A 288,358-nucleotide genomic window follows, 5' to 3' on the forward strand; every position below is an offset into this window, starting at 1 on the left:
CCCTAGGAAGAGCGGCTCCCATGTATGTCCAGCTTGGAGTCAGTCTGTTGGTCAGGTGCTCATCTCCCTGAATTGTGACAGCATGCTTCTCACACACCAGCTGTATGAAGGCACAGCTTTTGTCCAAACTCATGATCAAATCTGACCTAGCACCTCAGTGTCTGGCTCACACAGGAGTATTTAAGAGCTGTTGAGTGAATACAGATATGAGCACGAAGGAACGCGTAACAACAAAAAAAGGAAAGTTATCACTTTTGCTTACTTGCAATCACTTAGTATCTCTTACCTTTAGTTTTTGACTTTTGAGAACTGTTAAAGACTCTGGGGTGTGATGATTCTCTTAAATAACAAGCAAAAGTGTAATTTTATGAAGATTTAATGAGACAATATCATTGCCAGCTGATTTTATCACTCAGGGAGTTTAACAGAAATTTGTTAACATTGTCTTTAATTCGCTTAAATATTTATGAACATTGCTTTCAGGAGGATTCTTATCTGGGGTTATTGTTTCATATAATTCATCTTGGTGTGGTTTCAACCATTTGGTGGTTCATCTTGTTTTAATAGATTCTGCTAGAATTTTCTGTAAATGCTTTGGAATTTGAGTGGGAGTCTCTTTGGATATCATTGCTGCTTCCTCCACCTTCCAAGGCCCCAGATTAAGTCAAAGTGTCTGCCACAAAAATCTTGGAACATTCAGGATGGCAGTCCTGATCACAGCTCGTCGTCTTCTGATATGGAATCTAGATAATCTGTGTCAACATACAGGAGAAATCCGGAGAACAAGCTGTCTGCCCAACCCGGGTCTGAGAAGAGGCCGTTCTGGTCGGTGAAGAAGATCTCCAGCCAGACTTCATCTTCTGGCTGCAGATAGATGACCGTGGACCCCGAAGCCACATCATGGTTCCCAGTGTTGGCGTCAAAGGTCTTTATCCGGTACTGCCCGTTGTGCACCAGCCCGATTGCCAGATGCTTATTCGCCAATGTGATATCATAAGAAAAGTAATAGATCCCTGGGAAGGCACAGATGAACTTGCCTGTTGCAGGATTGTAGTGCTCTCCCTCATTGAAGAGGACCTTGTTAAATATAATCGGTAGCCTTTCTTCTGGGTAGCTGGTTGTGATGCCAACAGAAAAGGCGGATTTGAGCACGATGCTTCCACATCTGCAAACTCCAGGCAACCCTGGATCCCCTTGCTCTCCTCTGTCCCCCTTTGCTCCAGGAGGCCCAGCTGGACCTACTTCTCCTTTTTCTCCCTCTGGTCCAATGGGTCCTTTCTTCCCAGTCTCTCCTTGGTCCCCCTTCTCTCCAGCAAGGCCCAGTGGTCCAGTCTTACCTCTCAAACCTTTAAAAAGAGTTTACAGTTTATTTAATAGTTCCTCTAGATATACAGTCACAAACAGCATGTCCACACAGTGCCAGCACACCCTAAATTTGTCTCTCCAGCCAACTTTCAATAGGACACTACTAAATACTGATGCATCTCTTAAAAACAATCACTGATGCATTAAAATAGAAATAGAAGATTTTCATCAGAATTTCAGGTGAATTTTCCTGAGTATATGAAAAATCATTTAAGTGCTATTTTGGTGATGGATCATCTGCAACTAAATCAGTCACATACAGTATTTGTCACCACAGGAGAAATTCAATTGAGCATAATGATATTTTCCAGAGTGGGGTCATGGGAGCAGACAGAGCCAGATGAGTCCTTAGAGGTTATTTAGCCTCATGTCCCGCCCTACTTCTATTAGTTTTAATAATAAAATAATTAATCAAAATTAGATGAGCTCATATTTATTCAACATTTACTATGTACCAGGGACAGCATTTTATTGACAGGCATTGGCTTCTTTAGGACTTGCAACAACTTTATGAGTTAGGAATTATTACTTCCATTGCAGATGGGGAGACTGAGCTACAGAGAAGTTGGTTTGCTCAAGGGAACAAAGCTAGTATGTGATGGATCTGTGATCTGAACTCATGCCTGCCTGACTCTGGAGCCTGAGCATCTCCCCAGGGCAGCAGCTCAAGTATAAAGAGCACCTGCCACATAGTGAGGGTTCAATATGCTACAATAACTGAAAAATAGTGATGCCATCGCTATGCAGTAGCTCTTTTTTGGAGGAGAAAATCGAATCCCAGAGAGGTGGAGAAACTGGCTTCTGTAGCAAGCTAGGACTGGAATCCAAGTCTTAGTGTAATGATGCTTCCCCTCCATCAAAGTGCCTCTTACCTTTGGGGCTGGAATCAAGAATCCTAAATTCTGTTTGGCTCTGCAGCTAAATGGTTGTATCATTTTAGGCAAGTCCCTTAATTTCTCTGGGTCTCCTTATATATAGAAAAGACATAATATCTGTGAAAGGATTTCAACAAATTCAAAATCACCACAGTGAAATATTTTCTGTTTGTCCAAATCTTTACATCTACAGATCAACCAAAGGCTAAATGCAGAGAACTTGTGATCGTCGGTTGAAAGGGATAAGCAACATCTATTTAATTTTTAAACCGTATATATAATAACAGTGACTTAATAGCATAAAAATGTCCTTTAATTTTTATGGTCAAATCCGTTCCATAGATAGTGCTTGTATAATGATATACCCTCAAAAATATCCAAATTATAGGAAATTCATGAAGGACTTTTGTAGTCAGGGAAAATATATTATGGATATACTGTGTACTTTCACTCTTAACTATGTATTTGCTTTCGGGAACTTTATTAAGTTGAACATTTTTATCTTGATAGTGCTTTGGTACCTTTTATTTGAAAATTACATGCACACCAGTATATGAGTTTAATTAATTTTCAGTTTGGCAAATTTAGGCACGAAATGTTCTGGATAATGAAAATTTTAGAATGAATGCTTTACTCTTAAAACATCCAGTATTTTGTTTTAATAGTTTTGGAAAGAGGTTGTTTAACAATTTATGATGCACCAAAGATTTTAATAATGAACGAAACCTTTTTTTTTGGTGACTGGGATCAGTATCGTTACTGATCACAGAACTGTGCTAAAGCTCTAGATGGCTTTTGTTGTGAAGTTGAAATTCCCCTGGTCCCAGCCAGAATATACTCTGGTATTGATTTCTTGAAATAAGGCCATAATAGTGTGATCTTTCAATGTTTGCTTCTTTCTGGTAGAAATAAAATATGAATACAATTTTATGTTAAATTTACTTTTGAATCAAGGACCACAAATTCTAAATTGTTATTTTTATCTTCAATAGGAGCTTAACTTTTGCTGTCTTCATGAATGAAGGTCATGAGTGACCTTTGATGTGTAATAGAAAAACTTTTTGGCATCAGCAACAATTTTGACTATTAAATTTCATTATGTACTCCGATCCTCCTGTTTCTATGACTTTGGGCAAGTCACTTGTCTGTGTTTCAAATGCTTCAATATGAAGAACTGGATTTAAATCCACTCCAAACCTAGTGAGAAAAGCAGTCAACGGTGGCTCAGCAGACCAGCAAACTTTAGTTCATCCATGGATTCATTACGTGAATTTGAAGAAGGAGCTTCATCTCTCTGACTTGTTTCTCAGTCCTTGAAATGAAGGTGTTGGACTAGGTTGCTTAAGGCCTCATCCTATTGAAAATTCTTTGAGACAAAGCCACAAATGCAATTTTACAATGCTAGCCATGGAAAGATCTTTAACATCTCAGTGTTTGGGTTTCTATAGTTATTGAATTAGATAATCAGAGATGAGCTGTAGTAACTTGAAGTAATTCTTCCTATTTGCATGAAGGGTTTTCACCTGTGCTAATGGCCAATTAATGAATAATGGAAGGAAGGGATAAATCAGTCTCCCTCTTCCTATTTAGTTAGACATATGCTTACATAGAGGGAGAATTATGGAGTACTGGTTAGTCTATGTTTAGGTACTAACACTTGGAGAGAAAGGATTTCTTAGTTCTCCATGAAATAGGCTTATAAAGATTTCTTCTTCAGTGTTATTTTTTTCTCCCATCCATCCATCCATCCCAGGGTTTGTGTGTGCATGCATACATACATCTAAACTGTGTAATATTGATTGATCATCTACTACATGCTAGGCACTATGCTAGGGACTGAGTGGGACATTGATATGAATGACACCTATTTCACCCTCAAGTTAGCTGTTACTACATATTACACTGTGATCTGCAAATATGGGTCATAGCTAAGTTCATGAATATCCAAAGCCATATAAGAAACTAGAGTGATTGGTTTCATGAGGTGATTCCAGTGCTATCTGAAGATATTTATATGGATGTGCATTCAGATTAAATTAAATGGTACTATTCTGCTACAACAGTAATTATGATAGACCAGTGAAGGAGACATATTTTTATTTTTTATTTTTATTTTTTCAACGTTTTTTATTTATTTTTGGGACAGAGAGAGAGCATGAACGGGGGAGGGGCAGAGAGAGAGGGAGACACAGAATCGGAAACAGGCTCTAGGCTCTGAGCCATCAGCCCAGAGCCCGATGCGGGGCTCGAACTCACGGACCGCGAGTCGTGACCTGGCTGAAGTCGGATGCTTAACCGACTGCGCCACCCAGGCACCCCGGAGACATATTTTTAATAGAAAGTTTCTAATTCAGTATGATAAGCTCTGTATTTGTAATTTAAGGTAGAGAAATTGAGCAAAAATATGCTTGATTCTGCTTGTGCTTGGTTGGGATGGATGTGGTGGGGATGTTTACCAAGGGCACATGAAGGAGAAGACATTTGTGGTGTCATTAAAGGGGAAAGAAGAATCAAAGACTACTCGCCATGTTGTGCCCAGTTTCAGATGCATTAACAGCTTATCCCCAAAACACCAGGGCTCTGTTACTGTTGTTTGTAAATAAGGTGTGTTTTTCTTCATTGATCACAAAGGCATTCCTACCTTTCTTAGATGTTCTAAATCCTTATGTGTGTGTGTGTGCATATTGGATTTAAATAATCTCAGGTTCGCAAAGTCATTTTATTTCCAAATCTCAATTTTTCCATTGTAACACAATTATTGCTGATTATAATGGTTTCTAATAGGCTTATGATAAACATTAAATATTAAATGTAAAATTCCCGATGTAGTAAGTTCTAAATAAATGGCTATGATAATGATGATGATGATGATGAATATTGTAATTATATGTTTCTATATTGGCCTCCTACACCCAAATGTTTATCAAGGCAATGTCTTATTCATGTTTGTGTTCTTCTTGTCTAGAACAGTAATATCAACCAGGGACAATTTTACACTGCCCACCAAGGGATAGTTGGCAATGTCTGGAGACATTTTTGTTGTCACAGTTGGTGGGGGTGCCACTGGCAGCTAGTCGGATGCTGCTAAATGTCCTCTAATGCATAGGATATCCATCCCACAGTAAATAATTATTTGGCCTGAAATATCATTAGGATAGAGGTTGAAAAACACTGGTCTGGAATAATACTGGATAACAACAGGTACACAAGAAGCTTGTTGAAGGACAATGCTTGGGTGTACCCATGAATACGGAGGTGTAGCTGGCCTCATATGGTTAACCTTGTAATAATTATGAACACTCAATTTAATCTGAATGCATATCCACATACCTTTATATTTAAAAAATGTTTTTTTACATTTATTTATTTTTGAGAGACAGAGCACAAGTGGGGGAGGGGCAGAGAGAGAAGGAGACACAGAATCAGAAGCAGGCTCCAGGCTTTCAGTGGTCAGCACCGAGCCCGACGCGGGGCTCAAACTCACGAACCGTGATATCATGACCTGAGCCGAAGTCGGATGCCCAACTGACTGAGCCACCCAGGCACCCCTCTACATACTTATATTTTTAAAGATTTTATTTTTTAAGTAATCTTTACACCCAATGTGGGGCTCAAACTCACAACCCTGAGATCAAGAGTCTCACGCTCCACCAAGTGAGCCAGCCAGGCACCTCTCCACATGTGTATTTTTAAATGATATCAGAACTACTTAATGAAACTGAGCACCCATTTCGAGTTTATTATATAAGTTTGGATATTCAGCAAGTTAGCTATGACTCATGTTTGTAGATCACCGTGTGATATGTAATAAGAACTAACATTTACTGAGTGTTTACCAGATGGCAGTTACCCTACTGAGTGTTTTCCGTGTATTATTGTATTATTAACTGTCACAATCACCCTTACTACTCCCAATCTACAAATGAGGAAACTGAGGCTTCAAGCGGTTGTTGGTCCACGGATACTAAGTTAGTAATTGAAGGAGCCGAGATCTAAGCCTCAATCAGACTGACTCCAATACATGCTTGTAGAAGCACTACATTATTGCTTCCAGACACAGTAAAGAAACTAAAAGGGTTGGTCATATGTAGCGACGGTCCTGTTATTATTACAGGATTTCAAGGCTATTCGTGATCATGACACAGCGGTAAGTTGTAGTCATAGGTGTCACCATAGATTAAGATGTAAGCTCCAAATTAAAGGTTCTTTATCTGATGTTGAACCTTTACCTAAAGGTTTTTAATCTAATATTGAACAATATTCACACAATCGGTAGCTACTGATTTTCCAAGTATTTTCTGCAGGACAAATTCAGAAATGAATTATTATCCAGTAACTTGCATGTATATTATGCTGCTATTTCACGTAACACCAGTAAATCAGGGGCAATGACTAGATAGAGACATGTTTCTTAGACTAATTGACTTTTCTCTTCCTGTTTTTTGTCCTAGCCTTTACACTCGGAAACTTGTTTTTAAAGATTGATGCCAAATCGCTTCCTCTTTTAGAGTTAACCCAGCTTCTCTAGAATTTCAATTCGGTTTACTCTGAAGGATTGCAGAGTCTGGCAATCTTCCTGGGCCAATTTATTTGTGGGGGGAAAAAAAAGTAAACATTCCTGAAGTAGTAGGGAGCAACTGTGTTGCTGTTAAGAGTGATACGAATGTACTTTTCTAGCTGGGACAGGACAGGAGGGAAAGAGATAAGCTACGAAAGGTGGGCTAAACAGTGCTATTGCCATTTCATCTGTGAAAAATAAAATCTAGAAGTCCTTTATGCAGCTTTGCTCAGGATATTTAGTACAGGTCAGGATGGCATTTGTGCTTTTGGCTCCTAATTCCTGCCTCTGCTTCGTCTGTCCATTTCTCTTCCTTGTCCATCTGTCTATCCATCCATGCCCTCGCACATCCAGCCATTGCCTGCTAGCTATAACAGCCCCGTGGCCACGGGCATCATCAGTGTTTGAGTCCAGCTCTGCCGGTCACTAGCAGTGAACTTCTGTCTTCAGTAATTAATTTAACCATGTTATTGCTCTGTGTTCTCATCTGTAAAATGGGATAACCGAAAGAGTGGTCATTGCCATAAAATAAGGTGTAGGTAAAGAGTTCAGAGCAGTATCTAAAGCATAGTAAGGGCTCAACACATTATTATGATTAAGGAAGGTGAAATAGAGAAGGGATTTCAGGAGCAATTCCCATTAGAAAAGGCAACAGAGAAGGGAAGCGGTTTAAGGCGGGGGAGGGTGGGTGGGTGTTTCATGGCACTTCATCGTTCATTACCTGCAGCCCCCTTTTCACCTTTCTCTCCTTTCCTGCCGTCTCTACCATCTCGTCCTGGAAGGCCGATCCGACCATGGGGCCCCGGGGAACCATTCGCTCCAGGGGGTCCCGGAGGTCCAGGTAAGCCAGGGATGCTACAGATATATCTTGGGGAGTAGCTCTCTCCTTTGAACTGATTACCCCGAGGCTGTCCACTGGCACAAATGGCAAAACTTGTAACATAGAGCAAGATAAACATCTTTGGCTCTGGAAAAGAAACACAGGGACATAAATCCACCCTCTCAGGTGGTAGTTTTGGCATAAATGAACATGAGGGCGGGCATTGGCAACCGCGTACTTCAGCGCTCGCCTCTCCACGCATGTATAAAACCTCAGTTACCCCTCGTAATTCCGTTGGAAACTGTTAACACATTACTGATAGAGGGTTCTCAGTGTCCCACACAAGGGTTGGTGGAGATGAAGGGTTAAAAAAAATTCAAAATAAAGCCACTTGTTGCATTTTTTTCCCTGTAGGCTCGATGATGGACTTTGAAAAATGATGGTTTCTTCTTGCAGAAATAATGCATTATTTTTAGAAAATTAGAAATGCAAACGAATAAGATAAACATCAACAATATTCCCACCACTAGAGATAATTATTCTTTACATTTTGATACAGACATCCTTCCGGTCCTTCTGTCTATGCTGTGGAGGAAAATGATATTATGCCCCTCCTGTATGTCTCCAACTTTTTTTTCCCTTTACAATACATCATGAACATCCTCCCATGTCAAAAATTATTCTTAACATTAAAAAAATGTTGCATTTTCTGTACTATTCTTTGTGTACACAATTCTCCATTGTAGATATTTCCTTCCAGTTTTCTGCCAATATAAACACGATGCTAGGCATCCTTATATCTAGTCTTGGCATGCATCCATGGTCATTTTCTTAGAATTTGTGGGTTTTTTTAAGCAGGAGAAAAGAAGTGGCATTTTCAGGAAAACCATGTTTTTCACTTGATAATCATGTGTAAAACCAATTAGTGTTAATTGGAGTACTGTGCATGTCCTAAGGGGGGGGGGCTCAAACTTTAATTTAAAATCTGCAGAATACAATGCCCTGGTGAACCATTAAGCTGTTAGCACCAGGGCTCAATTAAAGAGCTGAGTGAAATTAAACCATGCATGGTGTCACATGTGCCTAGGGAGACAGACAACAGGTCTCTTTAGTTGTGGTCTAATAGGACTTGGTTTTTCCCTCCACAAACAGGATCCTGAGAATGACGGATCATTTATTAGCATGACGTTTGGCATATAAACTGAGGGGTGGGCCATATGGTCTGGGACACCTGACTTTCTAGGCTAAACGGTCCCTAGGATTAGCAGCTTCTTGGATGGGAGAATGTATGCACGTGGTTTTAGGGCAGTGCAAATGAATAGTTTTGGGGTAGTTGGACCTGTGCTTTAATAAGAAATCTCAACATCGCTTGACGTATATGCCTGGCATGTACCCGCCCAAAGGAAATAATCATGAAATGTAAAAAAAGCAATCGGATGGGGCTTCCTTGCTTTCTTACAGCCACATCAGAAAAGTAACCAGGCACACTGTACCAGTTTTATGATACCCATGGGGAAATTGCAACATCTTGGAATTAGACCTAGAAATTTGCCAGAGCATAGGAATGACAAATTGAGAAAAACACAGCGTGCACATGTGATTCAAAATCAGTCTATTCCTAGAAATCTTATTAGAAACTGAAGCAACTTACCCAGATATAGGCCCTGTATCCTTCACCAAATCTCCACGTCACCAGTGTCTCTCCCCACCATTCTCCCTCCCCCACATCCAGGAGAACATTTTTGCTGTGCACTGTCTGCTTATAATAGAGCACAAATTCAACATTACTGATTCCATTGCTCAACTGGGATGAAGGCACTTTCTGAAAAGCCCGGTGGATCTGATAAAGATACCAGCCTTTTCAAAGGTGTCCCAGATGATAGAAAATGAAAGAACATTCTATCCATACCCCTACCACAGTTAAAACAAAACTGTGATGATGAAATTGCTAGCTTTTTTTGTATAAAAAATGGATGAGAGGAGGCTTTGAGAGAGAATTTGAAAGAATAGAACATGTTCATAGGAGATACTCATAAAAGTTTAAATGTTTAAATGTTTAAAGAGACATGGGATGGCATCCTATAGCTGAGACCAGGACTTGGTTCTAAGAGGAACTTGAAATTACTTGGAGAGAAGGCGCTGTGGGCAGTGGCTTCTCAGACATTATGATGGAGAAGCTGAAAACACAAACATGCCAATAGTCAGGGATCAGTCTACAAAGAAGCTTGGGGTAAGGGTCCAGGTTATGGTGAATATAAGAAGCAGAAATTCTAAACATGTGCTTGGAAGAAAGGATATTAATATTTCCAATAGCCAGGCAAAAAGGTGCTCAAAGGAGGTAAAAACTTAATACAATTGAAACAGACGCATTCATTGAACAAATGGTTTGCCTTTCATTGACAAATGCATTAGAATATTGTCTGTATGATAGTCTAAATGCTGGAAGCATCCCCAATTAGAAGTTTTGAAAGGCTCTCAAAATGATTATCCATTAAGAGTCCTCATCAGAATTGAGGAACAATGTGTTGTGCTGCCTGACACATAACGACAAAGTGGTGGTAACTGGCCATTTGAGTCTCGGGACTCAGTTTATTAGGACGACAAAGGGGTGTGGGTTATAATAGAAAACTACAGTGGCATCACCCTGCCATGTTTCCTCAGTTTACTTAAAAGCCAAAAGTCTCATGGTACATGGTTCAAGAGTCTACTGGATTGGGCACCCACCCTCCTTACTTCCCTAACTTCATCCTCCGCTACTCTCTCTCCCTCTCTCCAGCTCCAGTCTCTCAGGATGCCTTGGTGTCTCCCAAAGACACCAGGAATGTTCTGCCTTAGGGCCTTCATGCTGTCTCTTCCCTCTGTCTTCTCTTCCCCAAGATGTCTACATGTCTGACTCACTCATCTCCCTCTTTGAGTCTTTGCTCAAATGCCAACCTCTCCCTGAAGCCAATTCTTACACTGTATTTAACATTGCCATCTGCCATCTGCCATCTCATACCTCCACCCCCCTCATTCTGCTCTATTGTTTTCTATTCTTTGTACCCACCATGTTCTAACTCACTAGATTATTATTACCTTTATTATGATTTAAAAATATGGTATATCTCCATCTCATGGAGCATAAGGGATGAGGGCATACAGCAGGGATCTTTGTCTTAGTCATTGATTTCTACAACCATCTATAACAGTGTTTGGCATAAAAAACCCACGCTGTGGACAGAGAAGTTTTTTTTTTTGTTTTTTTGGTTTTTTTTGGCGGGGTGAGGTATGTGTTTTATGAAAAACTAAATGAAAAACATGGGAGAATGGAATATGAGAATATTGTAAGGGAAAGAGAAAAAAGAACTTAAATATTCAAGGGGTCTGTGGGTCCCTCTCACAGTGTTTAAAAATACAAACAAAAGACTTCAGTTGTTTCAATTTTGCATAGTCTAAGTATTTAGAAATATTTTAAATAATTACCTTTTTTTTGGTACAGATAGAACATGCACATTTATAAAATTAAAAAAGGGTATGCAATGAGAAGTAAATCTCTCCCTTCCTCCCAGTCTTCCAGACATGCAGTCCTCCTCTCTAGAGGCAATCATTGTTGCTGGTTTCTTGTGTGTCTTCTTCTCCACTTTGGCAAAAAATATGCAACTTTCTGTATCTTGCTTTTTCAGGTAGCTAAGAGATTTTCTGTTATCAGTAGGTAGAGTTGCCTCATCCTTTTTTTAGTGACTATAGAATATCCACTATATGGTTGTGTTACATTTAACCAGTCTCCTACTGATGGATATTTGGGATATTTTCATTGTTGTATAAGCAACAGTACAATAAGTCACTGTGTGTGTGTGTGTGTGTGTGTGTGTACATAGTTTATGATATGAGCAGAAAATAGCTTCCCCCAGTTTGCCTTTGTATTTTGTTCATGAATTTTAAAAAATTTTTATTATAAAAACATTTTTGAAGTTCAATTTATTCCATTTAAAAGGCCTTCCTCACTCCACGATACTAAAAACAAAATTCTCCCACTTTCAGTTTCTTTGTTGTTTAATTTGTTCACATTTAATCTTTGACCCATTAGAATGTTTCTGATAAAAAGTGTGAGGTAGGGATCCAGCTGTATATTTTCAGCACCTTATATTGAATAATCTATCTTTTGCCCACTGTCCCACTGGGTTGCAGTGGATTTGGTTATTTTGGCTGGGACTGCACTATGTGGGTCATCGTTTTATAAACATTATAATATGTTTTAACAGATTTATTGAGATTTAATTTACACACCATAAATTGGACCAATTTAAAGTACACAACTCAATGTATACTATACTCCAATTTTAGATCATTTTCAAAACTACAAAAAGAAACCTCACATTTGCAGTCATGCCTCATACAAAGTATTTTGAAGAATTACATCGAATATGCAAATTTATGTAGAATATGTGCTAAAATGTATTTTTTCCCACATCACACTCCTTTGGAGTGAGAAAATCAAAGCTCTGGAAATATTGTTAATCTTGTGCAGATCTGTCTTGGGATGCTAATGTATCCTATTTTTCTGTAGGGATTATAAAGTAACAGGTTTTCAGTTTTTGAAACTTATATTTACTTTACGGTACTATAGATTTCACACTCTTTATGTCAAAAATGTGTTTTGAATGTGTAAGGCAGGAATGTAGCATGTAGTGTTTTGTAAGATTTTTAGTGATAGAACCCTTTGTTCTTGCTAAACTCATCATGAAAGTACTTGGAGAAATACTGAATAAATCACTGCAAAAATTGAACTTTTAGAAAATGTGTCCACTGGTTGAGATCTCTTTGTAAATAGCATGTTTTTACTTATTAAAAAAACCCATGTATATACAGTCAACTGATATTTGAAAAGGAAGCCAAAAATACTTTCTGGGGAAAGAATAGTCTCTTCAGTAAAATGGTGTTGGGCAGCTGTGTATTTGTATGCAGAAGAATGAAATTGGATCACTAGTTTATACCACTCAAAAAATCAACTAAAAATGGATTAAAGACTTAAATATAAGACTTGAAACTGGAAAACCTCTAGAAGAGAACACAGAGAAAAAGATCCTTGGCAGTGGTCTCCGACCCCTGCGTATATATCCAAAAGAAAATAAAATAGGATATCAAAGAGCTATCTGTATTCCCACGTTCATTGCAGCATTATTCACAATAATCCAGACATGGAAGCAACCTAAATATCCACTGGCAAATGAATGATAAAGAAAATGTGGTATATAAACAATGAAATATTATTCAGCCATAAAGAGAAGGAAATCCTGTCACTTGTGACATCACGGATGAACTTTGAAAGCAATATACTAGGTGAAAGAAGTCAGAGAAAGACAAACACCGTACGATCTAACTTATATGTGGAATCTAAAACACTGAACTCATAGAAACAGAGAGTGGAATGGTGGTTGCCCAGGGCTAGAGGGTGGGGAAAATGGGGAGATGGTGGTCAAAAAGTACAAACTTTCAGTCACAAGCTGAATAAGTTTTGGGGATCTAATGTGCAGCATGGTGTCTGTAGTCAATAATACTCTCTTGCATGCTTGAAAGTCGCTAAGAGAAGAGATGTTACTGCATGTTCTTAGTGCACACGAAAAATGATAATTATGTGTGGTGATGGATGTGTTAACTAACTTATTGCCATAATCATTTCACAATACATATATGTATCAAACTTTTACACTGCATACCTTAAACTTACACAATGTTATATGTCAATTATATCTCAGTAAACCTGGAAAAAACATACTTGGTAGAATGTAAAATGGCGCAACAGCTGTGCAAAACGGTAAGTTAATTCCTCAAAAAACTTAACCTAGAATTATCATATGATCCAGCAATTCCACTTCTGGGTATATACGTAAAGGCACTGAAAGCAGAGACTCAGATATTTGCACACCCATTCTCATCATAGCATTATTCATAACAGCAAAAAGGTGAATTAGCGGATGAATGGATAAACACAATTTGGTACCTACATACAATGGAATCTTATTCGACCATTAAAAGGGAATTTTGACCCATTCTACAACATGGAGGAATCTTGAAAACTTTATGTTAAGTGAAATAAGCCAGTCACAAAAGGACAAACATTGCATGATTTTACCTACATGACGTATCTGGAATAGTCAAAATTGTAGACATGGAAGGTCAAATGGTGCTTGCCAGCAGCTGGAGAGTGGGGTGGGGGTTAATATTTAATGAGTTCAAAGTCTCAAAAAGTTCTGGAGATAGATGATGGTGTGATGGTTGTACAGCAGTGTAAGTATCCTTGCTGCCACAGAGCTGTATACTTAAAAATTGTAAGTTTTATGTTATGTATATTTTACCATAACAGAAAAGACACTAAGTGAAAAAAAAAACCCAGATGAGTTGGAATGCAGGGAACATACTAGCATTTTTATTACTGTGCTGTGTTTTATTTATTTATTTATTTATGTTTTTTTTTTTTTTTTTTTTTTTGAGAGAGAGAGAGAAAGAGAGCATGAAGAGGAGAGGGGCAGAGAGAAAGGAGAGAGAGAATCCCAAGCAGGTTCCATGCCATTAGTGCAAAGCCTGACGTGGGGCTTGAGCTCATGAACTGTGAGGTCATGACTCGAGCCAAAATCAAGAGTCAGACACTTGACCATCCAAGCCACCCAGGCCCCCTGTGCTGGGTGTTTTAAAACAGCATTTACTTCATCCCTAAACCACTCGTATGCAGTAGGTGATATTATCTCGATTTTACAAACAAGATAATTGAGACTCTGAGGGCCCAAGTCCACACAGCCATAAAAATGGCACAGGCAGGATTTGAACTGAGCTCTTCCTGTCTCCAAACACTCGAGTTTTCCCCCATATCATGGGAGGGAAACTGTCACATCACTTCATGACAAAGGGCTGACTCGATTACTAGTTTGACTTGAGAATGTATTTTGCCTGGAAATCATTAGGGAAAAGATAGGTAACCAGGCGTGGCCAAAACGTGACATATCCTTGGCCCCCAGAGGAAGACATTTCGCAATAGTAGGTTTTATCCTTCCCTAGCTGCCCTAGGAGTGACCCTAGGAGTGAGCAAGACAGGGTAGAGCACTTAGGTGTTCATATACCAGAAGCTTCTGTTATGTTGGTTCCTCATCTCTGTCTTTGGGGCTCCAGTTTTCCTCCTCAGAAGTGCCTCTCCTGTTAGCCATGGAAAACCTTCCCTTCTCCTGTCACTACGCGGCGTGCAGCACCTCACAACTACGCTGTGTTAGGACTGTCTATCTCCTTGCTTTTTCTCCACCGAAATATAAACTCTGTATCGCTAACATTTAGGACCAAGACTGGAGAGGCTCAGTGAAGGCTGAATGAAGAAAGCATGTATTCCTCAACATTTAGTTATATCAACAGCTCATGATTGATAAAGCTTCGACTGCTTTATGTAAAGTGCTATGATAGCATAAGAGTAAAATATTCTGAGAGCTGGCAAAGATTTTGTAGCCTACAGAGCAATGTTAAGTCCGTATCATCTTTCCAAAGGACCCCCTTGTGGTCGATTGAACAGGTAACTGATGTCTCAAGAAGTCAGGTAACTTGTCTATGGCCACAAAACTACTGTCAGACCAGACATTTGAACTCAGGTCTTCAGTTTCATGGATTTTTCTTACAGAGCTGTCTGTTTAACAAACTCCAAAGCTACCATCATGAAATGGGCCACTGCATCTACATTTGCCAAAGTTCTAAAAAAAAAAAAAAAAAAAAAAAAAAAAAAAAGAAACACCATACCTTTCTCTGGGTTGGTGGCTTGCTCCAGGATTCTAAATCCACAAGAGACTGAGGATCTTTCATGAGAGCTTCAGCGAAAAACTTGCTTTGGTACCAGACAGAAAAAGAGATCCAAGTTCTCAGAGGTTTCCAAATAGTTGTGCTAAAAATAATTTTCTCCTTTAGTCCCAAAAAGCCAGAGGTCCTGGAAGTCATTCATGGGGTGAGGCTCAATCAGGGGCTGGTCAAAATTACGGTTTTGTTTGAGATAGACCTGAAGCTCCTGCTTTCTTTGACTGGTGAGTTTAGAGGTGTCTCCACCTCTGTATGTCGTGGCCTCTTTTGCAGATTTGTTTACTTAAGTTTTTCCCTCTTAATTTGTTTTCCACTGAGTGGAAGTTTCAGGAAAAAAATTACTCACTGACTGGAAATTAGTTGTTAACTTAGAGAAGAGAGTCATTTCCTAGTTGAGAATTTTCAAGGTAGAATCTTCAAATTCTGGAAATTGGGTGGTGTCTCGTGGACTAAACAGGGAGAGGTGGTAAATATTCTTGGTCAACGTGGCAGGAAAAGGGCCCCGCATCCTATGTGCTCCGAAATGGAAGAAGGTTATGAGCACTGCACTGATCTTTTCTTTGTTTTCTGCTGAATGGATAAATGATTGGGTATTTTTAGAAGACTGATATGTCTTTGTTACTATAGAGAATTGATCATAACAACTCAAAAAGCAGAATGGTTCTCCAAAGCCTGTGACTGCTCATCTTTGGTGTAATCAGTTTCTTTGTTTCCTTCTGATACATACTTCTTACATCTCCTTAGCAACAGCAATATATAATTCATGACGTCATTTATGGAAATTCAGTGTCGGAAAAATCTTGTTTTTATCCTGCTTTCCCCACCATTCCTCTCAAGCCATTGAGAACGCTAATTGGAAGAAGTATTTTCAAAGTTATCAAAGTGAACACTGATGCTTAAGTTTGACCAAGAAGATGGATGGGATCCCCATCTTGATGATCTTCATTTTACCCTAGCTGTCCACCCTCCCATCTGGAGGAAAATGGTCTTTTGGATTTGTTGGCTGTCCAAAATATGAATGCTATCATAGGGTAGTAAAAACCATGCCTTGGGCACAGAAGTGAGACAGATATTTTCTGCCTAATTAGAGTAGGGTTTTTAAAAATTGGTCAATTTTGCATACAGCATTGTGTAAGTTTAAGGTGTAAGGTGTAAGTTTAAGGTATACTTAAATATTGTAATATGGTTGTTATCAAATTATATAATTATAGTACAATAATATTATCTATATTCATCAAATTGTGCCTTAGAGCTCTAAGGTTTATTAACCGCTCCTTACAAGTTAGTACCCTTAACACCATCAGATTTTATCCCCTTCCTTCCCTGATTACCATCATTTTATCGAGTATGGTCTTAATCAGATGGAGTCCCTGGGTCTGTCTTCTCCTCCTCAAAATAAAATGGCATCCTTCATTATTTCTAAGCTTTCTCACAGTTCTTAATATCCCCTAACAATGTGTTGTGGCTGATGAGATGGAATTTGTAAAAAATGCCACTTCTATACATATGGGTAGAGATACAAGTACAGTTAAGGAGACAGTTACTGAGAGAAGTCACTCAAGTGACTCTTTTAGTGCTGTGCATACAAGGAGGTACTTGACAGTAGCTTGATGAAGGCTTTTTCCTCTTGGGAATTTTTGGCTGGAGAGGTGTTGAGATTATTTGCTTAAAGCATCCATGGTCTTCTGGAAGGAAGGAACCAAGGGCCCAATTCCTCTCCATGATGCAACTTCAGGGAAGTTAGTCATGGGCTACAGGGTTGGCCTGGTCCAAATCCTGTCATCCAGAAAGGACACCCCAAGAAAGGACACGGTGGATTACAGAATGGAATTGACCAGGAGGTAAGTGGGAATCTGGGCCAAAAGGTCTAAAGGATTTCGGGGTGGTGGCTCTGGTACAGTGTATGAATGAGGCTGTGAATTGGTCTGCTTTCAGTCATTCTGTCAGAGCAGATATCACTTGGGGGATAGTGGTTAAACACATAGTGGTGAATTAAAAGGATCATTACACTGAAACTTAGGAAGGGGGTACTATTGGGGTCAGCAACAGTATCTCCCACAAATGGACAAGCATCTACTGGAATGTGCGTGACTAGTGTTCAACAATGTCACAAATTGGTGACAGCTAAATCAACGGTGGGGGGATGGGGCAGACAATTAAAGGTTTTGTTTTGTACATCTTCCTTGGAAGTAGGTTGGAAGTTGGGATGACCACTTTTGAAGCAAGCAACCCCCTAGAATTCTTAGGTTGCTCACGGAGGGGAGTATTTAGGTCTTGAGTAGTCCATGTGCTAATAAAAGTAAATGGGATCCTAGCAATTCATTGAAATAAAACCGTATGACTGTATTGAAAAACCGCATGACCGTATTGAACTTGAACAGGCAAAGCAGGTCCCTGGGGCTAAATGCTTCCATTAGCTCAGTACCAATATAATGTCACACCATAACACTTTTATGTGTAAGATGGCCTTGACTATCTGACTTGAAGGAATCTCCCCACTTCTGACGCTGAAGTGTTGTAAGAGGCTGAACTAGAATATCAGTCCTTACAAGCTTAATTTCAGGTGTTTCAGCCGTTTGATGTGTTAATTTATTTATATAAAGTAATGACTTCTTAAAGGGCTTTTCTCACTCATTCTATGAAATAGCACAATCTCTGTTAAAGAACTTAGAAGTGGTTTGTTGACTTCCAAAACAGACAGATGTATTTTTGTGTTACTGCCTTCCCTTGGCCAAGTGTTGATACAATTTACTGGCATTTATATTCTCTGTCCTGTGTCATTTGCAACTTCCTTAATTTCTCTTTTATATTTGATGATAAAGTTTCTTGTATTATTGAGGTATCATGCATTTTTCTGTTTTGCAATATTAGATTTTTAAAATTATTTTTCATCTCAGATAACTCCTTATTAACTGTATCTTCTCGGACATCTTTCCAGAGAGAACTAGCCTTTGAAATTTTCTCCTAGAGCATTCAGAGCTCTGATGGGGCTACAGCTTGTTAGTGACTATTTCACTCAGATTTTCTGATGCTTATTTTAGAGACAATGGTGAAAGTGATGGGTAAAATAATATGCTGAAGCTTATTTCATTAGCTTAGAGTAAAAAAATCATATTCAGTTTTTTCCTGTCAGTCATTCCAAGGCCAAGGTCTTCCTCTGCCTTGCCTATGCAGAGAAGTTTTTCCTCTCAGCTTGTGCTTTTGTTTTCCTGTATCCTTGACTCACTTTTCAACTGAAATCTGTTCAATCTAGACCAATCCAATCAATATCCACAGAGCATCTAACAATGTGTTGGTTCAGATCTCAAAGAAAGGGTTCAAGTTTGTAGTTTTGCCAATTTCCTCGGTGTATAAACACTCCCACGGCGAGGATGCATATATTTTTCTGAATTAGCATTTTCATATTCTTTGGTTAGATACCCAGTGGTGGAATGATGGGATCATATGGTATTTTTAATTTTTTTAAGAACCTCCATACTGTTTTCCACAGTGGCTTAACCAATTCACATTTTTACCAACAATGAACGAGTGTTCCTTTTTCTCCAAATCCTTGCCAACACTTGTTACTTCCTGTCTTTTTGATGTTAGCCATTCTGACAGGTACAAGGTGGTATCTCATTATGGTTTTGATTTGCATTTCCTTGATGATTAGTGATTTAAAACAACAACAACAACAACAACAAAACAACAAACTTCCCATCATGGCCTATTTCAAGCCACCAACCTGACCTTGACTAAATGCAACGTTGGGAAGATATTTGCAGAACTGGCTATTTTGTTAGGTACTAGAATTATTAAAAAAAAGTTCTAGCTGATATATAACGAGCACTTACAGACTAAGACATTACATCAATACTTCTTTTAATCTTCATGATAACCTCTTGAGGTGAATAATTTCATCCTCCTCCTTTTATAGATGAAGAATGTAGGCAGTCTAATCCACAGTTGGCTCACCCAACCACATTGCACCATATACCTCCCTGGGTATTGCTAACTTTAGGTCAGGTTTCTGCATCCAAAGAGCTTTCAATCAGGTGGAATGACCATCTGACTCCTCCTCCCCAAAGCACTAGATTCTGTCCAGAATCTAATCTCTTTCTAGTCACAGTGCCTTTCTTATTTCATCTTCTCTGGCTTACAAGTTCCTGATAACCATGTCTTCCCCATGCCTCTTTCTTCACCTGCTCACATTTTTCATCCTTATGCATTGCTTTGTCCAGAAAGTCTCCTTGATGCTCCAGAAAGTTTCCCTGATTCTCCCCATCAGGTACAGCCTCTCCTTCCCGGGAGCTCTCCTGGCACATTATTTAGATCTCTCTTATGCATCTTAGCTCATGGATTCTCAATGAGATCTATTGAATCAGCATACCAGAAGATCAGATCTAAGCATTTATATTTTTCAACAGCTCCATGAGTAATTCTGATGGATAGCCAGGTTTTGGGAATCTTTGCCTGATCTTCTATTGTTCCAATGATGCTCTGTCTGTTAGTCCTTCTAAACCAGGATGTTTTAATGATACAAATCTGGTCTTCTTCTTTCATATTGTTTTTCTATTCATTACCTCATCACATATTTATTTAAAAAAATTTTTTAAAACGTTTATTTTTGAGAGGCAAAAGAGAGACAGAGCACGAGTGGGGGAGGGGCAGAGAGAGAGGGAGGCACAGAATCCGAAGCAGGCTCCAGGCTCTGAGCTGTCAGCACAGAGCCCAACACAGAGCTCAAACTCACAAACAGTGAGATCATGACCTGAGCTGAGGTCGGATGCTCAACCGACTGAGCCACCCAGGTGCCCCCGATTACCTCATCACATATTTATTGAGCTGTTACTATATGCTAGACATTGAATGCTTGGTCTTGGTATTCAAGGGAGAGTAAACACAGAGCCCTTATAGAGGAAAAGTCTACCGGAAAAGACAGACATTCATCAAATACTCACAGAACTATATTTAACAGGATGACTTATCATCTTGGAGTTTCAGATGAGGACCCAAAGTAGGGAATAAATGGGCAATCGGTTCCCACACATCCACTTAAGACTTGCCAAAAATAGCTGGACCAGCATCCACTTTCAGTGCACATAAGAGAAAACTAGAAGTTCAAAAATGATTAATGGTTGAAGACAGCCTTCAAGGTAGGGAGATAATAGCTGATAAGGAAGTGCTGAGGAGCTCTCCCCTCCTTTCCGATAAGGGAGGTAAGAGAAGAGTGACACCAACTTTCCAACCAAGTGGCGAGGATCCCAAAGGATCACTGATAATGTGGAAGGTGCCTGCAAGAAAGAAGCTATTTATTCTCCAGTTGGATGTTTAGCTAAACTGTGAAACTGAAAGCTTTGCAGCTTTCGTGGGATCAGAGACATGTGATAAACAAGTTGTGGGGGAGCTTGGCCCACCCCTGGAGCTTGATGTCTTATGTGATCATAGAAACCAGAGAATTCTAGTTCTGTAAAGGCAGAAGGCCATCAGAGAAGAGAGCCAGTAGAGGGGTAGCCATTGGAGAGGCAAAGAGCCTCTCCTTGCCTTCTCAAGAGGCAGATGGTGCTGAGGATGCAGGTGGGGTTGGCCATTAGATGGGACCTTAAGCCAGGATAGAGTCCTCCTAGGGTGAGGAAGCCAGTAAGAAGCCAGCAGCTACATACAGAACCTGAGGCTGGTGCAGGGCAATGCAAAATACCAACCAAGGAGTGATTCATCCATTCAGGGAACTCTATACCATGGAGGTCTTTCAGAAAGCTTCTATCGGCCCTGGGAATATGTTCAACCAGAGAGAGCTGGCATTTGAAGACTTGGGGCACAGCCATGTGCGCCAGGAGAGAACCATGCAAATAGCACGTATTGAGTAAAAATACTTTGTTTTTTTTTTTAAATATGAAATTTATTGTCAAATTGGTTTCTACACAACACCCAGTGCTCATCCCAACAGGTGCCCTCCTCAATACCCATCACCCACCCTCCCCTCCCTCCCACCCCCCATTGACCCTCAGTTTGTTCTCAGTTTTTAAGAGTCTCTTATTGTTTGGCTCCCCCCTTCTCTAACTTTTTTTCCCCTTCCCCTCCCCATGGTCTTCTGTTAAGTTTCTCAGGATCCACATAATAGTGAAAACATATGGTATCTGTCTTTCTCTATATGACTTATTTCACTTAGCATAACACTCTCCAGTTCCATCCATGTTGCTACAAAAGGCCATACTTCATTCTTTCTCATTGCCAAGTAGTATTCTATTGTGAATATAAACCACAATTTCTTTATCCATTCATCAGCTGATGGAAATTTAGGCTCTTTCCATAGTTTGGCTATTGTTGAAAGTGCTGCTATAAACATTGGAGTACAAGTGCCCCTATGCATCAGCACTCCTGTATCCCTCGGGTAAATTCCTAGCAGTGCTATTGCTGGGTCATAGGGTAGGTTTACTTTTAATTTTTTGAGGAACCTCCACACTGTTTTCCAGAACGGCTGCACCAGTTTGCATTCCCACCAACAGTGCAACAGCATTCCCGTTTCTCCACATCCCTGCCAGAATCTATAGTTTCCTATTTGTTCATTTTAGGCAGACTGACTGGCATGAGGTGATCTCTCAAAATACTTTGATCATGTTTTTCTAATTCTCTTACCCTGTGGTCTGACTCTAGGCATGTGTGAAGCAGAAGTAGGGGTAGGAGATGGAGGAAAAGCGGAAAACCTGTAGTATATCCTGAACTGAAGGCACAGAAAGGGAACAAACTGTGTTTTGGATGTGAGATGAAAGTTATTCTTTAGATTGGTCTTTTTAATATCTGAAAATGAGTCACAATTAAATAATCAAACTGGGTCATGTAACTGAAAGTGACCGGAAAGTTAATGAATTTGCCTGCAGTGACATGAAAGGACGGGGAAGAAAGATCCAAACACATTTGATTGGAAGAAGTGATGGGAGAAGTATGAAGTTGTTTTGGAATTATATCATATTAAGGACAGATGAGGTAATTTGATAAGTTCAGTAAACTCTGGAAACCATTCTGAAGGAAAGGTGAAGGGTGTTACAGGTGTGTTTAGCAGGAGACATAGCCGAGAGTATGGATCAGGGAGGGCATCTGACCTGGAATATGAAACAGGAGCAGACAATAGCCAGGAAGAGGGGTGAGAAAACACTTCCATGTGCAGGGATTGCCATGTGCAAAGGTCCTGGTGTAGAAGAAGGCCATTGAGAAAGAACAAAGGAGAGCATGAGCCTGGAAGGGGGATGGCTCTGCTGCCCATGGAAGGTTCTGGCCTTTGTCCTGGGGAGTGGTAGGAACCCTTGAAGGACTATGGGCAAGGTTTTGTGGGTCAGGCTGTCAACTTTCTATTGGCACTTTCTGGGCTTTTCAAGGTGAGTTCAACAAGCCATAAAGACTCAGTGTAGTTTCTTTCTTTCTTTTCTTTTTTTAAAGCTTATTTATTTATTTATTGAGACAGAGGAAGAGAGAGAGAATCCCAAGCAGGCTCCACATTGTCAGCGCAGAGCCTGATGCAGGGCTTGAACTCACAAACTGTAAGATCATGGTCTGAGCCGAAATCAAGTCAGATGCTCAACCAACTGAGCCACCCAGCTGCCAGTTCAGTGTGATTTATGAACTCAGTCTGCTTTCACTGTAGGGAAAGAAGTGTGCTCTTGTGAGAAAAGTAGTTTGCATGTTTAAAAATAAGGCAGTTCACTCACTCATTGAACGAACAAATGTTATTGACTCCTTCTGTGTGCCAGGTGCTGTCCCTGGCCCCGGGGGGATAGGAGTTGAAAGAGGAAGACAGGATCCTGATGTGCACGGAGCTCACATTCCAGCAAGAATTTCATGCCATCAGGGAAGGAAGAACCCCCAGAGGGCAACAGCCTGATTTTCCCATTTTATAGACCAGAAAACAGATGCAGGGAGAAGTGACTTGCCCAAAGGTCACAATAACACACGATGTTAGAACTTGCATTCCTGTATCACTTCCAGGAGTCACTCCTCACACAGCATGGCCTGTCATCAAGCCCTCATTCCTGACTTCACATGGAGGAGACACTGCAAAATTCTTTATATATATAAATATCCGTCATTGTGCATAAATTGAGAATTAACAAACAGTACTTTCCCAGGCCATAATACTTGATCCCCCCCTTATGTTCAAAATATCACTTCTTGTATTGTAAATCATAAGAAAATGTTTAAAAATTGCAGAAAATCTCATATACAGTGAGGTCCCCTGCACCCAGCATCCCGCAGCAAGTTACGCAAGGGGAATAATATTGTGTCCCCGGTGCCCCCGTTCACTTAAGGTCCCTTCCCCCTCTCCCCCATTCCCTGCATTTTGTGTGTTGTGAAGCAAACTCCACCCATCATATCATTTATTCCATAACTAGTTCAGAAAACCTAGCAATTTTTATCATCTTGGATAATAAGTGACAGAGCGATTGACACCCTGCAGCTCCATCATCCCTTGAGGCCTCTTTAAGCAAAAAACGAGCATACTTTAGATAAGTCAAAAATGTCTGGAAAGCACTTTACTCACAGACTGCCATATTGTGCCCTGAAGTTCTGAAATGTAATTTTATGGGGCTGTCAAGCTTCTTCGGCGAAGTTTTCAAAGTGCACGGGAAGCTCTCCCATGACTTGTTACAAAAATTCCAAGAGGCGGGTTCATGGAAGGCCTGACCCTATGATGGTTGGGGGGGGAACCCTGGGACGGAAGACCACACACAGCACGTCCAGCATGAGTGGTGCTGGTGCTGGGTGCTCCAGTGTTCGGCTGTCACTAACACAACCTGTCAAACCGTCCTGAGATTGTTGAAGAGACACTAGAGAGCCGGTGCTGTTTTTAAAAGGTAATCTAAGAATGTCGGAATGTGAAGGCCAACGGGGTGATGAGTTGTTTTGGAGACTTAAGAGTCAACCGACCGGCGTAGAATGGGGTGCGTCTGCCCTGGAGCAGGTCTCTGCAAGGCTGGGCACAGCGGCTCCCATGCCCACCGTGGGGCAGTCGAACCAGAGGGGCCAGGGGGGAACTTGGGCATGGCCTCCAGGTGGACAGCCCATCTCAGTGTGTTTGCTTCACTACCTCTATGCCTCTGGGCTAGGCGGACTTCAATTTGCACACTTTCTTGAGACCTATCAGGCATGTGAGAGACGCTGTATCTTTGTGTGTGTGTATGTGTGTGTGTGTTCTTTTTAAAAACAACATTGAGATATGGTCCACGTATGACATTATATTAGTTTCAGGTGCACAGTGTTGTGATTCAGTAGATGTACATATTGTGAAGTGGTCACACAGTCTAGTTGGCATCCCTTACCACCCTTAGTTACAAATGATTTTTTTCACGTGCTGAGAACTTTTAAGATTTATTCTCTTCGCAACTTTTAGGTCTGCGAGGCAGTGTGCACTCTAGTCACCATGCTGTACATGACACCCCTGGGACTTATTTATTTTATAACCAAAAGTTTGCACCCCTTGGCCTCCTACACCCATGCCACCCACCCAACCCTATTCCCAGCCTGGGAAACCACCAATCTGATGTCTATAGTAGGAGTTTTTTTTTTTTTAATATTTATTTAATTTTGGAAGAGCACAAGTGAGGGAGGGGCAGTGAGAGGGGACAGAAGATCCAAAGCGGGCTCTGCGTGGATAGGCTGACAGCACAGAGCCTGATGTAGGGCTCGAACTCACCAACAGCAAGATCATGACCTGAGCCGAAGTCCAGCTCCACCAACTGAGCCACCGGGTGCCCAGGTTTTGTTTTTGTTTTTAGATTCCACATGTAAGTGAGATCATACGGCACTTGTCTCTCTCCATCTGACTTATTTCACTTGACATCATGCCCATCCATGTTGTGGCAAAGGGCAGGATTTCCTTCTTTTTTATGGCTGAATAATTTTCCATTGTATATACATACCACATTTTCTCTATCCATTTGTCCATCGATGGACACTTAAGTTTGTTTCTGAGATGCCGCATCTTTGAATGATGAAAAATAAAAAAATAGTTACCATTCATCAAGCGTTTATCGGGGTGAGGCACTGTCCTAAGCACTTTACATGTACTTCTTGTTTATTCTTTACCACGAGCCAGTGAGGTGGCTACTTGGACTTCCTCATGGTGGGCAAGGGGACGGAGGTTAGGGGAAGATTGTCTTTGCAGCCGTGGCGATGGCCATGGCTCACTAGCGTTGCTGGTAAGGGGCAGAGCTGGACTCCAAAACCCTCCTGTTCCCCACACCGACAGCCTCCAGTCAGGCAATGCCTGAAGCCTCCCATTTTTTTCTACTAGAAAGCTTTCCTGCCCCTCTGCCTTTCTTTGAATCTCTGCCAAAAAGCAAGTGATGGTGGCCGACTCCCTTGCTATAGCAAGTTCAGAGTACATAGTCTTTCCTTGCTCTCATCTGGTTAATCTTCACTTATTTCCACAATGTGGATGCCCATCATCTTCCGCTGTATTTCTCAATTTGTCTGGAGTTCTGGAAGGGAAGAGGGACCCCAGTAAATGTAAAAAGCCAATGCCTCCTTTTAACGGGTTTGCAATCTCCAAGGGGAATTCAGGCTTCTGTACATGAGTTATGACTGATACAGACTCAGGTATAAGAATACACACCTTATAATGTGCTCATATGGGGCAAGAGCCCTGTCTTACTCATCTTTGTGCTACCCCCACGCAGCCAAGGGCTAGAATGTAGAGGTGCAGCATATACTGATGGGTTAATGACTAATGCCAATTAGATGTCAGAGTATTCAATGCTGATTGGCTTCTGGAGGTAACCACTGACCAGTATGTTTCAACAGCCATGTGAGGAGCTCTCCTGTTCCCTGTCTCTCCCCCGACCTCTTGCAACAGTCTCTGACCTGCTCTCTCTGGCCTTACAGTTTTGTGCCTTCACGTCCAAGCTCTTGCGTGCTCCAAAAGTGAACCCAAACAATGGACATTTGTTAATATTGCTGGCATTAGCCCCACTGCTCTGACTCTTGCAGCTTGGGCTGTGTTCTTTGATGAACTATCTGTCCTCTGTTCTCTGTGTCCACTTTATTTGCACCTGAAAAGCATCCAAAGGCCCATGTTGGTTGCAGGGAGGCCAGAGGCAACATGGCCATTTACTGATGAAGCCTCTCTATCCTGAGGCTGTTGAGAGTCTCTGTGTGACATTATCTAGGCAGAAAAAGAGTGATGATGGTGGTGATAATAATACAATAGCTCACATTTATTGAAAACCCCTAAACTCGCTTCTTTTGGGGCATCTCAGTTGTATTCCAATTCCCGGGTGTTACTAAATGTCTACCCAGATAAGGAAGACCCTTGTTCTCTGCTTTTCTTCTTGCTGAAAACATTTGGGGCATTCTTGGAGGAGACCTGTGGACATGAGCCAGTCTCAGAGTCCAGAGTGACAATAGACCCAACAGAGACAAAGATTTAGCAGCAGGTGGTAACACTTGCACATACAGACCCTGCCAGCCAAAACAACATTCTCACTGACTCCATCCCAGTGGATGGAAATCCAATGGTGACTCATAGTGTGCTTGGGAAGAAAGCTGAGGAGAGTGGTTTTGGCAAAGAAAAGACAAAATAAATGGAATGTTACCACAGTCTAAATTAGCAGGACTCTCCCCATCTTCTCTCTTCCCACTGACATTTCTTTGTGGCAGCAGGCAGAGTAAGACCACTGGCTTTGAAAGTTAAAGTCTTCTTTGCCCCACCATGCGCCCTTGGGCAATTTGCATCGCCTGTCTAAACCTTACTTTTCTCTTCCATAAATTAAAAATCGAAAACTGCTCAAACCAGGGATGCTTGTTAAGATTAATGAAGTAATGCATCTCATTGACAAGCATTTGTGCTACGCAAGAAATGTTGGTTTCTGTTGATGAAAGGAGAAGCAATTTTAAGTCAGAGACCTTCCTTCTTTTTTTAAATTTTTTAAAAAAATATTTTAAAAATATTCTTTTAAAATATTTAGAATTTACCTTCTTGCTGGTGCTGGGAAATGCATTTCTTTGGTGGTACCCCTTCTGGGCTCTAGATCTGGGTTTTTGGAATAACCTCATGTATGTGGTTAGAAAAACTGCCCAAGGAAATAACTTCTAAGCAATTTCTTAAGACTTGAAAGCTGATGTCAGGTATCTGGAAAAATAGGTGTGAGCTGGGGTAGAGTAAGCTTTCCAAGCAGAGCTAATAGCTTGAGGAAAAGCCTGGCACTGGGACAGCACAGGATACCTTGGAGAAACTAGGAGAAAGTTGGCGGGGAGCAGAAGAGTGTGAAAAGACACCGGTGAGAAATACAGGCAGAGAGGGAGCCGAGGCTGATCACAGGAATGGAAAGGCCATTGTGGATCTAGTGAAGAGTAGGATTGGGAGTGACAGGACCATACATACAGTTTACAAAGGTCTCTTAGGGGCGCCTGGGTGCCTAAGTCAGTTAAGCGTCAGACTTCGGCTCAGGTCATGATCTCATAGTTCATCAGTTCAAGCCCTGTGATGGGTTCTGCGCTGCCAGCATGGAGCCTGCTTGGGATTATCTGTCTCCCTCTCTCTGCCCCTCCCTCTCTATACTACCCCCTCCCCTCCCTCAAAAATAAACATTTAAAGAAGAAAAGGTCTCTTGGACTGCCATGTCAAGAAGGATTGAGGAAGGCAAGAATGAAGGGCTATGGTAGACAGCACCCCTGAGCAAGGAAAGGTAAGAAAACCATCCAACCATAGATCATGTTTGTAATAGAACCGGTGACAGGCTTGGTTTGTTCATTTTTTGTTTGGCCGTGTGGGTGTGTGTTTGCATGTGTGTGTGATTTCTTTCTAATAGGTTTTCCTATTCATAATTTGCAAAGTTTTCATCAAAATACATGTATTCTATTTAACCTCAGAATTTATTTTCTATGCTCTGGATGCTGAGTGTAACTGTCATACAGAATTACCCATATTTTATTTTACATATGTGCTCATTAAAGAAGACTTGTAGGGGCTCCTGGGTGGCTCAGTCGGTTAAGCGTCTGAGTTTGGCTCAGGTCACGGTCTCACAGTGAGTTCGGGCCCTACATCGGGCTCTGTGCTGACAGCTCAGAGCTTGGAGCCTGCTTCGGATTCTGTGTCTCCCTCTCTCTCTCTCTCTACCCCCTCCCTCATTTGCACTCTGTCTCTTTCTCTCTCAAAAATAAATAAATAAATAAATAAATAAATAAATAAAATAAAAACTTAAAAACTTAAAAAAAACTTGTAGAAGAGGAAAAGGTGGAAAAATAAAAGTAACGAAACTACAGTTCTATTTTTCAAATAACCACTGTTACCATTTTAGTTTATTCTTCCATTATTTTTTGTTCTGTGTGTGTGTGCGTGCATGTGCATAGACCTTTTGTGCAGAGATGTGTAATATTATCTGTCACTGTTGCTGCTTGCTTTTTCTTTCTTTCTTTGTAATTGAAATATATCTGGCACCCAACATTGTGCAAATTTGAGGTGTAAAACACGTTGATTTGATATATGTTTGTATTATAATATGATTGTCATTGTAGCCATAGTTAGCTTTTTATATATATATATATATATATATATATACATATAAGTGATAACATATAGTATTTGTTTTTCTCTGCCTGACTTATCTCACTTACTATAATGTTGTCACAAATGACAGGATTTCCTTCTTTCTCATGGCTGAATAATATTCTATGATATATACCACATCTTTATCCATTCAACTGGTAATGGGCACTTAGGCAGTTTCCATATCATGGTTATGGTGAATAATATAGCAATAAATAGTGTAGTGCAGATATCTCTTCTACATCCTGTTTTCTTTTCCTTTGGGTATATACCCAGAAGTGGGCTTGCTAGATCACCAGCTTACTTTTTCTTTAACCTAATATTATATAATAAGCATTTCTCCTCTGTTATTCTTTGGAACCATTAATGGCCAAACAATATTCATCAAGTAGTTGTACCATAATTTATTTAATCTCTTTCCCCTTGTGATTGGACAATTAAGCTATTTCCATTTTTTCCTGTTAGAAATGAGATTACATTGAAAACTTTTGTGCATAAGCCTTTACCCCTATTTAGGATTATTTCCTTGGGATAGATTCCCAGAAATGGAATTACTGGGTCAAAAGATTTGGATGTTTTATGTCTCTCTTGGTACATGCTGCCAAACTGCTTTCCAAAAGGTTGTGTGAATTTACACTACCCTATTCCTGTATGAAAACAAAATCTAGGGGAATGTGAACTCCCCAACAGTTAGGCATCCTCAGTCCCTGGAACACAGACAGGGTCACAGAATCTTTGATTTGGAAGTAACTTTAAAGGCCAGCAAAGCTGACCTCTACTGATGCTTGATCATAGCAGTATGTTTTGTGGAGAAGACATTGAACCTTGTTCCTCAGTCGTATTGACAATTGTACCATCTCTGGGCTGGGTGGTCCCAAATTCCCTACACAACTCCTGCCAGGGGTTAAGCCCTGGTCATTTGTAATTTCACAGAACTAGAGCCATGCTGGGTGCATAGTGGGTGCTCAGCCAACCTTGGCAGATGGGATATAGGTGATGAGACACAATGCCTGGGTTGAAGTCATCTTGTTGTCCCCCTGAAAGGACAGCTCTATCAGGACACCAGAGTTGCCCCTGGTCTGGCCAGGTCTCGAGGGCTTCAGAGACTACTTTAGTTCTAGGGGTCAAGGAAGGCCACACTAAGGACGGGACATTTAAAGAGATTCCTGAGGATGACTTAGCTTGGTGAAGACAGGAGTGGAGTCCTCCAGGAAGGGAGAAAAGCCTACGTGAAGGTTCTGAGGCAGGAGAGGGCGTTGGTAATTCTAGCAATGAAAGGAGAGTGGGTTGGGGCTTAAAAAGGGCAAAGTGGCCTATAACAGAGGCAGTCAGAGAAATAGATGAGATCAAATGACTTCAGGGCTTGAAGAGTTTAGATTGTATCATAGGAGCCACCGAGTGGGGGAAACTGTCATCTTTGTTATTCTTATAATGATTCTCTGGCTGTGGTGTGGACAGTGGATGAGAGAGGGCTAGGGAGGGGAGATGAATGACCAACTGGGAGACTGATGCAGCCAGTTGGGCACCGTGGGGGCAGGGGATACAGAGAGGAAGGGAGAGATTTTAAACGTACTTTTGTTTAAGTCTTGATGGATCAGACATCTTGTCCTGTGGGAGCCCCTCTAACCTTGTAACACTAGCTAGCTCTGGAGCACCCTCTCTCTGGCCTATAGCCCCCCAGCCTGTTATCACACTGGTGATGGTTTTCACTTTATCTTGTCTGCTTTCTCTGGACGGCGAGTTACCTATTGTTCATTGTTGTGTCCACTGTTGCACTCCTACCACTTAGAACGGTACCTACCACATGGCAGGTACTTGATAAATTATTTGAAAATGTGTTGAATTGGTCACTTCCCTGTGTGCCAGGCACCGCACAGAGTCACTGTGCACTGTTTTGTGTGCTACACTCAGCAACCCCAAATGAAGTGGTTAATATTTCATCCCCATTTTATAGAAGAGGAAACAAAGGCATGAAGGGCCGGTTGCCTTTATCACACTCATGTAACTATGATGCGTTAAAGCCTGGCTTGAATCCACGTTTTTTGGTGCCAAAGACCATGTGCAAGATCACCCAGCGGCCTTCCTGCCCACACCATCCACCAGGCTTACACATTAGGGAAGCGGGGCTCTTGCTCGGATCATCACCAAGTAAGAAATGCTGGCCCAATGCAGCAGGCAGAAAGTAGGTGTACATGGAACTCAACCCGACTTAGACAGTGTAGACATACAACGGAATATTGTTGAGCTACGAAAAAGGAATGAAGTATGGATACATGTCACAACATGGAAGAACCTTGACAACATTATTCTAAGTGAGGGAAGACAGACACAAAAAGCCACGTTTTGGGGCGCCTGGGTGGCGCAGTCGGTTAAGCGTCCGACTTCAGCCAGGTCACGATCTCGCGGTCCGTGAGTTCGAGCCCCGCATCAGGCTCTGGGCTGATGGCTCAGAGCCTGGAGCCTGTTTCCGATTCTGTGTCTCCCTCTCTCTCTGCCCCTCCCCCGTTCATGCTCTGTCTCTCTCTGTCCCAAAAATAAATAAACGTTGAAAAAAAAATTAAAAAAAAAAAAGCCACGTTTTATATGTGTCCCTTTGTATGAAATATCTAGAATAGGTAAGTCTGTAGTGACAGGAACGGATTGGTAGTTGCCAAGGGTTGGAGGTGGGGGCGTAAGAAATGGAAAGTGACTGCTTAACGGTTACAGGGGCTTTCTTTTGGCAAGAAGAAAACGTTTTGGAGCTTGCTAGAGCTGGTGGCTGTGCTAGTGTAATGCGCTGAATGCCACGAATTGTTTACTTTAAGATGGTGAATTTTATACCATGTTAAGTTTCACCTCCATAAAAAATAATGCATAGAAATGCAATGTACTAGCTCCAGGCTAGTGGTTAACTGAAGAGTAAGGAAAGGGTCAGAATGGAGCCTTAGCTAAACCTACAACTTTTTATTTTCTGTAAAGATAAATAAATTTTTTATTTCCTTATAAAAGATCAGAAATGTGAAACCCTAGCATTATTTGTGTTAATGGTGGAGTGCTTCCATATAGAGAAGGGGAGCTAAGGCAAATCAGAGTGCCGTAGCTCAGCATGAAGGCGGAGCTGGCCAAGTTTCAGCCTAATTCTCCATCCACTAAAGCCTCTGACTTTAACATAAAGGGAGAGACTTCAAGGTCATTAGATTCAGATGCTGTGTGTGTGGCCACAGTTCCCATCTTAAAATGAATGCAATGTCAATGTGAGATCTGACAAACTACAAGTATCAGCTTCCCATAATTAGTCTCTCTTCCCTCAGATGGAGAAGTTGTCTGAGACACAAGAGCACAGTGGGTGGAGGGCTGAAGCTTCCCAGTGGAGGCTCCATCAAATGTCATGGGAAGAGTGGGTGCATCAACAGAGTAGCTGCACAGGCTTGCAGGGCGATGGAGTCCAAGCATTAATACTTACTGAGAGGCCCCAGGACTCCGCCTGGGCTGCACCATTGTGCACATGTCCATGTGTCTAACTTCTAGAATCACCACTTGGATGGGTTGTGTTTGCCTCCATTTTGTAGCTGAGAAAATGGAGGCTCAGGTGAGGAACCTGCCCAAGGTCACAGAGGGAACGAGACAGCTGGGATTCCAGCCCTGTCTGTGCCAGAGCCTGTGTTCATTGCAATGCCTCCCACCCAAGAACAGAGCCTGTCCATAGAAGTTGCTGGATAAGCACTTGTTTAATAAATAAACAAATGGTAGCAAAACAAAATAGTTTTTAATGGCCAAACGGTTTGGCAAAGATACACAGAATTCAAACCAGCTCGGGGGCAGGCATGTTCATAGGCTGTACAAATACAAAGTGGTACAACCTTTTAGGGCTGCAAAATTCATATTGACAAATACATACGAAGAGTCTGAAAATTATGTCACCCTTTGTCTCGACACTTTTATGGTTTAATTTGAAGAAAACTTTTAAGAATGTAGGCAAAGCTATATGTATAATGATGGTCTTTTTTGGTTATAAATTATTTCTTCTACAGTTATAGATTAGCTAAGTCAATGGGACATCCACAAAAGGACTATTTTGCAGCCACTAAAATGTATGTTCTACAGGAACATTTAATGACAAAGGCAAATATTTATTATATGTTAATTAAGGGGAAAAATGTGGGTTTATTGCTTTGTGGAGGGGTTATGAGTGATTTCTAGTTTCAACTTTCATTTCTGTTGTGGTTCCCACATTTCCATGAGAGCCAATAAGCATATCCCTTCTGGTTTTAAAAAGTGAAAAAATGAATGCTACATCAAAACAAAACAAACTGAGTCTACCCACCCAATGGACAGGATCATGTACAGATAGAAGAAATGTCTTTTCTCTCATAGAAATAAAACATTGATAATGTAAGAGATTATTTGTGGATATTTATCTCAGTGTGTTTTCTTTTCCTCCTCTATTTTGCCTCTCCCTCCCTCCCTCCTTCCTTCTTTCCTTTTCTTTCCTTTCGTTTCCTTTCCTTTTGTTTCCTTTCTTTTCCTTCCCTTCCCTTCCTTTCCCTTCCCTTCCCTTCCCTTCCCTTCCCTTCCCTTCCCTTCCCTTCCCTTTCTTCTTCAATGTACAGTTTTAGTTCCTTCTCTTCCTGGTGCTAGATTTAAACATTTGATTAAAGTCCCAAATTCTCTTCTTCTACACTTTCTCATTGAGGAATTTGAGAGCAAAGCATCTTGGATTTTAGACATCTGGGAATGGCCGAGATTTTGGATTGGTTTTGTGAGAAGATGTATTTGTTCAGTTGAGCAAGTGTGAAGCAAAAGCTTTCAGCGTGTCTATTAATCTTAGTGGTCTGAGTGATGTAAGGGTACGCTCACTCATGTTTTATGATGTTTGGTTTCATAAAAATATGTTGGTTTCAAGGCATTGGCCCCTGTTCTCTGTTGACTGGGAACAAATTTGGAGTATGGAAGGCATCTTGAATTTTTTCCCAAACCTAGTTTGTTTTTTAATCATCAACTGGAACTCTGTGATGGTTATGACTAACACATTTGTGAGTTCATGAAAACATTTATTTTAATAGAAAAAATCCCAATAGAACAGAACTAGAATGAGAGTGCCCTACACGGGGTTTTGCCAAAAGGCTCCTGCTGGATGGTTTTAGGGATAGATTCAGATGGCTGTTGATGCTTACCAAGCTGGGAAGAAATGGGTGCACCTCCATTTAGGTCACAGAATGTAAAAGGTAACAAAAGGAGTTTCTGGTTGAGTTGGGGAAATGAAGCCTGAATTATAGTAGCTGTGACATGGGATGAATTCTCTTTGTATTACACCAGAGTTGAAGTTGATAATTTGCCCAATGGCATAAAATTAGTGCCCTCAAGAGACAAGTTAGAGCATTCTATCAAGCTTCAGAACTTTGAGATGGCACTGGGCAATGCTTATGTTGTAATGTTCAGTGAAAAAGTCCCAACTTAGAAAAGTATGTATAGGATTTTGTAAAGAGAAAAATATAAATAAAGAAAAACCAGTCTACATTAAAAAAAAACAGAAAAATATCACAAAATGTTTCCTGCTTTTTCACAATCATGGACTATGTTGGTTGTTCTCCACTCTTCTCTGTTTTCTGAAATTCTTAATGATCATGCACTATTTTTATGATAAAAGACTCATTCATCCAACATGCAGGTGCCAATCACCAAGGTTAGAGATTCAAAGATTATTTAGCCAATTATCTGCCACAAAAAAGCTTATAGCACTCTGAGGAAGAGAGAGAACTAGATAAGAGGTGAACCATTGCCATGAAGGAGGTATATTTGAGGCCAAAGTGTGAATCAAAAAGTAATGGTATTATATTTACACGCAGGATCAAAATTTAAAAATGATTAAGTGCGTATGACCATAATGTCAGGGTCCTGTCTGCATGAACGAACATGATCTCTCTCTGTCTAGGTCGTTCCGTCTAGTTATGTGTATTTAGACAGAGGGGCTGACAGAGGGGCATAGCAGTGCTGGGGTTGGGGCTTTGCAACTGGTCAATTTGGGAAATGTCATGAATCTGTTCCTCTGAATCCTTGTCTCCACCAGCAGAGGTTGTAACTTCACTGATGTAGCTCTTGAACTCTATAATATTAATGTGTGGTTACCTTGCCCCCTCGGATCATATACTTTAGATGGACAATCTTCCTTTTTAATTTTAACAGTCACTGAAGCATATCCCTTTTAGCAGGAAGTAGAGTAATAAAGAGCTCAACAAATTAGTTAGAAATCACTTTCCAGAAAGAGAACACGGGCTTCGGATTGGGTCTCAAGGGGTTTTCTAAAGAGATAGTGCATTAACTTGGACTTCAGAGATGTTTGCTTTGGCTGTTCCAAAGACTTTTTGGGGTGTTTGTTACTTTTCAGTATCTCATCCTCATTGTAAGTGGTTGAGTTTGCTCACATTGGTTATCTCCAGGTCAAAGAAGTGTTATTCGTTTGTTACATAAACAGTTATTTAGTGTCTACTATGTGCCTGGCCTGTTCTCAGAGCCGGGGTGACCCCAGTCAGCAACAGGCAGGATTCTTACCTATGAGGAGAGATAGATAACAAATATGTGGACAGGCAAATGAATAAGGAAATCAGTGTTAAATGCTATTCAGGGGGTGGTAGTGGAGGGGTTCTGTGCACATGGCTGGTGTGGTTCGTTTTGATCAGTGTTGTCACCAGTTGCCTGGGTAGGGTGGGTACACCTGGGCTTTGGCGTCACAGTCACCTGGGTCCTAATCATAAGCCTGGTGCCCACCAGTGTTGCTAGCTGTGTGACGTTGGGATGGTTACATAACTAATCTGAGCCTCTCAGCTCTGTGTTGGGGACAAAGAAACTCCCTGTCAGTTGTGTTATGATGATGAAATGGATTAAGTGAAGGATGTGGATCATATCAGCTGCTCAGAAACAGAAGGGTTGACACACATTCTTTTAATGCTGTCTCCATCTTGATGGCTGGTTCTGCCAGGATCCCTGAGATTCTAAGCCTGACAGCTTTTCCTTCGTGTATTGTCTCCAAGAAAATAGCTCTGCAGGTACACTTGTGGTCTTCCGAGCTGTCTTTTAGCTTTAGTTACTTCTCAGGTGTGGTAAACTGAGTAATGGCCACCCAAAGATGTCCACATCCTAACCCCCAGCACCTGTTAATATGCTACCTTACTTGGCAAAGGGGCCTCGCAGATGTGATGAAGTTATGAGTCTTGCGAGAGGGAGAGCATCCTGCATTATCCGGGTGCAACCCCTGATGACAAATCAAGGGTCCTTACTGGAGGGAAGCAGGAGGGTCGGTGTTATAGAGAGAAGGTGATGTAAGGATGGAACTGGAGGGAAACAGTGAGAGAAGGAGCTGCCATCTGATGGCTCTGAAGGTGGGGAAATCAACAAGGAACATAGTCAGCCTCTAGAAAAGAAAATGCAAGGGAACCGCTTGTCCCCTAGAGCCTCCGAGAGGAACACAGCCCTGTGAACCCTTTTATTTTATTTTTAATTAAAATTAAAAAAAATTTTTTTTTTAGTTATTTTTGAGAGAGAGAGAGAGCAAGAGAGAATGAGTGGGGGTGGGGCAGGGAGACAGAGGAAGACACAGAATCCGAAGCAGGCTCCAGGCTCTGAGCTCTCAGCACAGAGCCTGACATGGGGCTTGAACCCATGAACTGTGAGATCATGACCTGAGCCGAAGTCAGATGCTTAACAGACGAGCCATCTAGGCACCCCCCTGTGAACCCTTTCAGACTTCTCACCTCCAGAGCTGTAGGGTAAGAACTATGCTGATTAAAGCCACCAAATTTGTGGTCATCTGAGTAGCACTAGGAAACAAATACAGGTGAAACCGGGAGACCCTGCCTGAGCCCCAGGCAACATGAGAGTAGGGGTCTCTGGGGCTGCTCAACATAATGATTTCTAAAGCCAGCATACCTAGGCTTGCAGCCCACTCCACCATCTAACTGTGATCTTGAGAAAACTCCAGTCTCTGTGCCTCAGTGTGCCTTCTATAAAATGGGCTGAAAGCTAACATACATTATGGATATAATTAGTACATTGGCACGTGGTAAGTGCTCAATAAATAGAAGTTGTTATTAATAGAAACAAGTTCTTACTGAAATGAATTCCTGTTTTTCCGGAATAGTGGAGAATGATTAGAGCGCTAGCATCCAGGTGTTGGTAGGAGCTCACCAGATAGCTGTTGAGCAGTGTCCAAGGGTTGTTTTAGTGTATGTGTTCATTTCCATGGACTTTTTTTTTTTTTCAGTGAGGCCAAGGGCAGTTTCTTTCCCTTTCTGCTCACATGCGGACAGTGAGATTCAAACGGGGTGACAGCACTTATGCTCCTCAAAGCTCTGTGCTGTCTCCTGCTTGAAATTCAAAACTCATGTTGCAGCTGTAACAGCCAAATAAAATGTGGCCCTGTGAACTTTCTGCAGTTCTGTTCGTCTCTGGTAGACCACGGGCTGCTTGTTTCTGCTATGCAAAAAAGTCACTCCCCTGATAATTCTGAAGACCAGAGAAGGAGTTTGTTCACATGAAATCGTTATTTTTCTGAGTTTATCCAGTTAGGATAATACTGTTCTCTAATGTGATTTCATATTTGAAAAACAGAAGACTTACCACTTGTGTGAATTTAGCTCAAGGAAATAGTTTTTAATTCAGTAGAAATATCTACATACAAAAATTCTCATTGCAGCATTATTAAAAAATGGCAAAAAAAATGGAATAAATGGAAATGTTAGACAATAGGGGGACTATTAAATATATTGTGGTCTAGTCACTCAGTGGAATATTTTGTAGCTAGTTGAAAGTGTGGCTATAATGACCTTGTCATTATAGGGAAAATATTTGCAATGTACTGATAGGAGAAAAATCGAGACAAAATGGTGTTTGGTGTGAATAAAATGCTTATGATGATTCTAACTCACACATCAATAGCCTAGCAGAAAATATAACAAAATGCCAACATCTCTTGTGTTCACGCAATGGAATTGTGAACTTTTTTCTCCTATTTTCCAAACATTTAGTGATATAGCTATTTACATATTTAAGGAAAAAAATTAGCTAAAAAACCATAAAGCAATAAACCAGAGCTTCACGACAGCGTGGAAGATGTGCAAGAAAATCATGACTGCACACATTTTCAAGTCAAATGAAAATGCACAAGGGGTTCTCATTTCCTAGATTAGGGCTGATTGCAGGAACCCCGTGGTGAGAAATCTTGGCTATTAGCACTTAGCAGGGCATGCGGAGACCATTCTAACACATAAGCTTTCTTGCTCTAAGTAGGCTGATTGGGCTTCAGGAAACAAAGAAAAGTTTTGCTCTCCAAAACAATTCAGTTCTGATTAGATCAGTAACCTCCATTCCAGCTCAGGGGCTCTGGAGAAAAGAAAGAAAATCTATCATTTACAGAGGCCTGCTATGTGCCAGGCTCTGTGCTGGGTGCTTTAAGTTTATCGTCTCCATTCATCCTCACGCGTCTGTGAAGTAGGTTCCATTGTACGGACTTAACAGAAAAGATGCTCAGAAAAGTGAACGCTAATTGGTTGGGGCAGAAGCAGGTTCAGACTTTGGGCTGTCTGGGTGCCACAGCTTGTTACCTCAGACAGGACGCTAGCTTACGAGGCTGCCCAGAGACCCTCCAGCTGATTTGGTATAATGCTCTGTTTTTCAGGGACCCAACAGTGTCTCTCCCTAGATTAATCACTCCCTACCATGGCTGTGCATGGGGAGTTGTTAAGTGTAGTTTAGTTTTAAATAGGCAGGACATCACGGTGTTTGAAAAGTCCATATAATAAAAAGCATATACAGTGAAAATAAGTCTTCTATATCCACCTGTCATTCCCCAGTTTGTCTTCCTTGAGAAGACCATTGTAAAGGGAGAACATTAATAAATATAGGTCTTGGGGACCTATTCTCAAGTTTTAATGATCTAGAATCTCCTAAGTTTGCCCCGAAGTCTGGACTTTTAACAAGCATCCCAGATAATCTGGATGCAGGGTCTGGGGCCGAGGACCACTGCTCCAGTGATACAGTTATGCAATTCAATAAAAAATAGCAAATTCACGCTGCATATGTCAACTATTTCAGTTCATACAGCCTCACAGGAATATAGGTGTTTGAGAAAACAGGTTCAACTTTTCTTGGTTTTACAGACTTTTATTTTTCACGTTCTGGAGGCAGAAAAGTCCAAGATCAAGGTGCAGGCCAGTTCAGTTCCTGGTGAGAACCTCTTCCTGGCTTACAGACGGCCACTTCTTGTCACAACTTCACATGATGGGGAGAGAGCTCCGGTCTCTCTTCCCCTCCTTATAATGACACTAGTCCCATCATGGGAGCCTCACTCTCATGACCTCATTTCAACCTTCTTACCTCCAAAAGACCCACCTCTAATACCTTCATATTGGCAGGTAAAAGCTTCAACAGGTGGATTTTAGTGGGGATACAGCATTTAGTCTATAACTTTGGGTCTAGTCTGCTCTGCCATGTCAATCTGAAAGGTCTTGTCAAGTTATTATGATTGTCAGCCTTTAATTTCTTCATCTATAAGGTAAGCTGATTGGACCAGCTCAAGGGTATCCAAAGTCTCTCCCGGGAAACCTAGAGCATTCTTTGGGGCTGAGGTGGAGGACTGAGTAGGCAGGTTTCTATCTCAGTAGGCTAGCCCTCCCCTACCTGCCACAGCTCATTATTCGGTAAGAGCAACTCTCTCTTATCTATCTATCTATCTATCTATCTATCTATCTTCTATCTAACATCTATCTGACATGTATCTATCTATCTGACATCTATCTATCTATCTATCTATCTATCTATCTATCTATCTGACATCTATCTATCTAACATCTATCAATCAATCTATCTGACATCTATCTATTTTTTATCTATCTAATATCTATCTATCTATCTATCTATCTATCTATCTATCTATCTTTTTAGGATTAAACTCCAGACTGTTTAGATTTCTCCAGCTTTTCCCATAATGCTTTTGTCTTTTCCAGGATCCAATCCAAGACACCACGTTGCATTTAGTGTTCTATCTGATTCTGCCTCTGATTAAAATTTTATTCAAATCAATGGTTCCGGAATAACAACAGAAAGAAATGTTTGCTGTCCACCGGGTTAACTGCTGGCTAGTTATCTTCCACTTGTATGACTTGAGGCTGACAGTACGTATGAGGATTGACTGTGATGTAAGGAAACAAACATGGTCTTTGGGGACAGGCCAAGTGGGTCTAACTTTTGCTGTCTGGAGGATATTGGATGGTTCACTGAGCCTCCTTGAACTTCAGGATCCTCATCTGTAAAATGGGAGAGTAATGTTTAATTTGCACGTTCTGAAGTTAAAGTGAGTTTGGTGAGGCACAACTATAAGAGGCATTCTGCCGGTGGTGGCCCTTCCCTGGGTTCATATGGTGTCACTGGGTGTCAAGTGAAAAGACACCTCTGCCTCCTCATGGCGTACCATTGGTGTGGCCATCCGGGGGCTTGTCCCCATGCCCCGCTGAACCTCTTAAACATTTCCATGTGCCTGGAATAGTATTTAACAGCAGCCTGTTCTCCTGCTTAAGAAAAAAAAAACCCATCTGATATCTAATGTTTTGATCGTACTGTTGAGATGGGATTTAAAACATGATTCCTAATTCAGTTGTTCCAAAGTGGAAAAAGATTACATAATTAGTACACGTTAATCATAGAAAAATTAGGTTATATGGATAAACAAAAGGAAGAAAATAGAAATCAGCTGTAATCATCAGACCACCCAGAAATAACCTTGTTATCATTTTGGGATCTACATCTGGAAAGATACACATTCTCTTCCTCTCTTCTTCCTAAAACCATTCTATACATTACTTTCTTTGGAATCATATTGTCATTTACTCTATATGTACTCACATTTCCATATTATAAAATCTAATTCTGGATTGTAATTCTTAAACTGTATTATATGGATGTATTGAAACTGTCTTAACTAATTCCCTATTGTTGAATGGCTTAGTGGTTTCAATTTCTGCTTTTGCCAATAACATTGCAATTATACACATCCCTCTAGCAAAATCTGTGTGCACCATTCTCCAATTTGGAAGTCTGAAGCTGGCAGCTGTCATACAGGGCCCACACCCTCTTTCTCTCTTGCTTCCCTTTGCAGATTCCCCTGTACTGTCTGTGCACGCATGTGCCCTGCTGTGCACCCACATGCCCTGCTGTGCACGTGTGGGTACAGTCTGGGCACGCGTGATTACCATCTGGGCATCTGTGGGTACTGTCCGTGCACGTGGGTGCACTGTCTGGGCATGCGTGGGTTCCTGGGGGAGACTGTGTGCTCCTTTGAGGGCAGTGAGCGTATGCTCTCTTCCTTTCCTCCTCTCCAGTATATAACCCTGTAGCCCTCCGTGCATTTCTACTCTCAGCCTGTTACCCCGAACTTGCTTCGCCATTGCTTGTTCTGCTTGGATATTTGATGTTTGTGTTCTTAACTCTGGTCCATATCCTCGCTCATTCAAGAGAGACCTACTGAGACCTTCCGATGTGCAAAGTGTTGATCCAGTAGCTGGGAAAGAGGGCAAATGAGACAGAAAGTGGCCGTGCCCTCGGGGAGCGGCATTGGAGAGGGGTAGGCAGACCTCAAGCCAGGAAACACAGGCAGGGGTGGTTTCAAATAGCCATACATGGTAGGAGGACAAGAAAGCAAGTAGGAGGATGGGGAGTCTCCAGGAGGGGCTCAGAGGAAGTTTCTCTGGGGCAACCACTCACGGGCAGAGATCTGGATGGGGCACAGGTGTGGCCTGTGACCGGGGCAGGGGACCAGCAGCCCCTTGTAGAGGAGTAGCCATGCTAAGGAGGCCGGCGCAGGAACAATCGGGCTGTTCCCAGGACAGCAGGAGAGACAGAGGGTGAGGGCTTGGGAGACAAGCTCTGAGGGGCGGGACAGGGGCTACACTGCTGGCCATGGGGAGGAGGTTAAATTTTATTTGATGTTCAGTTTATTTGAAGGCAGTGGGAGAGGAGCATGATCTGGTTTTCTTTTTTTGCTTTAGAATTTTATTTTTTTAAGTTTATTTATTTATTTTGAGAGAGAGGCTGAGGGAGGGAGGGGCAGAGAGAGAGAGAGAGAGAGAGAGAGAGAGAATCCCAAGCAGGCTCTGCATCATCAGTGCAGAGCCCTACGTGGGGCTCGAACTCACAACCCATGAGATCATGACCTGAGCTCAAATTAAGAGTCAGACACTTAACTGACTGAGCCACCCGGGTGCCCCTGGTTTTCATTTTAAAAAGATCACTCGGTTCAAATTTTATCCTAAACCACAATTTTTATCCAGATGATAAACGCTCAGGAGGGAGAGTGATAACTCCTGAACAGATATTGGCCAGGAGGAAGGAACATGGTTTTCTGAGTTTTCATTGCCTGAGCCTTCCAGGTTTCTCCTTGTGGCAGATTCTGTTATTAAATCAATATCCAGGAATTGTGGGATCACTATGCTGTGCACCTGAAACTAATGTAAGATTGCATGTCAACCCTACTTCAGTAATTATAATTAAAAAAAAATCGATATCCATTCCCCCTCTTTTTATTTAGTCGATTTTATTTATAGCTTTTAAAGAAATATTTCAGAGCATTACACAATTACATTTTCTCATTTTCTGACCTGCAAACAGATACCTTAAATGGAAATACTTTTTAAAAATTATCAACTAAGGTACATCCAAAATGCAACCCCCTCTATCTTTGCTGCCAGAATTCTGATTTTTGTCAGGCACCAACATAGGGCTCCCTCCCACCCTCCTTTGCAGATAGCCTTGGGAAGCATGTGACCCAATTCTAGCCAATCAGGTATAAGAAAACACTGCCTGGAGAATTCTGGAAAGGCTTCTGCTTTCCCCACAAGACGACGCGATTGGCACATCCCCACCTCCTCCTCTGCCTGTGACTAGAACAGAGGTGATGTCTCAAGCACAGAGCCATCTCGTTCTCATTCGACAAGCATGAGAAGGAAAGATAACACGTTAAGGAGGACAAGGTGGGAAGAGAGAAACAGCCTGGGTCTCTGATGGCTTGAATGAGCGGCTGAACCATGAATGCCAGCAACCCCCTGAGTTTTTTGTTTATGGGAAAGAGGAAACTCCCCCACCAGTTGAAGCTGCTGTTCCTTAGGTACCCTGTTGATTGTAGCCAAAGCTTTCCTAACTGATACATTTATCACCTTGGCAAAGTGAAACCAACGCCATTAGTAATTCCACAGAATCTTACGCAAATCGTTTAAGTTTTGAGTAAGTCATGGTGTGTTAAAATCGAAACAATCGCCAACCCTAACTTGGGAAACTTGTGCTTGTGGATTCGAGCTCATGATCTCGACGTTACAGACGTGCTATTAAATTGCGACGTGATGTAAAGATGCTTTCTACCGTGCTATGCAGACATCCTTTACCTGAGAGAGGAGCCATGCTGGAGGCTTTCTTTCTCTCTCAGACTATTTAGTCCTCATTAAGGGGTCACACGGCACCCTTACTCCAGCCAGGCTGCCTCTGACTGCCATTTTAATTTTTTTTTTTAACGTTTATTTATTTTTGAGACAGAGAGAGACAGAGCATGAACGGGGGAGGGTCAGAGAGAGAGGGAGACACAGAATCTGGAACAGGCTCCAGGCTCTGAGCAGTCAGCACAGAGCCCGATGCGGGGCTCGAACTCACGGACCGCGAGATCGTGACCTGAGCCGAAGTCGGACGCTTAACCGACTGAGCCACCCAGGCGCCCCATCTGACCGCCATGTTAAAGTCCTAAGTGCACATCTGAGATCAGGAAGCACGCTATTTCAGTGATGCTGGTCACTGATGCATGCAAACGCCTCTGAGTTTGAGACATTCCTATTCCCTGATGAAATTACTGAGGGGTGTGGTCTCCCTGGCATAATCCTTTTAAAATACAATTAATTTATAACAGGAGCATGATAAGCGCCTACTCTACTCTAGGCATATTATGGAGTATTTTATCAAAAATGATCTCTAATCCAAAATTAATCTTCACCAGGCTTTGCAGACTACACATGATTTTCCTGATGAAAATCAAGACCCAGAAAAGTCAAGTCATTTCCCCAAAGTCCTAAAGCTCAGTAAATGGACAAAAAGAACTTGTTCTTGGATATTTACCTGGTTCTAAAACCTGTGATTTTTAGGGATCCTTGGGCCCTGTCTAGAGGGCCGCTGGCGGCTTCCCTGAACCACCCGGAGGAGGAAACACACAGTTTTGGTTTTAACACCAGTCGGAAAGCATTAACAGAGGATTGAATGTTGACCCCCAAAAGACAGGTTCACCCAAAATCTGTGAGGGTGACTTTATTTAAAAAAAAACTATTTTTTTGCAGATGTAATTAAGTTAAGGATTTTGAGGGGATGAGATTGTCTGGATTAGGGTGCGCCTGAAATCCAACATGTCCTTAGAAGAGGAGACTAGGGGAGAAGACACAGCGACGCTGATGTGAAGGCAGAGGCTGCCGCGATGCGTCTGCAAGCCACAGAGCCCGGAGGTTGGGGCAGCCACCAGCAGCTGGGACAGAAGCATAGAAGGGATTCTACCTCAGGATCTCCAAGAGGAACCAAATCAAGCCCAAACCTTGATTTTGCACTTCCGGCCTCCAGAACAGAGAGAGAATCCATTTCTGTTGCTTTAAGCACCACGTCTGTGGTCTTTTGTTATGCGATTCTAGGAAACCAGCACAGCACTAGGGTTAGAGGATGGGACAGGATGAGACCAACACTCAGTGTCTGAATGAGAAGCACAGGCTACATGCATTGCTTATGACGGTGGGGACAGAAGAGCTACGCAGGCCAGACTCATTCTCCCTGGGCAGAGGGAGCACCCGGCTTGGCTGGGCTGGGGTCTGGGGGGGGCAGTGGGGAAGCACGGTGCTCAGCGACCGTCCAGGGAGGTGGCAGGGCCACTTACTTGCCTGAGACGGTGGTACTATTTGTGGACATGTAGCTGCTTATTACAAATAATCTAAGAATTTCCGGGGCACCCGGGTGACTCAGTCGGTTAAGCGTCCGACTCTTGGTTTCGGCTCATGTCACGATCTCATGGTTCAGGGGCTCGAGCTCTGTGTCGGGCTGTGTGTTGAGAGGGCAGAGCCTGCTTGGGATTCTCTCTCCCACTCTCCCTCTTTCTCAAAAATATATAGGTAAACTTAAAACACACACACACACACACACACACACACACACACACACACACACACACAAATCTAAGATTTAGAGAAAAGATGAAGAAAAAAAGAGTGAAGCAAAACTTACACCTCTTAGAAACCATTTTGCCAACATTATCGAGCATTGTCCCGAACTTCTCTCTAGGCACATGTTTAGCCAGAAGCCTTGGTAGATACAGTTTTACAAAAATAGATTCATACTACGCATGCTATTTTTATAAAAAAAGATTAAACCTGAGTCCACTGGAATTTACCAGGAGGAAAAGAAAGTAGAATCAAACTGAAGGAATTGTTGAAGTCCCCATAAATATTTGTTCATAGCAGGAGATATTAACTCCTAAAAGACATTTCTATGGTTAAGAGATAATTATTAAAAAAAAGGTATGAAGAGTTTGGCATGATTTCACTTTCTAAAAACTGAAAGTTTCTATCAACTTTACATGATAGGTCATTACTTTGTGCCGTGAAAAGGGGATTTTATGCACTTCCTTTTCCTTTCCACCCCTGGCCTCCCTGATTTTTGTTAGTTACATTATTATTTTTGGATTGCCTGGGATTGCAACATTTGTGTTCTGTTCTGTCAGCTCACTCCTAGGGTTGCTTAGCTTTGGTTCTGCATTTAAATCCATCTGGAGCTCACTGTTGTGCTTTAGGGTGGCTTCTCCATTGCTGGGTGTTTAATTTTGATTCGGGCCTTTGGATGCTGGATTTCATCATTAAATATTTAAAAAAAATTTTTTTTAACGTTTATTTTTTATTTTTGAGAGAGATAGAGCATGAGCGGGGGAGGGGTGAAGAGTGAGGGAGACACAGAATCCAAAGTAGGTTCCAGGCTTCCAGCTGTCAGCACAGAGCTCGATGCTGGGCTCGAACTCACGAACCATGAGATCGTGACCTGAAGTAAACTCAGATGCTTAACCGACTGAGCCACCCGGACACCCCCATCATCAAATATTTTTTAGGAAATGCTTTGTTACTGTACTCCTTGAATTCTTGCATGTTTGGGAACGCTGGCTTCTTTTATAGTAACGGCACTGTTTGGCTGAGTAGAAAACTCTCGGGTCCCCCTTTTGTCCCTTCGAACTTGTTGATGTTTCCCTGTTGCATGTTGGCAGTGGCTGTTGGAAGGAATCACGTGATTCTGCTCTCCGCACGTCCCCTAAATTTCAGTATCTCACAGTACTGTCCTGATGCTTCTAATTTTGCTTATTTTTCCTGGGATACGGTATGTCCTTTAAATCTAGAGATGCCTAGCTTTATTTTACTTCAAGAAGCTTTTCTGAATTGTCTTTAAGTTGTTTTTTGGTTTTTTTTTTTGGTTTTTTTTTTTTTTCTGTTCCCTTGCTTTTTTTCTGTTCAGAATACCAGTTTGAGGATGTGAGCCTGGCTTTTTCTTCAACTTGAATGGTCTTGTCTGTAATCATTTTGATCTCTGTTCCTTTCTATTTCATTTCATGTGATTTCTTAAGCGTGGCCTGTGCTTTCCACGGTATTTATCTATTTTCGGTTTCTTCTAAGTTGACTTTCATCTCTATAATTGCTTTATTTTTAGCTTCCATTTATTTCCTGAGTGCTGCCGGGTCACTTTGCAACTGGTTTTCTTCTTATTTCTTTTTTGATGACTTCTGGTCCTTCTCTGAACTTTTTTTTTCTTTGAAAAACTATGTTGAGAGTGATTTAATACTGAAGAGAACTAATGTTTCTGTTCTCTGGCATAGATCATTTATGCTGTGTATTTTTTAAATCTGCCTTCAGCATTTGGTTTTTTCTTCCTATTTTCCCCCTCTTGCAATACTCATACTGGGGTCCTTGCTGCCTGGTGTCTTTCTTGGTATCACTCAAACATGAGTAGGTGCATCCAAATGTTGATCAACAACACAGTGTGGAGGGGGCCTGGGGGGTGTGGTTAACCAAACTGCTTTGTGGTCTCTGCCCTCCTATTCAAACTGCTTCAGTGAAATGTGTCCCTCAGACTGGTCACCAGGGGATCAGTGTGGCTTAGGAAGCAGGGAACGTCGTGACTCCAGAGTTGTCCCACCCAGTCCAATTCATCCCATTTGATTCCAAGCAGGCTCTCCCAACCAGAGGCATCCTAGACAACAAACATGGCGGGCCTCCCTGCTTCCTCCTCATTTATTTGCCACTCCCTTCCCTCTAGCTATCAGCAATGTGAAGGTAGATATTTGTAGGGCTATTCTGACTTACCCTGTGTGAGGTGCACACCACTGATGCCCACCAGAATTTCTAGTTCTATCCTCTTTTGAGGTATACCCTTCATCACCCCTCAAAGCTAGTCGTGGCCAGATGAATTGCTTGAACAGCAAAATGCGAGTGGAAGTAACACGAACCACCTACCTTCTTTCTTCCCTTTCCATGATGGACTGTGAAGCTCTGTGCCATGATAGTGGTATAGGAAGACCGTAAGGTTGGTGAGTTCTCTAAGTGCCTACCCGGTTATCTCATGCCGAGCATGTGGCAATAACCGTGTTGTAGCAGCAACAGTAGGGAGCAAAAATAACAATAGAGAATACAGAAGCTTTTGCTGTTTTAAGTCACTGAAGTTTGGGATTTTTTGTTTCTCCCGCATGGTCTTTGACCAATACAGGACAAGAAAAGCCAACAGTTTCTGTATCAACCATTAGGGAGCCTGGGCATTGAGGAGGTGGGGAGGGCAGGCTGCAAGGTGTATGTCAGAGCAGACCATTCATCACCCGTCCAGGGCACTGGCTAGCTTCAATGACTTCCTTGTACGTTGGAGGGGAAATTTTGTAGAATCTGCGAAGTTAAGGCCTCTTATTGCAGAAGGTTTCAGATTGCTTGCCTTCACGGGGAAATGCAACAGTGGAACCTAACCTTGTTTGGCTTTGTTTCTCTTTGCTTCCTTTTCTACACCTTCTTTTGCCCAGAAGTATTGCTGTTAACAGCCTCAATTACTACCTCTGAACAAACCGGGTTGATTTCTGATTGGTTATACTGACCGTGTATCCCCTAAAGAGCCAGAGAACCACGGGAGCTGCTGCCTTCGGGTCTTTTTGCAATTTATAATCTGTAAATGTTTCTCTCTTTTTTTTTTGATTAAGTTATTTGTTCTCTCTGTAATTAAAAGATGTACGTACAATCCTAGATATTTCCGAAAAATAAAACCTTGCGTCTCTGAATTACCACTGGGACCAAGAGACAATTGAAGATATCTTGGCTCTGGTTTTGTCTGTTGCCTGCACATTAGTTCTATAGTGACATCTCTTCTCCAGAACCAGACCATCCAGGCTTACATCCCGGCCTGGTCATTCTTTAATGGCATGGCCCCAGAGAAATAGCATCTAATTTCTGAGCTTATTTTCTCATCGGCAAAAATGCTATAATAGCAGTGGATTTTTTACTCCCACAGGAATACTGGGAGAGCTGATGAGCTCATATGTGGGAAAACCCCGGAGCAGTGCCTGGTCCCCAGTGGGCACTCAGTACCTCTTACTCGAAAGTACTTTGCTAATTTTGCAAGTGGCCTATCGGTGCATTTATTCATGTACTTAACGCATATACAGTTGCTTACTGTTACGCGAGACAGACATCAGGAGGTGACAGTCAAATTAAGGTAACAATTAAAATCAGATGTTGCGTGTATTCTGAGATTACAGTAGCTAGCACTGAGTGCTCACCATGTGCTCAGGCACAAGGCTACGCCTGTACATGGGCCGTCTCATGAAATCTGTGCATCAGCTCTACATATAGCCCCATCACTATCCCCACTCTAGAGACAAGGAGACTGAGGCACAGAGGTATGAAGGAATAGGCCCACGTCACCGAGCAGCAGAGTTTGAGCAGACACTGAAGGCAGTGTGACCTCGGGTGCACGTGTTTAACCATCACCTCCAGCGCCTCAGGAGATAAGAACTGGAAGCAGACAGCTACCTCAGGATGGATGGTCATGGAAGGCCTTTGGAGAAAAGGGTGCCTGAGCTCAGCCCTGAAGTCTGAGTAGGGGGTGACCGCTCAGAGGAAATCTGAGCCTGGGCAAGTGTTAGAAGCCCAGAGCTGTGAGGGTCAGTATTGGAGGACAGGCTTGGATCTGATCAAGATATTTAGATGTCAAATGAAAGAGCTGGGCCCCTGATGACAGACCAGTACTGGATGTTGAGCACAAGTCTAATATCACTGGCTTTGCTGGTAGGTTTTGGGAAACGGATTCTAGCTGGGGTTCATTAGAACTCTTGGGTACCCCAAGTGCTCTAAGTTTTCAGCTGGGTATGGAAGTGTAAAATAGTTATCCTCTTTATGGTCTATTAAGCTCCTTGTTACCTATGGCCATGCCTCATTTTTATTGGCATTGCTGGAACAGAATATAGCATCTGACCCATGACTGGTACCCAAGAAATTGTTGGCTGAGTGGGTGAATTAATGAATGAATACGTAGATCACTGACAGTAGCCAAGGTGGAGGAAAAAAAGCAATAAAGACCAGATTCGTAGAAGAGCTCCTGTGTTGGTTGAGGATGTGTTCTGCATGGGAGTAGGAGCTGGGGTGGGGTGGCTACCCCACTGTGTGGCTGGCACCTTCAAAAGCGTTTGGATGGTTTGGGGATTCTTGGAAGTAGAACTCAGTAGTTACCAGCACCAGGAGGGGGATTTCCCTGGCTGTGGGTGGGGCAGTCTTAGGTGGGATATTAGGTGTTGTCTGTTTAATTTAGGAGCTAGAGTGAAGCTGATTCCAAAGAACATTGCTTGTTTTCATTTCTCAGAAAGCACATTTCTAAGTGAAGCCTTAAAGACTCAGGAGCGTTTACAGCCTAGAAGATTTTGCGATGTTCTTGGGCTTCGAACCGCGAGCCCCTTGAAGATAAGGGCCATGACTTACTGTCTTCAAGCCCGGTGTGAGTCGGAGCGCGTGAGCTTAACCACTGTCTATGGATCTGCTAGTGATACTCGGCGGCCAGAAGAAGCCGACCGTCGCCTAGGGAGGGAGGCTCACAAAGGACGTTTGGAGAAAGGAATGTCTGCCTTCAGCTCGGGAGCTTGGTTCGGGGGTTCCCGGTCAGATGGAGGATTCCTGAGCCTAGGCCTGGATGGTTGCCGAGCTGGGGTGGCTGTTACGGCACACAGTTCAGGATGGAAGTACAGAGTCTGTGAGGGCTCTGCGGGATCAGAAACCATTGTGATCCTGCTCCGTGGCCTCGACTCACCTCTGAGCCTGCTTGCATGCATCTGCGGTGGGAAGTCCCCATCCACGCAGACAGCTGCCTCCCCTGGCCCTTTGTTTCCCAGTCTGGGGGATTTCTCTGGAGTTACTGGAGCCTGTGACCTGCCAGGAAGTGCTGGAGATGGAAAGCCCCAGGGGTGACCCTCAACCCGTGAGGGACGTGGGTTGGTGGATAAAAGCTCAGCTTCCCTATCTTTGATGAGATGACAGTGAAGTGTGTTTTACACAGCTCCTCGGGATCCCCAGAGGGATGGAGTTGCAGCCGCCTCCAGCGCTGATCCTTTTGATAATACCCCTCCTTTTTGCTTTACTGTCACTTTTCTTCCTTCTCCCACTTTTTTGCTTTACGCACAAAAAAAAAAAACCAACCTGCCCCCAAGTCTTTGTCTTAGGGTTCGCTTTTGGGAAAACCAAGTATGATTCCCCGTGTCACACACATGGTTGGCGCTCCGTGAATACAGATCCAATATAAGAGATCTGCTCAGGGGTGCCCGGGTGGCTCAGTAGATTAAGCGTCTGACTTCAGCTTGGGTCATGATCTCACGGTTTGTGAGTTCCAGCCCTGCACAGGGCTCTGTGCTGACAGCCTGGAGCCTGGAACCTGCTTCTGTGCCCCTCTCTTTCTGCCCTTCCCCCATTTTGGCCTGTGTGCGCGCGCTCTCTCTCTCTCTCTCTCAAAGATAAAATTAATACGCATTAAAAAAAAGAGAGAGATGTGCTCAACTCTTCCCAGATCACAACATGGGAAGCTTGCAGAAGCGTCAGTTGCACCTGTGTTGATTCACTTGACCTTGGATGGGACCTCTCCTGCCTTGCTGCATGCATGGTCCTCTGTGCCAGTCACTGTCTGCCCCCTGGCCCTCCCACTTAGAGGCACTGCTCCCCTCCCGTCCACAGTCGGCCCCTCGGTCCAGTCTTATTGTCAAACCTGACTGGCACTGGCTCAGGCCACCTCTGTGGGGATCTGGACTAAGGGGGCCCAGGACGAGGGACAGGTGGCTGCGTCTTCACAGCCAGGTGCCCTCAAGCAGTCGTCCGCACACTTTCCTGCCGCCTGGCTGCGCTCGGAATGACATCTGCCCTGGGATCCTTGTGAAAGTTTCGGTTATGCTAAATTTCTTGCTTGGCAGCTCTTCTTGGAATTGTCCTGCGGCCGCGCCCTGACTGGGGAACACTAGTGTTGACAGCCGCCATTGCTTCCTCCTTCCTCCTGACTCACCAGAGTTCATCTCCTTAAAGGTCAGCATCTACCCAGGTTTAAGCCCAAATTCATGAGGAATCAGGCTTTAAATCTGGAATCATATGGACTGAGGAGGAAACCCCACCTCCACCACTTACTGGCCAGATGACTTTGGGGGAGATGCTTAGCCTTTCTGAGCCTTGGTTTTCTTGTCTGTAAAATGTGATAGTCACACCTGTTTCAAAGGGTTATGAAAGGTAATATATTAAGAGTGCTGTGTATTTGCTCGGCACATTGGAGGCTCTAGGATTTTCTGCTGCTCTTTTCAGTGTCATTTAAATTATTAGCCCTGCTCTTGATTCCCCAGTCTTGGCCCTGCCTCCCCCTACCTTGGCCCCCTCAACCCACAGCCGGCTATGCCTCCTGGCAGAGAATGTCTTGAGTTATGTTCCAGGTCACTGGCCTCTTTTCAGTGGGTCATTGTTCTGTGTTTTCTTAGATTGTGAATCTATCTGACATTAATTCATAACAGGACCAAGTAATAAATTCACTAGCTGTCTTAAATTCGATATTCACGATGCTCTGACACTTATGGCCTCACTGCCCGGGGAGAGACTGCTTCCTTCTAGGGCTAGCCAATTTTTAGAGATGGCAAAAGGCTCACTTGGGGGGGCATGACTTTTATAAGCAAAATCCAATCCAGAGCCCAGACCCCCAAAACAAATCCTTTATCAAACTCTCACATACCAAGCCTATATTTCTCCTGCCCTAAATCACCCCAGGGCTAGCTTTCTGACAGCTGGGGAGAGTTCCTATGCCCCAGAGCCTGCCGGAATTATTCAAACTAGCCAATCTTGTGTACCCTGACCTGCCTTACTTTTCTTGTAGAAAACACAACCTAGATTGGGGTGTAGGGTTTTCTTTCTCTCGCTCTGTCTTATAACCAAGCTAGGCGATTCCCCCTGTGGTCTGGTACACCTCTCCTCTCAGGAAATGGAAGTAATAAAGATCCTGCACTGTCTCAGTCTCTCCGTGTTATCAGTCACCTCCCTGGGTTAAAATCCCACAGGTGCCTTTTGAGGTAGTCCTGCTCAAATCCTTTTGGGAAACAAATGAAGTGTTCAAATTGTTGTTAGTAATTAGAATCCCCTTGGGGACAGATGTCTGGTTCCTTGGGTAAGAAAGTGCCAGAGCCAAGGCTTTTGGCTCACGACCTGTAAGACTCCTCACTATCTCACCTGTGAGCCCTGAAATATGAAGGGTCGATGCCAATTCCATTTGGATCAGGTACATATTGCGTATTTTTTGAAAATTATAAAATAAATATATTTGTTGCAAAAACATGAACATGATACGGAAGGATATGAAGGTAAATGTGAGGGTCCCTCTCCATAAATCTCCTTTCAATCCTGACCCTCAAAGATGCCTACTAACGATTTGTGTGCACATTTTCCACACTTGCTTTATTCTGCGTGGACAGGTACACATATCGAGGTAAATTTCTTTCAAAAATGAGATGCAAATAGATCTCTTTTCTGCAACATGCTTCCTCACTCAACAATATTTGGTGAATGCCCACCTCCGGCCAGAGTTCTGTAGCATGAGTAGACTATGACTTACTTAGGCCTTTTCCTCTTGATGTACATCTAGGCTGTCTTTAATTTTGTGCCGACTTAACTGCTATTTCTAGAGAGCTCACTACAGCCACGGGTGAGGCCCTCTGCTATCTATCCTTGGGTTTCTCTCTGATCTCAGTTCCTGTCATTACCTCTTCCTCAGCCACACTGTCTTACATACCTCACTGTTCCTCAAATATTCTAAACATATTCTGACTCTGGGGCCTTTGCACAGGACTGTTTGTCTGCCTGGAATGCTTGTATTTTAGACTTTCTTAGGCTCGTGCCCTCACCTCCTTCAGGGCCCTGCTCAAACATCACACATCTGACCTTTTCTTACCCACTATATAACTCTCCCCACTGTGGCCCTGTGCCCCCACCCCTGCTCTATTTTCTCCCTGAGTGCTGTGTCATTCTTTGAGATAGTGAGTGGTTTTGGTTTATTGTTTGGAAGGTCCAAGTGCATACTGAGTTTCTGTTTTGTTCATTCACTGTGTCCCCCATGTTTAGGACGGAGCAGGTCCTCAACAGGTGTGTGTTTACTGTGAACAGCCCTGAGGGTTGCCAGTGCTCTCACATTGCCTGGCTGTTCACAGCCACCATCTGGAAGAGGAGGGAAACAGGCTCCGGGAGGTAAACTCTCTTGGCCCAAATCACACGGCAAGGAAGTTAACTGGAGTGGTGGCTTTTGTTGTTTTTTTTTTTAATTTTTTTAAAACATTTATGTATATTTTGAGAGACAGAGACAGAGAATGAGCAGGGGAGGGGAGGGGCAGAGCTAGAGGGAGTCACAGATTCTGAAGCAGGCTCCAGGCTCTGAGCTGTCAGCATAGGGCCCTACTCGGGACTTGAACTCACAGACCTCGAGGTCATGACCTAAGCCGAATTCAGATGCTTAAGTGACTGAGCCACCCAGGTGCCCCTGGAGTGGTGGCTTTGAAACCCAAAATTTCCAGGGAATCGTCTTGAACCACACGTGTCCAGGCACCACCCCACACACTCAGAATCAGGATCTTCAGGTTTAAGGACTAGGAGTTTGCCTCTTAACCTGCTCTTAGGCAGTTCTGAGAAAGACCAGGGCTGGGAACCACTGTCCTAAAATGTGTTTTTGTCTCCCTGGAGGGTCTGCTCCTGCCCGCTCTCTAAGCTCCCGCAGCCCAGGCACCCTAGGTTCTGACCGCAAGGAAGGGTTGTGCAGACCGCCCTGAGGGATGAGTGTCGGATGTTTTTCAGTTAGGGGACTGTGTTTTCCAGGCAAACTCACAGTCTCTCTCTGGGCTTCTATTGCAATTGTCACGATTACTTCTTTCTTGGGGGGGGGGGGGGGTGGGAGGATAGCAAACTCCCAGGTTTAGGCATGCACCTCTTCTGATTATTCTCGCTCCTACACTTACCTATCACTCAAATGCCTCTTGCAAAACCTGTTGGTGCTCTTTTTAGATGGTAATTATGCTGTTTACTGTTAGGTGATGGGGGAAGGAAATAAGCCCACAGAGAGCAAAGAAGACCCCCAAGGAATTTCTGGCTCTCAAGCCTCTTTCTGTAAACACTGTGTTCTGCCTGCAGGCTCCTGGGAAACTTCTGGCATCACTCAACACTGAGGAAGGGCTGAGGAAGGGCTGAGACTGGGTTTCCCGGAGAGGCCGTGGATGGACCAGGCTGTGCCTTGGGGCTGTGCAGGGGGAGCAGGGCCAAGGCCTTGGGGCTGGGGCCGCTCTCCCTGGAAAGATGCCAGGCACGGAGCTGAAGGAGCAGAGCGCTTGGATTGAGGTTCGCTTCGCAAATGTCTCTGCCAGTCTCTCCTCGTCTGTACGGCGGGGCTGTGATGATGGCTGTGACCACTCTGCCGCTGTGTGGGAGAGCGTTGTAGATGGGCACAGGTGTGGACCACGAGGTGGATGAATGTGCCATCTCAGCCCCCTGGGCAGGAAATGGAGTCGGGAATGGAGAGCTGGGGAATTTCGATAGAGGTGCACTTACATTCAGCTTGGTGTCTGAGGCACATTCCTCAAATTGTCACTTTTTGCGCTGGCCAAAACTTTCTCTAACAGAACCGTCTAAATTAATATCACCCAATCCTGGGGTACCTGGGTGGCTCAGTCGGTTAAGCGTCCGACTTCGGTTCAGGTCATGATCTCACAGTCCGTGGGTTCGAGCCCCGCTTCGGGCTCTGTGCTGACAGCTCAGAGCCTGGTGCTTGCTTCGGATTCTGTGTCTCCACCTCTCTCTCTGCCCCTCCCCTGCTCATGGTCTGTCTCTCTCTGTCTCTCAATAATAAATAAATGTTAAAAAAATAAAAAAAATTAATATTACTCAATCCAAAGCTAAAGGAATATTCTAGAATATTTGGTTAACTGTTGTTAGAGTAAATTCAGGTTAAGGATCTAGATACTCATGAATGCTTTTCTCTCCCTCCCTCCTTCTCTGTCTCCTTACCTCCCTCTCTGCCTGCCTAGATTTATGAAGTCTTTGTTGCAACAGGAAGAGCACGAAATTCAGAGTCAGTCAGACCTGGGTTCAGATCTTACCTTATCTACTAAATTGTTTCATGCATCAGTTTTTTAAAAAATTTTTTTAAATGTTTATTTATTTTTGACAGAGAGAGAAGCAGAGCATGAGCAGGGGAGGGGCAGAGAGAGAGGGAGACACAGAATCCGAAGCAGGCTCCAGGCTCTGAGCTGTCAGCACAGAGCCCGACGCGGGGCTCGACCTCGCAAACTGTGAGATCATGACCTGAGCCGAAGTCCGTCACTCAACTGACTGAGCCACCCAGGCGCCCCTTATGCATCAGTTTTTTTTTTTTTTTTTTTTCAATTTTTTTTTCAACATTTATTTATTTTTGGGACAGAGAGAGACAGAGCATGAACGGGGGAGGGGCAGAGAGAGAGGGAGACACAGAATCGGAAACTGGCTCCAGGCTCCAAGCCATCAGCCCAGAGCCTGACGTGGGGCTCGAACTCCCGGACCGCGAGATCGTGACCTGGCTGAAGTCGGACGCTCAACCGACTGCGCCACCCAGGCGCCCCATGCATCAGTTTTTTAACTTAGAAAAACGGGGATACGAATACCCTAGCAATCCAGGTGGTTCTGAGGACCAGTAACAAGAGTTAATATTTGTAGAACACTTAGTCTACACCCAACACTTTACCAATATTAACACACGTAATCCTTACAATTATCCCAGGAGGTGGGTACTGTTATTATGCCATTTTACAAATGAGGAAACAGTGAGAGGTTAAAAAACTTTTCCAAAGTCACACAGCCAGTAAGGAACGAGTCCGTATGTCTCACTACTATTATTTTACATCATTCTCGCAGATGGGACTTCTGAATACAAACAAAGACTACGTTAACTACGTCGACTAACTATACGTCAGCAAAACAGAACAAATCTCTTTAACTGTGAGTAACTTTGCCCCAAGAGTGGTACTTCTCTCTGCTTGTTCTCTTTCTTCCTGCTTCCCCTTTTCAGCACAAACCAAGCCTCACCTCAGCAGTCAAGCTCTCATCATGTCTTTTTAAATGTATGATGTTTATTATTTATGAGGTGTATTTGCGCATATCTCATTTGGCTTTTAATAATGCTTGTATTTGTCTCGCATAGTACGTGCATTGTTATTAGCTGCCTTTTATTTATTTATTTATTTTTAAATTAAAAAAAAATTTTTTTTTCTACGTTTTTATTTATTTTTGGGACAGAGAGAGACAGAGCATGAACGGGTGAGGGGCAGAGAGAGAGGGAGACACAGAATCGGAAACAGGCTCCAGGCTCCGAGCCATCAGCCCAGAGCCTGACGCGGGGCTCGAACTCACGGACCGCCAGATCGTGACCCGGCTGAAGTCGGACGCTTAACCGACTGCACCACCCAGGCGCCCCTATTAGCTGCCTTTTAGAGATAAGCAAACAGCCTCGTGGTTAGGACAGCGAGCCCGTCGGAATTCTCAGCTCTGTTCTGACTTGTACTGGTTTCTGGATCTTGAGTTGTGATGATGTTCCTGTAGAGGCCCTTGACTTGGTTGTTTATCTAACATCTGTTACATCTTCTGGAATACTCTTGATTTTCCTCTGAGGACTTTTTTTTTTTTTTCCACTCCTCACCTCAGAACTTGTGGCTCACATGAGGTCTTCCTACCCAATGCTCCAGCCTCTCCAGCGTGTGATGTTAGTCTGCTCACAACCATTCATCCATCCATTCAATGTTGGGACTGTTCTGCTGGGATTGCTGAGCTACAAGGATAGAGGCCTGTAGCTGTTGGTGACCCCATCTACCATGGCAAGGAGAGACTTGATCAACCGTGAAGGCAACTTGGGGAAAAGCAGAACCAAGAGATGTGGGCAGACAGAGTTCAGGGCATCTCCTTAGAGTAACTGGATCTAACAGAACCTGAAGCCAGAAAATCTACTCCAGATTTTAGTTTTATGCATTAAGAAATCCCCTCCCTATTTCTTGCTTCGAGGTGTCTTGAATTGGGTGTTCTGTCAGTTTCAGTTGAAAGGGTATTAACTGACAGACCCCACCCCCCCCCCCACCCCAAGTAGACCGCTTCTTGGCAGGGGGAAAGGGGGACTGTGGCTAATTATTTTTTTCCTTTTTCATTGGAATGCTGGGCACTGATTAGGTTCCCATAAATATTTATTGATTCATTAAGCACAAATTCAGTGGAGGATGGGGTAGTTATTAAGAATTTTGAACGATTACTTAAAAATCCTTGCATACTGGACTCATTTACTCCCTTTCTTGAGATATCCAGGGAAATTTGAAATAACTTTTCTTTGGGGTTGTTTCCAACTTGCATGATTTCCCACTGAGACCAACTGTAGTTCACATGGATTTGCACTGGAGAAAGTCATATTTTATTTTTAGTACTGTTTACTCAAATTCTTTACTAAGAATTTTTACCACTTAAGCACAGAGATCTGATCTTTCTGAACTGCAAGGTGGACCACCTTCCTCCTCTTGCTTCACAGATTCCTGATTGCTCACAAAAGGAGCCCCCAGCCATGGATCTGTAGATTTTAGGGAATACACTAAAGTCATGGTCAGTTCCATGCATCAACTTGGCTAGGCTTGAGTCCCCAGTTCTTCATTAAACATTCATCTGGGTTTTGGTGTGAAAGTATCTTGTAGAGGTGATTAAAATCCATTACCAGTTGACTTTAAGTAAAGGAGATTTTTCTAAGTAATCTGGTGGGCATGCTTTAGTTAATTAAAAGGTCTTTGAGGCTTCCATGATAAAGAAGCCATTCTACCTACACACTACAGCATCTGCTCGTGCCTAAAAGTCCTATTGTGTCCTAACTAGAGGTCTCCCCTACAGATTTCAGACTCTCCAGATAATCTTCACAATTGCATAATCCAGTTGCTTCCCATACATCGATTTTTATATATTATCTCCTCCTGGTTCTGGTTCTCTGGTTGAACACTGACATACACAAGTGACAAATCTTTAACTCCCTGAAATGGTAGGCAGAGTGGGTGTGCAGGGCTATGTAGGAGTGGAGGTAAGACCACAGTCTTTAGAGTTCCAAGGAGCTCCTTTCACATCACAAAGATTAAGAACCCTGGTCTGCTGGATAAAGGCCCAAGTCTTTAAAATGGTGCACAGTGCTCCATAACCTGTCCCCGCTGACCACCTCAACCTCATTTCTGGCCTCCCACTTTCTCACTTTTTAGAATCCGGGATTAACAATGCACCCAGGCTCCATAAGAGAGTTCATGAAAATCTGTACGGGGAGCAGGGAAAACACCCCAGAGCTTTCTCGGTGTTTCAGACAAGGCTCCTCACTCTCCCATCTTCAAAGCTCCATAAACCTGTCATGGTTCCTGTAGACCCCACCTTGGTCCTCCCTGCCACTTACAGACTGATCACCACTCTCTACCTTGAGACACAGGGGAGTCTTATCACCCCCTTTATCCCAGTTCATGTCCTTCTGGACCCCCAGGACATCACTCATCTTGTGGGTTCTCATCACCATATACACCTTCCTGACCCATCTCCCACCTCTTCCTTCCCTGGTGCCTCTTAGAACGCAAGGTTGCTCATCAGTGAAGTGCTCTGTATCCTCACCCTCCTTTCTGAATGTTATCGCATCTTCTTGTTCTGACTGCAGCTTGGCTGTCCCCTGAGAGACATCTCTGTCCCTGTAGCACACTCAGGCAGTGGCTGTTCTTTACCCCTCGGTTGTCATTCTCCTGGATATTGATGTGCATAGGACCTACCTGTTCCTCCTGGCTATTTCTAGATGGTTCATCTCCCTGCATCCTTCTATCCCTCCAGGGTTGAGTCTCACGTCATCAGTCCATGACGTTCACCGGTCTTCCGGGTTGACATCATCTCCTAATTCACTTCACTGCCATCATATCCTGGAGGTCTCAGCTCCTGGCCTCTGTCCGTCACTCTCTTCAACACTATTGTCCTGATTCTAGGTGATTTCAGTGTTTCCTTAGAAAACCTGTCACATACTCTGGCTCACAGTTCCTTGACTTCTTTCCTTCCAGTGGTCTCGTCTCCCACCCAATCTCAGCCTCTTACTCACATGCTGGTATGGAGAGCTTGTAACTACCTATAACTGCAGGATCTTCATAAACCAAGCTTCATGCTTCCCATTGTCCTACTGACGCTTCTTTTCTGGGACTCCAGTAAGTATCCCAAATTCAACCACTGCTTAATTTTACTTGGATGCTGCCATTTTTATTCTTTACCCTATCCAAGTCCTCACCTCCTTCCTTACCCTGTTTAGATTCTATGACAATTACCCTCAGCAATAAACCTTTGACTCCTTGGCCTCTCTTTTGCTTTATTGAACCTTATTTAGCTAAACCACCACTTTGGCTAGAAGCACTAGAGAAAAACGCACCACCGGGCTGACTGCCCTGTGTCTCCAAATGTGATTGCTCACCTCAGAAGCGTCCTTGATTAATGCTGCCCATCAGTGATACTCAATTTTCTCATTTGATTAACCATCCCACTCTCCTTTATAACTATTGCATACCTGTCTTCTCTTTTTAAATCTTTGACACCTCTTCCTCTGTGGTTATCCTCAATGAACGACCTTATTTCCCAATTTATTCAGAAAATAGAGGAGAAGACCTAGAAGTTCCCACCACCACACTGATACCCCCTTTTGTATTGTATCAAGTGGGTATGCTCTGCCACTCTCTTATTGTTGTTTGTGCCTCTATCCCAGGTCAACCTACCTCCTGTGCCCTGGATCTCATCCACTCTCCCTTCCCCCTCTTGTCTTCTCAATGACATCACCCCAGCAAGTCTCTTCTGTGTCCTGCACACTCTGAAGGTCATGTCTTCCCTTCTATCTATCACTCACTCTCTCTCTCTCTAGTTGTGTAATGATGTATATCTAGAGATTACATATATACATATTATATATGTAAATGTGGAAGTTATATATGTAGCTGCATATACATATATAGTAATGAAATAATGTATAGAAACAATGCATATAAAGTAAATTATGTTTGGGTACTGATCTGTATTGCTACATATACTATTATACAGCACTAATATGTTACCTTTTCCAAAGGCTTCTCTCTCAAGACAGTGCCTCATTTCACTGCTCCCATTTATTTATTTATTTATTCATTTATTATTATTTTTTTAATATGAAATTTATTGTCACATTGGTTTCCATACAACACCCAGTGCTCATCCCAAAAGGTGCCCTCCTCAATACCCCTCACCCACCCTCCCCTCCCTCCCACCCCCCAACGACCCTCAGCTTGTTCTCAGTTTTTAAGAGTCTCTTATGCTTTGGCTCTCTCCCTCTCTAACCTCTTTTTTTTTTTTTCTTCCGCTCCCCCATGGACTTCTGTTAAGTTTCTCAGGATCCACATAAGAGTGAAAACATATGGTATCTCTCTTTCTCTGTATGGCTTATTTCACTTAGCATCACACTCTCCAGTTCCATCCACGTTGCTACAAAGGGCCACATTTCATTCTTTCTCATTGCCGCGTAGTATTCCATTGCGTATATAAACCACAGTTTCTGTATCCATTCATCAGTTGATGGACATTTAGGCTCTTTCCATAATTTGGCTATTGTTGAGAATGCTGCTATAAACATTGGGGTACAAGTGCCCCTATGCACCTTGCTGCTCCCTTTTATAGCAAAGTCCTTGAATGAAGTCTCTCTATTCCCTCCCTGGAGTTTCATCCCCAGCCCCCAACACTGTCTCTCAGACCTGCCCCACCCGGCTTCCATCTTCCTTCCCACTGCTCCAGTGCAAGCAATCTGTTCAAAGCCATCAACCACTCCCACGAGTCTACCGCAGTGGTCACTTCCTAGTCCTCTCAGTACCTGAACTATCACTCCTACTTCTTCCCTTCACGTGTCCACAAGAAACCACTGTCTCTTGGTTCTCCTCTTATTCCTTTTCCTTTTCACTGCCTCCTTTCCTGGATTCCTATCCTCTTCCTAATCTGTAAATGTTGGAAGCCCAGGTTCAATCCTCAGATCCCTTCTTTATCTGTACTGATCCTCTTCCCCTTAGTTATCCCATCCAATCACATGGCTTGAAACATCTACTTGCAGCTTAGACCTTCCTCCCGAACTCCAGACTCACCGACTAGACATCTACACATGGGTGTCTCAGGGAAACATGAACCCAATATCGCCAGCCTCGAGCTCCAATCAGTAACATTTTTTTTCTTTTTTTTGATACTCGGACCAAACACCTTGGATTCCCCTTGATGCTCCTCTTTTCCATGGATCCGACATTAGAGACAACTCATTGTGCTTCTCCTTGAGCGCTGTCTCAAGCATCTCACCCTTCCTCACCATCTCCACTGCTGCCACTCTTGTCCCTTTTTCACCATTATCTCCTGCCTGAGTCATTGCAACCATTTCCACCCGGTCTTTTGCTCCCGCCCTTGGAGAAGGCGCTCAACAGGCAGAGCACTCCTGTGCAACCCCTCTCATGGCTTCCCTTCTTAGTCAGACTAAAAAGTAAAGGCTTAGAATAAGTCACAAGCCTTTGATGGCCTGCCCCTCCCCACCGTGTGACTTTATAGTCTACCTTTCTCTCCTTTGCTCCAGCCACACTGTCTCTGAGCTGCTTCTCAACATATTCCTGCCACTGTGCATTGACGGGGTGAGTCTGCCCCCAGACAGAACAACGCAAGGTAAAATATTTGCACGCACTGTTCTTCCCACCCAGAAAACTTTCCCTCAGAGGTTTGTCCATATCTATACCTGTTTCTATATCCTCAACACCTAGACGTCTGTATATGTGTAGGTAATGTACATCTACATGTGTTTGTGTATGTGTGTATGTACACATGTATGTATATCTACACCTACACCTGCGTCTATTTATACCTAAAACCACACCTGTATCTGTATCTGTATCTGTATCTGTATCTGTCATCATCTTGCTATATCACCACTTCAGGGCTATACTCACATTTCATTTTCCCACTGAGGCCTCTCCGACCGCTCTTCTCAAAACTACAAATCCAGCCATTCCATACCCTCTTCTTTGTGTGTTCTTTTTAAAGCCCATTGCATGTATTATTCTAGAACATACTATGCTTTTGATTTATTTCGGTATCATCTATCTTCCCCCATGAAATGTAAGCTCCACGAAGGCAGGTATTCTTGTTTGTCTTTTTGTCGCTGAGCCCTGAGCATCTGGAACAGCAGCTGCTGCATATTAGGGACATGAATTTATTGATGAGACAATGAAATAAAGGCCACGAATGATGATAAACAGTATTTTATTGGGATCCATGTCTCCTCATATCTAAGTCTTCAATTAGCTAGTTTCTGTATCAGCCCGGTTCCCCACTCCCAGCCCCCTAAAAAGTCCTGTGTACAAGAGATAAGGCCCATCAAAGGAACATCCGGTTACAGCTAGAGCTTTGGTCACACGTGCTCAAGTAGGACCCCAGGACCCTGGTGAGCGGGGCTGGGATGCAAACATCCTTCTTGCGTTCTGGGAGATATCACTCTGATTGCCAGGGAAGACAGGTCCAGGGAAAACAAAGGCAACAGACAGTTTTTATTTGGCTTTTGGGTCTAGTTTTGAACAAAGCAGTCTGGCATTTGAGCTTTCTGGCTGGTAAAGTAAAATGTCACAAATAAAAAAGTCCTTAATCAAATTAATTGCATTGTTTTACCATGCTTTGATGGGGTTGGTCTACCCTCAAACAGAACAAGGCAACATAAAATAGAAGCTGTGAGGTGGACCGTTGTCAGACTTTTCATGCACGTCCGTTTTATTTTGGTCTGTGAATTCTTTATCAAGTGAGCCTGCTGTTGTTGAAATAACAATAAGCCTGGCGAGGTTGCTGAGAGCTGGAGCAGGGATGCTACAATCTACCCAACGGTCCATTTTCCAAGCAGCAGCCTTAGATTGGTCTTAGAACTTAAATCAGAGCCTGTCAGTCACTCTCATGCTCAAAGCCCTGCCATAGCTTCCTGCATCCCTGGAGGTAAATCTCAAGGCCCTTGCGAGGTCTTAGATGGGCTCGATCCTCATTCCCTTCTGACCTCACATCCCTCCTCATGCACTTCATTCCAGCTACCTGGCATCCTCCTATGTCTGGAAGGAGCCAAGCACCATCAATCATACCTTCCCTTCAACTTGTTACTCCTCAGCCCACAACGATCTTCACCCAGATGCTGGCGTGACTCATTCTGCTACCTTCCAGTCTCTGCTCAAATGTTGGCTTTCTGTGGCCCCAGCCTTTCCTGACCCACCTTTCTTTCTTTCTTTCTTTCTTTCTTTCTTTCTTTCTTTCTTCCTGCAGGTTCATTTTATTTATTTATTTATTATTTATTTTTAATTTACATCCAAGCCATTAGCATATAGTGCAATAATGATTTCAGGAGTAGATTCCAGTGATTCGTCCCTGACACCTAACCCCCAGTGTTCATCCCAACAAGTGTCTTCCTTAATGAACCTCTCCCATTTAGCGCATTCTCCTACCTACAATGCCTCCAGCAACCCTCAGTTTGTCTCTATATTTAAGAGTCTCTTATGTCCCCCCTCCATTTTTTTTTGCTTCCCTTCCCTTATATTCATCTGTTTTGTATCTTAAATTCTACATGAGTGAAGTTGTATGATATTTGTCTTTCTCTGACTAATTTCACTTAGCATGGTACATTCTACTTCCATGCACATTGTTGCAAATGGCAAGATTTCATTCTTGATCACTGAGTAATATTCCATTACACACACACACACACACACACACACACACACACACCACATCTTTTTTATCCATTCATCTGTCGATGGACATTTGGGTTCTTTCCCTACTTTGGCTATTGCCTGACCCACCTTTCTAAAGCAGCACATCTCTCTCTTACCCACTTCCCTCTTCATTGTTTTCACATCTTTTTTTGTCTTTGCCTGTATACTCCTCAAGTGGCCTGTAAGACCTAGAGGAGAGAGTTCATTTGTTTTGATTGCAGCCCTGCCCTGAGTGTCTAGAATAGTTCCAGACACTCTGTGGATACTTAATCCTGGCTCCCTATGACTCTACCAATCTTGTAGGTAACAAGGATTCTTAATGGACAAGCCAAAGAGACCAGTACTTACTTACAAGAGAGGAGAGAAAGAAAGAGAGAGAGATTGAGAAAACCAGTGTTCTAGAAATCTCAAACTCCTAGCCCTTGTTCTCATAAGAGAGTTCTTCCCTTGGGAACCTTGAAACCTGGCTAAATATGGACCTGGTCCATCCACATCCATGCTCCTCCCCACCCCGTTGCCGGCGAGGGTGGTATCGAGGGGAAGAAGAACATCTTCTCCTCTGAGAGGCCAATACCTGCGTGTCTGTCTGCCAGCTGCCCTCGAGTCTGAGCATGAAACCTCCCCAAACTGACCCTTAGGATTTCAAGTAATCAAAGGAAGACAATCTAAATCTGAAACATTTGGAAGCTGAGAACCCGATTTGCCCCAAGAAAGCTGATGCTTATTAAAATCTTCAAAGGGCAAACATGAAAATGGCCCATGTTTTAGATTATCTCCCTCTCATTTGTCATGTCTGGAACCATTTTTACAGCACTGGAATCAAAAGCTCCAAGAGTTCAGCTTTCTTCCTCCACACACCTCTTTGCTGGCAAGGTTCCAGAACATTCTCCAGGCTCATGGGTCACAGAAAGAGAATATGTGTGGTCAGAGGCCTTCTCTGACAGTCTGCACTTGAGCCAAGTTATTTTCAAAGCTGAGATGAGTTTAGAGAGGTCATTATAGTTCAGAGTTTAAAATAAAAGTTTCAGGAAGGCTCATGTGTTTCAGTTAAAATGCAAAATATATGACTGGTCTCATGGTGGCTATTTTTATATGATGTCTTTTGGAGATAAACATTTGCTATAGATTTCAATCTGTCAAGGGGGAAAGAAGTAAATATAATTTGTTTCTAGTGCTTCGCTATGACAAGAACTGGGCTGGGTACTTGCAGTACACATTTAATCAGTTTGCTGTCTTTATCTTAAGCAATGATCTTATTTCCAACATCCTAGCGAAAAACAGAGAGCATGATCTGGATCCTCTCAATGTTTCTACCATACCTAATTTATCCACATTCCCATCCATTCTCATTTGCTTCCCGCTGGTCTTTTTTTTTTTTTTTAATGTGTATTTATTTGTGTGTGTGTGAGAGAGAGACAGAGTGCAAGTGGGGGAGGGGCAGAGAAAGAGGGAGACACAGAATCTGAAGCAGGCTCCAGTCTCTGAGCTGTCAGCACAGAGCCCAACGTGGGGCTCGAACTCACAAACCACGAGATCATGGCTTGGGCTGAAGTCGGACGCTCACCTGACTGAGCCACCCAGCTTCCTGCCAGTCTTAATGGACACTGGTGTGAGGCAGGACCCATGCTTATTCAAAACCAAGCCCTCCCCCTGGGGACTGTTTCAACCTACCTCTTGTCTCTCCTAGATTACCTGGCTCAGTAACCTTCTGTCATTTTCCGGTATCTTCGACTTCACCACTGGCCGACTGCTCTCAGTCTGTACAAACGTTCGTCTTTCTCACCCTGAAATAATTTGAACTTAGCTCTATTTCTAACCACTCTACTTCTCTGTTCTTCCAAGGAAAGTAGATCTGGTAGGTTAAAGGCAACTTACAGGACCAATAAAGGGTGAAGAAAGCAAATCAGCTTTTTCCAAGGGTGCTTCACAAGCCACTGTCTGAAGGCATTCAGGCGTGCCTGGCCATTCTGTGCTTCGTAGCAGCTGGGAATAACTATCTCCAAACTATACTCATTTGAAGGGGCAACTGTTTAGCTAGACTGCCTAGATTTCATTGGTTTTTAAAGTATTCTACCTAAGGCCAACTAGAAGTTAGATATTGGCCATTAAGGGTGAGAGGTGTGGGGATGTGTATGCACGCGTATCTGAATGGTGGGGGATAGATACAGACAGTAGAGAGTATAAATTGTTTCTCTTCCCCGCCCAGTGACTAGTTTTAAGGCTTTATGGAGAGAGTTGTTAATGTCAGATGTTGAAAGAAATGTTTCCAGGGAAACTTTTCAGGAAGACATTTCCAGTAAAAATTTGAGTCTTTGGGTACAAGCAAAACTATTTTGGAGCCAGGTGACTCACTATGGGAAAGAGGCTTTCTCTCCATCTCTGCCCAGAACTTAGCAACACTCTGGCTGCATGAGGATCATCAACTTTGGGAAAACAAGAGATTGCATCTATCATTTGAATGTTGCCATTCTCAAGATGGACCCCATTAAAGACTGTGATTTGCATAGAGGACTATGATTTGGACCATGATTTATGGTGACTGCTGCACAGAAATTCATGAGTACATGTGAGCACAGCGTAGAAACAACTTGGGGAAGGATCTCAGCGAGAGGAGAGAGCATGACATTGGATGGTTGACTCTGAGGTGTCCTTATCAGTATATCTAGGCTGGTGAGGCCAGAGGACGGGAATGCAATCTCAAGGAGGGCAGGGATTTTTGCCTGTTTGGATCACTTTCGGTCCAATAAATAAGTATACATTCAAGGAGCATGAAATGAATTTGGCTTCATTCGGGTCAGGAAAAAGGTGGTTGAACTGGCTAAATTCAGACTTAGGTATGGAAGAGAGAATGACAGAGGAGCAGTGGCCTTTTGTTAAGAAAGCGTGGCTGCAAAAATATGGTGAGAAATTAGAGGAGAGCCCGAGAAGGTCATGCAATTCTTGCACGACAGTGTGCTACAAACGGTGCTGCAAGGGACAGAAAACACCAAAACGGGCTTGAGTGCATCATTTTATTTTGAATGCCACTGCTAATGCATTAGCTCAGTGGTCTTCATATCAAACGAGCGGGATGGGAGGGACGGGTATGTTCATTAACTCTTCTGGGTAAGGACAGAGACAATAAATGGCTTGCTAAAGGTCACTTTAAATGGTCTGCTCATGTGTGAACAGGAGCCAATGACTTTGAATTGCTTTCTATCTTTTTTTTTTTTTTAACCTGATCGTAGTGCAGAAATGAGATTTTGGCTGATGGATAGATTCAGACTTGGCAAAGCTGTGGACATTTTTTGGTTTGTTTCATTTCCTCTTTTTAATTTTGCAATGACGACTGTGAGGTGATAAGCCTTAAATCTCCACCTTTGACTGCAAAGTTTGGAGTGACATGGAGAGATAATTAAAACGGAAAGCAACACGATTTAAGACCTGGGTCCGTGGATTAAAATGAGGAAAATGTATTGAAACAGCTGAGAGTTTCTGTGCAGGCTTTCCTTCACATCCCAACACCACAGAACAAATTGCACAAATTCTAGGAATGATGTCCCTTGATAACAAACACTGGTCACTTTTTCAGATGTCAACAAATGGCTCTGTTGACTCTGTTTTGTAACAAGTTACAAGCAGATGGCACTTTGAAGTGTATGATGCAGTTTAGAAAACACAATCACTTGGACATTTTTGTCTGGTTTGCTAAGATAATGTGATGAAACCCAAAATGAAAGAATCTTGGTGTGTCCGGATAGAACAAGGCTACACACCATTCGGTGAATTTGTCCTCATTTCTTGCAATCAAAGAGTTGATTTTTCAACTGTCAGCTCATGAAGGTTTATGCACTTGCTGAATAAAAGGTGCAAAGCAAGAGAAAACTATCATTTTTTGACGTTTTATCTTTTTTTTTTAATTTTTGAGAGACAGAGAGAAAGAGAGAGAGACAGAGAGAGACAGAACATGAGCGGGGGAGGGGCAGAGAGACAGAGGGAGACATAGAACCTGAAGCAGACTCCAGGCTCTGAGCTGTCAGCACAGAGCCCGACGTGGGACTCGAACTCAGGGACCGTGAGATCATGACCTGAGTCAAAGTCGGATGCTTAACCAACTGAGCCACCCAGGCACCCTTAGAACTATCATTTCTTGAATGCTTATTATGTGCCAGACTCTTTATAAGGTATATTCTTTATAAACTTATATATCTTATTAAATTCTAAAGTAATTCTGTGGGTAGTTACTATTACCCCTAGTTTAAATATAAATAAATGACGGCCTGCAGATATCCCACACCTAGTTAGGTATGAGGCAGAATGCAGACCTTGATCTGACACCCAAACCCATTTCTTCCTCCTCCTCTGTGGTACTTTGGATAGAATCCTGTCCCTACCTGCCCCTTATCACTTGTTTTAAAAATACTTTTATGCTCACAATTAAGTATCAAAATAGGTGCAACTAGCAAATGTTTATGTAATATAGTTCTTGTTTATGTATCAAATTCCAAATTCATTGCTTTCATAAACAGGAATTTGTGGAATATTTTGACAAATACTATAGGTTTGACTCTCGCAAAACCCACCCCAATCTGTTTCCCGCCTCCCCCGACTTTTTCTACATGAAAGACAGAATACACAAACAATACACAAATTTCCAGATCGTCTTGCTGTGAGGGGTGCACAAGTACATGGGAAGTCCTAGAAGAGGGTTTCCTTTTCCAATTAAAGGGGCAAAGTTTGACAAGAAGGTTTTTCCCTTCCTGCCCAGAATATGAACTCAATACCTAGCGGTACAGCAGCTGTCTTGCCACCATGAGGATGAAAACCATGTGCTAACCAACACTAGTGAAGCAGGGAGACAGAAGGAATGTGGCTTCCCGATGGCACCTTTAAATAGCCACATCGTCCTTGGATCATCTACCTTTCGGCTTCTTGTTATGTGAGAAAAATAAACCCCTTACATGTGAAAGGACCCAGATTTTCTGATGCTCACAGATAAATGCAATCCAAACTGATGCACTTGGTAACCAGAATTTTAGAAGGCATTCCTATTTTCTAACTGTGTTCCATTTTTATGCCGGTTTGGTCCCAATTTGCATTTCTGAAACACTGGAAGTACAACCACCAAATTAGATAATAGATTCCCTGGAATGGTGTTCCTTTGGTTGGGCACGAACTGGAACAGAGTTGGGTCTCCTCCCTGGTTGTGGGAAAATGGCCAGCAGAGCCTGTGATCTGACTGACTGTGGTTTTTCCAGGAAGCCTGGACATCACTTCAGCCAAAGCACTCGGCATGGAGTCGGGCAGGGAGAGCGGGGTGACCAGGCGTGACATGTCACCACCATTTTGCCTTGCATGGGTGTAGAGTTGGCCTTTGGTCAGGAAAACTAGAAAGGACCTTGAGCAATCATTTTGTCTTTCTTTTCACCTTGGGAAAGGACCACACTGAAGTCATACCAGACGTGTATGATAAGCAATCTGGGTCTAATAGACCTCCAAAGAAGAGACAATTCCTCAGCCTCTTCCCTCAGAAGGCCATTTCAACATTTAAAAACGTACATCCTTCCTTTACTTACATAGAATGTGTATCGCGTGGGATGGGAGAACACTTTATCTCTCTCCAGCAGGGCAGTAGAGTGGGGTGTGCGGCTGGGCAGTCCTGGATTAAGGTTGTCCTGCCATTTCCTAGCTGGTGCTGAACTTTCTTGTTACTTAACTGCACCAAGCTTCAGCCCCCCATCTGTAGAATAAGCAAATAGTAGCCACACTAGGGTCTTGATGAGGAGCTAATATACATAAAATGCTGAGAATGGTATCTGTCATAAAGGTGCATGTGTAACAGTAGCCTCTTTCTCCTACTCTTGCCTCTGGACAGCAGCTCACCACCATTCTCTGGGTGAGATTGCTTTGGAGTCCTGAGAAGCATCCCCACAACACTCCCCATGACCGGAGAATTGCCCCACAACACTCTCCATGACCGGTTAATTAACTTGTCAATGTCCTAGTCCCTTCTTCTTCGCTCTTAGTTTTCAGTCCTTGGATTTTAACTTTGGACCTGGTTTTCCCAAAACAATTTCTAAAAATGTGTTTGCAATTTGGAGAGATCACATTTCTATAAATTAAGCAAAAAAAAAAAATATCAGTGCTATATTTGAAAATCGGAAACATTGGCCTGCACGGTTTGTGTTGCCATGAACACAGGATTTTCGTTCTAAGTTGTGGACCCTTAATTGGGGTTTACACGATGGTGATAAAGGCATAATGGAGTAATGAGACAATCATCCAGATTGTTACGGCCAAGTATACTCTGGCCACAAATAGTTGGCTGATTGAAAGACAAAGACTCCTCCGGTACAAGTTATCTACACTGTGACCTTCGCTACGGAGAGACGCTGTCTCAGACCCAAGTGAGGTTTGCTGCACCATTTTAAGAAAGGAAACATTTCAGACCGTGGATTGTTTTTCAAAGCCATACACATGACTCTTGGCTAATAGAACGTTGGATCGGCCAACGTCTGGCAGCTTTGCATGTTGGCTGCACTAACATATGTACAATTTCAGACTCGCAGCCACACATGAAGTCATTGTGAAGCGGCACAAATCATCCCTAAAATCTGCCATGCGGTGGTTCTTCTCCTCTCCAACAATGTAATCCCTAGGAATTGTGATGATTTGAACTTTTTAAGAAGAATAATTAATTAATCTTCATTCACTTAAGACCTACTCATTTATCATTGATGACAAAGAACAGTTTGAAAAAAAGTGCAGAAGATGGAATGAAAGAATGAATGTAGTATAGTTTGGTTCAGAGATTTTTCTCTCCTTCTTTTCATGCAATTACTCATGGCATATGATGTTACGATGAGGAAAGGAAATGACAAAACAGATTTTCAGGCCTAAAAGAAGCTCCATGGATTTACTGCTAGTCACACTATCTCATTACTGTACTTTATTTTCTCTCCATAGCATTTTCCGGTCTCTGAAGTTACATTCTGGTTTATGATTCTATTTTTGCCCCCTCTAGAGGTATGAAGCTAGAGACTTTGGCTCTCGCTTCACAGGTATATCTAGAATAGTGCATAGCACGTTGTAGGTGCTCAGTAAATATCTGGAGACTGAATGGACCAGAGCTAAGGAGAAAAGGAACACCCCTGTTGGTCGGGCACCTATTATGCTAGGTGCCATGCGGGTTTGGTTATGTCTGTTACATACACCTGAGAGGTAAGTGACATACTTGGAGTCTTGCAGTTAGAAAGTGATCAAGCCAGAGTTCAAAACCACGTCCGTTGCCCTTCCAATTCTGACATTTGCCATCACCGGAAATTATTCCCAGCATCAGTGGTTCCTGTTCCACCACACCCTCTGTGACCTCTTTCCGAGGCAGCTAAAGATCCTAGCACATGTTTTGAGAACACGTTTGGCTTGCATTTATCTGTGCTGAAGTAGTCTTCAGAGAAATTGATCTCATTGTATTTTATTCAGCACAGTAAATGCTCCAAGTCGCTGATTTCTCTGTGTTAAGTTTATTGAGCAAATTTCTCATGCTATACAGACAGCAGCTCACTTTGTTCTAAGGTGGTGATGAATTCCACGGAGCTGTACTGATTTATAATAACAGGCCTACAAAGGAAGGAAAACTGCCCCTCTGCTGATGCAACCAAAAGTGTTGATGACAACAAGTTCAGGTGGTCACAGGGCTTGGAAGCAGGTGACGCATGCCAGAAGTTGAAGAAAGCACCGGGATATAAACAAGACAGTAACTAACTCTGGAATAAGGTTGATTCTGAACACAGGGTAATCCAAAAAATTTGAATGGGGAAAAGGCCCAATCTCTTGTACTTAGCACAAGTTTTCACCTTCTTCAGGTGGATGTGGCAATATTCATTCTTTCCCAGATTACAAAACAGGCTGAGGAATGTGATTGACTCTGATGCACATCCAAATCCTCTGGAGAGTTACTGACCAAGCAGCCCTTAATTAATGAGGTCCGCGGGCCAGTTACCCACGAGGCCTTCACTGATATGTAGCACTGGCTTCTTCCACTAGCTCACTCTCCCCTGCAGGGGGCAGTATGGACTTGGCCTCATCAAGAGCGTGGGGTCCTGAAAAGAGTGGGAGAGGGGATTTGAAAGTGGGAGTGGGGATTTGAAAGACCGTGCTTAGCTCCTAGCTCTGGTAATTTCTCAGTGTGTGACCTAGGGGCGAGTTGTCTCGCGTCTTGAGCTTGTTTCCTGGTCTGAAATCTTCGCGGGCGGTGGTCAGTCACATGCCCCCAGGAGGCATTGTGAGGGCCTGGCAAGGAGACACCCCAAGGAACCCAACAGCACGAGGGGAGCAAGGAAAGCAGATGCTGGTTCTAAACGTGGATTTTCTCCACTACGATGCAGCCAGATCATTTACCTCCAAATCCCAACCCTGCCGGCCATCACCGCCATGGGCGAGTTACTTAGCTAGCCTTAGCCTCAGTTTCTCCTACAGAGAAACCCAAATAACGCTTTGCTTACATTAACTCTCAACCCTCCCATGAGCCCCCAAGGTTTTTACCCATATTTCATACTCAGGAAACTGAGGCACAGAGGAGTGAAGTGACCACGCAGAGGCCACTCTGGGACGTGTCCCCGGGTGCTGTGGTTGCAGAGCCACTACTCCTAACCAGCGAGTTGCCTGCTCCAAAGACATCACGCGACACGGTGAGCAGAGGGCCAAATGCATGGCGAATGCCCAGTAAATGTTTCCCAATATTTGGATAATTTCCTTTCGCATTCCAAACACGTATCCCTCCATTTTATGATCCATTGCACCCCACATGTCCAACAGCTAGTGCCCAGATTTATTTAATTATTGCCATGAAAACAAAAGCTGGCTTGGGCTCCACAGACTACGAACACATTAGTTCTAGAAGGGGAGCATCGTCTCAGCTTTTGTTTTTATTGCTTTTAGCACATCAAGCACGTAATATGTACTAAGTAAAAGTGAAAGGTTAGAGATCACCTCAGACTAAAAGTTGCTCCAGGGGGTGTCTACACAGGAAATAGGCTGTTATACATCCCTTTCCATCCGGAGCCTCCTGGCCCTCTGACATGCCTTAGGCATGCACTGCCATCAAGGCACAGAGGAGTTAATTAGCATATGAGGAACAAGCCGGTCTAGTCCTCACAGGACATCAAACTGTGAAACAAAGGTATTCAAAGGGAAACAAAGCGAGTCAGATATTGAGGAGAGTTAAGGCCAGTTGTTCTTGTGCTTAGGAGAGCTTTCCAGGGAGTAGAAGAACCAAGATGCGGATGCCAGGCTTTATTATGCAAAGTAGGAATCAAGACACATTGACAGATGCATAGTCTGATGGGGGGACAGAGTCTGAGACCTTGGGACTCGAGTTCCCTGCAGCCGTAGGGTTCTTGATGAGAGACCCTGGAAAAGGACAAGGTCCTGGGGAAGCTGCAGGGTGTCAGAGAGCGAATGTTGATCAAAACAGAGCTATTTCCTTTACATGAGCTGTCCTCTAGCAATTACTTCCCAGTCCTTAACCACAATCTGATTTAAAAAATCTTTAAAAGTGGGGCGCCTGGGTGGCTCAGTCAGTTAAGCTTCTGACTTCGGCTCAGGTCATGATCTCCTAATAGTGATCTCACGTTCTCATGGTTCATGAGTTTGAGCCCTGCATCAGGCTTTCTGCTGTCGGTGCAGAGCCCACTTTGGATCCTCTGTCCTCCTCTCTCTCTGCCCCTCCCCAGCGCTCTCTCTCTCTCTCAAAAATAAACATTTCAAAAAAGCTTTGAAAGAAATATGCTCTAGTACAATGTGTTATGTACGACACTAGGCAATCCCGTCTCATAATTACTCTTAACACAAGCCCATAGTTTTACCAACACAGTTCGCGCTCGTGTATTGCAATGAACGCCTTATCCTCCCCACAGCAATGTAAAATGCCGAGCACATTTGTTTAATAAAATAAACAGTAAATAAATCAGCACCCTCAACCCAAACGACATCGAGCACAAGGTTTATACTACTACAGGGAAATCTCCACCAGACACTATTAGCTTGTATGTTTCCCTTTCCTCGAGCAAACTCCTGCGGTGTATCAGAATGAAGGAAAGCCCTTCAATTTGAATTATGTAGGCACGGATGACAGATGCAGGCACTCGATGACAATTCCGTGTTTCCGGGTGAGGCTCCCGCAAGTGTCAGCCTCTTGCTCCTCTTGACTATGGATCTATAGCCACTTAGGAGCGTAACTGCCAAGTCAAAGGCTCTTTTCAGAACTAACCCTTCCCAAGCCAAGCCGATTCTGACGACTTTCGCTTTCTCTCTTCTGTTCAGCAGAAGCAACCCCCAGAGGAGACGGTTCATTGAGTAAGCCCCAGTCAGTAAACACCCCCAAACCTCATAGATGGACAGAGAGAGAACAGCTCAACACCAGCGCGAGCCAAAAGACTCATCTGTGGGAGAAGAAAAGCCTGAAGAAGTTCACTTCGATCGGGAGAGAGGGCTGTTTACTTACGTTGCTCGCAAGACCTTCCAACAGCTGGAGTCTTTGAATTCTAGTGCACGCAGATGTGGAGCTTTAACTCGAAATCCCCTTCCCTTTGGCAGCGAGGAGCCTGATAGCTCTGCGGGGCTGCAGATTGATAAGTAATTTCCTGATTGGTTTCAAAAACGTTCTCCCGGGCTTCGAGCAGTGGCTGGGAGAGAGGGAGCACGCAAGCCCCATGACGTGCAATGACGCTGTGGCCTGCATAGACCTCCTGTTTGATCGAGCTCGAAAGAAGTATCTGTCGACCTCACCAGCAAAAATAAGTAGCCTCCTCTATCTGTTGGCTCCCTCCCTGAATCATATCTGGGAACCAGCATGAAGAATCTGGACCATATTTTGTTTCAATATTTGTGATTGCTTTCTTACCAGCCACTTCAGAGAACGTTCTCAGAGACCGTGCCCTCCGGTCCCTTCATTTCACAGTGGAAGGAAATGAAACCCAGGGTTTACAAGCCTTGACCAGGAGTGCACGGGGTATGAGTGGGAGGACTGGACCCCAAGAGCCTCCTGACTGTCACACCAGAGCTCCGTCCCCTATAGGGAGGTCGAGACAGACAAAGATTTGGCATCTGGCTCTTGATCTTTGGAAGGCGTGTCATGAATCTGTTCTCAGGGCTGCAAAGTGGGAGTCAGAATAACGGTTGTGTTTGTGTGGCCTCGCAGTATCGGGATCACTGAGGGAGAACTTCATCAAGGCGGAGACCAATTATACCCCACGATGGGATTTTGTCAGTAGGGCCCAATCTACATGCTACTCTTGTCCCTTTCTGTTCTCATAGTCCATTCAGGGTTATTTTCTGTTCTGGAAGAAGCCATCCAACAAGCCATCTGACTTGTTGGGGCAGAGAATTTCCTTGGGTCAAGGAAGAAGACAGGACACGGAGAAAACTTTTGACCTTGGAAAACCAGGTCAAGATCAGATGCAAAGGTAGAGCATGTTTGGACATTTGCCACAGAAAGGACATTGGGTCTGGAATCAGAAAATCAAGGCTTGGCTACTGCCTCTAACACTCATCAGCCAAGGGAACTTCATTGAAGCATTACAAACCACAATTTCCTCCCTGGAGACATAATCCCTGTCCTGCCGGGCTTGCCTCATTTTGCGGTGGGAAGATCAAATGCCTTCTGCATGGAGGTCGTGCTTATCAACACTTGCAGGCTTTGAAATTGTGAGGAAGTATTTTCCAGCATCCCGAATAGCATTTCGCACAGAAAGCTCTGTTGATGGGATGATGCCACGTCCTCTATCCTGGGTTCTTGGACTTGTTTCCTTCTCCTTTTAAGGAGTATACTTTGCCTTTCTTTCCTTATTATGCCATCTCTTGGCGCTTGTATCCCCGGTCTGGCCACTACTGATCTTCTTTCTTTCTTAGAGTTTATGTGTCCTTCCATTTCTCATGCAACAGTAAGAATGAAAAGAAGGAGAAAATGTTTTCCTCAACCACACAGAAAACCATCTGTAGAGTTTTGACACATGTGAGGCTGTGTGCATCCTGGACACAGGATGTACTTGTACATCCAAGTATTTACGGCCAGACAGCAAATGGATTGAGACCAGCCTCACTGATGAAAATGCTCAACCCCCAGTCCTGTTTAGTTATCCCATTCCCTTCCTTTGCCCTTTCATAAATTCATTCTTCGAATGTCATTGCAGTTAAGATTTGCACTCCATCATCTCTAAGAGCAGTTTTTGGGCCGCCATAACGAACCGCCATAGACAGGGAGCTTAAGCAACAGAAATTAACTTTCTCATGGTTCTGGAGGCTGGAAGTCTGAGATGGGGTGTCAGCATGGTCAGGTTCTGGTGAGAGCCCTTTCCCTGGCTTGTAGACAGCTGCCTCTCACTGTATCCCCACATGATGGAGAGTGGGAGGGATCTCCCTCCCTCCCTCCATCTCTCCCTCTCCCCCTCTCTCCCTTTCTCCCTCTTTCCCTCTCTCCCTCCCTCCCTCTCTTCCTCTTTCCCTCTTCTTATAAGGCCACGGTCCATGTAGAGCAAGGCTCTGCCCCTTTAGCTTATTTAACCTTAATTACCTCCTAAAGACTCTTATCTGCAAATACAGTCTCATTACCCTATATGTCAGGGCTTCAACCTATGAACTTTGAAGGGACGCAGTTGAGTCCAGAGCAGACCTGGAGAAAGTGAGAACATTAAGCAAACATTACGGAGCACTCACTGGGTATAAGGCCCCACTTGTTTCTTTTCTCATTGAATCCTCATCACAATTTTCAGAGGCTGGTAGTGACTTTTCCAAGGTCACAAATCTAGTAAGTGGCAGTGTCCACATGTAAATTGTGATGACCAGCACCATGTTCTTTTCATGACACAATCTGCCTCCATCCCCTCTTTTCTTCTGGGCTCTGAGCCATGAAGCTCTATGTTTCTTTCCTGCTAACACTGAGCTCAGCTGCCTCACGTCAGGGAGGTGTTACCCGGTGAGAAGGGGAGGGGGTGAAGGGGAACTCTGTGGTTTTCTTTAGGGACTCCCCACTGAATTTAGGCTGACAGCTGTCAGGAGTCTGCCCAGAACGTTCTTTTTCTCTTCCTGCTTTCCTCCCAGACTCCTCTGTGTTGATAAATCCTTCTCATCAGTTTGAACTCAACTGGTGTCCTTACCTCAGGGAAGCTTTCTTTGACTTGCCCTGTACCTGCTCTAGCTCTCCCTTATACTCTCCTATCCTTCCCCTTCATTATTGTTTCCTTTTTGTACACCTTTACAAATGTTACTTCATAGCTATAGTAGTTGAAGAGTTGTATATTTTTAAGATAATTGCATAATGCTTGTCTTCCTCACTGGTTTGTAGGTTTCACTGTGGGCAGGGATGTCTGGTTCACTGAAATATCTCCAACCATTAGACCACTAATGTTAACCCCTCTGTTATCACCAAATTCATTTTTCTCCTTGCTGTTTTGCACAAGGAAACTAGATTTGGCTCATCAAGAGTGAGGTTCTTGGAATAAGAAACAATAGCTGAGGAACGGACCTTGGGTCACACCTGCCAGCCTTCTGGTCAACCCTCGGATTCCTGTAAGGGCAGCACAGCCTGGCCCTCTGCACGGTGGGGGCTGCCTATTCATACTGCTCTAGGCTCGGTCTCTTTCAGGAAAGAGACGAAAGAGAGATCCCGATGCAACAAGGCATGAGGCAGTATAGGACTTGCCAAGCAGGAATTTGTACCAGGAAAGACATTCTCAGCAATAGAAGCCACATGTGCAAAGGTATGGAAAGACAACGTGCTATGTTAGAGAATTACAAGGAAGACGCTTTTGTCAGTGTGTTGCAAGGAAATGTGATAACATTAGTGAAAGTTCCAGATAGGTATTAAGTGTTTTCATTAGTATCTGTTTCTCATCTGTGTTTGGTGGGCCAATGACAGAGTCCATGTGAAATTGTTTTATAAACTGTAAAAATGTTATAAAAATTTGCTTATTAGAAATTCTTTTGGATGAAGATAGCTTGGCAGAGAGACCGAGAAACTACGCTGGGAAATGAAATTATTTATGAATTTTCTTCATTCACAAACTGAAAAATTTGACTAATTTCCTTCTTCAAATCCCCTTTTCAAAGACTATATTATAAATTTCTAGTATTTATTAAACATCAGTGAGCTGGGATACAGGTTTTTAACTCAGCATTATCCCTGGATCTTTCTACTCTCTCTTATATTTCAGGGACTCGACACCTGAAACTAAATTTCCTCAAAACTTTTTCAGTCAGTTTCCCTGCTTAGAACCAGCCAATGAGGGCACCACAGGGATGTCAAAGGCAGAAATGAATGAGGGGACACCCTTTGGGGGCAGTCGCAGTCAGAGTGAGGACACTCAAATGATGCAAAGTTTGTAGGAGCTTCTGAGTGAGATCCTAGAATCACATAGTCTAGTGTGGTTTTCCAGCAACCCTGAACTTCTGAGTTTCCAGAAAAACATCATGGTCTCTTCTCCAAATATTGGTTCCACAGACTTTTTTTTTTTAATTTAGAAATAATGGCATACTCCTAGGAGGTTGCAAAAAAAAAGTTGCATAAAAACCAAATAAAACAAAAACTAGCTCCCCTCAATAATGACATCTTTTATCACTGTAATATATCAAAACTAGAAGTTGGCATCAGTACAACACTATTAAGTAGATTGTAGAACATATTCAGATTTCACTACATTTGCATGGGTTCATTTGTATGTTGTAAAGTTCAGTGCAATTTAATCTTATGCGTAGATTCTCTACAGTTCTTTTGATGGTTGTTTAAGGCTTTGATTTCTCATGTTCAACCCCTACCTAGAGTGATTTTTATTTTTCTGATTCCTGACTGATATGAATGCTAACCTTCTGGTGTCATTACACACTTGAAGCCTTACAGTCAGGCTTTGATTCTTACATTCCATTATGTTCATTCATTTATTCAATTAGCATATGACTCAATTTATTCATTTATTTATTCATTTATTCAATTAGCATATGACTTTTTTTTCTGTATGCTCTTTTACCCATTGTCTTTGTCCATGGCATTGTCACAATACATTCAAATTATTGCAACATATTTTTAGCTATTTCTTGGGCTTTAGTTGCTACATTCTCAAGATCATCCTTACCATAGTGTATCCAAGAATTCAATACTAGTTTAATCATTCCTAAATAGTGGTAAAATAATTTATATGTGATAAGACAAGAAACAAAAAATAAGAGGTACAGGAATTGGATTAGAAGAAGCAAATGTATCATTATTGAAAGATACCACAGTTGCACACCCAAACAATGCATGCAAATTTTAAAAGCCTATTAGAAAGAATATACATTCAATATGGTTGCCAGACAAAAAATAAACACATGAAAAATAACCTAAACACTAAACATAATCAGAAGCTAGAATGTTAAAAAAAAAATCAGCTAAAATCCTTGTTAACAGCAAAATGATGTTGGTTTTTCTTTAGAGGAAGGGCATCCTATCCTCTCCCTAACTCTGGGCTTTTTTTCTCACTTGGGCCCTTAATAGGCTCAACTTGTGTGGACAGATTCACAAAATCTTGTTTTCCCTTCTTGATTATTCAAGCCACAAGTGATAAAAACCTGGTCTGGGGGAAACCAGTTTAGAAACTAAGATGATGATGTGTCCTTTGTCCCTTCCTAGCTATGACACATTTCCTCCCAAAAGTGTCTCTTCTGCACTACAGGACTATGCAAATCTCTCTCTTCACTAATGGACTAAGAAAAGAATCTTAGCTAACATTTGTTATGTGCTAACATTGTTCCTCAATTTTTACAACCAATTAATCCTTACAACTATATGAGTAGAAAATTGAAATTAATCCCAAATTTCAAGGCTACCAGAAGGTAGAACCAAGCTGAGAACCAGGTGGTGAGTCTCCCAGGCTTTACTCAATGCATCCATAGTATAGTGCTTTTCTTCTGAGTGACAATACTATTCTTCCCACAAAGGGTATTCATGAGCCCTAATAAGCTGCATTGGCTGCATTGGGTGCATTGGCTTAGTCTATCTAATTAAAAAGTAAATTTGCAGCAAGATGTTAGGTAAATAAATGGCACAGGTGGTACCATACAATGACAAAAATTATGACAATAATGTGAGTACTAATATGTGAAAAACCCACATTTCGTGGAAGTCCTAAGTCAATGACCTTGACTTGTGGGTGGAACCTTGCTATAAGGGAGCAGTTGGATTTGTCTCCAAAGTGTAGTTATTTCTTTAGAACTGCAGCACTTCAATAAGGGCAACAAAATTCTCATCATTCTCTGAAGTATAATTCAGAAGACTGTTTTCCCCACGGATAGCTCTCCTTTGAAGATGAGAAATTGCTTTCTTTCCAATTTTATTCTAAGATTTTGATTGAAAACACTCAAATGCAAGCCTGGCTTCAAAGCATAGTTTGTAACCAGGAAGGATTTCCTGGTTTACATTGCTTAATTAATGATAATATTGATTCAAAGGAAGAAAGAGCTCCCAAATCTTAGCAATTTCCATTGGTAGTAGATGTAACCTCTATGTAAACACTTAAACCAAAATGTCCCTTGAAGGAACTCAATCTCAAATTCTTCCAGTCTCCTAATTCCTCATTTCACAACCATCACTGTCTTTTCTGCTCCCCATCCTAATTATTTCATTTTTCATGCTCAACATCGTGACTGTGCTTTCTCAGCAAACTCCTAGTAATCACCCATATGTTGCTCGTCTTAATCAGCAATGATCTTTCCACTTATTCGGGGCATTATCTGGGATAAATGAATGTACGGTGGCCAGTTTATCTCAGTCAAACAGCGCATAAGAGCTCCTTTGAAGATTTGAAACATAATCTAAGCCATGTGCAATTTGAAAGGTCAACATGTCACCAGAAAAGAAAGTAAAAGAGAAAGAGGAAAATAAGAGAGGGAAGGAAGGAAGGTCAGTAGGAAGGCAAGAAGGAAGGAAAGAAAGGCGGGGGGGTGGGGGGTAGAAAAAAAGGGAGAAAGAAAGACACAATGAAAGGAAAACAAAGAAGGCAGAGGGGGAAGAAAAGCAAAGGGGCAGATCCAACAACTCTAGATCAAACAGGCATGATAAGCATTTTTCCCATAAGACCAGCTGCTGTTTTGGATGTACCATACTACATCATTCTTCTACAGATGCAGCACCTTATAAGCTCACTTACTAAGAGTTCAAATGCAGCTAACATTTACACTTACAAGTGCCATGTTTGGACAGGGTGACCCGCTATCTTGGTTTGCCTGGGACTTAGGGGGTTCCCCAGATGTGGGACTTTCAGTGTAAAACCCGATAGTCCAGACAAACTAGGATGGTTTGCTTGGGGCTAAGGAGTTTTCCAGGGCATGAGGCTTACAGTGTTAAACCAGAAAAGTCCTGGGCAAATTGAAAAAAGTTGGTCACTGTGTCTTTGGGTGAAACCTTATCTTTGGGTAAATATTACCTCTCATGTCCTTTGGATATTGCGTAGAAAATGCTTTAGCTAATTTCGGTGCATCTGTTAAGTGTTGCACACAATGTAATGGATATCTCTTTTTCCCTGCCTACCTGGTGCCCCAATATTCTTTGGTTAACTCCTTCCTTATCTTATGTGGTTCTAATTGGGCTAGCACTACCTCCCTTGGAGTGAAAAAGTTAACTAGGCTGGGTCAAGCATGGCAAGCCACCTGAAGCATCTGAAAACAATGACTGGTAGAGGTGAGAGTGTAACTGAAGAGAGACAGCCCTTGGGAGAGCGAAGTCCCTTTTGCTTCTCCTAAAGATTATCATTGGCGATCCTGTCCACCGTGTATAACAAAGTCAACAGACACAGAATAAAGTGGGATGGGAGAGAAAGAAGGAGAGAGGAAGAGAAGGAGAGAGAGAAAGAGAGAGAGAAGAAGAGGGAGAGAGGGAGAGAGAGGGAGAGAAGGGGGGAGAGACAGAGAGAGATATAAGGGGATCCAAAGCATCATCTGAACCCCTGGATTGCGCCATGCATGAAGCCAACCCTGTTTCTAAACTGACCAAATACGTAAGCTAATGTATTCCCTTTTTTCTTAAGCTATCTTGAGTAGGGTGTGTGTCACATGAAACAAAGGCGTTGTGACTAGCAGACATATATGGGCTTGGTCTTCTTTTCTGAACTCAGTCCCGCGAGACAGTAGAACCGTATGAAACTGCTAACATTCCACTTCTGTTGACTGCAAATATGGCAGGATCACTTGGTTCAACTAAGTATTATTTCCCCCATTTTACAGATGAGGAAAAAAAAAACACCTCAGTGGTGATAAGTAGTGTGCCTAATGTTGTACATTTATTAGATAAGAGACCTGGAAATCAGATCCAGGTCGGTTTGATTCCAAGGTACACAAATACATTTCCAGTTCTTCATGCTTCTTGAAAAATAAAAAGCAATCTCTTGAGAGCTATCCTTTGCTATTTGACAAATGCCTTGAAAAGTACTAAATTGTGACTCACACCCTACGTATGAACTTATATATGGTGCCAAACACCTGCTTATTGCTCCCCAAATCCTTGTGTCACTGGCTGTTTCATGAAAAGAAGTCAAATACACGAGAATGCCAAACGAGATGGAAAACCCCATTGTACCCTGGTGTGTATTTACATTTTAGCAGGGATAAAGCTCCAGGCGATCATATGTCAGATTTCTAAATTTACTCCAGCTTTGGTTTTCACTGACAATCAAGAGATGCAATTTGTGCCTCTACGAAAGAGGAATCCTTTACCCGTTCTACTCTGTACAGAGAGATTGTTTAATTTGTTTCCCGTAACTCAAACCTAACACCCTGAAAACGCGGCTGTGTCAGCGAGATAAGCATTCAGAGTGTTTTCTTAATCTCTGGCATCTCATGTGCTTGCCCAGTGATGCAGCAGAATGGTGCTTGCCCAGAAAACATTTCTTTTCCCCGTTGATAATCTATACATGCTCTAAAAACCTCAGTATGATTTGGGGAAGTTTGTGTGTCATTTTTTTTTAGCCTTTATTATGTGTGAAATTATTATAATTCAAGACTGCCCATTGATTGTAATGAATGCTAGAAAAACAATGTGTCTTCTTACCGTGTGGATACTATTCTGTAGTAAATCCCGTTGGTATTATCTACTGATCATTTCTTTTCCACGAATTCCCTTCCCCCTGTAGAGGAATCTAATAATCAGTTATTGCAGCTATAATACTACTCCCAAATCTCAGTGGTTTGTAACAACAAAAAACATTGATTTTTTTTTCTCGCTCATGGCAGGTTATGAAACACACCCAAGACCATGCAACTGGTAATTGATGAAGCCTAGATTCATTCATTCAATGGATATCACTGAGTCCCTACACGAAGAGACTGATAAGGCACCAAGCCAAAGACTGTTTATGCCTTAGCTGATGAAATGAAAAGTAAAAACAGTGTCATCACAGTTCTGGAGAGTCAATCAAAAAGAGAGAACATATCAAGTAGGAAAGATTTGACGTGATCTAATAGAGTCAGCAATGCTATGTTTGCCAAAGGTTGGGGTATATGGGTGCACAGGCCAGAACGGTAGCCATAGTTAGATCATAATAAGATTAATTAGACAATGCAAATAAAGGCATTCCAAATGAAAGCTGGCACTGCATCTCTAATTTCAACGGAGAGAGAGGACAGAGAGAAGAAAACATTTGAAACCATTTTTGAGTGTCTACTCAGTGCCAGGCATTGTTACATGAGAAAAATTCACATAGCAATCTTCTGAGAACAGTGCCTCTCATTTCACACTTTATATCTCTGTGGATATCATTTTCTGTATGTCTAAGGCAAGGATAGTGTTATTTGTTTTTAAAAAAAATTTTAATGTTTATTCATTTTTTGGAAAGAGAGAGAGAGAGAGTGGGGGAGGGGCAGAGAGAGAGGGAGACACAGAACCTGAAGCAGGCTCCAGCGATGTGGGGCTAGAATCCACGAACCATGAGGTCATGATGTGAGTCAAAGTTGGATGCTTAACCGACTGAGCCATCCAGGTACCCCAAGGATAGTGTTCTTTCTTTCTTTCTTTTTAATTTTTTTTAATGTTTCTTTATTTTTGAGAGAGAGATAGAGAGCGTGAGCAGGGGAAGGGCAGAGAGAGGGAGGCACAGAATCCAAAGCAGGCTCCAGGCTCTGAGCTGTCAGCACAGAGCCTGAAATGGGGCTCGAACTCACGAACTGTGAGATCATGACCTGACCTGAGGTCGGACGCTTAACCTGCTGAGCCACCCAGGCTCGCCTAGGGTAATTTCTTTCTTAGCTTTGTCTTAGTTTGTGCCTGACACACTGCAGGCCCTCAGTGAATGGTAGTTGTCTTGAAAGTCTCTGTTAGTTGCTTCCCAAAGTCTATACTAACAGATTTCTTGTTTGAGGAGGCAATATGACCACGTAATGCCCCCCTTCCCAGACTCTCTGTGGCTAGGGAAGGCCATGTGGCACCCCCAGTCGGCGCCAGAATATGTGAGCAGAGATTGATGGAAGAGGTTTCTGGGAAAGCCTCTTGAAGGAAAAAGACAGCTGGTGTCACCTGTTCAGTTCTTGTTCTTTGTATTTTGCCATTCACCAAGAATGCAGTCATGACATTAATATAGACATCTTGTGATCATGGCAAACACAGTCACATATCAGAACATAAGAGCAGAAAGGAATCTGGGTCTGATGACATTGAAGCCATCATACAAACCCTTGACTGCGTAGCTCCAAGCTAACTTCATTGTAGATGAGAGACATAACCCCCGTTGGGCCAGGTCACAGAAGCTGGGTTTCTGTTGCATGAGGTCAAGCACATTCCCTAACTGATACAGCTCTACACCACATTTCCATCATCTTCTCAATCTGAAATACTTTCAGATTTGTGTATAATGCCTCATTGTTGCAAAAGATTTGGCTTCTTTCTGAACAAACTTTCTGGAATCGTTCATTTTTTCTTTCTAGATGAGGCATTGTTTGGCCACAGTATAACACAATGCTGCCCGAAAGAAAACACCAATTAAACATGTCTTTTTGTTTTTTTAAACCAACCATCTAGCACACAGCCATGATAGCCTGCAGAAACAACTCCGACCTAGCCACGAGACTGCCGAGATCGAGCTTTCCAAGCCATAGCAACATCAGAGAAAACAGAAAAATCAAAAGCGTCACCTAAATAAAGGACATCCAGTGGAAGAGATACAGCACAGAATTAAGGAGGTTTTCACTCTTGAATCCTATAACTCTAGCAGTGGAGTTTGGTAGGAAAAAAGCGCAGAATGGTAGGGCAGAGAATCCAGGTTCAAATCCTTATGGAGTCGTTGATCAGTTGCATAATCTGGGGCAAGTCTTTCCGTTTGTTGAAGCTTTCATTCCCCAGCATGCAGAATTATGACAACAGCCGCAGCAGCAATAGCAACAACAGTAATAATACAACCTACTTAGAGAGTTGATAGGAGGAGTAAGTAAGGTGACGTACGTATAGGACCTGTAAACATCAAAATGTCACACAGGCTTTCATCGCTATTGAGAGGTGAAAAGATATGGCAAGGGTGGAAACGGAGATGCCGAGGGATATACGGACTGTAAACGGTCTCTTGAAGGTTAGCGGTGAAGGTCTTTTATGGGTGTGATTAAGTGTTTCTTGCACACATCAGTACCAATCATTAATGGCGGAGGGAAAATGAGGGAAGAAAACTAGCATTTTGGAGAACTAATTATGATCCTTCGGTGTTTTACACATATGACCTTTAATTCACTGGAGACGTGCGTGAATTTCCCTCCACAAATCCTCTGAGGACAGAGCTTTTACGTTTTTGTGAGTGAGTTGCCCAGATGCAAAATTGGTGGGATGGTATGACCTGGGCACTGAGATCAGGAATGTGGACTCAGGTAGTGCACGTGTGGGCCCGGGGCCAGGCTTCAGGGAGGGGTCTGGGATCTGAAGTTTGCTTGGTGGTCACTCACGGAGGAAAAGATGGGAGTCTTCCTAATCCGAGGTTCAGGAGACTTAGCCCTATTTGTCGAGACGGGAAGAAGAGAAAGGAATTTTCTAGCCACTGAAGACGTCACTCAGCTTCTCATACACACACCTGTTAGGGGACAGTGAGTGCAAACGTTTTGCTGTATGGCTTGCACTGTGCTAAACATGCCTGATTATAAACTCACTCGTCTTCACCACAAGCCTACAAGGTAGGTACCGTGGTTATCCGCATTTTGCAGATGAGTAAACTTAGGAATACAGTGGTTAAATGAGTCGCTCAAAGTCACCCAGTTGGAGTGGAATTGAGACAGCCCGGTCCTGGAGCCCTAGGTTGCGATGATGCTGTTTCACCCGTCGAGGGGGAGAAATAAGGCAGAACATATGTCAAACAGCTGGGCTGTAAATCTTGAAGGCTCAGCTCCTCAAGAAACTCAAAAGAGTTCATGTGTTTTTTCATGAAAGAAACTCTGACCAACTGCTCTCTTCATTTTTTCAGTGAATTAAAATGGAGCCACCTACTCATATGTAGCTGTGTCTCTCCTCATTCTAGTGCGAGATTTAGGGATTTGGGAAGACATCTGGAATTTATTTATGCCATTTGGATTTTGAAACTCAATATTAAATTCTTATAATGAAACAGACAAAGAAGTCAAAGTAGACTATATTAGTGAAATCTGACTACATAGGGCATATGGTTGAAAACTGGGCTTTAATGTCTGGCTAAAATATTGCTCCAAATACCCTGGATCATTCTTCTCAGAAGGTAAAAACACATTTCTGGAATCATTTTGACTTTATCTGACAATGGAAAGAACTAGATTTCATGGCTTTTTCTCTCCCTCAGATAAGGTCATAAACAGTCTAAGTGTGTGCCTATGCTGACATTAAATGTGGCGCAGAGATAGTTAGAAAAATATCACCTTGACTTGTCCCAGTTTTTCATTTGGATCATGGGGAGACACCATGGGTTCCAGAGGCAGGCAGCCTGGACTGGTTTTGCCATTCATGAGTAGTATAATTTTGGACAATCTCCCCAAACCAGTTTTGAAACCTAGAGGATGTCTCAAACGGAAGGTGTAAGGTGGAAAAGAGTCTTAACAAATCGGGTGAATTTTAGATGGTTCATATTGGCCAAAGTGGAATATGTTGTGTGTGTGGCTTGTTAGGGGATGAACCCCAAGAGTTGAGATCATAAAAGGCCCCATGTCGCAAGCCAGGGTGGTCGGACTTTTTCCTGAAAGCAATAGGGAACCCCAGAGTTGTTTTAATTTTAATCTTTTTATACACTAATCAGAGCTGCTTTCCTTTATTATGAATGTCATAGCTTATTGTAGAAAAAATAGATAAGGAAGGAGGGAAACACTTGAAATTAAACCTTCAAGAGCCTGTGTTAACCTCTAGGGAGTGTTTTTCTTTACCCCTGGGAATGTAGATGAATGCTTTAATAAAAATGTAATCAAACCGTGCCCACTCTTTTATAATCTTCTTTACTAATACGATTATATAAATACCTGTGTGAGTCTATGTAGATTTGCTCAGTGTCTCCTTCATGGCTACGTAGTATTTATTTAGTGGCTATATGGATATACCCTAATTTCTTTAATGTTGTTTTATTCTTGGGTATTTAGATTGTTTCCACATGGTGGGATTGTAAATCACCTGTAATAAACATCCTCATGAGTAAATCTCAGTATTTCCTTAGAATGAATTTTAAGACATAGAAGGATATGCTTATTTTAAGGAATTCGGTATACATTGCCAAATTACCCCCCAGTAAGGTTGTTTAAGTTAATTGTCCTTTAGGCAGAATTCGAGGCTAACTCATTTTATTCTAGCGCCTAAGTAAGTGGGTGATAGCAGTTTATTGCTGACAGATTAGAGCATGTTGCAAGAAAATCACAAAGACAGCGGAAATGAGGAAATTATGAAGGATGAGGGTGTCTAACATGGGAAATCGCTGTCTTGGAAGACGGAACTGGTAGAGTCTTCAAATATTTGAGAGACCACCGTGTGGAAGGGGGGCTGGCCTTATTCTGAGCAGTTCCCAATGACAGAACTAGGATCAATTCAGAAAAATTCCAGAAAGAGAGTCTGATTCAATAGGAAGAAGATTTTCTATCATTTAATGCTAAAATGTGCAAGAGGCTGTTGTAGTATCTTGGAAAGCTGTCTCAGGCATAATTCCATTTTGGGCCTCTGCCCTTTCTAGAAAAAAAAAATCCGACTTCACAATGAAACTTTTGTTTTTGTTTTTGGACAACCATCGTGTCCTCTGGGCTACATTCTTGCGGGTCTTAGATATACACTGAGTTGGTAGGAATTGACCAGAGCTCTGATAGGCTAACTTGAAGTGTAAATGTTACGTCTCGTATGTAAGTGTGTGAATGGAGTTTTAGATACGGTCTCAGGCTTTGTGTTGGTAAATTCGCCTACTTGCTGAAATTTATTGGTGACTGCAAATCAATACTCAACGATGCTTTCATGGTCATTTGCAGATATGCACAGAGCAGCAAAGATTTGAGTGCCTTGGTGGGCGTGTTTCCAGCTGGGGTCAAACAAGGCGATGTATTACCTTCCTCTTTTAGTCCCTCATGCTATAAACAAGTATCCTTTCAGCTGTCTGTTTAGTGCCACATTTTGGACACTTTTAGGTTTTTCTTTTTTTTTTTTTTTTGGTGGTGATTTTGCTGTTCAAATGGGCCCCAAACGTAAAAGTTCCTTCTCACGTTCCTAAGCACAAGAGGGCTGTGAGATGCCTTATGGAGAAAGTAAGATAAGCTTCATTCAGTCATGAGTTACAGTGCTGCTGGCCATGGGTTCAACATTAATGAACCAACAATACGCATTAAATAAAGTGCCTTTAAACAGAAACACATGTAAAACAAAGTTGTATATTGATCTACCGCTGAAAACACTGTGACTAGAAGCTGGCAAGACCCTACCCCTGTGTTTTCCCCAGGAGCAGGGGTTCAGGACTTGCTAATTCAGTCTTTGGAATGACTTTGCATAGAACGTAACTACTGCAAATTGCAATAATTGACTGTATGTGTTTTATTTTGACTTTTTTAAAACGTTTATATTTATTTTGAGAGACACAGAGACAGTGTGAATGAGGGAGGGGCAGAGAGAGGGAGAGAGAGAGAATCCCAAGCAGGCTCTGCACTGACCATGAAGAGCCCAATGTGGGGCTTGAACCCACAAACCATAAGGTCATGACCTGAACTGAAACCAAGAGTTGGATGCTTAACTGACTGAGCCATCCAGGCACCCCTCGACTGTATGTGTTTTAAAAGACTGATGGATTATTTTTTTAAGTGTTTCTTTATTTATTTTGAGGGAGGGGGGCAAGAGGCAGAGAGAGAGGGACAGAGGATCCTAAGCAGGCTCTGGGCTGACAGCAGTGACAGCCCAATGCGGGGCTTGAACTCATGAACTGGGAGATCATGACCTGAGCCTAAGTAAGACGCTCAACCGACTAAGCCACCCAGGCTCCCCAATCTGCTGTTTTGTCTGGGGTTTAACTGATGATGTGAATCAGCTGCTATTATTTCAAAATCAGAAAGTAAATCGAGTGGTCCCCAGGGCTGCCTTCTTTGGGTGGGGCAGTAGATTCTAGTTTCTCAGGTATTCACAGGGTTGCAACATTCATTCGATCTGCCTGGCCCCACAGGTATTTATTTAGGACCCGGCTCACTGCTGTGTTAGCTCCTTCCTTCTGCTATGATGCCGTCACTTACATTCCTTAATCTCATCCTCATGTGTTTATTGCTATTCTGCAGCTGAATGAATTTGCCCAAGGTCTTCTGGCAAAGCAGACTTAGATATTCAATCCTAGCTTTCCAGCCCCTTTCCCCACTCAGTCTTCCTGAATTTTTACAACCTGTAAACAGCACGGACCCATCACCTGCCCCAAAGCGAGGCCTCACCTGGATATTCCTAATGCATCAGTCTCTGGACGTTGCTCTGACAAAAGCAAGAATCTAGCGGTGTCGTGCCTGCATACGTGAGCTGGGGTGGAGTGAGGAAGCAGTGTCTCTCTGGGACACGGTCCTCTAAGTATTAACAAAGTTCAAGTGAGCTCTTCGCATTCTGACATTTTTGCTTTGGGGCCTGTACTTTAAATTTGGGTCCTTGAGCGTTGGGAAAAATTCTTTAGGAGACAACAACATTTTTCCCCCCCAAATTATTTAGGAGACAAGCTTATCTTGTCTTCTTGCTTTCTAAGGTCAACATGAGTGTATGGGGCCTCCTCCATTAGCGGGTGGGGCTGGAAGAGTTCCTGGAATTCCTGCACTGTCAGGACGACATGGCCATATCAAAGGCCACAGGGTTGAGCCCATTCGACAGGAGTCCATAAGGATGTCTTCTTCCAGAATAGGACATGGCAGAACCCAAATGCCATGCAGAGCCTTGGCCTTGAGAGTGTCATGGAATCCTTCTGAGTAAAGTTCTCCCTCTGGCCTCTCCACTTTCCGTCCCTCTTCACACCAGGGCCAGGCTAATCCTAAAATTCTGCATCCCACATGCCCCCCTCACTCAAAAGCCTCCGATGGGTTCCCCAGTTCGTTGAGAACAAAGTCAGCATTAACTCTCCTGTATTGAGTTTTTCCTGGTTTGACCCTATCCAAATCTTATCCAACTTTTATCTAACTACTTTCCTTCCAGACATTTTTTCTCTGATCTGTGTAGGGCTCCTTGGCCTTCCCCATGGATTCCATATGCAAGCCTTTTCTGCCGTTTTTCCACTGGACAAGTGGGTCCCATCATTCCTTCAAGACCCTGTCCAGCCTCCTCTCCTTTGCAGTTTGGGACTTCTGAGCCTCATTTTCCCCAGTTGGAAGGTGGGTTTTGATGAGGGTTAAGTGCACACAACCAGCCTTCCACAAAACAGCTGTGGAGGAGGAGGGGCTCATGGTGCTTCTTCAAGGAGATCCACAAATACTGGGATGTACCTCGGCTGAAGCTTTGGGCACACAAAACATGAGCTTCTGATTTCCAAGGATTAGAATTGATACAGGACCTATAGATTCATTATATAATATGTGTGTGTATTCACTCTCTCTCTCTCTATACACACACACACACACACACATATATATATAAAGTCACCATATATATATACACCATATATATCCACTATATAAATTTTTTTTTTTCTTTTTCAACGTTTATCTATTTTTGGGACAGAGAGAGACAGAGCATGAACGGGGGAGGGGCAGAGAGAGAGGGAGACACAGAATCGGAAACAGGCTCCAGGCTCTGAGCCATCAGCCCAGAGCCCGACGTGGGGCTCGAACTCACGGACCGCGAGATCGTGACCTGGCTGAAGTCGGACGCCCAACCGACTACCACCCAGGCGCCCCAATATATCCACTATATATATATATATATATATATATATATATATATATGAATCTTAGAAGATGAATATATATGAGTATATATATACACATATATATTCATCTTCTAAGATTCATACATTTGCTGGTTCAAACACATTTTGGACAAATAGTAGTTTCATTCTGGAGCTCATAACTCAGCTTCTTTTTCTTCTTGGTAAATGGGAATAATACTAACTGAGGGGGTGACCGGGAAGACTGAATGAGATCATGCTTGTCTAACAGTTAGGACATAGGGCACATATCAGACACACAGCAGGCACTCAGCCAATGCCCATCTTTCCTTTATTCTGATGACTTCTATAATCAGTTAGGGATATCAGAGACAGGAATGTTGTTCTCAATCATCACAAAATCCCTAAACTGGTTCGGTCTGAGACACAAGCTCATGAGGTGTTTGGTGTTTTATGGGTATATCACACGGCTTCTCCCAAATTTTTCTTAGACTCACTTTTGAAGAAAATCTGAAAATGAGAGCCGAAAGAAAAATGCCCAGCCAGTTCTCCCTTTTATGGGCATGTTGGCAGTTTTTCTGTCCAAACCAAACAGTCTCTGTTATGGTCTTACCCAACTTGATTCGCAAAGAATCCAAAACTTGTCCTGGAGTGAACTTGCTGGCCAGTTTCTCTTAAAATACGGTTATATTAAAACATTTTTTAAAAAGGCAACACAAAATGTCACTGGCTCTTTCATGCAAACACTGCATCAGCAGTTTCCAGGCTTTTTGATTGGGAGGGAAAGCAATGTCTTGCTCAGTCCTCCGTCGGGGCGCAAGGGATAGCTAATAATATGTACAGATGCTGGCCCAAGTGGAAATCATCTCTTTGACACAGATCACGCGGCTATTTGGAGCTAATATTATATATGTTATTAGATTTCATTCTCCTCTAAGCTGATATTCCGGAAATCAAAGCAGCCCTCTGGACCACATACACCTGGACGTACTGAAGGAAAGTACTGCTTGCAAATAAACACTAGTCAGTTTTCAGGGGTAATCGAGGGATGCGGAGATTTAGTTTCCGCAAGCGAAGGCAGCCAAGTGAGCTGACATGTGTCGCATGCTCCGGCAGGCAGAGGTCAGCAAGCACTGCACGTCCAGGGAATTAGGCAGGTGGCAGAGAGGAGCAGTGTTGAGCGTGGCCGTTTTTGTCTGAATGCCACCGCACCTGAGCTCAAGACGCTGCATTTGCAGATCAGTGTCAGTTGTGGGCGATCCCCGTTCTGGCTGCTCCCCCACTACCTCCCTGGGCACCCACGTCCATGATGCCACTGACCTCGTGCCCGCCCCTCTCTTGCCCAGGCCCTCCGCAACCTATAGAGTAGGTGCTGCAGCCTCTGGTACATTTTTCACTCTTAAAAAATTCTTTTCTTTCAGAGGCCCCAGGTCGTCGTTGCCATTGTGTGGATTTCGATGGAAGCACGCAGCTAGCTCTCCAAGGATTGAACCTGTGTTTTATCCGGTGGTGCCACGGCAGGGCGAGAAGACCCAGGGGACTTGGGGGGTCCTACAGATCCAGGTTGGAAGCCTGGTTTTGCCACCCACCGCCTCTGGGCAAACCACCGACCCTCTCTGGATCTCATTTCCTCACCTGAGGCATTTCCTCTTCGGTAAAATGGCAGCACTCTACAGGGTTGTGAGGCTTCAGGGAGGCTGTGAGCCTCCAGTGACATGTTTGACCCACAGCGGAAAATGTAACAAGTGACAGTTAAAACAAAACAAGTCGTGGGGTGTAAAGCGGCGGGGCACACTTGGTCTGCGATGAACCTGAAATCCTCCAGAGGAAATTGACCGGATCGGTGCACATATTTTTTCACTACGTTCCAAAATTTAAATTGCAAGCATACACAATATGGTAGGCTCATCTCTGGCTCAAGTATGTTTGGGTCTCCCATGTGCCGAAAAGGAAGTATTTTGCTTTTGCTGACTCCTCAAGCTCTGGTCCTCACCCTTCCCTTCTCTGTTCCAGCACATTTGTTGAAGGACCGAGCCTCCCCTGTAATAGGCTCTTCCTCCTTGCGTGTACAGCAGGCTTTCTGTTTCTGCAGTTCTCCCGAAAAGTCTCTCCAGAGTTTAGAAACTTCCCAGTGTGATGACACTGCACGGACAGCATATAGCCTTGTCAACTCTGCAGCTTCCCCATCTGTTGGACACCGCTTCCTCTAACACAGCGGTTCTGAATCTTGGCTGCACATTAGAATCACCCTGGGGCGGGGGGGGGGGCTTTAAAAATTATTTATGTCTGGATCTCAGCCCCAGAGGTTCTTATGTAATGGTTTGGGGTCCAGCCCGGGCGCCGGGATCTTTCAAAGCTCCCTTGTCGATGATTAAGGTGCAGGTAAGGTTGAGAACCACAGCTAAGACTCTCCCTCTCCTTTATTTATATAATATTGCAAAGCTCTCTTTCCTCCCTGCTTGCCAGACACTCCCTCTGAGTCTCTTTCAGGGTCTCTTTCGAATCCTGTTTACAATGCAGTCTTTTGAGTAAGGCAATTTATAGCTGGAATTGTTGCTATAGTGTTGCTAAAGGAAACCTGCAATTCCTGGTTAGTCAGAAAGCTATCTCTGAAAGAGATAGGGAAGGAAGGAAGGAAGGAAGGAAGAAAGGAAGGAAGGAAAATCTTATACTTTATGATCCAAACAACTTAATAACCCTGTATATCTAATGCTTTCTCTTCTATTGCATTTCACAGAGATACCAGGAATATTAATCTTAGCTCTGATCGATTGAGCACCATATTATATCCTCACAGAAACTTTGATGAGAAAGATACTATTTTCCTCATTTTTTACAGCAGGGAAATGGCCACGAGAAGAGTTAGTTGCCCCAGAACACAAGCCTAGAAAATGATAGAGCTGCTATTTTGACTCAGATCAAATCCTCTATGGATTAAGAATCCTAAGTAATTGATGCCCAGTCTTGAAGAACTGCTTCAGACATCCTTCCTGAGGAAGATATTCAAATACCTGAAATCAGTCTTGTGCCTCCTGCCGGTTTGCCCTTCTGCAGGGTGGGACCCCACAATCCTTCTCTGTGTTCTTTGTTTTTCACACTCCTCTTCCGGTCACCCAAGCCACCTGTCTTCAGCTTGGCAATGGCCCTGTTGACACGTGTGTCCAGAATCTAATAGAGCAGTGATAGTCTCAGACACTGATCCGTTTGGGAGAATGGCCAGGCCGCTAACAACACAGAAAGTTCATTGATGATGGTTCATCTTCTTTCGTTCTTTCTTTCTTCTTTCTTTCTTTCTTTCTTTCTATTTCTTTCTAATGTTTATTTAGACAGAGAGAGAGAGAGAGAGAGAGAGCATGAGTGGGGGAGGGGCAGAGAGAGAGAGACACAGAATCCAAAGCAGGCTCCAGGCTCTGAGCTGTCAGCACAGAGCCCGACGCGGGGCTCGAACTCACAAAATGTGAGATCAGGACCTGAGCTGAAGTTGGACGCTCAACCGACTGAGCCACCCAGGCTCCCCTGATGGTTCGTTTTCTATGTTCCGCAGAACATGTTGGAAATGAAGGACTAGGTTTTCAGTGGGAGGGAGCGGCCTGAGGTGGAGACAGAGTCTCTCTGCGGATCTCAGAGGGAAGGTAACGGTGAGAGGAAAGAGCACAGGATCAGAAAGATGAGGAAAATGAGTGTTTTTCAGGGGAATGTTGGAAGGACTCAGAGAAACCTTTCTCTTTCTTCCTCCTCCTTTCTCCCCTCCCTGCTTTCTCTGATCCTTTTCTCCCCAAACCACCCAGGTGTCCTTTGAACCTGCACTTGGCAAGCTTTCTGATTCACCACAGATTGCACATTCCCTCCAGCAACACCATAGCCGCAACCTCAACTACCCATTGCCTTAAGGGTAAGATTTTCATGTGTTACAGCACAAAACAACATTTAAATAGGATGTGAGTGAGATTTTAACACAACACAGCTGTGGAGAGCCAGTCCTGAGAAGTGAGCTGACATGTGGGGAAAGACAGTTGTTCCAAGGCCCGACGGGCTCAGGGCAACGGAATGGGAGGTGGCCCCGTTTCTGCAGTCCGCACCCTGAGCACACCAGAGAACGCACGAGTTGCTCGAAGTCTGGAGAGATTGGGTTCGGCTGCCAGGAAGTGAAATTTCACGCTCAATCACAGTCCAGATCGGTCCTCGTGGTTCACACATTTTGTCCCTCCTTCCTCTCATGGCTTTGATTTTCTATTTCCACGTAAACCGCTTCATTCGCCCTTCTCTTTGAACGTGCCTCAAATCCTGTGTGTGTGCGGGGGGGGGGTACACTGACATTTACGGGGTTTCTGTTGTTTAGCAGGCACTGGGCTAGGCACCCTGGTTATGGAGCGCGCACACACAAACATGGAATGTAGGCTTGAAGGGGATGTGTGAAGAAGAGGGCGAGGAGAAAATGGGGTGAGAATGGGATTTTGGAGAAGGTGACGGCCGCAGCGAAAGAGAAGGCAAGAAAAGCAGAAAGAGAAGGCAAGAAGGCAGCGAAAGATGGCAAGAAAAACAGAAGAAGGGAGAAATAGGCAGAGAACGGGGAAGGGGAAGGAGGTTGGGAAAGGGAGAAAAGAGAGACAGTGTGGTCTGAAAGAAGTGTGCGATGAAAAGGGAGCTGGCCAGGTGAGGCAGGCAGGCGGGTGGGGGTCAGAGGGTGTGGCTGGCAATGAACAAAATGGCAGAAGAGGTGCAGTGTCCGTGGAAAGGGTTTGGGGTGTTAGGGCCTTAATGATGTCTGCCGCCATTCGTATGTTGAAGCCCTAACCTTCAATGTGACTGTACCTGGAGACAAGACCTTTAGGGAGGTAATTAAGGTAAAGAAGGTTATGGAGGTGGGCGCCTAATCCAATAGGACTGGTGTCCTTATAAGAGGGGGAGACAGATCTCTCTCTCTCTCTCTGTCATGTGAGGACGCAGCAAGAAAGCTGGTGTCTGTGAGGCAGAAAGAGGGTTTTTGCTAGAAACCAGCCCTGCTGGGACCTGGCTCTTGGACTTCCAGCCTCCAGAACTATGAGAAGAGAGATTTCTGTTGTCCAAGTCCCCAGCCTGTGGCATCATTCTGTTACAGTGGCCCAAGTGCACGAATACAAGGGGTAGGAGATTGGCGGTTACCACAAGAGTCCAGGAGAATTAGCATTCACCTCAACCTGCCCACTTCTGGGGTGACCTGTGTTTTACACTTCCTCCTCTGATCCAAAAGACATAAGGGTCCAAGCTTTGTTGGCCAGGGGATTATATGCTCATGTACGGAGGTGTCACCGCTAACCAATGGGGAGGCTTTGGTCTCATTTGTAAGAAATGGTAAGCAGTATCAGCCTTATTAGGGATGCGTAAAGGATTCCAGAAAGCCCTACCACACGAGCACCTTCTGGGCAGCAGGTGCCCTCGTTTAAGTATTGCCGTTAGTGTTGTGCATGTCTGTGTACATGTTTATTTAGGAAATTTCTTGGAAAAGCGAAGGCTCTTGAAATTTCCCACACAACAAGAAAATGGGAACTTTGTTTCTGTCTGCAGATTATAGTGAGTTGCACCATATGAAATTGCCATTTCTAAGGGTCAAAAACCTAGCAGGTGTGTGTTTGTTTGTTTTTTAAATGTTTATTTTTGAGAGAAAGAGAGTGAGAGAGAGAGTGTGATCAGGGGAGGGCAGAGAGAGAGGCAGACACAGAATCCGAGGCAGGTTCCAGGCTCTGAGCTGTCAGCACAGAGCCCGACGCGGGGCTCGAACTCACGAACCATGAGATCATGATCTGAGCTGAAGTCTGATGCTTAACCGACCGAGCCACCCAGGCGCCCCCGGCAAGTGTTTCTCAAAAAGGAACATCTCACAAATAAATCCAAATGTATGGATTTTCTTGAAAAATCTGAAGATCTGACACCGTGAGGCCACGTTGGCCCATGGACACAGCTCACCAGAGTGGGGGGTGTCTGCCCACTTCAGGGGGAGCATGATGTCCTAGGTCGCCAGGGTCTCTGCCACACGCTTATTCATTCATGCACACTTCCCGTGAGCCCCAATAGGTAGCTGTAGCCCTTGGCTTAATGTATTGATTCGAGCTCTGCTAAGGTATTGCTGAGAACACTGAGAAGCAGGTGTAGTTTCTTTCGGAGGCAAAAGTGTTAGAGCCACAATGTCGAACCAGGTGAGCCAATGGTGAGCACAAACCATCACAAGCCACACACACGGGGACTCGACTGGTCACATCAAGCCCAAGAGAGCCAATCTGAATTTTATTTGTCACTCTGTTTTGACAGCGTCATGGCAACGCTTCCATCTCGGCTGAAGTCCTTTCCCTTGACACCTTTCATTCACATACAAGTCTATTTACTGAGTTGGGGGTGTGCATTAGTTTCTCTTGCTTGCACTTTTGTTTTAATTCCCTATTAGTTGTCAGTTTGTCCGGTGAGAAGAAGTTCCAGAAGACAAGGAGGACGAGGGAAAGATTGGCTGGCCAGAAATACCAGGCGCCTAACAGTAACAAAAATTTGCATCACCTTCCAGCGTGTGTACCTTTTCTAACATCTCATTGAATACTTCCAGTGAATCCAGTGGGATAGGAATATATTATTCCCATCTTCCACGATGAACAAACAGAGGCTCAGAGTTCAAATAACTTGCGCAATCAGGAAGGGTTAGGGCTAAAAATGGCACACAGAGATCATAGTTCCTGATTCTTCATTTTTTTTTCTAGTTAACCGTGAAGAGAAGCAAGACCATAACACGGGTCAAAATAGCCCTTTGGACAAGTAAGTGTAAAAACTAATCTGAGCGTTTTAGATGGTCTTTTTATGAGATGGGTTCACTAGCAAAGCTGATGCAAAATTTAGCATTGAGGAAAACAGAGTGTTTAAATCAGAGAGCGTAAATTAGTCTCCCTGCAACTGGGGCCGTCAGGCAATATGCAGAGTAGTAGTTCGACCAACTCTAGAAAGCCCCTGATTCTCCCTTAGAATTCACTGATTTCATTCTACAGTCTTTCCTGCTAACCCTAGAGTGAGTTCAGATCCTTTCTCAGTGCAGGACTGCAAGTAGTCACCTTCCATCCCAGGAAGTTGACATGGAGTCAGCCCAAGACGTGAAACTTATCTGGAATCTGGTGTTCAGGTCTGGAGGTCTGTTTCAAGAGGGTCACGGGTATCCTCTGTGAACCCCATGGTGTCCAGGGGGAAAGCCCTCCCTGTAAGTGCAGGGAGACCCGGGAGAGGGTGGGAAGGCACAGAGGGACACCTCCGAGTATTTAAAATGCTAGAGAAAGACTGGACGTATCCTTGCTACTGCTAAAAGGCAGAACAAGGACTAATGGAGAGACGTTAATAAGGGCCAGATTCTAGGCAGAATAAAGAATAACTTCCTGCTGACCAATGGTGTTTTGCTGGAAGGGGCGGCCTTATTAAGTGTGAGCTTTTTGTTATCGGTGGCATTGAAGCTGGAGGTGAGATCTGTATTGTGGATACATTCTCAAAGTCTGAATATCATTCTGTCTCAGCCTCAGGGACAAACAGGGGCACGAGCAACAGTTGGTGTGACATTTTAAGGGCCTGGCACATAAAACCATCATCAAGAAATGAAAGTTTTTGTTAAGTTTCCAGATTATATTAGAATCATATAAAAGTGCCACTTTGGTAGGTATGGAAGGGTTGAAGTTCAGCAATTTTATAGGATCCAGCGTAATTCACACAAAGGCAAGGGAATGGCCTAGATTCTTCGTTTGTTTATTTATTTGTGAGAGAGACACAGACAGACAGAGTGTGAGTAGGGGAGGGGCAGAAAGCGAGGGAGACACAGAATCGGAAGCAGGCTCCAGGCTCTGAGCTGTCAGCACAGAGCCCTACATGGGACTCGAACTCACAGACCGCGAGACCATGACCTGAGCCGAAGTCAGATGCTTAACCGACTGAGCCACCCAGGTGCCCCTGGACTAGATTCTTTAGACCTATATGACACATAGAGAAAAGGGGTGCCCGATAAACTGTGGACTTCACTGTGCAGGCATTGGGTTGTTCTGGGTTCAACGGAGGCTCCCCGAAATTCCATGTTGAAGTACCTCAGAATGTGACTGTATTCGGAGGTAAGGCCATGAAGGCTGTGATAAGGGTAAAAGGAGGCCGGGGAAGGGGGTCCTAATCTAATTCGACTGGTATCCTCCTAAGAGGAGCAAATTTAGGCACCAAAGAGATACCAGGGCCGCACAAAGACCAGGTGAGGACACAGGGAGAAAGCAGCCCTCTGCAAGTCACGCAGAGGGGTCTCAGAAAAAAAACCAAACCTACTGATACCTCGATCTCAGACTTCCAGCCTCTGTGAGACAAAAATTCCTGCTGTTTCAGCCACCAGTCTGTAGTATTTGGTAAACCTGGGTATATGGGGGGCAGGTGGGATGAATGTGCCCAAGGAGGGTGGTCCAAAGACAAATTTTCAAAGGCTCTCCAAGACCATCCCGACGGATATGGTCTCTGTTGTGAAGGAAAAGAGGAGATGCTAATGATCCGAGAAATTGATAGAAATTCACCTGACATAAAAGGGTGGTAGTAAGTTCAAGGGATCCCTTGACAAAGATTCCAGTGATGTCCAATTAGATTTTAGAGTGAAATGGGATAAAAATCACTTCATCAAGAGTCTTTTCTAAAAAAAAAAATTAATGGTGCAAAAAAAAAAACTGAAAAAAATTATTTACCACCTTCAGAGGATGAGCTGCTTTGAGGACGTTAGCGATTGGCAAGGCCACCAACTGGTGTCTTATTGATGGCTCTCAAATATCATTAGGTTACATCTGTAGGATGTGTTCTGAGGCTGCGTAAACTATGGCTATTGGCAGATGAAAAGTCTGTTAAACTGCAAATATTTAATGCTATTTTATAATTAGCCTTTCATTAATTAGGACTAATTCCCTCTCCTTGACTTGGAGGTAGAGACGGACGAGCATGGGTTTAACCCCTCTTCTGCCTCTGTGGTCTTGGACGAGCCACCTTACCTTGGTCTTGTCTTTCCGACAGGAGTACGTCTGACTCCACGCTACAGTTGTATGACGAGCTGGGGCAGTAAATCGTTCTATGGGATTATTACTATAGTGAGCGGAGTCATACTATGTTCATGGTGAAAAAATAATCTTCATTTAAAACAAATTTTAGTGAGAAAAGGCACCTGTCCAGAGCAGGCCTCTAGACTGCCAGACAGAAAATAGGAATCCTTTCCAGGAGTCCATGTGGCTGAGTGGACAGGGTATGGGTTTTGGAGATGGGCACAAATTGAGTTTAAATACCTGCTCTACCTCCGTGTGCTTGTGGGATCTTAGGTAAGCTGCTCACTTCTCCTCATCTGAAAAATGGGGATATGGACACAGTATATGTAAAGCATTGGCGCATGGTAGGTGCTTCACAAAAAGGCTCTCTTAAGCGGATCATAATAATACCTCCTCTGGTGACAAACTTTGAAGGAACCACTTCATCAGTTACTGGGGCATGCATTTCACTGATGATTGTTAAACACCTATAGGGTGAGTGACAAAATAACTTTATTTGTGTTCTCCACCCCCAGCTTACTCCAAGACCGTGGCCTGGTCCTTTGTGTGTCCTTGTTTCAAGATTGTGCAGAGCAGGAGGCAGAAATTTCTTGACAACGACGCCTGTTCCTTTATTTTCTGAAAGTCCAAATCCAAGAGAATATGTTGGGAGAATGGGAGTTGGGGCACCTTTGAGATGGGATCCTCACCCTGACCTGGAGACTGAGAGCCCGGGGATGGGTACATCTGTGAGAAGCGGAAACGCTCGCTCTGGGTGGTCCAGGATTGCTCAGACACCAGGTCCCTGGATTGGATGGTGATCCCCAGTTGGAAAGCAGAATCCACAGACATCTAAGAGACAGGCAGTTTATAAGAGTGGGCATGACTGCTGTGAAGGAAGCCCACCCTGGTATTGGAGGTTGTGGGGACAGGAGCCAGGTAACTTTAGAAACTGAAGTTCCTGCTGGCATGGACTCGGGATCAGGTTCAAGTTGAAAATAAGAAAATAAGTTGAAAATAAGTTGAAATAATAAGTTAAAAATAAGAAAATCAGAAAATAAGGAAATGTGACACTTCTTGGAGACATGCGTTTGTAAACTGAGTCAGACCTACCATGGCCGTAAGGCAACAGATAGTCAAAGATGAATTAATTCCTACTGTCTGGAAGCTGACCACCTCTTTGGGAGCTGGAGGAGGTCACACGACATCTATAGGAGTAACTACCATTTGGAGCCCCGCAAGGTCCTGACGTCGTATGAGATGCAGGACTCCGCGGTCACCGGAGGTAGGCAGCTGAATGTTGCAGAAGGAACACGGCCAGGATGATGGATAAATGTTTCTCCCAAAGGGATACATTGAAATACACCCTCCCGCAATCACTGCGTGCCAACACCACTACTCTGTAATTGCCATGGCTGTGAACTCGCCAAACTTTTGCACACCCTCAAGTTCTCTTGGAAATGTGCCTGCTTGATATGAAAGACCAGTCCGGAAAGGTGATTGGATAGGGAACTATACAGTTAGTGGTTTTCATAAAAGTGCTTGGCAGGCTACCTCCATCGAGTTTGAGGTATCAGAAGGCCCTCGGAAGTCAATCAGTTCCTCCTGTCCCTTCCATCCTCCACTCCCTCACATTTTACGGGCTTGAATCCGGATTTAACAAGTCCTTGAGGCTGCCATTCAGCAAGTCCACTAGGATGGTCAAGGCCGTGGTGTAAACAGTTTAAGGGGACTGGGCCCAAGGAGCATCTCCACCCTTTAACTGCCGTGTGACACCCCTGCTGCTCTCATCTCTTGTCTGGACAAATATCTACTTCCTAACTGGAGATTTAGTCTCTGCCCCTTCTGGACCCTGGTTAATCGTCTTAAATCATCATCCGAATGAACTGCCAGGGAGTTACTTTCTTGTTTACAAACTTCTAATGATTATTCCATTAAAAAAATCTAAACTTTGTGGTTTGGTGTTCGAGGCTTTCTATGATCTTGTTCCAACAAAGTCTTGCCCTTTCTTTTCTTTTCTTTTTTTTCTTTTTTTGAGCTCATCCCCCCCAGCTCTCTATTCATATACTTTATTCTGCTAGGGTGGCTTTCCTGCTATTCCCCATGCTTTCCTCTTTCATACTTTTACTAATATTCTTGCTGCCTGGAATACCCCTCCTATCAATCCCTCTGCATCCTTTAAGGCCAAATTACATAGTAGCTCCTGTGAGGAGTCTTCGCTGGGTGAGGGATACAGAGCCCTCGATGGGGCTGAGTTTGAGAGTGTATTCTGCCCCTTACTTCCTAGGACATCTCATGCAGGCTACCGAATTTCTCTATGGCTCCGTTTTCTCATCTGTGAGATGCACAAGCCCACACCCACCGTGAAGCCTTATGAAGGGCACATGGGCCGGTCATACTGTGGAGTACTAGGCCTAGTCACTTGTACATGGTAAACATCAAAGAATGTTACACATTACTTTGATTATTCCAGGGAGCTGAAGGCTCCTTTGCTGTGAGCTCCCACTCCCTTTGAGCTCCCATAGTCCTTCTTGTAAATCTAGTTTTGCGTTTACAAAATTTTTTATGTTTATTTATTTTCGAGAGAGAGAGAAAGACAGAGGTGAATGGGAGAGGGGCAGAGAGAGAGAGACACACACAGAATGTGAAGCTGGCTCCAGGCTTTGAGCTGTCAGCAGAGAGCCCGACTCGGGACTCAAACTCACAAACTGTGAGATCATGACCGGAGCCGAAGTCAGCTGCTTAACTGACTGAGCCACCCAGGCACCCCATACTTTTGCATTTTAGATGTTGGAACCCACGTGTTATTGTCCCCATGAGATCGGTAACTCCTTGAAGGTGGGATCATGTTTTGGTTAGCTTGTGTCCTGTGCGTTGCCCCCTGTGAGGTACACCGTCAAACCACAGGCAAAAGCTGACCTTTTAGGTGTAACATTTGGGTATGACAACAATTTTCTTGGATGTCCCTTTTCTCTTCCCTCTAAAAGGTGACCATATTTAAAAAAAAAAAAGTCGATTTCTTTAGATATGAGAATCCCAGTCGTGGGGCTTTTGTTTCACACAAACATGGAAGACAGTGTGTGAAGAGGCCGGTAGAGTAATCTCGGGAAATGCATGCTCTTGAAGGCCCGGTGGCCTCAACCAACTGGATCAACTCAGCCTCGCCATTTTCCAGCAGGCATTCCGTATTCCATGTTTTGTGCAATACGCCTTGCGGGGTGGGGGTGGGGGGACATGGTTTTAAGTTCTAATGAAAACATTAGATTCTTTTTTTTTAACTTGATTTTTTTATTTTTTATTTTTGTTAATATGAAATTTATTGTCAAATTGGTTTCCATACAACACCCAGTGCTCATCCCAACAGGTGCCCTCCCCCATGCCCATCACCCACTTTCCCCTCCCTCCCACCCCCCATCAACCCTCAGTTTATTCTCAGTCCTTAAGAATCTCTTATGGAAAACATTAGATTCTAATGACCCGCTCAAGGAAAGACAGAGGGGGCAGTAGGAAACTGAAATGTATGTGAAGTCCTGCAGTAAAGAAACCAGGTCTTAACAGCTAACAAGAGTAGCTAACATTCACTGAGCTCCTATATGAGAATTCCTTTGAATTCTTTAACTTAATCTTCCAAATGCCTTAGCCCCTTTAAGAATGGATGTAATTATGATCCTCACTTAACAGATGAAGAAACTGATGCTCGAATGGTCCAAGTTCTCACGGCAGTTAAGAGTTAGGGCTGGGATTTGAATCAGACCTTTGTCACCCCAGCACCCGAGTTCTGGTCCACTGTGGTGCATGGCTTTCCACATCCTTGGATTTGCCTGACCATGAAATGCTTTTGGTTATCCTCTTATGAACAGCCCATGAAAGTGTTGTTCCTTGGGATGAACTTTGGGAAACAGAGCCTCGCCTTCCCAAGCTACTTGGTTCACGGGAGGAGCCATGAACTTTCCACTTCTGCACCTTTGCTCACTGACCTCTGCCTGCATGCTTGCCCCCCTTGTCTCCTGATCTTTTACTCCTCCTCCAAGGTCTAGTTCAGATGCAACTCTATGAGGAGCTTTCTTTGATGTCAGCGGGTTGATGTGCAAAGCCCTTCTGTGTTCTCCAAGTGTGGTCTGTCTGTCTAGGGCCATGTTCAAAGAGCCTTGGTAAAGTTTCTGGCACAGAGTGGACACTCAGAGCTTAGTGAATCATGATCTTCCCTGCTGCTCTGGGGGGGTTGATTCCTCAGCCTGGGGCTCTTCAGACATGGGGGTGTGATTGTAGCTGCCAACCTGGGCTGAGTCTGGTTCCAAACCTTCCCAGGTTCGGACAGCATGGTTCCTGAGCTGCTTGGCAGTTCACTAGTTAACAGCGTCCTCCCTCTGTGCCTCGCAGATGTTGCCTCTCCCCAGCGTCTCCGAGGTGAGGAGCACGATTAGGTCACATCGGCCTCTCATCAGTGTCCTTCTGGGGACAACCCTGACCTGTCCTTTCCAGGGTGTTGTCCAGGTTTCATTACAAAGCCCCCCAGTGGCTGTGCCTCAGATGAGTCAGCTGGCCTGGGGCTTCATTAGCAACGCTAATTGCCTTTTTGTTTTTGTCTTCTTTGGGCCTTCTCAGGCCCAGAGGTGGGGCCTGGCGGGCCTGGCTTCCAGAAATGCCGCCAGCCTCCACGAGAGCCCATCATAGGAAGTCCGCGCCCCACTCCCCAGCAGCCACGTCATGCCACACTGCGCATTTCTGGGCCGCACCCTTCCCCAGGGTGCACTCAGGCGCCATGCAACTGCTGGCCATCCCAGCTCCCCGGCTGCCTGTGATGAGGTCATGGGGTGGGGTCCTGGAGACCCCCCCCTCCAAATAGGGTGGGGGCTTCCCCAACTGGCCTGGGACTGGTGGAGAGGAGGAGATGGTAATAATCTTGTTTGTCCAACTCGCTGCTCCCTCTCTTGAGATTGCATGGCCGGTGTGGACAGAAATGGAAGGAGGAAGAGAGAGCCGGGAAGACACGGGGAGAAGGACAGCAGGGTGGCAGGCACGGATCCCTCCCTCCACTAACAGCTGGGGATGGAGAAAGGAGCTGGCAGTTTCCCTTGACCACCTTGCAATGATCTAGCTGCCGTCTCTCTGCTCACAACGTCTTTCTTTTGATCTTAACCTCTTTCTTTTCACTGAGACCACAAAAGCTAGGGGAGGCCACCATAATCCACTTTACATAATCAGAATTTGACACAGAAGTAAAAAAAAAAAAATATCCCAGAAACAGGGCAGCAGCTGGTCCGGCAAAGCAGGTAGAACCCTTCCCAACCCAAGTCCGCTTCCCGGGGCAGAGCCTCGCCTTCTCACCCAGGCCTAGGGGATATCCGTCCTGCTTCTGTACCAGTGGGTTGTGTAGACCGCGCTTGCCTGGAGGCCCCAGACCCCTCCAGCTCGGTCCAACCCACGGGGCTCTGTAACCTCCGCCTGTGAGTACATATGTGTGTGTGGAGGAAGGAACGCACAGCTCTGTTCAAATCGCAGCCTGCTGGAAGAATTTGGACTTAGATCTCTGTGGATAGCTAGTTCTTTGCACCTGGAATTCTGCCTCAGAAAGATGGGAAATCTGATAACAGAGACTTTTCCAGGGAAATAGGAATAACACACCACACATTTTTGCACCTTTCTACCTCAAACCACAGCATACTTCCCGTAGGACCAATGCAATAGAAAACCGAGGAATATCTGAGTCTCTCTGCTCCCTACCTGTATCTGAGGCACAGTCGAGAAGGCACAGCCACCCTACCCAGACACTAGCATTGTCAGTCAACGACAACCGGAATGCACAAACTTGGAATTGGACTTTTTTTTCTCCCAGGACATAATAGCTGTAACATCCTCTCGCGTTGTTACAAAGGAAAAGCCAAGTGATTTATTTAACTTTTAAAACCATATTCTGCAAAACAAGTTTATAAGAAGTCATAGTAACCACACTTAAGAGAATTTTTGGAAAGATATTAAAATCTTCCCTGGGAATGGTTTCTGAGTTAATAGAAAGATCACAGCTCCGGAAGTTGACTTACATACAACCGGACAAAAAAACACGGATCCTCTGACCTGGGCAATAAATGAGCCCATCACCCCACTAGTGAATGTGGGGTGCATCAGGCTGGAAATTCGGAGGACCTGCGCACATTTTCTGAGAGAAATGACATTTTTTCAAATAGTCAAAGCTATTTCACAGAGGTTTGGGTCAAGCGGAATAGAAGGCAGGAGAAGGCATGATCGCTGAGGTTTTCCAACCTCTTGATTTATCATTTGTTGACGTACTTTCTACAAGTTCCCCCCTTCTTTACAAGTAGCTGTCTTAAGTTCTTCCAGTATATATTTTTGACGAAGGCCAAACAGGAGGGAAAAAGAGAAAAAGTGCAATGAAAATAGGAGCTTACCTTTTCTAGGCGTTGCTGCTATCAACATTTCCCCCAAGACATGAGGCTTTCTTGCTTTGGTTGTCCCATGAATTTAGAAACCATTAAAAAATTGAAAGCAGGAATATGTGTATATTATTCGAAGCCGCTTCGAAACAATACAAAAAGTAACTCGGTGAAAAATAAAGTGCTCTTCTGAGCACGAGAATGTGTTTGAAGCTTGGAGCTCATGCTGTTGCATGAAGTTTTGCAACTGTCTTTCTCAGTTTAAACAACCTCCTGCTCCTCCCCGCCACTTGCCAACGTCTATAATTTAAAGCAACTGCGATCCTTCCCATAATACTCACATTTCAAAGAGCTTAATATATACGCTCGTTAGGCAGGAGTGGGAGTGGGTGAATTTCTTCCGCAAACTCCAGGCTGAGGCAAGCGAGAGGCAAAGGTTTCAGGTATCTGAGCAATTCTGTTTCTCTCTTTTATCCGTAGCTCTTCTCACTGTGGCGCTTGAAGCTGCTTTGCCTTTTCAAGCGGTGCCTGGAGACCAAATGGCATCGCTTCACTGGATGCATAAAAGCACATAAGGAAGTTTCTGTCTCAACTTATAGATGGTTACTCCTGGTGACATTAGGTTTAGACGTCACGTTTGCCAACACAATTATTTCCACGCAATTCTTCCCTAATTTGTCTGCTTGAAAACGTAAAATTAGTGTATGTGATGTTTTCATAAAAGGGAGAACATACCTAAAATGACGTCATTCGCATCGGGCTTATGTTAACCTGCATCCTGAATGTGAATCATAAACTCCAGGAGGGATATTTACTTTGCAGAGTGTGTCCATGCAGCGGGATATAAGTCTTGTGACATACAGTGTTACTGATTTTACTAGTGCCACCACCCTTCCCCACCTGCCATGAAACACCCACGCGCCCGTGCGCGCGCGCGCACACACCCACACACACACACACACCCTGAGCATTTGTGATTTCAAATTATAGCCAACTTAAAGTGTGGCCAGCTGAAAATGATGATTTAAAAAATATTTATAGTATATCTTAAAGCAGGTCTCGCTCAGTTCCCGAGAGATAATAAGTCCTCAATAAATACATGCCGCATGAATAAAGTATCATTTGGGTTCAGATCATTCGACAGTTTTGACAATTTGGGTTTGCACTGGGGAGGGATATGTCAAAGCTTATGCAGAGAGTAAACAGGACAATGTGTGCCCTTGCCAGACTTAATGAATGGTTATGGTATAGTAAAATCTCCTCGATGAATATAGCAAACATTAGTTAAATAAGTAAACCATTTGGTGGAGAATAGAGATACGGACACAGGTGCAGTCTATTAAGTATGCTATTAAGTATGTAAACTTACATGAACAAATTACAGGACAAAAACCTCATTCATTATTTTAAAACTATAGATTATTTTCCACTGTGTTTTTTGACTCACCTAAAGGAACTGTTATGCCATAGACAGAGGATAATACCTCTGACTGAAATAGCACAAAGACAGAAAGGATCTACAACTGCAGGGAAGCGGTCAGGTTTCAGATTTTCTTTCCTATGAAAGCAGAGAAAAAGGTCGAGTCTATTTTCGCTCTGGCTACTACTGAAGAGACGTCTATAGGCACGAGTACAGGTAGTGTCCCGGACCTTGATCTATGATTTTCCATTTTGTGACCTTGAATATGCACTTAATTTCCTTAGGAATTTGTTTGCTTAATTGTGAAAGATTAAATACAAATATGCTAAATAACCTAATTGTATAGAGACACACAATGCTGCATTTACTCAACGACCGTTAACTCAGCACCTCACTACCTATGGGTCCCTCAGCAGGACCTATTGTGAGTCACTGCGATTGACCACAGCGGCTAGTGTTGTCTCTGTGATCAATACCAAAATTGGTAATGGACGTAGGGTGCTGCCGTAATAAAAACCTACGCTCGGTGTCACTGGCCGGGTCGTCAGGAGCTGAGTGGCAAGGAAATGGATACCGGAGTCTGGACGAGTAAAGTGCCAGGTTTTGCCCCAACAGACACATGTGGTGAAACCGACATCTGTGATAACGTGCACAGCCATCTGTGCGAGTCACCCGGCAGCTCTAGGACGCGAGGCTGGGGGGAAAACATCCGCCGTGTGTGTTGGCTGCTATTGACTGCATTTTGCAAGGTATTTCGAGAATGAGATGAGCCCCGGAAGGACATGGCTAAACTCTACACAGAAATAAAAGGGAATAGAGAGACAGTACCTAAACTTCATGGTTTTTAGGAAGCTACAAATTTTTTTTGAGGACTTTCTGTCGCTGAAATAACTATAAGCCGGTACTCAGAGTATCTTTCAAGACTGAAAAAACAACCGCTCCCTCCAGCAGGTGAACTATTGGCTGTACGGAGGGCTGGCTCCCCAATACACAGCTCGGGGGTAGCAAAGGGAGACTCCCAGAAGGACGAACTGATGGTCACAGAGAAAAACGGACAAGGGAGCTCTCCCCAGAAAACGGAGCTAGGCCCATAACCTGAACCTTTCCCTATTTCTGCCTGGCGAGATATGGCATCAATGGCTGTTGGGTATCTCTCTGAAGGGACCTTTTTTGTTGTAGTTCTATCATCACTGTTACTCCATTTGTAGAGTGTGTGTGCGTGTGTGCACGTGTGTGTGTGTGTGTATGTGTGTGTGTGTGTGTGTGTGTGTGTGAGAGAGAGAGAGAGACAGAGAGAGAGAGAGAGGGCGAGCATGATGGAGGAAACCTGTCTTTTTGGGTGATAGAGATCCCTTTCCTTTTAATTTATAGACCACTGGATGGAGAAATGGCAGATCCGGACTTTTGACAAGCGCCTCACATATCTCGGAAGTCTGCGCTTTGAGCTGGGTGCAATGACCAGATGGAATCCGAAGAGTCACGGATTCTGTGTTTGCGTTCTCTTCCTTATATATAAGGAAAGAGGGGAGAAAATAGGTATTTAGTGACCAGAAGGGTAAATTATGGCAGGTAGGTTTAAAATTTAGTGATGTCAAGTATTCCTCCCTGCTTCCTAGCCGCCTCTGAGGTTGGGTGGACCATGTGACTGATTTCTGGCCAATGGGACGTGAGCAGGGCTAAGGGAGGGTTCATTTGGGGCTCAGGTAGTTAGCGGTGGTGTGCCTAGGGCACATTTTTCCCTCTTCTCTCTCCATTTGGCAGGAAGCGAAGGTGCTGGAGCTGCAGGGTAGAGGGCACCCAAACCCTGAGGCATCCCTTAGAAGATGCTGCCTGGGGGAACCACATGACGGCATCAGACATTGTGGGAAAATGTATAAACCTATGCTGTGTCTCCCCACTGAGTTTGGGGGCTTGTCAGAGTCGGCTAATGTCAAATACTCTAACACAGATAGCTGCCTTGAAAGATTCTTAGAAGATTAAATGAGGCAATATATGCAAAAAATGCAGAGCAGGGCCTGACACTATAAAAAGTGCTCGACAAATGATGGGTATTTTTATATTAAACGTAAATCCCCGCTTTCTCTCTCTTGCAAAACTAATCTAGCTAAATGTCAGTTGGGAACACGATAAAGTGAAGGTTTAAAAATTGTGTGCCATCGGGCTAAGTAAATTGGAAACCGTAGAAAGATTAGTGACAGAAATAGATGCTGAAAACATTTATTCCCCATCTTTAAAAATGCTTGCATTTATTAAGAAAATTGTCCACTAAGTCACTGTCAGATTTCACAAGCAACCTTCAAAGCAAGGGATAAAGGAAGTTATAAACTCCAAGTTACAAGTTAAATACTCTGTTTAGCATTTAACTAGTGTAAACTCCACTTACCCAAACATTTATTTTACTGTGTGTACAGAACAAGGCCATCATCCTGACATTGACTGTTCCAGGCTGCCCCTCAGTCAAAATGGGCTAAACAGCTTATTAATGCTAGTTGAAAGCTAATATCCCTAAAAGCTGCCCTCTACTCAGGCCATGTGTTGTTGGCTTTGAACTGCTCTAAATGTAGGTACAGAAAGTCCTAGTTCATACATTTTGGTTTTTTTTTTTTTAACTTTTTTTAATCTTTATTTATTTTTGAGAGAGACAGACAGACAGAGCATGATCAGGGGAGGAGCAGAGAGAGAGGGAGACACAGAATCCGAAGCAGGCTCCAGGTTCTGAGCTGTCAGCACAGAGCCCGGCGCGGGGCTCGAACTCACGAAAGCAAATTCGTGACCCGGGCCGAAGTTGGCCGCTTAACCGACTGAGCCACCCAGGCACCCCCATACATTTTGTTTCTAACTCAAGTATTTTGAGCCCTTCCCACTAGAAATATGGCTTCTTTCATTCCACACACGCTTGTAAAAGGGTCAGACCCTTTTCTTTTCTACCGTTTTAAACAATAGTGGCAAAATTGCAAACATTTGTCGAGCATTAACTATGCACGAGACACTGGTTCATGTGCTCTCTAAGTGTATGAGCTCATTTAATCCTTTCAACAATCCTATAAAATAGATACTAACATTATCCTCAATTTACACATGAGCACAGAGAGGTTAAGTGACTAGCGGAAGGTCACACAGTCAGTAAGTAGCCAAGCTGGGATTTGAATGTAGGTTGTCTGGTTCTTCCAGTACCTGAGCTGTTAAATGCTGGTTAAAACACAATCTCCACACCAAATGCAGAGAAGATTCATGCACCATATATTTTCCTTAGCATCCATTACATTCGAGATGAATACAGATTACTTGTGAAAGGCTCTAAACTCTTAGAGTCACCAGTTGTTATTCTTGGAAAACCTGCAGTCCTCTATCTGAATGTAATTATAAAGTTTGAACATTTTTCATATATTAGGGTCTGTGCTCTTATGGTTGATTTTATTTCTTCTCCTTTGCATGCAGGCAGCAGCCAAGTTTCCAATTATATCCTAAAACCCAGGTGGCTTCATCTGGATCTTATAATAAAGCCTTTGCTGAGTTCTATCAAATACGTGAAGACATCGAGAAAGAGGCCAAAGGAGAAATGAATCTTGTTGGAAAATTTCATCTTCCTCTTGGAAGATGTTGCTGAAGTTTAGAGATGGGAGAGTTAAGTGAAGTGTTCTTTATCGAGAGTGGTAGGGAATAATCTAGTCATAACTTCGAGGTGAAGCCATTCGGGGGGCCCTTGCCCTGCTCCAGAGGGTTAGATGATACACAGATGCCTACTGTGTGCTTGTCACTATTAGCTGTGAGGGACGGAGACGGGATAGAGCCGCTTCTGTGAGTTTCTCGAGAACTCACCTCTCATGGATTCCAGTCATGGTGAGCAAATCTGAAAGCCCCTTTTTACCTTCTTGGTGATATAAAGTAGAAGATCAGTTTATTGCCACTCATCAAAATGAGAAAAGGAGACTATCTGTTTGTAGATCAGAGGATAGCCGACTGGGGACAATCTAACTCTCTCTCTCTGTGCACGAGCCTCCTTCACAGCCGTGGCAGAGGCCACTGCATTTCTGCTTGTCTGTTCCCAGGGAAAGGGACCACAACTTCACCAGGTTATTCTCTGAGCAACAGCAAACATTCCTGCTCAGTTTTCCACACGTAAAAGCTGTTACAATCTCCAAAGGCTACTTTCAGCCATTCTCATCTCCCACAGGCCCATTTTCCTCATCCCAAGTTCGATGATTCTGGCTCTTTCTAACTGTTCTTCACGTAACATGACTTCAATTAAGGTGCCATCTTGATTGGCTGCCCTTTGGTGAACCAATGTCCAGTTTATTGCTAAATGACTTGTGAGCCCTGTGGTAAGCTTACCAAGAATTCAACAGTTAGAGTTATAGCCTGAACTCTGAACTGGCCTTGAAAAGTCATTTTCCTACTCTTGGCCTCTGTATGTATGCCCCACCTATGTCCCAGCGCTTTGAGGCCCAACACTTAGCCTTTGACTCTCTTTCCTCTGTGGGATCTTTCTTTCATGCATTGGTTACCCTCTCTTTGGAATCTATAGAACTAATAGGACCTCTCCCCTGACACCATTCTTGTTTTTCTCATGCCTGCTGGATCTTACTTCTTGGAGATAGCACATTCTCTTCAGGTTTAATATCTCAAAAGAAAACTATTTTCCCTCAAACTCACTCTTCCTGAGTTACCTAGTTCTGTCATTAAAACTACAATCCTGTCAGGTTGTCAGGATTTTAAATACTGCTTTTACACCCTCTTCTACTTTCCCCCAAAATTCCATCATAAAATACTGATTGTTTCTTTATTATGTCTCTGAAATCTGGCATCCCGATGCACTTATATTATTACAATTTATTTATCCCAGTGTTTCCCTGGAGTGTTGTCTGTAGATTCATATTCTGGAATGTTCCATGGGAAGAAACATGACAGTAAAATAAGTTTGGATGATACTAGTTATATATAGGAATCTCTTAGTCTGCTCAGGCTGCCATAACAAAATGCCATAAACTGGGTGCTCCAAACAGTAAAAATTTATTTTCTCATGGTTCTGGAGGCTGGAGATCTGACATCAGAGTGCCGTCAGGGTTCGGTTCTGGTGAGAGCTCTCTTTCTGTCTTCTTGAGGGCACCTTCTTACTGTGTCCTCACATGGCAGGGAGATAGAGTTCTGGTGTCTTTTCCTTCTTTCTAGGGTACAAATCTCATCACGAGGGCCCGACCCTTGTGACATCTAAACCTAACTATGTCCCAAAGATGCATCTCCAAGTGCCATCACATTGAGTGTTAGGATTTCAACATATGAATTTGGAGGGAACGCAATTCAATCCATAACATTCTGCCCCAGGTCTTCCAAAATTCATGTTGTACTTGTATTCAGAATACATTAATTCCATCCCAAAGTCTTAACTTGTTCTAGTATCAACTCTAAAGTCCAAATTCTCATATAAATATCATCTCAGTCAGATATGGGTGAGACTCTAGGCAGGATTCATCTTGAGGCAAATCCCTCTTCAGCTGTGAACGTGTGAAACCAGAGAAGTTATGTGCTTCCAAAGTGCAATAGTTGAACAGGCATAGGATAGGCATTATTATAAAAGGAGAGATAGGAAAGAAGAAAGGGAGAATAGGCCTCGGGCAAGTCCAAAACTTAGCAAGGCAATTGCAAGGCAATTTGCATTCGATCTTAAATTTTGTGAAGAAGCCACTTTGGTTTGATGCTCTGCCTCCAGACTGCCTGGGGGTAGTAGTATCACCCCACAGTTTAGCAGGGTGCCCACACCCATGAGGCTGTATTGGGTGGTGGTCTCACTCTTTGAAACTGTGGTGGAGGCCATCTTGCCTCTGAGCCTGTGTATTCTGGGTCTGTAGTGACAGTGGTAGCCTTGATGATTTCTGAATTGCTTTGAGGGTGCCTTCTTCCCTTTTCTGGAAAGATAGTACATGCTTACTGCCAAAGAACGATATGGTTCCATCCTGTAAAATCCCCCCCAAAAAAACATGACAGCCTTCCTTTATTTTCTCCCACCTTTTTTTTTTTCTCCTGTAGTCAAAGAGGCAGTGTCTCTGTTGATAAAATCCCATCTCTATTCCTGGCTTCTGTTGAGATGTCTGACTCTTAAAGTGAGTGAGCTCCACCCATGATCTCTCTATCAAATGCTTGTTCAGCTACCCCCTCCGTGTACTTTTCAGAACAAGTTTCTTACTTTTACGACATGCATAAGCCGAGAATTTTCTAAACCCTCAATTTATAGTTCATTTTTGTGTAACAGTCCTTTCTTCAATTAATTTATCTCTTTTGGCATTTTACTCCAAGCAGCAGGAGCGTGGAAGCCACTTCTCCAGCATTTTGCTTAGAAATCTCAGCCAAACATCCGGTTTTGTTGCTCACAGTTTCTGCCTCCTTCAAAACACTAGGAATATAGTTCAACCAAGTTCTCTGCTGATTTTAAGATTTTAAACAAGGATTACCTTTCCTTCACTTCCCAATAACATGTCCCTCATCTGTCTGAGACTTGCCAGAATTGCTATTAATGTCTATATTTCCAATTTGGACAATATTCCAAATTCATATTTCTCAATTCCAAAGTTGCTTTCAGATGTTCAAGTGTTTGGTACAGTGGCACCCTGCTTCTCGGTACCAAAAGCTGTCCAAGTCTGCTTGGGCTGCCATAACAAAATACTGTAAACTGGTGGCTTACACAGCATATTTATTTTCTCGGCGTTCTGGAGCTTGGAGGTCTGAGATCAGGGTGCCAGTGTGGTCAGGTTCTGATGAGAGCTCTCTTCCTCCTGTTTTAGATGGCTGCCTTCTCACTGTGTCCTCACATGGAGTGGCAAGAGAGAACTCTGGTGTCTCTTCTTCTTCTTCTTATAAGGGCACTAATCCTGTCATAGGGGCCTCACCCTCATGACCTCATCTAAACCAATTTATTTCCCAAAGGCCCCACCCCCAAATACCATCACAGTGTGGGTTAGGGCTTCAGCAGATGAATTCTGGAGTGACACAATTTATTCCGGAGCAATCTCATTTAGGGCATATCATTTAGCTATTCCAATTTTTTTTAAATGCTTAAAACAGCAACAATTTATTATTCTTCATGAATCTGTAAGTTGACTGGGCAGTTACACTGATCTTGGTTGTGCTTGGCTAGTAGGCATTTCTTCTGGTCTTGGTGGGCACTGACCCATATGTTTTTTGGTCTTCTGGCTGTTGGCTGATCCAAGATGGCCTTGGCTGGGCAACTGACTCTGCTTTGTGGGTCTTTTTCTCCAAAAGGATAGTGTGGGCATGTAGTTGTAAGGAAGTTGTAAGAGTCCAAAAGAAGAAGTGCAAATAGGCAACTATTTTTTCAAATTTGTGTGTGCATCAAGTTTGCTATGAACCTATTGGCCAGAGCAAGTCTGGGCTCAAGCCCAGAGTCAGTGTGAGAGAGTCTACCAAAGTCATGGACACAAGATGTGAAAAAGCTGCATCATGAGTACAATCAATCTTCGACTAACAGCTAAAATATTCCATATTTTTCAAAGAAACACTTGATTCAAAGAATGTTATTGGTGGTGCACATTATGATACAAATATTGGGCAAAGCACATTCAGAAAGAGGCTGTTCTAAAGTAATGAACTTGTGGGGAAAGGGAGGATATGTTTATCTCCCTGCTCACGTCTCATCTTCAGCCCACAGGAGACACAAAGATAATACTACCATCTTCCCTTTCTGCAATCTTCCTTTCCTGGTGTAACCTCCCTCTAATGAAGACAGAGTTATAATCTGCTGAGTCCAAGGCTGGCCACAGTTCATTAGTGGATGGAGACATAGCCAAGACAGCTTGACGCTTTTCTAGCTGAGCTTTTTTCTGATTCTGTGGTAGACTGGGGAATAACTGGTGTCCTCAGGGCTGAGCAGAGCCAGTTCTCTTGTCTACCTTTCATTTCCTGTGCTTAAGTGAGGTGTGTGTTTTCAATTTCTTGTTTCTGTGTGATAGTGGGCAAGTCAGTGCCCCACCAGGTGGGTCCACCACTGCTTCCATGATTAAGTAAGTGGGTTCAGTGTTGGCTTTGTGAATATAGGGGTGGGAGATGTGGAGCAGCAAATCTCAGTTTGAATTGAAATTATAAACCTTGTGCTTCAGCACTGAACATCAGAAAAGTTCAGCTTTTCTTCTCCCTGACCAGGGAGTGGTACAAAGGGGGCACTCGCAAAGCTATTAAGCATCACTTTCTTCCCCACTTGGCTAGTAATTCTTGGATACATAGTTCTCTGGGAACAGCACAGCCCTGCCTACAAGGACACTCAATGCTTCCAAGCTACAACCATTTGTCTCATGCACAGAGTACTTACCACTTTCTGCTTTATCTTATAGTTCTTTATGTAAGTGCCCCCCCCCCCCCACTTCATACTAAAGTATAAGTTTCTTGAAGGCTGGGACTATGTCTTAAACTTCTTTGTAACTTTCCGTTATCCATGGTGCCTTTTGCGATACCTTGTATTTATATCCATGCTAAAAATTTGCCAAATGAAACTACATAAGGGTAAAACTATATGAAAGGTTACGTGGTGAAAATGTGGTCAGAGTTATGGAACAAATTTAAGGTACGAATGCATGCTTCCATCTATTTCTAACCTGTCATGAAGTGCTACCAGATATAATGCTTCAGACTGGACGTTATCATGTTGTGAATCATATTGTGAACAGGAAAGAGACAGAATATGTAAACCTGAAATCGTTACATTCTGATGGTGGTTTATTGCCAGAATGAAAGAGGAAAATGGGAACAGAGTCAAGAAAACACTTTTGCTTGGCTTTGGTTTTAGGGATGGACAGAATGTCTGGCTCAACTTTTATTTTGCCTTCATGGATAAACTTGTACCTGAATGTGCAGTATAATTCTTTCAATTCACAAAAGGTCAAAATAAAATGTTATTTTACAACTGGCCAGAAGTTGAAATAATATATTTTCATTGATGATAGTGGTTCTTTAATTTGCAGTGTGCTTTTATGAGGTAGGTTTTGTTCTTCAAACCAAAATACTAGACTGAAAGAAATAGTTCAATAAGATGATGCAGATAGTAGTGTATCCTTTTGAATGCTTTCAAAACTTATAATAATTGTAGCACAAATGCAATGGGGTCTTATCAGGTAACTTCTGCTCTTGGTACCTGACTTACAAGCACAGCTACAATTTCAAATAGATTGGTAAGAAATGTGGATTTACTGGAGGTTTTGTGAAGAGGTAGAGAAGACTACATTGCACACTCAACAACAAAACTTAATCCAAATTAAACGGGGCTGCTATGGAGTGTCCCCCTCTCTCAAATTCATACATTGAAACATTAACCTCAATGATATTTGGAGATGGCATCTTTAGGAAATAGTAAGGTTTAGATGAGGGCAGGAAGGTTGGCTCTGCCTAAGAAAAGACACCAGAAAGCTTGCTTCTTTCTCTCTTTCCAGCTTGATCACCTGCAAGCTGGGAAGGGAAGCTTCATTGGGGAACCAAGTTGGCCAGCGCCTATCTAGGACTTCTTAGTCTCCAGAACTGTGAAATGAATTCCTGTAAATAAAGCCACCCAGTCTGTGGTATTTTGTTATGGCAGCTGGAGCAAATGAGTAAGGCAGTGCTGTGGGTAATGACATTAGGACACTGGGTATAATCCCAAACTGTCCTAGAGACACTATGGTGTACGATAACTCTACACATTAGCCTTCTCTCTTATACATTTGTCGAGGTCTTCTCTCTTCTGATCTAAAAGAGTGTCTTAAGGGGTGTCACCAGGGAAATGGAAATTGAAAACATAGGTAACAGTACACACCCCCTACTGTGGCTAAAATGTAAAAAATGACACTGCCAAGAGTGGACAGATATGTGGAGCAACTGGAACTCTTGTGTATTGCTGGTGGGCGAGGAGAATAGCACAAACACTCTAAGAACTGGTTGGTGCCTTTATACACAGTTAACTACATCCTTATTGTGAAACCCAGCAATCCCACTCCTAGGCCATTTACCCAAGAGAAATGAAAGACTATCTGCAAGAAGTGAATACAAAAAAATATTCCTAGCAACCTAATGTATAATAGCCCCAAACTAGAAACAAAACATTCATCTGTGATTGGATCACCAATTCTAAGTATATCCATAGGATAGAACACTACTCAGCAGTGAAACTACAAGCAACCCAAATGTTCATCAATTGGTGAACAAATAAACCAATTATGGTAAATTCATACAATGGAATACTACTCAAGAAAAAGAAAATGGAAGGCTGACCTGTGTAACAATGTGTATGAATTTCAAAAACACTTCTGAGCCAAAGAAATCGGATACGGAAAAGAATATACTATATGATTCCATTTGTAAGAAATTCTAGAATAGGCAGACCAATTTATAGTGAGAAAGAAGATCAGTGATTACCTGGGTCTGGCATCGGAGTAGGGACTGAAAACACAGGGGCTGCAGGGAAGGGCTCCAGAAAAATTTGAGGGAGTACTGAGAACATTCTAGATCTTAACTGTGGTGGTGGTTACAAGGGTAGACAATTGTCACAACTCATTGAACCATAAAACCATACACTTAAAGTGGTTGTATTATATACATTATACGTGAATTATATTTAAAGAAAGTTGACAAAAAGTATTGAAAAGAATTTTTGCAGTTATCTTGAGAATTCTGATTCTTCCCTTCAGTTTGTATATCCTCTTCAGAAAAGTGTATCCTGCGGTAGGAAGGCAAACATTATGACTATTGATGTTCAAACACTCCTTGTGTTGTCTTCAGTTCATTGTACCATAGATATATTTCAGATAAATATTGGAAAGTCTTGAAAAGTACCATGATTTGGTACTTGTTCTGAATTATTACCTATAAGCTGGCCTTATTTTTATATATTTATTTTCATCTGTTTATCAGGCATAAGGTTCTAAATTAAAAATTCTAAAATTTTTGTTGGCTCCAGCCATTCTATCTTTGGGAATGTTTTCCAGACCCATCTCTATCCTCTTTTCATTAAGTCTTCCATAGTCCTGGATATAAATGCCACATAATAATAAAAGTCCAGCTTGGCAGGAATTGTGCACCAACTTAAGTGAAGACTGGTCATTAAATTATCCAAACTATAAGCTGCCAACACAACTCAAGGGATAGAGACTGGCATCTGGTGGCCAGCTGTTTAGACCCTTTTAAAGAAAAGACACCAGACTTTAAAAGCCTTCCAGATGAAACAAAGTATACAGGTGGCATCATTTAACTTGATGACACAACTCATCATGCTTCAGAAACTGGGTCCCCAAGAGTTTTCCATTTGAGCTGTTAAAATGTCAAAGGAGAAAGTGTCTGATGGTGGGCACTGAAGGGTCTGGTTCAATGTTTTCAGCAGGACTTGAGTCCTGTAGCTGGAAGAGATCTACATTGTTACTGAACCCAGCTATCTTCCAGGCATGAGGTGGGAATTTGTAGAAAGTTGTCAACAACAAAGCTCCTCCAGGCCACCTTTTCTTGGCCCACTCCAAAGCCACCAGCTTTTCTGGCTTTTGCTCAATGACTGCTAGCTCTCCACCCCACCCTGGGGCCACTGGGGCTGGGATGATTTCCAAAAAATGGTTTCCAGGTATTTGGTCCTTCCTTTCATGAGTTCCCTTTATACCTCACTGCTGTCTCTAGGACATCATCCTTGAACAGAAGGATCACAGAGTTACTTTACCACCTGAGGTTTTTTCAAAAACCACCCAAAGTTTTTCAAAACCTGAGGCACAGAGCCGGTACATGATATCTCCAATGATAGCTGCAGATGCCAGGTTGAGAACCCACACTCCAGGTCTCAAACTTTCACCCGAGGCAAATGTTCTCTACCTCACACACAGATTCAGAAGTATGCCTATATCATCCTGGGGGTGTGGTTTGAAGGATTTCAAAGCAAAGGGGTTGATCCAAAAATTTCTCCTCAGAAATGCCGTTTGGGTTCTTTCTCTTTGAATCGACGCCCATAAATTTCAAGTCACTGTGGAAGGATTTATTGAGCCTCCTAGACCAGGTTAGAATTCTTCCCTATCACCTTGGGCCACTAGGTCCTGGAGTACCCTGTCTGTTAGCTGTTAATATTGCATGCTGGTGAAGACAGCAATTATAGTCAGTTCTGTTCACAAATGGACAAACCCGTCACACACAGCACATCACACACAAAACACTGAACGAATTCTCTCAGTTGCTTGTGCCTCAGCAAAAATGAGCTTAATATCAGAGTTGCTTTTCTAATAATCTATGAAAAGGAGTTTTTTGAAGTGTATGAAGGAGAGAGGGAGGAAGCAGGTTTGACTTTTAAGCAGGAGTTCAGGATCAAATACCAGAGGTTCTGAATACTTGTCATGTAATATTGGTGGAACACGGAGAGTCTCTGGGTAACAGCTTCTTCATCCTCAGATGAGAAGTATCCATTACCATACATAAGCCCTTTGGAGAATTAAATGAGATAATGCAAGTGCAGTCGAAAATGGACCATACTTGCTAGCCAAATTGCTAACCAAAATATAAGACATTTAAGAATTGACTGTGAATTATGATTCTAAATGGTGTGAAATAGTACTTCTCAAGCTTTATGTGTATGGGAATCACCAGTGTGGTAGGCTGAGTTCAAAGATGAAGCTTCCAAGCCTCCAAAGGATGTTCTACCCTGTGATTATTGTTAAGAAATATATATTTTGTCTTTGTCACTGTTTCTATCACAGAGTTCTTAAAACCCTTGGAATTTCCTAAATGAGAAGAGCAATAAAGGGGTCTTGATATTTATAACAAACCACCTTCAACCATACCTGAGTTTTTGTTAAGGAAGTGATTTGGGGAAAAGACCTAAGAATGGGGGCTGATTGCCAGGGGAACCAACCATGTGATTAGAGATTTGTCACTTTCAGCCCCTCCCCCTGACTTCCAGGGAAGAAAAAGGGGCTGGAGATTGAATCAGTTTCCAATGGCCAATGATTTGATCAATATGCCTACGTAATGAAGTCTCCATGAACCCAAAAGCATGGGGTCTGGAGAGCTTCCTAATTGATGGACACTAGGGTGCCTGCTTGGAGAAGACATGGAAGCCATCACATAACTTGCCTGTGCATCTCTTTCATCTGGTTGTTTCTGAATTATATCCTTTGGTAATAAACTGGTAAATAGTTCGTAAAATATTTCCCTGAGGTCTGTGAGCTGCCATAGCAAATTGATGGAACCCAAGGAGGAGGAAGTCATGGGAGCCTCTGATGTACAGCTGGTCAGTCAGAAGCACAGGTGACAGCCTGGACTTGTAATTAGTGTCTGGAGAGGGGGTAGTCTTGTGAGCCTGAGCCCTTACCTTGTGGGATCTGGTGCTGTCTGCAGTTATATAGTGTCAGAAGTCAGCTGAATTTGTCAGGCAATGGGTCAGTGTTCACTGAGAAGTGGAGAATTGCTTGATGGTGTTGGAAAACACAGGAATCATACACCTGAATTCTCTGGGACCTGTGAATGGGGTGAGATACTACTCTGGTGATTGTGCTTTATGATATGGCTGCAAAGTTGACCTTAAGAGGGAGAGATTATCTACGTGGGCCTCATCTGATCACATGAGGCCTTAAAAGCAGAGTTTTCTCTGGCTTATTAGTGGCAACACAGGATGTTAGAGAGATTCTAAGGGTGAGGAGGATTCAGTGGCTGCTGCTGCTTTGAATTTGGAGGAGGCCATGTGAGAAGTAGTGTAAGTGCAGGTGACTTCTAGAAGTAGAGTGAGCCCTGGGTGACAGCCAGTAGGAAAGCGAGGATCTCCATCCTCCTACTGCAAGAAAATGGATTCTGCCAACAATCTGAATGAGCCTGAAGCAGATTCTTCCTTGGGACCCTCAGGTAAGAGGGTATGGCCAATAGCTTGATTTGGGGCTTATAAGACTCTGAATATAAAATCCAGCTGACTCTCTACCCCACCCCACCCCAACTTCTGACCAGCAGAACTGTGAGCTATTAAATGGATGTTGTTTTCAGTCACTAATTGTGGGGTGTGTGTGTGTGTGTGTGTGTGTGTATGTGTGTATTCTTTGGTTCTGTTTTTCTAGAGAATCTTGACAGATACACAAGGGTTTAGAGAAATAATGGCACGTTGGAGACATTAATAAATGTTTATTATTATTTTTAATTTGTGTCTCTTCACATTGCAGTAAAATTGATGGAGGAATATATGGCAGGAAGTGTTCATTGTGAATTTCCATATTTCATCCCCATTATTTGGTCACATCTGTTGGTGATGTGATTAATTCTTTTTCCTATTCCAAGGGCGGGTGCTGGTGGAGACTCAGCAGGTTTCAATAATTACAGACTATGGAGATGATTATCATTGACATAAGCAGCCAAATTGGGGATCAACTATAATCATTCTGTGAAGGGAACCTGAAAGCAATTGCTGGGGGAGGATGGGCAGGAAGGAAGCACTTCTCCTGAAATCATACCAGGACCATAATGATGATGGCGTTAGTATTTCTCCTTTGAAGTCATGTGTCTGATTATCCACATCTGCCTTCCAATGGGCTTGTCAACAACTTTTGCAGACTGAAGAAACCAAGGGTTGGTTGGCAGTTCTGGGTGTGGATGGAAGAGTCACTTCATGTAGGAGGAAACTTGAAATGCACGGATTGAAAAATGGCAACAATCTTGTGTATCTGTGTAGGTTTTGCAGCATAAGAAGTGATTTCACTACTATCATCTTGTCTAACTTCTCCAAGTAGAGTATTGCTATCCCCATTTAGATGTGAAGGCATGGAGATGCCAAGACTTGGGGTTTCTCTGTGAAAGTTTTCTTGCAAGCCAAATGTAAAGCCTGGGTCTATCTGGGGGAACAGTTCCATTTCCTCTGCAATAGCCACCTTGCTATGATATCTGTGCATTCCAGCAGGTTGCAAAAATCCCTGGCATCTAGGGATAACAGAAACTCTCCTTTGACTCTTCTCTCTTGTGGTGAGTGGAGAAACCTAATGATTAGAAACTTTTGGGGCATGGGGCCCTTCAATATTGGAACCATTGTATTGTGACTCAGGGCAGGAAGGAGGGGGTGGAGTTGGCAGGGAGGATGGGGACTGGCAAACACACAATAAGGCTAAGGTTATTAGTGCTCAAGAAATGAGGTCAGTTATGTTAGGAGCAAGATTATGAATTTTTAATGTAGACCAGACAAGAATTTTCAGAATGAAATTAATTCTCTTGGTGGTGAGGTACATTTAATTTTACATACCCCAGAGAGGCTCAAACCAAAATGCTTTCTGGGGGCCAGGAAAGTAGGATAAAGGAGTGAACAGGCTGTGTACAGGATAGTGGAGAGTCCAGGCTACTTTGGAGAACTAGGACATCTGGTCAAACAAGACATCTGTAGCTGAGTTCTTGAGGACACTCGTTTACTATCCCTATCTCTCAGACCAAGTAGTCACATGCTTCCCAATCATTAGGCAAGAGCTCATGTTCAGTTTTCCAAGGAACTGGAAGACCACAAGCTGGAGCCCAGCTTTCCTCTTTAAGTGGGAAAGGGAGACATGCCTATGAAATTGAAGGGATACCCATTGCTGCAGGATTTTGCCTAACGTAAGAAGGAATCAAAGAGGATTGAGACCTGAGCAGTGAGACCTCATCAAAGAATGAAGGGGCTTAGCCAGGCCAACGGTTCAAGCCTTGATTTGTTCTACTCCTCACATTTCTCACCCCCTCCCATTGAGTGTCTCCAACCCCTGATCTCCAACTTTATCCAGCGTGGACACAATTTTCTGAAGTTTTTGGGGTTTAAACCTTGATAGGTGTCAGTGTACCCTTGGATCTGGGAATCGTAGAGGCAGTGTCCTGAGTAAATGCCTAACATTCTGCTTCTCTACGTCTTGACTAGCATCCCCCCAAATTCATGTCCACCCAGAATCACAGAATGTAGCTTTTTTTAAAAAAATAAGGTCTTTGCAAATGTAGTTAAGTCAAGGATCTTCAGATGAGGAGATCATACTGGACTCTTCAGATGGCTCTAAATCCAATGACAAGTGTCTTTATAAAACACACACAGAAAGAAGCGAGATGTACAGAAGAAGAGGAGGCCAGTGATGATGGAGGCAGAGGTTTGAGCAATGGGGCCATGAACCAAGTAACACATGGAGCCACCAGAAGCTGGAAGAGACAAAGAATGGACTTTCCCCTAGAACCTTCACAGGGAGCATGGCCCCGGGGAAACCTTGATCTCAGGTTTCTCACCTCCAGAACTTCAAAAGAATAAATGTCTGCTGTTTTAGGCTACCCCGTTCATGGCAATTATTTATGGAAGCTCTAAAATGAGCACACTTCATTCGTGGTCCTCACAGGCAGGAGTCCCAATCTTTCTGTGGGTACCTGGGCAATGGGAAGCATCAGCTTCTGGGAGACAAACCAGCTGGAAGAACAGCGAGATAAATCGCCTTCCAAACCATCTGGGTTCAAATAGGAACCCCTTGCTTACAACTCTTCACCTTGGCAAGTTACTTAATAGCACTATGCTTCAGTTTCCATATCTCAAAGGGAGGACAATGGTAGGCTCTGCCTCACAAAATGGGTCAGGAGAGTCCAGGGTATGCTGTTGTAACAAAAGACCTCCATTTCTCATGGTTTGTAATATCAGGGTTTTTTTTTTATTTCTCTGATGCTCCATCTTCATGGTGGGTCAGTTGGGACTCTGTTCTGTCTTGTCAGAAGCTCATTATTATAACTGCCTACCTTTTTTCTATAAAGTTGAAAAAGAACTGTTTTGGGTTCAACCTCTAACCATTATTGTCCATGCGAACTTGAGAAACACACTTGGTCTCTCTGAGCCTCAATTCCTACATCGTAAGAACTGACATTGGATTGTAGGATTGAGGCGAGGATAAAATGTGTGAGAAACTGCTTCTTAATAGAGCCAGTGGCACCTGAATGTTGTGGGTACTCATAGCAGATGGAAAAGAGGTCTCTGGAGGGTCTGGTAATTTAGCTTAGCCAGGAAGACACAGACATCACTTTTGCTTACAACTCATTGGTCAGAACCAGTCACATGACCTTGTCCAACCACAGGGGTTCAGGAGGTGCCTGCAGAATGGAGAGCCAGAAATAATTTGGTGAGCATAATTAGTGGCTAATACTTAGGGCTGTTGCAAGGATAAAGTGAATTAATAGCTGTAACACCTTTAGAACAGTGCCCGACACAGACTAAGCGTTCGATGACCTTTACAAAATAAGCTCTCTCCTTCCCAGAGGATATTCCCACGGAATAGAAAAGACAGGGTCTGGGCTCACTGTGTTAAGAAATGGCAAAAGAGTCCATTCCACCACTGTTTCTGTGCCTGTGGTTCTGATACAGGGCTGTGAGACTAACTAGCATGTGAACTTTGCCATATTCTTCCTTTTTCTAGCCCTAAAGTCCTTTCTCAATGCAATGAGAGAGTTAGGAAGTATGGTGTCTTGGGATCCTCAAACAAGAAGTGATTCAGGCAATCCCTATCAAAATAACACCAGTGTTCTTCACAGAGCTAGAACAAGCAATCCTAAAATTTGTATGGAACCAGAAAAGACCCGGAATAGAGAAAACAATCTTGAAAAAGAAAACCAAAGCTGGAGGCATCACAATCCCGGACTTTAAGACATATTACAAAGCTGTAATCATGAAGACAGTATGGTACTTGCACAAAAACAGACACTCAGATCAATGTAAGAGAATAGAGAACCCAGAAATGGACCCACAAACATATGGCCAACTAATCTTTGACAAAGCAGGAGAGAATATCCAATGGAATAAAGACAGTCTCTTTAGCAAATGGTGCTGGGAAAACTGGACAGCGACATGCAGAAAAATGAACCTGGACCACTTTCTTACCCCATACACAAAAACAAACTCAAAATGGATGAAAGACCTAAATGTAAGACAGGAAGCCATCAAAATCCTAGAAGAGAAAGCAGGAAAAAAACCTGTTTGACCTCGGCTGCAGGAACTTCTTACTCAACACATCTCCGGAGGCAAGGGAAACAAAAGCAAAAATGAACTATTGGGACCTCATCAAAATAAACATCTTCTGCACAGTGAAGGAAACAAGCAGCAAAACTAAAAGGCAACCTATGGAATGGGAGAAGATATTTACAAATGACATATCAGATAAAGGGTTAGTATCCAACATCTATAAAGAACTTATCAAACTCAACACCCAAAAAGCAAATAATCCACTGAAGAAATGGGCAAAAGACATGAATAGACACTTCTCCAGAGAAGACATCCAGGTGACTAACAGACACATGGAAAAATGCTCAACATCGCTCATCATCAGGGAAATATAAATCAAAACCACAATGAGAGATAACACCTCACACCTGTTAGAATGGCGAACATTAACAACCCAGACAACAATAAATGTTGCCAAGGATGCAGAGAAAGATGATCTCTTTTGCACTGCTGGTGGGAATGCAAACTGGTGCAGCCACTCTGAAAAACAGTATGGAGGTTCCTCAAAAACTAAAAATAGAACTACCCTACGACCCAGCAATTGCATTACTAGGCATTTATGCAAGGGATACCAGTGTGCTGTTTCGAAGGGGCACATGCACCCCAATGTTTATAGCAGCACTATTGACAGTAGCCAAAGTATGGAAAGACCTCAAATGTCCATCGATGGATGAATGGATAAAGAAGATATGGTATACACACACACACACACACACACACACACACACACACACACAATGGAGTATTACTCGGCAATCAAAAAGAATAAAGTCTTGCCATTTGCAACTACATGGATGGAACTAGAGGGTATTCTGCTAAGTGAAATTAGTAAGTCAGAGAAAGACAAAAATCATATGACTTCACTCATATGAGAAATTTAAGATACTAAACAGATGAACATAAGGGAAGGGAAACAAAAATAATATAAAACAGGGAGGGGGACAGAACACAAGAGACTCTTAAATATGGAGAACAAACAGAGGGTTGCTGAAGAGGTTGTGGGAGGGGGGATGGGATAAATGGGTAAGGGGCATTAAGGAATCTACTCCTGAAATCATTGTTGCACTAGATGCTAACTAATTTGGATGTAAATTAAACAATAAAATTTAAAAAAATAAAATCTTTAAAAAAAAGAAGTGATTCAGGGTCCATGCAGTGGATGAGGTCCTCAGGCTTCTGGGGGAGGAGATGGGATTTTGAAAGATTTGCAAAAGAAGAAGCAGAAAAAAATAATCAAAGGTCAGATCTATCCTCAAACAGTGAGGGTGCTTACATGATTGGCTAGCACTTCATATTTTAGAGGTTTACAGCAAAGCCCACATCCAGAAAAGACTGAACTCTGGATTTTTAAGTAGGCTGTGGACCGTGGCATCATAGGGTGGGCCTCCTATGTTACCTGCCCTGCCTGGCTTTCCAAGGTGACTTATTGTTTGGCCATTGTTTTGCTTTCAGTGAATAATCTCTTTGATTTCAAAAGCATTATTCATTGGATTTGAATATTTGGGCTCCCAAGTATTTCCTTAAGAATAACTTCCCTTGATTTATTTGAAGTCACATGCATGTTGATTAAGGAACAGTGGCCGTGTGTGTAAGTGCTGATCCACAAGGGAGAGACCTCAAGTTCATTTTTGAGAACTTCCAGAAGAGATGCAGGGAATTACTATGTGGCAGGCACTGTTCTAGGAGCTGGGGATTTGGCAATGGTCACCACAGTCCCTTGGACCCTAGTTTTCTGGGCAGTGTTGAAGAGGGAGCTTGGGAGACACCAGCCTGTATGCGGAAGTCAATGAATTCATGTGCCATTCTCTTTGCACTGCCAGAGAGAGAGCATCTGTTAGTCTCAAGTTGGGCTAGAATCTTGGGATTCTTCGGTAGCCTCCTCCTACTAGAACTATGACAAATCAAGGACCCCTCAGAATTTTTAAATGAGAATGATTAGACATTTATTTGTCTTTTCACTCATTTGGCAAAAAGTTCTCAACCACTCACCTTGTACGGCAGGCTGTGTTCTAGACATTACATACGGCGATGCATAAAATAAACAAGGTTCTGCTCTCTCAGAATGAATGTTCCAAAGGCCCGAGGCAGACCATAAATGGGGAGTGAACAAACACCTATTCCGCCAATTCTTAGACACGAATTCTTTCTTTTTTAATGTTTATTTATTTATTTTATTTTTTTTTTTTAATTTTTTTTCAACTTTTATTTATTTTTGGGACAGAGAGAGAGAGAGCATGAACGGGGGAGGGGCAGAGAGAGAGGGAGACACAGAATTGGAAGCAGGCTCCAGGCTCTGAGCCATCAGCCCAGAGCCTGACGCGGGGCTCGAACTCACAGACCGCGAGATCGTGACCTGGCTGAAGTCGGACGCTTAACCGACTGCACCACCCAGGCGCCCCTAATGTTTATTTATTTTTGAGAGAGAGTGAGAGAGAGAGAGAGAGAGTGTGTGTATGTGTGTGTGTGTGTGTGTGTGTGTGCACAAGTGGGGGAGGGGCAGAGAAAGAAGGGGACAGAGGATATGAAGCAGGCTCTGCATTGACAGCAGCGAGCTCAATGTGGGGTTCGAGCTCACAAATTGTGAGATCATGACCTGAGCTGAAGTCGGACACTCAACCGACTGAGCCCCCCAGGTGCTCCTAGATGTGGATTCTTAATGTTGCAATAGTAAGAACAGAACTAGAGAATGTAGGCCTAGTTGTATATGTGCATACAAACAATATATGCTGGTATGTATTTAACAACCAGATCCGCAGACAAACAGGACCTTGCTTTGTAGTACTTATGGATTTCCATGGTGTAAATATTTCCACTGCAGCCAATTTTAAGCTACCGATGTGATGTTACTGAACATGGCGTTGAGAACAGGTATGATAATGCAACTAACGTCAAGTGCATGGACAATAGTAAAATGTGGTAAAAAATGAGGATGTTATGAATTTTGTGTATTTTTTATCTTATATATATATTTTTTATTTTAGAGAGAGACAGACACACACACACACATACACACACACACACACACAGAGCATACACACAAGTGGGGGTGGGGCAGAGCGAGAGAGAGAACTTTAAGTAGGCTTCCCACTCAGCACAGAGCCTCATGCAGGGCTTGATCCCACGACACTGGGATCATGAGCTGAGCCGAAATCAAGAGGTGGATGCTCAACTGACTGAGCCATCCAGGTACCCCATTACCTTTATTTTTAATGTAATTAGTTTTAAGCTTATGTACTTTAATTTTAACAACACTTGTGATAACAACGGGCTCACAGAGTGCCTAATGTTGGAAAATGAGATCTCATGAGCTAGTACAGCTGTCTCTACTGGCGCAAATACACTGGCCAAATACACATGTGTACACATGCACACACACATATGTATGCACATGTGTACATGTTTTGGGAATCGTGAGTGTGCACTGACTGAAATCTCTAACTCCGGTCTGGGGGTCGTTCTTGGCACCCTCCCATTCTATATTTAAATTTCCCTTCTTCTTTAGTGAGAACCCTGGGTCCCAACAACATCAATGGCACATTACTCACTAAAATTGCTTCACCCACACCACTGAGAAAAACACACATCATAAGAGGAATTCAATTGTCTCCTGGTCCTCAATCCCACTCAAGATTAAGGGTGACACAGTGTGTTACTCAGATTAGTTATCCAACCCCCCCCATCAGTATGGTTTTTGCACTGATTTTAAATATTTTGGGGTTTATTTGCCTTAGTTTGTGTGCCGTTCTAGATTTTCTTCCCTCCATCCTATCCTTGCTGATTTAAAGTTACTTTTAAATACACAGAAATAAACTTGCTTCTGAAAGTCAAATCTATGGTGAAGATGTACTCGAAGAAATGCCACTCACTCTGGGACTCCCCCTACCTTGTTCTCCTCCCCAACATCAGCTTTCTCCTTCCTGTGGTTCTTTTTGCAGAGCTAAGCAGACGCACCTTTGTTTCTTACTTGATCTTCTTTCCCACCCACTTTTTGCACACTGCTCTCATCATTTGACATTATTTCTCGGAAATCACTTTGCATCAGTTCTTAGGGCTTCCTTTCTTTTCTTTCAGGTGCATAGTACTCCATTGTGTGCATTTGTGATAGTTTATTCATTCCAAATCCTATATTTGGGCACTGAAGTAGCTTCCAATATTTATAGTTATAAATAAAGCAATAAAACCACGTGCATATGTATTTTCATGCTGCTGGAAGTATGGAAGTATGTTTGGGGTGGATTTCCAGGTGTGGGATTGTTAGATTGATGGAGGAATGCTTCCTGCTTGGGTTGTTTATGAGTATCGCCAAATCTCCTCTTGGAATTGTATCATTTTTTATCCCCTCCAGCATTGAATGAAGGTATCTGTTCCCCCCATAGTCTATCCTTTTTCTATACTTAAAGTGAAATTTAAAAAAAACACACTAAAGACTGGATTTGGAATCTGGGGGTGTTGGATTTGAGCCACCCCCTGATTTTTCCCACCTGTATGAGGTCAGGCAGTCCCCATATACAAGCCTCATTTTCCTTATCTAGAGAATTGGGATGATGGCTGCAGGATTGAGGCAACGGTGCAATGTATCAGACAAAGCTTTTGAAGCCGAGAAAAAGTGTACAAATATTGCTTATACTGTGCTTTTACTTGCTTTTCATTAATCTTGATTAAGATAAGGTTCAAAAACAAGAATTCTGGCAACTCAGGGTTCCAAGTAGACAGGAATCTCCTTGTGGTTTTATTGAATGTGGACTGTAGGTCTGCCAGATAAAATCCAAGATGCACAGTTAAATTTGAATTTCAGATAAACAAGGGATAATGTTTTAGCATAGAGGGCCTCAAATATTGCATAGAAAAGACTGACACTGAAAATGTGTACTGTTTTTTGTTTTGTTTTGTTTTGTTTTGTTTTTACCTGAAATTCAGCTGGGCATTCTGTATTTTGTTAAATCTGGCGACCTATGATGGGGACAGGAAAAGGAAGACTTTTAAGTGAAAATGTCATGTCTTTGGTCCAGGATGGCTAAAAATAAAAATTCAATGTCCATTGATGGTTGACTGGATAAACACAAAATGTACATACATACAATGGAATATTATTCAACTTTATTTATTTATTTTAATTTTTAAAAAATGTTTACTTTTGAGAGCAAGAGACACTGAGCACAAGCAGGGGAAGAACAGAGGCAGGGCGCGGGGGGCACACAGAATCTGAACCCGCCTCCAGGCTCTGAGCTGTCAGCACAGAGCCTGACGCGGGGTCTGAACTCATGAACCATGGTATCATGACCTGAGCTGAAGTCAGACACCCAACCGATTAGCCACCCAGGTGCCCCTAATATTATTCAACTTCAATAAGGAATGGAATTTGGAAACATGCTATAACATGGATGAATCTTAAAGATATTATGTTAAGTGAATGAAGCCAAAAAGGTAAATACTATATGATTCCCCTTACATGTGGCACTGGGAAGAGTCCATTTCACAGAGACAGAAAGTAGAATAAGGTTACCAGGAGCTGGGGGCACGGGGGCCAGACAGGTAGGGTTGAATGGGTGTGCGGCTTCTGTCGGGGATGATGAAAGAGTCCCGGAGATGGATGGCAGTGTTGGTTGCATAACGAGGTAAATATACCTAACGTCACCGGACTGCACACTTAGAAATGGTTCAAATAGTAAATTTGATGTTAGGTGTATTTTGCCATACTAAAACAATTCGGAGGTGAGTTACTTCCGTTCTCTGGTTCTTAGTTTTCTAATCCACAAAATGGACCCCTAGACCAGTGATGAAAGATGCGAATAGAGTGTCCTGGGCTGCATCAGACACACCCACGGCCTTGTTGAAAACATGAACTCCTCCCCCACCCCACTCCTGCCTCTGGGCTTCTAATTCTGTAGGATTCTGATGATCAGGGAACCTGTCATTTTAATGAGCATATCAGGTGCATCCTAAACAGCAGGAGAGTCTCATTCACCAGAAGAATCTAGACACTTTCACAAGGACTCCAGGAGCTGAAATAATTAATGGATCTCACTGAATTCCTGTATTCACACTGAGTTTCCTCCTCTGGAAGAAATATTTTTCGATGTTTTTGAAAAAAGTTCAAAGCCATTGGAATTCAACCCAAACAGAAAGTCAAAAGGCTTCAATAAAATATGTCTAGGTTGATTTCCTGCCTTGGCAAAGATTTTTATTAATCCATTTTTTTTCTTCTTTATCTTTCAACTTCCCTCTCGTATACTTTGCATATTTTCCCCTGAAGTTTTCGGCTGTAACTTTGAACTTAGCTCTTTGAGGCACACACCACACACAATATTGATCTTTGTCCTACTTGTCCCTTTTATCAGAGAAAGAATGTAATTTCCAATGAGGTGTTAATCTATAGATTAAAGAGGATTTCAAATTGTCTTTAGAGAAAGGGTCTAGAATATTCATTACCGGAAGAAAGAAAGAACAACAAATTTGCAGACTTTTAAAAGTCACTTCTCAAAAAAACCCATCGCAGCTTGCATTTTAGAACTCCAAAGTTGCCTTACTGGTTCGTATTAAGACACTTAATAAAAATCACTACTGTAGGGGCTTCCGTGGTCCAAAATGGATAATTAAAGCAAGCTGCCCCAATCTATAAGTCCTTCCTTCCTTGTTTTACAGGACATAACGTTGTCTTCTCTGCCTGGGCTATAAACAAGGCTAATGAGGTCAGCCTGGGAGTAGAAATTCCAAAAGTGCTGCTAATTCTGTCATCCATCAATGCAAAAGCAGGAAATCCCAGTTATTAGAGCTTAAATGACTCTGGGAAAAGAAGCATATGATATAATTGTTTATACTAGTCAGTGTATAGAAAATAAATTTTTCTCAGGGGCGGGTGGAAAGGGAAGCTGGGGAATGTTTGTAGCAAGTTAGACCTTCAATTTTGGAGATGGATTGTGCTTAAGTTCTGGCTCTGCCTTTAATAACTGTGTGATTTTAATGAGACCACTTAACCTCTTTGCAAAAGATAGGTAATAATCCCTAAAATTCTCTCTGTGGCTAGTGCCAGAGGTACAAGAGATAGGTAATGATTCCCTACAAAAATAACGACAGTCAGAAGAACAAAAAACTAATATTCTACGGCCCCTACTCTGTGCCAGATACTGTTTGAAGCACTTCACGTTCAATAATTGAGTTTTCAGGGGCACCTGGGTGGCTCAGTCAGTTAAGCGTCCAACTCTTGGGCTTGGCTCAGGGCTCGTGGGTTCGAGCCCCGTGTCAGGTTCTGCACTGACGGTGTGGAGCCTGCTCAGGATTCTCTCTCTGTCTCCTTCTCTCTCTGCCCCTCCTCTGCTCATGATGTCTCTGTCTCTCTCAAAATAAACGGATAAACTTAAAAAATTTTTTCTAATGTTTATTTTTGAGAGAGAGTGAGAAAGAGAGAGAGAGACAGAGCACAAGCACGGGAGGGACAGAAAGAGGGAGACACAGAATCCGAAGCAGGCTCCAGGCTCTGAGCCATCAGCACAGAGCCCCATGTGGGACTTGAACCCATGAGCTGTGAGATCATGACTTGGGCTGAAGCCAGACACTTAACTGACTGAGCCACCCAGGCACCCCGCCACCCCAATTTTTTTTTAATAATTGAATTTTCCTTACAACCACGTGAGGAAAGTTCAGTTCTTACTACTGTCTAACAGGTGAAGAAACTGAGTCACACTATGTGGATTAAGCATGCCCCTAGCATGGACGTTCCCTGAGGGTAAGAACTTCTGTTCCTGTTCTGTTTTCTTCACTGTTTTGGGCCCAATCTTTAGAATAGTGCCTGGCGCCCAAGCAGGGGCTTCGTGAAGCTCGTTGAATAAATGCATGCTTAAACATCTAGTTTTGTCTAGAGGACTTGTCTTAAATTAGGTACTCAATAATTGGCCAGCCCTGTCACCCCATTGTCCACTGTGCTCTGATTATCTGGTGTTCATTGAGTGGTTACTCTCTGCCATGCACAGAGCTAAATGTTGTCCATGCATGGCTTCATTAAATTCTCACTATAATTCTGTACCAGTGATACTATCATTTCTCTCATTTTGCACGTGTGGACACTGAGGCCCAAAGAGAGTCCTACTTGCCCAAGATCATGCTCTTGGTGAGAAACACAGCCAGGAGGCAAAGTCAGGTCTGTCTGACTCCAGACTTCACGGTTTCTGTTAATGTGGAAACTCCATACAAAGTTCTTAAGATTTAAAAAAGAAACCAGGGGCGCCTGTGTGGCTCAGTCGGGTAAGTGACTGACTCTTGATTTTGGCTCAAGTCACGATCTCATGGTTCATGAGTTCAAGCCCCGCATCAATGTGGAGCCTGCTTCAGATCCTCTGTCTCCTTCTCTCTGCCCCTCCCCACTCATTCTCTCTCTCAAAAATAAATAAACCTTAAAAAAAATGAAAAAAGAAACCAGAACTCGACAGAGACAAGCATAGCTAAGCATTTATGGGAGGAAATAGCTACTTTTGAATTTTAAGGCAGCATATTGTCTTTGCATTTCTTTTCGCAGCTGTGTTGTGACTTCAGCCCCCTATGCAAAGCCCTCAGTGACATACACATGGTCCCTGGCATGTGTCCGAGGTCCAAAATCCTCAGAATGGTATTGCAGGCTCTTCACGAAATATCAACAGCTAACTGGCATGTTGTGGGCAATCAATAGAGATTTGTTGCATGAGTGGACGTATTCACTCAGTGGCCTGATTTCTCAATTTCCCCACATGCAACCAATTGAAGTTATGTCTGCCTCAAAAGTGTTGCATTCAGGGGTCCCTGGGTGGCTCAGTCAGTTCAGCATCTGACTCTTGATTTTGGCTCAGGTCATTATCTCATGGTTTGTGGGTTTGAGCCCCATGTCGGTCGTGCTTGGGATTCTATCTCTGTCCCTCTGCCTCTCCCTTTCTCTCTCTCTCTCTCTCTCTCTCTCTCTCAAAATAAACTTTAAAAAAAGTGTTGCATTCACATTGCTTCCCTCAGGGTGACCAGGGCAGGACCTTGGGAACAGCAGGTTTTATTAGCATTTGTTGAAAGAATGACAAATGTATGGGGCGCCTGGGTGGCGCAGTTGGTTAAGCATCCGACTTCAGCCAGGTCACGATCTCGCAGTCCGTGAGTTCGAGCCCCGCGTCGGGCTCTGGGCTGATGGCTCAGAGCCTGGAGCCTGTTTCTGATTCTATGTCTCCCTCTCTCTCTGCCCCTCCCCCGTTCATGCTCTGTCTCGCTCTGTCCCAAAAATAAATAAACGTTGAAAAAAAAAATTAAAAAAAAAAAAGAATGACAAATGTAATAACCCTCAGTGTTCATTCAAATGTCTTCTGATAGCAATCAAGTTCATTCATTCATTCATTTATTTGGTATTTATTGAAACAATATATTTCAGATGCTATGCTTCATAGTAGAAATAAAGGGATGAATAAAATATTATCCTTGTAATCTACTTATTTAGTGCTATTGTGAGGAAGTGTTAAACAATAAACTTTTTAAAAAACATGCAGAATTGAACTTAAAAAAATCTTTTAAAAACCCTTAGAGAGAAGCATGCATATACTGTGAGAGATTCCAGCAAGTCAGTTGTTTTCTCTTCATGAAACTTCATGAACTTTTTTTAAAGCACTTTCTGGGCAAGAATGTCTTAATTTCCAAAATGGCTGAATCAAGACCATCCAAAGAACACTTCCAGCTCTCGTTCTCTGCTGATTGTGTTTGTAATTACACAAAGGAGGAGAATTGCAACCGGATTCAATATTTTGGTGAAAAATCTCCTAGACATTAAGGTATATTTTCCACTATCTGAGCATCCAACGATCCATCCTAATACATGTCTCTCCATTTCTCTGTCCATCCATCCATCCATCCATCCACTCAACAGTCTATCCTTCCATCCATCTCATGCACCTAACCATCCCTCCATCTGTCCATCCATCTTGTCCACCCAACTATCTATATATCCATACATCTATTATTTTATAAAGTGGAAAATTGAGGCCAGAGAAAAAATGAACAGTGCTTGGTATACAGTGAACTTGCAATAACCATTAGTTATCATTAGTATTAAATTATTCAGTCAACCTTTGCTGAGTACTGCTTACTGTGCTAAGCCTTGAGGATGCAGAAATTCACCCAGAGCTGAGGAGGCATACATTCAAACACTTAGTGATAGTAAAATAAGTACAATACGGAGATGCATTTACACTTACTGAAGGCTCTTCAGAAGATCAAAGGACATCTACTTCTTTCAGACAATAGACTTGTTTTCCAGCAAGCCTACCAGAGACGTAAGGCTTAATGGAAAGAACAGGAAGTAGGAAGATCTGCCCTCACCCTTTATTACCTCTGTGGATCTTTGGCCTCAGTTTCTTCATTTCCGAAATAGAGACCGTCATCACAACAGCGATGGAAATAGACCCTCCCTCATTGGAGTGTAGTCAAGATCACCAACAAGTCTATCATGTTGAGAAGCTTCTGGGCCTTCCAGGCTCCCCTTTGCAGCCTCCTAATTGTACCTATGACTCTTGGCAAGTCTCTTCTCTTCTTCAAGTCTTAGTTTTCCTGCACGTGTTAAGAGGGATTTTGCTTAAAATCTGTTTTTCAAACACAGAAAGGTGAACCTCTTTAGGTTCTAAAGAGATGCCCAGAGGTGACTCTCAGGTTGATGGTAGAGGGATGGAGGCAGGTAGAGTCCTGGGGACACATACCTTTCTTTTAATTGGGAAGATTTATTTTATTTAAAAAAAAGTATTTATTTTTTGTAGTTGGCTCTTGCTGCTTAGTTCTTTTTTATTATTATTTAAATATATTTATTTAAATTCAAGTTAGTTAACATACAGTGTAGTATTGGTTTCAGGAGTAGAACCCAGTGACTCATCACTTCTGTATAGCACCTAGTGCTCATCCCAACAAGTGCCCTCCTTAATGCCCATCACCCATTTAGCCTATCCCCCTACCCACCTCCCCTCCAGTAACCCTCAGTTTGTTTTCTGTATTTAAGAGTCCCTTATGATTTGCCTCTCTCTCTGTTTTATCTTATTTTTCCTTCCCTTCCCCTATGTTCATCTGTTGTGTTTCTTATATTCCACATGAGTGAAATCATATGACATTTGTCTTTCTCTGACTGATTTATTTTGCTTAGCATTATATACTCTAGTTCCATCCATGTTGTTGCAGATAGCAAGATTTCATTATTTTTCATTGCCAAGTAATATTCCATTGTATAGATCACATCTTCTTTATCCATTCAGTAGTCAATGGACATTTGGGCTCTTTCCAGAATTTGGCTATTGTTGATAGAGCTACTATAAATATTGGGGTGCATGTGCCTCTTTGATTCAGCATTTCTGTATCTTTTGGATAAATATCTAGTAGCGCAATTGTTGGGTTATAGAGTAGTTCTATTTTTAATTTTTTGAGGAATCTCCATACTGTTTTCCAGAGTGGCTGTACCAGTTTGCATTCCCACCAGCAGTGCAAAAGTGTTCTCCTGGAAAAATTTCTTTTCAAATTAAGTTCTTGTGGTGAATATGTTTGAAAGCCACCAGATGAGACAATCTTAAGGTTTGCTGTTCAGCTCTTGACTTAAGGAATTCAGAATAAACAGATGCTAACTGGCTGCAAGAATGTAATCAATGCAATTATTTTAGTATAACTTGTAATTGTGGAGAGCACTACATCTCAAACTTGAAGTGTGTCTAAATCATCTGCAGATCTATTAAAATGTAGATTCTGGGCCAGTTGGCCCCTTGTCCTTTTTATTTCCTAGTATGCTCCTGGGTGCTGCTAAGGCTGCTGGGCCATGGACCATACTGAGCAAGCAGCAAGCATGTAGAACACACTCAGCTCATTGAGCTGGACAAACAGTATTTCAAGAATATTTCTCAAAAGGCTTCCAGCAAAAAGGGTTTTCAGGTGAACCTTCAGTTAATCAGGGATGACCCCAGACTCCCCTTTCCTGAGTAATTTCAGTTAATCCAGGCTCCATTTTTTTTCATTTCTAAAAAATGATGGAGTATATTGATTTTCTGTAGCTCCTGGGATGCATTACTACAAACTTAGTGGCTTAAACAACACAAATTTTTTATTCCATAGCTCTATAGTGTAGCAGTCCAACACAGGTCTCACTGGACTGAAATCAAGGTGTCATCAGCAGGCCTGAATTCCATTCTTGAGCCTCTAGAGGGGAATCCATCTCCTAGAGTCTGTCCACCTTCCTTGGCTTACGGCCTCCTTTTCCCATCTCCAGAACCACATTGGAATTCTTTCCACATTGCACTGCACTTACCACCCTTCCTACCTCCCTCTGCCATTTGCAGGGTCCCTTGTGATCACATTGGACCTACTCAGGAAATATAGGATAATCTTCTTATCTCAAGGTCCTTAATGTAATCACATTTGCGAAGTCTCTTTTACCATGCAAAGTAACACATTCATAAGTATTGGAGATTGGGCTGTGAATGTCCTTGGGGAGCCATTATTCTGTCAACCCCGCTGAGTAACAACACATGAAGCACCAATAAGTCAGGGCAATTGGGAGGAAATGGTACAGATCCAAGTTTAGAGGAAGCAGTGACAGCTGAGCTTGAAAAAGTGGAGAGCTTAGACATTCGTGACCAGAGAGTGAATGAGAGACACAGGGCAGCAAGCAAAGAGAACTGTCCAGGAAGAGGCGGGGAAATCCGTGCAACAGGGTGAAACCAGGACTGGTCTGAGGTGGATGGAAGGGAGGACAGGGGATTCCTGGAGGACAGGATGAGAAAGTGGTTGCAGGTGTGAGGGAGAGAGAGCATCACGGGAAGGGTGTAACTGCATTTGGCTCGATAGCTGGGTTTTAATGGACTCTTTCAACAGGACAGGTCACTTGTCCTCTTACGATCAGCAGAGAGGTCCCAACTGTAAATCATAATAACCAAAGTGCAAAAGGAGAAAGGGGGGGGGGGGCTTGGCAAAGGAGGCCTCTGTTGTCACTCTAAAATGGAAAACTAATGACAGAGATAGAAGTTTAAATTTGAAAGAAGGGGACGTGGAGAATAAAATACATTTTGACATGAAATCACAGGTGGGAGGCTAACCAAGCACATATTTCTATTTGAGCAAATAGAGGAGGAAGAGCCCATCTAAGTTAGGGCTGTGTGGAGCTCCTAAGGGTCAGGCTCTCATGTTAAGGGTCCTGGAGGGGTTCTCCTAGAAGTGTCCCAAGTGCTATAGAGCAACTATGGACCTGAACTCCAGTTCCATCCCTCACCAGCTATGTGATCTTGCTCAGTTCACTAAATCTCTAAATCTCGAATCTATTAAATAGAGGCAGTAGTATCAATCTTACACGGCTGTTGTGAGGACTAATGAGGTCAAGTGAGAGAACATACATAAAGAGCTTATCATACTATTTGACATATGACACACGATGGTTGATACATAACCAGAGTATGACCACCTTTCCTTATGTTGCATGGTTACTCTTCTGTTCTTTCTGGTCTCTTCCTCACATGCTTGTGCTGGTAACATTTTCTTTATTCCAGTGTCATGCAGTTTTTGCCTGGGTAGCATATGACTCCTCTCCCCTCCGTCCAGTATCATACAGGACCACCTAGTGAAGTCTGCAGAAGCTCTCTGTTGCTTCAGGCTGGAAATCAAGGTGCCTCAACCTGTAACTTGAGGCCCACCATTGTTTCACCATGACCTTCCTTTGATGCTCTCTGCTCCCCAAACCCCCACTGCTCCCCAAACACGAACCTTTGACTCCACCCAACAAATACATCCTTGTTGGGGTCACTTCTCTGTCCTCCCTTCTGTCCCTAAGACCTGCTGGTTCTCACCTTTAGTCACACCTTAGTCTCTGCCTAGAATATGTTCTCCCCTCTGCAAGTCATTATATTTATGATATTAGATGATGTAAGAGGAGAGGAGGAAGGAGAGAATTAGCAATGAAACCAATAATGACAGGAGGAAATGTGTATGTTGTGGTGGTGGAGGGATCTGCTGGTGGAGACACAGGGAGGGGAGGTGTTGAGTGGAGGAGGAAGAGAAAGAACAGATTCAGGAAACAGGAAATTGTTATCCTAAAGGCAGATAAAAAAACCTTCGTGGCAGAGGTGGTGAAGATTGAGTGGAGATGGGTGAGATACAGATGACTCACTCACTCATTTCCAAGACAATAATCCATGTGATAAAGGGAGGTGGAAGAAGACATCAGAACATCCACATTCCTTGGGATGGCATGCAATGTCTACCATTTATCTGGCCCCTTCTTTCTCAGCAAGGCTCATTCCCTACTGCCGCCCATTCTACCTTACTTTTCAGAAACACACAACTGCCTGTGGTCTACCTCGACCCTTGTTACCTGGGTTGTCACCCTGGGTTGTCTGCTTTTTTTAATGTACTCATAGTCTTTTCCTCAGCCTGGAATGCTTTCCCATGCCTTGTCCAACTCTTATCCTTTCAAATGCAGCACCAAGAATAACATCCAAAGAGCCTTATTCAATGGATGTTACTTTGCTTCCTCCTTTCTACAACTCAGACAGCCTCTCCTATCTCCGTGCTAGCTCTGCCTCTGCCCATAATTCTGCTGCTACAAGCATCCTACTTTCTGAACTTCCTTTATTCATGCATTGCGTGCTCTATTATTGTAAACTGTTAAGTGTAGGAACTGTGGTTTACTCATCTGTAAGTACTCAGTACCTACCTGATCATGTAGTAAATATCTAGAAACATTTATAAAGTTACATCAGATATCTTGGGAAGATTTGTTGACATTGCATTTGGGGGGACAAAATGAAAAGTTTTAGGTAAAAATATAGGCATGGCGATGGCTTTACTTCACAAAGGTAATGGAGATAAACAATGAAATGGGTATGATAGATATTGTTGCCTAGACCAATAGGAAGAGTTTAATAAAAACCAATTCATGGCTCCAACCATTCAGAAGTTATAAATCAAGGATAAATGCTGATGCTTTTGTGTAAATCAATCTATCATTATAATTAGGATCTAAAAATGTTGACATTTTACCTGAGGCCTGAATGATAAGAAGGGAGCCAGTGCAGCAAAAAGCTAAGACAAAGAACCTTCTCAACAGAATAGTTTTTGTGTGTTGGTTAGCTTTTGCTGCATAACAAGACAGCCATAAACAGCAAATATGTATCCTTTCTCACAACTCTTTGGGGCAGGGCTGGCTTGGCTGATCTCCATGCACAGTTGGTGTCTTCTCCAGGACTGGAGATTCTAGAGTGGTTCCGTTCATATGTTTAGCAGTTGGCAGAATGTTTGGTCTAGAGGTCCTCAAATGAGGTGCCTCATCTCTGTTTCAGTGCTGTCTCTTCTTCCAGTTGGCTGCTTAGGGCTTTTGCACATGGTAGACTCAGGGTTCCAAAGAACAGCAGAAGAGAGAAAGCCTCATCGAGCAAGTATCTGCTTATATCACATTTTTTATTGTCTGGTGGCCAAAACAAATCACACATCCACGCTCCAAGTCAATGTGACAGGGGACCAAGAGAGTGAGGACAGAGAAGTATGGATCACTGGGGGACAATTTCAGCAATAGTCAACCACACTTGGGGAAGTCATCAGGGGGGATGCAGCTCTTAATGGAGATCTCCAGAGTCTGGTGTGACAGAAGTGAGAGGGGGTGAGTGGCATGAGGTGAGGATGGAAAGGCAGTCATGAGGTGGGACCACATGCTTTGATTTGACAAGTCAAATGGGAGAAAAGCACTACATGTCATTTTCAGACAAATCAACTAATTGCCTGTGTGAGATTCAATCACCCAGTTTTCTCTTACCCCAGCAATAATGGAATGTCTGACACAGAAGAGAGATGTTGAACCATCACATGTAGGAATAGCCAACCCAGAGAGACATCCAGACCCCCAGTATTCTTTGTGTGGAAGGCAAATAAGCCTTTGTTATTTGAAGCCTCAGCGTTTGGGGTATTGATGATTACTGCAGTATATCCCAACCCTGCTGATTAGTATGGAAATGAAAAGCATGGATCTGTTAAAGCCACAGAGATAGATGATTTTACCTGGGGAAAGAAGGGAAAGAGCAGGACTGAGTCTGGGAGAATTGCAACATTTGCGAGCAGATGGAGGAGGAGAAGTCAGCAAGAATCTGCCACCATTGAGACAAACATGTGGATGAAAACTGTGCATATCCTAACATTTTCTTCTCTAAATTCATGCATAACAGAGACTGATGGTTTTCATCTGTACAGGGCTACTGCTTATGCAGGGAAGCAGCTGCCACCTTTGGGTTTTCCTGAGCAACTTCTTACCTTGCAACTGGATCTACCAAGACACCAGAGTGAGGATGTGAAGATCAAAAACCAACCAGACAAACAAATAAACAACTCTCCAACAAACAAAACTCTTGCGTGGCTACAAATCACACAGGAGATTTTTGGTCCAAACAGGGGCACTCTTAAAGCTGAGAAAAGGGCAGAAGAAGAGGGTTCTTACATTGGTCATCCTTTTCATCTTCCTGTTTGTGTTTTCTTGGCTTTGTCCAGTACGCCCCTAGGGTACACAGGCTTGTACACCCACTGGCATCCCCAAGTAGCATCCCCGCATGTGACTTCCGGCTTAAAGCTGCAGGGGTTAGGAATGGGGGAGGGTGTGGCTTTGTTTCCTGGGGTGATTTGTTGCAGAAAAGTTATTTTCTATTTTCAAGGGTGTCTCCGGCATGTTGTTGAATAACAGCCTTTCCCCTGCAGTGGATGTCTACAAAACATAATTGCTATCAGCATTGCAGTCTGCCATTATGATTCTCTTAAGCCTAAGGAGGCTGCCAGAATGTCTACCTTTGTTAATCCCGTGGTGGAAGATGTGCTGACCCCCCCGTGTGTCCTAACTATGGCAATTTTGTTCTGAGAGCCGCATAGACGGATATGATCTAGCTCAACTATGAACCACTCAAAACCAGTTTTGCCAAGCCGGGTCTCTATTCCATGTCGAAATTCACGTGGAATGCAAGTGGCAAGGGCTGATGACACTCCAGGGACGGATCTCCAATCCTCCCCACTAAGTTCCTGTGTGATAAACAAATCTGGAGGATTTGGTTCTGCAGTTTGAGCTAGTCTGGTCCTGCATGGGCCATTAACTGAAGATCAAGTTTTTAAATTTCAAGATTTACTTCCTTTGACCTGAACCAGCAGGAGGGCTGTTTTATCCTGCAGGTATCCTTGTGGTGAGAAAATGCTGCAGTGAACTCTGCCTGCAGTACATTTTCTGGATCCTGTTATTTCTGTATGTGGAATGTTCTCAAATGCCATACCTAGTCAGCCCTGGTTTGTTCTTCCTGTCACCCCAAGGACCCCCGTCTTCAGAAAGCTTCCCTGGCCCCTCCTCTCATTGCTGTCTGAGCTGAATGTACTTCCCCTGGGCCTCCATGGCCACCTGGGGTCTACTGCCTTGTGACATTTCCACCCTTTGCTGTAAGTACCCAGCAGGAGCTTCCTGGGTCTTCCCTGGATGTGTCCTGTATCAGGGCTTCACGCATAGCATCTCACGCAAAGCTCAGTCAATGTTATTGGCCTCTTCATTTTGCAGTTGAGAAAATGGAAGATTGCAGAGATTAAGAAACTTGCTCAAGGTCACACACGTAGTTAGTAACTGGCATTTTAGATTCAAACCAAGGCAGCCCATGTCCACATAGGCCTCCCCATGACCCCCTGGCTTCATATAATCAGGGACCATAGTATGTCTACTTTTGTGTCTTGAGTACCAGCTTGAGAGCTCAGCATATGGAGAAAACTCTCTAGTATGGACTGGCAGACTGATCTGCATGAAGATCAATCTTGTAGGGTTGAAAGTTCTTTATGAGTAGGGGCTGTAGCCGTCTTAGAGCTGATGGCTGGTCACTACCAAAGACTCTGGCATAGATTGCCGAGTAATACTCCATCGTATATATATATACCACATTTTCTTTATCCATTCATCCATCTATGGACATTTGGGCTCTTTCCATACTTTGGACTTTAAGAGACAAAACAAATGAACACAAGGGAAAGGAAACAAAAATAATATAAAAACAGGGAAGGGGACAAAACAGAAGAGACTCATAAATATGGAGAACAAACTGAGGGTTGCTGGAGGGGCTGTGGGAAGGGGGGATGGGGTAAGGGCCATTAAGGAATCTACTCCTGAAATCACTGTTTCACTATATGCTAACTAATTTGGATGTAAATTTTAAAAGGTAAAAAATTAAATAAAAAATACTCTGGCATAGATAATATAAACAAAAAAGAGTAGCAAACAACAGTGAGCATGTTTTCATATGCTGGGCACTATTGGAAGCACTTCACATCTATTATGTTTTGAATCTTGACAATAACTCTGTAAGTCAAGTTCTTTTATAGTGCCCATTTTACAGATGCAGGCACTGGGGCACAGATAAGCTAGGAATTTATCTCAAGGAGGCAACTTGCTCAAAGTTACACAGCATGAAGACTGCAGTATTGGTTTATGGTCCCAAACAGTTTGTAGAGAGTAAATGTTTGTTATGAAATACATATGAAATAATGGGTGGTTAGTTTCTACATTTGGTTTGGTAGCAGCGTAGCTTCCTCTCTATTCCCTAGTGCCCTTGAACTAAACATTCACTGACATGGCAACTGAAGTCTAGAACCCCTTTCTCACTTCAGCTGGGGTTCCTGTGTGAGCATATGGTGAAGAAGAGTTCCCATCATGGCTTTTTCTTGTGCCTTTTAGATAAAAGAGGTGAGATCATGGCCACCAAAATTAGAAAACGATTGCCACACCTCACCCGTGGAGGGACAGGTATAGAACTGGGAAGGAAGAGAAACCTCTGGAGGCCTTGCTATGGGACGCATCATTTCTGGGGAGAATCGAAACATGGCACAATCCACAGGAATCTCAAAGATGGCTCAATGCCATCCTCTCGTAATGAAGAAGGGAAATAGGGCTCGGAGAGAGGCAGACTTGGTTTCATCCCATAGCAGTTGGCAAGTGTTGTCAGGAGCACATTCTCTCAAGACCAGGTCAGAGGAAAAAGAATTTGGTTGCACATGGAAGAGAAAAGCAATCAGCTTCTCTTGGAAACTTAATCTGTTCCATGCACTGCTTTAGCCCTGTATATCCCTGATTTCATTTAGTCCTCAAATAATCCTAGGAGACCTGAAATCTCTCATTTCAGATGAAGAAACTCAGACTCTGGACCATTTGCTCAAGCTCATGCTGCTAATATGTATTTGAACCAAGGGGTTTTGAAAATGTCTATTTTGTCTAGAGTTTTTTAGTTTTCCAAAATGAAACCATTCTTTGGCATGAGACCAACTACTTAATTACTGTACTAGCCATAATAAAGAAAATTACTCCAAAGGCAATTAGTTTAGGGCTGCTGTAACAATGAAAAAGACCCCCTCAACCTCCTGACTCCTTTTCTTTTCTGAGTGTTTTCTTTCAAGAGCTAAGCGCATTGCTTCCATTTAGTTAATCTGGATGACACTCAAATACAGAAGAAGCAGAGTGGCTCATTTAATCTCACAAAGCATGCAGCCCAAGCAAAGCAGTTACATGACAGAATGACCACTCTCTCCCTAGAAGGGCTCTCTCTATGAATCTGGAGTCACCCAAGGTCCTTGGTGAGTCTGCATGCTCAGGTATGATTTCAGCTGGGGTACAAAGTTACTTCACTTCCCCCCTCTGCAGACCCCTTTTTGCTCATCTGAAGAAGGTGGGCTTGGGCAGGTGGGGGCTGAGGTCATATCTATTGCCAATTGTCTGGGAGCTCCTGACTCTTTCCCTTGCGTTGTCTCTGTTTGGCCCCATTTTCCAGGTTGGGACAGGATGGGGAGGTGGATGTTCCTGGACTGCACTGGTGGGCTCGAGCATTTGCCCATAGTATCTGGCTGAGCCAGAAATACACTCTAAGTTGTCAATTTATTGGGATCTTTCATCAGAGATGCAAACAGTCTCCAAAGGAAACATAGGGAGGCATTTAGCATCTTTGAGAGAGGAGAAAGAAAGATTCTCTTGGCCCATTTAGGCATGGTGATCTGCTCCAGGTCACTGCTTGAAAATCAAGGTTCTTTTTATTTACTGAGAGAGAGAGAATCCCAAGTAGGCTCTGCGCTGTCAGCCCCGATGTGGGGCTCGATCTCATGGACTGTGAGATCATGACCTAAGTCAGACACTTAACAAACTGAACCAGCCAGGTACCCCAGAAATCAAGGTTCTTACTAGCACTATGGCATCACAGTAACTTCAGTCAGCAAGCTGATGGAAATAGTGAAAGAATGGGATTATTCTCCGGAGGGGAAGCAGGAAGTTCAAGATACGTTTTCTCTCTGCCTCATCCAGAATTTATGAAATGTTATCTTCAAGTCACTTAACTTCTTCATATCTCAGATTCTTCAGCTATCAAGAGGAAAAGATTTCATAGACCCTTTTTGACACGCCATACAGATGTTGTTAGAGGCCAATTTGTTCAAACTCAAAAATATTTTGTGATTCGGGGACACTGGATGATAAAAGAGAAAAGAGATTGATATTCCTTCAATTATATGACAAATATTCACAAAGCACCTACCAAGTACAGTGACTTTCTCTCACCACTGAATCATTACCGGTATGTTAATTTGTGTATTCAAGTTATCTTGAGATGAGATCTTTAATCACGTCTAGCTCAATCTGTTGTTTGGGGCTCACTTGCTGAGGGGAATCAGGGCCCCAAAAGACAGCATCTCTGCCTCTCACTTTTTATTCAATTACAGTGCTCACCTGGATAATGGAGAATCTTTTCTAAGCCATCAATCATAGCTGACAGGCTGGGCTGCTTTCCTGAGCCCCATTTTTCCATTTCAGTGAAGTTGGGCTCATGCCAAAGAGCTGCCAGGGGGGTACAAATGCATCATAAGAAAATTAATCTGTGACTTTTCATCGAAGACAAAGTTACGGGCGACACGAGACCCATACTCCCTTCCCCGTGTTCCGTCTGACCTTTCATTTTGGAGATGGTCTTGGGGCCCCACCGGCACAGGCACCTCAGGTAATGGGATGTGTCATCACTTCCGTTGGCTCAGTGTTTCCTTCCTACAAAGCACTCATGTGTGCATGCTCCAGGGTGACATACTCCAGTGGCCACAGAAGGTGTGGTTCAATTTTCCTTTTCATCACAGACCTGCTGTAAAAATTTGAGTACTAACCGAGTTCCCTGGAATAACCACTCACCATTCCCACAGATGCTTCTTTCCATTAACATCACCGGCCATTCTCTGCCAGGGGAGACCCAGCCACCCATCCTGGGGCTCAGTCACATTGCTTTTCCAATTGCCTATGTAACCTCTTGAGGGTTACTTGTAATACATTTGATAATCCTTTTGTCCACTCAGCTATAATTACACTTTTGTCCATGGTCTGAATTGTAGATTAAGGAGCCTTACATGTTTTTGGTTAAGGTTTGCATCAGAGACTTAACTTCAGTCTTCACAACTGATCAGAGCAGACAACATTCTAAGATTGCGGTACTGGCTCCAAGACACTTTTCACTCTCAGATCCTCAAGAAGACAGCACGGATGCAATCACTCATCCACTTAAGCCTGTCAGGAAGGAAATTGCTTATGAGAGGAAGGGAACTGTTACGTGAATTTCCATAAGATTGTGGGCCAAGACTATTACATGTCATGGCTTTTCAAATATTGAAAGAAGAAAAAAAAAATCCACCCTATTATTTCTCCGGCTAAATACAACCTGCTCTTCTATTTATCCAATTCACTGAAGAAATTGTATTTAGCTGCTTAGAAAATTGCAAGACTATCTACCAGCAAATCTTGTATTGGGTATTATGTTTGGTCTTGGGTGTTGGCTCGTGGTCCATACATTTTCCTTAACTCGCTTTGCCAGATGGAGTTTGAAATGTCTAGGGAGAAGGGGCGGGTGGAGGGAAACATTTTTAATTAGTGGATTCATTCACCTATTCAGAGAAGGGGATTGTGTCCTATGGTTTTTGCCTGTGGTGCATTTATTCTCCTTTTTAGGGGTGGTGAACCTCCCTTTTGGAAATCACTCTACCCTCTATCCAGACATGCTAATCTGTTTCATGCTGGCCAATCAGAATACTATGTTTCCCTGGCCACAATGATTGGTTCAGAGAGGGACATATGAACCAATCAGGGCCAATCAGGGTCTTCATTGTGATTCATACAGGGGCATTAAGAAAAAGAAGTCCTACTTCCAATGGCATTGCTAAGTTGGGAGGCCATGAGTCCAAGGCTCTGTGTGGCCATCATATTAACCATGCAAAGAGAACGTTGTTGAAATTAAGCCAAGAAGAGGGATGGAGGGAAGGCACAACCTTGGCCTCCTCTCTTGAGCACTGACTTCATCATCCCAGACTGGCTTGAAGCCATCCAGAGAACCCACCCTTGGACTGAGGCTTGGTTATGAGAACCATAAAAAATCAATTCCACCTTTTATTAACATGGTTTGAATTAGATTTCTGTCGCTTGCAATTGAAAGAGACATTCCTCAAAACCCTTACTAGGTGCCAGACAATCGGCCAGACACTTTTCTTTCTGTACCTTTCTTAATCCTCAGAGTGTCCATAGGCATGAGAGAATACCATTCCCATTTTATGGTGGTTCCAAGAGGAATGAGGGGTCAGTCATGTTCTTGTGACTAAGGGATGGTATCTCCAGCTTCACACTCAGGTGATAACCAGATGTGAGAGGGTTTAGGTGTGAACTCTCTCCATGCCACAGAGCAGGTCATTTTGGCTCACCAGTGCCCACTCTTAGCTCAGGAAATCCAGCTAAACTGGAAATGTTAGAAACATGGGAAGGTCATAAGGAAATGGAAATGAGGCTCCCAAAGTGGGGCCCCACCTCAGGGTCCTGTGCCATTCTGAAGAGAAACCAGCTTCATTTTTGGACATTGACCTAAGTTTCTCCCTGGGACTTCTATCTGACTTCGTTTCACAGGAAAGTAATGAAAAATGCAAACTTCTCTTTTTAAATTGGTTTGGGGAAGCCTCCCAAAATCTATCCCAAGGAGTTGTTATCAAACAAGAGAGAGAAGACATCATTTGGAACGCTAATTTTCTTCCATAACTGAATTAGGACAGATTAGATTATATTAGATTAGGTTAGGGAACACCATCTTCAGGATTCCCTTAGCAGCAGGAGCATAGATCACAGCTCAGTAAAAGATCCTGGAGAGCTTGCCTGTGCCTTTTTGTTCCTACCTGATGCCATTTTTCTAGCATTTGGCCAATAAACACTCATCTGGAAACAGGAAGTGCTCAGCTGGATGTGTGGCATATGCAACATCTACTGCACACCCAAGTCACATGTTCAACAAAGGCAACGGGAACAGGACAACAGAAGCTTCTAGGTTCCAGAATTTTGCTCTCTGTGTTAATTAAGAAGCTACAGGGGTGCCTGGGTGGCTCAGTTGGTTAAGTGTCCAGCTTCAGCTCGGGACATGATCTCATGGTTTGTGGATTCGAGTCCCATGTCAGGTTCTGTGCTGACAGCTCAAAGCCTGGAGCCTGCTTTGGATTCTGTGTCTCCCCCTCTCTCTGTTCCTTCCCCACTTGCACGCTCTCTCTCAAAAGTAAATAAAGATTAAAAAATTAAAAAAAAAAAGAAGCCACAGAGTCTTAAATACAGAGAACAAGCTGGGGGTTGCCAGAGGATGTGTGAAATAGATAAAGGGGATTAAGGGGTAGAAACTTCCAGTTACAAAATAAATAAATCATGGAGATTAAAAGTACAACACAGAGAATGTAGTCAATAATATTGTTATAACGTGTATAGATTTCACTTCTTGTAGTGAGCATTGTGTAATAAAATTGTTGAATCAATACGTTGCTTACACCTGAAATTAATACAGTGTATGTTAATTATACTTTAATAAAAAATAATACATTTCAGGTACATATATACAAATAATGATAGCTGCTTCAATATGCATTTATTAGGCACTAATAGTTGAAATTTCCCAAAATACTTATAAAAATCTTTCAAGCTAAGGATTATTGCCCCCATTTCATGGATAAAGGACATTAAGGCTCAGAGAAGATAAGTAACTTTCCTGAATTCCCCAAATAAGAAAGAAGCTTATTTCTTATCTTAGATTGAATCTAAGATCTCTCTGATTGCAATGTCTGATGTCTTTTTGCTTTGCCATGTGACCTTTCTGCCCCAGCACTTACTTGACCCCACCAAGTTCATTACTGAAAACAAGATTTCTACACTCAGTGTGTATACTGACAAGGACAGAAATTGATAGCCTGAGAGCTCCCAGCTGTGAATTTTATCACCCTGACAGTTGTCAGACTGGATTCTGCTGCCCTGGCTATCTGGTCAAAGCCAAAGTCATGCATGGGCTTTGTCATTATATAGACATAGGTCAAAGTCCTGGCTCTACCCAGTCTAGCTTTTTGGCCTTGGTAGCATCTGCCCCTCTCTGGGCATTGACTTCATCATCTGTAAATGGGGTTAATCAGCTGCTTCATGAAGTTAAGGAAAGAATCCAATGAGACAACACATGAAATACTTTGCACAGGACCTGCCACAGTATAATAAAGAGTCTGAATCCATTTCTGACATTTGACTGCTGACAGAATATAAGCTTCACCCCTGCCTGCTTCCCTTCCTGCCACCCATCTGAACAGTCTTATAAGAAAGCCAGAGCGGTTCTTCTGAACCGATGGAAGATCCAAGCTATACAAAGCCCTGAAGTCCTCACTTGGCCCTACCCTCTAACCACAATAAAAACCTCAAGCTGGTCTTATTTTCTAGCTCTCTCAAAGTCATTTTCAGACCCACATAGGAGGCTTGCTCTGATTTCCCTAGGAAGTCTCATCATGTAAATGGTAGACCTTTACATAGCATCTTTGTCTGTACACGGAATTATCAGTCTTGGCATCCAGACCAAATTTTGGGTGTGTGTGTGGGGAGGCCTTCTGTTTCTGCAGGGTGTCCACAACATACAACGTAAGTTAGCTATCATCATCATCATTATCATCATTATTATTAAAAAGTTTATTTTTCTTATTCTAGAGGGAGAAAGAGTGTGCGTGTATGCATGTGAGCAGGGGAGGAGCAGAGAGAGAGAGAGAGAGAGAGAGAGAGAATCCAAGCAGGCTCGACTGTCAGTGCAGAGCCTGACACGGGGCTCGATCCCCAGACCCTGGGATGATGAACCTAGAGCCAAAATCAAGAGTCGGATGCTCAGCTGACTGAGCCACCCCAGCGCCCCATGGGTTTTAAAATTTTATGCAAGAGCCTCATTGTTAATAGTATTTAACATGAATTTATACATTTATTTGACAATAGTGATGCTGGAAGGAATGGACAATCAAGGAGTAAGTGGGTTATCAGAAAGACTGCTGGGAAGGTCATTCACTCCAATTTGGACACATGTGGATCCAGGATGTAGGTGGTAGGGGGTGTGGAAATTCCTGGGCTGGGCTGGTGGGTGCTGACATTGTCTCAGGGGGACCAGAAATTGACTGAGCCAAGAATCCACTATAAGTTGCTGATTTAGTGGGAAAAATGAAAATCAAGACCGAAGAATTGGTTTCCATTGTCACATCTGAGGGGGTTTAAAATCTGAAACTTAAGACATATTACGAGAGGTGAAGGACCAAGGATATTGACAACAGTTAGTGAATCAGCATGTGAAGTAGTCAGAGGCAGAATGTGAAATTCGCAGGCTCTAACTAAGCTGATCTCGTTGGTTCCTCCTTGATGCCCTCCCTAAACTGAGTGTCTCCTTATTGCATGCCACATTGCCTTAAAGCAAAAACAACCGGATAGATTATTTGCATTGTATTTTTCTCACGCAATAAATGATGAACCATATAGCGACAACTTAGCAAATCAATCTCCTGAAGGTTATTTGTCCTGAATGCACCAGTTCTTACAAAGTTTCTGGGACAAGAAGCCTGACTATTCTTCTCCAGAAGTTAGGCACTGAAACATCCTAAAATGAGTTCAATCTGCTCCAAATCATCTGTCCAAACAGTGAACACAGTGTTGTTCATTGGACAATGTTTTCCTGATTTAAGCGTTGTTGAAACACAAGGAATATAATTTATGTTTTTAGCTAAGTCAACACAGAAATGTGAGGATATATTAAAAGCTCTGCATAAACAAAGGTATGATGTTTGGGCTCAGAATGACAGAGCCAAAAATGAAACTTGGCTGCTGGATGCTATTGTTTTGTGCAAAAGACTCCTATTTCTTGAAACAATGAAATAAAGGGTGTAAGTTCAAAACGAGGCAAGCTCACCCTAGTAAGATTTTGCAGAGTGAGTCAGCCTTCCCAACACACAGATGATGATCTGTTACTCAAAGGGGATCAGGACACAAGTGTCAGGAAAAGAGAATTGTCATTACATGGAGAAACCAAGCCCTCCAGGACCCTTACAACAATGATGTGTTTCAGTAATAGACAAAAATTGCCTTAGCACCTTTTCAAGAATTTGGCTTCAATACAAAATTCTTTCTGCCTGCCTTAAGTAATTTTTAAAATGCTGTTCCACCCCAAATTGGTTCTGTGAAGTTTACTTCATATGGTATGATTATAAAAATAATTATTCATGAAAGCATTACTTTGGGGATATTTTTTACCCCAAAGATTTTTTCTCAGTAGTGACAGGAAACCATTATAAAGAGAGTGTGAATTAGACATTTTATGCTGTGAGTTGCCTGGATGTTTCTTTTTTGACAATTGACTGCCTCATCATTTCCTCACCCTCCATGGTAAAGAGATTTGTGTGCAGAGCTCTTCAATCTTTCCCCTTTCCTCTCTCCCCCCTTCCTTTCCTCCCTCTGTCCTTTCTTTTTTCCTTCCTTCCTTCTTTCCTTCTGTCTCTCTTTCGACAAATGATAATTGAGGTTCTACTGTGTGTCAGACTATGGCCTAAACGCAATTGTTTGGTTACACAAAATGATAAAGAACACAGTTTGTCATTGGATGTCTAGAAGTCAAAGAAAAATCAACCCATACAAAATCGAACACCTTCATTGCTTTCTAGGGGAAGTGCAATAGTGAAGTGATCAAGCTCATGGCCATTGTTATTGGGCATCCCCTCGAGCTGCAGACCCATTGCTATCTTTCCTTCCCAGGGACACTTCTTCCACCAGTCATCTAGAATCACTGTTTCAAATTCCTGATCAGACACTTTAATCCGGCTTGGATCATCGTCCCCCACCAGAGGGTTCTTGCTAAATTAATCAGTGAGCAAGCATTCTAGGTGGATGGAACCATATGTATAAAAGCACAAATTTCAGAGGGTAGAAATTCAGTGAAGAAAAGATAGCAATCTTAAGCATTAGAAGTGCAACATTCCTGGGGGTCTGGGTGGCTCAGCTGGTTAAGCATCAGACTCCTAATTTTGACTCAGGTCATGATCTGATGGTTCATGAGTTCAAGCCACACATGGAGTTCTGCCCTGGTGGTATGGAGCCTTCTTGGGATTCTCTCTCTCTCTCTGCCCCTCTCTTGCTTTCTCTTTCTCTCTCAAAATAAATAAGTAAACAAAAATAAATTAAAAAAAAAAAAGAAGTGCAACATGCATGAAGGGAGCAAAGGAAGCTAAATCAGGAAAGAAAATGTTCCTGACCATAAATTTCTGTCCAGGAGCTATTATTATTATTATTTGCAAGCCATACAGAGACATTGAAGATATTTAAGCAGATGATTATCAAAATTGTTTACATTTAACAGAATCAAAATGGAATAATACAGTGGTTAATAACTCATTCTTTGCAGTCAGGCTAGTAGGATTCAAATCCAGGTTCTACTACTTACTTGATGTAAGACTGAGCAAAGTACTTAGGCATTCCATGCCTTAGCGTTTTCATCTGTAAAATGGAAATAATAGTTGTACCTCTCTCATAGGGTTCTTATCAAGGTCAAATAAAATAATAGAAGTAAAATGCTGAGAAGAGGACTTTCCTCTGAGGAAGCATTCAAGAAGTATGAACTCTCATAAAGGAGAAATTTCTCTCCTTTGGCAGGAAGTAGCAAACTTGTTTTTTCATTTGAGAGGGACAGAGACAGTGCGAGTGGGGAAGGGGCAGAGAGAGGGGGTGAGAATCCCAAGCAGGCTCCACACTGCTGGCGCAGAGCCTGAAGCAGGGATTGAACCCATGAAACTGTGAGATCATGACCTGAGCCGAAGTCGACGCTTAACCAACTGAGCCACCCAGGCGCCCCTGTAATAAACCCTTTTAAGCAGGGGAGCCACCTTATTGAGAAAAATGCTTTGATAACTTCCCTTGAAGGTGGACATCCAGTATCTTCATAACTGTGGACACTGAGGCTTCCTAGAGAGAAGACATCTAAATTGGAAAATAAAAGAAGAAAAGACAAGTTTTAAGGAGAAAGCAGGTAAGTTCTGCTTGAGATGTGTCACGCGTGAGTTGCCTTTGTGCTGAGCAGATGGGAATATGCGTCTAGCACTTAGGAGCGAGTTTGCGGCTAGAAGCACAGATGTATAAAAAGTATGTGCAAAATAGTTGTAGTCACAGTTTTAGGCGTTTTACTTAGTTTGGGTCAATTAATTCCTAACAGCTTTGCAGTAGAGAGCTACAGTCAATCCTCGTTGTTTGTGGAGTTTATGTTTGTGTTGTTTGTGGAGTCTATTTGCTAAAATTTGTTTGTAATCTCCAGGTCACGTTGCTTTATTTCCAGGTCATTTGCAGATATGCAGAGAGCAGTGAAAATTTTGAGTTGCACAATGCACACTGCCAGCCTAAGTTGGACAAGATTTGCTCTGCCTTGCTGTCTCAGTTCTCAGACAAGGATCAGGTGTTTTTTCTACAGCCAATTTGGTGCCATGGGTTTTGCATGTTTGTACTTTTTTGTGGTAATTCCCTCAATGCTGAAGTGCAGTGTAGTATTCCTAAGTTCAACAACCCTTGGGGTGTGATGTGCCGTTTGGAAAAATATGCATTAGACAAGCTTTGTTCACTTATGAGTTACAGTACTTTTGGCCATGAACTCAGTGTCAATGAATCAACAAAATAGATAAGGTATCTTTAAATAGAAAACGTACATGAAACAAGGTTATGTATTGATCAGTTGACAAAAATGTGACCAGAAGTTTGCAGGAACCTAGCCCTTTATTTCCTTTAAAAACAATGGCTCGGTATTCATCAGGTTAGTGTTTGTAGTGACTTTACAGAGACTAGCTCCTGGGAAACATGAGAATCCACTGTAGATACAAGAATATACAAGTTGCAATAGACGCAGGGAAGAGGGAAGAGATCAACTGTCTTAAATGTCATACGGCAGGTGCATTTCCTTTTTATAAAATTTTTTTCTTAAGTTTATTTGTTTATTTTGAGAGACAGAGAGAGACAGAGAGAGAGAAAGAGAGAGAGAGAGAGAGGGAGAAGGTAGGGGAGGGTCAGAGAGAGGGCGAAAGAGAATCTCAAGCAGTCTTTGCACTGTCAGTGCAGAGCCCGATGTGGGCTCAAACTCATGAACCTTGAGATCATGACCCGAACTGAAATCAAGAGTCAGATGCTTAACTGATTGATCCACCCAGGTACCCCAACAGCAGGTGCACTTCCTAAAGGCCACTTAAAGTTCATTGGGAAAATGATGTCCAATCTGCTAAAGTCAGTAGAAGGAAGGGAAGTGACTAATATACCGACATTCCATCTTGAAATTCAGCTCTTTGCCAGACGCAAAAGTTTCAAATCACAGCACAAAGTTGCATGACATGGAAAACACATGTGTTCAACAATTGCGTGGAGAGCTTTAGTGAGAGGCTGAGATCCTGTGGGTCTCCTCCCACTCTGCTGACAGCTCAGCCCCAGGGAGGGACTGTGTCAGCAAGGCTCCACGGATCGGGCTCTTTGCTCCCACTTGCCTTTAACCCTGCTTGGCCCGAGTCGTTGATTTTCCACAAAGCTTGAGTCTCTAAGATACCATGTCTAAGATGGAACTATCTGGTAATTTTCATAGGAAACTATGGCCTATCAGTCACAAAATAATACACTACCTTATTGATACTAATGACTAACATGTGTGCAGTTTGACATTTCCCAAAACAATCTGTGTCATAGCCACCATGAAGATGGTAAGACTCCTCCTAAAGACGACAATCCAAGGCTCAGGAATGTCACATGACTTCTCCAGAACACACTGTTCATAAATGTGGCAGTTGAGACTCAAACCCAGGCCCTCTGGCCCCAAAGCTCATGTTATTCCTGTTCTACCTGAGTGAATTTCTGGCTGGGTTTCAGGGTGCTCCAGATTTGTGCTGAGGTGTCTCACAGTGTGACGAGGTGATGGTGATCGCTGAAAGCATTTGGCTACACGTTCTCACCTGCCACCTGGCCAGACCAGCTCTGCTTTTATTTTTATTTTTTAAAATTATTAATCTGGAGATTTATAAGTTGATACATTTCATTAGAATGAAATTTATAAGATGCGACTTCTTCTGTTTTCAGAGGTTTATGGACAGAGGAAGAAAAATCTTTGCTCTGAGAGGAACTTTCTTGGTGTTTAGTCTAGTCTCTTGATTTTGCTGATGTGAAAACGGAGAGCAGGAGGGGAAAGTTCCCCAGACTGTGCTGTGAAAAGGAAATTGGTGGTTTAACTTAACTCAAGGATGGACATTTGCTTTCTGGGGATGACAGCATAGAATGGAAGGTGGGTCACAGGCTCTGAGGTCAAAGGGGCCTGGCTTCAGCTTCTCCTTTGCCACCGGCTATCTGGACAGCCTTGCAGGTTACATAACTTCACTGAGCTCAGATCCTTCATGTACTAAGATGGAAATGGAAATACCTATCGTTGGGACTCAAGGGGACCATTAAATAACACCCCCCATGCTCTCTAGTGTCGGGAACCCCTTCAAAGACAGCTGCAAGAATCACACAGGTAGAGATTGAAACACTGGTCTTACTGCCCTAAGGCTGCCATGAAGGAATGTGGTGTGACTGTAACTGCATGGGTTTCCATGTGACCTCTATTCCCTTTGTCCTTCCGGGGTGGAGTCTCTCAACCACTCACCCATCAGGAAGAGGCCAAGTGCTCCCCTGTAAGCTCCTCAAATCCAGGATCAAGAAGTAATGTGCCCACTAATGGAGGTGGAGCATGGAGCCGTGGCTAAGTTCTTTCTCTCAATGCCACACATTAGGGACCTTTTCTTTCTCCTCTGGGGGTGGGCAGGAGGGGTGGGGAAAGGCCCTCTGTGTTCAGACACCATTCCCCTGAGAGGAGACATGCAGAGTCTTTGGTTGATGCACCTGCAGCGCATGTTCTTGATGTAAAGACAATACGTGTTGTTGGCAGAAGCAAGTCCATAAACTCTGATCCCTAGTCCATTATTCTTTCCCCAGTGATGAAACAAATGAGTATTTTACACAGCTCTGGGCAGCCTTTGGGATGGTTTAGAGCTACATTTTCACCACTCCATTTTCTGTAGCATAAAACCTGGCAGGAACTCGGGATCAACATAGCTGATATATACACAGTACTTCCCTAACTTGTCTGCCCAACAGGACCTGAACATTCAGGGGTGTGTGTGCACGTGTGCACGTGTGCACGTGAGGCTGGTGAGGTAACAGGAAAGAGCATCACTCAGTAAAACAGGCATCAGAATACACAGGAGTCCTTTATGACGCACATGGTCCTTACAGGGCACCGTGCTGACAACGCTACATACATTATCTTTAGTCCTCATGGAAGCATTGCAGGCTGGGCAGGCATCATCCTTGAGGATGAAGAAACCCTCAGAAATTAGGCTTTGAAATCAGGTCTAGCTTGTTCTAGGGTCTTCCCCTTTTCACCAGTGCTATAAACATCTCCTCTTTCTGCTTTGAAGGGGGTGTTCGTGGAAAGGAATGACTGTTCCTTAGATTTAATAGGAAACCAGCAGCAAACTCTGCCTGAATAGAAAGCATGGTGGAGCAGGGAGACCCAGATGCCAAAAACAAACAAACAAACAAACAACAAATGCCTTTGAGAAAGAGCGGGCTCTCTATGGATGGCAGGGCACCCAGAATTCCCACTGGAGGACCACTTTCTCTCACCCAGAGAGAATCCAGTGTCCAAGGCCACGGGCATCTCTTCTAATGATTTGGTCAGAAAAATAGGACTGAGTGGGAAACTACCCAGACCCACTCTTTCAACAGAAACTGCTACGTGCAGGTTTGGGTGGCTCTGTCTGCGAGGCTGATGCCCCACGGGCAGTCCAAGCCAGTCCTGCATCCACTTTCTCTCTATCTGCCTTTGATGTGAGTTTCCCTTGTGCGTACATTTTAATCTGAGTCTTGGCGTGACTTGCCTTCAAACAGATCCATCCTAAGTCGGATGCAGGCCTTCTTTTCTCCTCCCGCTGCCCCCTTTACATCTCTCCCTAGTGTGGCCAGAATCAGCTCACAGAGCCATGGCACCAAGTTAGGGAGAAGGGATTTGAGTAGGGCCTGGGTCCGGATTAAAGCCTGCAAACCTCAATCCAACATTTTCCTCCTGGCAGGAGACATTTCGGCCTCCTTTCTTTTAAAATCAGAGGGGGATCCTGGGTGGCTCAGTCGTTTGAGCGTCCGACTTCAGCTCAGGTCATGATCTTGCGGTCTGTGAGTTAGAGGGGCGCGTCGGGCTCTGTGCTGCCTGCTCGGAGCCTGGAGTCTGCTTCGGATTCTGTGTCTCCCTCTTTCTCTGCCCCTCTCCCACTCATGCTCTGTCTCTCTCTCTCTCTCTCTCTCTCTCTGTCAAAAATAAACATTAAAAAAAATTTTTTTAAATCAGAGTTTTAATGAGTGCTGTTAATAAAGTAACATTTTACATGATATGTTTATTAATTGGGACATTACATAGGCCTATCCTTGGGGTCCCCCTGTGTATGAGTGGCAAGGAGGGTACATACTCTTCTAAACAGATTTCCAAAAAGTGAAATAAGTCAGTCAGAGAAAGACAAGTATCATCTGATTTCACTCATATATGAAATTTAAGAAACACAACAGATGAACATAGGGGAAGAGAAGAAAAAATAAGATAAAAACAGAGAGGGAGGCAAACCATAAAAGACTCTTAACGATAGAAAACAAACAGGGTTGCTGGGGCGGGGGTGGGGGGATGGGCTGTGGGTGATGGGCACTAAGGAAGGCACTTGCTGGGCTGAGTGCTGTGTGTCGTATGTAAGAGATGAATCACTAAATTCTATTCCTGAAATCATTATTATACTATATGTTAACTAACTTGGATTTAAATTAAAAAACATAAATAAAAAAATGGGGTGCCTAGGTGGCTTAGTCGGTTAAGTGTCTGACATTGACTCAGGTCACGACCTCGCACTCCGTGAGTTCGAGCCCCACATCGGGCTCTGTGCTGCCAGCTCAGAGTCTGGAGCCTGCTTCAGATTCTGTGTCTCTGTCTTTCTCTGCCCCTCCCCTGCTCATGCTTTCTCTCTCTCTCTCTCTCTCTCTCAAAAATAAATAAACGTTAAAAATTTTTTTTTAATTTTTTAAAAACCCCCAAAATTAAAAAGAAAAAGAAGTAAAACCCAAGGGGGCAGTTGCAGTCCCTTCACTTGTGAATGAAGCCAGAGCACATTCCAGATCTCGTGGGGACCCAGAGGAGAATGGCGTCAACTCCAGCCTTCTGCACAAATGGAGTCCTGTCTTACATCTGAACTGCTAGTTCCTTCTTATCCTAAGGCGATTGTGCTGATAAAACCAAGGCAACAATTTTATCTAGAAGTGGGAGGAAGGATTTCTCTGCCTTTTGGTCATTAAGGGCCTTGGTCCTATTAGGAGTGAATTCAAGTTTGGGGGGGAAAAGCGGTTTGAGGAAAAAACATTTTTCCAGATGTCTGAAACAGGCCGTGATATCATAGATGGCAGTCTGCTGTCTTGTTCCTCCTCAGTTTCCTTCTTTCCGTTCATCATGTCTTCCTTCAGACTGTGGATTAGTGATAATGACCCTTGAGATATTACACAAAACAAAAAATGTTGTTTTACTTTCTTTCGAAGATGGACTTAAATTATCATTTTTTAGTATCTCTTTCGTCTCAGGTTTTAATCCCTCCATACTGAATGTGACTGACATAGTTGGGCTCACCCAGGTTCCGAAGTCAACCCCATTTTCTATGGCTGCCTCCATCACAAGGGCTATAAGAGTGAAATAGTTGATTTCCCAACCTTTTTTGTACCTAGAATAGTAGTAATGACCAATGACTACCCTGACTCCCTCTTTTTTCCTACCTTGAATAGAGGCCTGATGTCTAGGCCTGAAGACACCATCTTATTATGAGGAGGTGGTGGGCATTAAGCAAAGACAAAGAGAATCTGAGAAAGACCAATTCTGGTATTATATCAGATTTTACTTGATTATTTGTTTGTTTTCTGTCTACCTAACAGCTTATTTATGCTATTTGCTTAAATATATATTTATTACATATATACAAAAATATATATTTATTATATAACATATATATGTTATATATATTATATATATATATATATATATATATATTACACACATGCACGCACACACACACACACACACACAACACTTGGCACTTGCTATGGCCAGGCATTGGTCTAGTAATTTGGGATTCATTAATAAACAAAGTAGACAAAGATCTCTGTCTTCAAGCTTGCGATTCAGCAGAAACATGAATCAATAGACATAACAATAATACATAATAATAATACAACAATAATACATGATAATAATATGATAATAATAATGCCATGGAAAAAAGAAAAAGTAAAACAAGGTAAGGGGCATGGAAGTAAAAAGTTAAGGGATATTTTCAATTATAAATTGGGTGGTCAGCATAGAATGTAAGCCTCATTTGGTAGGCACATAGGGAGACATAAGGTGGGTGCCCAGTAAATGTTTATTGAGTAAATGAATAAATGAGTAAGTGAATCAACAGCTGTTTTCCTCTCTACTTCTTAGAGGAGAAAGATTTCCTATATGTGTCATTTACAGTTAGTTAAGTTTTTTAAAATTGCAGTAGAAAGTATTCATAACCAATGCACTGAATTACACCCTTCTATCAGTTTTTCAGTGAATATCTTCATTTGAGAATGCATTAATATTATTCCTACTCTTTTTTGAGAGAGAGAGAGCAGGGGAGAGGGACAGAGGGAGAGAGAGAAAGGGAGAATCTCAAGCAGGCCCCACACTCAACATGGAGCCAGACACAGGGCTTGATCCCATGACCCTAGGATCATGGCTTGAGCCAAAACCAAGAGTTGGATGCTCAACCAACTAAGCCACCAGGTGCCTTCCTATTCTTGAATAAAGGTTAGATTACAGGAGTTTTTCTTCCTTTTCAGCACTTTGGTAGGGTTATTTGAGTATTTTCTGTTATTTATTGTCTCTGAAGAGATGTCTTTAAAGGTCACTTGATCACTCTATCTAATGATTGTAAGATTTTCCAGTTTTTCTTTGATGTTCTATCATTTCTGTATTGTGTGATTATTCAGTATATTTACTTTTTTCCTGCTCAAGAGTATGCTTTTTTGGGAGGTATGCTTTTTTTTTTTTTCTTTTTGTCTTGGGAACTCAATTATTCTTTTTTTTGAAAATATTCTAATTTTCTTTTAACATTTATCTCTTTGTTCTCTCCTCTCTTGATTTCTGTAATTATTATTAGATAGCTGTTCATTCCTGTCCTTTATTTCATAGGCCTTCACTTCATTTTCATATTTCCCATCTCCTCTCTTTGGGCTACTTTCTGATCGATTTCCTCAGTTCTATTCTACAGTTTTCTTGTTTTCTCTTTGACTGTCTAGTCCACTATTTAATGAGTTTTTATTTTATCTACTGTAATGCTTCAGTTCTACATTTTTTGGATTCATTTAAAAAATCTACCTTATAATTTTATTTTAAAAAGTCCTGCCTTATCTTATTGCTTTATTTCTTTACTTGACTATTGAAACATGCTTTACTTATTTTAAAGTCCCTTTCATATTTCTCCACTACTGTAAGTTGTTTGGATAAGAATTATCCTACTTACTGAGTCTAGTTGCTCTTTCCTTTAACAGATGCTATCTTTGGGTACTTTGTAAATTCTAAAAAACATGTTCATTTTTAATAGGAGTTTGTCTTGTACCTTGGATTGAAGGAATCCCTAATGGGATGTGTTGCTCTTTTCTCTGAATGGACCTTAAAGATGAAATATAAATAGTTTTTTTGAAGTCCTAATGGAGGGCCACACTAACATAAATATGTATTAACACACCATACAGGATATGGTGAGCTCTTTTAGGAGTAACTCAAGGAAGTGTTAGTAATAACTGGTTTTGTAAAAGACATTAATGAGAAATTGAACTCCACAAATGAGATATTCTGCCATCAGTGTATCTTAACAGTGGAGTTTTTTTGTTATTATAGTCCATGAACAGACATTTTTCAAGAACATTTGCAAAGATGTCGAAGAATTATGTGGATTTAGTAGAAGGACTGAAACAAATGTGGGAATTGAGACTCCTTAAACTATGATCATTTATCATGTCAGCAAGTGGGATGAATCTAATAGGGAAAAGACTTTCAGAAACTGGGAAGCCAGGGACTCTAATGAGGTTTCCAAGATTAACCTTTTAAAACTTCCCTGTAATCCAATGATATGACATATTGACTAATATGCTTATTGCTATTAAGAGCTGAAATCTAATTAATCTAAGAAAAATTTAAAAATATGCTATTAACAACTTCCCTCTCTCTTATTGTATATAAAATTTAACCAGAATTAATACAGAATCCTGCCCTTAATACCTGCATTTGTGTTTTAATTGTGCCCCACTAAGGTTTGCAGGTCAACTGCAAAGGTCAACTTCCTCACTTACTAGCTGTATTTCTTTTGCCAAGTTACCATCTGAGACCCAATTTCCTTATCTATAAAACCATGATATTAATTGTAACTACTGTTAGGGCTGTTGGAGGATTAAATGAGGTAATTTTCATGGAGCGTGAGTACAGCATCTGGTCCCCAGGGAAAGTAGCTAATTATTATTATTTTCTATGATCCAAGTGAGTCCAATTTTCCAAAGTTTTTCTTCCACGTAAATTTCACACCAAAGACACAATCCAAAAATTTAAGTACTAAGAAGATCAATTTCCTGCAAGAATCACAGCAAACAAACAAAACCCACCTACTCACTAAGTGGTCTCTTACATCATCAGCAGCAGCCCACAGTTTAATAATTCCATTCTGGTTCAAGAGAACCCGTGAGATTGCATATTCCCTTGCCCCAGGCCTGTAATCCATTTGTACCATGAGAGCATATAGTCTCTGAGCATTTGAAAGCCCTCTGAGGAATGTACAAGTAAGCAGAGTACATGCTATTTTTTTTAAGCTCATGGGCAACTGGAAATAGAGAGTAGTTGTTGCCAGTAGCTCATAGAGAGAAACAATGACAAACTGGAAATGTTAGAGTCTTAGACTCTCTATAGTTAAACACTGTGGAGGTAGAGGGGAGATTATAAAGAGAACCCTAGAACACATAGTTTCTGCAGAGGAGTGTAGCATGAAAGTCCCTAGGTTTGGAGGCACCCGAGTGGCTCAGTCAGGTAAGCGTCCGGCTCTTGGTTTTGGCTCAGGTCATGGTCTCATGGTTCATGAACTCGAGCCCTGCATTGGGCTCCGCACTGACAGCACAGAGTCTGCCTGGGATTCTCTCCCTCCCTCTCTCTCTGCCTCTCCTCCACTCTGTCTCTCAAAATAAATAAACTTAAGCAAAATAAAAAAAATAGAAAGTCTCTAGGTTTGGATTCAAATGATCTGGATTTGAATGTTAGTGCTCCCAGTGGGCAATCTCTTAGCCATGACCAGTCAATGCACGCTCTGAGAACACCAAGTTGTGATCAGTAAAATGGGGACCGTTCTGAGAATAAATTCACATGGGCTAACTCCATTCATTCGCTGATTTGTTCATATACTAATTTATTACAAAACATTTACTAAATATCTCTATATGTGATGCACTGTGCTAGGATCTGGGGAAATGGAGATGAATGAGAATCTGATTCACCTGATTCCATTGCAAATTATACTTTACAATTCTATGTCATGCTTTTTTAAACAAATAGATCCTACTTGTGATTCCAGGGCAAGAAATACTAAGTGGACAGCTGCTCTGGTTGACGTGATATTGATAGGTCTGGAGTTCCACCAAATGGACTTCTCCTTGACTCCCCGGGGTGCTTATGAGTCACTTTCTAGGGAACTCCTGAGCCACTTGGAACAGCTAGAAAACCACTATATCATCATGCAAGCTGCCTTTCTGTAATACTCTGTAGTACATATATAACTAATTTCCCCACATTCTGGACTCCCCAAGCAGGATTGGCTTTCACAGAGTCTAAAGAATCAGGGGCAAATCCTAGTAGCTTTGGAGTAACCCCCATTTTTTTCGGGAGGCTGATGAGAATTTCCATGACCATCCAGCCCCCCAAAATCTTTCGTGATTAGGCTTACTTTAGAAAATCGGCCTTGATTTTAATACAGCACAGCACCTGGCACATAGATACTCCATACATATTGGTCTTGGATATACATATTTGCATACATACACATAAGCACTCCATATATATAACTGAATGGAATCCACCATAACAGTCTTTCCATCTGTGGGGCTCGTGAGAATGAGCCTCTAGACCTTCAACCACTGAGAGAAGAGTTCAGTAAGGGCTTACCTGCTGGGCTTTGAAATCCACTGTTGTGTTTGTGCCCAAGATGTGCCTCCCACAGATAGATCTTGCTGAAGGCCTGGGCATGCTGGAGATACTGAGACTCAGGCACTTCTCTGAGTGGCAACTTTATCTCAAGGACTTGCTGATGCCTTTGCTGAATCCTCTTTTGACTTGATGGTGAACAGTCTATGCTTCCACCTAACCTCGTCTGCTTCTGTCTTTCACTTAGACTATCATGATGTTCATATGGCTTCCTCACCTCACCTGGATCCCTCTCTGTGCTCTCTTACATGGGCATTTCTCCAACAAAATTGCAGCACATTTAATCCTTTCTTATTGTTTACTTCTCAGAGGACCTAGTAACACACCTGCCAATCACCTCATCCCATTTTCTTCTGGGAATGCTGATTCAGTTGCCCAGCTGATGCTTATGGATCCTGCAAGAACAAGCCCAGGAAAATGGCCATCTCTGAGGCTGGGCGGGAGTAGGAAGGCTGTGGGTCTAAGTCAATGAGGGAGGGGTGTTCTGCGGACAGTTGAAGAGGAGCTATGTTTGTTGAGGGGTGGGTGGAACAAGTCCCACTTCTAAGAGGAGAGAATCACAGGAACTGGCAAATGATTTAGTCAAGTCAGTAGCAAGGAGGGAAGCAGAATAGAATCAGGAGCGAAAAATGGACTGAGGCGGGCAGTTTAAAACAAAGAACATCAATAAGTGCTTAGGGAAGCTTGCTTCTTAGGTGGTGACTGACGTTCACAATCAGGACAGTTCTAGAAACTTAAATGGACCACACAGGGATTTCTTTTTTAATTTTCTTGTTTTCTTTTAATTTTCTTCTTTCTTTTAATTTTTTTCTTTTCTTGTTTAAATCTTTATTTCTTTATTTTAATGTTTAGTTTTGAGAGAGAGAGAGAGAGAGAGAGAGAGAGAGAGACAGAGCATAAGTGAGGGAGGAACAGAGAGAGAAAGAGGGAGACACAGAATCTGAAGCAGGCTGCAGGCTCTGAGATGTCAGCACAGAGCCCAATGTGGGGCTTAAACTCACAAACTGAGAGATCATGACCTGAGCTGAAGTCAGACGCTTAACCAACTGAGCCACCCAGGTGCCCCATAGGGTTTCTAAGAATTCTATTTGGCAAATAGATTTTGGGACAAGGTAGTGGTCAAGATCAGGGAAACTGAAGAAGTTGGTGGAGTTCTGAACAAAACTAGACCATGGATCAGTAGCATATGACTCTGATGGACCCTGACGGACCCTGACATTACTCCTTGGCCAGCCACACTGATTGGACAGAGGTGAGGGTCCAATAGGTTTTTAGAGAGAGGAAGATAGAGAGAGAGAGAGGGGATCCTGGCAGATAAGTGGCAACACACCGTGATGGAAACCCATGTGGCTTAGGACCAGTCACTGCTGTGTTCATCTGCCAGCCCTGCCTGTCCCTAGCTGGGAGACTTTGGGCACGTTTATTCATCCTGTTCCACTTTAGTTACTCTGTTTATAAAACAAGGTTAGTAATATGGGCCTTGAAGGTCATGGTGAAGTTAGAGATCATGTAAACATTGTGCCTAATACAACGCCTGGTACTCAATAATGGGTGCTCAAAATATGGCACTTATTAATATCAGAAACCAAGAAGTCTGTCTTAGCTGGGATATGTCAAACCAAGTAGCAAATATATAGCCTCAGAGTTCTGATAACTAGAAAAATGAGTTAGTCTGAGTCTTAAGAAATTTTTCTTTTTTATTCGAGTAGAATTCACTCCTAGATCTATTCTATTGCTCAGGAATTTCCAATTTGCAAGCATTTCCTTCCACCATTCAAAGTCAACTAAAATAACTTTCATCAAAAAAGTAAAGTTGTTGTGTCAGGCATCTGGCTGGCTCAAGGGGTGCACCTAGCCTCGGAGACTGGACCAAATGCTCAAATGATGCTCTGAGGCCTGCCTCCCATTTCCTTCAATGTTGCTTTGTTCTTCCTGAGGAGGCTGAGAGGGCTCAGAGGAGCTCTGGAATTGTATTATCTTCCCAGAGAATGATCCTAGAGAAAAGAGGGCATCTCTTTTCAGATAATTTCAGCAAAAGACCTGGGGAGTGATTGGTTGGCCTGGTCTGGTTCAGGTGTCCATCCCTAAGTCAGTCACTGGGGCCAGGAAGTAGAAGGATCTCTGAATGGCCTGGCCAGCTGCTCATCCCTAGAGCTAGTGATAAGAATGAATGAAGAATGTTTTGAGAAATGGCTGTATAAAGGTTTGTTTTTCCTCCATCTTCTTTCTTTATTCCCAGAGAGTCCCGAGAGGGCCACATCCATTTTCCAGATCAAGAGACTCTCTCACAGCTGGTTCTGCGAAAAATTCAGACAGAAGACTGATTCAGACCCTAACCTAGGAGATGGACATTGATGTGGAGTTTTACTTAAAGATTTGTCTCAGATAAAAAACTTAGAAAGGGAACCTACTTTTAGATGAAGTAATAAAAATGTCTTCTGAAGTATTCTGAGACTTAAGACTCATACCAGTTCATAGTTTCTTAGTCTCCAAAACAGGCCAAAGACACGGGGGAGTGGTTTTCTTTCCCTCCCATCCTCTCTCCTTTTCCTGCCTGATGTACGCAATCAAAACATGTATCCTCAGGAGCCAACTACTCTTGGTGGTTAGGAGAACCCCTCCAACAGGAAGGATGCTGGGGCACATCTGTGCTGTGTCAGGCCATGACACATTGGCATGAAGGAAATATTCCAGACGGTACAGATGCCGCTGGCTTCAACGGTCTACTGCCTCTGGCGTTAGTCCTTTCTTAGAAACAGATTATGTAACACTTCATTTATTTACTTACAGTCAATGAATATTAATTTTTAAAAACTAGGAAAAGATATAAATATAGAGAAAACACATGTCACTTATAATTCTACCCCCCCCCAAAGCCACAAATTTAATAGTTTAATGTATATCACCCTAGATTTTATCTGTATAATTCCATTTGATGTGAAGGATGGGTTCTGAAAGAACCCACCTAATTCAAAAGGAGCAAACTGGGAAGCTGGTTCTTTTGTAGGAATTAAACCTAAAGTAGTGTGGAATGTGTTCTTGGAACACACGAATCTGCAATGTGTAAGTTGAAGAACACCTTTGCGATGACCATCTTGTAACCAAGTAACTGGATTTTTTCTTCCTCAAGGTTTTCATTATCCTTCCAAGGTTATATGATGACTTTGGCAAATTCTTGTCTCATTTCATGCATTTCTCACTTTGAAATTCACACTTCATATTATTTCAGGTAATAGCATGGCCTTCTTCATAACCCTTAATCGTATCTAACATTTAGTTCCAAAGTTGTTGATTTTTAGAAAGGTTTCCCATTCTGTGTCTCTGCCTAATGAAAGTTTGGTTGACGCTGTTTGAGGATATGAAAACAAAAATGAAAAATAGTCTAATAAGTCTTAGACTGACAAATCCTTAAAGTCCCTCACATAAGGCCAGTGCACATAGTCATGTGGACCCCAGGATGGACAGTATTTCTCATTAGCGACCAAGGGGGCTCCAGCTATAACATAGACAAAGATGAACATTTGCCCAGACCTCTAGATTTCAAGTCCTTTGAATCCTGACAGTTTTTTTTTAAAGTTTTGATGGATTTATACTATTTTGAGTTTATTATGAGATTCTTAACATTTCTTGTTTTTTAAATTTTTCAAATGTTCATTTTTGAGAGAGAGAGAGAGATAGAGACAGAGCATGAGTAGGGGAGGAGCAGAGAGAGAGAGAGAGAGAGAGAGAGAGAAAGACAGGATCCAAAGCAGGCTCTGAGCTGTCAGCACAGAGCCCAAAATGGGGCTTGAGCTCATGAACTGTGAGATCAGGACCTGAGCCAAAGTTGACGCTTAAACAACTGAGCCACCCAGACACCCCTAGATTCTAAACACTTCTATATCCCACCACTATAGATCCACAAACACTGGGACTTTCTCTGTGCATGTGTGAATATGGATAAGCCTTTTCTCACAAAAATAAGATTCACAGTGACACTGTTTGGAAACTTGCTGTTTTGACTCAATATATCATTGCTTACAATGGGTGGCACATAGAAAACAATTCAGATTCAGCCACAACGGATACTTGGATTTTCATCACATTTTTTAAAGTGTTCTCACCAACTAGAGACAGACATCCAGAGACAGCCCATGGGGGTGGTAGGTCAGTTATCTAAATCTTTGTAGTAAGGTGTTCCTAGTCCTAACTGTAATCTGTGGACTCCAAAATTATCAGCAAAACCCAGACCTTCTCAAAATCCCTCATTCCAGAGGAGATGATCCAGATGTCCCTCACTGCTTGAGATGCCAGCACAGAGAAGCAAACGTGGTCTGGGCTCTTTTCGGGTCGTAAGTCCTGGATGGAGAAGGGTGATAAAGCAAAGGCATATGAGAGTCTGCTGCTCAGCTCAAATGACAAGGAGGGATCTGATTAATTTGGAGAGTGCAGAGAGGCTGTCCCATGGAAAAGTTTCAGTTGAGACCTTGAGACCTGAAGTATCCCTCTTTGGAGGGAGAAGCTGGGAGGTTTTTTTTGAGAGGAAGAGAACAGTGTTCCAGGATGACAGAATGGAGTGTTTGGAAATCTGGAGGGAAGATGAATCAAGGCAATTAGAGTTTCTGAAAGGCATCCAATTCCACAGGACCCAAAGCAGAATAATGGGGAATCTGAGGGAACATCTTGGGGACAGATTTCAAATTGGTACAAGGGGACATTCGGTGAAGCCAGAGTTAACCAGCAACATCATGACCTTCCTCAGTGTTTAACTCCAGACTATATAAGCAAGATGGGGTTGCTGTAGGGGGAACTGAGCTTTGGAAGGGGGGTGGGTCAGAGAGATGACCCAGATACTCTCTGATCTTATAAAATATACTTCCTAAAAATCAAAGCCCATAACCAGAGCCTCTTTCCTTAGTTTTATGACTTTGTGTTTTTTTCCTTTGGCCAAATACCAAAGAATATTATTTAATCCCTGTAGAACTGTGCATGGAGTCCAGCTCGTGTTCGGTGCAAATCTCATTCAACTGCCATTCATCTGAAGATCTAAAGAAAATTTAACTTGCTCTTGGGCATTCACGTAGCAGAAAATAGAATTTTGAAAAGCGTCGAAAAGCATCTTCAAAAACATGAATAAAATCCATGGCCAACACTGGATTTTAGAACCAAACGGGACTCTGGAGGCCAACAAGCCAACATCTTTATTTTACAGATAAAAAATGGAGGCAAAGAGACACCCAGTGACCCAGGCAAAGTCTCTGGATAGGGAGGGGCAGAGGCAGGGCTAGTGAAACAGGCCTCCTGACTCCCCAGCCACTCTTCCTTCCATGTGACCTGGAAAACTCTAACTGCACATCTGGGGGGTGACTCCTAAAAAATACCACTTATGTACTTCACAGAAATTCAAGTTAAGTTTAAGGAATCAAATGTTTAAAGAGCTGCCATGTGTCAAAGGCCTTCATTTGCATGCTCTTTGCTCACCTGACTGACTCCTTCTCATTATTCAGGCCTCAGATTAAACGTTAAATTCACAGAAAGACCTTTGGAAGTGGAGTCTACTCTTCCCTTCACACACTTAGCAAAGTTCATTAGTGCGCAGACTTGTTTATTTTCTCCCTCCCTGACTGCCCTCTACATTTTGTGAAGTCAAGGACCAAGACCACTTCTCAGCTCCTCTACGTGCAGTGATAGTGTAGTGCCTGGCAATGGTGGGAGGGCTGGGTACCCCATGATTTCCCCTGCACATCAGCCCCACTCTTCTTCATTCTGTTCTGGAGTGGGAAATGACTTTCATCTACCTCACCAATACGTTCCCTTGACCTCTGACATCTGATCAGGCTCTCCACTGGGAGATGAAGACAGAAAGACGGAGGTCTGTTTTCCCTCCTCTGCTCCTTCCCAGGCAGCTCACAGTCTGTTGGTCAAACCCTTCCACCAAAAGCCACGGCTTCAGTCTTTGGCTCTGTCCTGGAGGTAACCACTCTCCCGCCCTGCCCTTCCTGGTGGTACAGGTGGTAATGGCTCCCCTCTGTGGTGAGTTTGGGTTAACGCATGGCACTATTTCCTTTCACCCCATCCAAGCCTTTGGAAATACGTTTGTCCTTTACCAACATTTTATCAATACCTTCATCCAAACGTGCTGTCTCACTCTCGCTAAGATGCTAACAGATGCAGTTGTTGTTTGATAAAACTCAACTACACCTATTAAAATGGACGAGAGGTCATACACATTCCAAAGAGATCCAGGGAGGAGAGTGTGACCACCCCTGGAAACTGGAGCGAGGCACAGGTACATGTGTAAAGGAAAAGACATCAGAGAGAGGAAGGCCGATCATCAAGAAAGTGAGTGGGGTTCAATAGATGTTCGTGAAAAGAAACTGTTTTAATAATTTCCATGCCTTATAGATCACACGCACATCAAGGGAATGGGGCTGACTGCATGATCGTGGTACGGAGGTGAGTCTGTGGAGCTTGTCTACATACAGTCCGCTGGGAACTGCCACGTCACAGATTTCCTTTCCTCTGCTGGAAAACAGAAAGGCCAGACTAAGTGATTTATAAGACCACTTTCAACTTTACAATTTCCTGATTCAGCATTTCCATGGGGTGGGCTGGCTGTGGAGGACTTCGGAATTTCTTGGGTGGAGGCAAGCCACACTGGGGGAGGGTCTTTTGTTTCGAGCGTGTGAAGGCATTGTGGCAGCTGTTAAAGCTGCCATTTTGTCAAATCTCTTCAGGAAGAGCCCTGCCTCTCCCGTTCACTCTGCACTTTAGGTCAGACGAGCCCACCCATACTCCCTTTGGCCAGCGTCCAAAGAGAATCTTGGATTTCTTGCAGGCGGGGACTGAGTTCTCTTCAGTCGTATTCTCCAACATGGAACCTGGCGCATTGGATGTCCTCAATGAACATCCAGAGAATGGAGGAAATAAATGTTTGTGGCAGAATTTCTTGGCCCTTCCTGGCACTGCCTTCAATTTTATTTTGATTCTGTATTTTCCTGGCTCTTAACCCCTTTTGACTAAATTTTCTGTTCCTGGCTCCATATTTTCTCCTTGGAACCAACAGTGGCTTTGGCTTCTCCGGAACTAGCCTTTGGTAACTGCCATCTGTGGAGTTTGTCTTCGAACTGTTCTTCGTGCTTGAGCACATGACATCCCAAACGTGCCCCTTTAGATGCCACCTGAAAATCCACCCTTAACAAAATCTGCAAGTTGGGTGACATTTGGCTCTCCCTCTTTCAGCCTCATCTTATTCCCGACCTTTACTTCATCTCTGACTCTCATATCCTGAACTCCTATATGAAAGGGCAGTGATTTTCTGAGTAATTAAAGTGTTTAGAATATCTCAATGTCCTCCAAACAGAAAACCATAATAAAACTGTCCTGAAAAACTGTGACATACTCCAGCTGTCTCAGTAGTTGCTCAATACGTTTGGTCATAAAGAGACTGATATGTGTTTGTTCATCAGTGCCTATTTCCTTTTCTCTCTTGGGCACATAGCTAGACTGCATTTCCCAGCTGCCTTTGGAGTTAAGCGGTACCAACCAGTACCAACCAGTGAGGACCAAACAGTGGAATGTGGGCATGTGAGCACCAGAGATGTGTGTCACTAAGAGGCCTGGTCCCTAAAATTTCCCACCTTCACCTCTCCTCGCTCTCCTTTTGTCTGCTGTTTGGATGCAGGGTATCCAGTGGCAGATTCTAAAGTCCTCAAAGATGTTGGAGCTCATAAATGAAGGCGTCCGGGTCCCTAAATGGTAGCAGAGTCACTGGATGAAAGAGTGTGGTTCTTGAATGGAACAGGGCACCCCTACCTGCTGACTGTCACTGGAATGTGACATGAACAGGAAAGAAACCTTTATCACGTCAAGCCACTGAGATTTGGGGGCTGTCGGTTACAGCAGTTGGTCTCCCTTGACTAACACAACTCACCTACTCACCCCAAATTTTGAGCCCCTCTGAATGTCTAGGCTGGTGCTTCTCATAGGAGAAATTTGACAAATTCTAAAACAGAATTCTACCAATAAGGATGTGTTTAGGCAGAAATATTTCCCTTAAATATCTTTCCTGTGAGGTGTGTGTGTGCGTGTGTGTGTGTGTTCAAGACTAAGAGAGCTTCCTTCAGTGAAAGAAACAGATTGGTCTTGATGTCTAATAATCTGCTGCATGCCCCTACAACAAAAATCAGCCAAATAGAAAATAGTGACTTAGGAAGGGGGGAAGAAAGAGGCTGTCCCCATCAGCTCTGGTGGCCAATTATTACTGTGGCAACATTATTGTCCATTCTCCCAGCCTCTGCTGTTTTTGGCAAAGTTTCCAACTTATGACCTTTCTCAATTAAAGTGTTCCCTTGGAGAAGGATTTTAAGAGAGGAACTTAGCAATTAGGAAAGAACAGATAAGTTTCTGCCCTGCGCAGTGGGCCAGCAACATCCCATCCAAACCTTGAGATAGGAAACGCTTTGCCTGATCGGCCAACAACCACGCGCATTTCAGTGACTTGATTCTCTCCATCCCATCAGCTGCTGCCCAGGGCAGGTGAAATGAGAGAAATACGTAGCTGTTTCCTAGTTGGTTTTGGTCATTTCTTTAGGAGATATCATCGAAAATATAGTAGGGGAGAAACTGAGGAAAAACCATTTCATTTTGTCCTCTGCGGTTTTTGGCTGTGATTGAAGTCTGCCTTTTCTTCTGCCATGTGTGATGATCTGGCCAATGTTAGTATAGTATATTTAGTGATCTGCTAAAATATGGGAATGCCCATAAATAAATAGCTAGATAAATAGATAAATAAATAAATAAATAAAATAAAGGAAGCCCCAAGCCTATAGTATGTGGGGAGAATTCCAAGACTATTTGGAATTGTTTATTATGGGTTTTTTTTTCCTGAATTATTTATTGCTTTGCAAGACCAATATGACTAAATTAACTCATAAATTAATCCATCATAAAAGGCTGGGAGATACCCTTTTTATTGGCTTCCTATTTGAACATCCACAATGGAGTTGGAAAGTGACTATTATCAGTGGCAATACTTGCTTTCAGGTTTTTTTTTTTTTTTTAATTTTAATGTTTATTTATCTTTGAGAGAGAGAGGGGGGAGAGAGAGAGAGAGGGAGACAAAGTCGAGTGGGGGAGGGGCAGAGAGAGAGGGAGACACAGAATCTGAAGCAGGCTCCGGGCTCTGAGCTATCAGCACAGAGCCCGATGCGGGGCTCGAACTCACGAACGATGAGATCATGACCCGATCCGAAGTCAGTCGCTTAACCAAGTGAGCCACCCAGGTGCCCCTGCTTTCAGCTTTTTATAGACTGAAGCTTCCTACTTGTCCATAAGAATTTTCATTTTTCCAATGTCTTGAGGTCATCTGGGAGCAGTGGAGTTTGGGACACAGGCAGACGTGGGCAGCAGTGTAGATTTTACCGGTCTCCATTAGTGCAACTTTGGGAAGCTCGTGAACTTGTGATAGCAGTATCTGCATCAGGGGTGGCTGAGACGTTTAAGGGGGAGAATGAAGGAACAGTGTCTGGATCAGTGGCTGGTACTTAGTAGATGTTCAATAAATCCTGTCTTCCTCCTGGAGATTGGCCATGGAGACTCCAGTGGTCTCCATGGGATCCCCCCTGGGAACTCTAGAAAAACAGGTCAGGCCCCTGCAAGAGGGAAAATGATTTGTCTGGCACTACCTAGATGGCAGGAAGTGGAGCCCGGCTCAGACCTGCCCCTTTTTGGCTTTTAACCCCATATAGTCATTTATTGAGTGTATATTAAGTGTATATTATTGAGTGTAGATTAAGTCATCATTTATTGAGTGTATATTAAGTTCCAGGTATTTACAACAGTCCCATTAACAAGGCTTTGGGCATCAGGACAAGGCGTCAGGACACTGATGCGTAGAGAGGCAAAACTACTTGCCCACATTCGTACATCGAGTGTGTGTGATGGCGCATTCCCTGTCCATGGGATTCCGGCGACTTTGTGTGTCACATTGCGTTTTGCCATCAGAAAGAGGCTCTGAGATTGATCAGCATGTTCCAGGTCCAGAGGTCAGAACTCCAGCCAGATATACAGAGATGAGCGAAGGGTATAGCGTTAGTGAGCCGAACCCTTTCTGCTCCTTCATGTCCTACCAGATGTAAAAGTTCAATCAGCGAGAACACCTCCAGCCAGCAAAAGATCTACTTCCTGTCCGTCTTTTTTAGACTGTGTTCTCCTGATGACTTTCAAAGGGGCTTGGAGCCCAGATTAGTTCGACAGAATAACAGAGCGAACCAGCTTTGTTCCCACAAACACCACTTCCAAGTCGCTATGAGGTAACTTCAGTTCACTGTCCAGCTTAGACTGGAAGGGCCAAGCTCTGGAGAGTCCCCCACACCCACGGCAGAGCCAGCATCTGGATGCCCAGATCGAAGGGTGGACACAGAACGTCCAGCCCATCCCTTGGCCAGTTAATGCAAAGTTAAAGCTCTTAAAGCTTCAGCGTCCCAGAAAGATCTTGGCAGATGACAGCAAATTGGAGGAGAATAGACCCGGGGAGGAAATACCATTTGCAGCCTGGGCGGCTTTTACATCCACTGTCTCTTCTTTGCTGCTGAATTTCAGGTCTGTGACTTTCTGACAAAAGGCTGTTCTGGCCCAAACCTGTAGACTAACACTGTGAAAAAACCATGCACAGAAGTGGAGTCAGATGGGACCAATGGACCTCACAGTTCTGAGCCTCTATTCTCTTTGAGGAGACTGAGCAGAGCAAGGAAACAGGGTGGATTTGCCACTCCCTTGCAGAGTGGCTTGGGCCAGCTTCTTACCTTTTCTTGACCTCAGGGTCCACCTCTGTAATAGGGAACAACAATGGTCCTTATCTCAGAGGCTGTTAAGGGAACCCTTAGAACAATCTCAAGGCCATGCTAAGTGCCATGTAGGTGGAATGTATGCCATTATTACATTTTCTCACGAGAAAGAAGGGGATAATGATAGCACATATACAGGATTGTTAAGGAACAAACGACTGGATATTCCTGAAGGACCCGGCGCTATGTAGGCACTAGGATGTATGTACTGGGTCTCATGCAGAGAGGCTGACCAGAGAGGAGCCTCTGAGAGTGTGGGTCTGGGGATTCCGGAGACAGAGGCCCAAGTCTTGTGTCTGCCAATTACCAAATAAATATTTTGCAGACCGTGTTATTAGCATACGCCATTTGTTGTTCCAGGAGGTGACATTTAAGGAAAAAGAAAACTCCCGGTAGGCAGAAGGGTGGACCAGGGTAAGGAGTCCTGGCTTCGAACCCAACTCAACCGTTGGAGACCAGTGCAGCCTTGGGCGATCTCTCCTCCACCTTGACTTCGAGTCTCTCTTCCGTGGAAGGACAGTGTAGGTGATGTTCCTTGGAATGCTAACAGCAATATTATTGCCACGGGGTCTCACGCTCATCCACCGCTGGTGGGAATGGGAAATGGAACATCGCACGAGCGAGCCACGTTGTCGTGTCTAGATCAGATGAAGGTGTATGTGCCCACCTCCTCTGCATGATGTGTCGGAAGCTTTATGTTTGTTCATGCCACATACCGTTTTGAGCCTCCATTATGTGTGGGCACTGTTCTGAGAGCTGGGGATACACCAATAAGCAGAACAGATAAAATTTTGGCACGAGAGGGGCAGGGTAGACCAACAAAAATAAGATAAGATGAGAACGTGCTTAAGAGACACTGAAAAAGAAGGGCAAGTGGCCGGGAAAGTCGCCCGGAGAAGGTGGTGTGGCTGTCCAGGGTCTGCTTCCGCAGGAGATGGGCTATGGTCCCAGCGCGGTGCCTGGCTCACAGTAGGCTTGAGTAAAAGGTTAGATGAGCTAAAGGCTTAATGAGTAGAACCTGAATCCTGAAAAGACTGATTTGGATGCAGATGTGAATAGTCAGTATATCTTCATCCGAAATGAATTAGTTCTGACAGTTTCCAGAGCAGAAGGAAAATGATTACATTACCATTATTTTAAACCTGAGAAGCACAGGGGTAAGGAGACACACATTCTCCTCCCGAACCAGCCCAAGCTTTCGAGGCCCCGTGCAGTGAGAGGCGTTATTTGCACTTTGCTGCCCCCTGGTGGTGATATAAAAATATAGCCGGAACTCCAGGACCCCGGAAGTTTGTGGACCTCCAAGGTAAAACATGCCAGTGGGCGTGCGCCTCCATCATTGGGGTGTTGGGGTTAAACTATCAGTGTGCTGACCACGTCTTTCAAGTCCAGAAGTATGCACGGAACGACTTTCAGGCTCAAATGGCTAGATTACGTGAAAGAACTATTTCAGGTAAGTCAGTACAATGGGGCATGTTATTTCCCCGATTTTGGAGCGGGTCATTTCTGCTCAAATATTGCTCTTCATGAGTTCACGATGACTGTAACGGGGTCAGAGCTCATAGGGACCTAAGGTATTTCTCAGTCTCAGAATTGCAGGAATGTTTCCTGGGGAGTCCATGTGTGGACTTCAGGGAACCTCTGTAGAGGTTAAACCCTAAACAGGGGAAACCCTATTCCCAAAATGTATAGGGAAGTGTCCGATCCAAACAGCTGGGGAAACTCTGGGCCAGTTGTCCAAGGTGAGTCCACCATGAAAAGAGAGACTTGTGTTTGATTATCACTGTCGTTCTTCTGGCTGGAACATTCTATTCCGTTTATACACACATATCCATCTCTCACTTTACCTGGTATCAGTATGGTGGTAATGAGGTAACCTCTGTCACTGTCTTGTGGCAAGTTTCCTAACCATTCTGAACCTCTGTTTTCTCGTCTAGTGAAAGAAGAAAAGAATATCTATTAAATAAAATTAATCAACACTTAAGGGTGGGCACATGTGAAACTAGACTACCAAGTACCCATTAGATGCTTAACAAACAAATGCTTCTAAAAGTAAGCTCATTAAACACTAATATTTATATAGAATTATAAAGTATTCAAGATTCGTAAATGATATGAAGACTTATCTTATGCATTATTCCTGGTATTATATTCCCCGTAAGCTGCGAACGATCCATCAAATGGTGAAAATTTATGATTGATGGACTTTGTTTTCTTCCAGGTGTATTTTTTTTTTATTTAAAAATTTTTTTTTCAACGTTTATTTATTTTTGGGACAGAGAGAGACAGAGCATGAACGGGGGAGGGGCAGAGAGAGAGGGAGACACAGAATCGGAAACAGGCTCCAGGCTCTGAGCCATCAGCCCAGAGCCCGACGCGGGGCTCGAACCCACGGACCGCGAGATCGTGACCTGGCTGAAGTCGGACGCTTAACCGACTGCGCCACCCAGGCGCCCCTCTTCCAGGTGTATTTCTATCAGGGAATACTTTGAAAGCCATTACGAGGAAAATTTTGCTGTGTTTGTGTTTGAAGATAGCATGCTGACCCCATTTCTGTTCACACTTGGTTTTGATTGAGAATAATAGTCTATTATAAAGGCTAATGTTTGCTATGTCATGTACGCAGCAAAACTGCCTTGGGTCTGCATCTTGGGGCTTCTCTTTGTAGAATCAGCTGCTTTCCTCTTTTCTTTTAAATCTTTATGGTTCTTGTTTTTACTACTCCAACTGTAATATGTGATTATTGTAAATACTATCGAGACATTACAGAAACACAGGGCCTATAAAGAACACATTGTCTGCAATCCCAACCTTCTCTCAAAGGTTTGGCATATTGTGTTCATTTTATTTAATGAATATACTGGTGTGTGTGTGTGTGTGTGTGTGTGTGTTAACAAAAATGGACCATACTAACATGTTGTTTTGCAATTGATTTTTATAACCTTTATACATCTTAGATAAGCTCTATGTCAATCTGCCTGCTCTCTGTCTCTGTCTTTGTATCTCTCTCTAACTCTTGTGTAGTATTCCACAGTGAGGTATCCCTGTTGTAACCCCAAGCTTCCCTTCCAGGTCGCCTGCTGCCTTTGATCCACAGGGTAGATCAAAGATCTCATCCATGCAAGGTCTCTCCAAGACTGGAGAAAAAGAAGCAGTAAGTGAGAGTGTTCTCGCGAGAGACTGCAGAGTAGTGAGCAGTCATGGGTGGTTGACGGAGGAGGCTGAGGACCTGGAAACATTGTGGACAGTGCTCCTTGGCAGGTAAAAGATGCACGGTACTCTGCTGATCCCATCTCACCTGTAAGAATCATAGACTTGAATTGGTGCGTTCTTATGGCTTCTATTTTAAGCCTCATTGTCATTCATTCAATCAACAAACATTCTAAACTATCTACTATGAGGGGATCAGAGCTGCTGAAATAAACTTGCTTGATAGATGAAAACCGGTTATTATACACAAGGCAATAACCAATTGCATTCCGCTGGACATGATTCCTTTGTACTCCTCTGGACAAGACTAATTTGCATTCTCAGTTTTCTATGATTTATAGAGGAGTGAGCTAGTTTAAAGACAATGAAAGGCAGAGATAATCCAGAAAGGTGTATTCAACTGGTCACTAAGTATATTTGCTGCCCATTTCAACTCCCCTGACAAATGTCACATGAATATCCAACTGCAAATACGTGGCATGTAAGTAAGTGCTAAGCCAATGGATATAAAGGCAGTTAAGAAACAGCAGAACGGATCCATTTGTGGGGTGGGTGTTGGAAAAGGCAGGAATACCGCTGAGAAATGGATCTACGAGGGCAGGAAAGTATGATGAGTGGCGGAGTTGCTGTATGTACCTTGTTCCCGGCTTTGGCCTCATGCCTGTGTTTCTTGCCCTCAGGTTGAATTTCCTTTTTGAACCCAGCTTTCTTGGCGTTGACCCTCAGTTCTCTGGTTTGTTACTGTCCTAGTGATTGACACAGTATCTCCTTGTTCTGTTCCACACGGAGCGACCTCCTTCCTTGATCCCTACCCCAAATCGGACCCATCTCTAGACCCACGTGAGTAAATCTGACCTCACCGGTTGTTTGGCCTGGTGGAGATAGGGGTTATACAACCGCAATGCAAATCATTCAAAACCAAATGCCAGTGACCAGAATCCCTTTCCTAAATGTCCCTTTAGCCACTGCCGTGCCACTCGGCTAGTTTCTTTTCATTTCTTCCTGTGTCTGCTTCCCTTTCTTTGTCCCCTCTTTTTCAGAAGGGAAAACCGAAACTCTCTTCATCTCATTTTGCGGAGTTGCCCAACTCATCCCTAGCCCTTTTCCCTCCCCGCAAGTTCAAATCCAGACCATCTTTGGCATGTAAAAGACTCATGTATCCAACATTGTTCTTAGTTGCAGGTGACAAAAATGGATTCCGGATGAATGAAGCAGAAGAGCTTATGGAGGGAAAATTAAAGAGCTCAAGAACCACCAAGGCTGCTGGCGAATCAGGCCGTCTCCTAGGAGACCGGGAGACCAGAGGGAAATGATGTGGAGTCACTGCTGGCTGGTGGGTGGCCCATGGGTCATGGGTCTCCACCACCACCACTGCCCCTGCAGGCTGGTCCTGCCTCCCATGGGGACCCACACACATAAGAAGGGGTTCGAGATCCTAGAAATAAAATGACTGCTGGCCACCACAGCTCATTAGAATGCTTTGGTAAACGAGGAGCTATCTTTCTGGATCTCTCTCTCTCTGCCTGTTCTTTCTCCTTCCACTCAAGGCTCTCTAGGAGGAGCTGTCCTGGATAGAGACCTTTCCCATTGCTGATCTGAGTTGTGTTCCTCCGTTGCCCACTTTCCACTGTCTGCCTCTTAGAAGGAAGAGTGGGTTGCAATCAAATTTTTGGAGGGAGCTACGATCACTTTGGTTTTAAGCATTTTGTTGCCTGTGACTTCACTTTTACCTATTTTAATCTCCATGACAACCCTAGGAAGTGGGTATTGTTATTCCCACTTTACAGATGAAAAGTCGAAGCCTTAGGGAGGTTATGTGATTCCAAGATTGCACATCTAGAGATGGAGGAGACGGATTTCAAACTCAGGGCTGTCTGATTCCGAAGTCCGTGTTCTTTTTTTTTTTTTCTTACTGTTTGTGTGTTCGTTTATTTATTTATTTTTAAAACGTTTTTCATCTCTATTTATTTTTGACAGAGTGCAAGTTGGGGAGGGGCAGAGAGAGAGGGAGACACAGAATCTGAAGCAGGCTCCAGGCTCTGAGCTGTCAGCACAGAGCCCCACGTGGGGTTCGAACTCACAGACCACGAGATCATGACCTGAGCCAAAGTCAGATGCCCAACCGACTGAGCCACCCAAGGCGCCCCTCTGTTTATTTATTTTTGAGAGAGAGACAGAGTGTGGGCGGGGGAAAGGGCAGAGAGAGAGGGAGACACAGAATCTGAAGCAGGCTCCAGGCTCTGAACTGTCAGCACAGATCCCGATGCGGGGCTTGAACTCACAGACCGGGAGATCATGACCTGAGCTGAAGTCAGACGCTTAACCGACTGCGCCACCCAGGTGCCCCTGTGGTCTCATTTTAAAGCTGTTTTATTTTTGTCAAAACTATGCATGCATATAGCTTAAGAATCAAGTTACTATTATGTATCTATTTCCATGTCTCTAAATAAACCACTTTGTTGTCACTTACTGATCTGTTTCAATCACCCTCCTCTTACTTCCAAATCCTGAATGTAGGGCCTTTCTCAGCCCCTCCCTGACTGTCACCACAGTCCGTAGGACACTATTACAACCCCTCATAATTCTACCTAGAAACTAATGTCACTATTCAATGGATATTTTACCATGGCTGTAAAACTCTATTGGCAGTTAAGCTATGGAATACTCGATGATGTTATGTAAATAGTATCTTCTCTTGGATTTCATTTTCTGATTGTTGTTGGTAATTAGCAACACAATTGATTTTGTTATATTGGCCATGAATCCAGCAATCTTGTTGTATTAATTTTTGAATTCCACAGCTTATGTGTAGTTCTCTGGCCTTTCTACATTCACAATCGTATCTCTGAATGATGGCAGCTTTTCCCTTCCTTTCTAGTAGTTACTCCTTTTCCTTAAGTGGACATTATTGAGGTATAATTCTTATCCTATAAGGTGAATGACTTTTAAGTGTGCAGTTCAATGAACTTTGACAAATGAGTGGACCCAGGAGAGTATTACAACAAACAAGATGTAGAATCTTTCCCCAAGTCCCTTGCTGGTCAGTAGGAGATCCATATATTCCCGTATATTCTACTCCAGGAAAATACTGAAGTTACATTTTTTCCCTAGAATTTTCTACTTCTGTCCCCCTTTGTATTTATGATGTTGTTTATTTAACCTTCTCCTTTTAGTCTGACTATTCTTTCCAGGGGTTTATCAGTTGTATCAGTCTTTTCAAGTAACAAACTTTTGACATTGTTGATTCTTTCTGTTGTATGCTTGTTTCTATTTGATTGATTTCCACTCTTATCTTTGTTATTCCCTTCTTTGGATTTAATTGACTTTTTTTTTTTTTAAAGAACTTATTGAGGTTGATGCTGAGATCACGGATTTTTAACCCGTTACCTTTCTCCAATAGACCACAAATTACCTTCTAAGCACAGCTTCTGTCGGTTCTAGAAGTTTTGACTTTTTGTATTTCGATTATCATTAACTTGAAGGTATTTAAAAATTTTATTTTGATTTCCCCTTTGAGTTATGAGTTGTTCAAAAGATCATTTTTTAATTTCCAAATATAAGATTAGTTTCTAATTAGCTTTTTGTTATAATTCTCAGCTAAATTCTGTGAGGTCAGAATATATTCTGTATGATTCCAGTCTGTGAAAATTTTGTAGATTTTGCTTTATTTTAAAATATTGGTAAATACGCCACTTAGGAGCATGTATACATTGCAGCTGTTAGAAGCCATGTTCTGTGTAAGTAAATTGGGTTGGATGTGTTCAGCAGGATGTCAAATCTTTGATATTTGTACTGCTTTGGTCTGTTTGTTCTCTCAATTACTGAGAGACCTGAATTCATAGCCACCATTTTGATTGTGGATTTGCATATTTTTCTGTATAGCTCTGTTCATTATTGCTACTTTAGTTGTCTCGAGGCCATATTATTAGTTCCATGTTGCTTATAAATACTACATGTTCCTGGTAAAATAAAAATTTTGTCTCATAAAATGTATCCCTAATGCTTCAGGAAAATTTCTTGCCTTAAAGTCTGCTGGGTCATAACAGCTATTCTTTTTAAACCCAATTTATTGAGGTATAATTTTCTATTGTTGGTATAACAAATTACCACCAAGTTAGTGGTTTAAAATTACACAAATTTATTATGGTACAGTCTGTCCTTCAGAAGTCCTACATGTCTCTACCTTGGATAAAATCGAGGTAGAGCTGCATTACTTTCTGGAAGGTCTTGGGAGAATCTATTTCTTTGCCATCAACTTTCCTTGGTTTATGGCCCCCGCCCTCCATCTTTAAAGGGAAGTCGGGTCAATGCTTTCTCACACCTCTGTCTCTCTCTGGGTCTCTAACTTCTGACAGCCTCCTCCACTTTTAAGGGCTCCTGTCATTACATTGTGTCAGCTGGATAATCCAGGATAATTTGTGTATTTTACAGCCAGTTGATTAGCAATTTAATTCCATCCATGACTTTAATTCTCCCTTGTCATGTAATCTGACATTTTCATAGGTTGCAAGGATTAGGATGTGCACATCTTGGGGGAGCTATCATTCTGCCTACTACAGAGCTCCTACTTGTTTTAGTTAGCTTGATTTACATTCTAGTAAGCAAACTATATACTTCCCGGTGTAGATCAGGTTTGGGAGCTGTTACAGACTGAATGTCCGTGTCCCCCCGCCCACCCCCAATTCATATGTTGAAGCTCTGATGCCCCAATGTGTCTTTATTTGGAGACGGTCCTCTGAGGAAGTAATTAAAGTTAAATGAGGTCCTAAAGGTGGGGCCTTAACCTGATAGGACTAATGCCCTTACAAGAAGATGCATCAGAGACCTCGCCATCTGTCCACAAGCTCACAAAGAAGAGGGCATGTGGATGCAGAACACAATAGTGGCTGCCTTCAAGCCAGGAGGAGACACCTCACCAGAAACGGAATGGTTGAGAACCTTGATGTTGGACTTCTAACCTTCAGAACCATGAGAAAATGAACATCTCTTGTTGAATCACTCAGTCTACGGTCTTTTGTGATGACAGCCTAAGCTAAGACTGCAGCAAACACCTCTGACCCTTGGCAGTGCTGAATGACAGGATAGTTTTCATTGCATCTGAAAAGGTTTTTGACCCAGAAAAGATTGATCCTTACCATCATGGCCCGCCCTCTGTTTTTGTTATTTGGTTACATCCCATTTCCTGTTATTTCACATAGCAGAAACTATGTCAGATAGATTTTTCAGTCAATCCATAGCACTTGCCAGGATTGCCTGTTACATAGTTTATGCTCAACAAATACTAACTTATTTTGACGTTGGACTATTGCTTTTGTGAGTCGAACAGTTGCAGAGTTAATGATTTAACCAGAGTGTTTCAGTTTCAGTCTCTTTATTCCAAAAAAGTTATATATGTTTATAGTAACATATGCTCGCAGAATGACTTGCCAAGTGGTGACACTTCATCCTTTAAGAGGAAAAAAAAAACCCTAATTTATTTTTTAAAACTTGTTTTGGAATTTTTAAGAGATATTCCAGTGTTCTGTGGGCAGTCTGTGCTCATGTCTTCAATTGTGGTGCTGGACTCTGGCCCCAGTGTCGTCACCCACGCACTGTTGACAATAGGATCAGTGGTAAGGGACCTACTACCGAGAATTTTATTAACACAGATGAGGGCTCCTAGGAGGAACTAAGGGTAAGAAGTTTATTGATTACAAGCCTCCCCTGTCTAGAAATTTAAATGGTCTCTCCATTTAGATTCATTAGTTTTGTGACTTCCAGCACTGAAATACTTTCCTGTTACAGCAATGGAAGAGTTTCTGGGTTTTGCTTCTCCAGTGACTTCTCTCTGGAGCTGATGAACACTGTCATGCAATCTGTTTGTAATTACTACGTGGTCGGGGGCTTGTTTCTTACGTGTGTGTTTCGGCAGTGTGGGGTATCACACCATCTCCTCGATCTTGGAAGAGCCTGACATTTTTTCTTCTTCAGGGCTGAGAGTGCTGGAATAATCCATCAAGAGTTAGATGGAACCTTAGGGGCTAACATATCCAGCTTCCCACCCACTGCAGGAATTTTCTTCTACCACAATGTGATTCAAAGAGTTTTAAGCTGCAAATCATATAAGAAATGAATCTTATATGCCATCAAGCACGTGCACATATGCACACACACACTTCTGAAAAGCTTTCAGGAAACGTTACTTAGCCTACCATATACAGTGTATAATGATGCTTCAATTTTATCCTCATTTCTTCTATTGCATTCTAATCATATGTATATTAAATAAAATACACAATAGAAAATATGTCAGCGCTGGTTGGGTACCCACTAAATGGATTTCACGTCTCACTAATATATTGCAATCTGCGGTTTTAAAACAGGACTACAGACAGAATTACGGGCAGATGTTTGATCATCCAGTCCTCATTTGAACAATTCCTACATTGAGTGGTTAAATACCTTAGGAGCAATATTCATATCTGTAATACTCTGCACAACTGGCTTTAATAGCACCTACTCATGTCTTCACTGGTCTAGGTAATCTGTGCCTTCGAGAAGTCTTCCCTCTAAGTCAGGCTTGAACCTGGGTGTGGCCTGAATCTCATGATATGGAGAACCATGTGGCCAATAAAACTGGCAAGATTCCCCAATACAATAAGGGCGCTCCTTCATTCTATGTAATTTCAGGACCCTGAGATGCTTCCACTCTTGCTGAGTTTTTCTAATATGAACATTCCTTCAACTATGTGGCTACTCTGATGAAATAAACGTTAAAAATGTTGATGACATGGCCAAATGTCTCCTCACAATATTATTAACTTAGTCACATTATATATTATATATTAAAGTATATATATATATATATATATATATATATTACACATCATGAACAATATTCTAGAAGATGGTATGCTTGCAGAATGTCTTGCCAAGTGGTGACACTTCATCCTTTAAGAGGAAAAAAAACCCCTAACTTATTTTTTAAAACTTGCTTTGGAATTTTTAAGAGACATTAGTTAAAAAATCCTTTTTCTACCATCACATTTCATGAAACAACTGTATTCAACTCTCCACATGCCTCTTTGATGTTGCTCTTTGGTCATGTCTAGATCCACTTTGCGAGTCATCGCAGAAAGATGTCCAGAACACCTCCACTCCATTCCTGCCTCAGTTATTTGGGACTCAAAGCTTGTTGGATCCACGACGCTGTTGCTGTAAATTTTATTTTAAGCAATCAGTAGCCATTTGCATTTTTTCCCCTTCATTCATCACTGTAATATTTACATGGTAACCACTTCCTAAGTTGTTCTTTGGAACCTTATTGAGATACAGTTCACACTGAGCTATCTATATTGAGATATGATCCATCCATTTGAAGTGCACGATTCAATATTTTTTGTTTGTTCACAGGGCTATGAAACCGGGGCCACAATCACCTTTAGCACATTGTCCTCACCCCAAAAGGAAGCTTCAGAACCAGTAACAGCCACCTCACAATTCCTCCCAAGCCTCCAGGGGCGGTTAGCCCGAGGCAAACACAAGTCAACTTCCTCCCTCTGGACTTGCCTATTCTGGGCATTTCATATAAGTGGAAGTATCCAGTATGTCTCTTTGTGACTAGTTTCATTCACTTAGACTATGTTCTCAAGACTCACCCATATTGTAGCGTGTGCCGGTCTTTTTTTTTACTCAAAATTGTTCAGAGTCATCTTTAATAGGGTTGTTTCAAATGACACCTTGTGCTTTCAGCCGGAAAATCATAACTCCTCCCAGAAATAATGACTAAATCTGTCAAATTCCTTTGCTTCCTTTCAAAAATCCAGGGCTGTCAGGTGACCCCATCGCTTTGAAAATTAACACCAATTGAGTACATTGCGGGCTAACGTATCTTAACACATAGTCCTAGTTTGTTCAGATAAAGTAATGAGAAGGCCTCTTGTAATAGGAGAGAACTTGCAAGCCCTTGAAAATAGGGCTTCTTTTGTTCTGAGAAGTAACTTGGGGGCACTTTGCTTGGCACTCTTTATTTTATCTAATTTAATCTTTATAACACCCTACGAAGCAGGAAATATTTTCTTCATTTTATAAACAAGGAAAACGGAGCTTTCAGTTTGAGAAGTGAGGAGGGGAGTCTCCAGTTCCACCTGCCGCTGGCCCTTTACTGTGCATCACCTCTGGTCTCCTGCCGGTCAGGATCATTGCACACAACATGCCTTCTACTCACCATGAAATCCAGTCGAGAATTCCATTTCTCCAAACATTGTGCTCCATGACATTCAAGTGCCCTGTGGCGCAGGCTGTTAGGCTTATTAAACATCCCATATGCTTTGCTACATTTCCCAGCCTTCTTTGTAGTTAGAACAGAGTCATATTACTTCGTTGGGAATGAATATGTCACTTCAGATAGAAACAAGAAAGGATGGTATAAGCTTCCAAACACTCCTTTTTTTTTTTTTTTTTTTGCCAGAGGCCCTGAAGTCACATGCTAAGATGATAATCATAAGATCATGGTAATTCCATAAGATTGGGTTCTTTTTTTTTTTTCAACTTTTTTTTTTTTTAATTTATTTTTGGGACAGAGAGAGACAGAGCATGAACGGGGGAGGGGCAGAGAGAGAGGGAGACACAGAATCGGAAACAGGCTCCAGGCTCCGAGCCATCAGCCCAGAGCCTGACGCGGGGCTCGAACTCACGAACTGGGAGATCGTGACCTGGCTGAAGTCGGATGCTTAACCGACTGTGCCACCCAGGCGCCCCAAGATTGGGTTCTTGAAAGGCTCCAGGGAAAGGAGTCTCCCACCAAGCTATACCAGACACATGGCATGAACAAGAAATAAACTAATGTGTGTATGACTTCATAGCGAATTTTAGCAAAGCATAACCTACCCTAGCTTGACATATATTAACCTTCATTTTCTTTGAGTTCAACTGAGTTTTATTGAGAACCTATTTGTGGCCTAATAACATTGAAGACTTTATAAGTGTTGGAATCTTTGAGTGAGTATCCAATAAATAGCCTCCATTTCCCCTAGCTGGGCTCTGAACCAAATGAGAAATAATTATGGGTCATTAGACAGAGACCAATATATGACAAAAGAAAACCCCCAAAACCTGACAAAGTGGATATTGGAAAACCAAGAAAAATGGGATTCATAGAACGATCCCCTGGGATTAGGAAGACTGATCCCTCCAGTCACAGGGACCTTTTTTGGCATGGGGAGGCAAATCAATGCTCATTGCAAATGTTTTCTTACAAGGAACCAAAGAAGGAGCTAAACTACGTATGCCCAAGTTTTGCTTCTAAATTCTTGCATCAGAAAAAAATCACTCAATTTTCCCTGGAGAGGGGAGGATAGAAGTACTATGCAAGCAGTTTCCTCTACATGGAAAGAAACACCAAGAATGAGGAAGAAACTTTCTTCTTAACAATAACATTCCTCTGAACACTTGGTACAATTCCTGGTACATATTAAGCTCGCAGTAAGTGCTAATTGTTGTTGCTGACGCAGATATTGTTGCTTGCAAGACACTCTGCCAGGTGCTGGGACAATGTGGCTGAAGGACACAGACCCTACTCTTGAGATGCTCACATCCTGGGGAGGGGAAGAGACAGTGCTATGGACTGAATGTTTGTGTCCCCCTTCCCTCCCATTCATATGCTGAAGCCCTGATTCTCAACGTGATGCTCTTTGGAGATGGGGCCTTTGGGATATAATTAGGTCATGAGGGTGGAAATCTTCGTGACGGGATTAACACCCTCATGAGAAGAAATATGAAACAGCTTGCCTCTCTTCTTTCTCTTAGCCATGTGAGGACACAGCAAGATCACAGGAAGAGGGTTCTCATCAGACACTGAACCTGCGGGCACCTTGATTGTGGACTTCCCAGCCTCCAGAACGGTGAGCAAGAAATGTCTGCTGTTTAACCTGCCCGGTCTGTGGTATCAGTTACATCAGCCTGAACTGACTAGGACAGATAGGTAAAGAGAAACCATGATACAGGTAAGTGATAAGTACTTGATGAGTGACCAAGATTTGAAGGAAGTTGAAGGAAGGGCATTTGACACTGGCTAGCTGACCAAATAATGTCTGAGTTTTGTCTTTATGAATTACTAGAATATTGACCAAAAGAGAGAGAGAGAGAGAGAGAGAGAGAGAGAGAGAAACTATATCCTATGAAAAGGGAAACACATAAGAAAAATGTGGATGAAGTCTAAAATAGCTTAATCTGTTGGGGGAACTCCATTGGTCTTATGGCATAAGGTGACTATTGGGGTAAGAAGGATCTGAATATGTTGAGACAAGGCTTGGAGAGTGAGGCAGCGACAAACCTTGAAGACCTTTAGTGGATTTTGAATAAGGGTGTGACATGGTTAAATCTCTCCTTGGCATACTAAAGAACAAAATATATCCAAGAAGAGATAACATTTAATAGGAGTTAGTGTATGTATCAGGAGGAGAAGTTAAATATGTCAATAAAATTTGGAGTCCAAAGTTGTGTAAATGTGGTATAGAGCCATTGGACTAGATGAGCTCATTTAGGGAGAATATAGATAGAGAAGGGAAGAGGGCTTTGAAAATGCCCTGGAATATTCGAAGCCAATGGGAAGAAATCAGCAAAGAACACTGAAGAGACACAGCTGGTAGGAAGACCTGGAAGGCTGGACCAGAAGAAGCTGGTGTTTTACCCGTGGAGGGGGGGGGGGAGGTCAGCTTTAACAAATGCTGAGTGAGGTCAAGTGCCATGGGAGGGAGATGTGGCCAGTGAATTTAGAATTTGGGGAGGGCCGTCCCAGTGATGGTGGGAAAACAAGATTAATCAGAAGGCTAAGAGGAGCAGGGATAACAGATGACTGCAACCAAAGGTATTTCTTTTGCAGAGTCTGGCTGTGAAGACCGCCAGATAAATGGGCAGTTATTGGAAGAAGGTATGCTGTCTAGAAAGGTTATTTTATCTTTAAAGTTGGTAGACATTTGGGACATTTTGTCCTGGTAAGGATGCTCCATAGTGGCTCTCCATAGCTATTTGTTGAATTAGAGTAGACATATTAAAATAAAATGAGGAAGTCACACACACACACACACACACACACACACAACCCAGAACTTCTCAGGATAAAACAGCAGCGGGAGAAAAGCTGATTAAAGCCCATTTGGTTTCTCTGTCTCAAATTAGCTCTCCGCAATGGACCCAAACATGACCTTGGGTCCTTAAGGCTCTGATACTGAGTTAGGGAGATACACTGGGTGAAGAAAGTGATGTACCTGAGATGGTGGAGAGTAACAATAACCCTGAAGAAGAAGAAGATGATGGTGACGAGGGTGACAATAGTAGCTCGCATTCGTTGAGCACTCACTGAGTGCCAACTTGTAGTGTCATAAGTTCACATGGCTGATTTCACCTGCTCCTCCAAGTAAGGCTTGTAAGGTGGGTGCCACTCTCAGTCTCTCTCTGGGTGAGGTTATTGAGGCTTAGATTTGGAAAGCGACTTGCTCAAGACTACATAGCTAATAATAACTGGTGGAGTGAGAGTTCAAGCCCCACGGTGTGTAATTCTAGATCCTTTTACTCCTGTTTTGTGGGGGATATGGCACTAGAGAGAACTGGCCAAAGAGGGCTTCCCTAGAAGTACTCATTTTGCACAAGACTGATAAAAGGAGACCCCACGAGGTGAGCAAGCTGAGCCCTGAGAAGCAGCTTTGGCAAATTAACTTCCATCTTCCCAGGCCAGCAACCTCTGATTTATTTATTTATTTGTTTTATAGTAGAGGAACACATACCACTTGGCATTACTCTTCTTGACAGTGGGAGATTACATGCTGGACTTGACTGAGTTTCTGTCAGGGAGAATTTATTGCAATTTCGAAGATGGTTCTTAAAAGAGATGGCTGTTTTGCATTTTTTATACAGGTCCTGCAAATGTGTCAGGTTTGATCTTCTGCAAAATCACCTAGTATAAACTTCCTGCTTCTCTTCCTCCTCTCCTGACTCGCACCTTCCATAGCCTGTGTGTGCAGCGGCTGTTAGCAAGCTTCCCCCCAGGCAGCCCAGCTTTCAGCGGCCTTGACCCACATTTTGTAGGGCTCCTGCTTTATCTCTGCAAAGTCAAATCCCTACTGTCCTTAAAGCATAACCTGGAATCCTCCCTCTCCACAAATCCTTGTCAAGTGCCTGGCTGGGGATCCCCAAATAGCTCTGAAGCCACAGTGACCTATTCATCAGTCACCCTAGGGAAATGAAAGCCAAGATGCACCGATCGTGACACTACAACAGTAAAAATGACAAGAGGTCCTGTTGGTTGAGAAGTTACTGGTTATTATGAGCCGGCAAACGGGCTAAGTGTTTTGCGTATGTTGTCTGTGATTTCAGATTAATACCTCATTTACCTTCATGCCCAAATTATGACAGTTTGAGTCCCACCGATACGATCCCTAGGAGGCAGCTTTCCTCAAAATGTCGCTGGCTGTATCTGAGAGGCACAGGGTGGCTTGCACGCTCAGGGGCGTGAGCCCTGGGTTCTTGGGCTCCGGGTTTCCTATTGTGCCGCCATGCTGCTGCCTTTGCTTCTAATGGGGGATGGGCTGGCCTGTCTTCTGGAAACGGTGGTTGCTAGTTGTTATTACTCTTTCCACCACTGTGACCTCAGAGGAGCTTGGCATTGTTCTTCCTTCTGCTACTGCCTCAGAAGCACAGGACAAACAACTGGGATTGGTTGTGGAACAGGATTGCACTGACGTTTCAGAGACGGTGGAAGGGCTGTGCTTGGGGTGGTGGTGTTAGAACTCAGAACTCTTCTCCACTGGCTCATTCTTTCCCTAGGGTGTCTCCTCAGGCCACCTCCCTTCCTTTCTGGTGGCCTGACCGCCACAGACCTGCCCCTTCGGCTAACTGCCCACTACCACAAATACTCCAGTACATTTGCACTTCAGGCTACGGGCCGAACCAATCTTCACCTAGTCTGAGACTCATGCCTGGTCCTGTTTCTTCCGCCAGCATCAGCATTTTCTCAGTATTACCGACAGCGAGGACCTCGGTGCATAGTCTGGCCCAATGGCCCCAAAGAGATAGTCGTATGAGAGTCTAACATCAGCACGTTGCTGAAAGACATGGAAAATAATGTCAGAGCTGGTGATGGAACTCTCCCTTTCCTCTGCCTTCATGCTTCCATGTGGAGGGAGCTCCATTAGAGTATCACTCCTGCTCTCTCACCCCATTCCCTCTCCAAGGATGGAGCAGTGACTTATCTGATTGGTGTGCTTGGGGAAGGAGCTCAGTCTGCCCCTCTCTGTCTTTGTATGTCACTGCATACTTGCAGAAATGAGTATTCAGGAGCAAGTCTTCATGGGAGAACCCTGAAGTTGGTCAGTCCAGCCATGGTCTGTGAGGTGATGTTTGTCTAACTCAAGGGTACTAACAATAAAGATAATGTTTTAGTTTCTGCTTATTTGATTGCTAGGATTTTCTAACAGTTGGTTTCTGAACTCAAAAGGGGAAACAGGTGTGGTACTTTTAGTTTCCTAACCGAAGCCTACATGTTGGAGAACTACCAGTAGCCCAAGGTTGGTGGATTCCACGTTTGTGGAATTGTATCCATTGTGTCAGTCATTCCTCACAGGTGTGGAGGAGAGCTAAGTAGAGTCCTGTGCTCAGAAAATAGAGTACCTTACCTGAGAAGGCCTTCAATGATGCTTCTGTAGCATTTAAGCAAAATAAATTGTCTCCATTCCACAGCATGGACCAAAGCTATGTTGGGGTGACATATAGCTTTCCTTTTACACACAATGAGTCATCTCTACCCTCTACCTAGAGCCCCTTAATGGATCACCATCTCTTACATTGGGGGTCATGAAGGCCTGAGTTGTGTGGTCCCTGTAGGAACTATTCAAATTTGTTATTCTTGTGCAAGAGCAGGCATAGACAATATATAAACTAGTGGATGTGGTTGTGTTCCAATAAAACTTTATTTACAAAATAAGCAGAAAGTCAGATTTGGCTCCCAGCTATAGTATGTCAACCTCTGTTGTACATAACTAGGTTGGAACATCTCAGTTTAAGATTCAAAGCCCAACCTAACCCTTTAGTTTCATATACTGCCACTGTTAATGTTTTGCCTTCCCGAATCCCCCATTTAGAATCTAGAGATACCCTCAATTGATTGTAAAACCCTATCGGCCATCCCCAGCCTTCTGTCTCTTACACACACACACATGCATGCACATGCACACTCATATACACACTCTGCTGTCTCATGATTTTGTGATTTTACTCACCGTTTCCTCTGCCTGAAAGGACTTTCTACCCTCTTCACCTGGCCACATTCTAGTTATTCTTCAGGACTCAATTCTAAGATGACTCCTTCTCTGGAAGCCTTCTCTAAATCACCTGTGGCTGGGTTGGGTACCTGTCCTCTTTACTTCCATATATTTAATGAATGGAGACATTTTCCATCTCTGAGTCTGTCTTCCCTAGCCATCCACAGAGCTCCTGGGGCTGAGGACTCAGTCTCATGATCTCAGCAGGCCTGGGGCATCTCATAGTATCCAGCATGGATCAGCTGCTGAATTTGTGCAGAATTGAAGCAGTGAAGCCAGAGCGATCCAGAGAAAAAGGGACAGGGTATTATGCACATGTTATAAATGGGAAGTTCAGGGGTAGGCTGAACTGACAAGGTTATAAACACTTGAGAAATATAGAAGAAGTCGGGGTCGAGGACAATAGTATGGCATGGGAATATTCGTCCCCTAATGACGGCATCTGAGGCATAGATGGGCAAGTTTCTGCCTGAGTCCGAAAGCAAAAAACATACCTTCCACGTTCTAGAATTCATAATGTGGTTGGCAGAGCAAGATTAAAGCAAGTGAAATAATCAGAGAACTATGGAAAAATAGCACATGATTGAATGCTGGATTACATGACACAGAGTATGTTAGAGAAAGAGAATGATCAACAGAAGCTAGTTTTTTTTTTTTTAAAGCCTCTGGTGGGGATGTTAGGCAAAGAATACCAAACATCTAATGAAACTTACAACTTCCATTTTTTTACATAAAACCTTTTTGTCAATGTGTCATATACACCCCCCAAAATTATACATGTCCCAAGTGCACAGCTCTTTGAATTTTTATAAACTGAAGACATCTCTGTAATTAATCCTCAGATTAAGAAACACCATGTTACCAGCATCTCAGAAGCCCCTTGGATCCTTTCCAGTCATTACCTACCCCCAAGGGAAACCACTGCCCTGACTTCTGGTAGTAGAGGTTAGTTTTGCCTATTTAAGTAAATGAAATAATACGGCATGCATTCTTTTGTTTTTGGTTTCCTTTTCCCTACATTATATTTTGAAATTCATCCAAGTCATGTTTAGTAGTAGTGTGTTCATTCTCGCTGCTGTTTAGAATTCCATTGTATAAATACACCACATTTATTTATCCATTCTGCAGTTGATGGAAATTTGGGTGGTTTCCAGTTGTCAGCTCCTTTGGAAAAGTGCCACGTTCTTGTACAAGTTTTTTGAGAGAAACATGTATGCCTTTCTGTATACTCCTAAGGAAGTATACTCCTTAGGAGTATACTCCTAAGGAAGTGAATCACTGGTTCATATTTATATATATATTCAGCTTTCATAGATAATGTCATATGATTTTCCAAAATGGTTGTACCACTGTATAGTCCAGTCTGCAGTGTATAGAATCCTAGTTGCTCCCCATCTTCTTCCAATTCTGGCTTCACTGGTGTCCTTAATGTTAGCTATTCTGGTGTGTATGTGAGTGTGAGTGTGTGTGTGTGTGTGTGTATGAGAGAGAGAGAGAGACAGAGAGAAAGAGAGAGGGAGAGTATTTATTTGTGGTTTTAATTTGAATGTCCTTGAGGACTAATAAAGAATAAAGTTAGGTACGTTTTCATAAATTTATCAACTATTTGTAAATCCCTCTTGGGTAAAATATTTTGCTTTTTCCTTTGGCTTGGTTGTCCTTTTGTTCACTGATTTGTAGGAGTTCTTTATATATGTTGGGTATATGTCCTTTGTCAGATACATGCATTGCAATCTTGCTTGCCTCTTCATTCTCTCAATTGTGCTCTTAATGAATAAAATTAACTCCCGTAGTTTCTGATTCTCCCTTGGAAATTTGCATCCTTACCACTTCCTAGTCCATAGACCCACTGAACAGGAAGAGAAAGGATTCCCATTAAGGTATAGAGATGGTATATGGAGACCACCTGACTCAAAGCCCTCAGTTTTTCCTTTTGGGAGGGCTGCAGGCCAGGGAGGATGAGTGACTTGTTCTATGTCACAGGCTCAGTGAGCAGCAGGCTCAGAATTTGGGTCCAGGGCTCTTGCACACAGTGCTCACTGTCATCAGTTTGGGATGGTGGAACCCAAGTGAGTGTCTACGGGACGTGACAGCACAGTTGTTAAATTGCATCTACATCGGTGGGTGAGAGTTTCATCAGCCAAGTGCCGGAGGACCGAGAGAGCTGACCCCTCTGGATCCAGCGCCCCCTGCCCCTGGGCAGGAGCAGCTGTATACTTAAGAAATTCTCGATATGCATTGCTAACTTTGTGAGGTTGTGCACAGCCAGACAGCCATGTCCCCATTCTAAAAATAGTGAGGACTTGTTGATGTTGGAAAAAAGTTTGGCATAGTAAAAGGAGATGGGAGGTTTAGCTCTACCACAGTTTTGCTCTAGTAAGTAGTTGAGCTCTAGCAGAAACCCTGGTTATCCAGTGTGGTTGGAAAATTATAAAGTCGAAGCAACAATTCATCTCATCTTAAGGAGCCGATGAAATCACTTGTCAAGGCCACATCTCTCACTGGCCAAGGTCAAGTGTAGCTGCTGAGTCAACACTGTGCCCTTGGGAGGGGACAAGTGGAGGGACAGATAGACAGCCTGGCCACTGTTCCAGAAGATTCCTACAGAGACAGAGTGCCCAGGCATCTCCCCCCAGTGGAGTGGATGTTAGCAGTGCCCCCAACTGCCCACAAGCTCCACTCATCACTGTGGCGACCTCTGGAGACACTCTGACCCCTCCTTCACCAGTCAGATTGAGATTTTAAGAACCTGCTCTGATCAGGATTGCACTCCTACTTGCAATCAGCATTCTTTATTTACATACGTAGAAGAGGTCAGAAGGATACACCCAAATGTGTATCTCTGGCTGGTGGTGCTATGAATAATTTCTATTTTGCAATATGAATTTTCCAGTTCTTCTATTAGGCTGAGCCATTTGAAAATGTGCTAGCTCTGTAGATCAAAACTGACTCAATGCTAGCAATTTCAAGTGGTTTGATCTCATATAATAAGCATTATTGTAGAATTTTAAAAATAATAAAGACTTAAAAAATACCATACTTATGTTAGAATAAAAATAATGCTACTACCTGCCATTTACTAGGTTCTTCTTATTGCTAAACCCTCCACTACATATCCAACATACTATTTAATCCTCATACCAGTACTATGAGGTAGGGACCACGATTAGCCCTTTTTATAGATGAGCAAACTGAGGCTCAGACAGCTCAAGCTCCAGGGAAGCAATCACTCCACTAGTAAGGGCAGCACTGAATCAGAGCTCTAAACCCTTGCTCTTCACCGTTACCCCAGGCAGCGTAAACCTGTGCCCTCTGGGTTCAACTGAAACCATAAGTCAGAAAATAAAGGCAAACACCTGGTAATGAGACCCAGCACTTGTGGGTTGTGCTTTATGTTGTATCACCATGCCTCCCCATAGCAGATATCCGGACAGGATTTGCTCAGCAAATGCAATAGTTAGAACTTACAGGGAAAGACAGAAAAACAAAGGGACAGACGCATTGAGCTGACCCTAGTTTGTCCAGTATATTCCCTGGTTCAGGACTAACCCATGAACTCCCTGACTCTCCATCTCCCTCTCGCCTTTGTCTCCATGGCCTTCTCCCAGGACCACGCCAACACTCGCTAGGATCAAAACAAAGAGTGTGTGCTAACCACAGGCCAGCAGAGGGAGAGCCAACATCAGCCTGTTCCAGTGTCGAAAACAAACCTCTTTCCTCTAAAATCTTGGTTTTGAGCTGCCCAGCCTCTCTCTCTCCCTCTCTCTCTGTCTGTCTCTCTCTCTGAACATTACCCACATCGGGGTACTGTTTCTGGAAAAGGTGTGTTACCTCCGTTTTCCTGAGCACTTCCTGTGGACAAGCATCATTGTTAAACACTTTACATACAACCAGTATTTAAAACTCCATCCGACCAACAGCAGAGACCAAACATTTTACCCCAGAGCTGTAGTCCCTGGGTTTCGGGGTGGGGAGTGTGAATTCCCACAAAACTGCTCCTAATGTGTGTGTGTGTGTGTGTGTGTGTGTGTGTGTACAGGCTTAATATGCTTTCACTCCTATTTTTTCCAAAAGAGAGAGGCCTTCTCTTTCAGCAGAGTCTCAAGGAGGACGCAGTGGAATTTAGGGACCTCCTTAGGAAGAGGGGGTTAAGAAAACGCTGCCTAACTGACATGAGAGACATGAAGCCATTCATTGTTCTTAAGCCTCTGGCGTTACAACAGCGTTCAGGCAAGCGTGTAAGAGTCAAGAACATTGATCAATGAAGGATGAATTGCAAACTCTTAATGCTGTGTTATCTAAGCTACGTTGGAAGAGAACGAAACATCCTGTACTGTCGAGATGGTGAAACCAGTTCCGTAATCAAAGGAGGTCTCCTATAACACGGCGGGGGAGGGAGGGAAGGCAGGAGAAGGCCAGAGAAGACAATGTGCGTGTTTGTTTAAGAAACAGAGCAGAGTAGGGAAGTGTGGAGAAAGTTTGAGGTTATTCAAGAAGCATAATCCATTCCATTTGGATAGCACTTCACAGTTTATAAAGCTCCTTCATACACACGCATGCCAGAGGTCCTCAGACTAATTCTGTGACTATCATCTGCTTTTGATCTAGGAAGAAATTGAAGCACAGAGAGGTTAAGTCATCTACCCAAGCTCACACAGCTGGCAAGTAGCTAGTATGGGATTCCACTATGTTGAGCCACTAGCCCACAAAAACCGTGGCCTCACCACCAACATGCAGGTGGATCCTGAAGGGCAAAGCCTGGGGCTGCCCATCGATCATGAGCCCCTCAACTGGAGATCCAAGTGGTCATTTTCATGCATATCCTTGCCTTTGGCTCTGACCCTGGATACTCCAGGTTGAGGCATAGCTCCATGATTCACTGATACATGGACCGACGAAAATAAGGTTAAGGAGTCAACATCCACAGTCAGTAACTAACCCCTGGGCAAGAAGTCACCTTCCAGAAACTGTGACCTTGACTTCCTTAGGAGATCTGAACTGTATTTTTACAAAGAGCCCAGGTCCTCACCATATCATGTCAGTGTCTTGGGGGAAAAGAATAAGACCAAGCCCGGAACAGATCAGAACATGGAGATTCAGACTTGGCTGAGTGTCCTCTATCCCTGGGGGCAGCAGGGAGCAGGGTTGGGTGGGGGGAGCCACTCACAAGATGGGAAAGGTAGGTTCTGCCTCCAGCTGTGCCAATGGCCAGCCACTTGACCTTCACAAGTCAGCGCCAAGCTGCCCAAATCAATGCAGTTGTGGGGGCAGGCGCAGACCAAACGCTGCCCTGCCTCCAGTTCCCAGGAAGGCTAAGTGAGAGTCTGCAGAAAGCATTTCACAAGCTCTGCTGTAAGGAATTGAATTTCAAGATCACAGACCAAGCCCCTGCTATTCCTTCCCCCTTTCTTCCCAAAATCCCTAGAAATGACATAACCAAACATTTTGAAAACGAAGAAGCCTAACACATTATTCTCTAACCTTAAAAAAAAAAAAAATCAGAACTCTGGGGTTGTTATGTGCCATATTGCCGAAGCATCGCTTTTTGTGGGTTTCCCCATAGCAGCTCTGGCCTGAGAGATTAGTCCCAGAGAAGCAGCTGCTCAATAAAGTAGAGGTTGTGATTTTTTTTTTTTTAACGTCGCGAACAGAAGAGGCGAGGGGAGGAGGAGCCGTTGGGGAGAATGTAGGATTGAGCAGCCCAGTGTGGCTATCAGCTGCCTCCTGCAAGCTGGGCGCCCGGCTGAGCCCAGGGAATAATGCGTGCTGACCAGCTGGGGAGGCAGTGAGCTGTGACGCAGACAATGCACTGAGCTGCCCACCCGCTCGTGTCTTACAGGCTTCCATCTGATAAAGGAACAATTTGAATCAGGATTCACAAAAGGAAGAAAATACAAAAACACCTTCGCTCTTGAATTTTCAAGATATCTTGTCTCCTACTCTGCCGCATTAGGAGTCAACTGTCCTAGAAAATCTGAAGTCGTGGCTGTTCACCGAGGGTCTCCTGTGGGCCAGCAGGATAGGAGACCGTTCCACAGACAGGACAACAGATCAGGGAAGTTACGTGACTTAAATACAGGGTTGCCAGATTTCGCAAACAAATTACAGAAAGGCCGGTTAAATTTAAATGTCAGCTAAACAATGAACAACTTTTAAGCCGAGAATGTCCCATGTAACACTTGGAATATTGACACTAAGAAAGAAGTTGTTATTTTTCTGAAACACAAGTTTAACTGGGTGTCCTGCATTTTTCTTTTTTTTTCTTCTGGCAATCCTACTTAAATATACCTATTTAGTGTCACATCTAAACCTAGGATGTTCTTTTTAAAAAATTTTTAAATGTTTATTTATTTTTGAGACAGAGACAGAGTACAAGCAGGGGAGGGGCAAAGAGAGAGGGAGACACAGAATCTGAAGCAGGCTCCAGGCTCTGAGCTGTCAGCACAGAGCCTGATGCGGGGCTCGAACTCGGGAACTGTGAGATCATGACCTGAGCCGCCGTCAGACGTCTAACTGAGTCACCCAGATGCCCCTAAATCTAGGATGTTCTAATTACAAATATTCTACTCCACTATACTGACTTCCAAGTGCAAGAATTAAATATGTACGAGATTACTTTATTATTATATACTGTATTCTCCCATACTATAGGATATATTATTAAACTCTCTTTAAATAAATGACTTGCATACTAATCTTTATCTCAGACTCTACTTCTGGGGAAAGTGTTCTAAAGACAACAAATGACTTAGGCTCTCTCATTCAGAATTGTCCCCTGACCCTGAATGGGAGACTAGTCCTTCCAAATCAGGGACCATATATACTCCCTTGTGGACATTAGTAGAGATAGCGACACCTACGACAATCACAACTGGCTTACAGAGGTGACATAGTAGAGTTTCTAGGAGCAGCATCCAGTGTCCATCCAGAGGCAGTGGCAGCTTGGGGACCAGCTCTGTGGCTTGCATATTTCTTGTGTAGCTTCCAAGTCTGGTTCTCTGACTTCTCTAGAAAGCTGATGTTATCCAACATGCTTTTTTTTTAGACTATCTTTTTAGAACAGTTTTAGGTTCATAGCAAAGTTGAGCAGAAACTACAGATATTCCCCATGTCCCTCCTGCCCACACTACCACAGCCTCCCCTCTATCAACCAGTATGCTTCTGATATATTTGTTTTCTGGTTAGATTATCCAACATCGTTTTCTTGTGATAAAGAACACTGCTGATGTAGTCATCAGTACCAGAACTGACATGGTTGCACCCGCAGGCTCTCAGAAATGGATGAAATTAGATTTTCTTATTTGATCTGGTTAGGGTTATAGTGAGTGAAAATCCAACTCTGGTTGAGGTATGGGACTCTGGTGATCTGACAGGTGGGAAACAGTTGATCCAGCGATTACACATGGTCAATGGTAAGAAAGTGCCTAGGAAGGTGTAGTGTGGGGACCTTGTGGGTGATACAATAGAACCTGGAATAAGAAATTCTAAGACTATGTGAGTATTTGCTTCTGATGGAAGTGGCTAACTTAAGGAAGGACAATAGTAAGCATACAGTTCTAAATCCCTGGTTCAACATAAAGACCTAAAATCATGGGCTTTCATCGACTGGGCTAAAGATTAAGAGTCTTTCAAATTGGGGGACTGTGGGGTTGAAGCATTCAGAAAGCAAGCCCAAGACTGGTCTTACCTAGTGGCTAACGTCAGGCCTCTGTCCCCCAGAACTAAATGCGTTAGTTACATATTTCAAGTAGCACTTTAGTAGGCTGCCACTGATGTTGACTCTAGGAACACCAGGAATAATTAGCCAAAGATCCCACAATTAACACCATTCTGACTGGCGTAATGGTGTTGAGTGGTTAGCTAACTTGCCTGAGTCTGCAAGTTCTAAGATGAGAAGGAGGGTGTCTGGCTCCTAGTGTTGCCTGTACTTTCCCCTCCCAGGGTACAGTCAAACTGTTCCTCCACCACGTGATGAAGAAATCACGTGATAGCTGATGCAATGGGTCAATGTGATGTATGCCTCCTTCTGAAGTTTACAGCAACAAAGATCTCCTTCCTATACACATTTAAAAAAGGAAATATGGCATTCAAGGAAATATAGTCTAGAGAACAAAAGCATAAAAGGAACTTCAATCTATACTGTGCCTCTCACAGCATATTAAAGAAAAACTCACTTCTGAAAGTGCTGCTATACACATTGGGGTACAACAATAGCCAAATTATGGAAAGAGCCTAAATGTCCATCAGCTGATGAATGGATAAAGAAATTGTGGTTTATATACGCAATGGAATACTACGTGGCAATGAGAAAGAATGAAATATGGCCTTTTGTAGCAACGTGGATGGAAATGGAGAGTGTGATGCTAAGTGAAATAAGTCAGGCAGAGAAAGATACCATATGTTTTCACTCTTATGTGGATCCTGTGAAACTTAACAGAAGACCATGGGGGAGGGGAAGGAGGGAAAAAAAAAAGGTTAGAGAGGGAGAAAGACAAACCATAAGAGAGTCTTAAAAAACAGAATAAACTGAGGGTTGATAGGGGGTGGGAGGGAGGAGAGGGTGGGTGATGGGCATTGGGGGAGCACCTGTTGGGAGGAGCACTGGGTGTTGTATGGAAACCAATTTGACAAAAATTTTCATTAAAAAAGAAAAGAAAGAAAAGGAAAAAAAGAAAAACTCACTTCTATGTCACAGCAGCATGTTTTGAAATCCTTCCCTTTCATTTCTCTTGCTCTCAACTACCTCCCCAAACTGCCTTGAAACACTTTTCTCTTTCTCCTTCATCCCCTGTCCTCCATCATGACCCATGCATGTACCACAGACTCATCTCTTTGCTTCTTCTGTTTCTTGTCCCCGTCCTAGCAGTAAATCTTGACTCTTTCTGGGGTGGATAACTTACCTCTACTTTTCTGCTTCTCCCTGCCACTGACTTATAATACAACTCACCTATAAAATAAGGCTGAAGAGTAGGGAGGGACAGGATCCTGGAGGGAGGGGAAAATTCTCCCTGGGCATTATTTTCCAGAGCAAACAGGGAGATGGGAAGAAGAGAATGATAATTTGGGCACCCCAGACACAGGATGTGATGAACATGGCTTCATCAGAGTGAATTTTGTCATGAGTTGTACTTAGCCACACACACTTGCTTATCTCATCATGAAAATGGAGATCCCCAAACTTCCTTCATTTGCTTCAAATATGAAATGTGATAATATATACATGCGAAACCTCCAGCACAGTCCTTAGTACGTGGTCAATAGAAGGGAACTATGGTGGAAAGTTGAAGGCCCAACAAATCTTTCTACTCCCTTCTAAGCCATACTTGGTGCAGACATTGATACATATTGGATACGTATTCTGTTTTTTCTCAACATTTTATCGAAAAATTTTTCAAACGTTCAGAAAAGTAAAAAAAAAAAAATTGCAGTGAATAGCTAATGTACCTACCACCTAGATTCTACAAATAACATTTTATTATACTTAGTCACTATCTATTGCTCTGTTCATCCCTCATTGCAGCTTGTTTTTAATACAGTTCAAGGTGAGCTGCAGAAGTCAGTACTTCTCCCCAAATACCTCATCATGCATATTTTTAAAAGACCTTCTGAAAAGGACATTGAAAAATACCTTTTTGTATTTGATAGAGGTTTTGGTGGGTCTCCTTTTCTGCCAAAAATGTAGGTCAGTCTCTCTCTCTCTCACTTTTCCTAACTTCAAAGCAGCGTTTCTCAAAAGCAGCATTTCTCAAAGTGTATTTCATGGAACCCTTGTACAGGGAAAAAAAACCAAACATCTGTGGTAAAAAAAAAAAAAAAAAAGAAAAGAAAGAAAGAAAAGAAAAGAAAAGAAAAGAAAAGAAAAATAAAAGCAAAGAAAAAGAAAAAAAACCCTTCTGGATTAAATAACGTTACGGCAGGACCTCTCAGAGACTTCTCTAGGCTGATATGCATACCCTCAAAAGTGATATATTCAACTTATATGCCTATTACAGCTCAGTTTTCTTCTGAGAAACATGTAGCAGAGTGGGTTCCACAGAATACACTTTGGGAAAGGATGCCTTTACCTAAGTCCTGCCCTCTTCTCTTCCCATAGCTCACACACATTGTTTGGTTTTAATTCCTGGTTCACACACATTGTTTGATTTTAATTCTTGGTTCTATCTATTGTTTTCTGGAAAGTTCCTCCAAGTTTCCTACATCCTACACATTTCTATCATGTTTCTCTCAAATGAGTATGTCTTTGAAATACATTCTCCTTGTTAATAATGATATTATAATAATTAGGGAGTACTGCTTGCATTTACAAAAAGGTAACTTTAGTGTAAGTGAAAGGAACATTTAAGGTATATTGGGGAAAATGGAAAGTTTGGTTTTATTGATTATTATTTTTTTTGAAAATGGCAAATTTTAAAACACCTTTCTCCAAGGTAGAAACGAGCTAAAAATCTAAATAGTGTTATGTGTTTTTATAAACAAATACAAAAGATAGATTATGCAAGAATAAAAGATGTTCTTGGAATATTCCTAAATTTTAGGTTTAGAAATGTGGAGGATGGAGCACCTGGGTGGCTCAGTCAGTTAAGCGTCTGACTTCGGCTCTGGTTGTGATCTCATGGTTGGTGGGTTCGATCCCCACATGGGACTCTGCTGTCAGCACAGAGCATACTTTGCATCTTCTGTCTGCTCTCTCTCTCTGTCCCTTCCCCATTTGTGCTCTCTCTCAAAAACAAATAAATAAAAGAAACATTTATTTAAAAAAAAAAAAAGAAAGAAATGGGGAGGACAGCTCTGCTCTCTACGAAACCATCCTTTGGTACCAAACACAGACAGATGGATTATGCATTGTTTGGTATCTCGTGTTTGCATTTAAAATGCCCTCCAACCACGAGGTCTGGCTGGGAGCACCCTTGGTCCTCTGGGTTCCGCCTTCCCCATCAGCTTCTCTGAGGAGGTCATAGGTGAATGAGCTTTGAAAATTGTGCAAGTCACACAAAAAAGGTGCTATTTTTATTATCATTATCATCAGAGAAGCAGAATTATAGGATCAGAAATGACCTTGACAACGTGTCCAGCCTTAATTCTTGTCTTCTGATGGGACCATGTGAGATGGCAATGTCCTAGTTTTTTAGTTTTTCTTGAGAAGGATATGGCTTTCAATGCCCCTTAGCCATCTGCCACAGCATTTCACAAACAATATCTCGCCACCCTCAGAAGTCACCAAGTACTTCCTGAATTCTGGCATTTCTTTCGCATCTGAGGAATTGTCTTTATTATGAAAGATTTAGGAGAAAAGAAGTAGGGACTCCAACCTTCATAGTCGTGCCTATGCTGTGAGAGGAACCAGAGACCCTTGCTCCCAAGACCACATGATGGAGGCTTGAGCAAGTAAACATCTGATGTCCTGGTGATGACTCATGTCAGAAGGAGCCCAAACGCTTGCAAAGTGAGTAGTAAGTACTTTGAAAGAGAAAGCAAAGCTTAACTCTGTAATCTCTAAAATGTAGGAAAAGAAGGCAACTTTTAACATGTCTACTGGACCCCATGGCATTCGAAGCTCACCCTCTTGGTTGGGCTCCTGTTTACTTACCAAGTTTCATCTTCTGACACTCTCCAATAAACCAGATAAGACCCTACGTGTCTGTCACTTCCTTGAGACTTTGAACACATTTTTGCCTTGACCTGTGACATCCCGCTTAGCCTGTCCAGCTTGCTGTCTCCTCCTCACCCTTCAGAGGTTTGTTTGCTTGATGTCACCATTTCTAGGTCTAGATGACCTCTCCCAAGGGAGATTGATCCTCTACCTTGTACAGAATATCATAGCCCTTGCCGTGCCATTTTATGATTGTGCTTTTCTTCTGCAAGACTGTGAGTGTTTTGAAAACAAAGCGTTAGCATCTTGATCCTAAAACCTGGGAGATACTGGTGAATGCATATGTGAGTGAATCCAAGAGGGACCAGCTTTGTGCATCAATCTTTCCAGAATCATATTTAATTAGGATTAGTCAGACTTAAAGGCAATGAGCTCTAAAGAACATCTTTTGAAATAAATGCATTAAGAAAAGGGCATGAGAGTAGCTTTCACAGCAAAATATTAGAGTATTCTGTCTTGTAATATTCACATTGTAATGATGATGTTTACAAATTAATAATGTCTGTAAAGGAGCAGGCTTGAGTCTCTTCAAATCTAACCTCTTCCTGGACACACTCTCAAAATAATCTCATTTGAGTATTACTTTGTGTTAGTTTTACTCGATATTTATGGAAGAGACTGGCCCTGTGCTATTTAGCACTTATGTATGTATGGTTGGTTGGTTTATCTTCTCCGGGCATTTCATGACAGCTCTAAAATTGGATTGAGACTTAGTGGCATGAATGCTCAAGCCAGGACAAACTTGCTTTTATCTTTGTTCCTTATAAGTATATGACTTGGAATAAGTCCCTTAAACTAACTAAACTTTAGTTTCCTATTTTGTAGAATTTGGGGGAAGGGATTTCTCTATTATAGGGCATTTTGATGATTAAATCATAAATATAAAGCATGTGATAGATAGGATGTGTTACTTAAACGTTAGCTCTCTTCTCTTCTCTTCCCTCTACATAAACATGATGTGGTGTCAGTGACTATTCTCTAAAACGATGAGCGTGTTGGGTTTACATTCCTATAGGGAAATTTGGGGCACCTGGGTGGCTCAGTTGGTTAAGTGTCTGACTTCAGCTCCAGTCATGATCTCGTGATTTGTGAGTTCAAACCCCACATCGGGCTCTCCACTGTCAGCACAGAGCCTGCTTCGGATCCTCTGTCCCCCTCTCTCTCTGCCCCTCCCCTGCTTGCACTCTCTCTGTGTCTCTGTCTAAATAAATAAACTTTAAAAAAATTGTTTAAAAAATTGTTAAAAAGATATTTAACGTGACTTCGGAACAGGATAAGTGTTTTCCCCAGCTAAGACGGATCTGATACCAAAGTGATATATCTTCTGAAAAAAGTTAAAATCAGAATTGTCACCGTCTCTTTCCTGCTTGACCCTTCCATACATCTGGGGTGTCTTGATGGATGAGAATTGTAGTGTTCAGAAAAAAACCCGATTTGGCATAAGTGGACTGAGCAGCTGGATGGCTTTTTTGCTTCTAGCTACAGTGATAAAAAGGACAGGATAAAAAGCTGCTTGAGATCTATGTGTGCACTATAAAAATAATGAAAGAGACACTCAAATGAACTTTAAAGAGATATGTACCCAGAGAGTGCCTTTCCCAGTTTTTAGTCAGAAGAACCAATAAGTCAGACTGTGAAAAGTACCTAAATTGCCAGCTTTAAGCTTTTACTTTGCAGGAATTTTTCTCTAAGTGACCTGATTTCAAAGCACACGGTTTCCCCAGCATGGTCTTCTCGGCCATGACATCCAATGCCAACTTATTATTTCCATATATATGTATTTCTAGGGGAAAAAACTCTCGACATACTTCCTCTGAGTAAGGCCTAAATGGAACAGGATCTAAAAGCTCTTCATATCATTTTATCTTCACCCTCGTTCAGAGTCTGGAGTCTTGCCAGGGTGGACTAATTCTGGATGCTCTTTCTTCCCTCCCCCTTGCTTCCCCTCACCGAACAATCTCTGATCTTCTTCGTCTACTTACATCCTAGGAGACCAGCTCTGAGAAACTAAGACTCTGTGGTGTGAGCTCCAGGGGGTGATAAACCATCCCTGTAAATACTCATCAAACTCTGGGGGCATGATCCACTACTTACTGAAGATTTTCCAGCCAACGGGTGTTGGTGACAGTTCTTAGCCAAACACATAAATGATGCTCCAAGTCATTCGCCTGGCATTTAGTGTCTTTCACTATGAGGCTCCTTCCCTACCATTTCATTTGTTTGTGTATCTCATCTCTATTCTGCTGAACAACTCGCTGTGCAACCCTTTTCTTTGTTTTCATTTGTTCATTTCCTGATATTAATTCCATTTCTGCATGGTACCTATCCCCCAGCCCAAAGACCCTACCCTTCTGAAAATCATCCCTCACTGCACAATGGTACCACTTATTCGTCCTCTTCTTTATTTTTATTTCTTTATAGATTTTATATAGTTTATTTATTTATTTATTTATTTATTTATTCATTCATTCATTCATTCCTTCATTCAGGGGGAGGGGCAGAGAGAAAGGAAGAGAGAGAATTCCAAGCAGGCTCCGTGCTCTCAGCACAGAGCCCAACGTGCAGCTGGATCCCATGACCGTGAGATCAGGACCTGAGCTGAAAACCAAGAGTGGGGTGCTTAAACGACTGAGGCACCCAGGCGTCCCATGTCCTCTTAATTCCTGTGTCTTTTCATGTGTATGTTTCCACACATGTATTTTTTAATTTGTATGTTGTATGACACTATGTCTGCCCGTATCTCAGGATCCTAATTAGCTTTACGGTTTCTCAAGGTCCCAAACTGTTTTAATTCACGTGATTCATGTTGATTTTTTTTCTTTTTAGTTTTTGATTTAAAGAATTTGAGTAGAATTGGGGCACTTAGGTGGCTCAGTTGGTTGAGCATCCGACTTCGGCTCAGGTCATGATCTTGCAGTTTGTGAGTTCGAGCCCTGCGTCAGGCTCTGTGCTGACAGCTTGCTCAGAGCCTGGAGGCTGCTTTGGATTCTGTGTCTCCCCCTCTCTCTGCCCCTCCTATGCTTATGCTCTGTCTCTCTTTCTCTCTGTCCTATTTTACAGATGAGAAAACTGAGACTCAGAGTCTACAAAGCCATTCAATTACTAAAGAGTAAATCTAGAATTGAACATGGTATCTCTGGCTCCAGAAGCAGGGTCTTGGCCTACTACAAAATCCTTTGCCATGGGGCACGTGGGTGGCTCGGTCGGTTGAGCGTATGACTCTCGAATTCAGCTTAGGTCATGATCCCAGGGTCATGGGATTGAGCACCCCCCCCAACCATGCAGCCTCTTGCCCTCTCCCTTTCTCCCCTGCTCACTCTCTCTCTAAAATAAAAAACAAACAAACAAACAAAATCTTTGCCTTGTGTGTGATTGAGGGCAATACTCAAGTTCTACCTTCAAAACCCCCCTGCTTTGGGAATCCTGTGGGCAGCCACCTCTCCAAGCCCTCATCACCTATACACTCCCTATAGCACTCACTTGAAAGTTATTTTATAATTCTTTGAAGTGCACTGTGGCTACCTTTTCCTAGAAGGTGTTACACAAATATTAGTTGATTGACATCAATCTTGTCTCAGATATGCAGTAGTCGGTGTCAACCAACTGCTGCAACAAACAATCCCCAGGTCTCAGTGGCCCAAAAGACTAAAGTTATATCGCTTGCTCACGTCAAGTCCAATGTAGTTTGGTGGTGGATTAGGGAGGGAGGATTAGGTTGGGGGTTCTTTGCTACACATAGTCATCTGGGTATCAGTGTTCTTTTTTCACGGGCTTCTTTGCCTTCTCCAAGAGCCCTGGGGTCCTCCACTGAATCCTGCCGAGTGATGAAGGAAAAGCAAGAGTATACGCCATCTCACCCCTTGGGCTGGGGGTGATATCACTGATATCACTGCATTCCATCGGTAGGAACTTGGCATAAGATCCACCTAGATGCCAGCGGGCTGGCAAAGGTAAAGTGGTCTAGCCAAGAAAAGGCAAACGTGGATATTGGAGAGCAAAGCACTTGAAAGCTTGAAAGCCAGTTTCCTCATGTATAAATGGCAATGACAGGACAGTTGCAAAATTAGCACACAGAAGTTGCTTAATGAAAGCTTGTTGGTTCCGACTCTCGGCTTCTCATAAGCAGTAGGAAACCTTTGTTAGCTTCAAAGTGACATTGAAAGGGCTGACCAAAGGCTTTTTAGAAGGTCCAAGGGATGACTGAAAGGTAAGATGAAACAATAGGGGAAGAAGAAAGAAAGAAAGACAAAAAGGAGAGAAGATGTAGCTGCCAAAGGGTGTTGGCACCAGCTGTTTCCATCGTGTCTCTCCCGAAGCCTGATCTTAGGTGAGGTTTCGGGGTGACCAGGACTGTTACTCAGAAATCCCATCATGACTCACAAATAAGGTGGAGGCAGATCATGTTGGTTCTCGTGTCTTTTGCAGGCAATTAAATGAAAGACCAAGCTGGGAGCACGCATCAGACCTACAGAAAGACAGTCATACTATTAACTTTTTTTTTTTTTTTTTACAAGAACAGTAACACATAGATCGCCATTAATCCTCACCCTCTTCAGAAACAGCTCTGACCTAGTTTCCCACATGAATCATTCCCTTTGAAGGCAGACCCAGCCCACTGCAGAAATTCAAGATCTGCTCCCCTTCACTCTCCACCTCTGGTTTCATCTGCCCCCACGCTTGATCTTCTCAGCATGCAGACCGGTTTTGATTCCCTGCAAGGGCCAGATCGTCACGCCTGCGTGGATTTGCATACGCTGTTCCTTGTGTCTCTAAAGTTCTTCAATCTTCTCTTTCACTCTCTTCTCATAGCGCTTCCCACAATGATGTGGCTATTTACCTTGCAAATGGTGCACTTCCTTGGGATAGGGAACCTGCCTTTGGTTCTACATCCCTGTTGTGTCACACTCGTATACGTTCAAAGCATTTACGAAATAACAACTCTCATCTACGTAGCTTTTAAATGTGTTACTCCATTTATTATCTTCAATAATCCATGATGTAGGAACTATAATTCTGACCACATTTGCATATATAACATATATTTATATTTATACATGATATATAAACAATCTATACTGTATTGTAAAACTTGAAAAATATGTTTTGGATAACATCTTTGAAATGTCTATATTAAACGCCTAAGAATATATATATTATATATATATATATATATATATAATTAAAATGAAGAAGCTGAGGGAATTTGATAGCTGTCCACTGATAAGTAGAAAAGTTGAGATTCAAAGCTGCATCTGTTTAATTCAAGAAGCTCAGCTCTGAACACTGACATATTCTAGACAAATGAATATCAAGAACAATTTATATTGCAGTTCCTTCAAAAAGAGAGACATCATACAGTGATTAGTTAACACTGTCAATGCAGTTAGTAGGAAAGACACTGTAATGGAGCAGAGTTCTGAGAAAAGCTGTGTTCTTGTCTGGGCTCTGGGTGAAGAGTTTCAGACTGGTGTCCACTGTGTTGCAGCAGGTATGGGCTTTTCTTGAGGCAGATAAAAAGTCATCAAGATGCCTAGGAGATCGGCTTATGGGGATGAGGATTTCTGGTGAAACAGGAGGGCCTTCCCCTTCTCCATCCCGTACACAGCAACCTCTCTGTTACAGGCTGAATTGTGCCCACTCAAAATGTATATGCTTAAATCCTAACCCCTGGTATCTCAGAATGTGACTGTGTTTGGATACAAGGTCTTTAAAGAAATAATTATGTTCAAATAAGGTCATTAGGGTGGTTCCTAATCCAATCTGAGTGGTGTCCTTATAAAAAGAGGAAATCAGGACACAGGCCCGGAGTGAAGAACGTGGGAAGACACAGGATGAAGATGGTCATCAACAAACCAAGGACAGGGGCTTCAGAAGAAACCAGCCTAGCTCACACTTTCATCTCAGACTTACAGTCTCCAAAATTGTGAGAAGATAATTTTCTGTTGGTTAAGGACTGAGTCTGTGGTATTTTGTTAAGGCAGCCTGACAAACTAATAGACTCCCTTTCATCCTTCAGTGACTCTCAAATAAGAAGGGTAGAAGCACATCTGGGAATAAAAATGGTTGACCTCATTTCTTTTAGAGAGAAAAACATGGGTCTTGGATTCATGATCTCTAAGTGTGATTCATTCATTCATTCATTCATTCATCATTCATTTTTTTGGTCTGACACTTATTACCTGTCTACCATGGCCCAGGCAGTGTGCTTGCTCATTAATGGAATTCAAACCCATTCCTTGCATTTGAGAGTCCCCATCTAGCACAGGACCAGATATGGCATAGACTTCACATTTCTTATTTATTTTTGGGACAGAGAGAGACAGAGCATGAACGGGGGAGGGGCAGAGAGAGAGGGAGACACAGAATTGGAAACAGGCTCCAGGCTCCGAGCCATCAGCCCAGAGCCCGACGCGGGGCTCGAACTCACGGACCGCGAGATCGTGACCTGGCTGATGTCGGACGCTCAACCGACTGCGCCACCCAGGCGCCCCATATGGCATAGACTTCAGATGATGCCTTTCTAATGTATAATTCCTCCTGTTCCTTGTTAACAGAACCCTGATATATTCGTGTTGAATAATATGATGGATGAACATTTGCCAGTTTCTCTTCTAGACAGGGGTGGTTACATGACTAGATCTGGCTAAGAGAAGTCATGGGGTATAGTGCGGTAACAACTGGGAGGAACATCTGGATCCTCCTTCTATGAAGGGTTTGTTGCCCAAGTGTCCAGGAGTGCTGGGAATGGACAACCTTCAGCTGTCATCCCCATCAGGGACAGCCTCAACTGAGGAGAACTGCCTTGCCCAAAGTCATGGTCTTCCCAAAGTGGTCATAACAGCAATTGATGATGGAATATAAAGTCCCGGTCATCTCAGACCAATAAGGACAACTCTAAAGAGCCATTATCTCTGGGGAGCTCTTCAAGGAATCAGCCAAAGCTGTTGTTGGACCTGCACTGAAGTTCCACTTTTTCTGTGTTCTAGTTCCTTCCACCTCCTTCCACAGAGTCAATTCCAATGGCACACTTCAAACATCCTGCATGCTAAATCTTTCTCATGTGGCTCCTTCAACTATAAAAATATGGAATAAACTTTCCCCTTGCCCTTTCCCTTCTTCCTGCCTCAATGCACAATGGCTGGGGCTCCAGCAGTCATTTTGTAACCATAAGACAACTTCAAGAATCAAAGCCACATGCTAAGGATTGTGGAGCAGAAATTAAAAAAAAGCAAAGACCTCTATCAACATCTACCAGTTACCCCTGTCCTGCCTACTTTTGGACGTCTCATTACATAATAAAAATAAAACTCTTGATATGGTTAAACCACTGGTTTTGGTGTTGGATTTCTGTCACATGCAACCAAAGATAATTCCCACTGATATCAAACATTAAACAAATTCTTATATAAATGATACACTTTTTTATTTGAGTGAGAATTAAAGTATTCAATGAGAATGCATAAGTGGATATGAGTGGTGGTCAGGCAAAATTTTTCCGGAGGTGGTGCTGGGGGTGATGGGTGTTTCTTGAAGTTGGAAGGAGTTGAGTGCTTTCTAGAACTAAAGTAAGCCAGTTGCAAGTATCTAGAGCAAAAAGGTAGGTAGCACGTAGACGAAGGGTAGAAATAGAAGATTGGCAGAATTTTGAAGCTGGATGCCGGATGTTTTCAGCTTGCCCCTGACTTTATTCTCCAGCCTTCTTCGCCCAGTTCTCTACCCTGGAAAGCTAATCATTGTGGGTTATATCATTGTGGAAAGTGAATGAGATCAGACAGAAGGGGGAGAAGGACATCAGGGTATTTATTTCCCAGTTCCCTGCCCGTGGTGTTCCCCAGGCTAGCTGTGTGGTTGTGTGTCCTTCTATCAAAGGTCATTGTTCTTTTTAAGGTGATTTTCTCGCATGACTTTCTCCTTCTGGGTTACCAACCAAGAATCTGTGGATAGAGTTCAGGAGGCCTGTGAACTTTAATAAAGAAAGTAAAAATACATCTTTACACACACTAACCTCTAATGAAAATTTACCATTTCCTTTAATTATCAAATTAGACAACACATCATAATGGCATTAGCAATGCCTGTGGCTGCTGTCATAAATTTTTTCATATCACTTCACAGAAGATGCAGATATGTCCAACTATCTTTTATGTTCATCACTACCTTGAAATTGCAATCTATATTAGACCCACCACTAGATCTTGGTAGGTAATGCACTAATAAAGAAGCATTTATATTGATATATGACAAACTTTTCTTATTTAAATATTTTATTCATCATCTTTTATTAAAATTAGCTTCTTTTGTAATTCTAAGTATTTTATCAAATTTATTTAAAAACATCATCTTGAGATGAGGTCTTTGGATGCCACCAGACTGATAAAAATTGAGGGGCCTAGCTACTCTTTCCTCCCATGTTCCACTGAGACTGATAGTAGTAACAGCTCCCCTCTCACTAGCCTGAGGGGCCTCAATACCCCACTACACCTTTGTAAGTAATCCTTTTATTAAATCCTCCTTAATTTATCGTGAGCCCAGCTTATCATCTGTGTCCTACTGGAACACTGACTGATATACTTCATAGAGACTTGGACTCATATAATCAAGAGTAGTTGTGAGACCTTAGGCAGGTCACTTGATTTCTCTGAGACTCTGTTTTTCTCATTTGTAAAATGGAGATAATACCCCAAATAATAAGATCAAAACATCTACTTTATTGTCAGGACAAGTCAATGTAATGTTTGAATATTATTTGACATTTTAAAAGTATTGCGTAAGCCCTGTTTTTTATGTGTCAGCTTTCTCTTTCCCTTCTTTCCTCCTGTTCTGCTTGGCCAGCATGTTGGCAGGACCAAAATATACAGCTACTATCTGAAGATAGGGTTTGTTCCAGAAGATAATAGTACTCACGTTGCTTCTATTAATAAAGCTTCATGGAATGGGAAGTATTTAGTCTCCCCCTCTGTAATTTTTGTATCAAGTCTAGATGGAATAAGTTGTCATTAAAAAAACCCAGAACAGGGACGCCTGGGTGGCTCAGTTGGTTGAGCGTCCAACTTTGGCTGAGGTCATGATCTCACAGTTCGTGAGGTCGAGGCCCATGTCAGGGTCTGTGCTGATAGCACAGAGCCTGGAGCCTGCTTCAGATTCTGTGTCTCCCTCTCTCTCTGCCCCTCCCCTGCTCACACTCTGTCTGTCTCTCAAAAAATAAACATTAAAAAAAAATAAAAAAAAACCAGAACAATATTTCTCAAATAGGAGTAACATAGATACCATTTCCAAGAATATTTTACAAATAGTGATTTCCCTGTGTTCAATTATTTTCATTATAATATTACTTAAATGCGTACAAGCAAATTGGATATATAACCTTAGGCTTATAGTTCTTGTATAGTTATGAATCAAAAACAAATTTGCAAATTAAATACAAGAGATGCTATTAAAATGATAAACTGAGCATATGCTTCAATGTCCTTTTTCTACCCCAAATACATAGAATAAAATTAAGCATAGTACTGCTGTAAAACAAGAAGGAGTACTCTCCATAGACCAGCAATTATAAAGAATTCCTGAAAGGTTTGAGGCAGATGGAATGTGAATAATTGATGAAACCTAACCACTCATGAGGGGGCTTGCTCCCAGTTGGGAGTAGCTTCAGATACTTTGTCTAAATGCTGAGGATTGAACACTGGAGCAGGAGGGAGCTCTAGGGAACTCTTGGCAGTCAAGGTGACTTCTACAATACCATAGTAGGAGAGACCAGATGGCTTGCCCCCTCCCCCTTCCACCCACCACACACACCACACTTGTGAGGGCAGTGGCAGAAGGGTCTGTCCCTAGGCAGAAGAAGTACATGGAGACATTAGACCTGAGAGGCAAAATAGCCCCCTGAGTGGCTGCTAATACTCAAGGGAAAGGAGGAGTCTCCAGACCAGAAGACTAGATGGTAACCATCCCAGCAATACATTCTACCTTTGTTTTATCATCACTGGCAACAGGCAGTATAATCCAGCTCTCAAATAGACAAACAATCAAAAATACAAAGAAAAGTGCAAAACCAAGACTCATTTAACACTTAATAAAGACAATCTAATAAAAAAGTGTCAACAAACTCAACAAACACAAGTTCTGAGAACTAAGGGAACAAAAAAAAATACCAAATATAGAGAGATAAAAGAGGACATTGCATTCGAATAAAGAGACTCAACTAAAGATCTTGGACAGAAGAGGTTGTTGAAATAAAAGGAACATGTAGTAGATGTACTAATGGCAGAATGTACAGAACTGAGAACTTGTAGCTGCAAGATCTAGTTGGCAAAGTTTCTCAGAACACCAAGTAAGTGGCAAAAATGAAAACACAAAAGAAAAGCTAAGAAACTAGAAGAAATCAGAAGTTTCTCAGAGGGGTTCTGGAAGAAAAGAACGCAGAATAGATAGAAAAAAAGTAGTAAAAAAACCAGAAGGAACATATCCAATTTGAGGAAGACATGTATTTTGAGATTAAAAGGGAATACTAGGGATTAGGCAGGAGGAATATAAAATGATCCACACTGAAGCATATTGTAGAAAAATTCAGACCACCAAAAATAAATAGGAAATCCAAAAACCTTTCAGACAAAGGGGAAAAAGCACTTTTCTACAGAAGAATAACAATCATATTGGCAGAAGTCTTCTAATTCACAACAATGGATGTGAGAAATAAATATAACAGTATCATCAGCATTCTATACCCAGCTAAACTATTGTTCAATTCAAATGGGAGGACAAAATAGACACATTTCACTGACTTGGATATTTAACCATCCTTAAACTCTAACTGAAACGATTACTAAAAAATGCATCTGGCAAAATGAATTCAAAAGGAAGATGTGGGGTAAAAGAAAAAAAAAAGAGGAAACAAAAACAGTAAAATATACTCCAAAGAATAAAACTGTTTTGATTAATAAAATACTGGATAAATAAATCTCAGATGATCTCAACATGGTATATGAAAGAAGACCAAGAATATGTGGGAATTTAAATTTTGTTTAGGTTTTTGTCTTATTGTGGAAGAAGCTACAGATGCCAATTAACTCTTGATATTGATTAGAAAAAAAAACTACCCATAAACATGTGTGTTGGGAACTATGAATTCCCACATGGCACAAAGGACTTGCCTGAACACTGGGCTAAGAGATTTGACCAAATTTTAGCCTCGTTTCTACTTGCACTAAATCATCTCCCTAAAGTTAATCCCAGCCCCTGGGCTGAATCTTTGCTCAAGAGAACACAATGTTGCCAAACAGCAAAATGTACATTGTCCCAACCCACATTGCCAAACCATTTTCAGTAATTCTCCACTTACTCCTGTTTTGTAATTTTCCATTTTCCCTGTAGTTCTCCCAACCTTCCCCCCACTGCCCCGCTAATGCTTCTCCATAGCCCCCTTTTGTTCCTTTTCTGTTCTCTCTTTAAAAACTCAGTCACCTTGTCGTAGTTGGAGTTGAACCAAGTCTATAGTGGAATCTCTCTCCTCTACTAGAGTAATCTAAATAAAGCCGTCTTGTTGCCTTTAACAAGAGTCTGGCTCTGGTTTTCTTTGACAGTGTTAAAAGTTTTTGGGTGACAATTAGAATGGTAAAAGTAAAATGTGTAGTCTGAGTCTGAAAAGACCTCAAAGTAGGTCTTTCTGAGGAGGAGACATTTAAGCAGAGAACTGAAGGATGAAAACAAGGCAGATTTGCCGGAAGCTGGGGAAAGAGGGTTTTAGGCAGAGGCCATAGTAAATGCAAAGGTTCAGAGTTGGACGAGTATTTAACAATCTGCAACAACAAGGAGGAAATAAATGTGAAAAAAGTAAAAAGTGAGCAAGAGGGAGAATAGTTTGAGGTAAAGTTGGGGAGGGAGGCAGAGTGGCTCATAATCATGGGGCACCCACATTTCTGTCTGAAGCTCTGCAGTAATTCTGAGTTATGTCTCTCTCTCCCCACAGGCCAGGAGCTTGATGAAGACAAGGACGGTGTCTCTTCATTGATATTACCCCGGCTCTTCACCCAGTAGCCAGCTCACAGTAAGTGCTCAATAAATGGATGGTTGTTCATTTCTGTCCTTTTTTTTTTTTTTTTTGGTGTCTCTCTCCTAACATCTGTAACTCTGCCAGATTTAAGATTTAAAAAGAGAGAGAAGCAGCAGATGTCTTCTTATGTTTCTTCAAAGAGTCCTGAGGCAGTTTAGAAATAAAGGCTATATAGCTACAAGCATGTCCCCAACAAAAGGTCTAGGCTTTGAGAATGGAAGCACTCCTTAACGCTTAACTTGTCTCTGACCTTTCTTACTTCTCCTACCCCTATCTACCTAAACATACAGAGGGCACGTAGACCTGAGAAGCTGAAATACAGGCTCCTGAGTTTAAAATACTAAGCATCTTCCTGAAATATGTGCCCACACACTGCTTGTCATCCCACTGGGGCTGTCCCGCCAAACTGGAAGGTTGACTTATAAAGTTCTACAGCTTTTAGCCAGGATACAATTAGGTGCCAATGGGTGGGGGTGGATAATGAGTGACAGTCAGCTGGTCTTTCCACCTAAGAGAAGTTTCTCAAAGGACTCCTTGTTCCCTTTGATCAAACACAATGGAATGAACGCACAACCAACTTAATGGGTTTCTATTCTCTTGCAAGACGGAAGCACCAGGAGAGGTGGCTTGTTATTTTTCTGAGCTCACTCAGATGGTATTATTGACTGGATTCACCTCACACAGGGCCAGGGAGATAGCCCTTCTCCCCGCCGTGAAGGACATGAACTTATTCTTTGAAAACTAAAGTCTTCCCATATCTGACTCCGGAAACACTCAAAGATGTGACTGACGTGGCTTTGCATTCTGTAGGTAGTCTTCTAATTCTGTGGAGAGAAATCTTCTGGGTCTTGAGGAAATCTAGAGAGGTAGGCAGGGCTCCTTTTGTTTAATTCTCTCCACACTAGAGGTCAACGTTGTATAAATCTTGAAGCCCATGAATGCCCCAATCTCAATTCACATAGAAGGTGATGCAAAAGTTTGAGCAGAGAGGCCTCTTACCTAGGTGTTTTAAAAGCAAAAATGTTCTTTGGATGATTCTGAAATACTCCCATAATTAAAACCCTCATTTTTTAAATAAAAGAACATATATCCATAAAGATCCATATATCTTTAAATAAAAGAAAATATATCCATTTTTGTTCCTTGAGTTTAGTGTGTGTGTGTGTGTGTGTGTGTGTTTGAGGAGTGTACGTATGGAGATGGGTTCTAATTTGTGTTTCTCAGTTTTTTTTTTTTGGAAGGCAGTTTTGAGAGGCACTGATTCCTGAAAGAAGCTGATTTTTTAAACTTCCTTACTCATCCTCTTAAAACTTGGTTTAGACATATCTTTCATGAAGACTTTTCTGATTCACCCAAGTAGACTGATCCTTGTTCTGTACCTTAAATGAATATTTATTAAGGTGGTTATAACCCTGTTGAGTATTTATCCTTATATCTCTCTCCCTGTCCATAAAGACCTTCTCTATGAACTTGGGTAGATTCCTTCCCCTCTATAACCCTAGTTGTCTGTAAATGTTTGCTGATTAAATGAGATTGAATGGGCGGAACAATAACTTCTAATCCAGGGATCATTGATCCTCCCGACATTTACAAAGGCAATAACTAGCATTCACCAGCCATTTCAATATTAAATAGTTTTAATGAATATCAAATGTCTGCCACTAAGAGTTTAGCTCTGGTTACATGAAATGCCTCTTTGTTTGGTGGTGATTTTATTAACTCTGTCCTAATACTGCTGTCAATGGGATATTATTGGCTATAAGTGAATCAATAAAGAATTTATTACTTAGTCAATAGGGTTTTATTTCCTGGTAGACAAAAATCATTGAAAACATTATACCTTTGTGGGGAAAATAAAACAATAAAAAGAAATGGGCGACTAGAGCTTTGGGGGGCACATCGTCGTATAAAATCTACACCGGAGCGTGGGCAAGAGCTAGGTAGGAGTGGTTTCTCTGAAGAGCATGTTAAATAAAGCCAGGCAAAGGGGACTTCTGGATTTAGAGAACAGTAGATGCCTCTTGATTTCAAAACTTCCCCACACCCACCCCAAAGGGATACACACAGAGACAACAAAGAGAGCAGTTAAAAGTACACACGATCATCTTTTGGCATTACTAGGAGACAGAGGCCCCATGGCCTTTAAATTACCTAGAAGTAGAGGAGATGGTGAATTCCAACACAGGCTCTGCCTGTGGGTGAGAGAGTAGAAAAGAGATATGTAGAGAATAGCAGAGAACCTATATAAAGCATAAAGTAACTCCAGAAATGGAAATTCCAACATTAAATGCTGAAAGCAAACAAACAAACAAACAGGCAGCAACTTGGACGTTCAGAATACTGAATACAGGGAAGGGTTTTGAATGGGTAAGAAAGTGGAAAAGCAGAGTTTGAGAAGTATTACTTCTGGGAAAGATACAGATATGTGGAGAAGGGGTGGTGTTCCTTAGAGACAAATCAGTGAAGGAAATAAGTAGGAAAGATAAAGAACTCTCCAAGAGAAATAAATTAGCCTTCCTTTCTCCACTCCATCGTCACCAAAATCACCTATAAAAGAAACTGCACAGAAGAGGGGAGAACCATCATAAAGGGGAGCTTTTAAACAAAGAACTCTGATCATAAAAGAAATAAGAATCTAGAAAAGTAGAAACACAGTCATACAAAGCTACTGTAAAAAATTAGAAAATGAATATCAAAGTATGATTTCCCCTTTGTAGATTCCTGCTGATGGACATTCTTTTTTTTTTTTAATTTTTTTTCAACGTTTATTATTTATTTTTTTGGGACAGAGAGAGACAGAGCATGAACGGGGGAGGGGCAGAGAGAGAGGGAGACACACAATCGGAAGCAGGCTCCAGGCTCTGAGCCATCAGCCCAGAGCCCGACGCGGGGCTGGAACTCAACGGAGCGCGAGATCGTGACCTGGCTGAAGTCAGACGCTTAACCGACTGCGCCACCCAGGCGCCCCTGGACATTCTTATCAGGAAATTCAACTAAAAAGCAGAAGAGTAAACACAACAGATTTTCCTGGTCTTCTTGAATTTTTATAGAACTGTCTGATGCGGCTCCCAGCAGATACAGGAGACATATAGATATAGACGTAGATAGATATAAGACAATTTTATCATAGACATGGAAGGCAAAGAGACTTAATGGGAGGCAGGTTTTCTGCACTTCACTCAAAGTGATGCAATGTCATCACCAACAGACTGGGATAAGTTCCCGTGCCTGTGATGTAATACACAGTGTCACCACCAGAAAGGCTATACAAAGAGATATAGTCAAAAACTTCTGCCAAGAGCTGAGAAAAGACTATTTCAACCAGAAGGCAGAGCAAGTGCAGAGGTCCTGAGTTGGAAAAGTGCACCAAGTCATGCTAACGCTATACATAGATCAAAATGAAATTCGAAAAAATGTTCAAGGGATCTATGGGAAGGCAGGAAAAAGAAAAGAGTATTAAACAGAGTGAATAGGCAAAAAAAACAAACAAAAAATATATGGCAGGAGCAAGCTTTAACATATCCATAGTTAAAGATAATATTCTCTTAATGACAAATTGTAGATGGAGGACAGATCAGTTCGGGTATTGGGGAGGGCTGGGAGTGGGTGTATTGCCAAAGGGGAACACGGGAGGTCTTTGTGATAGGGAATAGCTTTGTATCTTGATTGCAGTGGTGGTTAGAGAAATGCACACATGTAAGCAATGATGTGGAACTGAACACACATCATGCCAGTGTCAACTTCCAGTTTCCTATGCTGCTGTCATCTTATAAGCTGCAACTACAAAGGGAAATTGGGTCAACATGAGATTTCTCTGCAATATCTTTGCAGCTCTCTGTGAATCTATAATAATTTCAAAATAAAAAGTGAAAAATAAATTAAAAAAAATTTAAATGGGAAGGGAAGAGACGTGGTGGGAAGTAGGATAAATCTTTTAGGTGTAAGAGGAAACCTTTTAAAACTGACATAGAAGACAGTAAAGTAGAGAATTAGTGGAATTATAAAAAGTATGAAAACCGAAAGAACTACTAGATGAAAAATGAAAATTTTTGTACACACTAAAGAAAAAAAGGACAACACACCAAATAGAGAAGGAAACACAGTACATATAATATATGCATATATCATGATATAAGTTAGTAAGAATAAGAAATGACAGGTGTTGGTGAGGATGTGCAGAAAAAGGAACCCTCTCACTTTTGGGAATGCAAACTAGTGCAGCCACTCTGGAAGACAATACAGAGGTTCCTCAAAAAGTTAAAAATATAACTACCCTATGATCCAGTAATCGCATCACTGGGTATTTATCAAAAAATTACAGAAACACTAATTCAAAGGGATACATGCACCCCTATGTTTATTGCAGCATTAGTCACAATAAGAGAACTATGGAAGCAGCCCAAGTGTCCATCGACAGATGAACAGATAAAGAAGATGTGGTACACACACACACACACACACACACACACACAGTGGAATATTATTCAGCCATACAAAAGAATGAACTCTGGCCATTTTCACCAATATGGATGGGCCTAGAAAGTGTAATGTTAAGTGAAATAAGTCAGAGAAAGGCAAATATTGTATGATTTCACTCATATGTGGAACTTAAGAAACAAAACAAAGGAAAAAGAGAGAGAGAGAGACCAACCAAGAAACAGACTCTCAACTACAGAGAACAAACTGGCGGTCACCAGCGGGCAGGTGGGTGGGGGGATGGGTGAAATGTAATATGTAGTGTCTGGATTAGTTAGAAGCACACTTACCACGATGAACACCGGGTGGTGTATACAATTGTTGAGTCACTATCGTACTCCTGAAGCTAATATAACACTGTATGTGAACTATAATGAAATTAAAAGGAAAAACTAAATAAAAAAAAATAATATGAGGCAAGAAGACAAAATTGAAAGCAAACATCTTAATCACATTAACAAATATGAATGGGCTTAACTCACTAGGAAAAGGAAGTTCTCTCAAATTGGTTTATAAAGCAAAATCCAAGTCTATACCATATTCAAGGGACACTTTGTAAATGAGCAATTCAAAAGAACCACAGAAGCAGGGATGACAAAGCTTTAGCAGGGCAAATGGGAACAAAGGGAGCGCCAGTCGTCTCTTCTAAGGGAGGAGAAGGCCGCTCTGGAGCAGGCTGCCTGGCTGCGAATTCCTGCTCATTCCTCCCCAACCTTCCTTCTGCCTCAGTCATGGTGTCCCAGCTCTTCCTCAGAAATCTCCAATACTCTTCCTCGTCGGTGCTTACTGCCTGAATCACTCCTCGGGGTACCTGCTTGGTTTGCGTCTCCACTTTTTCATATTTCTTCCCTCAAGTCTCCTCATCAGAGAGGAAATACCTAACCCCTAAGTAAAATAACCCCCCTCGCACTGAAATATAAAATAGTCATCTTCCTTATCACCACGTGACACATGACGTGTGTCAGTCGGCTAGGGCTGCTATAACAAAATACCACAGATGGGCTGGCTCAAGCAACATATGTCGTATTTCAAGTTTTCATATTTCTGAAAACTGGATGTTCCCAATCAAAGTCTGGGAGGGTCTGACGTCTCATGAGAGTTCTCTTCCTGGTTTGTAGACGTCTACCTGATTGCCACATTCCTCACATGATGTTTCCTCTGACGGGGGTAGGGCGGCAGGGGAGAGAAAGAAAGGGAGGGAAGCAGAGGGTGGGAGAGAGAGAGGGAGAGAAGAAGAGAGAGAAGGATCTTTTTTTTATAAAGCCACCAGTCTTATCAGATTAGGACCCTCCACTATGACCTCATGTAACCTTAATTATCTCCATAAAGGCCCTATCTCATATTACGGGTCAGGGCTTCAATATCCAAATTTTGGGGGGACACAATTCAGTCCACAGCATGATCTATTTATCTTTTTGTCATCATTCCGATGAGTGTTCCATGAGGGCAAGAACCCACCTGTATTCTGTTCACTGCTGCGACTCTAGTGTCTCAAATATGGCCTGACATCATTGGAACTCAATAAAATACTGTGACATCGTGAATGCACGCACAAAAAGTAGCTGGGTGATCTTCAGCGTATCCTTGCCCTCGCTAATCTCCCTTTTTCTCATCTACTGGATGTGAATAGTAAGTACACCTACCTCACAGCTTTGTTTTAAATATTAAAAGAGATCATTCATGCCCAAACCCTTTGTATTGTACCTAGCATATGGTAAGAGCACAATATAGATTAGTTATTTCTGCTATTATTATTGCTGCCAATATTATTATTATGTTAAGGCTAATCCTCAACTGTGTTCTCCAGGCCCACTTGGAGCAAGTCTGAATGGCGGAGACAGGGAAAGCTGGGGCCAGCATATTCCAGAGGGACGGTGGTCATCGTTGCCATAAGATGTCACACGTAGGTGCTCTCAGTTTTAGTTGGGGGTTTGATATGGAATTTGAGGTGTTTCTTGGTTTTAGAGTCCAGGTAGGTAGTTAACAGTCCTGAAGCCCGACCCTGTTTCAGGTTTAACAATGCCACTATTATCTGCTCTCTACCCACATTGCCATTTCCCTGAGATGTTGGGAGACTGCGTGTGCGACTGGGGATGAGTGGGGCAGGAGAGAAGGAGGAGGAAGATGTCTCCTTCACAGATCTTCATCCAGATCCACTCAATTGGGAAGACCCTGGTAGTCTGCCCTGTTACGAGGCCTCCAGGCAAGCACCCCCAGGGGAAGATCCCTCAGGAGAAGAGAAACCAGTGCTTGTCCAACCCTCAGTTTCAGCCAGCTACTTCTGAGGCCTCTATTTATTTGATCTCAGAGAAAAGCCAGCATTACCGTATCTTCCTGTTGCCACTGTCTGTCCCCCCACCCCCGTCCCCACTGCCCTACACCAACACTTCACAGAATTCTTGGGCACAAAGAAATCCTGGGCAGGTCTCCACTCTTTGAGCCTTTGTCTTGAGGAGGAATTAATCGTGGCTAGGAAGCAGGTGAGATTCGTGTGGGTGTGTGTTGCCCATCATACCTGCAAGAACTGGAGAACCTTCCAGTTACTCTGGGGCTGCAGGGTGGAACTCGTCACCAGCACCGGTTGACAGAGTATCTTTCTAGAACATTCAGATCCATGGTGTTTCTCTGTTTCCATCAGCTAATCCAGAGGGCACTGTCTGCTTTTCTACATAGAAGGCAACTATGCATGCATAGACTCTGACCCCCGATGCCAGGCTAGTCCACAGAGGCAGACACGTGTGGTGTTCTCAGGTGCCAGATCCTGAGGCCTCCTTGATAGCTATTCAGCTCTCCCCTGTTTTGTTTTGGGAATGCAAAGATTGATAAGGCAATACTTACCTTCTGAAAAAAGCCCAAATGTCCATTGACTGATGAATGGATAAAGAAGATGTGGTATATATATATATATATATATATACACAGACACACACACACACACACAATGGAATACTACTTGGCAATGAAAAAGAATCAGATCTTGCCATTTGCACCAACATGGATGGAACTAGAGGGTATTACACTAAGTGAAATAAGTCAGTCAGAGAAAGACAAATATATAATTTCAGTCATATGTGGAATTTAAGAAATGAAGGAGATGAACATAGGGGAAGGGAAGGAAAAATAAGAAAAACAGAGAGGGAGACAAACCACAAGAGACTCTTAACTACAGAGAACAAACTAAAGGTCGTTGGAGGGGAGCTGGGTGGGAGGATGGGCTAAATGCGGGATGGAGATTAAGGGCACTTGATGGGATGAGCCCTGGGTGTTGAATGTAAGTGAGGAATCACTAAATTCTATTACTGAAATTACTGAAATCATCATTACACTATATGTTAGCTAACTTGGATTTAAGTAAAAAAGATAAATAAAACAAAAGACATCTGAAAAATCAGATTGCTGCTATTACTTCACCCGGCCAGAAGGTGGGGCCACGTCTATTTTTCTATATTCTTTTGCAAAGTGCAGATACTGTAGGGAGAATCTGTGTTGGTAGGTTCATTACACAGTAGATAATTTTAGTCTTGACTTTATTTTTGCTTTCTGCTCTCCTCCCTCCCTCCCTCCCTTCCTTTCTTCCCTCACTTCTTTTTCTTCCTCTCTCTCTCTCTTTTTTTTTTTATCACCGCTTTATTCTTAGGAAGCTATATTAGAGAACTCCCCCTTTTTTTCTAATTTTTCAAATTCACGTAATTTTTTTAAAAAAAATTCCACTCCTCTTTGACTTTGAGAATGAATAAAATAGAAGCTCTGGCCTTCCCCTAGGGTGTCACTCCCTTCAGGTTTTTACTCAGAGAAATAAAAGTTAAGAACATCCATTGTACTGACTTAATAGAGTCTTATTTTTGGCCATCGAAAGCTTTGGAAGAAAGGCAGAACACCAGCCAACAAAGAGTGATTATCTGTCCTCCAGAACCCAGCTTGGGAGACCTCATTACCACACCACTCCCACGTCGAGAGGTGATACGACAAAAGATACTAAAGCTAAGGCAGCTGTGTGTTGTGGCGAGAAGCGGGGATGTCTTGAAGGATGAGCAGGAGGAGGTGGGAAACTGGCAAGAACTGGAGAGAAATGCAATTTTTGTAAAGCTTTATAATTTACTGTATTCATCCTCTGAAATGCTCTATTGTATTTTTTTTCCTCTGTGAAAGGCCTCATTTCCCCCCTCATTCAATTCCTCTGCCCTAGTTTAAGAAAGAAAAAAAAATCCAATTGATTGGAATCAAGGGCAGTGATAATTTCCATGACAATATCAACAGTTTTAAAATCAGGCTCACAAGTTCGGAGCGAAATTACCCTGTGGTTCCTAGAAAATCGGCCTCACGGAGCAGCTTTTGCTAAATTCTACTCTGGTTTCCAATCAGGCCACAGCAGACAGAGAACCCCTGTTAGCAGAGGGGGAAATAGTTTGATGGGTTTGATTGCTTGGCTGGGCCAGCCTGGGTCAGGATGCAGGGGACTCACAGACGTGATTGTGTGGCTTAGCGCCCGATGATAAGGGTTCATGAGCAAATGGGCTGGCTGTGGTTAAATCTTGCTTGTCTTGGAACCACGCTCAGGTGATAACCAGTTCTCTCCGAATGGAATTGCCAGCTTCTTTTGTTCATATTTTCTATTTACGACACGCTGGTGTCTCTCATAGTCTCGGATTTGCATAGTTGTGTATAAGATATTCGCTGGCTGGAAACACCTGCTTTGTGTATCTTGGTTTGCAGGCTGGTATAAGGAAGGTTCTTTTGAGCTCAATTCAACACCCTGAGGTCTGAGCCAGGTTGTGGTTTACTGGAGAGGTCAGTGGTGTTGCCAGAAATGCTAAACCGTCAGAAGATGAGGTCTCTTTAAATCCCTGCAAGCCCAGTTTTCCTCCAGACTCCAAATAATAGAGTCAGAGAGATAAGAACATCCGCAGCCCGAGATATTACAGACACCCCTATCCAAGCTTTTCATTCCTAGAGGAGATTAAGTTGACGATCTGGCAGACCCACCTTGACCAAACAGCTCTGCACACCATGCACCCTGCTCTGTCATTTGCTCGGTCTTCTTATCACAAAGCAGGCAAAGTGGGGGTGCGTTCCAGCTCCTAACCTTTCTCCCTACACAACTCAAACAAAAAGCAGTAAATGGTTAAGTCGCGCTGACTTCAACACACGTCCCAAGTTCATTGATGACCATGTGATCGTAATGCAAGCCTTTATCCTCTCCTGTTAAATGGGAATAATTAGCGTGTCTGCGGTTAGCACAGCACTTGGCAAGTAGGAAGGATTCAATACATGTGAGTCATTACTCTCCTTCATCCTCGTCAACAGAAAAACAGAGGAAAAGCTGGAAGAGACTTTAGAAATAATTACCTAGTCTAGTAATTTTTGAGTATTTTAAAACCATGCACAGTGTTTTATAGAAATCCAACCGTGGACAGGAAAGTAGCCCTCAGAAATAGATCCAAGAGGAGCATCTCTGCAGAGGTATGAGGATTTGGAAGATGTGGGGTCCTACCTGCTTGGTCCTTTCCCCAACGACACTCTTGACAAGGTCTGTAGAATTCTAAGAATTCCAAGGTTTATACTTTGACAACCACTTATCTAACCCAACTTCCCATTTTTATTAACAGACCAAGAGAGGAAGGAGACTTGCAGAAGGAAGTCACACAGCTAAAGACAGACTGGCTCTGACTTGAACGGTCTTTCTTACGTACCCTTGAACCACTGTATCCTTGAACCACTTGTACCCTTGAACACTTGTATCACTTGAACACGTACCCTTGAACCACTTGTATCACTGGCGATACAAGTGAGATGTATGATCTTCATCTACTCTATTTTCCGAAACTAGAATCAGGGCTTATGATCGTATGACGAGCAAAATATTTTGACTCAAAAATGTTCTGAAAAATTAGAGATGTTTGGTCACAGTCAATGCATGTTAGCTATTATTGTCCTCCAATGCTAGTAGCCAAGATCAGATACCCTCACAATAGATGACTAAGGCATTCGTGGCTTAAAATCCAATGTGTAGTCCAGACAGTATTATAGGATTCAGAAAGTGGTAACAATCGGGAAAGGCTGGAGCACATGGGGAAGGCTCCAGGAAGGGTATCGCACCCCAGGGAGCCATAGAAGGAAGGCTCAAGCACTGGCAGATGGAGAAAGAGATAAAGGCTACTCACTACAGAGGAAACTCTATGGGAAATGGTGTGGAAAATGCAATATATGTGGAAAGTTGAAGAAATAACCGGGTTGGTAGGGGATAGGGATTCTGCTAGAGACGTTGAGGTACATAACATCAGAGATGCTGGGGAAAGGGATGAACGTTATTACACGGGGCCCCCTAGAAATTTGCAGCCTGAAGCCATGTGTGCACAGTAATGCTCTGGGAAGATCGGCGAGTTATAAGTGTAGGAGGAAGGGAAGAATCAGGAAAACAAATCAAGAAGCTATTGGAGTAGTTAAGACATGACTTCACGAAGGACTGGACCTGGCGGTGGCAATGAGAGGCGGGCGTGAAGAACCACACAAAGGAAGAAACAAAAAACTTCAGTGACTCAGCAGGGGTTGTGGGTGAGGAGAGAGAAGAGCTAAGAGTGAGGGCAGGATGTGAAGCCTGGGTGGTCAGCCTGCACGATGATAACAAGGGTCTCTAAAGGGGGACACTTGGGAGGGCCCAGGTGGAAGCTGGAATTAGGTCTCATTTGAGGCCAGTGCCGGGCACCTTCCTAAAGCTCTTTGGTCTGCAGGTGGAGATGTCAAGACCACTACTTGAATATGAACTTGGGCATCAATGGAAAAAAGCGGGTAATTGGACATGAGTGGTCCAGACCAGGGCTAGCTGGACGCCAGATCTGAATCCCTAGGTGTTTCCTCCAGGTACCAGTCTCTGCCCTCTGGTTCAGGACCTAAGGGTGTGGGCCAAGGCCACCCGCCACCCATAACTAAATGTCAGTTATTAATTTCTTGGTATTTACCATTTTGATATGTGTCAGCTACTTGCAATAAAAACTACAATAATTAAAAATAACAACAAATATAACTATTTAGATTTAAAAGGATTTAGAAACAAAAGGTTATTAAAGCCCTTTGCAAATGATTCGGCATCTGGTTATTTCTTATATTGGCTCCAATTTGGTTTCTCAGCTCATTAGATTTTAAGACCCCGGGTGTTTGGAGGTTTGCTCCCAAAGGAAGGCTCCTATTCTGGGAGTCAAAAATCCCGGCTTCTGATTGCAGCCACACCTTTCTTGCTCTGTGACCTTGGCCGAGTGACAACTCTGAGCCACAATTTTCTCGTAATAAATGGAGTGGATGATGTACGCTGTGTCTTTCGCTGGTTTGTGGTCAGGAGCAAAAATATACTGATTAGAAACGCACAGAAGGTACGTGACCATTTGTTTCTCAATCACTCATTAAACTTTGCAAGTTCCTGCTTTGTTTACTGTAATTGCTATTAAGTGTTGCAGCCAACCTTGTGCTTGAAAGGCCCCTCTAGGCAAATGCCCAGAATGACATTTATATAACTTAAAAACAGACTCAAGATACTCTCTTCAGAATAAGGTAGGTTTCACTGAAAATAATTCAGGGGCTTCAAACAGTAAAGATGTATCTCTTGCTCGAACTACGCGTTCATCACAGGGCTCTGCTTCTCGCGGCATCGAAGGGACTCAGGCTGCCATCTCTCCAGCAGACCGGTCACCACGCTCTGAGGGTCCTGCCTGCGTAATTGAATGCTCAGCCTAGAACTGATATATCTCGCTCCCTTTGCAACTCGTTGGCCATAACGGACCACAGGGCCCCCCCAACCTCACGAAGCCGGGAAGGGAGTGTCATCCGCCCAGGGGCGCAGAGGGCAGGGGGTTGGGAATCCTCAGTCACCCACATGTGCCCTCCACTGACCCGTGCAAGTGTAGCGCTTTGACTCAGCGATGGGGTCACCCATCACTCATTTTATGTAACAAGCATTTGTTGAGCGCCTGCTGTATGTCAGGAACGGTGCCTGACGAGGGAGATGTGAAGTCAGAGATAAGCCGTCTCCTTCGAGTGCAGTGTTAGAAACACGCACTGGACGGACGGTGTGTGAGCTTCCACGCGCCACCTCATCTGGCTCGAGGAGAGGGGGACAGACTCCTGAAGACCGTCCCAGGGGAGTCCTACTGCATAGCCAATGATGGAGAGACAGGAAAAGAAAGGTGTGCCAAGAGAGGGGTGGGACAGTATCATGAACTCATTGCTGGGTATCAGCCGTGAGGCAGGATGGCCAGGACAGGGAGCCTGGGTGGAGAGACGGCAAGTTAGGAGGTGGTGACAACATCCAGGGAAGGAAGACCAGGGCCTGTTACAGGGCTGGTCAAGTGGGGATGGGGGAAGGGGGAACCGTTCAAGAAACCACGGAATGCTGCCGCCCGGCTCTGAGCTTCCCCAGAAACGGCAGAGCAGAGAGTAAGGGAGACACCTGACCGTTGTGTCCACCCCCCCTTAGAAGCTAGACTTTAAAAAAAATTTTTTTAATGTTTATTTATTTTTGAGAGACAGATGGAGCACGAGCAGGGGAGGGGCAGAAAGAGAGGGAGACACAGAATCCGAAACAGGCTCCAGGCCCCGAGCCGTCAGCACCGAGCCCGACACGGGGCTCGAACTCATGGACTGTGAGATCATGACCTGAGCTGAAGTAGGACCCTTAACTGACTGAGCCACCTAGGTGGCTCTAGACTTTTTTTTAAAGTTTATTTATTTTGGGGGCACCTGGGTGGCTTAGTGGGTTGAGCGTCTGACTTTGGCTCAGTTTCATGATCTCACTGTTGGTGAGTTCAAGTCCTGTTTTGAGCTAGCTGCTGTCAGTGCAGGCCCACCTGGGATCTTCTGTCCCTCTCTCCGCCCCTTCCCCCGTTTGTGCAAGTGCACAAGTGCGCAAGCGGGGGAAGGGGTGGAGAGAGGGAGACAGAAAGAGAGAGAAAGAGAGAGAGAGGGAGAGAGAATCTCTAGCGGGCTCCACACTGTCAGTGCAGAGCCCAATGCGGGGCTTGTATCCATGAACCCTGAGATAATGACCCGGGCTGAAACCAAGAGCTGACGCCTAACCGACTGAGCCACCAGGTGCCCCAGAAGCTAGACTTTTTTTGGTTTAAGCCCTGCTTCCCCACTTACTGGCTGTGTAACTCTGAGCGAGTTATTTGGCCTCTCTCTGCTTTAGTTTCTTCATCTTCAAATGGGAACAATGAGAGACAACTCGTATCGAGGACATGAAATGAGTTCATAGGTCTAAGGGCTCCGGGCAGGGACCCTGGGGTGAGGCCAGACTTGCAGAGTGTGGATCGTCACTCATAGAATTCCAGGGAGGTTCCTGCCTCTCCTGGTCAGGCCAGTCCTGTTCTGCCAGCTGAAATGTCAACATGGGCGGTTCCTGTCTGAAGTCTCTGTGGACAAAAGACGCTTTGCCACCACCCCGGGGGACCTGAGCAGTGTCCTTTTCTGTTTGCCTCACAGAGGCCTTCCTTTTCTGGCCAGCGGGGGTGGGCGGGCTCTGAGCAGCAGGCCGGTTTCTGCTGAGTCACCCTGCCCAGCCTCTGGGGCTGGTGTCTGCCCACCCCCAGACCCCTCAGAGGAGGAGCTAGCCCCCCACAACTGTTCTGTTCTGGGGAGGGGGGCAGCGGAGAGCATTTTATGTGGGGGGGGGGCAGGGATCAAAAAGCCTTGGGAGAAACAATAGAGGTTGTTTATGGGCACCGTGGGCTGTTTGCCAAAGCTCTGATCCAGCCGGGGGTGGGGAGACTGGAGCCCAGGGCTGTTTGCCCTGAATTTGCATTGAGCAGGAAGCAGCGGCCAGGAGGGCCTGGGTTCGGATCTGATTTCTACCGCTTAAGGGAGATGTGCCTTTGGTGGAAGCTTAGAGACTCTCTATGTCACTTCCACGGCCACACGCGCTGAATGATAATAGTGGCTGACCTTTTGTGAGCACGCACTGTGCGCGAGGACTCCCACCAAGCTTGCAAAGTGTCTCGCTATTCAGTCCTTACCAACTTGTGAGCTGGGTTTTCCTCTTCTTGCTGTTGCATCCCCGGGGACGCAGACTCTCAGGTCAAGTCCCGTGTGTGAGATCACAATGCAGTAAGTGACGGAACAGGCTGCCCAATGCCAGGGCCCACTCTCGACAGGTGCACCTGGCCGGAGGCTTGGGGGGGCTCATGGGGGGCTGATGGGTTCGTGTGCAACCGTGGGTCTCACACCTAGTGGGTGTGCAAGAAACGGCCTCAGTCGGTGTCATTGCCATTATTTACTTTTTTAACGGATGTGTTCCTTGACAACAAACAACAGGGAAAACACAGCTTCTGGGGCCAGTTTTGGTGCTGAAAGAGGCCGGAGCTGGTCTGGCCTCTTGGCCCACACATCATTACCACGTGGAGGGGCTGTGGGCAGAGACCACAGGGATGCAGACACACCCCGGCCACATACTTTACCCGGTGATGTTTGCTTCCAAATGGTCTTGGGCTGACCTTGTTTTGAAGCAGAGTGACCTTCAGTCTGCATGCCCTTATTTTGTGGTTCAGGGCTGAAGTGTGTAGGTTGTAGAAATTGCACAGATTCCAGACAGGCTTACCGCATTTAAACTGCCCCTGACAGGTGTGTGAAGCCTACTTTTCTAACTCCGTGTGGGTCAGATACAAGGAGTTCGGCCTCCTCAGAGAGCAAGAATTCTTCTAAACCAACTTGGAACTGGGCTAGTTTGCTTGTTAGCTCTCGGTGGAATAATACCAGGGCTCCTTCCCCTTCCCCCTCCCCTTCTTTTCCCTTCCGCCTCCCCTCCCTTCCCTTCTTCCCTCCTCTTCTTCCCCTCCCCCCTCTCCCCTTCCCTCCTTCTCCCCCTCCCCTCCCTCCCCTCCTTCCCCCACCTCCTTCCCCTCCTCCTTTCCCCCCTCTACCCCTCCCCTCCCTCCCCTCTTTCCTCTCTCTCTCTCCCCCTTGTTTTTTTAAAGACTTTCCAAGAAGCGAGATTTACTCTTCTTCCTGTTTTCCCTCACAGTCGCCCTGAACTAGTCCCTATTGCTGAAGCCAAAAGCACATTCTTTACTTGGTCACCATCGAAATCAAATTACCTAGCGAGCAGGTGCCGACGAGGCCTGTCACTACACAAAGTTAATTAAAAAAAAAAAAAAGGAAAAGGTAAGTGACCCAGTTTCCTGTGTCATGTCCCTCGGGGTCCTCCCTCTGTCCTCCCCCCCCTCTCCTGCCACCAGAGTGCGCTGGAGGGGTCAAGGATGAGGCCAGGTTGCTCTGCAGGTGACAGGGAGAAGGGTTGGCAGGACCAGCCGCTCGGAGCCTGGGATCTGACTACCATTCGGCCCCTGTCGGACTCACCACCTGAGACCATCAATCTTCCACTCGCTGCTGCATTTTCTCGGGGGTCGCGTTTCCTGTTCTGTTTTGTTCAGAGTGGCATTCAGGATTACTTCACAGAAATCTGTGTTGGGGCAGGGAAGTGCCCTGTGAATTATGTCCTCGTGAAGTCACCATCTGGCCAATACTCATCTTGCTGCTCAGAAGACCGAAGACATCCTGCGGCACAGATGCTGGGCCAGATCCCCGCGTACAAGTGACCGCGGCCGTAAACCAACACGCCATCAAGTGTAATTAACGCACCTGTGCCCACTTCAGGGCGCCCAGCCTGCACTCGCACAAGTGTGGCTTTTCTTTTTTGTTTGCGGGCTCTTGGTTTTGTTTTTGTCCCCTTTACAGGCGCGGATAGGGGTTTGCAGTGTTCATCAGCCCCGGCATCTTCAGCAGTAATTAAGTCACCGTCATGGGGCTGGCGAAAATGGGAGCGTTTGTGTGTGTTCAAGAAGCTGCATCACATGCAAACAATACAACACTGAGCAGCTTTCTGTGGCCTGAAGAGGCCATTGTCCTGTGTGTCTGGAATCCGTTTTGCTGTTGGAGCTCACTGGCTCCGGAAGGCCCGGCCCAGCCCCTGGTCCCCTGGTGGCTGTGTGCCAGGTGGGAGAGGTGAAGGGACCCCCAGCTTGGAAAGAGAAAAGAGAAAACACAAAAAGCCCACCACAACTTCTCTATGAGCAGAATTTCACAACCGCCTTCCTTTCTTGCCATGCTGGTCCTGCCTGGTGGTGTTCCAGAGTGGGGAAGGGGAGGGGACAGAAGCGTCCTGTCCCTGCACAATTGAAATTCTAGGAAGCCATGAACGCTCTTTTTGGGCAGAGACCAGTGAGGGTTCAAAACTGGGACATGGTGGGGAACAGAGGTTGCAGAATGGCCAACAGTGACGGGGACTGCGGGTCACGATGGGGTGGGGGTGTCCGAGAGTCACCGTAGGTTCCTTCCATCCCAAGGGCCATGTAGGACGTGGGGGTGCAGGAGGCAGGGAGGGCCTTGATCTGGGCCAGCAACTCGCAGGGCAGGGACGGTGACCTGGGCTCCTGGGCATTGTCCCCTCTGTGCACATGGGGAGGGGCAGTGTTCTCATGGTGACCTTGCTTCGGGCAGTGCAGTGCAGCCTGGGGCAAAAGGCAGCTCTGCTCTGCTCCTCTCGTCACTTCACTTAGGCATGGAAATAACAAAATTGCAGGCAGCAGTTAAAGGTTTCAAAGGCCCTTGAGTCTCGTTAGGGGCTTGTCACTGCCCCCCGCCCCTCCCACCCAGCTCCTCGATGAATGGCTCCCAATTGTCTCTTATCATATTACAGCTCCTTATCGTAGCTCCTCTGCTACCTGGCTTCTGCTCGCCTTGGCTCTGAAGCACCTTGTCCCTCGGCCTGAGCACCTCTCCGAAGCCTTCTCGTTGCCAGATCTCTTCCAGTCAATTCCACGTGACAGATGTGCATTGGATTTCTGCTCCCAGAGCCAGGCCCAGATAGAGGGGAGGCGGTTATGTAAATGAGTCAGATGTTCTAGGTGGCACAATGTAGAGAGCATTTCCTAGTGTCTAACAGGCGATAGCTGAGTTTCACTCCAAACTGAGGAGTAAGTCATCTTGCGCAAGTGACTTAAACTCTCCAACTGTCACACACACACACACACACACACACACACACAGCCCTCAAGAGGCCATTGTTATTTTTACTGCAATTCTGATGGGCCATGAAGAAAGAGCAGGCATCTCTGCCTACAGAAGTCTGCGAGGGCCCCTTCTGAGGAGAACCTTGAGACCGTTTTCTCTTCTTCCAGTAGATACAAGAGCAAAAGACAGTTCCGGTGCAGGGAATTGCATTCACAGGATCAGGGAGGCAGGAGTCAGCTGGTATGTTCCAGGATCCACATGTATGCCTGGAGCCCTGGTTGCCGGGGGCTGAAGTGGAAGATGACCCTGGAGAGGCATTTTGTAGCCAGGTTGAAACTTGCCAAGGCTACATCTCCCTCATTTGGCAGGCTGCTTCCTCCACATTCTGTATTATGTAGATTTCCGCCCCCCCCCCCTTCCTCCTCAGACTGCTCATGCTCCACTTTTCCATGCAGCCATACCTGCTCCCAAGGCCAGTATGGCCCCTGACACACGGCTGCTCAGTTGTCACCTGTCACCTTGTCTGTGGGACCCCCACAGACGATTTCTCCCGTGACCCCGTTTCCACAGCGCTTCTTTGCATGTAGAGGGAGCTTCATAGATGTCGTTGCTTCCTCATGTAGACTCTTAATTAGTAGGTGAGGAGTAGGGCTGGGAAGAACAGACTCAGTTCTGGGGAGCAGAACCCCAGTAGAGATCTGACACCCTTTTCTCTGGTGACCTCACATGACTCATCAGCTGCTTTGAGTTTAACTTTTCATACGACCAGTACAGGGGCCCCTGTGCCTAAGGAGGTTCTGAGAAGTAAGGAGGAGGCTCAAAGAGCCCGGGAGAAGTGTGCAGCCTGAAGCACCATGACCCCCGAAGGGAAAATACATGCTGTCAAGAGCTCCATTGGCATGAACCATAAAGACCAAAACTTGGGAACTGTAAGGAGGAGACACCAAGGAGCAGGGAGAGGAGTGGTAGCCCCCCGGTGTGGGTAGAGGGAAAGGCTCGGCGGAGACTGGAGAGTCGGGGGTGTAGCAGTTAAATCTGGACCGCCAGCAAGGGGACCAGAGGGGCATTAGGGAGGGCACGAGCTGCGTTCATGGTGACGAATGACCAGTCACAGCTCAGTAAATGGGTGCAGGTACAGAAGCTGACTCCGCACGAAGCAAAGCAGGGTTCCTGACTTCGAGAAGAAGGTGCTGTCTCTCTTTAATTGTGCTCACTTTGTCAGAAGGAGAATCTGGGCTGATTCCAGGTGAGCAGGTTGTTTCTGGTCCTACTCGATGAGGAGTCTAGATGGGGTCCACAGCGTTATCTTCACTTTCTTGTTTATCTGTCCTTCTATGTGCAATCGACCTTGGAAGGTCACTACATGTCTCTTCCTGCCTTGTCCCCTCCCTCTTCTCCTCCGTCACAGCCCCTGTCTTTGCATCCCAGAGGGGCCATCTCAGAACCTGGAGCTTCTCTGCCTGCTGACTTTCTCCATCCTGAAGCAATAATGTTGGATCCTCCAAGCGTCAGGCAGTTGAGAGTCTTCGCAGAGGAGCATCCGTAGCACAAATGGGTATCTCCCTCGTTGGTTTCCTCTTTCTGTGTGACTTCACCGTGCTATTGTGCCCAGTAGGATCCAGTCCAATTTACTCAGTTCTATTAGAGACTTCTGTGAGGGACTGAATGGTTCTGTTCCCCCCACTCCATTTCATATGTTGATGCCCTAACCCCCCACATGATGGTATTCAGAAATGGGGCCTCTGGGTGATAATTGGGGTTAGATGAGGTCATGAATGTGGGCCCCATGATGTACTTAGTGCCTTTAGAAGAAGAGGAACAGTTAGATTGGAGCTTCTTCTCTCTGCCATGTGAGGACACAGTGAGAAGGTGGCTGTCCATGAGCCTGGAAGAGAACCCTCACCTGGAACTCAATCTTCAGACACCTTGATCTTGGGCTCCCAGCCTCCAGAATTGTGAGAAACAAATGCTTGTTGTTTAAGCTGCCCAGCCTACGGTATTTTGTTATAGCAGCCCAAGATTGTAAGACAATGTCCACCCCCCCCAAAGGGTGAGAGAAGAAGGAAAAAGGGAGTTGAAAGGTAAGGGACAATCCAAAGACGTCAATTCTTGATAAGGGCATCAAACGGGAAGATGTGGGACCACTTTGACGCTTGACCCTTGAGTTGACGCTGACCACCCAGGCTCAGCTGCCACACCTATGATGTTGAGTGGCATTGATTTGTGGGCCGGCATCCATCTCAGTTGACTCTGAGTGCCTTACAAGTGGACCGTGTCTCATTCTTGTTTGTTCTCCATGCTCACTGCTGGCACATAATGGGGCATCCGGAAGTGCCTGCTGTGGGCAACACATAGTAAGGGACACTCAAAGGTGAGTCTCATGAGCATGTCTCTTGAGGACATAGACATCTCAGACCTAGCACAGCATAGCAGTTAAGAGTATAGGCGCTGGGGCACCTGGGTGGCTCAGTTAAGCAGCTGACTCTTGGTTTCCGCTCAGGTCATGATCTCTCACATCTTCATGGGTTTCAGGCCCACATCGGGCTCTGCGCTGGCAGCTTGGAGCCTGCTTGGGATTCTCTCTCTCCCTCTCTCTCTCTGCCCTCCCCATTCATGTGCTCTCTCTCTCTCTCTCTCTCAAAATAATACAAACTTAAAAAAAAAAAATCAACTCTCCTAGCACTGCAGCTAGTGAGGAAGGAAACTTCACACAATGGTCTCACCCCTCAGAACTTGGGCTCACGTTTGTAAAATCACGAGAATATAGTGCCGTCTTCTCTAACTGGTCTGCTGTGTCAAGTGAGCTTGTGTTTCTGAAAAGTGCAAAATCATTCTCCAAGCACCAAATTTGCCACCTTGATACTTTCTTCTTCCTGCCTCCACCCCAAAGTAGACTCCATTAAACTCAGTGATTAAGTTCAATTCGAGAAACATTGTCTGGCATCAAAGCAGGCACTGGGCAGACAGAAGGGAATGATAAAAGTCTGTCCTTAAATGTCTCCCTTGTTAGCAGAGGGATTCGAGACGTGAGCAAACATGGCGACGGGCAAGTTGGATGTCGCCTGAGATTCCTCTCCCATTGTTCCTCCTATGATGCTGCCATGTGAATACTTTCTATATTCAAGGCACTGGTTAGTTTCCTTATCTATGTCATTTAATCTTTAGAACAATCTTGTCTCAGAGGTTTTAAAACCAAAGCTCGTCAGGAGCAATGTACCCAAGGTCACCCAGCTACTAAGTGGAACAGTCAGAACTTTAACCATGGCCCCAGCCTAGAAACATTTCTTCTGCCAACTAGCCGTACCGTGAGCTAGTTGCCCCTCCTCTCACACATCTTTCCTTCTCTCCATCCAGATGGCTGCTTTAATTCGGACCCCTATCATTTCTCAGAGGTGGTTTAAATAACCAGCACCCTGGTCTCCCTTGCCACTTTCCAGTTCATTCACCCCATGGCCACCAGAGTGAACCTTCTCAAGCACAGATATAATCATGCCACTGCTGTTTAAAACTCTAAATTGCTTCCTTTGCCCACAAAATAAGGTCAAATACATTGGTGTATTATGCAAAACCCTTTCTGATCTTACCTTGCAAATCCCTTTAGATGGCTCCCTGCACACACCAGTCCAGCAACCAGGACCATGGATACGGCCCCACCCATCAACTCTTCCTTGGGTCTCTATGCTGGGATTCCATTCTTCCTTCGTCTATTTTGGAAAACTCTACTCTTGCCTCAAAACTGAGGGTTTCCTCTTACAGGAAGCCTCTTTGAGCTCTCAAATATCCAGTTAATCAACCCACCCCTTGTGCTTCTCATGATAATTGTTACTTCTGTTATGAGGACGTTTACCTGATGAACAATGATATCAGGATGCCCCGGCATGAGGTGGGACAAGGGGTGAACGCACACCTCTGCATGGTTGGCCATGGTCTTGGGGAACACATCACGGAAGAGGTAGAATCCAACCCATATTTCAAAGGAAGAACTGAAGGCATTTCAGTCCCTGTGCCCTAAGTTCCCAGCTGTCGCCAAGGGGAATGTCAATATTGATGCCTGTTAAGTAGAAAGAAGAAAATGTCCCTTAAATAAGCAATGGACAGTGGTGTCTTTTGTTCTCCCAGGTTGGGCTTCTGGCTGGTGGCTAGTCTGGCAACAAGCCAGGTGTCCCTCAGTACACTGACATTTTAAGAGATCTGGAACAGCTGGCAAGTGTGGGCGAATCTGATATTTATTAAGATTCTTTCCTTCCAGAAATACCAAGTTCCAGCCATCAGTCAGGGGACTGTGGACTATGGGACTCATCATTTGAGTGACTAGGGACATCTTTTGTTGTCATTAGAAAACAAACACAAGCTCTCGGACTTTGCCTCGAGCAGCCCTAGGAGTCTCATAAAACCACACTATCTGGGGGTGTTTTTCTCTGGGCAACTAGAAACAGGCTCCTTGAGCTCTGACAGCCAAGAAAACAAAGAAGAATTTATCACATGATCATCATCACCACCACCACCACCATCTTCTTCATCTTCATCATTATCATCATCATCACACTTATCTCTTTTCAGAGCCTCTGTAAGATTACCGAGGACCATCTCTTGTTTGATCCATTCCAACTTTAAACATGCCACATAAGAACCTCCTCATTCCCAGGAAGACACCTCTCTATTTCTGCGACTCCTATTTTAATCTTACTGCAACCCATCTTTTAATTTCTTTTCACTTTTTAAATTCCCATACATCTCCTACTCCAACCCTTAATCTTTGTCCAAATGAGCACTTACTTTGTTGGTGTCTATGTATCTTGAACGTGTAGAGGCTGCGGTTGTATCTTTCTACCCCCCACACACATGCTGTTAGGACTTACTTTCTCTGTTAAGGTCAACTCCTCCAGTCCCTCCTTTTATGCACAGTGCTTCTGTGGGTCTTGCTGGAAGGACTATTAATCCCCCACTGCTGAGGGTGGATTAGGCCATCTGTCAAGGATCCTCACCTGAAAATGATAGATTTAGCAACAACAATAACAACAACAATGACGACCACCACCACTTAGAATGGGCACAGGGCTGGCCAGGCCCTGGATAAGACTCCTGACCTGAATTTGTTCTCATTCATCGTTACAGCCCTGAACATTTGGTATTTATTTCTATGTTTCCCAACTTACAGGTGTGGGGCCAAGTCTCGGAGTGGCAAAATGACATGCTGAAGGTCAGGTAATTAGTAAGAGACAGAATCTGCCTCTGAAGCCGAAATTCAGTGTCCCAGATGATGTTCTATCTTGAGCTTTCGTTGACCCATGTTTTTATTTTTCCCTCTTTTAAAAATTACCATAAATAAAGACAGAAAATAAAACCTGACAGCCAAAATTACTGGACACCCTGAAATTGTCCTCACTTCTTTTTCGGGGCCTCCCAGCAGGGGTGATGCTCAATTTCCTTACATAAAGCCGTTTGAATTCATTTTCAGGAGTTAAAATTTGACAAGCGGCTGCAAGAACACAGTCCAGTGGAGTCTGGGACTCGGCCACCTAGCATGCCTTATTTTGTTCTTCTCCTGTTTGCCTGGCGTGATTTGTCCTTTATAAACCAGCCTCATCTGGGAATAGTGCGCATTTGTTAATTACCTTTACAGAGCCAGCAGATGGTGTAGAAAGCACTGTATTGTCTGTGGACCCAAGCCAAAAAAGAGAGGGAGAGGGAGGCATCTGTTTATTTGTTTAATTTCTTCACCAGGAGATGGTGGGTATAAAAAGAAAACTATTCGCCACCGGACGTTTCAAAATGAGGAGTACTTTCACGGTCACCCAACAATGTTTTAAAAGACAATTACCTTTCAATCCCCAAAGACTTGGCACACGAAAGAAGGGTTGAAACCCGGAGCTGGCCATGTTGGCCTCAGCGAGGGTCCATCAGCCAATGTTGGATGATGGCCTGTTTACCTGTCGGAGGGAAATGACACTACTCCATCACAGTCCCGATCCTAAGTATGGAAACACCCAGCAGAGTGGATTTCACATGAAGGGGCTCACTATGTCTCCCTCACCCCCAATTCTTCTTCACTAGCCACAGGCCAGATGAGTTTCAAATTAGCAGAAGATAATGGCCTCTCTTTTTACGAGTTGGGCGGTAGGAGTCCTGAAGATAAGTCTACACCACTGTCCCTAGAATTAGAGAATAAGCCAGGTGGAAGGTCTCTCAGAACCATCTCAGTCAGATGCCCTCATTTCAGCAATTAGGACGTTGCGACCCAGAGCAGGGAAGGGCTTTGGTCCAAGTCACTAAGCTTATCTGTGGCAGAGCCAGAATCAGAAGTGAGGTGACCACATCTCTCAGTGGGCTGCATGTACTGCCCAGTGACCAGAAGATGGGGAGGGCCAGCACAGTCTGAGAACACTACATGGTCACAGGAGCAAAAGCTCAGGAACTGCCTGCTGTGGAAATGTCCCGCGTGGCCATGCACGTGGAGGTAGGCAGCACATGACTTGAGAAATTTGAAGTAGTCTGGAGTGACAGGAGTTCTGGGTGTGGGAAATGGAGCAAGAGAGAGTGTTTGGGGCTTGGCTGTGAAGGGGACTTGTCATAAAGTTGTGGCACCCACAGCTGTAAGTAGGGAACTGTCGTGGTTGGGCCTGTGTGTTGGCGATGTGAAGGCAGGTGGGTGAGGGACAAGAGGTAGATATGCTACCGGGGAGAGAAATGAGTAGACTCAGACCCCAGGCGGTGGTACCAGAGATATAGAGGATTTGTCTCCCTTACTCCACAGGACCATCTCTACTCATGGTCACTGGTGAGGTTGAGCTTGCCAAATCCAACCATCAGTTCTTAGACCTGACTTTTCTCAACACGAATAATCACTGGCTTCTTCTTCAGATACTTTTCTTTTCTTAAGCTCCATGCCTCTGAACTCTACTGGGTTTCCTCCTTCCTCAGAGGCTGGGCCTTCTTGGCTCGTTGGGCTTCCTCTCTCCTGGTCCTCCCCGTCTTCATCTTGATCATTCCCAGGGCTTTAAACATCTTCTGTGTACCAATAACTTCAGATGTTATCATTCTAGCACTGATCTTTGCCTTCAAATTCACATGTATCTGTTCAGCTTACCCTTTAAAAACCACATGGATCTCTGAGACACAGAATTAGATACATGAGAACCCTTGGTTCATTACACACTGTAGGAGCCAGGCCACATAGTGAACCCCCACGAACCTGGGCAGCTCCAGACCTGGAACTTCTTAACCTATGTATTTGCTTTTCACCTGTTAATTCCCCTGTCCTTCTCACCCTGAGATAACAGCTGTCCTAAGTTTTGCACCTGCACCTGTCATTTCCTTGTTTGTTTGTTTTTTGAACAGTTTTATCACATATATGGGTATGTCTGAAAGAGATATTTTTTGGTTTCAGTTGTTACTGAATGATATTGACAAGATATCATGCTATACCTGGTCTTCACTAAACATTATGTTGCTAAGATCTACCTATATTGTTCTATGTAAACTCATCTAGTTATTTCCACTGATATATAATACTCTGTTGTATAAATATATCACCAATTACTTATCCACTTTCCTGTCACTAGGCATTTGGGTTCTTTCCTGATTGATACTAAAATCAGCACCGTTTTGAGCATCTTGTCATGGCTGCCGAGATACATGTGTAAGAGATTCATTTGGGGTCCCACCTAGGAGTGAAAGTGCTCCTTCCTAAGATAGGTGAATGTCCATCATAACATGAAATTGTTTTCCAAAATGGTTACACCAAGTCACATTCCCCCCAGCTGTATAGATGAATTCTTCTTGTTCCACAACCTCATCAAACTTGTTATTGTCAGACTTTAAAATTTTTCTCCCTTACGTAAGTATAAAATCACATCCCATTAGGACTTCGAGGTGCATTTTCCCCGATTACCAAGGAGGCTGAGCAACTCTTCATAAGTATATTCATCACACATATTTTTTGCTTATAATATGTATTTCCATGCATTTTGCCCACTTTTCCTATTGGCTTGTTAATCGTACAGTTGTTGAATTGTAAGGGTTCTTTATACATTTTGATATTTTGTATTTCATTACTAATCCTTTGTTCGTTATATGTAGTATGTATATATTCCAGTTTGTAGTTTGGATCTTCATTTTCCTTAATGTATCTTTTTTTGATCAATGGGATTTCTTAATTATATTCAATCTCTTAAAATTAGTGCTTCTATGTCTTAAAAATAATATCTTTCCCTACCCCAGATGGAGAAAGACATTCCTTGATGCATTACATAAAAGTTTTTAGTTTGATACTTGGGTTCCTAATTCATCTGAAATTCACTTGCACTATATGGTGTGAGGTAGTGATTCAATGTTCCCTTTTTTCCCCCCTCCCAATATGAGTAACCATTTTATCAACACTCTTTATTAAGTAGCTTCTCATTTCACCAGTGATATGCCATGCCGTCCCCATCCATATGTTATGTGTGCCTTAGTTTCTGGGATCCCTGTCTTTTTCTAAGAGGATAAATGCATTTTATCATTTTGTCCACCAATACTTCTTTCCTTTCATTCTGGCAACAGATTCTTTTTCTTTTCAGAGACTGTCCCTTCCCTACCTATCAGCCTCCCCATAAATATGGACATACTATCCAGGCTGGCCAGTCAGCATTTTTCTGAACAAGATGATTAGTTTAAAATGGTCGTATGAACATGATTAATTAAGAACCCAACATAAAAGAAAGCATAGTTGGATGAGAAGAGAGGTAACCACTTGATGATAGCCTTTGTGTGCCTGGATCCAGCCACACCTGAAGCAAGTCACCTTTTGAACTTTCCAATTGCACAAGCCAGTGAAGGCTCCTTGTTGTTAAGTCTGCTTGAGGAAGGTTTTTATCTCTTGCAATTAACAAATACAGATGGCTACGCCACATCTACCTCCAGGTGAATCAAGGGAATATCTATGGGCAGACTCAGACTTTCCTCAATCTCTCTCCCTCTGCTCCAACCCCAAAACAAATAGGAGTCAGATTAAGTTCTCAAAGTACCAAAGAACAGGTGTTTTCAAGTCCTTCTTTAAATGCAGATCCCCTTATTTAGGTAAGATCTGACGCAGAAATCCTGTATAGAGGATGCATAAAAGTGGGATTGCCATGGTGATAAAGAGAGGAGGACTCTTACAAACCTCCTCAGCCTGGCCCAAGAGCAGTTTTCGCTTCCACAGTGTTTGGATGCTGTATCTTAGTCTTGAGAGTTTCTTCACCTGGTCTTACCGACCATTAAAAAATTGGAAAGGGATTTTGGTTTTGGGGGAGATAACCTTAGTCTGCTCAGCCTGGCAATAACAGGTAACAGGGCAGTGATCTTTGGAAGCCATTCTCAATCTATGTTGGCAAAAAGACGGCATCAGCCTGAGGAGAAGGCTGACTTTTTTGTTCCACGTAGCACAGAGGGAAAGCAACCAGAGAGGCTTTTTGCTAGACCACGAGTAACAGCAGAGTTGGGAGGCCCAGGACTCACTGCATTTGATTTCATTGCCCCTTCGTTCTGCCTCCATATTTATGCTACTCTTTCCTCTTGCCCCGTGGCCTCAGCATGTTAATGATCTCCTAGCAGGAGGGTGCAAATCAGCCTGCCTTTGCAGTTCTGTGTGAAGCCAGGTTTCCCAAGGGTAACCCACTTATCATCTGGGATCCCTCCGCCCCTTGAAATCTTGGTAACTGGATTCGAACTCCATAATTCCACAGCCAGTGGGAGTCCAAAGTCCTCCCCAACATTTGTTTCTGAGGTGCTTAAATTGTGCCGAGCTCCTTTCTCTCTGCCTTGGGAAAAACATGGAAGACTTATGGGAAAATCTGAAGTGAAACAAACCTGAGAGGGAGAGAAGATAGGGTAAATTATAGAATCAAAATTCAAAATGACCTTGAGAGACAAAAGCTAAGGTGAGATCAGAATCACAAGATTGGACAGGGATAAATGCAAGACTCTCCATTTCTTTTTTTTTAATTTTTTTTTAACGTGTGTTCATTTTTTGAGAGACAGAGTGTGAGTGAGGGAGGGGCAGAGAGAGAGGGAGACACAGAATCCGAAGCAGGCTCCAGGCTCTGAACTGGCAGCACAGAGCCCGATGCAGGGTTGGAACTCACAGACTGCGAGATCATGACCTGAGCCGAAGTCGGACGCTTAATTGAGCCACCCAGGTGCCCCAAGACTCTCCATTTTAAGCTTTTTGTTTGTTTCTTTCTTTGTTTGTTTTAATTAAAAGACTGATCGAGGGTCCACTGAGCGGCTTTTTTGGTTGAGCTCCTCACTCTTGATATTGACTCAGGTTGTGATCTTGCAGTCATGAAATGGATCCCCGAGTTGGGCACCTTGCTGAGTGTGGTTGAGCTCCTGACTCTTGATATTGACTCAGGTTGTGATCTTGCAGTCATGAGATGGATCCCCGAGTTGGGCACCTTGCTGAGTGTGGAGCCTGCTTGGGATTCTCTGTCTCCCTCTGCTCCATTTCCCTGCTCTCATGTGCTCTCTCTCTAAAATAAAACATAATAATAATAAAAAGAATCCAATCTTCTCTGCCTAGTGCCATTGTTTACTAGTAAGTGACAAAATCTGAAACTAATGGACTATGGAGTCAAGTCATTCGCCAGGTGTGGAGGGAAAGATTAAGTGTTGATTTGGGAGTAAATATGCCCAAGGGTTGATGACAAATAGCATGAACAGGTTCTACCTTTAGCTAACAATGAGCTCACAGAACTGAGGATCAGTAACAAAGCTTCAGGAAAGACTTGGAGCAGGGTGCCCCAGGGGCCTGGGAAGAAGGAACAGGTGAGCCTCTCTCCCATGATTACTGCCAGAGAGCTCAACTCTAACCACCACCCATCTCGGCCACATCTGTAAGTCTGAAGTTAACACTCAACATTTTGAGAAAGAGAAAATGATGGCCTACCTTGGGTCATGTGACCACCCTGGGTTAGCAGGTGTAGGGAGAGGCATAAGGGTAAGACAACCAGATGTAAGAAAAGGGCTCTCTTTGTATATACAAAATGGACTATTACTTGGTGATCAAAAAGAATGAAATCTTGCCCTGTGCAACAATGTGGATGGAACTAGAATGTGTTCTGCTAAATGAAATAAGTCAGTCAGAGAAAGACAAATATCATATGATTTTACTCATATGTGGAATTCAAGAAACACGACAGATGAACATAGGGAAAGGGAAGGAAAAATAAGGTAAAAACAGAGAGGGAGACAAACGATAAGAGGCTCTTCAATACAAAGAACAAACTGAGGGTTGCTAGAAGGGTGTTGGGTGGGGGGATGGGCTAAATGAGTGATGGGCATTAAGGAGGGCACTTGTTGGGATGAGTACTGGGTGTTATATGTGAGTGATGAATCACTGGGTTCTACTCCTGAAACCAATACTACATTGTATGTTAGCTAATAATAACAAAATAATAAAAACAAATTAAAAAAAAAAGATCTGGGAAAAGGTATAAAAGAACAGAAGGTCTTACAAGGATCTGAAGCCACATCACACAAGGAAAGTCTTGAGTGGCACCTTGTGCCACCAATGAATCCAATCCTGTCACTACCATGCCCACGACTCTTGGGTACCTCCTGGGTTCCAACAGGTGAAGTCCAATTTCCAGCAGGAACCCACAGACCAGGCACCCTGGCCCTTGGCCACTTCTCTGGCTGCATGACTACCCGGAGGCCCCTCTGATGCCCCCTATGCCAAGCACCAGCCAGTATTCCTGATCCCAGTGCTTCCTATCCACAGGATCCTCCCGATCCTTGCTGGCTTTAGGACTTCCTCCTCATCCTCATAGATGCCTCATGCACAAAGTCCCTGCTCAACTCAGTATTTTCATTGACACCACTTCCGTTTTTGAGATTTGCAGTGGTACTGGATGTTTCCTGGGAGTCATCTCACTTCTTTGGTGGCATGAGGCAAGATATAAACAAATATGGCTCTTGGGAGCATCAGAGCCGGGGCAGAAGTCAGGGCAATGTGAAGAACCACAATCTTTCCTTCCTTCTGCCTCCACTTCCGGGTCTGAGTCAACTCAACCTCACGGTGCCTGCCACATAGTAAGTGCACGATAAATGTGACGCATCGGGGGGCCAGGATTTTAGTCCCCATGGCCAATAAATAGAGCCAGACCCAGGTCTTGTCGGGCCCAAGTCTTGCACAATCTGGTGGGCTTTCCTGGGAGAACAATACAAAGATGTGTTAACTTTTGCAAATTTTGCAGAAACAGATGACACGGGGAATACCTTATAGGGGGGTCATGCAAGAGAGGGCCCTAAAGCACAAAGCTTCTTACTGTCACGGTGAATTCTCTGTCATAACCAACTAGGTGGGGTGACATTCACATCAGTTAACAAGCACTAGTTAAGGGGAAGCGTTAACCTTCCCTAAGTCTACTCTGTGCGCGGCATCTGACTTCATTTCACAGTACCGTGAAGCAGAGTGTGTTAGTTTCCTGTGGCCACCAAAACAAATGTCCACAAACTCGTGACTTAAAGCGACAGAAATTAATTTTTTCACAGTTCTAGAGGCCAGACATCTGAAATCAAGGTGTTGGTGGGGACGTGTTTCTCTACACAGGCTCTGGGGGAGAATGGTTCCATATCCTGGTCCAGCTGCTGGTGGCTGTTAGTATCACTCCAGTCTCTGCCTCTGTTCTCACACCCACCCTCTCCTCTGTGTGTCTCTTCCCACAACACCTGTCTTCGGATTTAGGGCCCACCTGGATAAGCCTGGATGGTCTCGTCTCAAGATCCTTAACTTAATTACACTTGCAAAGACCCTTTGTCTAAATAAGGTCACATTCACAGGTTCCAGCGATTAGGACATGGAGTATCTTTTGGAGGGCCACCATTCAATGTACTACAGGGTGACCATTATCTTCATTTTGCTGAGGCTCAGGGAGGTGAAGACATTTCCCAAGGTCACACAGCCAGTAAGCAATGGAGCCAGGATTTAAAACTAGGCAGAGTGCCGCAGCCCAAGGTCCTAACCACTATTTTATGCAGCAACTAAAGATTGTAAACCAATGGCCCAATCAAGGCTTCAACTGAATGAACAGTTTTATAGAATTAAAGTAGTTAACTAGATTTTAAAAAATGGAGAATATTCTATAGAAAATAATGATTTTCCAGCTATAAAACAATAACAACAGAAAGATACTGCAGCCATGAGACAGCATATCTTCATGGAAACAATTTGTTGGTGCCTAAGGTGCCTCCTTGCAGATGGGACATGAATGCTTCACTCAATACTCCCCAGTCCTTACCATGCTCTCTTGTTTACCCACGGTCTCCACTCATTTACTTGACTTGCCGGGACCATAAGAGTAATTGAATTTAGGTTCTTTGCGTAAACAGATGGTTGCAGAATTGACTTCCAGACCCTGTACAACTTCAGGGCCTCTTCCAGGAAGGCCTCCTGGATTTGTATCCTTTCCAAGGCTCATGAGTTCTCTCTCCCTTTATAAGCCATGCCAGTCTCCTTGACTTTGACCTTGACTATTTGTAATACCAATCAGACTCTGGTCCCTAACAACAGTGGCTTCTAGTTTTAGTGTTTACATTATTTTACTGCAGGTCTGGTTTCTGTGGACCCGTGCCTGCGCTAGACTTGCCTTCTCTTGGTTCCACAAACACCAACCCAGCTCCCACCTCAGACCTTGGTACTTTCTGCTCCTTGTGCTTCTATGTCTTCTCATACTGGGCTCCTTCTTGCATTTGAATCTCAGTTTAAATCCCCTATCTTAGCCCGATTTGGCCAAAACCACTGTAAGAAGACATTATTGAGAAAATAAGTGGAGACTTGACCACAGTCTTGGTACTCAATACTATGAAGGAGTACTTAGGCATCCTTAAGGTGTATTTATGATACAGCGACTTTGTTGTTGTTGTTGTTTTCGTCCTTTGTGACTAGAAATGCCGAAGTGTTGGGGTGCCTTAGCGGCTCAGCTGGTTAAGCATCCGACTTCAGCTCAGGTCATGATCTTGTGGTTTGTGAGTTTGAGCCCTGCGTCGGGCTCCGTGCTGACAGCTCAGAGCCTGGAGTCTGCTGGAGATTCTCTCTCTCCCTCTCTCCTTGCCCCTCCCCCGCTAGTACTCACTCTCTCTTTCTCTCTCTCAAAAATAAATAAAACATTCAAAGAATTTTAAAGAAATGCTGACGTGTTTATGGGATAAATGACACGATGTCTTGTATTTGGTGGAAAATACTCCAACCACAGCAAAAAGTCTAGGAAGCATAAGTGAGATAAAAGAAACGGGGAGGCCAAAATGTTGATAGCTGTTGAGGTTGGGTGATGGGTATATGGAGATTCATTATATTGTGTGCTTGAAAATTTTCATAAGAAAAAAATGTGTGTGTGTGTGTGTTTGTGTGTGTGTAAAACAACATCACAGGGGCAATGGTGTGGCTTAGTTGGTTAAGTGTCTGACTTGATTTCAGTTCAGGTCATGATCTCCTGGTTGTGAGTTCAAGCCACTCGCAGACTCCATGCTTCTGTGATGAGTGTGGAACCTACTTCAGATTTTCTCTTTCTCTCTGTCTCTCTCTGCCCCTCCCCCCTCAAAACAATTGAACATCACATTCTCCAAGAAACCTCTAGCTGCCCAGCCTAAAATAGCCATATAGCCATTCACCAAAACCAAATCCTCTGTTCATTCTCCCTGCACCTACCCATGCCTCTAATATCCTTGTTTTTCAGATTGGGCTTGTGTGTGTGAATGTGTGTGTGCATTTTATTGTATCTCCTCCTCACACCAGCTCTCCCAGAATTTAAGCTCTGGCTCCTCCAAATAGAATTTGTACAGTGCAAGCAAAAGGACATTTTTTTCTTCTGTTCACTGGGGTATCTCTAAATGCCCCTAATGCACTAGCTAGCATGTAGCAGGTGCTCAACAATTGCTTGTGGACTCAGCGAATCCAGAGTTAAGCCCCCAGAGACCATGTCCACTCACCTGTGCATCCACATGGCTCCTATCGTGACATGACTGCCCAGGAACTTATCATTACATAAATGCTCATGTGCCCGGAGCCACACTTACAACATGCTCGTCTAAACCTCCTGCTATTTCTTGGTCTTGTATGTGAAAGCAGCTCAGGGACTATGTGGAAAACCTTGGGGTAGAGGACAGTTTCTTAAAAAATGCTTTAGGGGTGCCTGGGTGGCTCATTTGGTTAAATGTCAGACTTCGGCTCAGGTCATGATCTTGAGGTTTGTGGGTTTGGGCCCTGTGTTGGCCTTTGTGCCGACAGCTTGGAGCCTGGAGCCTGCTTCGGATTCTGTGTCTCCCTCTCTCTCTGCCCCTTCCCTGCTCACACTCTGTCTCTCTCTGTCAAAAATGAATAAACGTAAAAACAATTTTTTAAAATATTTTAGGAATTCTGGAAGTATTTCTAAATTATTTTTCTTACACATTTGTAATGCCTATTAAATTGTCTACATAAAACAACACACATTTAGATGCCTTACAGATTAAACTGTGACTCTGCTGAGGCCATCAATGAGTTACTTGGGGTTGCCAGATTATTTCACTCTGGGGAAAGCCTTATATTAAAGCTCTGTCCTGGTATCCTAATGTGTGTATCTAAACTCATTTGCAATGTAGCATTGATTTGGATACCTTCCTTGGATACTTTGCTTTTTGTTTTTTTCTTTTTCTTTTTTTTTCTTTTCAATTCTGGTCCAGTTTGGTCCTCTCATGTAAAACCATTTACATATATAGGAAACCTTATACACCCTACCTTTACATGATTCTATGTCGCACAAAGAAAGTTGAGAGGTAAGCTATGGCATCTTGACAACAATCCAAACATAGGCAATTTCTCAGGTGACCATTAACAGCAATTCAGCCCGATAATATTTGGACTAGATTTCTGAAGAAGGAGATTCCGAGACTTCAAGATTAGCTATTCAGGAACCGTCAATCCTTTGCAGCTATGTATCTGTGTAGAAAAGACCTTTGTTCAATGCTGTACAACAAAAACAAAATTCAAAAATAGATTCTGGGGGCCCCTGGGTGGCTCAGTCGTTTGAGCATCCACCTTTTGATTTCGGCTCAGGTCATGATCCCGGGGTCATGGGATTGAGCCCTACGTCCAGCTCACTGAGCGGTGAGCCTGCTTAAGATTCTCTCTCTCTCTGTCCCCTCCCCCCCCACCCCCACTTGTGTGTGCGCGCTCTCTCTCTCTCTCTCTCTGTAAAATAAAATTAAAACAAAGATTCTGAAGCTTACAGAGAAGAGTAAGTGTTGTCTGTGCCCTCCACTTTAATTGTGTGTGTGTTAATTAGAAGTGACTCACTGGTTTCACTGTCTTTCAATATCTATTATAATTTTAAACAAATAGGTCTGTTTACATAGCATGCCACCTGTAGTTTCAGATAGAGTTTGCGAATGTGCACTCTAGGTAAGATTTTATTTGAAGACTTTACGGCTGAACAAAAATAAACAGAACAAAACACTGGGTTGGTGGAGAGATCATGAGTTCACGGGCAGGTGGTCTTGGATTCGAATTCAGCTATGCCCAGTTCCGGCTGTCCTGGAGCAGGTATTTCATAAATACTTGCTAGCTAATGGTGGCGTTTCCATGTTCCTGTCTTTACAAACCAGCTGCCTGTGTCTATGTACAGCCTTGGATTCTCAAGGTTCTTCAGCTTTGCCTTTTGTTTCACAGAAGATCGCTTGTGAGGAAGACGCCACCCAGTATATCAATGTGACAGCTGTGTTCAAAGCCAAAGAAGATCCTAGAAGATGAGAAACATTCAGAAAAAAGTGCTGGGTAATCAGGCCCACCAGGCTCTGAGCCCAAGTGGGCCGCTCAGCTCCTCGGAAAGTTTTGTTTCTCCAAGAGGCCGCCAGGACAATGCAGGCCTTATGCTAAGTCAACTGACCAGACCTTACCTCCTGCCACCAACCCCACCCCCAGCCATGGGGACCGCCCGTAATCTTCTACTGTGGACAAAGTAACAAAGGCCAGTCTATTTCCCTTCACACTGGAGATGCCATGGGGTGAAACAGAGCATGTTTTCTTCAAATTCCAAAATATGCAGTTTTCAGCCAGAAGGCCAAACTTGAACTGGGAGGGAGTGGGATCATATGGGAGGCTCGGAGGCCTTGGCAGGTTTTCTAACTTTTGGATAGAGCGTGGGCTCCGGTGAGAGCCCTGCTGGGGGTGGGGCTCCAGGAGGAATGAGGGAACATTGCCAGAACTAGCTGGCTCAAGTCAAAGTCTTGCACATTCTTGGCAAGACTGGAAAGTCTCTGGATGAGGAAATCTCAAGAAGCTGCAGGGAGGGTAGCCTTTTCTCTCCCTGTGTGTTTGCAAAATCTTAAAGGCAATCACATGCTTTACTAGACTTTAAGCCAGAGAGCTGATTCTCTGCAAAAACAAAGCCAGCAAACAAAACCCAAATGTCTTAAATAGGTCATCAGAAAGACATCTCCTTGGCATTGACAATCAAATTTCCTCTTCACATTTCACTCATAGACACAAAGTCTGTCTTGTTGCAGTGCTGGAGTAGTGTCCTCCTCAGTCTCCCTGGGCCCGGGATCATTCTCTTCTGTCTGTTCTGCACACGGCAGGCTGAATGGTCTCCTTGGGTAGCATTTTGATGATGCCATGTCATGGTTTTAACTTTCTATTTCTCCCCATTGCCTACAAAACAAGCTTAGACTCTTGACCCTGCCATTCAAAGCCTTCCACAGTCTGTCCCTAAGATTTTTTTAATCTTAATTTTACCTTAAATTCAAACAACTTATTCCCCAATCAATTTTGCAACCTGCGTCCATTCATGCATCCTGCTCTTTACCTCCATGCCTTTCTTCGTGTGTTCACACTCTCTCTCCTGCCCCCTTGTTTTCCAAGTCCAAGTTCTATCACCCTAAGATAGAGCCTTCACACTGGAGACGCTGAACCTCACATAGAGGCTTTCCCAGAACATTCCTTAAGAAGACTAAATCTACTGTAGCCTTGCCCCTTCCTCTACAAGTGCTATGATTTGGGACTGGAACTGTAACTTCTCTCAGTTTCCTCATCTATAAAATGAGGCGAACTTAGAGGGCAGTGTGAAATTTAACTGAGAAAATCCTACAGAGTTCTTTGCACAGTGCCTGGTGCAGAGTGAGCACTTAGAAAGTGCATTTTAGAATTTGTTATTATGCTTACCGTATTTTGCAGCAACAAGAAACGTACTTTATTGCTCTACTCTGCCTTTGAAAGGGTGCCTTCAAAACTCTATGAAAGTGAAAAACATCCATGTAATCCATAGACAATTTCAGATTCACATGTTTACTGCCATGTGTCACTCTGTGCTAATTCACATATGGAATCTTTGTGGTAAGGCTAATTTACCACAGACATTTTAACTAGCCATTACATTCTACCTGCTTCCCCAAAGAGCTGTAAAATCAGCATTAATAATACTATAGAAATCTTATTCCCTGCTCGGATTTCCAGAACACAGAGCTATCATCCCATCTTTATAGAGGACTTCAGAGTTGTCAAAATAAAAGTCTTGTTTGGTCACCACAACAAGGAATGCCTAGGGATATCTAGCACCATTTTCCAAAAAAAGGAAAGAGAGACGTATGGCGACCAAAGTGAGACTACCATCTGATGTCATAGCCAATACAGAAATAATTAAGTCATGTGGGCACAGAGTAGATACTCAATAAGAATTTATTAAGTGAATGAATGAATGAATGAAGTTGCCTTCTGCTCTGGCTGAGAGATATAATTCTTCAGGAGTTGGGGGAGGATAACATTCATCTACAAAGTCCTTTAAAAATTTGGGGACTGTATCTTTTGGGCCATGGTGGTTTTGATAGAGGTGGTACCTAATTTACTTGAAGATAAGTAAGATGTGTTTGCTCCCATAAATGGGAAACACAAGGACCAAGCTACCTTCTAAGAGTTGACTCAGGGCCCACCTAATGTTATCAGTCCCCCGCCCCCTCATGCGCGCGCGCACACACACACACACACACACACACACATGCACACACATTCTCTATCAGATACATTCCTCCACTCTGAGGAAAAGATCATACCAGTACCCCAAGCTTCATATCCTTCTTGTTCTGTGATCAGGATGATAAAGAAAGAGGCGGGGGGATGTGTTGGGTATCCACGTTAAACAACCCAAACAGGGCCCTGGTAGCACTATATTAAAGTGAATTTAGGGTTACTTATGGGGTATTGCAGTGACAGTGTGATTTTCATAGTGATATGGGCTTCTGATTGTCCAGCCTAGCTTACACCAAGAAACTATAATGGTTAATTTCCTCTTGAGCACTTACCAATTGGCAGCCGCTGTTCTCTAGATGACCTCATTAACTCCCTCAAGCGACTCTATAAGGCAGTTCTTTTATTACCATCATTTAGGGATGAGGAAAGTAAGGCACACACAATTTAAGTAACTTCTCCAAAGGTCTTGCAGAGATTAAGTAGCAGAACTAGATAGGTGTAAACGATCTAGCTCCAGAGACCACACTCATAACCACCACACAACTGCTGCTCACTTACCACCTGGGTGGCTTGTACATTTAGTGTGATTTAGTAAAAGCCTCAGTTCCTCATGAGTAACATTATAGACCTGGTGGAAAGAATAGAGATAACAAGTGTATTCATGATGCATGATGCATAGTAGAGGCTCAATCTATCCCACTTAATGCTCTATTCGAGGAAGATGCTTATTTATGGATTCTAGCATACCCTAGGAAGCTTATAGGGAGAGACCAGGGCAACAATTACCAAGATTGTCAATGATTCTGACATCTTTGTGTTATAAGACCAAGTCTCTGATACAGGGACCATACATTAGTCTGTCTTAGTCAAGATTGTGAACAATATTTCGCAGCGTTCAAGAGACCGCAGTCTAATTCAAATTGGCCAGGAGGGGAATGAAACCTAGAGCCAGTGTTCAGATAATCTTTGTAAAAATCTGTCTTCATCTCCCAGTTCTACATTCCTCTAGCTTGGCATATTTCTGCAGGTTGACCAAGATGCTCACTATAGACCATCTCTCCATACTATTTTGAGTTTAATACATTAACTCCTCCATCCCAGGCAAAGAGAGCATCTCTTTCCTGAAACTTCCATCACCAGTCCTGGAGAACCCATCATTGGTCTGGCTTAAGTCACGTGCCCATCCCCGAAACAATGACATGGTCACAGGGACACGGTACTCTGATTGGACCAAAGCAGTGTCACCCTGCTCACCCTCAGTTCAAAGGGAAACGGGGCGGAGTCGCCAAACGAAGGGACAAGAGATCCAGGGTAGGCTAAAATAAATCCTCCTCTACAGACCACTTCAAACAAAGGTGGAAAATTCCAATCAGTCCAGTGGAGAAAGTTCTTGAGTTTTTTTTGGAGAGGGCAAGCCTCATTTGAATTGGGGAAATTCCAAATCTGGCCTCAATAATGTTTCCCTGCACCTTCCCCATTCAGTCAATATTTATTTATTCAGCACCTACTATGCATCTGGTGCTGTGAAAAGAACTGAAGATACAAAAGAGAACAAATACACCTGCTACCCTCCTCTGGCTCCCAATCCATGGCTGGGGCTGGGGAGGCAAAAATTCCAATAATCATCTTGCAGTTGTATAGTCTCGACACAAATAATAACAGAACCACTCAAATGTTGAGTATAAAACTATTAATCACTAGACGATAATATAGCAACATATTTATGTAATGACTTGGAAAGATATGTATGCACCAAAATCTTTTGGAAGGCAGTGGGATATTTATTCGGAAGAAATGCTTGATCCGCTGCTTGGGTTACAGGTCAAGACCCTCAAGGAATGCTTACATATCAAAAGATGGTTCATTAATTGCTCTGCATAATAAAAGAACTGTTGGTGCTCACTAGAGACAGAAATAGAAAGGAGATTTGGCAAGAAGAGAAAACGGTGGTGGGGTCCTTGTACTTAATGGTGGTGGGTCCTTCATCACGAAGCCCCACCCTTGTGCCCTCCCTCGATCTCCACAAAACAATTGGTGTGAGTGGATTTATTATGGAAACTGGTGAATGGGCTGGGCTTCCTACAGATAGAGCCTGGGACTGCAGCTGTCACAGCTGGAGTGACTGAGCTGACATGTGGTTTACATTTATGTAATCACAGGGTGGAGATGAGCTCTCAAAGCCTGACCCCAAAGGCAGAAACCATAAAAGAAACAAAAGCTAAATATGGCTACATCACACCAAACAGATTCTGAATGGTTAAAATACCATAAACAAAGTTAAAATGACAGAGGCAGACTGGATTGAAATATTTTTGCAATATCAATGACAAAAGCTTATCTTCATAAAAATATTTTTGTATCATTAAAAAACAAAGACAAATGCCCCAATAGAAAGATGGGCAGAGAAAATGAACTAACTGGCCATTTGCAAATGGAAAAGAACAGAAATGATTAATAAATATATTGAGAGGTTTACTCTCATCAGTAATGAAGGAAACACGACCTACAATAAAATAGTAAAATACCATTGTTCGCCGGTCAGGTCGAGAGAAGAAAGAATGATAACTCCCAGTGTTTGCCAGGTTGTGGGGAAAACAGTCACCTTCGGGGGCCACTCACGAGAGAGAGATTTTCCCAAGAAATATTTGGCAGCATTTTCTAAATCCTTAAAAGTGTAGATCTCTTTAATAAGAGTAATTTATTTCTGGGGATTTATCCTAAAGAAATATTTAGACAAAGGTGAAAAGGTAAGTACGCACCGTGGCTTACTTATCAAAGTGAAATATTAGAAACAACCCGATATTCAAAGGCCACAGAGTGGTTACCCAGACTATGCCGTGAAACATCAGGGAGCCACTGCATATTGTGGTACAGGTGGATATGAGTGGACATCGGAATTCGTTTTTACGATATTATGAATTGAAAAAAGCACAGGTTAGGAAAGGATGTGGACACTATGAGCCTAATTTTGATTGTACACACAAACTCATAGACGCGCACGTAGGAAAAATGCCCAGGGGGCATCCACCAGATGGTTTACTTAGGAAGTTTTGGATGATTAGATTACAGGTGCTTTTCAATTAAAAAAAATTTTTTTTGATAGGTCTCTATGTTCTGAGTATCCTAAACGGGAAGCTAGGTTCTGATATCATGAAACAGTAAACGCAAAGGCAGCGTGATGGCCGCAGGTGGTGCCGTGAAAGGGGTGAGCACAGAGCGCTGCAGGGACACAGAGTAGAGGCCTGGAACACCGGCAGGGAGTGTCAGAAGTGGATTGAGAGTCTCATTCCTTTGTGGCATCCCCTTCCATTAAGTGATGGTTAACTCTCCTATCACGGTGGCATTCCCCACTCCAAATAGGTGTCCCTCCGCTTCAAATTGGGCTCCTTCGGAATATTGCCAATGGTCTGGACTGAATTTGATTCATTCATTCATTCATTCATTCAGAGAGAAAGAGAGAGAGTACAAGTGGGGGAGGGGCAGATAGAGAATCCCAAGCAGGTCCCGCACAGTCAGTATGGGACCTGATGTGGGGCTTGAACTCAGGAAGGGTGAGATCATGACCTCAGCTGGAAGTGGGACACTTCACCGGCTGAACCACCCAGGCGCCCCTGTTCTGAATTTGACTCTTCGCCTCCAGGGGCCCATCCTGACCTACCCCTCCCCTGGCCCCCCCGGATCTGGAGCCCTGGTTTCCACCAGTATGTTCCTTTTCTTGTGCCTTCCACACAGGCTGTTCTCTCCACCTTAAAAATTGTCCCCCCTTTTTGTTGCATGATCTGAAAGATTGCTGAAATGTTAAATTCTCCAGGAATAATTCTTCTTGTTGTTGGTGTTAGAATACTGCAATCTGACTGCTGAAAGGAGCCCCAGTAATCATATTCCTCATGAAATGATTGGAGCTCAGTGAGACTAAGTGGCTCTCCCAAGGCCTCCTAGCTATTTGGTGGCAGAACTGGGACTCCAGCCTGGTGCTCTGTCCCCTACCTCACACGATTCACCTGTGCTCTGTGCCCTACCCTACTCGATCACACCGTGTGACAGGGTATGTCTCCACAGCAAGCTCCCGTGAGAGACGACTGCTTTGAAAAACTTTCTTCTTCCAGCCACCTAATCAGTCCCATTTCTTCCTTCTCACTCAGGTTCCAGGTTTACCCCTGGCTTCTTTTCCCGTTTGTTTTAACCTTTCTTTGAAGAGTGCCTTGGAGAAAGACCTGGTAGTTGATTGCATGGTTTTGTCCAGAAACACTTCTTAGGCAGACTGAATTGATCTTTCCGTGCCACCATTCTAGTATGTTCTGTATTGCGCTCAGTGTTGTTTGGATGCTAGCATCTTGCCTTCGTACCTGCTCCCCAACCTGCTGTTCAAGTTAGGATCTGGACATCGCGGCTCTGCTGTCCCACAAGACGAAACCTCCACGATGAGCTCGTCTGAGCTCCCTCCTGGCCTCACTGCTTCGGCATAAAATCCAATCCCTTTACCACAACCTATGAGGCCCTCTTACGTCTGACCTTGTTTCTCAGGCTCCGCTCCTGTTCTCCCACCCTAGGCATGTGGCTGCCACGGCAGAACCAGGGTGATGAGGAAGTCACGCTGACCAGAGCCTAATGGCCAAGCAGGTGCCTGATGGTCAGGCACAGCCCTGGTGTTCAGGGACATACAAATTAGACACCTGACGAGGTTCATCCATCCCTGACCACTCAGTATTTCCAAGCTATCAAATTGGTGGCCATAGGAGTTTTGAAAATAGCATTTGGTGGCATTTTTAGCCAGTTTTCTGAGACTGATTGCAAAAGCCCCGTTCCCTGACCACACGATGTACTAGATATCATTCAGGGAAATTCCGGGTTGGATTTTGGTTTTAGGGAAGTCTTTGGACCAAGTGTAAGTAAGGAGGCCCATCGGGAGACTCTTAAATCCTAGTGCGTCTGGACAAGACCAGAGATGGGGAAATGTAGACCAGTTAGGGGTATATTTGGAAGGTATATGGCAACACTGGCTCTTGTGTGATCAGGGAGGGAAAGATAGGAGAGGAAAAACTGTGAGAAATTCTGTTTTTTGGACTGAACAACTGCGTGGAGGGACGGTGGTACGTTTACTGAGAGGCAAGGGGGTGGGGGAGGGTCGTAACCACTTTGAAACAAGTTCTAGTACATGTGGGGGAAGGAGAGGGTTCTGTTTCCAACACCTTGCTTTTGAGAGGTCTGACACATCCAAGGAAAGATGCAATTATGCCGTTGTTTATGTGAGCTCGGATCACAAAGTCTGGGTAGAGTCCGAAATCCTGGAGTCAGCGGCATAGGGTGGAATTTAAAATCCCAGGAAGCCCAAACACAACTACAAAAGGATTATAGAGAGAATACAAGAAGATTAGGGAAAGAGCTGGGTCACCTCGTATAATCTCTCTGTGCCTCATCTTACACGGCTGTACCGTGGGGATTAAAGAGTGCCTGGCATGGATACAGCTTTTATTATTAACATTCTTACAGGTCAGTAAAGCAGGGCTGGCCGTGAAGATAGAAAGGAGTGAGTGAGGTCTGAGGGAAGTGTGGAGCATGTACTGTATGCGTGTGTGTGCAAATGCACACGCGTGTATAGGCATGCAGACACGTGTACATGCATGTGCATGCACGCGTGCGCGCGCACGTGACTGTGGTGGGAATAGAGGGGACACAGACAATCAAATAAGACTAAAGCCCATTCGTGTCCTTGAGAAAATCCTCTTAGGAGAGCAGACTCTGTTTTGTTTTGTTTTGTTATAACCCGGTTACATGCGAAGATGACGTTTTAAGTGGTTGTTGGATGATGAGAACAACAATCAAACAACAACAAAATCCGGCACCACGTTTATAAGTACACAGTTTTAGCGAGTCCGGGATGCCCCTGTCTGTCCCCATCTGTCCGGGCCCTGTACGTGCTAGTGCAAGTTTTAACAACGGGGAACTGGCCGGTTTTCAGGTTATTACGAGGGGGCTTTCTCACACAGTTCTGGGTACAGACAGCCAGGATGTTATTTTGAATAAAGCAGGGGCAGAGTGAAAGCTGGGGGAATTCTGGAAATACCATTTTATTTATTTACTCAAAAAAAATTTGTTTTCTTGTTTATTTTTGAGAGAGAGACAGAGCTCTAGCAGGGGAGGGGCAGAGAGAGAGGGAGACACAATCTGAAGTAGGCCCCAGGCTCTGAGCTGTCAGCACAGAGCCCGATGTGGGGCTCGAACCCATGAGCCAAAAGATCATGACCTGAGTTGAAGGAGGACGCTGAACGGACTGAGCCACCCAGGTGCCCCCTGGAAATACCATTTTAAAGAGTTGATTTAATAGTGGAGAAGGGGTTGTGATCTATATCTCATTTTATTTAATATCAACATTTTACTGGGTCTCAGATAATGTGGGGAACAGAATCTCCTAAAATGATAATGATAAAGAATCCACAACCTTTGAGGAACACATCAAAATTTACAGAGCTCATTTCCATCCTCTCAGCTCATTCTCTCCTCAGCTTTGCTGAGGGAGTAGAGAGTGGCCACCGGGGCCTGGACTCTGGAACCAAATATGGGCCTGGCTCTCGCCTCAGTCTCTGTATTAGTTCACTAGGGATGTGGTAAAAAATTACTACAAACCAGGTGGCTTGAGACAACAATTTATTGGCTCACAGTTCAGGAGGCCAGGGGTCTGAAATCGAGGTGTCAGTAGTGTGGGTTCTTTAGGAGGCTCTGCGGGAGAAGAGGTCTAGGCCTCCCTGTGGCTTCCGGCGTTTTCCATAGTCCTCGGTGATCTTAGCCATGGCATTGGCCTTCCTCCTGTGTGTCCCTCTGTGTTTTCATGTGGCCTTCTCATGAGAACAGTAGTCACTGGAATTAGGACCCACCCCAGTCCGGTATGACCTCACCTTAACTACATCTGCAAAGATCATATTTCCAAACACGCTCACATTCTGAGGTTCAGCATGGATGTGGAATTTTAGGGGTCACTACTCGATCTGCACAATCTCATACAAGCCGTGTAAGTGGCTCAGGGCACCAGTTCCTTCATTTGCAATATGTATCCTTACTCTGTTGGGTCGTGAGACTAAATGAAGCAGAGTAGGAAACACCCGGAACACTGCCTTGTGTAACGACTGTCAGAGCCATGTACTGAGGTCAGATGCTGGCTTGCCGAGAGATCACAGACCTCCCTGAGCCCGGTTCCTATTTTTCTATTTTGATTCAAAGCTCCTTGAAGAAAGGGTATTTTCCTCTATTGTGTTTCCATTGCCGTATCTCCCGAGTTTTCTACAACGCACGGCCAATAGCAGATGCTCACTGTATTATCCTGGCGTGAACGAACCCTACCGTGAGAATCATATGTGCCCCACAGAAGTGTTGGTGGGGAGACATGAGACAAAGTTGTGTCTCCTTCTAGTGCTCGATAAAATGTCCATCTCTTTAGTGTTCCTCTTTTATAGCACACAATGCAAATAGTATAGACACTCATTGAGATGTCCATGAGGACTGTCTGCATCCCTGCAAGGCTCTGGAAAGAGTCAGGGAAGGGTGATGCTGAGCTCGGTTTAATGCCTGGGTAGAATTTGGGGGAGGAGAAGGAGAAAGGTAAATCAGCTTGATAAACTACCAGGACACCTTGCACTTGGTCTACAAATAGATTTCAGAGTCAGTTCTGTATGGGGCACCACGTGCGTGGTTGTGGATACCAAAGCAAGTGTCCCTGTCCTATGGAGCTCTTCAGTTGAGCAGAAAAAACAGGCCTACAGAGGTTAATACAATGCTATAGGGCTCTGTGGGGACATTTTCTCGTGGTGAAAAATTTCTATATGATATTTTAGATATACACCTATGTATAAATATTAATAATGAACATCATATACCTAGTTAAAGGAATAAAGCATTGCTAATACAATGGGAGATTCCTGTGTTTCCTCCCAATTGGCACCTCTCTCTGGCAGGAGGGAACATTCTTCAGGAAGTAAAGGATCAAGTGAGGAGAAATGACTGGCCCAGAATGCTATGTAGCACAACAATTCAGCTTGGGGTTCCCTAACCTTCCGCAATGGAAATAGGCAAGCGTGGACTTGTGTTGTCTGATGGTGTTTATTTGTTGTTTTCCAAGAAAAGGAAATAGGCTATTATTCTGAAGTCTTGATGTCCAAGAGTGGCTAAATGGTCCTTTCCTTGCTCCCAGGGCACAGCTTCTAAGGTACATTATCCCAATGAATAATCGTGTCATAGAATGTTGATGAGACGTTATTGGAGCCCTGAAATTGGAGGACAAGGAGGTCCTAGTAGCCCACATTCTAAATGAAGCCTCCATCAGAGGCCAAGATAAAAGCATCATGCCCAAAGATTTCTAAGGGGTAGCAGAATTAGCTGCTCCCTCTGCCTCTGACCGGTCACAAACACTTGTCAAGCTGTGAGAATGACAGGGGACCACAGATGACGAGGAGGCACTGGAAAATGCCAACATTGTTTGAGATGAAACACCTCCCCTCCTTGGAAACCAAGAAAGGAGTTGCTTTCAGAGAATTTCTTTTGGAAGCTAGGGCACTTCACTTGCCAGATGGATGTTGCTGATCTGCAGAACCTTTAGGTCTTGCCCGGTGCTGCCGCTGGGGAGGGGTGAAGCATGGTGTGGCAGGCAGACTTCTCAGATGGTTCTAAAACTTTCAGGTCCTGATGTACACATATCTCATACCTTTCCCAGTCTCCAATCAATCACTAGTCTGGGTTCTTATGTGAAAGAATTTTTCAGATACAATTAAAGCCTCAAATCAATTTGCTTTAAGATGGGGAGGTTGTCTGGGACCTGACCTAATCCCGTGAGACCTTTCTGTGCGGGTCTAGAAATCAGAGAGAGACAGAGGCAATCAGAGATGTGAAGTGGGAGGGAGATGGGGTACATGAGATTTCCATTGGTGAATTGAAGATGGAAGGAGCCACATGGCAAGGCATGCCGGTGGCCTCTAGAAGATGCAAGTGAATCTGGTTGGCACCGATAAGAAAATTGGGGCCTCAGTCCTCAACCACGAGGAATTGAATTGTGCCAAGACACTGAATTCACCTGGAAGCAGATTGGGCGCCCAGAGCCTCCAAATGAGAACTCAGCATGGTCAACACCCTGATTTTAGTCTTGTGATCATCTGAGCCAAGAACTTCACACCCACAGAATTAGGAGATAATAAATGGATATTGTTTTTAACTAGAATGTTGTAGTAACTTTGTATGCAGCCTAGAAGATTAATAAACACCATAAGGAAGTGCTGGGCATGTGTACCTTGTAGTTAGTGGTGCCGGCTTCCCAGTTTAGGAAGCTTGTAGATTCTGGACTATGTGCATGGGCATCCTGACTTATCCCCAAGTCTCTCTAATCCTCAGAAAAGAGGGAAGAACATCTCGGTGGCTCTTGAGTTCTATTTGAAGAAACACTGGAAATTAGAAAAGAGGGCAAGAACAGGGGGAACGCCCAAATGGCAACCAAGTGAAGGAACGCCATGTCTGGTCAAGGGTTGTTGGACACATATCATTAGCAGAGGCTGAAGTGAGATGCCACTGTCTTTCTCTAAGAGAGTACTCCGTGACTAAAGATGCGGACCACAGGACTAAGATCACATCCACTACTGATAAAGCTGTGAACAATGGAGATAGATAGAATCAAATTGAATCAGAGAATGAACAGGTGTGCCTTCTGAAAGGGAACCAAACCAACTTCACGTCCCCCCCTTTTTTTGTCTTTTTGCAGCTGACTATATTTGTCAAAGATTGCTGCCCCAGTGTCTCCTATCCTACATGCTCTACTGTGTTGTGATCTCACCTCCATGTCATCAAATAGTGAAGTCTGGTTTTTTCCTTTGAAGGTGGGCTGACTCAGGTGACTTGCTTGATCATGAGCAGACAGAGGAAGTGATGTTCTGGGGCCTCCAAGACAAGATCGTAAGAAGCCTTGAAGTTCCTGCCTGAGCTCCTCGGAATGCTCTTTTGGGGGGCTTTTCCTGTGGGATACACAACACTGCAATCAGCTCACATCACACAGAGAGGCCACACATAGGCTCTCAGGTCAACAGTCCTAACTGAGCTGCCAGATGAGAGCTAGCATAATATAACACCACACAGGAGGAGCCGTCTGGATGTCCAACCTTCAGATGAGTGCATTTCCAGACACCCCAAGTGAGGACACCCCACTGAGCCCAGTCAACCCACAGAACTATGAGAGAGAATAATTGCTGTCTTAAGCCAAGTTTTGGGGTGGTTCATTAGAAAGAGGTAAGTGGAACACTCTTTTCTCTGTTTCTTGTCCCTTCCCACTCTTCAAGGAAACTGAGGCTCAGAAAAGTGGGGTGAAACCCCAGAGCTGGGATTGGAGCCCAGGCATATGTGACCCCAGAAAACACACATTTCTAAGGAGCTACCTTAGCTCTGACTGCAATAACAAAATATGATAAGGGTGCCTTAAATAACAGAAATGCATTTTCTCACTTTTAGAGACCGAGAAGTCCAGGATCAAGGTGCTGGCCTATTTGGTTCTTGGAGAGAGCTTTCTTGCAGGAGGCTGCCTCCTTGCTTATCCTCACATGACTGAGAGACGGAGAGAACGCTCGCTGATTTCTTCTTATAAGAGATCCCATCATGGGGGCTCTATCCTCGTGACCTCATCTGAATCTAATTACCTCCCAAAGGACCCACCTTCTAATACCATCACACTGGGGGTTAGGACTTCAACGTATGGATCTGGGGGGACACAAACACTCAGTGCATAACAGGATCTTTTGGAGTCAGAGATATGCCACCTAATACCATGATCAAAAGCCCTATGGCTCCTGACCTGGATGCATAGAGATAAAAGTAAATTGAAATTCTGAATGTGGGAGGAAGGAGCGAACAAATCTCCACGGGGCTGCCAGCTTTCATGCCATCTTAATGCCAGCACTGCCCTTGAACATCAGGAGTTCCTGGTCATTAAGCCCTGACCAGCCATTCAAGCCCACATCAGCACACTCTGAGCCAAGGATATCGTCATTGCCCTGGTAACGATTCAGGCTCTGCTGTGGGGGCCACATTCCGGAGGCCAGGGAACAGACGGAGGTGGAGAGCTGGCACACAAAGTGACACTCCTCAGAAAGGAGCCCCAAAGAAAGTCACAAAAGCCCCGTTTGCCTTGGTCTAATATTTGCCATTCCAGAATTCCCCATCTGCAAACAGCAGGGTTTAGCCCGTGGTCATGGACACAGCCTGGGCTGAGTGCTGCTTCTTGCTCTTTATGGCTTTTCCAAGAAACCTGCTGTGTTCTGCAGACATCACATGATTTGTCTTTTGAGCCTGTCTTTTTTCTCCTCCTTCCCTCCTTCTCCCACTCTCTTCCCACAAAAAAGGCTTGAAAGAAGACATTAACAAATTAATATTTATTGGGCATTGACTGTGTTCTAGACATCATGTTGGGTATGGAATGCTATTTTATTTGATTCTCATGGTAAGCCCATGAAAAGGAGTGTATTACCTCCGTTGGTGGGCAGAAGTAGTTAAGTTCAGAGATGTTGAGTAAAATGCCCAAAGTCACACAGCCCATAAGAAGCAGCACTGGGATTGGAACTCCTGTCCAGCTACCTTCAGCTCCCTGCTCTGTCCACCTTGCTTTTCCAACAGAAAGCTGACACAAGGCAAAAGCAGATACAATGGTTAAGGTGGTAGGTCCCTCTGTAGACCAGAACTTGAGATGAAAATCTGTTCTTCTTACTGCCTGAGACCCAATCCAGGAACCCAGGGCCTATCTGAAGGGCAACTCAGGGGAAGATTTGGTGGGGACGATGCCTGATCTTTCATAACGCCTTTGAGCAAATATTTTCTGAGGTCCTAAGGACCCTCTGTGGAATGAGTGAGGCTAAAAAGACAAGATTCACTGTCATCATTTGTATAAATGTCAGTGAAGCTCCTACCATTGGTTTATTGCTTAACATAAAAAGATTAATACGACCATCTCTACCCTTCAAAATGGCATAATGCGATTACCAAACATTTAAAATATTATGCTCCCTTCTTATTTAATTCTCACAGAAACCCAATAAGGAAGCCATGAAGTATACCTGTTTTCTAGAAGAGGGAACCCAAGTCATAGTGGCCTGAGCAGGACCCACAGCAGGACAGACACAGGCTGTAGAAGTTGTGAATGGTCAGTGAGCCCCAATTCATCCCAGCAGTGGGAGGCACTCATCCTGGTTCAGGTAACGACAGAGTCTATTATCTGAAGACAAGCTAAAATCAGTGCTAAAACTGACTGAGGGTCTGTTTTTTAATTACCGTTATGCCTTCATAATGCCATCCAGTGTCAGCGGTCAAATACTCTTGTGAAAAAAAGCTTTGGTCGCTCAAGGTTGTAAACCATTCTGCAGTTGCTATTATGTCTTAACATATATGGAAACTTCAGACAGGCTCATTTGCATCTTGTGCTTTAACTGATGATGTCTTCTATACAGAAGTTAACTTCGAGGGCTCCCAGGTGTCCTGTTGGTCCCTGACTCCCGTGGAGTCATGCCCTTGTTTCACGAGTAAATTTGTAATGGTTTGAAATTGTTTGAGCTTGCCCCATGGGCAGTGTGTGTCCCTGGCAAAATACAGTTCTGCTGGTGGTGATTACTGAGCACCGCTGGCAGCCAGGGTCTGTGCCAGGCACGGGATAAGAAAGGCAAAGTCCCTTCTCTCACGATGTGTCTATCTTCTGGAAGAAGGCCGATAATGAACAAGAAAAGAAACAGAAACACAAAATAATTTCAAACAGTGGAAGGAGAACACAGCAGCATTCTTTGGGAACACAATGGGATGAGGAACCCATTTTTGATAGAATGGCCAGGGAGTCCTTTCTGAGGAAGAGGCGTCTTAGCAGAAACATGAAGAATGAACAGGAGTTGACTAAGAATCAGCCCCTCAAGAGCCAGGTCATGAGATCCGTGACTTTGGAAACAGCAGGTGCCACAGCATGTGAGAGAAAGTTCTAGCATGTCTGAAGACCATGGGGAAAATTTTGACAAGGTCTGGTGAGGGATGGGAAAATGGCAGGAAGAGAATTTGGAGAAGAATCAGGAATCAGTGACACATAGAGAGCCTGGATGGGACACGGCCGTGGATTTTATTTGCATTTTATTCTACTTGCTATGCAAGGATTTTAGGAGACGAAGAAACTTATTCTGATTTACATTTTCAGAATATCCTTCTTGCTACCATATGGTGAAGACAGTGGGAATAGTCAAGAAAGATGAGGGTGATATTCCTGGAAATGGAGAGAAGGGGAGACCACCAGAGATATTTGGGAGTATAACTTTATTGATGGGGCTTGTGAGGTCAAGAGAAAGAGAGGAGCCTAGGACAGCACCTAGCTGTTTTGTTTTCTTTTGCGTAGGTGGCTGGACCATTTGCTGGAAATAAGAGTAATTGGGGAGAAATATTTAAAGAGAGAAAATATGAGAGTGTTAGGGAATATATATATTAATGGTTAAGAAAATTTGGAAAATAAGAAGGAGGTGAAAATCATCTCACTGCTTAGAGTCAAACACTCTGAACAGTTTAGTATTTATATCTTCCAGTCTTTTATTTCTTTATTTTTATATTCAATAATCAGTATACAGTTAAATGCATCACAACTGTATCAGAGTTATTATGAGTTCGGTAAACCACAAGTTCTTACTTCCTTTGTCTTCCTGTATGACCTTGGCAATGTACTTATCCTTCCCAAATTTTATTTCTTCTTCTGTAAAAATGGGGTGGAGGGGACAATAAAATGCCCTTCAATGCTTGGTTACAAAGGTGGTATAAATGAGGCAGATAATGTGGTTAGCCCAAACCCTCACAAATACCAGGCACAAGAATTTTTTTTTTTTCAACGTTTATTTATTTTTGGGACAGAGAGAGACGGAGCATGAACGGGGGAGGGGCAGAGAGAGAGGGAGACACAGAATCGGAAACAGGCTCCAGGCTCTGAGCCATCAGCCCAGAGCCTGACGCGGGGCTCGAACTCACGGACCGCGAGATCGTGACCTGGCTGAAGTCGGACGCTTAACCGACTGCGCCACCCAGGCGCCCCAGGCACAAGAATTTTTAATGATCATTATTATTGTTGTTAGTACTTATATGATTGTTTCCCTCTAATAAATTCTCAGAATTAGAATTTCTACCCTAAGGTACTGTACATATAATAAAAATAATAGTAAAAAGGAAAGTGGAGGATAGAGTATATTTCACACTCCACAACAACTCCCCAATTTTTCTTCTGACCCAAAGGGACCTAGAAGAGAAAAAAAATAACAAAAAATTCGCGTAGTAAAAAATGTGACCTAAAGCCGTGCTCACATATTTTTCAGAATAGTGACTTACAGGGAGTAAACATCAGAATTTTAATTCTCAGTTATTTCTTAAGTGATCCAGTCTTGCATTTGAGTCTTTTTGGATGAAATGCTTTCTTTGCCACAAATTAGTGTCATGTTACTACTCCCATAGGGGACATTCTATTGGGCCAGGTGAACCAAAAGATTTCTTAAATTAACTTTTATGCTTTCTAAGGACAGCAAACAGGTGTGGTGACAGGTAGGCCAGAGTCACTCCAGAGGCAAATTTCACTGGGAGCTGCTATCACTTGCTTGCCTCTACCATTCACACGTCTGCTCTTCCCTGGTGATTTTTCTTGGCCAGATTCCCATGCCTCAAAAGTGCTTCTATTCATACCAAAGTCATTTACAGGACAAAAAATCTCAGCCCAAGGGAGGACCCAGCAGCTATACTGGAGGTAAGGCATGAAATTAGGGAAACCTTCAGTCTAGTGTGGGAATAACCCAGCTATGAACTCAAGAGGGGCCTTGAGGCAAGTGATGGAGTCTGTCCCCTTGATCCTCAGTGGCTTGGAAAGCCCAGGGACACCCGCATGCAGAACAGTGAATGCAGGCCAAGTAAAGATGCAAGTGCAAAGAATAACTTAGAAACTTCGCAAGCACTGGTTAATTACCTTGTCAAATTACAGTCATTAGCCCAGAAGCCAATTAAGTTGGAACATTTGTTTGCTAATAAAAACAGCGCCTGACAAGGACCCCTTTTGTGGACATTGGAAATGATTTGGCTGCATGGGAGAGACCAGAGTTAAAGGAAAAAAGTGGTTCTGATCTAGGTATATTGTCATCCTAAAGCCTTATTTTGTACAAACTTAGATATACTGTCAGCATTACAAAGTGAAACCAAGAATGTGAAAATATGCTGAGGCCCAAAGATGCTCTAAAATGTATAGCAATGTCTGTCTCAAACCTACAATGAAAGGATCGTAAAACAGAAGCTCAGATAAGTTAGATAACCAGATATGGACACACAGGAGGTTAGTGGTGAACTTAGGACTAGAAGCTGCATCCCTTAACCTCTTAAGTCTCCATTCCCTTTACGATAGCACGATGCCTCTATGACCATAATGTTAATACATATAGTAATTCTCATTGATGGGACGTCAAGCATTTTTCATACTAATCTCACTAATCCTCGTGTACAGTCACATGTATAGTCACATGATTATCTTCATTTTCCAGGTGATGGGAGAGGTTGAGAAACTCACTTGCCATAGAGGCAGAAAACAGGGTACCTGGGATATTGATATCTGGTTCCAACATCCATATTTCTCAACCACTGCCGTACGTTGCCTCCCATGGATAGCCTCAATCGAAAACCATCTCTCTCAATGGTGTCAGCAGCAATTCTGTAGCAGAATACCGACCCTTCGTAAGCATTTGCTATGTTGCTGGAACCAGGCCGGCCACATCCCAAGCATTGACTCAGATCATCCAATTCGCTAAAGTAGATATTCTTATTTCTGGTTTACAAAAGAGGAAAGTCATCTGATAGGAGTCAAGGAACTTGCCAAAGGTTAAAGTGTGGGTGGGACCGCTCCTCCTTTGCCTGACTCCCAAGAAACGTCCTCTGCTCCTGGAACCTCCCACGGAGCTGCTTTGGAAGTATTGCAGGGATGTTAATAAGCATTGCCAGGAACAGAAACGGACTATAGCAGCAGCCACGGTCACTACAAATAATTGTTGAGGCAGACGGATTAGAAAGGAACAAGAAGCAAAGTTTTAAAAGTACTTTTTTTAAAAAAAAAGCCATCAAACAGATCAGAAGATCAAGGGAGGGGAGAGATAAGATGACAAAATACACGAGTATCTGCCAGTAACAAGGAAAGAAATAACGACTGCACCACAAGTAGTGAGCCGAGAGGTAGGCATAGTTCTTCAAGGGGAAACGGATTTGTAGCTCAAAAAAAAAAAAAAAAAAAAGTTTGCAAAGTCATAGTGTAAAATCAAGTTGATACATATGCGTGAGCTTGTACACGTATGTGTGTGTTTATACTTAGGCAGAACTCCAGATTTTTTTTCTTGTGAGCATAAAATTGAAATTTTCATGAAGAGATGTGCCACTTCTTGGACTTACCTGATGACGGAAGGTCCTTCCCATTTTTTTTTTTTCTCTCAGAACACTAGTTGGTATCTAGAACAGGGGTAGGCACCTTTTTCTGTAAGGCCTAAATAATAAATATCTTAGGCTATGTGGGCCATATAGTCTCTGTTTCAGTCGCTGAACTCTTCGTATAATAGGATAATAACCACTGATTGTATGTAATGAATAGGCATAAGTGATTGTGTTCCAATAAACTGTATTTACAAAACCAGGTGGTGGATGGGTGGGCTTTGGCCAACGGGCCCTGGTTTCCTGACCCCTGCTATAGTAGAACATTTGTTTCCTAAAACAGTTCAGATGCTATTACAGGACATTATATTCACTGATTGTTTACAAAGTGTTGGAGTAGATCAGGCAGTTTATCTGGCTCCACTCACTGGAGGCCTCCAAATCTTGAGTCCAATGGTTAAGTAGAGAATATGCAATAAAGATATCTGTAAAAAGATCTCGAGGAGATTTTTATTTAAGTTTACTTATTTTTGAAAGAGAGAGACAGAGAGAGAGAGAGAGAGAGCATGAGCAGGGAAGGAGCAGAGATAAAGAGAGAGAGAGAGAATCCCAAGCAGGCTCCACACTGTTAGCACAGAGCCTAATGTGGGGCTCGAACCCACAAACTGAAATCATGACCTGAGCTGAAATCGGGAGTTGGTCGCTTAACTGACTGAGCCACCCAGATGATCCCACATTCTAGAATAATAATTCCACATCATCCTTTTATACAAAAAAACTCACAAAGCACATTCTGTTACCAGTCTTCTTAAAATAAATAACGTGTGAAGATTAGTGATGTTAACTGGCCATAAATAAAATTTAACATCTATTAATAATACAAGTGTTGAATATGAAAGAACTTGAAGTATACATTGTTAACGTGACAAAGTAGATTCCCAAATAGCCGACATTGTGCTTAATGATAAAATGCTAGAAGTTTCTGCATTGAAATCAAGAATAAAACCAAGCGCCAAGCTTCTAGCATCCCAATTATTATTTAATTGTATTCTATATGTCCTGGACAGCTTAATAAGGCTTTAACCAGATGTAAGAGTTATGAGTATATCATTATGTGAGGGATATCGTTATGTGAGGACGCTATGATTTAGCACTTACAAAAATCCAAATGAATCAATTTTGATGCTTTTAGAATTAATAAGAGTTTATGGGTAAAGAGGCCAGAAAGAAGATAAACGTATACAAATTAGTGGTGTTCCTTTAAGCTAGCAATTGCTAGTTTGAAAGCGTAAGGAAAATATAAATCAAAAGCAGAATGACAGTTAACCCTAAAATATGAAGCAATAATTTTGATCAAAAGAAGTGTGTATGTTTATACATCTTTACTGAAATATTAATATGATTTGAATAAAAATCTCCCTGTTCCCCACACAGGGGCAGAAAAGGAATTCGAGCCAAGCACTAACTCAATGGGGACATCCTAAGAGTTTTTCTTTCAATTGGGTGTCATATCAACAGAAGAATAGGAGTCAGAAACTGGGCCACTGGGGCACCTGAGTGGCTCAGTCGGTTAAGTGTCCGACTTCTTCTCAGATCATGATCTCACTGTTTGTGAGTTTGAGCTCCTCATCAGGCTCTGTGCTGACAGCTCAGAGCTTGGAGCCTGCTTCGGACTCTGTGTCTCCCTCTCTCTCTGCCTCTGCCCTGGTTGTGCTCTGTCTCTCTCTTTCTAAAAAATAAATAAACATTAAATAAAATTAAAAAAAAAAAGAGAAACTGGGCCATTAATCTTAGGTAGTAGCCCCACTAGTGGTAAAGGAAGAACATTCTAGGAATGTTAACAGACATGAGTTGAAGTTGTCTACTAATTTGCCTGATCTCTATCCAATGTTCCTGGCACAGAGTTTCTGAAATCCTTGAAATTTCCCCAAGTGATAAAAGTGTCTGTTATTAAGGCGTCCCTTGGACCACATCTGAATTAATGCTAATGAGATGACTCATGGTTGGCCCCTAGATAGTTTCGGGGTGGGAACTGGTCACCGGAAAGACTGACCACAGATTAGAGGGATGAGACTTGGAGCTAGCCTGACTTCTGGAGAAGGGCAGGGGGCTGGATAAGGAGTTTAATGATGTGGCCAGTGATTTAATCAGTCATGCCTCCATAAAGCTTATTGAAGCTTCCTGGTTGGGTACCACATCAATGTGCTGGGAGGGTGACGTGTCCTGATCTCATGGGGAAGAAGCACAGAAGCTCTGCATTCGGGACTCCCAGTCCTTTCCTCACTTGTGTCTTCATTTGGCTGTTCCTGCATTGTATCTTTTATAATACAACTGCAATTATAAGTATTGCACCTTCCTGAGTTCTGTAAATCATTCTAGCAAACTGTCAGATCAGAAGGGGTCATGGGAACCCCCAAACTGTAGCCATTTGGTCAGAAGTGTGTGTGGCTCAGGCACTTACCTTCACTTGTGGCTGGTGTCTGAAATGAGCATAGTCTTTTGGGAGCCATGCCCTTTACACTTGTAGGCTATGCATTAATTCTTGAGTCAACAGTGCCAGAATGGAATGGCAAGACACCAGTTGGTGTCAGAATAGATGGAAGGCACCTTTCCCTGAGCAAATAATCATGTTCATTTGCTAGTTAAAAAGTTTTGCAGTACAATGTCTCCTAGTCTTTAACAATAGTCTACACTGTCTTATCTAAAATCTTTACGATCAGAGGATTTAGGCTTTTGGGGTTGTTTTCCAGAATTTAGAATTTTTAGAAAGCTGTGTCTTAAGACTCCTTGCAGAGTCCGGGCAGCACCCTCACAACCAACCACTAACACTTCCCCAGAGATGCGTGTAAAAGTGGACACTGAGATAACAAGGGCCGTAGGTAGCCCCACTTCAATTCAATGGTTTTGCCACCATCGGAGTTAAGTAAAGCATTGGTTCAGAGCTTTCTAGATTTCAGAATTGTGGATGAGGAACTGAGGGCTGCTAGCTGCTGGAAGGAGGTCTGACACACAGCCCGATCTCATTCGACCAAAGAACATGTTTTTTTGTTTTTTTTTTTTCAGAAGACAAAGGTAGTGAAGACGAAACAAAGTTTGAAATGTGTAGAGCCAGAAACTAATCTCTGGGAACTTCTTTCAGTCTTGTCACGTGAAATCACCAACAGAGAATTTAGTACTCATCAATGCGTAGGCAAAATAGAAGCTTTTCTGTTTGGAAGATACACGATAATGTACTGCTATCATCCTGAAGGGAATCACACTATAAAATATGGTAGAATCGCTGCATCTGTAAGGCACAAGTGTGTAAGAAATAATGCTTCTGTAGGCAGTATTAAAAATGGAGCCCCAAAATATTAAAAAAATAATTACAACCTGGCCCTGGTCTACACACACCTTTCTCCTGCTATTCAATCAAACACTAACCTAGGTACTGCCATGATGGGATTTTGCAGACGCAATGAAGCTACCAAATCAGCTGACTTTAAATATGGAGATTATTCAGGGGGAGGTGCAGGGGCCAACCTAACCACACAAGTCCTTTGGAAGCACAGATTTTTTCCCCTGGCCGACTGCAGACGAGAAAGCCACAGAGATGCTCTCCAGCTGGCTTGGCAGAAAGCAAACATCCATGTTGTGAAATTCCTACTGGGACCGCGTGGCAAGGACCCGCAGGCAGCCTCTTGATGCTGATAGTAGTCTCGGGCTGATAACTCAGTCAGTCCTATTGGTGCAAGACAATGAATCGTGTCAATAACCTGTGAAGCCACGGAGCTTGGACACGGACCCCGAGCCCCGAAAGAGACCTGCCATCCCGGCTAACACCTTGTTTCCTTCCTGGTGAGACCCTGAGTGGAGAATCCAGCTACACTGCACCTGAACTTTGGACGCAGGGAAGTCATGAGGCAATGATTTGGGTTGTTTGAAACCGTAAGTTTCTGATAGTTGGTTACACAGGAGTAGAAAACTACCATGATTATCAAACAGGGAATACACTGGCCCAGGAAGCCACATCTGTGCATTCCAGCATGCACATAGCTGATGTGTTGCCCCAAGGGAAGTTGGACATTCCAGATAAAAGAGCACTCAAAATGGCCAGTGATGAAGTGAAGTCTTCTAAAGACACTGATGTTCCCGTGACCAAAGTTTTGTACACGCACACCGATCGTGTAGGTAACATCCGTGTAGGTAACATAACAGTAACTTGATTGCACACAGTTCTGCAGCTAAGTAAAATGCTTTGAATTGCTTTTGTGTTTGACCTAATTTTGTGTATTCTTCAGAACTATGAGTTAAACCAATTTAAAATTTGTTTTAGGTGGGTAGGGCAGATGACTAAAACGTAGTATTTTGTAGTGTTTGTGGTATTTGTGGTAATTTGTTAGATTTTTAAAATATATAATTTACACATTTTTTTCTCATTTTAAATATTCTTCCATACCTAGTTTTGTGTAGCATATTTTGTCCCCCCATACATAAGCCTGAAGACCAACAAAATCAGGATCCACACCTTAGCAAGGCTCTATCCTCTGTGTTTTCCAAAGGGCAGTTTGAGGAAGTCTTGGGGGGACAGCCATTGTTACCTAACAGCCTGCCTCCGACTCTCCCTTATTTTATTTATTTCTTTATTTTTTAATGTTTATTCATTTTTTGAAAGAAAGAGACACAGCATGAGCAGGGGAGGGACAGAGAGAGAGGGAGACACAGAAGCTGAAGAAGACTCCAGGCCCTGAGCTGTCAGCCCAGAGCCCAACCCAGGGATCCACTCAGGAACCATGAGATCACGACCTGCACCGAAGTCGATCCCTTAACCAACTGGGCCACCCAGGTAGCCCAGCTCCCTTATTTTATTTTTATGTTTACCCTCTAAAAGTGCTCTGAGAAGAGACCATGCCCCAGCCTCATCACGTGACTACTGAGTGGCCACAACCAATTACCGCAACTCCTTCCACAGGGAACTGATCGAAGAGTGCATGGTCACGTGACACCAACTGTCCGATGAGATGCATGGGAAAGTCCCCTGGAGCGCTTCTGGGAAGCACCTTCCTCCTTGATGAAAGGAAGGAGCGCCTGCCCAGCCTGGCTCTGGACTGTGCTAGGATGCCCCTGGGGCCCCTGATCTGGGGCTGCAACAGTCCCGTGGCTGACCCACTCAGGATGGACCACATGGGAGAACATAAAGCTTTGGAGACATTGTGGAGCTGATGAGCTAAGGTAGAAAAGCCTGGCCTGAGGATTTCCTCCTGGAGAGAGGATAAGTCACTGCCAGTGGTTCAGACCACTTCGTTGTTGGGTGTCCTGTTGCTTGGAAGAGAAAGCCTCGGAATGCATTGGGGAAGCCAGAAAGGGAGACCATGAGGCCTCCTGAACCTTCCCACTGCGAGGATACTTCCTCCTGGGACAGACTTTACTAAGGGTCAGTGGGAATACTTCATTTATTTAAACAAGTCCTGTCTCAATCCCGAAGGGATTTTTTTTTTTTTTTAGGAATTTAACAAAATGTTCCCAGAATTCATCTAGAAATATAAACAGAAGAGACAATACTAATAAAAAGAATTATGAGGAAAAAAGCATTGATATGACCAGCCCTGAACATACTAAAACATACAAAGCCATAATAGGCAATCGATTGCGTCTCCGTGCAAGTGTATATGAAGGTTAATAACAAGGGAGAGGTCAGAAAACACCCCCCATTATCCAGTAGCAACAGAAGAAACACAAATTCAGGTAATATATACTGTTTCATTTCATTATAAAACCAAAGAAGAACCCTAGACCCACAGTGCTGGTCAGTGTGTATATGATGGGGACTCTCTTATTCTGCTAGGGAGGATATAAATTGGAAGGTCTTTTGGAAATTTGTAGCCAGAGCCTTAAGTAAATCTGTACAGTTCGATGCAATTGTCCCGCTTTTGACAATATATCCCAAGGAAGTGATTCTAAATATGGAAAATGCTTTATGCAGGCAGATGTTTATTACTGTAATAATGAAAAATGGAAACAAATTAGATTTGCAACAAGCGGGGGGAATTTAAGTCAGTTATGGCACCCATACTCTCCTCTTGTGCAAGTATTAAAAATGCTGGTTAGGAAGACTAAACTAATGATGAAAATGTCTATAATTTAATAGAAAAATGATATAAAATTATATGCAGTATAATTACATCTTGAAAAACACAATTGTATGTGTAGGAAGATGCTGGAAGGAAATGAAACAAAATATGAATAATAGTTGGATTTGAACAGTGAGGTTATCAAGTTTTTGTCTTTTTTAAGTTTCTAAATTGCTATAGAATGATACTTTTAATCATGAGTCATTTTAAATATCAGATTAATTGCTGCCAGAAACATAAAAGGTATTATATTCGTAATGGTCCTCCAGGGAGATACAACCCATAGGAGGGGTGTGTGTGTGTGTGTGTGTGTGTGTGCGTGCGTGTGTGTGTGTGTGGCAGAGAGAGACAGAGAGAGAGAGCGAGCGAGGGAGAGAGGGAGAGAGAGAGAGGGAGATTGATTAAGGGATTGCCTCATGTGATTATGGAGGATGTGATGTCCCGTGATCTGTCATGTGTAAACTAAAGATCCGGGAGAGCTGGCAAAGGAGAGCAGACGGTGTCATTTCCTGTCCGAGCTGGGGAAGCAAAGCTCCAGCTTGAAAGCAATTAGGCAGAGAGAGTGAATTCTCCCTTACCCACCTTTTGTTTTATTCAGGCATCCGAAGGATCCACTGAGGCCCACCCACACTGGGGAGGGCAATGCCTTTACTTCGTCTGCTAATTAAACTGTTAATCTCATCCAGAAACACCCTCACAGACACACCCAGAATAATATTTGCACAAATATGTGAGCATGTCACGGGCCAGTCAAATTGACACATAAAATTAATCATCACTGGGTATTAAATATTTGACCACAGTAGTATTATAATAATCACTTCACTCAATCATTCAGTATATGTTTATATTGAATGTATATATATATATGTATACACACACACATATATATACATATATATATATAACTTTATACCTGTCTCTATCTACATATATATCTATGTTTGTACGCTTGTGTATGTGATCTTAATACAGGCCAGGCACAGCTGTAGGCCCTAGAAAAACAGGAAAGCAAGAGCCATACCCTTATGTTCTAGAGGATGAAACAGATTATAAGTGGAAAAGAAAGAAAGAAAGAAAGAAAGAAGGGTGAAAGAAAAAGAAGGAAAGAAAGGAAAAAAAGAATAGGAAGGAAGGAAGAAAAGAAAAGAGAAAAGAAAAGAGAAAAGAAAAGAAAAGAGGAAGGGAGGGAGAACAGAACTTTAGGCCACAAAACATACTATGAAAAAAAACAAAGGAGAGTGAGTGGTTAGGCGAGGGTGCTATTTTCAGTAGCATTGGTGGGGAAACCTCTTTGAAGAGATACTATTTGAGCACAATCCTAAATGAAGTCAAGAGCGAGCCCCTTGGCAAAGGGCACAAGGTGGATGGGACATTATGCAGAGGTTCCCAGGAGGATGCACACTTACCAGGGTGGCTGAGGCTGAGTGCAGGAGGGGTGTGAAAGGAAGGTAGGTCACAGGGTGGGCGGGGACAGTGTGTGTGGCCTTAAGGTCATGGGGAGAGGTTTGGGATTGAGTCCAGGCACGCTGGGGGCCAGTGAATGGTAGCTAGCTAGCTGCAAAGTGGCTTGATCTGATTTATATTTAAAATGCTGGCTGGAAAGTTGACTGTAGGACAGGCAAGGGTAGAAGCAGGGAGGAAGGTTCAGAGGCTGTTGCAGTCGTGCAAGTGAGGGGTATTTCCCCTTTGCTGCAAAGGGAGGCCAGGGCTCCCTGGGAACTGACTGTGGCTGGGAAATGGGTGAAGCCTGGAGGAAGTCTGGAGACATGGGCAGAGTTGCCAGAAGAGCCTGGTCTCCATGCTGGGGCCCCAGTGATTATAAAGGGCCATTAACTGTCCAAGGGTAGCATGGCTAGCTCACCTCCTTAGACTCCTACCACGGGGTGGTTGTGGGGGGTGCGCTGCCGGGAGAGAAATCTCTCCCCACAGATTTCCATAGTGGGAAGTGGGACCCGCCTCCCACCAAGGCTACAGCCCCTGGGGGGCGATTTCTTTTCTTTTTCTTTTTAAAAATATTTTAACGTTTATTGATTATTGAGAGACAGAGAGAGACAGACCGTGAGCAGGGGAGGGGCAGAGAGAGAGGGAGGAATCCGAAGCAGGCTCCAGGCTCCGAGCTGTCAGCACAGAGCCCGACGCGGGGCTCGAACCCACGAACCGCGAGATCATGACCTGAGCCGAAGTCAGGCGCTTAACCAACTCAGCCACCCAGGCGGCCTGGGGTGGGGGGGATGTCTTAAAATGGAGATTCAGTATTTGTGGAGTGGAAGCATTATTTTGGGGCGTGGGTGTGTTGTGTGCTGTGATAGGCAAAGGATGACATAGTCACTCTCCCATTCAACTAAATAAACACATCTATGTACCAGAGATTATTCTGGGAAAGTTCTCTTTGATATGCAGTACACTCAATGAACACCCCCAGTTCTCCAGAAACACTTGTCGAATGAATTCATGTGCTTCTCCCTTAAGTCCTGTAAGCATTATTAGGTATGTTTAAAATATTTGGAAACTGTCCCTCAGAAGGAGTAAGTCGGCTCACCGAGGCCCCTCGGTTCGTAAAACAGCGATTCGGGAGCTGAGAGGCTTGAGTCAGAATCGCAGATCTGACACTTTCCAGCTTTGTAAACTTAGGAACGTTACTCCACATGTCTGTGCCTCAGTTTACACATCTGCAGAATGGGGTTAATATTAACACTTACCTCAGAGGGGTGTTTTGGGGGTTATGTTAGATGACGAGCAGGGCTGATGTTGTCGTCGTTAGAGCTGAGGCTCATTCCCAGGCTTTCTGGCTCCAAGTAAATGTACTGTTCTTGGTACTTATCTGACTTGTTATAAAATTATGCCACTACACAAAATCAAATCAACACAGTCATCTGACATTTAATAGGAGCCAATTTCTCACAACTACCTTGCACATAAAAGAGTCTGATCATAACCAGCATCAGCCAGGAGCTGCTCTTTCTTTTCCAAAGGATCTTTGTTTGGTAGAAGCATCCTGGCATGCAGGGAACAGCCTTGCTGGGTCAAAGAACACACCATCGCTGTTTCTCTCGCATGGGCTGGTCCCACTGTTTCTTCCAAGTCCAGTTTCCCTGAGGGTGTCAGATGTCTCCCCAAATGGACCATTACTGCCTTGGGAACAGTGTGCCAAATATTGAACAAAGGCTCCGTTGAGGTCCTGCCGCTGGAGAGCTGAAACCAAGGGTCGCATTCCGTTTTGGGTTTCTCCGTGTTGCATCTCTGTTCACTTTAGCACATATTTTCAGAGAATACAGACTACAAAGCTCTTCCCACCCCGCTCCCTGACACACACACACACGCAGGTCTGTTTTGAAACTTCTACTGTTGCATCCGACTCGAGCGTGTCTCAGTCAGCACTGCTCATGTCACCCATGGAGGCGTGGAGGGAGGCTGTTTCCGTTTCATTGGTAGAAACGTATGCCCTGACTTAGAATTGGAGGAGTCGTTGAAGACCGTCTGGTGAATCTCCTTTCTGATGCTTTGCAGTGCTCCATAGTACCACTGCCATGTTCTATCACTGCCTTCGTTCTATTCCGTCAGCTATCTACTATAATTTCAAACCACCACCTTTTGACGAAAAGCTCTTCCTACGTGAATGAGGCAGACACATCACTTCCCTCTAGTAGTCTTCATATGTCACTGAATTAGAAGTATTTGTATGACAGGAGCATGTCATGTGGACAGAAGTTTATTTATTTGGATCTAAGAGAGGAGGTAATAAACTTTTGTGGAGAATTCTTTTTATTTTCCCTTGGCCCCTCCAGATCCAATCCTAACCCTCTGCCCTGCTCTGTGACTGAAGAGGCTAACTCTTATGGACCGTATTAGTGGGCATCCTTGCCCTTTGACTTCTTACTGGCTCCACTGGGAACACTGATGTGTTCTCCCAGATCCCCCCCCACCAAGAGCAGAGTCCAACAATGGGTTTATGTGCAAGCAGCTTATTTTGGAAATGATAACAGGGAGTAGGGGTAAAGGAAGAGGGAGAATAAAATAAGGGAGGAAGCAAAGTCAATCAAGAGACTTCCGCGTTGGCTCCTGTGGTGAACAACTGGTGTTTAATCCCACTAGCTCAGTGGTTCTGAGAAGAAAACAGTATGCCTCAGCATTTTTCACCAGAAGGGTGTAAGGAAGGAGCAGTTAACAGTTGTTTCCAGTCTCCAGTCCCTGAAGGTTGCCCCATGGGCCGTTCACTGCCTCCACATTGGTGGTTTCTCATGGATGAGTGTTGAGCAGGCTGTCCGGGGCATGAGAGAAGCCGTGGGGCAAAAAACAAGGGAAGATCAGCACACCCATTAGTGCAGGAACTGCCAGCCTGAAGCGGCTCCAACCCTGCATGAAACTGTCCACCAGAGCAATGGCTGGCATTAGAGGTGAGGGCATGCGTGTGTGAGTTGGTGTACTAGAGGCCTCACATACTGTGGATTTTTTTCACTGGCTCCCTTCAGGCTTGTTTTACACTTTCGAAGATTATGCCCCTTTTGGGTGGTGCACAGAGTGGGATCTGAGCCAATAACTCCATCTCTGAAAGTTCCATCAAGTAGGAGGCCTGGGATGCCAATATAAAACCTGGTCTGGACTGTGGAACCCAGTACTCTGCACAACCACAAGACCCAGAAGGCTGAACATCATAAGTGAGAGAAAAACCATAAAGGAATGCCTATTCAAGATGAATTTGAAAACAAAAATTACAAAGTATATGATCAAAACAGTTATCAAGAAAAATTGCCTATAGACTCAATGAACAAAAGAATTCAATGCTGAAAAACTGTATTAGAGCCACCTTTTAATAAGGAGTTTCATGGGGCACCTGGGTGGCTCAGTCGGTTAAGCGGCCGACTTCGGCTCAGGTCATGATCTCACGGTCTGTGAGTTCAAGCCCCGTGTCGGGCTCTGTGCTGACAGCTCAGAGCCTGGAGCCTGTTTCAGATTCTGTGTCTCCCTCTCTCTCTGCTCCTCCCCTGTTCATGCTCTGTCTCTCTCTGTCTCAAAAATAAATAAACGTTAAAAAATTTAAAAAAAAATAAGGAGTTTCATGATAAAGACTAAATCTTCAGAACAATAAAGGCAGACATCATATTCATAAAAAAAGCAAGAAATTGTGAAATAAAAACAAGTAGGTATGAACCATGAACTGAAGGAGTTTGAGGGGGAGATGTCTTTTCTAAATAAACTTTTTTTTAAAAGAAGAACTCTAGATTCCTCTAGAATGATTCCAAATATATTCCCTTATACCCCATACCCAATTTCTTTATTTTTAACATATTGCATTAATACGACACACTTATCACAATTAATGAATCAATTATTAACACATCATCATTAAGTAAAGTTCATATTTACTCAGAGTTCCTCCGTTTTTCCCTAATGTCCTTTTTCTGTTCCAGAATCACCAGGATATCAAATTATATGTATTAGTCTTGTCTCCTTGGTCTCCTCTGGTAGGCAGCTCAGTGAGTGAACCTGGAGGCTGACTCAGAAGATACTAAAAACGCAGAGGAACAACAGGATGGAGATGTTGGCTCTTGGGCACTGAAACAGTATGGAGGGAAGTGGAGCTCTGAACCACGTGGGCCCAGAAAGACGTGGTACCTGCCAAAGCCAAGAGCCAAGAACCCAGAACCATGCGAGGGAGTCTCAGTCACTGATGCTTGTTTTCAATGTCATTACAATAGAGCTGACTATAGAATTCAGCAATATATAAAAGGAATTACACATCGAGACTAAGTGGATTTACTTCCAGGGATGCAAAATTGGTTCAGGATTGAAAAATCAATCAGTATAAATCCCTCATAACAGTGTGAAGAAAAATCACATGATCGTGTAAATTGTTGCAGAAAAGGCATCTGACAAAATTCAACAGCCATTAATGATGAAAACTCTCAGGAAGATAGGAAAGGAAAAAAAACTTGCCCAACTTGAAAAAAAGAGCATCTAGAAAAATACCTAACATTGTATTTAACCATGAAAGACTGAATGGTTTTCCTTTAAGATCAGGAGCAGGTAAAGGGTGCCCCCTCTCACCATTCTTGTATAAATAACATAATGCTGGAAGTTTTAGCCAGTGCAATAAGGCAAGAAAAGGAAACAAAAGGTATGCATATCAGAAAGGAAGAGATAAAACTGTCCCTAGTTGCAGATAACATAACTGTCTGTGTAGAAAATCCCAGTAAGTGAGTTCAACAATATCACAAGATGCACAATAAATACACAAAGGTCACTTTTACTTCTGTGTACTAGAAATTGACACATCAACACCAAAATTAAAACTACCTTTCCATTTATAATTACCAATAAAAGGGGTGCCTGGGTGGCTCAGTTGGTTGAGCGTCCAACTTCGGCTCAGGTCATGATCTCACAGCTTGTGAGTTCAAGCCCCGTGTCAGGCTCTGTGCTGACAGCTCAGAGCCTGGAGCCTGCTTCAGATTCTGTGTCTCCCTCACTCTCTGCCCCTACCCCTCTCATGCTCTGTCTCTGTCTCTCTCTAAGATAAATAAATGTTAAAAAAAAATTATAATCACCAGTAAAAAAGAGAAATACTTAGATGTAAATCTGATAAAACCCATGTAGGACTTATACCCTGAAAAGTATAAGATGCTGATGAAAAAAAAAAAAAAAAAAGAAGGGCTAGATAGATGGAGAGGCATACTGTGTCTATGGAGTACAAGCCTCAACATAGTAAAATGTAAGTTCTCCCAGATTTATATGCATGTAAACCACAACTCCTCTCAAAATCCCAGCAAGATGTTTTGTAGATATATACAAAATTATTCTATAATTTATATGGAAAGAAGAGGAACTAGGATACCTGAAACAATTTTGAAAAAGAAGAATAAAGTATGAGGAATCTGTCTATCTGATTTCAAGACTTATTATGTAGGCATAGTAAACAAGACAGTGTGGTCTCAGCAGAAGGATCAAAGACACGCAGATCAATGGAACAGAATAGAGAACCCCGAAATAGACCCACAACAAATATGCCCAACTGTTTTTGAGAGAAGTGTAAATGTAATTCCACAGAGGAAGGATAGCCTTTTAATAAATGGTGCTAGAGCAATTAGACATCTACAGCCAAAAAAATAAAATGAGCTTTAAGCCTCAGAACTTACACAAAAACGAACTAAAAATAGATCACAGACTATATATAAAATGTAAAACTATAAAACTTTTAGGATAAAAATATAGGGAAAAAAATCTCTGGGAAATAGGGTTTGACACCAATAGTACAATACATAAAAGGAAAAGCTGATAAATCTGATTTCCGCAAAATTAAAACCTTTCACTCTGTAAAAGACCCCTCTAAGAGGATAAAAAGACAAACCGTGTCTTTTTAAGCAAATATTTGCAAGCCACATCGCCTATAAAGAACTACTTTGTAGAATATACAAATGACTCTTAAAATTCAACAGTAGAAACATAAACCATACAAGTAGGAAATGGGCAAATGGCAGAAAGAGACGTTTCATGAGAGAGGATAAGTGGTAGCAAAGAAGAACATGAAAATATAGGCAGCATTATCGGTCATCAGGGAAGTGCAAATTAAAATCACAGTGATGCAGGGGCGCCTGGGTGGCGCAGTCGGTTAAGCGTCTGACTTCAGCCGGGTCACGATCACCTAATTGATCACCTATTTGAGGCCAAGTGACAAATTTAAAACAAATTTTACATAATACATTGAATGTATATATTAATTATAGACAGCTCTAAAAAGGAGTACCATTTGAGATTACTTAGTTTACTTTAAATTCACACTAGTGGGGCGCCTGGGTGGCTTGGTTGGTTAAGCGTCCGACTTCAGCTCAGGTCATGATCTCACGGTCCGTGAGTTCGAGCCCCGCGTCAGGCTCTGGGCTGATGGCTCAGAGCCTGGAGCCTGTTTCCGATTCTGTGTCTCCCTCTCTCTCTGCCCCTCCCCCGTTCATGCTCTGTCTCTCTCTGTCCCAAAAAAAATAAATAAAACGTTGAAAAAAAAATTTTTTTAAATCACAGTGATGTGTTTTCACACATGTATCAAAGGGGCTAAAATCAAAAAGAAAATAACACCAAATTCTGGTGAAGATGAGGTAAAACTGGATCATTGATATATTGCCGGTGGGAATGTAAAATGATATAGCTGCTCTGGGAAACAATTTGGCAGTTAAAAAATAATAGGAAGAAAAAACATGCAACTATCACACAACCCAGCAATTACACTCTTAGGCTTTTATCCCAGAGAAAGGAAGAGTTACTTTTGTACAAAACCCTTAACATAAATGTTGATAGCATCTTTATTTGTTAACAGACAAAAACTAATACAGCCCAGATGTATCCTTCAGTGGGTAAACACGTGACAGTACATCCATAGTATTTAATACTACCCAGCAGTAAAAAGCAACATACTTTTAATACACGCAACAACTTGGAAAATTATACTGAGTGAATAAAGCCAATCCCCAAAAGTTACATACTATGTGATTCTGTTTATATAACATTCTTGGAATGACACATTTACAGAAATGGAGAAAAGATTTAGTGGTTATTGAGGGGCTTAAGGAGGAGGTAGGGAAGTGGTTTGGGCTATAAAAGAGCAGGGCAAAGAATCTTTGTGGTAATGGAAATGTTCTATATCTTGACTGTATCAATGTCACCGTCCTGGTTGTGATATTGTATTCTAGTTTTGCAAGATGTTGCCATTGGTGAAAACTGGGTACATGGGCTCTCTCTGCATTATTTCTTACAACTGCATATATATATACATGTATATACACATGCGTATAGACACGCATGCGTATACACACACATATATACACATATATATGTGCATATAATATGTAATTATCTTAAAATAAAAATGCGTACACACACATATATACACATATATATGTGCATATAATATGTAATTATATGTAATAATCTTAAAATAAAAAGTGTAACTTAGAAATAAATAAAAAATAGAGCTGAAAGTGTTTCTGCCTGTCTAGCAGTCTAGCTAATGGTTTTTTTCCCATTCTTGTTGGAGTGTATAATTCTACTGCTTGTATCCCAGTTTCTGCTGCCTAAGAGATATTACATATGAAGCAACACAACTTATGTTATATTGAAATGGGTTCCCTGTTTACAATTGTGTGTGCTCAAACTAGAGCCTCACTCAAACATGAGTGTCCAGTAATTGAATGCAAGTGAAAGTACCAATCAGTGTCTGTGACGCCCCACAAAAGGGGTGTCATTATCATTTGTTGACTTAACGTATTCACAGAGGGTTGAAGGAAGCTACTATCAACCATTAAGGTCTTCTCGCGAATTCGTTTCTTATGCCAGCCCCTTTGCAAAATGAGCTCTAGCATCGTGTAGCAGTGTGATCTGGCACACGTTTCCTAAGCTCTGTGTTTTGGTCTCCTCGACCATGAATGGGGAATTTTTTCCAGATGGATATAAAGTGCTTAGCTTAGTACTTTTCACAGAGTAAGCATTTCGGTAAATGCAGACTGTTTATGAATATTGTCGTCACCATGTTCACAGGCAACCCCAGGAGGGATACGGTATGGAAGGAAGATGAAAGAAGGGGAACCGTCTAGAGGTTACCAGTGAGTTGTGTGGCATTGTGCCTTGGACAGAATGAGGTTGGGAAGGAAGGGACGGGTGGGAGGAAGCCATAGCAAGGACTGGGACGGGAAAGACAGAGGGCTGGAAGATACTGGTGAGAAACTTTATTGCCTTTCTATTACTATTCAGCACCAACTGAATTTGTATTTCAAGCCCAGATATTTGAATGGTGTTCCCTTCTCTTCTGCAGCTAATTTTTTAAATGTTTATTTATTTTTCAAGGAGAGGGGCAGGGAGGGGCAGAGAAAGCGGGAGACAGAGGATCCCAAGCAGGCTCCATGCTGTCAGCACAGAGCCCGGTGAGGGGCTTGAACTCATGGACTGAGAGATCATGACCTGAGCTTCAATCATACCCTTAACCGACTGAGCCACCCAGGTGCCCCTCTTCTTTAGTGAATTTGAAGAGAAAATGGCCTGTTGTGAGTTCTCTTTATTTAATGAAATTCACTTACCACATACTGGATCCCTTCTGGGTATGTGCCCGGCTCCCTTCTGGGTATTTTGTCCCACCGTCATGGCCATGGAATTTGGAACTTTTGGAGAATTCCATTCCAACTTCCACCCTCTACAAAAGGTCTCATTTGTAACAGGGGTTTGAAGGCTACTCTGATTAAGTGAAGCCAGTAGAAACAGTGTGGCTTTGAACAGGTGCTTAAAAATCCCTAAGCACCAGCTTTCCCGTCTGTGAAGTGGTTGAAAGTACTATCTTCACCAGGAGGTTAACATGAGGGTTAACACGGCTAACCCTGCCAAGTTAGCATGATTTCCAACACATACAACACCCCCAATAAGTGTTGCTTTTACGAGAATGGACTGGACCTAAGCTTCACATCCAGGCTTGCAGACGTGCCTGTGACCACCATACATCTTCCTCTTTCTCTTCTTTCTGTCCTCACATATCTAGTTTCCAGATTGGAATTCAGATATCATTTCCATGCCATATGAGTTTTGTGATCCTGTGCAATCTACTTTACATCTCCGAGCCTCAGTTTCCTCATCTTGTGTGTGGGGGGGTATTAATACAGTGTGGCAGTTAGAAGCATGGCCCCTGGAGTCAGGTGGATCTGCACTCAGAACCCCGCACCCCTCATTTATGAGCTGTGTGACCTTGAAGAGGTCACTTAGTCTCTCTGTGCCTTGGCATTATCATATGCAGAGTGAGAATAATAATAGTATTTATTGGGGCTGACATGGAGCCCAACAATGGGGCTGTGCTGACAGTGCAGAGCCTGCTTGGGATTCTCTCTCTCCTTTCTCTCTCTCTCTCAAATAAATAAATAAATAAACAAAAAAAATGTTAAAAAGATAATAGTATTTATCTAACCTGCTTGTTACGGGAGTATACAATGCCGTGCATGTAAAGCCTTGTGCATCAACACTCAAAAATCCCCTTTCTCCTCCTTCTCCTTCTGGTACAGGGACTGGCACTCCTCGAAGGGTAGCTGTTATTATTACACTTCTTGTTCCCAAGAGCAATATACTTGCAAGATGCACGAATATGAAAATCTGTAAGTGATTACGGAGAAGAATTTACTTCTGCTGCGTTTCCAGGCTCTGCGAAGTCAGCTTTCCCCACCTACTCTGAGTCCTTGGAGGAAAATGACAAATCTCTAGTATTTATTTCAGCGTCCCCAGCACATTTACCCTGGTATCCGGGAAAGCACGAAATGGGATCCATCGGAGAAAGTGTGGAGGGAAGAACTATAAAAAACAGGAGATCAGGAGATAACGCTAGCACTTTGAGTCTCCCTGGGGGTGCTCCTCTCCCCTTCCACTCACACTTGCCCAAACAAATTAGAAAAAGGATTAACCTTGTTGAAGATCAGTTCCCCGAAGGGTTTACTTACCTAGAGAGCGAGATGGGCTGTGTCAGAGGATGTCAACGTACACGCCATCTCTCGCGGTGCAGCTCTCTTGCAAAGTGGCATTTGCCCAACTGTGGGGAGATGGGCTCGAGCTCCTACATAGCCAGCGATGCCTCCAACTCAGGACGGGAGATCTCGAGGCCAGTTTGAAATAAGCAAGTCTCCTTAAACACCCTGGTCCCTATTTAGGTGGCAGCTAAAATCCAGTGAACTTTCTAATTTGTTGAAGAAGGGAGTGCCTTTTTTTTTAAAGTTATTTTGAGAAAGAGAGAGAGAGAAAGGGAAAGAGAGAATCCCAGGCAGGCTCCACACTGTCAGTGCAGAGCCGATGGGGGCTCAATCCCATGAACCATGAGATCATGACCTGAGCCAAAGTCAGATGCTTAATCAACTGAGTTATCCAGGTGCCCTGAAGAAGGGGGTGTCTTAAAGGGGCTTTATGCGGATTACACTCAGTTCTGCAATCTGCGGCATTCTTAATGAATCTCACGTCATCAAAAAGTGCATTATGGAAATAATTACTTCCATAGGAAGGGGAAATAAGGTACTAAAGCATTTCAGACTTGCAATAACAAGGGTTTTTCTCCCCCCCCGGTAGGAATCTTAATAATAGAAGTATTTTTTGTACCTAAAAATGTATAGCCATAAAACTTAAACATGACTGAACCAATCTGGCATTTGTTACCTTGTAGCCTTAACAAAAAGTAATCTCTTTTCTTTTCCCGTCACCACCAGCACTCATTACACATCCCTATCACCTGCATTTGTTCACTTAACAACTGTCTGTCACGACTTCTGCTGTGTGCCAGGCATTGTTCTAAATGCTGGGACTGTGGTCGTGACCAACGTAGACACAAGA

At 43.2% G+C, this 288,358-nt stretch overlaps 1 protein-coding gene, 1 long non-coding RNA gene and 1 other non-coding gene across 5 annotated transcripts; 1 reads left to right on the forward strand and 2 right to left on the reverse strand.

Moving 5' to 3' along the window:
* Nucleotides 1-360: 360 nt before the first annotated feature.
* Nucleotides 361-107,560, reverse strand: C1QTNF7 (C1q and TNF related 7). Of its 3 annotated transcripts, none has more exons than XM_043572938.1 (3): nt 107,044-107,560; nt 7,520-7,765; nt 361-1,346 (listed from the first exon to the last, which is right to left on the reverse strand). In XM_043572938.1, exons 1-3 carry the CDS (start codon nt 107,069-107,071, stop codon nt 715-717), a joined length of 906 nt encoding a protein of 301 aa, XP_043428873.1. In that variant the 5' UTR covers nt 107,072-107,560; the 3' UTR covers nt 361-714. The 3 variants fall into 3 exon arrangements, with proteins under 3 accessions (XP_043428873.1, XP_043428875.1, XP_043428874.1); XM_043572940.1 differs by lacking the exon at nt 107,044-107,560 and adding an exon at nt 74,801-76,571; XM_043572939.1 differs by lacking the exon at nt 107,044-107,560 and adding an exon at nt 15,371-16,092.
* An 81,082-nt stretch (nt 107,561-188,642) lies between these two features.
* On the forward strand, nt 188,643-193,757 carry LOC122479028. Its single transcript, XR_006296214.1, has 2 exons — nt 188,643-188,972; nt 189,953-193,757. It is a non-coding gene; the product is annotated as an uncharacterized LOC122479028 (long non-coding RNA).
* An 84,403-nt stretch (nt 193,758-278,160) lies between these two features.
* Nucleotides 278,161-278,245, reverse strand: TRNAR-UCG. The gene has a single exon. It is a non-coding gene; the product is annotated as a tRNA-Arg (tRNA).
* Between the last annotated feature and the right edge of the window lie 10,113 nt (nt 278,246-288,358).

The sequence above is a fragment of the Prionailurus bengalensis genome, chromosome B1 (genome assembly GCF_016509475.1).
Source record: "Prionailurus bengalensis isolate Pbe53 chromosome B1, Fcat_Pben_1.1_paternal_pri, whole genome shotgun sequence".
Taxonomy (NCBI): domain Eukaryota; kingdom Metazoa; phylum Chordata; class Mammalia; order Carnivora; family Felidae; genus Prionailurus; species Prionailurus bengalensis.

Bases quoted from the DNA above. Each gene is read 5' to 3' on its own strand.
- C1QTNF7 (XM_043572938.1), bottom strand. From the start codon at position 107,071: ATGTTGATAGCAGCAACGCCTAGAAAAG. The intron at 7,766-107,043 runs GTAAGCTCCTAT...TTTCTTTTCCAG, and splicing joins AGCAGCAACGCCTAGAAAAG to AGCCAAAGATGTTTATCTTG. The intron at 1,347-7,519 runs GTAATGAACGAT...CTCTTTTTAAAG, and splicing joins AGGTGAAAAGGGGGCTGCAG to GTTTGAGAGGTAAGACTGGA.